At 46.7% G+C, this 250,953-nt stretch overlaps 4 protein-coding genes, 1 long non-coding RNA gene and 1 pseudogene across 9 annotated transcripts in view; 5 read left to right on the forward strand and 1 right to left on the reverse strand.

The window, feature by feature from the left end:
• Positions 1-34,716: 34,716 nt before the first annotated feature.
• On the reverse strand, positions 34,717-46,142 carry LOC126061171 (uncharacterized). Its single transcript, XR_007513696.1, has 3 exons — positions 46,017-46,142; positions 43,062-43,275; positions 34,717-36,065 (listed from the first exon to the last, which is right to left on the reverse strand). It is a non-coding gene; the product is annotated as an uncharacterized LOC126061171 (long non-coding RNA).
• A 28,905-nt stretch (positions 46,143-75,047) lies between these two features.
• Positions 75,048-94,245, forward strand: OAF (out at first homolog). The gene is made up of 4 exons (XM_049857180.1): positions 75,048-75,814; positions 88,513-88,647; positions 89,709-89,889; positions 91,347-94,245. The coding sequence occupies exons 1-4, from the start codon at positions 75,278-75,280 to the stop codon at positions 91,610-91,612; spliced, it is 1,119 nt and encodes a 372-aa protein (XP_049713137.1). The 5' UTR covers positions 75,048-75,277; the 3' UTR covers positions 91,613-94,245.
• A 9,094-nt stretch (positions 94,246-103,339) lies between these two features.
• Positions 103,340-221,149, forward strand: POU2F3 (POU class 2 homeobox 3). 3 transcript variants are annotated; one of them, XM_049857204.1, is made up of 13 exons: positions 103,340-103,436; positions 114,546-114,614; positions 154,124-154,158; positions 197,546-197,650; positions 198,952-199,054; positions 201,360-201,442; positions 204,334-204,516; positions 204,924-205,065; positions 206,430-206,566; positions 208,244-208,405; positions 217,432-217,498; positions 218,826-218,961; positions 219,962-221,149. In XM_049857204.1, exons 1-13 carry the CDS (start codon positions 103,409-103,411, stop codon positions 219,999-220,001), a joined length of 1,290 nt encoding a protein of 429 aa, XP_049713161.1. In that variant the 5' UTR covers positions 103,340-103,408; the 3' UTR covers positions 220,002-221,149. The 3 variants fall into 3 exon arrangements, with proteins under 3 accessions (XP_049713161.1, XP_049713160.1, XP_049713162.1); XM_049857203.1 differs by lacking the exon at positions 103,340-103,436 and adding an exon at positions 109,499-109,677 and having other exon boundaries at positions 206,430-206,611; XM_049857205.1 differs by lacking the exons at positions 103,340-103,436; positions 114,546-114,614; positions 154,124-154,158 and adding an exon at positions 109,499-109,677 and having other exon boundaries at positions 206,430-206,611.
• On the forward strand, positions 153,584-153,965 carry LOC126060852 (60S ribosomal protein L22-like; annotated as a pseudogene).
• A 7,530-nt stretch (positions 221,150-228,679) lies between the features above and the next one.
• Positions 228,680-236,488, forward strand: TLCD5 (TLC domain containing 5). Of its 2 annotated transcripts, none has more exons than XM_049857499.1 (3): positions 228,680-228,827; positions 231,327-231,526; positions 232,712-236,488. In XM_049857499.1, exons 2-3 carry the CDS (start codon positions 231,328-231,330, stop codon positions 233,248-233,250), a joined length of 738 nt encoding a protein of 245 aa, XP_049713456.1. In that variant the 5' UTR covers positions 228,680-228,827; position 231,327; the 3' UTR covers positions 233,251-236,488. The 2 variants fall into 2 exon arrangements, with proteins under 2 accessions (XP_049713456.1, XP_049713457.1); XM_049857500.1 differs by having other exon boundaries at positions 228,800-228,827; positions 231,352-231,526.
• Positions 236,489-240,405: 3,917 nt separating this feature from the next.
• ARHGEF12 (Rho guanine nucleotide exchange factor 12) overlaps positions 240,406-250,953 on the forward strand; it is a 169,894-nt gene continuing 159,346 nt past the window's right edge. For both annotated transcript variants that reach the window (XM_049857588.1, XM_049857589.1), the window contains exon 1: positions 240,406-240,481. In XM_049857588.1, coding sequence (XP_049713545.1) covers positions 240,450-240,481 — 32 coding nt within the window. In that variant the 5' untranslated portion in view covers positions 240,406-240,449. The remainder of the gene's footprint in view (positions 240,482-250,953) is intronic.

Genomic DNA, 250,953 nt, shown 5'->3' on the forward strand with positions numbered 1-250,953 from the left:
GGTCCTCAGAGTCCAAACACTTGACTCTCACCTGTCTCCACAGCAAGTTCGCTGTATGACTCAGAAAAAAATATGCTCACCCTCTCTGGGCCACAGGTTGTTTTTGTTGTTAGCTGCCGTCGTTTCAGCCCCTGACGCACGGCAACCCCGTGCACAATGGAACAAAATGCTGCCCGGTGCCGCGCCATCCCCATGATCGGTTGTGGATGGGGCTGTTGTGACCCACAGGGTTTCACTGGCTGAATTTCGGAAGTAAATCCCCAAGCCTTTCTTCCCAGTCTGTCTTAGTCTGGAAGCTCCACTAAAACCTGTCCAGCACCATAGCCACAGGCAAGCCTCCGGCGACAGATGGGTGGTGGCTGGCCGCACAGGAGTTGCATTGGCCGGAAGTTGAACTGGGGTGTCTCTCATGGAAGGTGAGAATTCTGCCACTGAACCACCAATTCCCCTTCTAGGCTACAGGCAGCAGCCGCTGAAAGGAAGGCAGAGAAGTATGGGACCCAGAACACCTCACAAGTGAACTGCTCAGATGTGACTATTGTGTAAATACAGAACCCTGGGGAAAAAGAGGAGAAAAACTGCTCTAGGCCCTTTCTTTCCCCAACCCCCTGTACGAACACTGGGCACAGTCCTCTCAGCTCCTGCCAGGCTGTGCCATCAGGTCATCTCTGGGGCACTACACGCTGCTGTGGTCCCTGGAAGCCCACATCGGCCCCCAACCCATCCCCAAGTTAAAGGGCTGTGCCTTTCCCAGGCCGGACTGAACAGGGCAGAGCAAAAGGTAGGTGTGGCTGGTGTGGCAGGTTCTGGGCTCTGTGTAGGGGAGTGGGTTTCCCTGCCTTCCCCTCGAATCCAGGCCAAGCTCTGGCAGCCCTACCCCTTTGGCTCACCAGGCTGAACAGCTAATCCTTTTGCAATAACAGCCCTTGGGAAAAGGGCAGAGCCAAGCATGGTTCACAAAGCAGCCAGAAGTTTTAAGAGGAGGTATGTGGGGGTGGTGTTTGGGTGGGAGCGATGGCTTCATGATGCGGATTTTCCTCTTACCTGACAGCTCTGTTCTCAGGCCCCATGGGAGCCCCTTCTTGTTTGAATTCACTGATGAGTTGGTTAAAAGCTCATGGAAACTTCTGGGATACAGAACCCCTTCTCAAAAAGCCAGGCCAGAAGGGAGAGGTAGAGAGAGAGAGAAGTATTGTCCTGGTCTGCTGGATGAGGAGGCTATTCCCATCGATCTTCTCCAGATAGAACATAGCCTGTGAGAATAGATTTTGAGGGGAAAAGAAGGAACAAAAGAGGAGAACCGAAGGGTTTTGGTAATGGATCCAATATTAATGCTCCCTGAACCTGGGATGCTGCACTGGGAGGCCTCTGCATGTCCTTAGGGTTCATGACAGGAATCTGGGGAAAGATTCTGAGTCTTAGGAATAGACTGCTCAGAAAATATTTGTGATGGATGGATGGATGGATGGATGGATGGATGGATGGATGGATGGATGGATGGGTGGGTGGGTGGGTGGGTGGGTGCGTGGTATAAGAGTGGAAAATAGGTAAATGGATGGATAATAGATGTGAATAATGAATGGATAGATGGATGATAGATACACAGTTATAGAATTGGATAAACATGAAGGAGGGAGGAAGGAAGATTAAGTGAGAGAGAGAGGGAAGGAAAAAAAGGAAGGGGGATGAACAGGCAGTAGATGAATGAGTGGATTGCAGTGGTGTGCTGGCAAAAGTTTAAAAACTAGCTCTTCCAGGGAGAAAAATGCTTGCCAATTTCCCTGGTGTAAATACTCCAGGAAATTTCAAGCTACAAATGTGAGGCGTACAAGGAAGGTATGTACACAATGGGCTCTCCGAAGACAGTGGGAGCTGGCTCCAGCACACCACTGGAGGAATGGTGAATTGTTGAGGCAGATAGATAATAGGAGGGAGGATACAAATAATTGCTGGAGAATACCACCCACAGTTATCCTGAGAAGGGCAACAGGCACAAATGATTTCAAAGCAAATATGAAGACAAGGCTAATTTATCTCTTCCATTAGGTTTCCCCTGGGCCCCAAGCCCACAGGGATAGCTCCCTTCTCTGGACCCCTATAATATTTACCGTCTGTCCTACTCAGAGGAGCCCTGGTGGCACAGTGATTAAGAGCTTGGCTGTTAACCAAAATGTTGGTTGCTCAAATCCACCAGCCGCTCCTTGGAAACCCTGCGAGGCAGTTCTACTCTGTCCAATGGGGTCGCCATGAATCAGAATCGACTCAATGGCAATGGGTTTTTTGGGTGGTGCTACTCAGAAGGCATTTAGCTCAGACCACCTGATGTTAATTGTTCATTCACACGTGTTTACTGAGCATCCTATTATGTGCCAGGCACTAAGCCCGGGACTGATCACACAGACATGAATAAGTCCCAAGTCTGGCCCTTGAGGAGCTCACAGTCCAGCAAGTAAATGAATTTGGTGTAAACAGTACATATAGTACGTGTGAGGAGGTGGGGCAGCTCAGAGAAGGGTACATCCAGGACCTCCCGACAGAGAGGCCTGTCTCTCCAACCAGGCTGGGTGCTGCTCACTTTCCATGCACCCAAGCATCCTCCCCTGGCCGTGCGGAAAATGTGGTTTTGATTTGATTCAACAGATATTTGTTAAGTTGAATTCTTAGCCAATGCTGGTTGACTGGTCTTTCGGACCTTCTGTGCCGGGCCCACAGCCCCTCCCTCTCTTGGGAGTTGCTCCCTCCAAAAACTTGGTGGAAGGTAGGCTGGACTGGGGTCCCTCAGCTCCAAAGGAAGGAAAGGATTTCTCTGGGGAACAAACCAAAGAAACAATTCTCCTTCCAGGGCTGACCTAGCCCTCCCAACACTACTGCCATTCCCACCAGCATTCCTGGAGCTGGACTGTAGAGGTAAGGGTTTTCATCTGTTGAGTACTGAGGTCTAGGGTGGATGCTGAGGACTACCCAAGGGACGGTCATGCTCCCAGAGCTCCCCCCATGCCCACACTACACATTGGCCATTTGTGTCCACCAAGGGAGCTGGTACACCCAGCCCCAACTGCTGGGGTCCTGTCCTCTTCACCCCCAAATCCAATTGCAAAGATTCCCCAGGCGGGCATTTCCTGACAGCCTATGTGCCACTTGCAACCTGGCCAAAAGACCCAAAAGGCCATCATACCCCATCCACCACTGTGGCTGAGGGAAGGCCTCCATGCAGAGGGAATGCTTCATTTTTAAAGGCCTGGAAAGAAAGGGGTTCCATGAATCCCCTCAGTCACTCATGTCCCATCTTATCCTGTTCTTCCTTTGGTCTAGCTTAAAGCGTTCCTGCTGCGACATTTCTCCCTATACCAAGGGATGGTGGAATTTGACTGGCTACCAACCTCTACCCTGTCCTTTGCAGGGTTCAGGAGGTAAGAAGAGCCAGTAGGTGTGGCTTCCAGAGAAGGATTCTTAGAGAACAAGGAGAATTCTTCCCCTCCCCTTTGGTTCCCTCAGACCCGCAATGCCCTGCCAGCGAACCCCTCCCCCCACCCCCTAGTTTCTTCCTTCCCAGCCAACCCCAAGCCTCCTCCCAAGCTTCTATCTTGAGGCATCTCAAAGCATTTCCCCTCCTGGGAGCCTCCCTTGATTCAGTGGGTGGAGCAGCCTCACCCACCCACTGCTATGGCCTGGTGACACCTGATTCCATCACCCCAGATGAAAGAGGAAACCCCTTAAAAGGAGAAAACTCCCCCAGCTTCCTTGGAATCCCAGGGCTGGAAGGGAGAGGCCAGCTGGTCCATGCCCCTGCCTCTGGGCAAGACTCTATCTAGAAACTACCTTTAAAAGACCTGCAAGGGAAGGAGGCTTCACAGCATCCCTTAGCCATTCGTTTCAAGGTCTAGTACAGCTCACTGCAGGAAGTTCTTTAAGTTTAACTTAAGTACGCTATAAATGAAAGTTTAACTTAAGTACTCCATAAATGAAAGAATCGTATGGAGTTAAGAGCTGAGGGACTGAGCTTCTGGCCTGCAAAGGACAAGATGAGAGGCAATCACACCCTAAAGGGACGGCTCTGGTTCCATTTTAATGCTCACTTGTTTCTTTTGACTCCTTGGTACCTTTGTCCTTTTGGTGAGCTTCTGGTTGCAGACATCAGCAAGAAGGCTGCAATAATAAAATTTCTGAACTCTAATTTTCTCATTTTTCCTATCCTAAAATTAGAGGGATTTAGATGATAAGAATTCTCTGGATTGAGAAGGATTGTCCCTGCTATCATAAGTTCCCTTCTTGGAAGAATTTTAAAAACAGGACCGACTTCTACCTTCCTAGCCTGTTTCAAGGAATCCCTGGGCCATGCAAATGGCTAGGTGCATGCTACTAACAAAAAGGATGGCAGTTTGAACCCACCCAGAGGCCCCTACGAAGAAAGGCCTGGAAATCTGCTTCCAAAAGGTCACAACCATGAAAACCCTATGAAGCACAGTTCTGCTGTGCAACACATGGGGTCTCCGTGAATCAGAATGAATGGCAACTGCTTGGTTGGTTGATTAGCATGTTTCAGGCACCTACCTGGGAGGCCTAGGCAAGGGAAAGAAACAAACATTTGTGGCCATCTCCAATGGGCCAGGCATAGTCCTAGCACTGGGGTACCAAGAAGAAAAAGACACTGTCCCCAATCTCAAGGGCTCTTAGCCTGCTGGGTCCTCAGGGTTCAAGGAACAGTCCTTGGATTCCTACTCCAAGGATTGTCCTTTGCGCCTATACAAGCCTTTTTCCCCCTAAAGAGACACTAGGTCTTAACTATCAATCCTATCAACTACCCTGAGGCAAGGTGGATCTCCTGAGGGTGGGCTTCTGGGTTGGTGGGATGACCCTGACCTAGGATGAGTTCACAGTGGGAAGGGAGCAGTGATGAAGTCATCCCATATTCTTGGCCCCCAGCGGGCTCTGCAGTCTCAGTGCCTGGCCTCTGTGCCTTTCCAACACTGGCCTACCAAAAAAAAAAAAACCCAGAACACTGGCCTAGGACTCGGGAAAATCGCCGTTGGCTAAGGCTGGCTTCTCCCCGTGGCTCCCTCTGGGGACATGCCCCCTTCCACAGCCATAAGGGAGGGTCTGCATGTGTCCCATCACCCTCTCTTAGCAGGGTGTCCCCTTCGCCATCCCTGCTGCATCCCTGCTCTGCCCTCCAGGGTTTCCACAGCTTCTCAGTGAGAGAGAAGCTCTGATGCAGGCCTGTGAGGACTGGCTCTCTGTGGGTGCAGCTGGGGTTGGGGTGGGAGGAGCAGGTGGGAGAGTCTGGGTGGAGGAACTGGAGGACTTTCTTGATGTGTGAATTTGGCCAAATTCCTTAATCTCTCTGAGCTGGGTTCCTCCCCTACAAAATGAGGCTAATCCTAGCTCCCTCGCAGGACTGTTGAGGGATTAAGGAAAGTAACAACTAACAACGGCGAAAATGGCTATACAGTGTGTGGCTCACAGTAACGGCTCAATAAATGTTTGTTAAGGAAAATGTTTTAAGGAAAAATTAGCAGGGCTTTCCCCTGCTGGAGGAGAATGGAGAGGGACATCAGGAACCGAAAAAACTGGCTGGGTTTACTTCTATGTGGTTCAGGCAGCTGGATCAGGCCAGCCCTACAACCCTCTGTGCCTGGCTCTCATCCATGTCATCTCCCAGCTACCTTCCAGCTCTGAAATTCTATGATTATAGGGTTGCATTCTAAAATACAGAGAAAGGCAGTGAAAATAATTAAAGATTTGGAAAATAGGACCAGAGAGGAAAGGGTTAAAGGTGCTGGGATTATTTAGCCAGGAGAAGGGGTGGCTTAATTACAGCCTTCTCAACCTAAAGAGGGCTATTTGGATGAAAGCACTGGCCAGATTCTCTCCAGCTCTCTTGAGGGCAAAACAAGAGGGAACAGGCTAACAGTGCAGCTAGGGGACTGACATTAGACAGTAGGGTGTCTGCCTTGCCTCAGATAACATGGACTCAATGGCTTCTCCCTCAGAGAAGTTGTCCGGAGTGTTTGGCAGACCTTGCCTTGTGGTAGGAAATGGATTGAATGACCCCTGGGTTTTCCTCTCCGCTCTTTGAAATTCTAGAAATTTCCCCAGAATGATGAAAGGTAGAAGGAAAGGGGAAAAAACAAACCGAGAGCAGACTGAGCAGGTGTGGTGGAGCAGTCTGCCGTTGCTGGAATATTCTCAATGGGAAGGATGACAGCCAGGCCCAAGGTTATGAGGGGTCATCAGCTCACACCCCACAGAGGGGAGCATCAGAGAGAGAGGTCTTCTCTGGGCTTGCTCCAAAGACCCCAGAAGACACCTTCGTTCCCCATTCCCACCACATAAATTTAATGTGAACCTGCTTGGGTTCAGGCAGTGCTAACAACTCAGGACAGCTTTAAGGAAAATAAGACAAAATGTGCTTCTTGTCCTGAGGCTGCAAGTAGGGCTGTCTGCCAAGAAATGTGCAGATGGGGCCAGTTCCCTCTCAGACTTCTGAGCTCCTACCCATCTTCCTCATCACAGTCATCGTTAGGATACCAATACTAAGTGCTATTTTTTATTGATGGCATACTCTCTGCCGGGCACGTTACGTAGATTATCCTTGATTCCCACAATGCTCCATGGTGCACAGTACATGTTACAGACGAGGAAACGGAAGCCCGGAGAGGTGGAGCAACTTGCCTAAGGCCACACAGCAGAGCTGGAACTTAGCCCTGTGTCATCCACTCCATCTGAACTTCATTGTAATCCATGACATAGAATCATCCCCATTTCACTGATGAGGAAACTAAGATTGAGAAGTTTAAAGACTAGCCCTCAGTCTCTCAACTGTTAATCAATGAAGCCAGATCTCCCAGCTCTAAAACCTGAAAATTCCCCTACTAAAATGTGGATGGGGCACCCCCTACTTTCTGTAGCTCTTTATCCTCATGGGCAGAGGGAGTAAATCCCTGTGAGGCCCCCAGTTGGTGGCAAGCAAAGACCAATCACCTGTCCATCAGAGGGACTGGACAGAATAATATATGTCGTCATTATTACTACCATTTATTAAGCAATTACCACATGGTGAGCACTGTGCTAAACCCTCGGCATGAATTACCTCAATCAAGCCTCCCAATAATCTTGTGAGGTGGGTACTTTCATTCTCTGTGTTTTAAAAATGAGGAAACTGAGACACAGAGAGGTTAGGTAACTTGCCCAAGGAAACAGGGTAATTTAATCAGGAGCAGAACTAGGTTTTGAACCCCACAGAACCCAACTCCAGAACTCTCCCTCTTATCCTTTAGGCTGAACTGTTAAGTTTTTCCTCCTGAGCCAAACATGCTCACTGATTTTAGAGTCTAACAGCCACCCTTGTGATGTCCTTAAAAATTCTTTCCAAGCCTTCCTTGTTTTTCCAGACTCAACTCCTGGCAAGTTCACCCACAGACCATCTCAGCACCCCATGGCAGCCCTTGCCTCCCTCCGCCTTCCCCCTCCCAACTCCTGAGCTCAGGAATGGGGATGGGGAGGGGCAAGGAGGAGGCTGTGAGGTCTGGATCTCCTCCCCTGCTCCTGGCAAGGCCATGTTCCCTGTTTCTGGTCTCACCTGTGGGCACAGCTGAGTCCGAGCCAGGGCCAGAACCAAACACAAACCAAAATCAGAAGCAGGGCCAGACCTAGAGCCGGAGCACTCCCCAAAAGACAAAGGGGGCAGGAGGAGGCAGCCTGACCCCACAGAGACAGAAGGCATGAGTCACAGGGAGGGAGAAGCCAGCTCTGCCTGAGTCATTGCCCAGCCTCAGGGCTACAGGGAGGGAGGCCTGGCGAAGGGAGGAAGGGGCCGCTCTAGGACGGGCCAGGCCAGGGCCCATCTCAGGTCCTCCCCACCCAGGCAGAAGCTGGAATTGACAGGGGGAGGAGGAGCAGGGAGGCTGGGCGTGGCAGCTCCCGGCAGTGGAGCTGTTGGGCTCTCCAGGCTTCATCTCTTGGCCAGACCCACCCCTCACACCCAAAGTCAAACCAAACTAAACTACCCACAGTTCCCAGGACGCCCTGCGAATGCTCACCCTGGGGCCGTTTTACACACTGTTCCTTTGCCACTCCACCCCCTTTGGGTCTTCGCTTAGTTGGCATTTCCTGCAAGAAGCGATTCGTGACCCCCCCAACCCCACCCCACCCCACCCCAGTCCTGCTGCACCTCCAGAGCTCCTTGCTGCTCCTTCCAGCCCCCAAGCACTGCCCGGCCACCCTGCGTTGTAATCATCTCTTTACTCCACTTCCCTACCACCATGGGCCTCAGGTCCGGGGGCCTAATATAGCACCCAGCACACAATGGGTGCTCAATAACTACCTGCTGAATTAACAGATGGTTAAACAGAGCAAAAGAGAGGACGGAGGGCAGGCATCTTGAGGACACTTCCCCAAAGCCCAGAGTTCCCACAGCGGCGAGGGCCAGGCGCTCAGCTGGCTCTTGACAAGAACAAACCACTGCAGCAAGGGTTGGGACAATGGTAATGGCTGTGAGGCACTGTTTGGGTGGTGAGCCGTTCAGGTGGAGGCTAGGTAGGGCAGCTGGCCACAGCACGGGACTGGGACCCCATCTCGAATTTCTTTCCAATCTAGGGTTTTCAGGGAAGCCAGGGAGAAGAGACATATCCGGGCAAAGACAGCCTGTCTACCCCGTTACAGAGGCACTGGCACCCAGAAGGCAGTAGCATCAAGAGCACCTGACCCTCCCTAGGGGAGAAACAGGGAGACAGGGTTGGGCAAGGGAGTGAGAGAGAAGGAGAAAGAGCAAGAAGCAGTGCCTTGGAGTATCCTGAGCCCCTCCCACATCATCTTCTCCAAAGCAGAATGGTTGCTGTGTAGCCAAAGCTTCAAGGCCACCCCTTCACCCAGCTTGCTGCCACTAGACCCCTGGTACAGACAATCTGGAGCCCTCATTTGGCAAAATGCAAAGGGGCAGGGAGAGGAAGTGGGGAGCAAAGAAGAGGGGAAAGTGAAATGAAAAGAGAGCTGCGGGAAGGATGAATGAAAACAAGGATGCAACAGAGAAAGCAAGAACTAGAGTGAGTAAATGAGACAGAGAGGGAGGCTGGTAACAGAGAGAAAGCTCCCGTGGAAATGTGCTCCCAGCACACAAAACCCTTTCACCAATATTGTCTCACATGAACACACAATAGCCCTGTGAGGTATAATTATTCTTTTCTTTCCTTTTATTTTATTTCACTTTTTATTACGGAAAACTTCAAAAATACACAAAGTAAACATAATAAAAAACATAATAGTATAATTTAAATCCCTATGAACCCATCGCCCCACTTTGACAATTATCACATTCTTCCCTCACTATATTTTCACCCACTCAATTTTTATCGTTTTTATGAAAATTTGCATACATTAAAAAGCACAAATATTAGCTGTGTTGATAAATGTTTATTGTCAAGTAACCCACATCCCTATCATAATATAGTACATTACCATCTCACCAGAAATTCTGTCACGTTCCTTCTGAGTCCATCCCACCACCCACCCACCCACCTCCACTTCAAACTAATCTGATTTGTAACACTGTAGATTTGTTTTGCCTGATCCAGGACTTCACATAAATGGAATCATACGGTGTGTTCTCTAGTGGTTGCCTTCTTTCTCACAGCATAATATTTTTGGGATTCATCTATCTTGATGCATGTTATCAATAGTTCATTTCTTCAAATTGCTGACTAGTATTTCATTGAATGGACATGTTATCAGGAGGGACCAATCCCTGGAGAAGGACATCATGCTCAGTAAAGTAAAGGGTCAGCGAAAAAGAGGAAGACCCTTAATAAGATGGATTGACACAGTGTCTGCAACAATGGACTCAAGCATAACAACAATCATGAGGATGGCGCAAGACCAGGAAATGTTTCCTTCTGTTGTACATAGGGTGGCTATTCGTTGGAACCTGTTCAATGGCACCTAACAACATCAACAACAATTCCATTGAATGAATATATCAGTATTTGTCTCATGATCTTCCTGTTGATGAGCATTTGGGTTGTTTCCAGTGTGTGACTATTGTGAACAAAGCTGCTGTGAACATTTGCTTTTATGGGCATATGCTTTCATTTCTCTCGGATAAATACCTAGAAGTAGAATTGCTAGGTCAAAGAGGAAGTGTATGTTTATAGGAACCTGCCAAATCTTCTTCCAAAACATTGCATTCCTACTGGTAATGTGTGTGTGTTGTAGTTGGTTCACAGCCTTGTCAACATTTGTTGTTGTTAGACTTCTTTTTTTTTAGTGGGTGTTAAAAAAAAAAAATTTTTTTTTTTTTTTTAGTGGGTGTGCAAAAAAAAAAAACAAAGCCCAAACCCATTGCCGTTGAGTTGATTCCAACTCATAACAACCCGATAGGACAGAGTAGAACTGCCCCATAGGGTTTCCAAGGATCACCTGGTGGATTCAAACTGCTGATCTTTTGGTTAGCAGATGAACTCTTAACCTCTATGCCACCAGGGTTTCCAGTGGGTGTGCAGTGGTATCTAATTGTGGTTGTAATTTGCAGTTCTCTAATGACTAATGATATGCTTATTGGCCTTCATCTATCTTCTTTTGCCCGTTTTTGTGAATTATTTGTGAAGTATCTGTTCAAGTCTTTTGCCCATTTTTAATGGGACTGCCTGTCTCTTTATTATTAACTCATAGGAGTTCTTTGTATATTATGGTAACGTATCCTTTGTCAGATATGTTTCCTAAATATTTTCTCCAAATTTGTAGCTTGCTGATTTTCTCAATGGTGTCTCTTTATCAGATTTATTAAGGTATAATTTATGTGACAGTCACTAATTTTAAGTGCACAAATTGATGAGTTTTTGATAAACACATACAGTAGTGTAACTATGAACAGGAAAGTTTCAAACTGGAGGCACTCAGTGTCAGACATAAGAATGATGGGGGCCAACATGAGTTCTCAGGAAGCAAAAGGTCAGAATGCAAGCCATTTGTTCATGAGACGAATGTGTCAAGATGTAAACAATTTGTTGCCTCCTAGCCAACTGGCCCACCTTTACATTTCAAAGGACTTTAAGCTGAGGCTGAACTTATCTATAATTAGTCATAAACCCCCTACCTTTCCTTTGTTCTCTGTGTATATAGACCCCTCTCTCCACTTGAATTGTGGCATGCTTTGTATTTTCACTTAGCATTGCCAGGCTCGAGCTGTATTATTCCTCAATAAAACTCCTTTTCTTTCACTCCTAACAGAGTATGAGATTTTCTTCTTTGATGTAACCATCACCAGAAGCATGATAGAAAGTTCCTTTGTGCTCTCTTGTACTGAATCTCCCATCCCTAACTCCTGGAAACCACTGATCTGCTTTCTGGAACAATAGTTTTGCCTTTTCTAGAATTTCATATAAATGGAATCATGTAATATGTAATCTTTTATGCCTGACTTCTTTCACTTAGCCTAATGTTTTTGAAATTCATCCATGTTTTGCCTGTATCAGTAGTTCATTCCTCTTTATCGATGAATAGTATTCCATTGTGTGGATATTCCACAATTTGTTTATCCATTCACCAGTTGATGGGTATTTGGGTTGCTTCAGTTATGAATATTTACGTAAACCTTTTTGTGGCCTATTTTCATTTCTCCTGAGTGAATACCTGTGAGTGGGTTTGCTGGAACATATAGTAATAATACATTTTCTAAGTAACTGTCAAACTGTTTCTGCAGTGGCTATACCATTTTGAATTCCCACCAGCAATACCTAAGGCTTCCAAAAAAAAAAAACAAAGGCTTCCAGTCACTCCCTATTCTGAAATACGTAGTATAATCAGTCTTTTAAATTTTAGCCAACCTAGTGGTTGTGAGGAGACCTGGTGGCATAGTGATTAAGGGCTTGGCTGCTAACTAAAAAGTCGGTAGTTCAAATCCACCAGCCACTCTTCGGAAACCCTATGGGGCAGTTCTACTCTGTCCTATAGGGTCACTATGAGTCTGACTATGGGCCTTTAACAACAACAGTGGTTATGTAACAATATCTCTGCATGGCTTCAACTGGTGTTTATGTAATGACTAATGATGTTGAACTTTTTTAATGTGTTTGCTTGTCATTTGTTTACCTTTTGGTAAAATGACTCTCCAAATGTTCATAGTTACACTACTGTATGTGTTTATCAAAAACTCATTTTTTAATCAAGTTGTCTTCATATTGAGTGGGAAGAATTTTTTTTTCAATGCTGGATTCAAGTCCTTTATTAGATATAGTTTTACGATATTTTCTCCCCCACTGTGGCTTGTCTTTTCAATTTCTTAACCATGTCTTTCAAAAAGGAAAAAAAAAAATTTTTTTTTATTTTGATGAAGTTTTTTTTTTTTTTAACATATTGATTTTTATTACAGTAGAAGTTGTGCTTTCTGTGTCCTATCTGTGTGCTTTCTGTATGTGGAACCTTGGCTAACCCAAGGGCACAAAGATTTTAGGTCTTTAATCCATCCAGTATTTCAAGTTAAATGTTGTTTATGGTCTGAAGTAAGGATCAAATTATTTATTTATTTAAATTATTTTGGTATGTATCCAATTGGTGAAAAGACTATCAGTTGTCCTCTTGAATTACCTTGGCATCTTTGTGAAAAATCAGTGTATAAGTCTATTTCTAGGCTATATTCTGTTCCACTGATCTACATGTCTATTCTGTACCATAGTACATGATCTTAACTTTACGGGAAGTCTTGAAACCATGTAGTAAGTACTCCAAACTTGTTCTTTGTTTTTCTTTGTCTTCCTTCTTCTTCCTTCTTCTTCTTCTTTGGCTATTAGAGTACTTTGAATTTCCATATGAATTTTAGAATCAGCTTGTCGATTTCTCCAAAAACCCTACTGGGGATTCAACTCAAAGTACATTAAATCTCTAGGTCAATTTGGGAAAAATTTACATCTTAACAATACCAGATCATCTGGTCCATGGTCATGGAGTATGTCTCTCAGTTTATTTCAATCTTCTTTAATTTCTCTCAGCAGTGTTTTATACTTATCAGTTTACTGAATAAATTTTGCTAATTTGTCCCAAGTAGTACATTTTAAGTATTATAAATAATACTTTTTACTTAAATTTCCAATTGTTAGTTTCAAGTATATAGAAATGCAATCAAATTTTTTATATTGTGCTTATTCCCTGCACAGTTATGCTAAACTCTCTCCATGAGACCAGAAGAACTAGATGGTGCCCAGCTACCCTTACTGAGTGTTTTTTATCAAAGATCCTATAGAAGAATCCTGACAAAAAGGGGAGATATGTGGAACAGAATTTCAATTTCTCATGGAATCCAGACTTTCAGGGGTCATTGAGCCTGAATGAACCCTAAAACTATTACCCTAAGATAATTTTTAAACCTTAAACCAAAAATATCCCCTGAAGTCTTCTTAAAACCAAACAGTGAAAAAAAATAATTAGTAAAGAATGTCTGCCTTAACCATTGTGCTCTCTTAAAGAACTATCTATATGGGATCAAATTGACAACAGCAACTCAAAACGTTAGATAGGAAGCTTAGGGAACAGTGAGGCCATGTTAATGGAGAAGGAACAGTTCAGTAAAGGAGGGTGAGAATGACTGTACAACTTGAAGAATGTAATCAATGTCAATGAATTGTACATGTAGAAACTGTTGAATTGCTGCATGTTCTGCTGTGTATAATTTCAACAGCAACAAAAAATAAAATAATTTTTTTTTTAAGCCAGGAATCACTTCACTCCAATCTCTGCTTCCATTATTACATTTCTTTTTTCTACTCTGACTCTTCTTCCTCTCTCTTCCACATATAAAGACCCTTGTGATTATATTGGGCCCACCCAGGAAATCCAAGATAATCTCCCCATCTCAAAATCTTTAATTTAATCACATCTGTAAAGGCTCTTTCACCATGTAAAGTAGTATATTCACAGATCCCATGAATTAGGAAATGGAAATCTTTGAGGGAGGTGAGGTCATTATTCAGTCTATCACATATGGTAAATTATATTGATTGATTTTTGAATGTTAAACCAACCTTGAATTCCTTGGATAAATCCCATTTGGTCATGATTTAGTATCTTCTTTATATATTGCTGAATTTTCTTTGCTACAATTTTGTTTAAAATTTCTAATTATTGAAGGATGGCGGTTTGAAATTTTGGCTTTTTTTCCTCTTAGAATGTCTATTACTGATTTTGATATCCAGGTAATGCTGACCTCATGAAATAATTTGGAAGCATTTCCTCCACTTCTATTTTCTGCAACAGTTTTTGCAGAATTGAAGTTAATTTTTTATTTAAATGTTTAATAGCATCATTGATATAATGGAACTGATTTGTATTGGCTCATGAGAGCCTATTGTAAATTTTCAGGAATTTTGAGAGCCAGTTTTTAAACACAGCCATCACTAAAAGTTAAAAAGATATATTGAAAACAAAAGTAATAACTATTGAATAAATATTTATCACTTCTTAAATATTTTGCTACATTTTATTAGTATTGATTCTTTTGGGGCTATTTATGACTATTGTACCTGTTCGGTGCTCTACCGTGCAACCCTTCTCAACTCTGTGTTCGGTGACACGACATCGACAACCTGAAATCTGCCTGGCGGGTGTATTTACACCAGGGAAATTGGCAAATACTACAAACCAGGGCTTTTTTCCTCTGAAGAACCAGGTGTAAAATATTGACCAGCATAGCGTATGTATAATTCTCTAGTGAAGCCATTTGGGCCCAGAGTTTTCTTTACATAAAACTACGAATTTAACTTTTTTTTAAAGAATGTAGTCAATGTCAATGTCAATGTACATGTAGAAACTCTTGAACTGGTATATGTTCTGCTGTGTATGAATTTCTCTATGAATTTAACTTATTTAATAAAGGGGTTTTCAAATTATTTCTTGATGGGCTGTCTTTGTAGTTTGTGTTTCAAGGAATGTGTCCATTTCCTCTCAGTTGTTGAGTTTATTGGCATATTGTTGTCCATAATATTCCTTTAGAGTTTGTTTGTTTTTTTTCTGTCCTTAGGATCTGTACTGACATTCTCTCTTTCATTCCTGATATTGATAATTTGTGTCTTCTCCCATTTTTTCTTCCTGATCAGTCAGACTAAGAGTTGTATGAATTTTATTGATCTTTCCAAAGAATCAGCTTTGTGTTTCATTGATTTTTTTCCTCTCGCTGTCTTTCCCTATTTCTTTAATTTCTTCTTTTTTTTTAATGATATTTTATCTTGTTTTTGGTGAGAGTTTACAGAGCAAATTTTTTCCGATTTAACAATTTCTGCACAATTTGTTCAGTGACATTGGCTACTTTTTACGCAGTGTGTCAACTTTCTCATTATTTCTATTCTGGTTGTTCCATTTCCAGTAATCTAGTTTTCCTGCCCCCTCGCCTTCTTATCTTTGCTTTGGAGTAAGCGTTGATCACTTTGTTTCATATAGATGATTCGTATAGACTTATATAGATTTCGATTCGTATAGATGAACACAGTACTCATGGATGATATTGTTTATTTTAAGAGCCAATTTAGCTAAAAGATGACCTCACGGAATAGTTTTGGATCCAGGTTTAAAGAGTATCTCAGAGTGATAGTCTTGGGGCGTCCTCCAGTTTCTACCGGTCCAGTAAGTCTGGACTTTTTAAGAATTTGAGCTCTGTTCCACATTGTGCTCCCATTCTACCATAATCCGTCTATTGTGTTTCTGACCAGAATGGTCAGTAGTGGTAGCTAAGCATCATCTAGTTCTTCTAGTCTCAGGGTAGATGAAGTGATTTGTGCAAACTGTTAGTACTGTGGACTAGTTTTTTCTGAGTCTTTGGTTTCCTTCACTCCCTTTTACTCTGAATGTGTAGAGACCAACAGTTGTATCTTAGGTTGCCACTTGCAAGCTTTTAAGACCCCAGGCACTACTCATCAAACTAGGGGGTAGAACATAAACTTTAGGTACTGTATTATGCCAGTTGACCAAGTTGTCCCACGAGATATGGTTCTAACCCGTCACCCGAAAATCAATCCCTAAAAGTGTTTAATATCTATCCATGTTTGTGCCCTCCTATGTGCTTTATTAAGGGGCCCTGATGGTACAGTGGTTAAGCACTCAGCTGCTAACCACAAGGTCGGCAGTTCAAACCTACCAGACACTCTGCAGGAAAAAGATCTGTCAGTCTGCTTCTGTAAAGATTTACAGCCTTGGAAGCCCTATGTGGCAGTTCTATTCTGTTCTATAGGGTCCCTATGAGTTAGAATAGACTCAATGGCAACAGGGTTGGTTTTTTGGGTTATGTGTTTTATTGTACATATGACTATATATGGATACATACATATATACATATATATCTGCATATAGATATATGCATTTTTTATATCTGCATATAAAAAACATATAGATACATCTATATATGTCTACCTGTATACACATATATACATACCTATACACTTGTATGTATACATACATACCCATTCGTTCATGCTCCTGTTATTTAGTCCTTGAACAGTTGTACATGTCCCAGCATTTATTAAAAACATCCTTTTTTCTTGCTTACTTCCTTTTTTTATATAATTTTTATTGTGCTTTAAGTGAAAGTTTACAAATCAAGTCTCTTACACAAAAACTTACATACACCTTGATAAATACATACTCCCAATTACTCTCCCCCTAAAGAGACAGCCCGCTCTCTCCCTCCACTCTCTCTTTTCGTTTCCATTTCTCCAGCTTCTAACCCCCTCTACCCTCTCATCTCGCCTCTAGGCAAGAGATGCCAACATAGTCTCAAGTGTCCACCTGATCCAAGAAACTCACTCCTCACCAGCATCCCTCTCCAACCCACTGTCCAGTCTAATCCATGTCTGAAGAGTTGGCTTCAGGAATGGTTCCTGTCCTGGGCCAACAGAGGGTCTGGAGGCCACGACCACCGGGGTCCTTCTAGTCTCAGTCAGACCATTAAGTCCGGTCTTTTTATGAGAATTTGGGGTCTGCATCCCACTGCTCTCCTCCTCCCTCAGGGGTTCTCTGTTGTGTTCCCTGTCAGGGCAGTCATCAGTTGTAGCTGGGCACCATCTAGTTCTTCTGGTCTCAGGATGATGTAGTCTCTGGTTCATGTGGCCCTTTCTGTCTCTTGGGCTCGTAATTGCCTTGTGTCCTTGGTATTCTTCATTCTCCTTTGATCCAGGTGGGTTGAGACCAATTGATGCATCTTAGATGGCTGCTTGCTAGCATTAAAGACCCCAGGCGCCACTCTTCAAAGTGGGATGCAGAATGTTTTCTTAATAGATTTTATTATGCCATTGTGTACTTCTTAGTAGTGGGAAACCCTGGTTGCGTAGTGGTTAAGTGCTACGGCTGCTAACCCAAGGGTCGGCAGTTAGAATCCGCCAGGTGCTCCTTGGAAACTCTGTGGGGCAGTTCTACTCTGTCCTATAGGGTTGCTCTGAGTCCAAATCAACTCAATGGCACTGGGTTTGGTTTGTTTTTGTTTTTGTTTTTTTACTTCTTAGTGACATCATTTACCAGGGTCAAGCTGGGGACACTTCACCCACATTTGGTGTTATATTTCCCATCTCCCAAAATAACAAGTATCTACTAGAATTAATTTAGCCCCCAGTCCCTGGATGGTACAAATAGTTAAATGCGATGTACCTCAGAGGAAAGCTGGGTGACCTACTTCTGAAAGATCACAGCCACTGAAAACCACATGGAGTGCCGTTCTACTCTGAAACATACGGGGTTACCATGAGTCAGAATCAACCCAAGTGCAACTGATTCTCTTTTTCCTAAGGCAGTCTCATTCTGAGAATCCTACCCAGTGTTCCGTGTGTTGTAAAGTCTGTCAAATCTGTCCAGTAGGAACAGAAGATTATTCCAATTTCTGTGTGAGCTTCAGAAGTTGTTCTACCCTCTCCCTTCTGGTGATCCCTTCCCCAGATTGGAGTCGTTGGCTCTCACATATTGCAGATCAACATCCAGTCAAAGATTCAAGAGACGACTTTGCAGACCTTCAGAACTCTGTCTTTCTATATGTAGCTTCCTCCTTTTCAGTCTTCTGCCCTGCAAGTTCTAGCATCTTGGCTTCTCTCAATCCCAATCACTTTCTTCTCAATTCAAACAAGTCCGCCCAACTCTGTTTGGCTCCTACCACCACCACCACCAACACACACATACACACACCACTCTGTGGCCTGGAAACTGCACCCAGGCACTAAGCTGAGGCAATTGTAGGGCTACTTCATTTGTTTCCCTTCCCTCAAGGATCACAGCCTTCGTTATCTGTTTTCCAAGGTCTGAAAACCATTGCCTCATACATGTTGTCCAGTTTTCTAGTTGTTATAAGGTGGCAGGGTAAATCTGGTCCCATTTGCTCCCTCATAACTGAAAGAGAAATTTTAATAAAGCCTAATTTTAATTTTTTTCTGTTATGGTTATTGATTTCTGGGTCCTACTTAAGAAATCTTATCTACCTTTGAGTCTCAAAGATTTTTTTCTATCCTTGCTTTTTTTTTCCTAAACTTTACAGTTTTAGCTGCTATATTTAGGTGTATGATCCAACTCTAGTGGGTTGTTTTTTTTTTTTTAAATGGTGTAAGGTTCAGGACTTGAGGTTTTGTTTTGGGTTTTTTTTCCCCCCATAAAGATACCCAGTTGTTCAACATCAATTATTGAAAATATTTTCTTTTCTCCATAGAATTGCTTTGGCACCTCTATCCAAAATCAATTAACTATATCAGTGAAAGTCTATTTCTGGAATCTCTGTTTGGCTTTATTGATCTATTTGTCCATCCTTATGCCAATACAACACGGTCTTGATTGCTGTGGCTTTATAGTAAGTCTTAAAGTAACCTGTCATAAGTTCTTCAGTTTTGTTTTCCTTTTTCAGGATTATTGCGGTCCTTGCATTTCCATATGAACTTTAGAATAAATCTGTAAAAAAAAGTTACTAAAAAAGCTCTCTAGGATTATGACTGGAATTACATTAAATCTATAATTTGGCAAAATTACATTTTATCAATACTGAGTCTTCCAATTCATAAATATGGTACATCTCTCCACTTATTTAAATCTTCTTTAAGTTCACTCAGCAATGTTTTCTTATTTTCAATGTACTGTTCTTACATTGGGAAACCCTGGCAGCATAGTGGTTAAGTGCTATGGCTCGACGGCAGTGGGTTTTGAGTTCTTACATATCTTTTGTTAAATACCTTCCTAAATATTCTGTTATTAATAATGTTATTGTAATTGGAAATTTTCCAACTATTTGCTGCTAGTATGTAGAAATAGTTTGTATTATGTAATATGGTATATTACATTTATTATGTAACATGTAGAAATACAACAATTATGTAAAATATAGAAATACAACCTTGCTAAATTCACTTATTAGTTCTAGTAAGTTTTTTTATCAACATAAACTATCATGTCATCTATTTTTTATATATATATATATACTGTTTTAATTCTTCCTTTCCATTGTTTATGACTTTTATTTCTTTTTCTTGCCTTGCTGCAGTGGCTATGATCTGCAATACAAAGTTGAATAGAAGCAAAACCAGACATCCTTGCCTTTTTTCTTATCTTATGGAGAACATGTAACCAGTAAAGATGATGTTAACTGTAGGTTTTTCATAGATGCCTTTTATCAGTTTTCTAAGAATATTTTTTTTAAATCATGAATCAGTAAAATTGTGTCAAATACTTTTTGTACATTTATTGAGATAATTGTGTGGATTTTCTCCTTTATTATGTAAATGTGGTTGATTACCATAATTTATGCACAAATGTGAAATGGATAAATCTCATTTAGTCAGATTTATGATCGTTTTTGCAGGAAAAAGACGTGGCAGTCTGCTTCTATAAAGAATTACAGCTTTGAAAACCTATGGGGCAGTTCTACTCTGTCCTTGGTCACTGTGAGTCAGAATCAACTGAGTGGCAGTGGATTTAGATTTTTTGGATAATCCTTTTTATGTACATTGAATCCATCGGAATTAATTTACGAATATTTTGTCAAAAATTTTTATATACATGTTTATGAGAGATGAAAACCCTGGTGGTGTAGTGGTTCAGTGCTACAGCTGCTAACCAAAAGGTTAGCAGTTTAAATCCACCAGGTGCTCCTTGGAAACTCTATGGGGCAACTCTACTCTGCCCTATAAGGTCGTTATGAGTCGGAATCGACTCGACGGCAGTGGGTTTGGGTTTTTTTTTGGTTTTTATGAGAGATGTTGGTCTATAATTTTCTTTATGTTGTCTTTGTCAAATTTTGGTCTCAGCGTTATGTTAGATCCATGAATAGAGCTGAGAACTGTTCCTTCCTACTACATTTTTTTCTGAAAGACTTTGTGTATTATTGGTATTATTTCTTTCTTAAATGTTTGATATACTGGCCAGTGAAACTGGTCCTGGAATTCCCTTTATAGAGAAGCTTTATATAACAGATTCAATCTATTGGATAGGTTTAAGACTATATAGGTCTTCTGTTTCAGATTGTTTCTGTTTTGGTAGGTTGTATTTTTCAAGGAATTTCTCCATCTAGAAGGTCAAATTTACGGGCAAAAAGTTGTTCATAATATTCCTTTATTTTCCTTCTGATGTTCTGTAAAATGTATGGTGATAGTACTTTGATCATTACAAATACTGGTAATTGGTATTTTCTATCTCTTTTTCTTCATCAGGAAACCCTGGTGGCGTAGTGGTTAAGTGCTATGGCTGCTGACCAAAGGGACGGTAGTTTGAATCTGCCAGGTGCTCCTTGGAAACTCTATGGGGCAGTTCTACTCTGTCCTATAGGGTAGCTGTGAGTCAGAATCGACTCAACGGCACTGGGTTTGGTTTTGGTTTTTGGTTTTCTTGATCAGTCTTACTAGAGGTTTATCAATTTTATTATAATTTGAATTTTTGCTTCAGTTGTAATTTTCTATCATTTGTTTTCTATTTTATTGATTCTGCTCTTATCTTTATTATTTCCTCCCACTTATTTTCAGTTTAATTTTCTAATCTCTGTCTAGCTTTTGAAGGTGAGAATTTACCATAGATGATTAATTTTAAGCCCTTCTTCTTTGTTAACAGAAGCATTTAAAACTATAAAGTTTCTTCTAACTACTGTGTTGGTTAAATTCAGTCCCACAAATTTTGATACATTATTTTAAAATATATACTATTTTCATTATTATTCAGTTCAAAATATAATTTCCTTTTAGATTTTTCTTTGTCCTATGAGTTTTTTTAAACTGTTATCTTTTACTTTCCAAATATTTGGAAATTTTCTAAATATCTTATTGATTTCTAATTTAGTTCCAGTATGATCAGAAAACACACTCTGTAACATTTCAGTCTTTTGAAGTGTCAATAGATGTGCTATTTGGTCTAGCATTGATCTGTCTTGGTGAATTAAGCCCTTTTTTTGGTACAGGAGTTAAGAGCTTGGTGCATGTTTCATGTGTACTCTGGAAAAAATGTGTATTCAGCACTTGTTGTGTGTAGTATTCTAGAAATGTCAATTCGGTCAGAGGTGTTGATAATGTCATCCAGATCTTCTATATTCTAACTGGATTTTTGTCCACTTGCTCTATCAATTACTGAAAGAGGGATATTAAAATCTGCAACTATGATTGTGAATTTGCCTGCTTCTCTATTTAGTTCTTTTGGTTTTTGCTTCGTGTATTTTGAAGCTCTGTTATTAGGTATGCGTTGTGGTTGTTAGCTGCTATAGACCTGGCCCCCGACTCACGGTGACCCCAAACACAACAGGATCAGATCATTGTGACCCAAAGGGTTTTCCTTGGCTGATTTTCCAATGTAAACTGCCACCAGGCATCTCCTCCTAGTCTGTCTTAGTCTAGAAGCTCCACCCAAACTTGTTAAACATCATAGCAACACCCAAGCCTCCACTGACAGACCGGTGGTAGCTGCACTTGAAGTGCGTTGGTCAGGAATTGAACCTGGGTCTCCTGCATGGAAAGTGAGAGTTCTACCACTGAACCATCACAGCCCCCTATTAAGTGTGCCTTCTTAATGTATTGACCTTCGCCATGCTTATGGGCGTGGTGGTGGTGGTTACGGTCCCAACTTAACAATGATGTGGCTAATCTGAGCAGAGGCTCAAGACTTACACACCTGAGGTGGGGGAACATGGCTTGCGGACGGAAGGGGGTTTGCCTGGCTTCAGTGACTTCACCAAAAAGTCATGGCTTGAAGTGACCACAGGGAGTCAGGAGAGGCTGGACCGAGGTCCGAAATCCACATACATACATAATTCATGCCCCATCCCCACCTTGAACTTCTCAGCAGTTCCTGACTGCTCTCCCCCAGCGACCCTGGTCCGAATTCCACATACATACATAATTCACTAGATTTTGTATTTGCATAGCCCTGCCCCCATCCCCACCTTGAACTTCTCAGCAGTTCCTGACTGCTCTCCCCCAGCGACCCTGGCTCACTCCAGTTCACCCTCTACACTGCAGCCAGCGGGATCTTCCTGAAACGTAAACTTCAACTTGCCATCATCTCCCTCTTTCGCCCCCCACCCCAGCCCTCATCCCACCCCTGCCTACCTTAAATCCCTTCAAGGCTCCCCACTGCTCTCAGAATAAAGAGCCAAGCCCTTAAGGTGCCCGAAACCCTGCTCAATCTGCACCCACCATCCTGTCCTCGGAGCCTAGCACACAGTAGTGCTTACAGACGGAATTACTTAACAGAGCTCTGAGCGGCTCCCTAACACCTTCTTAGTTTGGGATGCAGATCAAATAAGTCATCTCACATGAAAGAGCTTCCTAAAGCTGTAAAGCCCGGTAGCTCTAATCACTGAAATGAGACGTGGGAAGAACAGAAGCACAAGAGCCGGCAGACGGGCGCGAGACGACGCGGCGCGGCGGAGTGGGCGCCCCCGTGTGGTGAGCCTGGGCCAGCGCGGCGCGGAAGCAGTGGGCGGGCGTGGGAACGGTGGGAAGGGAGCGGTGCGAAGGCTCTCAGCGTTCCCAGGCCTGCCCCGGCTCGCTCGGCTTTGATGGCAGCTGCCAGCCCACCACAGAGGCCTGTTTCATGCCCGAAGCAGGGTTGGGTTTCATGCCCGCTCTCAGTTTCGTCGCAGCCAAGGAATGGGGGAGCTGAGTTTGGTGATTGATGAGCACGGCGGGGGGTGGAGGCGAGAGGGCGGGGAGGGCGGAGTCACAGGGGTCTGAGCTCCAGAAGGTTCTGTGGCATACTGGGGGGAAAGACCCACCAGAACAAGGAGGCAGAGGACTGTTCTGAAATCCACATCCAGCCGCTCATCAGAAGGATGAGGGCCGTCGATGATGTAGGGTGAGGTGCTGCTAGCGTTCAGTCATGGCTGCGGGGTGCTTGGCGCGTTGCCAGGCCCGGTATATTAAGTATCCTTCTCTCTGAGCCTGGGCCGATGTCTCTGTCCCTGGAACCCTCCCTTGTACAGGGCAGGCACCCTGTGGTATTAAGTCCTCTCCCATCCCTCACACCACCCACCACCCACTGCCGGACACCAGGCACTCAGCAAAGGCTTGATGGAGGAGCAGGGGAGCTCACGGAGTGCTCCCAAGTACCCTCAGAGGTGGGCATTCATTATTTTCATTTTCCTGATGAGGAAACTGGGGCCCTAGAGAGGCGACCTGTCTAAGGATCACACTGCTGGTGGTGACCAGGTTGCATGAGGGTGGTGGGTTGGGGAGAGTCAAAGGATGAAATGAGCTTCTTAGGAGATTCTCAGAGATTTATGGGTTTAAGTAGCCTGTACCACCCAGGCTCCCCCACCCACCCACCCACCCACCTACCTACCTACCTACCTACCTACCCACCCACCCATCCACAGAGTATCAGAGCAGTCCAACCAAGGCTGGGCTTGTCTGTGCCTGGCGCACAGTAAGCGCAGTGGCAGTAGCAGCTGTTAAAGTCGCTGTGTGGCACTGGTGCCTGGAAGGGTTACTCTGAGGCAGGGCTTCCCCACTGTTTTCACAGCACCAGGGCATACCAGAAAATGAGAGCAGCCCCAGGCTACAGCCGGGGGGAAAGAGTAGCAGACATCCTGGGACCCCTGGCCACCATCTGGAGAATGGAAGGGAACTCTCTTGACACACCTGTAACCAGTCTTGGTACAATGTGCTATGCCCACAGGTGGGAACTCTGCTCTGGGGAGGTGGGACTGTACAGCCTCTATGCCCCTTTCAGAAGAGTGCTCAGCCTCACACAGGTGGCCCAGCAACACTGCCTTCCCCTCCTCAAAGCTTGCCCCCACCTACTAAGTCACCAAGGCACTGCCCAGCAGGGTTGATGCTGACCCTGGAACCCCCCTCCCAGCCCCGCCTCTCCCTTCACTGACCCCATCACCCCAGCTGTCCTATCCCTGACACAAGCCATAGGGTGTAATGATGATGAGTATGGGCTGTGGAGTGGGGGTGCTGGGCTCAAATCCTGACTCAGTCGTTTTCTGTGTGACCTTGGGCAAGTTATTTAACTCCTCTGGGTCTCAGTTTCCTTCTCTGTAAAATGGAAGAATTGGTGACATCTACCTCATCAGGCTGTTGTGAGGGTTAGTGGACGCACGGCTACTGGCACAAGGGAGATCCACAATGAACACTGGCTCCTGTTACTATTACCCATGTCCCCCCACAGCCACACAGGTCAGCCCAACATTAAATACCCAGCTCATCCCTTACAATCAGTTCTCAGCCCTCATCAGTCCCCTCGGCAAACCCATGGTGCAGGGCACAGGCGCAGAGCAGACAGGATCTTGGAGGAAGCCCACTGGCTGTACAGAGTTGGCCCCAAGCATGGCTGGGGTTTGGCCCCGAACTTTTAAGAACCAAGGATGAAGCAATGCCTATATTGTCAGCTGTGTCCATGGTGTCCATAGTCCAAGAGGGACTAGCCTCTGAGGTGATCATCTGAGCACCGTAGGAATCTTCTGTCACTGAACTTGGCCTGTTGTTAGCCGCCGTCAATTTGGCCCCAACTCATGGAGACGCAATGCCTTTCAGAGTAGAACTGCTCTGTAGGGTTTTCTTGGCTGTAATCTTTATAGAAGCAATTTGCCAGGCCTTTCTTCCATGAAACTGATGGGTGGGTTTGAAGCTCCAACCTTTAGGTGAGCAGCTGATCACTAACCACTTGTGCCACCCAGGCTCCTGAACTTGCCCAAGGCAGAGGGATTTCTGCGCCATAATGGAACCATCTTCCTTCCACTCAGTAACTGTTACCTCTTATCCAACTACAGTCCCTCCTGCTGTAGGTAGCTAACTTATGTTCTGAGAGGTGAAGTTTTCACTCTGCTCCCTACCATTCACCCAGAGACAGTTGTCGTAAAGCCAGAGTGAGGAGAGTGAGGTTTTCTTGAACATCAGAGTGAACACATGAAGAGAGGACAGTTCAGGGTCCAGCTGGCAGTTCCTTAAGGGTCAGGAGGCCTGGCATGGAAATGAGCCACCCAGGGAGATGCCCTGCAGCTCAGCCTGACCAGTTTCAGATGGGACCTATCACATCCTGGCATACTGTGCCCACGTCCTGGAATCACTTATCCATAACAGATACACACACACACGTCTACGCACAGACCAGCCCTGCCAATGTCAGACTGTGGAGGTCCCAGGAGTGGGGGAAGCAAAGGAAGCAGTTGGGACCTGAGATCTAAAATACCCTGTCTGGGGTCTTGTGCTCCTGTGGCTGGCTCTAGCATGCTCCAAGGTGAGGTTTCACTCTGGTTCTTGGAGACAGGATTTCAGCACAACCACAAGGCCACACCACTCACCAGGGGCCTGAATCAAACTAGGACCATGCCAATGGCTGCTTTCTACCCAGCTGGCTTCAGAGGAGAAGGTGACAACCCTGCTGTTCCTCTCAGGGTGGAAGGGAGAAACTAGGGGTGGTAGTAAGGGCAGTTCTCCTGAACACAGCAGGAGAATCAGAGTGGGGTCACAGAGGCACAAGGCTCCATTGCCGTCTCATCCCTAACAATCCCAAGAACCAAGAACAGTGAGAGCCTGTGATCAGGAGACCCTTAGTAGCCTGGTAGGACAGGGGGAAGGGGAGCCTGGATGACAGCAAAAGCAGAAGGGGCCGCATCTAAGGAGTAAAAGCACCCCACATAGCCCTCGCTTGCTGAGGGCCTGGGCCCAAGCCCTGGTCTGGGATAATGTGGTTAAGCAGTACCTCGACTCAAGAATGGAGAAATAGGTTCTGGAGCCAGTCTTGGCTTGTCCAGGTCACTTGGGTTCTCCAAGACCATGATCTGATCTTTAAAATGAAATGGAAACACCCCACATCTGTTCCAGGTGCCTGGTCCTGAGGAGATGGAAAGGAAGGGGTAGGGAAGGGAACCATGAGAGCTGGCATCGACACCCTTGTCCACCTGCCAGAAATCCTGCTCTCTCATTGGCCAGAACAGGGCTTGCCAGATCACCAGATGTAGCCAATCAGCTCTCTCACCTCACCTGAGTTGTGATCTAACACACACCTCCTGCATCTCAGGAATAAACACGGTCTTGGGGTGGGAACACTCAACAGCCCCAAATCCCCTGCTTTTCGTGGGGGAGCAGGAAAATTATCACAATCATAGTTATAGAAATCTGGATTCAAATCAGGGCTTTGAACCAGTTCAGACTGATTCAGTCATGGCCATGGAAGCGAACCCAGAACAGACCCAAATTTTTACATTTTAGGTGAACTGGAGCAGTAACCGAAATAGGAAAAATTATATGGGTCAAAGCCCTGGAATGGGAGGCTCAGAAGGGATGACAGAGTGAGCCCATTCAGGAGCCTGATGCCTGAGATTGGATTATTGGCAGGACTGTGGAAAGCGACACACATTCAAAGCAGCACAGTCAGCTGCCATCTTTGAGCTGGGCACCACTGTTTCTGACTCTGCTCAGAATCCAATAAGCAAGAGATTTGGTTGCTATGAAACACATGCTGCCCTTGTTTTTAAGATGGAGAGATTAGGTTTCTAGCAGGGCTTCGACCTGTAATTTTTCCTGTTCCGATTATCATGCTGGTTCACCCACATTGTAAAAATTTGGGTCTGTTCCGATTTTGCCTCCTCAGCCATGATTGAACCTGGAAGAACCGGTTCAAAGCTCTGGTTCAGATCCCTGCTGTGTAGGTCCTTACTAGCTTGTGACATTGCAAGAGGTAATGTCTCTACAAATGGCCAGCCTTTATTTGGCTCTTTATGCTTGCCAGGCCCTGAGAAAACCACTTGACCCCCATCCTGCAACAGCCATATAAATTATCCCATTTCACAGACGAGAAAAATGAGGTTCAGGGTGGTTGTATAACTCAGGTCACACAGCTGGTAGGTGGCAGAGCTAGAATATGGACAGTTTCAGAGTCTGAAGGAGACATTGGGATATCTACCTCTCAGAGCTGTCATGAGGAGTAAATGAGATCTTATATGGCAAGTCCCTGCCAGGCACAGCGGGAAATCAAATAAGGCTCAGTCTCGGTTTTTCTGTCTCCTCGAAACCCTGGTAGCATAGTAGTTAAGAGCTACGGCTGCTAACCAAAGGGTCAGCCGTTAAATCCACCAGGTGCTCCTTGGAAACTCTGTGGGGCAGTTCTACTCTGTCCTATAGGCTCACCAGGAGTCCGAATGGACTCAGTGGCAGAGTTTTTTTTTGTTCTTGTTTCTTCAAGAGCTACACTGTGCTTCCTCACTCTCACCACAGGGTGTCTCCATGCTCCTGTTCAACAAACCACCCTAGGCCTCCACTGCCTTTGTCTCAGCCCTTCCACGGGTCTGGCCTAGATCACTTCTGCTGCTTATTAGCCTGTTTCCTCATGTTCTGTCCTTGGGGGAGACAGGCTCCTACTCCTGGCAAGCGAGAGGGCTGCCACCCCGCTACCACCCACTCACTCACTCACTCACTCAGACTCACTCACCCACTCACTCACTCATTCACTCACTCACCAGCCTTGTTGGGTTGAGCTGAGGGGCCTGGAGCGGAAGGAGTTGCTTTCCATGTGGGCTGCAACCCCATGGACACCTCCGTGGGCTCTGCTCTGACTCCTCCAGGTTTCCCCACCACCTTCACATCTCGTCAGGAGTCTCAGGTGGTGCCTCAGCTGCTGAGATTCATGGTGAGAGGAGCTTTTAAGAAATCCTGCACTCTCCCAAGGTGTGCAACTGGCTTCGAGGTAGGCCCTGCCTCCTGCTCCAGGAATCCCTCCCCAGCCTGGCACAGCAGTGGCAACCTCTGGATGGCTTCCGTCTGTCCACAAACCACATTCTCATGAACTTCTTTCTGTGAGGGTAATCACAATAGGCATAATTACCTCCTTTTGGAAGATTACTTGAGAACATGTAGCTGAAAAAGCATTTTGTGAACTCTCTTGCAGTATAAACATTGGTTGCCAAGATAGGGAACCAGAAAGGTTAAATGAGTTGCCCAAAGCCACATAGCAAGTCAGTGGAGGCACCAGGGGAAGAGCCCAGTTCTCCTGATCCTAAGCTAGTGATTCTCTCATGAAGTCACACTTGGCTTTGGGATGGCCTCCTCTGCATGACCCTACTCCAGGGGGCTGAAGGGTAGCAGAGCAGAAACTTTGGGGAGGGAGAGGAAGCCAGGGATGAAGGGGTTAAGGAGGCCTGAAGGCAGGATGTGAAGGCTATTAACAGACCAGACCTGTAGGAAAGGAGGAGGCCTGGGAGGGGTCTGACTTTGATTAGGCCTCCAGGCCATCTGGAGACTCAGACTTGAGATTGGTTGGTTTTATGGGGGGCAGATGGCACAGGTTATAGGGGCTTTTATGGGACAGAGAGCTCTCCCCACAGTGCCTCTGAAAGGGGTCAGGGTGGAGGACCTATTCCCTAGCAGTCAGAAAATCCCCATCTGCTCCAGCCACTGCTGTGCCTTCCTGCCTGAGGAGTCTGGGAGGATATGCTATAGCCCCAAGGAGAGAGACCCTCAGCTCTCTCTACAGGAATCATGTCGGGACAGTGACCCTGGCCTAGAGCAGCACACCATGAGTGACCACTATTGGCCCAGCCAATCATGAGCAGGCAGCCAGTTGAGCCTGGCCATGTCCCCATCCCAGCTCACACTCAGACCGACTGCAGGGCCTTGGTCACTCATCAAATCCTGCCCCTGGATGGTGAGAGGCTGGGAGACATCCTTCCAAACCCTTCAACAGAAGCTCGAGGCCACACAGCTGCCTGACCTCAGAGCTCAGGCAGAAGCACTAGACCCCTGACTCTTAAACCAGGAGCTTTTCATGACCACACTCCATCCCAGTTTCGCCTGGGTCTCAGTTTCCTCATCTGAACGACAATGTCTGACCAACAGCAGCTGAAATGGAAGGAAATGTTGACTGCAAAAGACTCTGGGAAGTTAAACCCTCAACGCCAATGACTGCAGCTTTCCTGCAGTTTGGTGAGCAGAGCTAGGAAGCCTGTGCACTTCCCTGGGAGCAGCAGGCAGCTCTGCTCTGTGCTGGAGCTCAGCCTGACACCCACTGGCCCTCACAGTCCCTCTTCAGCCTATCGATGCTTAGGGGATACACCCCCATTTAGTAGTGCTCAGCCCGAGAAGATCATTCTACAAGAAAAGAAAATCACTTCGTGCATCCTAAAGTCAAACCAAGAGCATTGCCGTCAAATCAATTCCAACTCATAGTGATCCTACAGGACAGAGTAGAACTGCCCCATACGCTTTCCAAGGAGCGGCTGGTGGATTCAAACTGCTCACTTTTGGGTTAGCAGCCAAGCTCTTAACCAGTGTGTCTCTAGGGCTCCGAAAGTCAAAGAGAAATGACTTTTTAATCACCCCCTGGGGGGATTATCTCCACCATTGCATTGCATTCCTCCGTGAGGGGGTGGGGTGGGGGAACAGGGATGGTTGGCAATCAGTTTCTCCCATCCTGATTCCTTTCCTTTGGATACAATCTCGGCCAGTCAGAAAATAACCTGATCAATGTCTGTCCAACTTAAGTGTACATATCTCTGGCCCAGCACCTCTTCTGGAAATTTCTCTTTCAGTTCTACTCACACAGGTGTGTATGTTAAGGCTGTCCATTGCAGCTTTGTTTGTAATAACAGAAGACTGACTAGGCTGAGTCCGACTCATAGTGACCCTACAGGACAGAGTAGAACTTCCCCCGGGTTTCAAAGGCTGTAGTCTTTACAGAAGCAGAGTGCCACATGTTTCCCCATGGAGCAGCTGGTAGGTTCAAACCACCGACCTTTCAGTTATGGCTGAGTGCTTAACCACTGTGCCCTATAACAAAAGACTGAAAACACCCTAAATGTCTATCATCCAGGGATGGGTAAATAAATGACAGTATTCAGGAAGATCAAAAGAAGATGGAAAGAATACACAGAGTCACTGTACCAAAAAGAATTGGTCGATGTTCAACCATTTCAGGTGTCAGCATACGTTGATGTTACTAAAAGAAGTCCAAGTTGCATTGAAGGCATCAGCGAAAAACAAGGCGCCAGGAATTGACGGAATACCAACTGAGATGTTTAAAAAACGGATGCAGCGCTGGAGGTGCTCAATTGTCTATGCCAAGAAATTCGGAAGACAGCTAGCTGCCTGGCCAACTGACGAAGAGATCCATATTTGTGCCCATTCCAAAGAAAGGTGATCCAACAGAATGTGGAAATTATCAAACAATATCATTAATATCACAGACAAGCAAAATTTTGCTGAGGATAATTCAAAAGCGGTTGCAACAGTACATCGACAGGGCACTGCCAGAAATTCAAGCTGAATTCAGAAGAGGGTGTGGAACGAGGGATATCATTGCTGATGTCAGATGGATCTTGGCTGAAAGCAGAGAGTACCAAAAAGATGTTTCCCTGTGTTTTATTGACTACGCAAAGGCATTCGACTGTGTGGACCGTAACAAATTATGGATAACATTGTGAAGAATGGGAATTCCAGAACATTTAATTGTGCTCATGAGAGACATACATCAAGAGGCAGTTGTTCCAACAGAACAAGGGGATACTGCGTGGTTTAAAATCAGGAAAGGTGTGCGTCAGGTCATACTCTTTTGCTATACTTATTCAATCAGTATGCTGAGCAAATAATCCGAGAAACTGGACTCTGAAGAAGAACGAGGCATCAGGACTAGAGGAAGACTCATTAATAACCTGTGGTATGCAGATGACTCAGCCTTGCTTGCTGAAATCAAAGAGGACTTGTAGCACTTACTGATGAAGATCAAAGACTATATAGCCTTCAGTATGGATTACACCTCAACATAAAACAGAAATCCTCGCAACTGGGCCAATAAGCAACATCATGATAAATGGAGAAAAGATTGAACTTATCAAGGATTTCATTTTACTTGGATCCACAGTCAACCCCTATAGAAGCAGCAGTCAAGAAATCAAACATATTGCATTGGGCCAATCTGCTGCAAAAGACCTCTTTAAAGTGCTCAAAAGCAAAGATGTCACCTTGAGGACTAAGGTGCTCCTGAGCCAAGCCATGGTATTTACAGTTGCCTCATATGCATGAGAAAGCTGGAGAATAAAGAAGGAAGACCGAAGAAGAATTGATGCCTTTGAATTATGGTGTTGGCAAAGAATATTGAATATACCATGAACTGCGAGAAGAACGAACAAATCTCTCTTGGAAGAAGTATAGCCAGAATGCTTCTTATAAGCAAGGATGACCAGACTTCATCTTACGTACTTTGGACATGTTATCAGGAGGGACCAGTCCCTGGAGAAGGACATCATGCTTGGTGAAGTAGTGGGTCAGCAAAAAAGAGAAAGACACTCAAGGAGATAAATTGGCACAGTGGCTCCAACGATGTGCTCAAGCATAAAAATTGTGAGGATGGTACAGGACCAGGCAGTGTTTCCTTCTGTTATACATAGAATCGCTGAGTCCGAACCAATTCCATAGTACCTAACAACAACAACACAGCCACATTATACAATACCAGGCAAAAAATGCAGTAGATTGATATGTGTGGCTCTAGAAAGATCTCTGAGATACATTGTTAAGGACAAGTAATATATGGAGCACCCAAACCCATTGCCGTCAACTCGACACTGACTCATAGCGACCCCACAGGACAAAGTAGAAGTGCCCTATAGGACTTCCAAGGATTTGAACTGCCAGCCTTTTGGTTAGCAGCCTTAAGTCTTAGCCATTGTGGCAGCAGGGCTCCATATGTGGAGCAATGTGTAAATATATTCATGTTTACGGAAAAAAAAGAGAGGCATATAAAGCATACGACATTTCTGAGTGGGACGCAAAAAGCTATTAATGGTAGTTGCCTCCAGGTTGGGAGACAGTAAAGGAGAACTTACTTTTTATTTTACTTTTATTTTAGCATGGTCGCTATGAGTCAGAATCAACAGCACACAGCAGCAACAACACATGCTACTTTTTCAGCTAACTGGACAAAAAAAGAAGCAGCCTGTCTAGAAAAATAACTGCTTGGACTTAGCCACATTTCTCAACTTCATCTACCACCCAGCTTCCAGAGTTTTTCACTGCTCTCCTCCCACCTAGCTCTGACCCACTCCAGGCCATACGCCTCAGTTTCCAACATAGTTATAGCCCCTGGGGGCAGCTACTCTTTATTCTGTGAGGATCAAAGCCCCCCTTTCATGCCCAGTTGGAAGAAGGCTTAAGGATCTCTGTACAGGGACCTCAAATGCTTGGAAGAGGGCAGTTGCCTCAGGTGAGAGCCCTGTGAGCCAGCCAAGGGGCTTGGTTTCCTATTAAATGCGTGGAAGGAATGGCAGTTAAACACCAAGCTTCAAAGAGTCTAGGATTTTCAAAAATCGCTTTTGGGGAATATGCAGCTTTTATTGGAGGTGTCAGACATTAACGAGGGCTTTGGATTTTCCCAGCCTGCTTCTCCTCTCCGCCTCCACTCATTCCAGCAACCAGCTAGCCCCCTTTAATGACTCGAGAGAGTTCAAGGGGTATTCCTACCCCCCTCCTTACCCTCCATCCCCCCCTCCTTTGTTTCTGGAAGAAGGTGTGGAAGGTGAGAGGATCCAAGAAGAGGGGATGGGAGTCCAAGGGAAGGGCTGGGGAAAAGGTTCAGACAGAGAGGCACAAGAGACCAGCCTTGCCTCCCTGCTCCTTTGGAAAAGGTTCCATGGCAAAGAATTAGGAATTCTGGGGCCTGCCCTATGCCAGTTGGGATGAAACCCTCAACACACAATTGCTCCATCTGGGAAATCATTATGCTTTTAGGTATTTTGAGATCCTTAAATGGAAGGATTTGCAGTAGCTCCATTTTGTTCAAGCGCGTAGTTACGTTTGGACATTTTTAATGCTGGTTCATCTGCCAGCCTTAGAATGTACCTAGCAAGCTTGAAAGAGCCGCAGCATGTCCAAAATAGAGGGACGTCTTCTGATGCACCCGGAACAGAGGAAGCACTCATATATTTGTGGAACCATGCATGTGCTTGTGTGTGCATGAATGAATGAGCGACGCTGTTTCACCTTTATTTACATGATGAATTTAGATTAGCGATTCAACATTAGATTAGGCTTTTAGATTAGACATTAGCAAATACTCATGTTGTTTAAGCATTGGAATCCCTGAAAAAACTATACCATGTGTTCTTAAAGGGAAGAAACCCTGTCTTACTCATCTTTCAATAAAGGATGATGGGTGGATGGGTGGGTGGGTATGTGGGTCAAAGAATATGTAGTATCGTGATCCTTGGAGATATGGAGGAATAGTAGTATAACTATATAATGAAAATTATTCAGTCCTGTATTATCATAAACCAAAAAAAAAAAATCCAAACCCATTGCCATTGAGTTGATTTTGACTTGTAGTGACCCTAGAGGACAGAGCAGAATTGCCCCATAGGGTTTTCAAGGCTGTAAACCTTTACAGAAGCAGACTGCCACATCTTTCTTCCATGGAGAAGCTGATGGATTCAAACTGCCGACCTTTCAGTTAGCAGCCAAGCACTTAACCACTGTGCCACCAAGGCTCCTTGGTATTACCATATGGCCCAGCAGTTCCATTTTAGTGTGTGTCCTAAAGATTTGAAAGCAGAGACTCAGATACTTGTACACCAATGTCCACCGCAGGCCTATCACAGTAGCCAAAAGGAGGAAACAACCCAAGTGTCCGTCAACAGATGAATGAATAAACAAAATGTGGTGTGTACATACGATGGAATATTACTCAGTCATAAAGAGAAATGCTACAACGTGTGTGAACCTCGAGAACATTATGCTGAGTGAAAGTCAGACAGGAAAAGGAGAAACATGGTATGAACCCTCATTTGTGAAATATGTAAAAGAGGCAAATGTATGCAGACCAAAGTTTATTAGTGGTTACCAGAGGCAAGTGGAAGGGCAGAGAGGGAAAGTTATGGCTTTAGGGGCACTGAGTTTCTGTGAAGGGTGATGAAAAAATTCGGAAACAGTGAGTGGTGATGGCTACACAACGTGGTGAACATAATTGATGTCACTGAACTGTACACATAAAAAAGGTTGAAATGGCAAATGTTATATATTTTATCACAATTTAAAAAAAAAATTAGTCCTTCCTGAGGCAGGACAGACTAAATGACTTACTGTGTCTGTTTCCAACCCACATATCTACAGAGAGTGTTCAGGAATATTTGTGTGTAGACCCTGAACGTATGATGTAACTAACTCAGGTTTCTCAAAAGTTATTCCCTGCTAACCTGTGAGTGGCCATCAGGGAATTCCATCTTACCACCTCTCATACTTGGGTAGGTGGTCATCTCCAGCATTGGTGCCCCATGGGTCCCTCTTCTGCTGCCACTAACTGTGATGACTCCACCTGGTAATCCATGAAGGGCCAGCGGACTCCCAGGACAAACAGAACAAAAATGATGATATGCAAAACTGATTTGTTCATTTCGCTCAAGGATCAGGTAGACATGAATAGAGCAGTACAGCATTGGGGGAAAAAAAAGGTAAAAAGCTTTATTTAACTTGATCACTTCCAAGTACCAACGAAAAAAGGAAGCCCAACAGACATTGGCCTTGAGAGTTCTGTCTCATGTCCCCTCAGGACCTCTTTGTCTGTCTCTCTTGGCTTTCCCATCTTTTTTCTGAAGTCTCTAGTATTTCCTTGGACCAGTGTCCATCCTTCTTCATTCCCCACAGAAAGTCAGGAGGTTCTGCCAGATGTTCATGGAGACCCTCCTCCTGGCAGCATTTGTTGACTAAGGAGCACAATGGTGGGCTTTCTGATTCCACCCAGTCTTCCACAGGGAGGGTTGGCTCATTTCATCATTAGCCCTGGAGCAAACACACTTCAATCCAAGGTGAGCACTCATTGTTTTCCCAGGGTCAACACAGTCTGATCTCATATGAGGAAGGACTTAGCTTGTCATTGACCCTGCCCCTTATAAAACAATAACCCCAGCATTAAGGTAATTCCTCTAAGAAGCATCACTTGGTCCTGAGCTTGGCTTGTAATATGAGAGTCATGATGTTCGTTGTTAAGTGCTCTCAGCATCTGAAATGACTCTAATTAGATTCTTTCTAATTCCTAATATCCCCCGATGAAAGATGCATAGGCAGCCAGGTAGTTCATTCAGCCATAATAAGAATTATCCAGAATGGTCCATCCATGCATAGGTTCTACCTCTGACGGGGTGGGACAGGGTGGAGGGTGTATAGAGAGTATGCTGTCCTCATGATATCACCACTGGGATGCTGGAGGACTGTGTCCAGACATTTCTTAGTCTCCAAGTTGACATTACAAATGACTTGACCCTTTCCAGTTTACCAAAAATTTTCACATACATTATATCTTCTAATCTAACACCCCTGGGAGGTTGGTAGTATTCTTGTCCAGCATACCGTTAAGGAAACTGAGACTCGGAGACTTACCTGAGGTCATATAATTGATGAGAGGCAGAGTCAGGCCTAAAACACAGGCCCCCTAACCCTCCTGCTCCCTCCACTTTATCTTGTTTCAATATTTTCATATTTTCATCTAGAAGGCACCATTGGTGCCAAGACTGCTACCATGCCAGGTGAGAAATTCAAAGCCACTTCCTTCTTCTCAAGACAGAGCTAGATGCTGGGTGTCCTGAGGATACAGAGACTAATGCCAGCATTTTATCCTGAGGCCTAGAGAGAAAACATGGCATGAACAAAGACACCCCATTGCGTCATCTAGAGGGAAGAGAGAAGAAGAGGAAGAGAAGGAAAAGGAGAGGAAAGAAGGGTCAGTAAACAATCCTCCAAGGATTTCTTGAAAATCACGCACACATACAAACCACACACACCTACCACACTCACACAACACGCATACATACACACCACAGGTCCTATACATATACACACATGTATACACACACTACACACCATATACACACAAACACCACAGATAACACACCACATACACGTGAACATACCACATATATACACACATACCATGTGCACACGGACCATGCACATCTGTCTGACAGTGTAATGGAATGAGCTTAAGCTCTGGAGTGGGTGAACCTGGTTAGTTTTCCACCTTCAACATTTTTAGCTGTGAGTCTCTAAGTAAATCACCAGATCTTTCTAAGTCTTAGTTTTCTTATCTGTAAAATAAGGGAATTAATGTCCACCCAAAGGCCACAAAAAGCACAAAAAATTGTCAAGCCACAGACTGGAGGAGAGGAGATAAGGGAATATGAGCCAAGGGAGACAGAGCGGGAAATGTTTAAGATCAGCAGATAAAAATCTTAGAAGTCAAGTTGAAGAAACCATTCTGTAGAACTCACAAAAAACCCCAGAAGAAAGTTCAAATTCTTTTCTCCTTACGATTTTGATACCAAGCCCAGCTTCCCCTCCCTCTTGGGAATCCTCCATCCATCACCATCTAATGTGTCCTCCAGACGGTGTGAGGTGACTCTCCCAGCTGCCTCTGGCCCGGCTTCCTCCTCTTCCCACACCCTGGATCCTGTGGCCAGACCCGAGCCGGCCAGCCAGGGGTCGGCAGACCTGAGACACAGGCCTGGGCCTCTCCAAGGCCCACTGCAGAGGCAGCGGCTGAAAGCAAGAACTAGCACTTAGGGAAGCTACTGGGAGGGTTTGGAGGGGTCAACTTGGAACTTAGATTTTGAAAGGTGGAGGGTAGGGAAAGGAATAGGCCCATTGCTTTCATTTTTCTGGCCTAGGTGCAAACAACTTGCACTTGACTCCTAACAGAAAAATTAATGGTTTGAATCCACCCAGTGGCACTGCAAAAGAAAGGCCTGGCTATCTACTTCTTTAAAGATTACTGCCAAGGCAACCCTCTGGAGTTCAGTTCTATTCTGTAAACACATGGGGTCCCCATGAGTAGGAATTGACTCCAATGCAATGGGTTTATTCGAAGGCCAAGGGCCAAAGTGGGAATCCTATGTAGAGGTTGATGAGCAAATTAGCTTAGCTGAACCCAGAGCTGGTGCTGAAGGGTAAAGGGAGACAAAAAGCGTTGATGAGAGGGTCAGACAGCCTGCAGCCACAGGGCTCTGCGGACATCAACTCGGTGGACTGAGTCTGCACTGGCAGCTGGGGGCATGGAGAGGGAAACTGGGCTGCATTAGGCCTCTTCAGAAACAAGTGGGGGTGGTGGGCTGGGGATGAGGGAAACCGAGGCAGCTACATGAAGCAGGCCCCCACTGAAAAGTGCAGGCATTAGTGTGCCCAGCGCTGTGACGCTGTTCCCAGTGAATGATGCACAGGGCAGCTTTGATCCCTGCAGCGTGGAACAGCATCCCAGGGACCAGCCCTTCTCCTCGTTAAAACGGACCCTCCTCCACCCCCACTCTTCCTTTTGCAACATCCTGGGTTTTCTTCTGCCCCTGACTTCCCCACGACACCCCACCCTCACACACCCTCCTTATCCAGACACCCAACCTGCTGAGAGCAACAGCTGAGCTGTTCTCTACCATGAGTCAGCAGCCCAGAGGCTGCCTCATCCATGCCTAGAAGGACAGGGATGGACGGACACCCTTTGAAGGCTTCTCCTGGACCACCTGGGCTCTAGTCCTGGCCATGTGACCTGCAGCATCCTATGTCATTTCTCCATGTATTTTCCTCAAAGGAAGTGGAAAAGTTTCCTGCAGCCCTATGCTCTGTGATACTTCTCTCCCTTGCATATGAGTAAGGGTGGGATCTCCTACATCTTAGACACTGAGCCACGGAGCCTGCAAGGCAATTCAAGTTAAGAGAGGTTAAAGCGATCACCCAAGTTTGCACAGCCAGGGAACACTGAGCCAGGATTTAGAACTCTGTTCAGTTTGCCTCTGGCTGGGTACACAGGAGTCTCAACAAGCGGCTCTCAACAAGCGGTGATATGTTGCAGATAGATATTGTAACACTGAATGACAGGAAATTCAATGGGGTCAAGTTAGCTAAAACAGCTGAACAAGGGGTTCCCAAGGCCTGGGACCTTAGTAATGATTCCCCCAGGATGGACTGTCTCCCCAAAACTGGCTGGGCCTATTCCCAGAATCTCTGATGAGTGTTGTTCACTCTTTCTGGTCCCCCTCCCTCCCACCTGAAAAGTACAAGCTATGCAGGTTCCCCACTGGCAACAATGACTGGTGGGGTGCCACCCGCTGCACTGCTCTGGGAAATTCCAGGCCCGTACACCCACCCCCCACGTCCTTGTGTAGGACCTTGTCCCCTGCACAGTGACACAGGGGCAGGCTAAATCAGCCCAGCTCTGACTTCCCTCTACAACAGGTCCCTGCAGTGCAGAGCTTGGGTCAGAAGTCTGGGGCTTGGGAAATCCTGGGTTCCCTGGGCACCTGACTCAAGGCCTGATTCAAGGGAAAGTTGCCTTCACCCCGTTTGCCCCCAAATTTCTCCTGTTAATTGAGATAATGACCCAACTCCCAGGGCCACTTGCAGCTTGAAACAGGCTTTGAGATGCTGGGATGAAAAGCACTGGGCTGAGTACAAAGCAGCAGTGCAGCAGCCCTGGGAGTGGAGGCCCGCTGGGCCTCCCCAGCCCCCACGCTGAGTCAGTTCCTCCCTCTGGCAGGATTTCACCTCTGTATCCCAGAGACAGCCACCCCTCCCTCAGGGAAAGGTGGGGTTCCCAAGGATTGTGAACTTCAACTCCCCACCATAGGAGGGTGGTCTGTGGCCGTGATGCTGGTGGGGACCCAACCACACATTCATACCCTCGTCGCTCCTTAGCACGTTTGGGAGAGGACACGACTCAGCAATGAGCATCCTTTGTTACACCTGAGGAGACCTAGGAACAAAGAGGGGAGTGCATTTCCCAAGGTCCCACAGCACATCTGAGGAAAGAGCAGATCTGAAGCCTTCAGGCTCCCACGTCCCTCCCCCAGATGGCAGCCAGACTCAGGCTACTCATTCATTTAAATACAGAGTTCTTCTGTGAGCTTCATAAGGTGCCCTGGTGGTGCAATGGTTAAGCAAGCTTGGCTGCTGACCAAAAGGTAGGTGGTTCAAACCCACCCAGCAGCTCCACAGAAGAAAAGCCTGGTGATCTGTTCCTATAAAGATTAAACCAAACCTGTTGCCACTGAGTTCCCTCTGACTCATGGCAACTCCAGAGGACAGAGTATAACTGCCCCATAGGGTTTCCAAGGCTGCAAATCTTTACCGAAGCCGCCTGCCACGTCTTTCTCCTGCAGAGCGGCTGGGGAGTTCAAACCACCAACCTTTAGATTAGCAGCCGAGCACTCAACCACTGCACCACCACGGCTCCTTCGGTAAAGATTATCGCCTAGAAAACCCAATAGGGCAGTTCTACTCTCTCCCGTGGGGTCACTAGGGGTCAAACTCTGCTCAGCTGCACCTAACAACCACACCAGTTGCTGTGTTGTTGATTCCAACTCATGACAACCCCAAGTGTGTCAGAGTAGCACTGTGCTCCATAGGGTTTTCAATGTCTGTGACCTTTTAGAAGTCGATTGCCAGGGCTTTCTTCCGAGGTGCCTCTGGGTGAACTCGAACCTCCAAGCTTTTGATTAGCAACCAAGTGTTTAACCATCTGAACCACTCTGAACTCCAGGGGTGTGACAGAAACATAGTCTTTGCCTTCAAGGAATGTCTGCTGCTGCTTGACTAAACCCAATAACACCCGCATGACTACTATCTCTTTAGTCCCTGGGAGGATCACCAGATGGGTTAAAAATTTGAGCAAGGGAACGAGGTCTTATGGAAGGTCCAAGGTGGGAACTGCTGATGAAAGGTTTCCATGCTGGTCTCTGCTAATGGATTCGAACAACATAGCCCTCCAAGACCTCCTGCTCCTGCTGGTCTCCATGTGGCATCCATGAGACTCAGCTTCCCAAACCTGGCCCCTTGGGTGCCCATCCACCTCCCAAGGGACTCAGGTTCCCCACTCAGAATTTGGACATGTCATTAACAGTCAGCCAGCACCCACTCTGGGCCAGGTCCTGCACTAGGGACAAATGGGACACGGTTTCTGCTCTCAGAGTAAGAAGAAAAACGTGCAGCCAACAAGACTGGCAGTGATGCGTGCTGGAATGGGAGCAAGCACGAGCAGTGTGCCATGGGAGTCGGAGAAGATGGGTTGATTTATTCAAGCACAGAAGGCTGCTCACTTGCACTTTTGGAACCAAGACCCTCCCCTTCTCGGTTTTTTAGGCCTCTCCCTCAATTCCAGGCCTACTGTAATATTCCTTAAACCAGCCAGAATCGTTGAGCTCGAAGCAAGCTGTTAGCAGGTTCATTTCTGGGAGCTCCCTCCACCCTGGGAAGCTTGCAGAGTTGGGATCAGAATAGCACCCTGGGTTGTTTGACGACTGAGTTGATGGACCTGAAGTCTTAAGGTGGCACCGAAACCAGAGCACGCACTTCAGGAGGTATTTGTTGCTTTACTCCTGGTTCTTTCAAATTGGAGGCCAGTGGTGGTTCAGAGGTAGAATTCTCACCCTTCATGTGGGAGACCTGGGTTCAGTTCCTGGCCAATGCGCCTATCTGCCAGTAGAGGCTTGCGTGTTACTAAGTGCTGGACAGGTTTCAGGGGAGCTTCCAGACTAAGATGGATGAGGAAGAAAGGCCTGGCCATCTACTTTAGAAAATCAGCCAGTGGAGACCCTATGGATCAGAATGGTTTGATCCACAACAGACCATGGGGGTGGTGCAGAACCAAGCAGCGTTTCGTTCCCTTGTGCATAGGGTCATCACGAGTCAGGGCCAACTCCACAGCAGCTAACAACAACAACTTTCAAATTCACACTTATTATGGGAAGGTTTTTTTTTAAGGGTGGTTAAACTCCAGAAATGAAGGATTAGAGAAATTGTGTAATGACTTTACAAAACAAAAAAACAAACCAAACCCGTTGCCATGGAGTCAATTCCAACTCATACTGACCCTATAGGACAGAGTAGAACTGCCCCACAGGGTTTCCAAGGAGCAGCTGGTGGATTCGAACTGCCAACCTTTTGATTAGCAGCCCAGCATTAAACCACTGCTTTCTAGGGCTCCAGTGACTTTACAGGAGGGCTTTCAAATGGAGATGTCACTCAATTGTTTAAGGGGGCTCAGGTAGAGCCTGGGCCCGAGACAGGGGCATGACAGGGGCATCACCGAGATCACCTCTCACCCCTTCAGCTGGGGTGGATCTGAAGGCTGCAGGGAAGGCAAAGGAGAGAGTAGGAGTGTGAGAAGCCGCTGGGTTTGTTTTTCCTATTTGTCTGGGCGCAGGGCTCACTCCTCCTGGCACTAGTCCTTCCTGGGGCCCAGGCTCCAGTTTGTTAGTTTTAACTGGAACAATTTCCTTTGAACTCAGCTTGAATTAGCATCACCATGGCGATGGATCAGAGTTTTCACAAGTCGACCTGGTCTTCACCCCTTAAGCAATTAGTTCAGAGGCGAAGAGGAGGAGGAGGAGGAGAAGAGGAGGGAAAGATAAAAGGATGTGTGTTGGGGGGAAGATGAGGGGACGGGTAGGGAGGGAAGGAAGAGGAGAGTGGGAGGAAGTAAAGTGATGAGGTAGGGGAATGAAGGGGAAAGAGGGGGCAGTGGAAAGATGAGGAGGTGGGATGTTTCCCTGATTGTCAGCTGAGAAGGCTGGGGGACAAGTGGGGAAGACGGGCAAGGAGGAGGAAGAGGGTGAGGACATGAAGGAGAATCATTCTGGCCTGCCAAATTAAGCCACTAGAGTATTCCCCACTGGCCTTTGCCTCCCCCAGCCCTTTTCCTGGCACCCAGCCACCACCCCATTGCCATGGAGTAGATTCCAACTCATAGCGACCATATAGGTCCCTACAGTAGAACTGCCCTATAGGGTTTCCAAGGAGCAGCTGGTGGATTCAAACCGCCGACCTTTTGGTTAGCAGCCGAGCTCTTAACCACTGTGTCACCAGAGTTCCACCCACCCGTCCATCAATCAGGAAAAACCAAAGAAGAGAGTCTTTAACCTGTGGCCTCTGAGGGATTCTGTGCTCTTTGTACTTCTCAAGCCCAGCAGCTCAACCCCCCTATGCAGTCACCCCCAGGCAGCAAGCCCACCCTCTGCTCGTTCCTCGTGCTGGGACCAAGCTAGTATGAGAGAAGAACAGAGGCTTGGAGCTTGAGAGCTGAGGACTTGCCCTGTGACCTCCAGCAAGTTCAGGCCTCTCTGATAAACGGTGTCTACGGTCTCTCCTTGTCAGGGTTCTGTGAGGGAGGGTCAAGTGAGGTAAGTGAAAGGGCGTGGCCCTTTGGGGGCTGGAGGGGGGTGTTCTGTGCCCTGGGGGAGACCTGGATTGTTGCCACCGTGGTCTCTCTGTGTCTAGAATAATTGTTTCCTTGCTTGTCAGCTCTCTCATTTGACTGGAGCTTTAACAAGACAGGGACAATGTCTTAGTCATCACTGAATTCCCAAATACTAGCACTATACAAGTTGACCTGGCCTTCAAATAAATATTCTTCAAATGAATGAATGAATGAACTATTGTTATTCTTTCAAAAATGGATTGTGAGTGTAGGGAAAGAGGAGCAGCAAACCAGAATCCTCCAGAATTGGGTGGAATTGAGGAGCTCTCTTTCTTCAAGACTCAGTCTATCCCCACCTCCTCCAGGAAGCCCTCCAGACTTACCACTCCTCCCCTCTCCTCCTCATGCCCCTTACCCCTGGGACCCCTCTGTGCTCCCGGGGCCCCTGTAATCATCTCCATCATCTTATAGCATAATCATTGGCTTACTTGTCCATCTCCCCCGCTCATAGGTTGCGCTCCATGAAGACAGGGCCAGTGTCTCTTTCCCCAGCTCCTAGCATACTGCAGCCACTGAGCAGATGCTCAAAGGATGTCTGTAGACTGCCTGAACCTGAGCGTTCCTGGGCCACCTGGACCACCACTCAGCCATGTCCCGGCACTGGCCTAGGTGTTGGGTTTCAGAAGCCAGTGAATACAGTCCCTGGGGGAAGTAAATAGGTAAACAGAAGACTCACAATGCAACATGCCAGGCAAAAAACAGAGACAATAAAAGGATGGGGGGTGCAGACAACTCAGTCCGATCGGGCAAGAGGCTTCAGAGGGACATCACTCCCACTTTCCCTGTGAAGAGCTGAGAAGAGGTATTTCCTAGGCCAACAACCAGAATACTGGCTATTCTTAAGGGTGCAGGGTGTTTGAAGAAAGAGAAAAAAGATGGCACTGGGTTTTTTAATCTATTCAACATCATGATAAATGGAGAAAAGATTGAAGTTGTCAAGGATTTCATTTTACTTGGATCCACAATCAACAGCCATGGAAGCAGCAGTCAAGAAATCAAAAGATACATTGCATTGGACACACCTGCTGCAAAAGACCTCCTTAAAGTGTTCAAAAGCAAGGATGTCACCTTGAAGACTAAGGTGCTCCTGACCCACACCATGGTGTTTTCAATCACCCCATATGCGTGTGAAAGCTGGACGATGAATAAGGAAGACTAAAGAATTGACGCCTTTGAATTATGGTGTTGGCGAAGAATACTGAATATACCATGGACTGCTGAAGAATGAACAAATCTCTTTCAGAAGAAGTACAGTCAGAATGCTTCTTAGAAGGGAGGATGGCTAGACTTCATCTCACATACTTTGGACATGTTATTAGGAGGAACCAGTCCCTCGAGAAGGACATCATATTTTGTAAAGTAGAGCGTCAGCAAAAGAGAGAACGACCCTCAGTGAGATGGACTGCCACAGTGGCTGCAACAATGGGGTCAAACATAACAATGATTGTGAGGATGGCGCAGCACTGGGCAGTGTTTCATTTTGTGGTACATAGGGTCGCTATGAGCCGGAACCAATTCGAGGGGACCTAACAACAACAACAATGTATTCTCCAGGATTGTCTGGGTGGTGCAAATAGTCAGTGTGCCCCACTGCTAACTGAAAGGTTAGAGGTTTGAGTCTACCCAGAGGCACCTCGGAAGAAAGGCACGGTGATCTACTTCTGAAAAATCAGTCATTGAAAATTCTGTGGGGCAGTTCTACTCTGACATTCATGGGGGCGCCAAAAGTCAGAGTTGACAGTAACAGGTTTGGTTTTGTATTCTTGGGAGGTCTATTCTCAAACGGTCACCATTACTTGGAATCCACACCACAGCAACAGGTTTTTTATTCTCAAGGAGAGTCAGATGGTGGGAAAAAGCCTCCCAGACAGGAGAGAGGAGAGAGATGGTGTGTGCTATTAAAGGTTATATGGCTATGAGAACTCACCCAGGCTTGGTGTCTACAGCTAGAATATATTTATCGTATTAGGATCAAAAGTCTCCTTTTTGCAAGCTCAGTGTCTCATGCTTTTGTGTTTTCCTTTGCTTCCTTCTTTCACTGGGGCTGGCCCACCAGCAGGATGAAGAATGGGTGCCCTGGAGTCATGTGGGATCCAGCACCAGCTCCACCACTTCTTAGCTGGGTGAGATTGTGTCAGGTATCAGCAAGTTGCATACCTTCTCAGACCTCACTTCCTCGTCTGTAAAGTGGGGATAATAATAGACCCTATCCCTTTGGTTGTTGCAAGAATTAAATGAGGTAATCCCTGGAAAGCACCTAGGACAGTGCCCAGCCTGTGGCAAGAGCTCAGTCAGCATTAGCTATTACCACCTTGCACCCCTTTTTTTTTCAGTCATGTGTCAGATGAAAGTAAAATGCTTTCTTGGAACTGCCAAAGTCATATCACCCACGCCTCTTCTTCCAAATAGAACAGCCTTTCTCTTCAGAAGGTCTCTCTACATGTGACCCGACTATTCCCACCTGTCCTGCGAATTTCCTTCTTTTCCCTCGCTTTCTGCATTTCTCACCCTTTGGTTCCTTCTCCATTTCCCCATTTGCTGTCATAGCATCCCTTTCCAGCCCTCACCACTGCTCCTCCTCCTCTTTTCCCCAGTCCTGCCTTTGGCCTCTCTCCCTCGCTCTCCTTCCCCTTTCCTCCTCTGCTGCTCATTATAAAAAAGAAATCTTTCTAAATATGCCAAAAATGCCCTCATCCCCCAAGGACCCCAGTCCAGCACAAAGGGCTGGTTCTTTCTGGCTGCTTCGTGTGGCCTCCTCCTTGCCCACTGCCTTTGAATAGTGGCCTCATTCGCATGACTGGAAGGGCTAACTGGGGATTTTCCCACATGGCTGGGTGTGGAGGAGGGCTGGGACAGCAGTGAGCGGGATGGAGGCGGATGGAATCAAGCAGTTGAGACTCTTCCCAAATCTTCGCTTATCCTCAGGGAAAAACAAACTGCTTACTTGAAATCATGAATAATTCCTTGGAACCTAAAGAATTTCATCAGCTTTGCTTGAAACTGTAGCAGGAAAGAATTAGGTTAGGAGTCAGGAAGACTCTTCAGACCAAGAGGAGGGCCACCATGCAGAATGTTCCATCTCAAGGACGTAAAGATTTGGCCTTCAGCCTGGGCCAGGTTCGGAGTCCTTTAGCACGGGGGCAGAGGACCCCCCTGTATGTGAGCCCTCCTGGGATTCTCCAGGGGAACGCTGTCTTCCTATGCACTGACACCTCCTTCTCTCCCTCCGCCCCACACCCCGCCCAGTGCTCCATGGCAAGCCTCTGGTTCCAGCTGAGTCCCAAAGAAAACATGCCTCATGCATCTCAGGGCTGGGGGAAGGCAGACAGCAAAGGAAGGGGAGCATCCACGGCCTTCCAATCCCAGTCGGAATCCAGCCTTACCGAGGAAGGACGCTGGGGCAGGGTGAGCACAGAGCCTCCCTCCAAAGGCCGTGGAATTGCCCAGGCTGGAGAAAAATGGGGGTAGAAACCCTCAGCATTTCCTAGCACATCCCTGTCCTCCCTGGGTCTGAATTTCCCAATCTCTTTCCAGCATTTTCCTCCCCACCCTCCCCAACCCCACCCCCTAGCAGCTGGGCAGCTGGAAGTCTGTGGTGTTTCTGAGTTAATCAAAAACTCCTGTACTTTGCCCTTGAATTGCACCATCATTCCTTTGTCCTGGGGCCATGGGGCCAGTTTGCTCTTCTCTGGCTTATAAAATAGTGTTTAGAAGAGTAAAAGTGGAAGGTGAGGGAGAAGGAAAGGGGGGTTAACGTTTTTCCTGGCCTCCTCCGAGCTTCAGGGACTGGGCTTGGGAGATACTGTCCTCACAACTGTGCTCTTGGTGGGACCTCCATTTTACATTTAAGCAACTGAGGGGGAAAGCCTTGGAGAAACTTTCCCAAGATTTCGTAAATATGCAGTGAAAGATGGAAGATGCTTTGAGGCTTCCTGTAGAGTTTTCAGGGTCCTTCCAACCCAGATTAGGTTAGAAAATAGAATACGAACAGCATGAACAGCACGCTGGGAGGAGCTGTGACATTTAAGCTTGGAAAGAAGACTGAGGGTTGGGAAGACTCACAGAAGGCAGTCTTCATACAGCCTTGGGCTATTACACAGAGGGAGAGCCCCAGGGAAAAGTGGGAAGGCCCAAGGGGCTGGAACTTCCTTTGGACCAGGTGGCAGCCAAGACAACCCCGCGTATGGCTAAACCCAGTAGAGAGGGTCTACAGTAGAGAGGGTTAAAGAGCACCCCAATTCCAGTACCCTCCCAAAGCCCTGAGAATCTTGGCCTGGCCTGAAAATAGGAGATTGGTATACCTTGCTGGAGAAGCTCAGGGCAAAGGTTCCATTCCTTAAAATGGGTGCCCAGCAAAACAAGAAGAGCTTGGGTAACAGCTGTGGAGGGTGCCATCACCCCTCTGTTTTTCTCCCCTCAAATGCCTGCTCCTTCTTGGGCCTAAGTGAGCAGCCCCTCATGCCCCCTGGGCACCCTACAGCTGCACTCAATTGGCCCCCTCCTTCCCTCCTAACCAGTTGCCTTCCGTGGCCTCTAGCTCATGGTGCCCCCATGTGTATCACAGTAGAACTGTGCTCCATGGGGTTTTTAATGGCTGGTTTTTCAGAAGTAGATTGCCAGGCCCTTCTTCCAAGGTGCCTCTGGGTAGACTCAAACCTCCAAGTTGCACCACCCAGGGGATCCCCTTCCTTCCTAAGCCCTAATAGTGTTAGTGTTTTTTGCTTCCTTTCACTTTCTAGCTCTTACTTGCCCTCTCCTCTTTCCTCTGCCGCCTCCTCGCCCACCTGCCTAAGGAGCAAATTCCTATTCTGACCAGAAAGCTCTGCTGGAATCTGGGAGGCCTGGCCTGGCTAAGGGAGAAGAGGCAGCAACTCCAGGATCAAGAGCAGGACTGAAGAAATGAGAAGGCAAAAGGGGAGATCAGCAATGGGGCTGGGAGAGTTCCTGGGGAGAGGGAGAGTGGGTGAGATAAGTGAGTGCCCCAGATTGAGAGGCTTCTGGGGTACAGGAATGGGAGCAGGGGAAGAGGCAAATTAGGATACTAGGTGCCTCAGGTACCCTGCCTTGCCCTGCAGAGGTGGCACATGGTGGCAGAAGGCAGCTGGGGAGGCACTTCCACCCATCCTAGCCCATGATCCCAGCTCAGCCCACCAGGGTGCCTGCATAGGCTGCAATAGAAGCAGAAGGCAGAGAACAGGCAGGGCGAGCTGGTGTTGATGATGGGGTGGGGGATGCTGAAAAGTCAGCTGCAGACAGGCAGCCTGGGCCTCATCAGGGTGATAACTCAGGCCCGCACCCTCTCCAGGCCTGTGTCTGAGAACAATCTGAAGCCCCGGCAGCAGGGCCAGCTGGACACCGTCCACCGCCAGCCCAGGTTAACCCTTGCACAGCTGGGCAGCTTTCTCCCATTCCAGCCCCACTCTTGCACATGCAGTCACAGCTCCTAGTATTGCAACACAGAGCAGCCTTCCTCCGCCTGCCCAGCTGGCTTCTGCTGCGCTGACCCCTTGCCCTTCCCCACTCTCAGGGCCCTTCCCTCCCCAGACTGCCCTAACTGGGGCCTGAGAGAGGGCTGTTTCCCAGCCCAGACAGCAAGGTCGGCCCTGGACAAACAGGCCTGCGGTCCAGAGAGTTAGGAGGGGAATGGGCCTCAGCAGTCCTCAAGGACAACCCCTCTTTACAGATGAAAAAACTGAGGCCTGGACAAGGGGCGTAAATGGCCCAAGGTCACACAGCTACTGAGGGGCAGCCCAGGGCCTCCAGGTGAATAGAAGAGCTAGGGTGCCCAGGGCCAAAGAGAGGTGAGGGCAGCCTCTGTCAGGGCAAGAGCAGATGCTAGGGAAGAACAGGGATATTCCCAGGCTCGGGAGTACCCAGGTGTCCCAGTGGAGGGCAGGCCTGCTCTGTCACCTTGAAAGGGCAGATGTGGCCTGGCATTGGATGTCGGGGCCATGACTGGCTCCAGGTGGGTTTCCGTAGGTGGCTGGGAGTGAGTCACACCTTCTGTGTTTGTCAGATTTGTTGCTTGTCTGTGCGTGGGTGTGCTGACTCTGCGTGTATTGTCCTACGTGTCCAGGGATGTAGGTGGTACACGTGTGGACCGAGAAGGTGCCTGTGTGTACCAGTGGGTCTCTAGCACGTGCGGAGCCGTCCTTGAATTTGGTGTCAGGCTACCTGTGTGCGACCTGTCTTTGTGCCTATGTGTGTATTACTGAAATCTGGGTGTGCAGTGGTGTATCTGTACCTCTGGGTGTGTGCATCCAGGGACTAGCAAAGAGCTGTCTATAGAAACAGGAACTGCCTCTGGACTTGGGCCAGGCATGACAGTGGTGCAGAGAGGGGCACACAGGTTGGGGGGAGGGGGTACTGGGTACACAAATGTGCTCCGAATTCCAGCAAACTCCAGTTCCTCAATTTCCAGCTATCCTGGCTAGACGGTGCACAGATGTGTGCTGCTTTGCTACAGTCATAAACAGACCTCCCAGGATTTTTCCAAAGGAAATGCAGAAATATTTCGGTGTCTGCTCTGGGCAGTAGGAAACAGAGTGGGGATGGAGCTTGAGGATAGGGCTTTAAACTGAGGAACCACAAGCCAGAGAGAAGCTCAAGAGGCAAAAGCATGCCCCAAAGGCCAACAGCAAGGAAGGGGAAGGGCTCTGATGCCTTCCAGTGTGGAGTCCCCAAAGGGCCCAGCTACCACGGTGTGGAGGGGGTGTCCCACTGGCTGGGGATGCCTGAGCCCAGGCCTCTGCTTGCCTTTTCCCCTCCCCTGCTGTGTGAGGGTGCAGGGTCCCCACAGGCCTGGGCAAGTGCCCCACTGCCCTCTGAGAGCACAGAAGCACGGCTCCACATCTGCATACCACGTGGGGGCACGTATATACCACATGCGCCCAGCCACCACTGCACGGACACCCACCCACCCTAATGCACAGAGATACCGCGCAAACCCAGCGACCCCACACACAACGCACGTAGCACCATGCTCCTCCCAAACTCACTCACTCATTCTCTCACACATCCGATGCCAGTATTTCAGAACCACGGTCACGGATACCCCACAAACACCCCCATGGCACATATACATAAGCCATATGCTCTGGTACAATACACGCCCATCCCCACAAACACAGCGATCCCACACACACACCTGCCACTCTTCATCAAAGCACATATACTAGGGAGAATTGTCCCACCCCCAGGCCACCTCTTCCCCACTTCACCCCACCCCCATACACAGTTCCACACCTTTCCAACCCAAGGAATAGGCATGGTGCCCTTGGGCTCTCATCGAAGCAAACTAATATTAAAGATTTCGGAGATCTTGGTGTGTTGTATCCAGTGATTACCCGGGTTGGTTTAACATCCTTCCCTCTGACTCCCATGAGTCCTCGCATTCAACCACGGTCCTTCCTCTGTCTCTCTCCAAGGGACAATGGCTCTCATGTCGGCCAATGACCCTGGGGTGGCACCCTGGCCTTGTGACCTCAGAGGTAGGACGAGACCCTTGCACATTTACACAATAAATTCTTAGGGAGCAGTTACTCTGTGCCAGGCATGCGTCAGGCATGGGAGGCACAGGGAGGAAGAGATACTATCATAACCCTTAGCAGGAGCTTGCAGATTAGCAGCTGGGATGGAACGTGTGTACTGAGGTACAAGCCTTTCATTCCCTACCAGGAAGAGGGATAAAGTCCTCTGGAGTCCAAAGGTGGGAGCGAGCCCTGGGCAGCATTTATCCTAGCAGGCGGTAGAGTAAGGAGAACTTTTCTGCCTCACCCCTGCCCCACAGATCCCGCTAGCACGTCACCCTGTTTCATTGTATTCATAGCACTTGCCTGCATTTATTTTATTTAAATACCTGCCTTTTATCTGTTTCCACCCCTATAATGTAAGCTAAGTGAAAGGAAGGAGTCCCTGGATGGCAGGAATTGTTAAGCACTCGACTACTAGCCGAAAGGCTGGTGGTGAGGTTCAAACCTACCCAGAGGTGCCTTGGAAGAAAGGCCTGGCGATCTGCTGCCAAAAGGCCACAGTCTTGAAAATCCTATGGAGCCCAGTTCTACTCTGACACACAAGGAGTCGCCATGCGTTGCAATCGACATGATGGCGACTAACAAGTGAAAGCAAAGGCCTCGTGCAGCTTGTCCACTGCAGTATCCCCAGCACTTAGAACAGCAGTGTTTTTTAAATGGTGGAAGGAAGGAAGGTAGGAAGTGGGGGAAGAAAAAAGGCTGAGGTCAGGCTGGCAGTGATCGGGTGGTAGAGGGCCTCGCAGGCCAGCCTGAGGAAGACAGACTTTAAACATTCAGCACTGAGGAGCCCTGGGGGGGTTTATGAACAGGCGGTGATGTAAACAGACCCATGGCCCCTGTGCCAGCTATTCAGAGTGCAAAACCTCCTTGCTGGGTCTCATACAAAGCCAACTGACAGGTAAACTCTGAATAGGAACAGAATTCAACTTTACCACCTAGAGGACAGAGTAGAACTGCCCCATAGCGTTTCCAAGGCTGTAATCTTTACCGAAGCAGACTGCCACATCTTTCTCCCACGGAACAGCTGGTAGGTTTGAACCACTGACATTTTGGTTAGCAGCCAAGCACTTAACCACTGTACCACCAGGGCTCCTTTATAGCATTAGAAGTTATAAATAAACCAATTATAGCAAGATAGTTTACATTATGGGGTAGAGACAGATAAAAGCATACATTCGAATAAACAACATAAATTCAGAGACGACTTCTCTCCGCAGCTTCACCCTCAGACCAGCCAACAGAAACCAGTCCTACACAGAAAGAGTTTATTGTGCAAAGGTCTTGCCTTTGAGAAAATGCATTTATACAGAGCAGCGTAGCGTTGCCTCTATATAGAGGACAAATAAGGAGACCGGTTACAATATGCATGAGAGGGGAGGGGCCTCATCACTCATCCTTTCCTGGAAGTCTCCTTTACCCTTTAGAGTGGGGACCAAGTCAGCGTTCAGTCTCTCACCCTTGCTAGAGGCCAAAGAGGTAAGCGTGTGTGCGTGTGTGTGTGTGTGTGTGTGTGTGTAAGGAGAAAGCACCGCTTTCCACCACCTGTCAGTTTGTCATATCATAGTGACTTGCATGTTGCTGTGATGCTGGAAGCTATGCCACCAGTATCTGAAACGCTAGTAGGGTCACCCATGATGGACAGGTTTCAGTGGAGCTTTCAGACTTAGACTAGAAAGAAAGGCCTGGTGATCTACTTCCAAAAATTAGCCGATGAAAACCTTATGGATCCCAACAGAACACTGTCCAATATGGTGCTGGAAAATGAACCACCGTCCCCTCTCCCAGCCCGGGTTGGAAGGCCCTCAAAATGCACAGTGGCCACAATGGACTCAGAGCAATCATGCAGCTGACACTGGACCGGGCACTATTTTGTTCTGTTATACATAAGGTCACCATTAGTCGGAGCCTAGTTGACAGTAACCATGCTGGGGGCAGGGAGGAATAAAAGAAAATCTTTTTATGAGCAACCCATCCACTTCCCAAGCTGGGCAGGATTGCTGCCGTAGGAAGGTTTCGTTTCAAACTTTATCCTGTTGGACAAGGGCTGTGATCTCAGCACACACCATCCAGGACGGCCTGGAACTGCAGGTCAGGAGCTGTCCCAGCATGGTTAGCAGGCCTTTTGTAAGCCTGCTGCGCTTTGTGTGCTGAGCTGGCAGGTAAGACCCTGCTATCCAGCTGTGTGAGGACAGTGTTTATTCAGTGGTAGAATTCTCACCTTTCATGAGGGACACCCAGATTCCACTCCAGGCCAATGCGCCTTCCGTACAGCCATCATCCATGTCAGTGCAGGCTTGCATATTGCTATGATGCTGAACAGGTTTCAGCAGAGCTTCCGGACTAGGACTAAGGCAGACTAGGAAGAAAGGCCTGGTGATCTGCTTCCGAAAATCAGCCAGTGAAAGTCCCATGGATCACAGCAGTCCGATCCACAACTGATCACGGGGATGGCACAGAACCAGGCAGTGTTTTGTTCTGTTGTGCATGGGGTCACCATGAGTCGGGGCCAACTCAACAGCAGCTGACAATAACTATCCCAGCTGTAGCCAAGGGACAGCAAACATCATTTGAAGACTCACCAGCCCTCCAGCTCCTGGGACCTCGAGCAGAAAGTTCTAAGATGTCATGGAGAGGATGCACTGTCTGTAGGGGCCTGGCCCTGGGCCAGAGGGAGAGATCCTGACTCGCAGAGATACCCCTGGAGCAAGACATCTCACATCTCTATTGGAGTCAGGTCCAGGCAGGGGTCTCGGGCTCCTGGGAGAAAAGGACAGAGCAGAAGGGATCCCGCCTGGAGAGACAGCGTTGGGGACGGTCAAGAGAAACTGAACTTCAGGCCCCACCTCTGCACAGCTGCACTGGACAGCTCTGTTATCTTAAGCAAGCCAGTTCTTCCTGCACCAGTTTCCTCCCCTGTAAAATAGGGACAGTCACCTCCACTCTGCCTACTGCAGAGTAATGCCAGGAGGCTCAAAGGAGACAGGGAGATGAGAGAGGCGTGTGCTGCACCTACGGGGAAGAGGAGGCCAATCCCGCCTCCCTGGGCATACCATGTGTAGCCAGAGGGACTGGAAAAGGCCTAGACTCAGAATTAATTAGGAGGCTCCTGCTTCTACACAGGAGTCTCTGGGTAGCGCAAATGGTTAAGAGCTTGGCTACTAATCAAAAGGTCGGTGGTTTGAGTCTACCCAGAGGCACCTTGGAAGAAAGTCCTGGTGACTTACTTTCAAAATATTAGCCATTAAAACCTCTCTGGAGCACAGTTCTACGCTAACACACACGGGGTCTCCATGAGTTGGAATCAGGTCCAGGGCAACCGGTTTGGTTTTGTCGTTTTGTTTCTATACAACTGCCTGGGATCTGAATCCCAACTCCACCACTCACCAGCTGGGTGATGTTGACCAGACAGCTCAGCTCTCTGGGCCTTAGATTCCTTGTCTTTGCACTGGGAGAAGAAGAGCTGGTACGAAATGATTGCTAAGAGGCTTTGAAGTTCTGAGTTTGTTCCCTGGAGCCCCTACCCCTTCACCGCAGATTCCAGGTCTCAATTTTCCCCTACATCCTACCTCATGCTCAGCCAAGAGGAGACTGGGAAGAGGTACTGGGCTCCCAGTGAATGCATCAGGTGGATGGCAGCTGAGAATGGCTGCAGAGGGGGCAGAGGATGGGGTGCACTGAGTGCCAAGGACAGCAAAGGAGTCGAGTTGAGCTTATAGCTACTCCTTATGTGGATGGACAAGAAACAGGGGCTTGAGAGTACCAAAGGGGCTGCCCATCCTTTCTTTTATTCAGTAATTCATTCATACATCTGCTTATGCAACAAACATTCATACAGCCATGACTCCATGCCAGCCACTGTCTTAGGTGTTGGGAAGACAGAAGTGAGTATGTTCACAGAGTTGTGGGAAGACGAGAGAGGTAAGCAGATGGTTAGCACACAGTGTGAGAGGGGCTGGCTGCTGGATGCTGTGGGAACACCAAGGAGGGCCCGCACCCAACCAAGTGGGGCGTCTCTCTGATTGCACATTACCGCCAGCGTGCTGAGATGATGGGAAAACACAGAAATTGCTTGGTTCCCAACTGCTTGAGGGTGGTACAGAGAAAAAGCCTGAGAGAAAGGTTACTGGGTGGGATAATGAATGTTTTGCTGAGGAGGAAAATATTAGTGTATGTTGCTCAGCACGCAAACACCTTAGCTAACAAAATGGCTTGGAGAAAACAAATAGAACTGCAGGGGTTTATTTTCACAAAGATTAAAAAAGAAAAAAAAAGACAGCAGTCACAAACATACCTCAACCCATGGCGGAAAGAACATTCCCCACCAGATGGGGAAACCAAGGCCCAGCACAAGGAAGGCCCTTGCTGCTTCTTGTTGGCCAACCTTTCATGCAAACCCCAAAGAACCCCAAGCGCCTGGCCCAGGGCCACTGTTTAAAGGCAATCTTCTCAATTACTGAGGTAAGGGGAGTTTCTGCACACACTGCTTGAGTGTTTTCAGCAACAAGAGATGTATAATTCCTCAGGGTTCATTCAGCAGGTGTTACTTTTAGACGCCTGCCTCCTAATGCAGAGATCCCATCTTCCTGGGGAAGTTTGCACTGTCTATGGCTCGGTGTTCACAGCGGAAGGGCCAGCTTAATATGAAGAGGTAAGAGTTATTTGTGTTTCTACATAGCGAATTATAGATACATGTTCAGAATCTCCAGGTGATAGGACAGCCCTAAAGGAGCCACTTTCTGAACTGATGCGAAAGCTTGATGGGAGGTGCCCGTTTGTACTAAGAAAACCCACCAGTACCAAGGTGGTACCTGCTAACCTTGTCTCCAAATCTGCTTCCCTTCCCCAGGTGCCGTTCCAGGTGTTGTCCCTCAGAACTCAGTGCTCCCGTTAGGCTCCCGTCTAGAATTAGATTCACCAAGGGTAGAATTGGGTCAGAGTCCCCAGAGACAATAGTTCAGGAAAGGTCTTCTTTTCATCATCATCTCCAGCATGTTCCAGGGTCGGGGTCTGAGTGTCCAAGGTCAAAGAGGGAGAAGCTACATGACAGGCTGGCTGCTGGGTGTAAAATGGTAGGGGTAGCAGTAACGTCAGAACCTGTCTGACTTCGGGGGGATAATGTGAGTCAAGATTGCCCCGAGGCTGATCTCTGTGAGATGGACGTCAGACAGACCTCAGCTCTCCAACCATTTGACCAATTCCTACACCAGCCATCCCTCCCGCAGCACTCTGTACTTCTCTTCTAGGTTCAATAATCTGTTGCAGTGGCCACACAGAACTCGCAGACCATATTTACACTTAAGTGGTTTAGTAAGGAAGTAACAGGGTACAACTCAGAATCAGGGATCAGAAAGCACCTAGGCAACATCTCCCTTCTTCAGTGTTAGCTCTCTCAGCTCCTCTCAGCCCACTGAGGACAGGCTCTTCTTGGCCCTGCCACCTGTCACCACAGGCCCAGCCACTGGGCGCTTCTTGGCCTCTCCGTCTTCAGTGTTAACAGCCCTTGACCCCTGTTACAGCTCTTTTAGGAGGCTCCTTGCCTCCTCTTTCCCTCTGCTTCTCTTTTTTTTCTTCCTTTTGCTTTTCCTACTGCTCTCTCTGTCTGAAAACCCTCTGTGGGGCTGACTGCATATATATACAACTCCTTATCAATTTCAAGGCAGGCCCACAAACTGACCAAATAAAATTCACAGACACCTTGTTTGCATAGTACGTTACAGGCCACCATTGAACAATGTCTGCAAGATACATACCAATCACAGGAGGCTGCAACCCAGGGCCAGACAAAAAGTATCAGACTACACTTTGTTTACAGCATACTCAGGAAATGTCAATCAACCTGGACAAAAGTAACAAACCCTCTGGGGTAGAAAACCAGGGCAAAAGTAACTCCTCAGGACTCAAGGGGAAAATCTCTCAACTTGTTTCCCAGAGAACCAACAAAGGACCACATAAAGGAACTCACCATGGTGAGACAGTAAGCTACTAATCTTGAACTCCCTGGCTACAACCAGATGGACCTTAGAATCCAGGGAGGGGCAAGTCCTCAAGCAGGCGGGGACCAAGTGGAGAATCTCACAGCTGGAGAAGTCCAAGGTTCTCTTGCCCTTCGCTGGGCCAGGGCGGTGCCTAGGTCTTGCCAACCACCTCAAGCATGGTGACCCCACTTTGTGTGCCCTGCAGTCCCCACTACAGAGCGCTCGTAGGGAGAGGGTTCTGGTGTTTGCCGCTGTGGCAGCCCCGGGAAGGGACTGGTGTGGTCTATGGCTCTGTCTCTGGGATCTGTGGTCAGCCTGAGGTTTTCCCCCACCAGAGCTGCCTGTGCCCTCTGGGCCACTGAAGACTGCCACATGGGCCCAGCTGTTCTTCACTCCTCTCTTGACCCCACCCATTTGCACCCCAAGTGTGACCACACTGTTAAGTGTGTTTCCATCCACTCCTGAACATGATAGGCAAGTTTCCTGCCACTATAACCAAACAAGCGTTCCTGTCCTGTTCTATTAGCTGATCGAAATAAGATGGATGCCACACCACCAGTTGCAAGGGAAACAGAATGTGCAAATTTATTGTTTGCGCAAACAAGGAGCAGTATGGGGCCTAGCAGCTGAAAGACCACATGCTCCCTGCCCCAGGGGAGCTTGGAGCTTTTATGCCTTACAGTACCCAAGGGGCAGGATTGGCACCCTCTGTCCATATTTGGAGATCCAGGTGCTGAGTCATGTAGCAAAGGAAGGGACCCTTTGCTTCTCAAATGGGTTTAGGTGCAGCTGTGTATTGGAAAACATCTTCCTCTCCAGGATCAAGTTCAGAGACACAGCTCTTTAGGTCCTGCGCATGCGCCGAGATCTTGGTTTGTGCATACACAGGATTTTGGTGCTAAATTCAAATCGTGGTTAGGGCCTGTGGCTTAGCTGGGCCAAGCCGGAGTAAGAAACCATGGTTTGGCAGGCTTCGAGGGGGCGGGAAACTATGGCAGAGCAGGGGAAGCCTCGGAGGCGGCATCGCCACAAGTTTACCACAAGGCTCAGGCTTTTCTCCACATTTCATACACCTGGATAGCTGGGAGAGTGTGCACTTTTGAAGTCAAAGTGGACCTGGATTTGGATCCCAGCTTTCCCAGATACTAACTGATCTCCACAACTGACCTAACCTTTCTTCAGCAATAAAATAGCAAAAATATTTACTTCACAGATTTATTGCATTAAATGAAACGGTCTAAAAACAAGCATCCTGTCAATGTTGATTCCTTCTCCTCTCCCTTAAGTCCCTAGAAAACAGACTCTAAGACATTTGTATGCAATTACTAGGGGTGGTCTTAGGATCATCACCTGTTGGGAAAGAGAGGAAGCCAAACTGTGTAGAGGGAGAAATTGGGCTTCATTGCAGTTTCAACAAAGGCCTCAGCCAACCCCATGGGAAGCTCTGAGCTGGGATGGCACTGCAGAGATGTCCCCCATTGAAACAAGAAGCCAGGCCGTTCTATCCCACATCTACCTGTCATCCTATTCAAGCCGCCCCCACTCCCAATCTCAAGAGGGGGCAAAACCTTGGGCAGTACAGCTCCCGTCATCGTCATCTGAGGGCAATTGCCAAGAGGGACAGGGCTGTGAGTCTTACCAGCCAACACTTTGGGCAGCTGGGGCATGAGACCTCCAGCCTGAAGGGAATCTGGGCTGTGCACCCCAGCTTCCACTACACCCTCTCATCTCTCTCCCCTCCCTCACATCTAATACCGTTTTCCAATAAAGAGCAAGCTTGTTGCTGTGGAGTTGATGATAACTCATGGGGACCCCATGTGTTACAGAGTAGAACTGCTCTGTAGGGTTTTCTTGGCTGCAATCTAGTTTTTCTTGTGGGGTGGGGCGCCTGTAATCTTTACAAAGGCAGATCACCAAGCTTTTCATCTGTGGCACCGCTGGGTGGGTTTCAACCACCAACCTTTTCAGGTTGATCAAAAAGCAAAGCAAAATAAAACACATTGCCATCAAGTTGATTCTGACTCATATAGGAGAGAGTAGAACTGCCCCACAGGGTTTCCAAGGAGTGGCCAGTGGATTCAAACTGCTCACTTTTTGGTTAGCATCTATAGCTTTTAACCACTGTGCCACCAGGACATTAGGTTAATAGTTAAGCTTAAACCATTTGCATCACCTAGGGACGTTCAGTTTCCAATGGTAGTGGGGGGCGGGGGTAAATCCCTGCAGTAGACAGGCAGTCTGAGAATCAGAAGGTTAGACTACCTGTTTGGGCCCAAACTCTTACTTAGATGCGTGGCTTTGGGACCAGTCCTTTAATTTCTTTTACCTTCAGTCTTCTTAATTTTTAACTTGGAGCTAAGAGCTTCTCTGCCTGCCTTACAGGGCTGTGGGGAGGATAAAATGCCCTCATGTAAACTGTCAAACGCTCTGAAACCTGTGGCATTGTTATGACGTGGTAACCACGCAGCCCATAATTTCCAAGGCAGTCCTAATTCCAGTGATTCTTTCCTGTTCCTCCTATGAGTTCACTCATTCCCGTCAAGCTGTGTGTCCCTCTGTGAGGTGAGGAACATAGGTCACCATGGCCATGGCTCACGCAGAGGACATGGGAATGCTCTGCTCTGAGATCTGGTGAGAAAGCGGCTGCTTCCAGACCTGAGGAGTCCCTGGGTGGTACAAACAGCTAACACGCTCAGCTGCTAACTGAAAGCCCAACCAGAGGCACCTGGAAGGAATGCCTGGTGACCTACTTCCAAAATATCAGCCATCGAGAACCCTATGGAGCACAGTTCTACTCTGACACAGATGGGGTCACCATGAGTCGGAGTTGACTCAAAGGCAGCTGGTTTTTGGTTTTCTCCAGGACCTGAAGCGGGCGCAGTACACAGACATCAGGGGCCAGAATCCCTGGACACAGTCTTTCAAAGGGGATTTGAACTCAGGTGTGGCTTTTCCAAGAGGTTTAAGAAAGGTGCTGAGGGGCCAGGATAGGAGATGGAAGATCTACTGCATGTGAGTGCCTCCTCTGGGTGCCTGGTTTCTTAGTTAACCACCTCCTGACAGTAAAGGAAGTGGCCCCCCACCTCTGCCCCTCAGGAGATGCCAGGTGCTGCATTCGTCAATCACCAGCCTCCCCTCCCTGGGAGTGAGATGTACTGCGGAAGCATCCTTCAAATCAGCATACCTGCCTCCACCGACACATGTGTCCCTCTGCCTGGCACGCCTCAGAGGTCAATCACTTCTTCTTCCCCAAGCACAGCTTTGGGCATCATTTCTGGGTGTTTCCAAAGCTTGGTGTTACTGCTTTTCCTTTCAGTTGACCGGGCTGGGCTCCTCAGCCTCAGATCTTTTCACCCTATTTACTTCTTGCTTTTCCTCTCCTCACCCTCCTTTTCTCCAAACCTTTTTTTTTTTTTTGTAAGGAGGAGTGAGAAGGGGGGTCCTCAAAGGAAACTGGATTTCCACCACCAGCGCCCTCTACAGCAGTGGATCCCAACCACAGCTGTCCAGGAGACTTGCCTGGGGAATATGTTAAAGTACAGATGACTGGGTCCCACCCCCAGGAACTGGTGTCTCTGGAAAGCCCCAGACCAGCTCTTTGCACAGCTGGGAATGATGCCTCAGAGGGTCCCACGTGATTTGGAAGTCTGCATCTTGGAGTCTGCCTAAGCTACCGCATTTGTTTCAGCTGCAGGTCTGCAATAACAGAGGAAAAGAAGCCTGAGTTCTGGCAAGATGGCGCTAGATCAGTGCTTCTCAAAGTCTGGCCCAGAACCAATAGCCTCAACATCACCTGAGGACGTGTTAGAAATCCACATTCTCAGGCTGCACCCAAGACCCCTGAAACAGAATTCTGGCAGTGGGGCCCAGCAACCTGTAACTTAACAAGTCCTCCAGGTGACTCTGATGCACCCTAAAATTTGAGGGACTGGGAGAGCGTGGGAATTCTCCAGCCCACTTTCTCCTTCACTCAGTCCCTCACAAGAGCATGGTTGCCCTTGATCTTCCTCAGAATGGGGTGGCCACAAGGACCGCAGTCACTAGGACTAGAGAGCAGGTGTGGATGTGGCTTCCCACTAGAGTGTCTGAGGTCCTAGGTGTAGGTGGTGGGGAGGGGTTCCAGAATTACCCTGGGGGAAGGTTCTAGGCTGCAGAGGCCTCAAAGCAAAGGGGTGGTGCTTCTATTGTGTGCCGCACCTCTCTGTCCCTGGAAAGCTCATGAGCTGGTGACATGTCCCCAACAGTCCCCCAAGGGACACAAGCCAACTCTGCTCCCAACTGCCAGCCCCAGCCCAAGAAAATATGCAGAAAAGAAAAGCAGAATTAACTACAGCGAGGGGTTTGGCTGTGCCCCTACATTTCACTGGGCTCTGAGGACTCAGGACCCCCAACCCCTCCGCAGGCCTTTCGTTCCCTCCCCGCCCACCCCCAGTTTAGGCGGCCTTGGGCAGGGCCCGCCATTAGTTCCAGACACCACGTCTCCTCTATTTATGTTTTTTTTCTTTGCTCCCGCACTTCTCGCTGGATGAATGCCCCCTTTCCCTGGATTTACTGCATCCTGCTGCAGTGGGGTTGATGTCACTTTAATGAGAGTTACAGCTGCCTTCAACTGTGACTGCTACATTCCAGCTTACAGCCTCGCCTCCTGGAGCCCAGCAGGGCTTCTTTCTGGCAGCCGCAGGGAGGGGTGGCTGTGCTTTTGGCCTGAGGTTGGAGTGGGGGTCGGAGAACTGGAGTCTTCTCCTAGAGCCTGAAGACAGCCCCACCCCCAGCTCTGAACTAAGGCTCCCCAGGCTCCTTCTTGGACCCTGAGCAGCAGGGAGCATTGAGAATCAGGATCAGAAGGAGGGTAGGCACCCATCAGGGTTGCTTTCTCCCCGGACCACTTCTTCTCCCCCAACCCGCCCAGCCCGTGAGAACCAAAGTTCTGAACCAGAGGACTGAGGGCAGACGAAGGTGGGGGTATTCACAGAAAGCCTGTTGTTCCCTAGTTGAATCCAGATGTGGCTGGCGGGAGGAGGGGCTGGGAAGGGCGCGCTGGAGGCGGAGCTGGGAGGGAGGAGGGGAGGAGAAGAAAGGAAAAACAGAACTCCCAGCGCGGGTGCCAGCAACACTGGGGAATCATTTCTGGATTTCAGGACCCTCTGATTGGGGCCTAGAAGCGCCACCCCAAGTTGGCCGCCATCATCTCTAGGTAAATATGAGGAGATGTTGCCAGTGGCTCAAGCGCGTAAGGAAAACTGCAACTACGGTATTTCTGGAGCGTTGATTAGGTACCTGAGTCCCTCGGTGATGCAAATCCTTAGGGGTTCAGCTGCTAACCAAGAAGTTGGAGGTTCGAGTGCACCCAGAGGCACCTCCAACTAAAGATTTGGTGATCTACTTCGGAAAAGTCAGCCACCAGAAACCCTGTGGAGCATAGCTCTACTCTGACACACATGGGGTCGCCGTGAGTCAGGGTCAGCTCAACTGCAACTGCTTTACTGCCATGAGGTTCCACTTGCTATGCAGCCAAGGCCTGCAGGGTACGGGCTTTACTCTGCCCAGCACCTCTGCTGCAGACCCAAACATGGAGGCCAGTCGCTGGTCCTGGCCAAGAGACAGAGGCAGAGTGTAGGGAACCCAGGGCGCTGAGTACCGTACTTTATTTCAGTTCTCACAACAGCTCTGTGAGATGGGAATTATTACACCCACTTTACTGAAGAAGAACTGTGGCTCTAAGTCTAAGAGGTTAAGTCACTGGTCCAAGGCCACACAGCTAGAAAGTGGCAGAACCACTGAGTCCACAGTTCTTGCTATTTTACCCATTTTAGAGCTTTGGAATTTGCCCATCTTTGACCAAGCCAGAAGTTTGGGGGAGGCTAATTGATACCATCAAATGACCAGAGGCCTACCAGTTCCCAGAAGTATGAAGTCTGCTCAAAATTGCTCCACAATCAGGCTGGAGATACGCCCCCGGGGGCAAGACCTTGGTCATGCAAGTAAAATGCTCCAGCCAGCTTTGCCACTGCCACCCCACTCCCATCCCTTCCCCAGAGGTTGGCGGTGTCCACAGCAGACAGCGAGGCCAACACAGTCCAGGAGGGCACAGGGTGTTGGTGTCCCAAAGTCCACTGACCCTGGAGAGGGGAAAGGCCCATTCCTGCCCTGCCCCACCTCCCTATTACCTCATCCTCCTCAGGCACAAAAGTCCATGATCAGGTCCAAAGGTAAAGCTGGGAGCAGGAGCCAAGGTCTCAGCTGTGTGAACTTCTCCCTCTGCCCACACCTCTGTGGGAGCCCAGCCTGGAGGCGAATACCTGGCCCGGGGCTAGATGCTAGGCTGCAAGGGGGACCCAGGGCCGTGTGAACGCAGAAGGCTCTAGGAGAGCACGGACAGGGGCTCAGAGCTGGGAGTCAGATGGGCTGGGCATGGTCCTGGTTCTGCCATACTAGCTGTGTGATCTTGGACTGAACTCTGCCCCACACTCTCCTCTTCTGTAAAAGAGGGAAAATAATAATTCCCGCCTCCTGGAGTGTAAACCCAGACCAAACCCATTGCCATCTAGTTGATTCCAACTCATATCGACCTGCTTTTAAAGCATATGGTCTAGTGCCTCCTGCATAGTAAGTGCTCAAGAAATGTCATCTACTATTGCTCTAGATTCTATTTCCAGTGTCAACGCCAATTCCAGACCTCAGTCTACATGTGCTTTCTATGGGTTACCAGCTACCGATTGCCATCAAGTCAACTGTGACTCATGGCACCCCCGTGCGTGTAAAGTAGAACTGTGCTCAATAGGCCTTTCAATGCCCGATTTTTTCAAAGTAGATCACCAGGCCTATCTTCTGAGGTGCCTCAGGGTGGTCTCAAACCTCCAATCTTATGGTTAGCAATCGAGTGTCCAGAGACTCCTACTATGGGTAGAAAGATCCTTTTGGATGAAACCATATTTCCCCCATGTTTCCCCAAACCTCTCATTCCAGGGACCAAAGGAAGCATAGAGGTATTAATTAGCAAAGCCTCAAGACAGGTCCAGGCAGAGAGGGAGGCTTTTAATGTTAAATGGTACTACAGGTCCTTGCACCATGAGGATGGAGCAGGGCATGCTGGGACAGGATCTCTTCCCTTGGGGTTCACAATCTGCCCAAGACTTTGCACCCAGAAGCACCTGTGGTGGAATGAACAGGCAGGTAGCTCCTTCCTCCCTCACCCCTCACTGCTGGGAAGCATAAATCTCCTTGCAAGGCCCCCGGCATGTAAGGAGGACACTGGTGAGCCAGGAAGAGTCGGGGATGGGGTTTCCTTCTCCTATGAAAAGGTCAGGGCCATGTTCTTAGGCCAACACAACACTCTGAGTGCCAACCATGAGGTAGGCACATTGCTGCATACCAATGCCAAGTGCTCTGCCTGGGAGGACCTGCCAGTCTCTAGCCATGGCTCTCAGCCTATTTAATGAGCCTAGAGTTTGTTTAAAATGTATATTCTTAGGCAACGCCCTCTTGCCCTTTCTCCAAGGAGCTGAAAGGCAGTTAGCGCAGCTGGGTTGGTGCTCAAGTTCTGAGGGACGTGTCGCAGGAAGCAGCTGAGGGGACCTGAGAGCATCATAGAGTAAGACTCCACAGCCTTCCAGGGCCTAGGAGACAGGGAAGGCAGAAAAGGAAGGCAAGAAAAAGCAATTTTACTGAACTCCACTTGGTGCAGGCACTGTGGTAAACACACACAGCTTCACACTGAATCTTCTTAATAACCATTAGAGAACATAGTAATCACCCCCTTTTTACATGTGAGGAAGGAGGGACTCCTTGGGGGTGGGGAAATTAGCTCAATTTCACACAGCCTGTAGATGACATAGTCCAGATTCAAAATCAGGCCTAATGAACACCAAAGCCAGGGTCTTCCCCGGTCTGTGGGACAGGAAAGGGCTCAAGCGCCACAAACCCTCTCCCTCCCAAAGGAACACTTTCTGCTGCCCGTCCTCCTCTGTTGCCACCAGCAGCCCTTTCAACAGGTTTTATTCTCATAATATGCAGAGTAAGTGAAGGGTAAGAACCAGACTCCTTCCCCTCTGCCCCTCATCCCTGATGGCCTTGACCAATTCCACCCCGAGGTCTTGGGCATGAAAGCTGCCCTGGTCTCCTCTGACTCATTGAAGGGCATCTTGGGCAACCTCAAGCACAGAGAGGGACTTTAAGTTTCCAACTTCCAGGAGGAAGCAAAAACGTGCTTAAAAAAAGAAGAACTAGTCCCCTGTGTAGATGACGCAGATACTGGGACATGGAGGAGGGGCAGGAGGCAGAGCAGGAAGCCCAAGACTTTAGAGTTAGACTTGGGTTCAGTGTCTGGCTCCACTGCTCTCTGGTGTGACCTTGAACAAGTACATTCACATCTCTGAGCCTCAATTTCCTTACCTAGTAAATGAGTAATAATAGCTGCCTCACAGAGTTGTAAGAATTTAGTAAGGGAGCAATTAGTCCAAAGGACTAACGGGTCACATGCACCACAGTCTACAAACAACCCCAAGGCTGGAACTACCTGGCTACCACTACCAGCTGCTCTGACTGGGATCACAATAGAGGGTCCCAGACAGAGCGGAAGAAAAATGTAGAACAAAAAATCAAATTCATAAAAAAAAAAAAAAAAAAGACGGAACCTATCGGCCTGATATAGACTGGAGGAGCCCTTGAAACTATGACCCTAAGACAGAGCCCCTCTGACTTGGAAACCACCTTCCAGCCAAGCAATAGACAAGCCCATAAAATGAACAATAACACCCGAAAAGAACGTGCTTGGTAGAACAATTATATGAAACCAAAAGGGCAACATTTGGCCAAAAGTAAAGATGAGAAGGCAGGAAGGGGTAGGGACACCAGACTAAAGGAAACGGGGAACCCTGGACAGGAACGAGAACAGCTTAAATTACTTGTACAGCAGTAATTGAGCTCCCTCATAGACATTAAAGGAAGGATGGGCCAAGTCTCAGGGGCTCTAGCTCTGGGCCTGGCTGGGGGCATGAATGAAAGCTTAGGTCCATGGAGTTCAACTTTTCCAAAAGGCATCAGAATCATGGTCCTACTCACCTTGTCACTATTTTCTACGAGATTGTTTAAGAGAGAAATAATAACAAGTGAGTGCTTGGAGTGAGATATTGTGGTGCAATTAGTAAACTTTAGTGTGTGGCCTTTCTAGCCATGGTCTTGTAACTCCCACCCAGGTGATTGCGTGGTAGGGTAATTGTAGCCTACCAAGGGGATCGGCCAGTTTTGCCTTCAAAGAGAGCCAATTCCAGAGTAGAGAGGAGGAGCCCACCACCACCAGGGAAGGAGAGACCCAGCAGCAGGAGACCGATCGGTGGGCATCCCGGCCCACAGAGAAAGAAAGCTGAGTGCCTTTGGGCAGAGACCGAGGGCCAGGGACAGTTGTGCCTGCGAGCAGAGCTGGAGAAAGGCTATCCTGATGGAAGAACTGTATCCTGAGTGTTCTTGAGCCTGGATTGTAATTGTTACTTTTTTTTTTTTAAATAAACCCCATAATTGTGAGTATGGTCTGTGAGTTCTGTGTGGCCACTGCAGTGAACTATCGAAGCTGGTAGAGAGTGCTGTGGAAGGGATGGCTGTTGTCAGAATCGGTAGAGATGGCAGAGAGAAGAGGTGCGTCTGACCTCCACCGCATTGGAATCAGCCTTGGGCTGTTGGTCTTGATTCTCCTTTCCCGTTGTGGGATTGGAGGGGGTCAAACAGCTCCCCTAAGCCGTTTTTCACAACTATCAACTGTTTGCACAGTGGTGTGCTCTGTAACTGTTAAAAATGACATGTGGGCTGTGTCCAAGCATGGAAATACCCATATGAAGTAACATTAATTGAGAAAAGCAGAGCAGGAAACTTGGAGCAAGCAGTGATAACATCCTAAAGGCCACAGAGTTCAGGAGATAAATTGGAATAAATGTTGATTGGCTTTTATTTTCCCACAAGTGGCCTAAGGCCTTGATATTTCTAAAAGTTGTGAACGTGACATTATGCATTTGTCAAAACCCATAAGAACGTACAACGCAAAGAGTGAACCCTAATGTAGAGAACGGATTTTAGTTAGTAGTAATGTCTCAATATTCGGTCATTAATTGTAACAAATGTTACCACAGGAATGCAGGCTGTTGAGGGGAAATAGGGCACCGGGAAAGAAAGGGAGCAGATGGGAACTCTGTACTTTCTTCATAAGTTTTCTGTGAGGCTAAAACTGCTCTAAAAAGTAAAGTCTATGGAAAAAAATTAAAAAGTGGTGACAATGATGGAGGTTCTGAGATCCCCAGTTTCGGAATGGGGTGCTCTCCCTTTTCCCTTAGATAGGAAGAGATGTGACCCCAATTCAGGCCCCAGCTCATCCAGTCCCTTTCTTGCTGGGTATCACTGAGCCCTTCTTAGACTTTGGATGGTGTAAGCCCTGAGGATACCATCAGCTGAATGGGGAGCCAGAGATACCAAGATGCCAAAGGGCTCTAGCAGCAGCTCCTCAGCAAATGTGACAGGAAAGGGGAGACAAGCTGGTGGCTCTGGTCAGAAATGGGCCCTGTCCAGGCTCAACTTGCAAATACTCAGCTCCCCAGTGAAAAGCCAGGACGTCTCATCCCAAACTATGACATGCACATTCATTTTGCAAGAGCAGTAAAAAGCTAGGTTAAAAAATCCAGCCACGTTTTTTTTTACAGTAAATTTCCTCAGGGCTTTGCATAAAAGAAAAGTTACTTACCCATTAAAATATATAACACACTCAAGCTATACAAAGCCCACCAGATCCCTCTCTGGCACCAAGCACCCTGTCCGAGGTCTCTGCTGGAGCAGCGAGCTTGGGTCCAGGGCAGTGACTCTGCAGTAGGTCCCCTTTCTCTAAGGTCGCTGAGTACGCGTCTTGGTGATGGGATTGCCAGGGCACTAGGGGACAGGATGCTCTCAGGGACAGACATCTGCGTCTCCCATGGTCCATAGTCTACTCTGCACCTTCTGTGCTGTTTTAGGGGTAGGGAGCCACGCTGGCCCGAGGTCTTCCATGATGATGAGGTGGGCCCGTCTGCTGATTGGAAGGCCTGTGCTCCGTGGATCAAATGACCAGTAAGATTCTGGAAGGCAGAGACTATGCCTTAGATTCTCAACCCCACAGCATTTAGTGCAGTGCTGGGCCCACAGGGCTACAGAAAACTGCATTATTTTATTGAGCGCCCTCTGCATCCAAGGCACTATGCTGGTTTTGAGGTGGCTACAAAGAGGAGCCAGATCTGGTCCAAGCTGCCTCCAGACACTCCTAGGCCAGTGCAGGAGATGAAATGCAAACACTGGGTGGTACCATGGAAAACAACTAGACCTGGCTTCCAAATGCCAGGTTGCTAATCTGAGCACTACCACTACTAGCTGGCCTCAGATCTTTCACACCTTCCAGTTCAGGCACAAAAGCTATGAAATCATTGTAACAAAGGGCAATGGGCAAAAAATATCTCAAGGGCTCCCAAAAAAGTAATCCCCAGACTTCCCAACGTCTATACATGGTGCCACCCAATTGCCCCAGCCAGAACCAGGGAGTTGTCATTGACTCCTCCCTCTCACCCTCATCCCCAGTCTAAACAGACATCAAATCCTACTTGTACCCTTCAGCCAAAGATTAGACAAGCCCAAAAAACAAAACGAGACTAAAGGGGCACAGCAGCCCAGGGGCAAGGATGAAAAGGCAGGAGGGGATAGGAAAGCTAGTAATGGGGAATCCAAGGTTGAGAAGAGTGTTGACATGTCATGGGGTTGGCAACCACTGTCATGAAACAATAGGTGTATTAATTTTTTAATGAGAAAATAATTTGCTCTGTAAACCTTCACCTAAAGTACAATGAAAAAAAATTCTACTTCTAAAATGCAGCTGAAATCCAACATCTCTCTACACTCAATGACACCACCAGAGTCCAGGTCACCGTCATCTTCCTCTGGACCACCACGATCTACTCCCAGGGTGATCGTTTTAAAAATACAATTCTGACATGACATTCCCCTACATGAACCAAAGCCATTGCTATGGGTGGTTTCTGACTCATGACGACCTCATGTATTATAGGGTAGAACTTCTCTATATGGTTTTCTTTTATTGTTATTATTATTTTGTGCTTTAAGTGAAAGTTTATAAATCAAGTCAGTCTCTCATACAAAAATTTATGTATACCTTGCTATGTACTCCTAGTTGCTCTCCCTCTAATGAGACAGCACACTTCTCCTCTCCACCCTGTATTCCTGTGTCCATTCAGCCAGTGTCTGTCCCCCCTGCCTTCTCATCTCTCCTCCAGACAGGAGCTGCCCACATGGTCTCATGTGTCTACTTGAGCCAAGAAACTCATTCCTCACCAGTGTGATTGTCTTCAGTCCAATCCCTGTCTGAAGAGTTGGCTTTGGGAATGGTTCCAGTCTTGGGCTAATAGAAGGTCTAGGGACCATGATCTCCAGGGTGCTTCTAGTCTCAGTCAGACCATTAAGTCCGGTCTTCTTATGAGAATTTGAGGTCTGCATCACACTGTTGTCCTGTACCATCAGGGGTTCTCTGTTGTGTTCCCTGTAGGGCAGTCATCAGTTGTAGCCAGGCACCATCTAGTTCTTCTGGTCTCAGGGTGATGTAGTCTCTGGTTTACGTGGCCCTTTCTGTCTCTGGGGCTCATAATTACCTTGTGTCTTTGGTGTTCTTCATTCTCCTTTGGTCCAGGTGTGTTGAGACCAGTTGATGCATTTTAGATAGATAGCCTCTTGCTAGCGTTTAAGACTCTATAGGGTTTTCTTTACTGCACTCTTTAGCAGTGCCGCTGGATGGGCTAAAACTTTCAGTCTTTAGGTTGGTAGTCAAGCACAAACTGTGCCACCCAGGGACCTTAGCGCCTTTAGATGACAGCCCATTGCTCTCAGGAAACCAAACCAAACTAAACCAGAAGCCCAATATTGCCTACAAGGCCCTGCATTATCTGGCTTCTTCCAAACCCTCCTGTGTTATTTTGAGGCACTCTTCTCCCATTGGAGCCCTAGTGGCACAGTGGTTAAGAGCTACAGCTGCTAACCAAAAAGCAGGTAGTTTGAATTCACTAGCAGCTCCTTGGAAACCCTATGGGGCAGTTCTACTCTGTCCTATAGGGTCACTATGAGTTGGAATTGAATTGGCGGCAACGGGTTTGGTTTTTTGGTTTTCTCCTCCCTTGGCATGCCTCAGCTACTTTGATGAACTTTCTGGGACGCCTACCAGGCTCGGGTTCTATGCACAACCTGTTCCCTTTGCCTGGACCATCCTCTTTGCCAATCAATTCAGATTCATCCTTCGATTCAGCTTATATATTGCTACCCAGGGGAGCTTTCCAAGGCCTCCTGGTCTAGGCTAGAGTCTCCTCTAATTCTCCATGGTTGTGACAAATGTAATTTAAATATTGGTTTTTGCAATTACTTTTTTAATGCCTTCCTTCCTCCTCCCAACTGTAGGTTCCATCTCAAGGTAACTCCTGGCTCTGTGTTGTCCACTGCTGTACACACCACACCTAGAGCAGTGTCTGGCTCCCTGCATGCTAGATGACTGAACAGGTGAATGAGTGCATGCATGCCCAGGTGAGGAAGCAAGAAAGGTTTCGTGGAGGAGGAGGTGGTTATGTTCGGGATCTTTAAGAGTCATGGGTCTGGCACCAATGAGCTGAGATATACCTTCCCTTGCAGTTCTGATCACTCAGACTTACTTTTCCTTCTTGAAAGTCCAACTCCATCCCCACTGCATGGTTTTCTGCCTGAATAAAATAGCTGCTGTCCGATTGTCCCAGCCTCTCTTTCATTTCCACTCTCTGTCCTGGACACTTTCTCCAGTCCACTTTCCCATACACCCATGCATTTATATAACTGCGTGATAGTGTGATGCCGTAAAACTAATGTGCTTGGGCAATGAAGTGTCTGGAGCTTTGCAGTCACCTCAGAGAGGCAGAGGAGAGCACCCCCACCCCATCCCCAGTTCTCCCTCAGACTCAAAGCAAGAGTAGCTTCCCTATTTGGAAAGCCCCAATAACCGAGCCCTGGTGCTGCAGTTGTTAAGAACTTGGCTGCTAAGCAAAATGTTAGTAGTTCGAATCCATCAGCCACAACCGCTATGAATCAGAGTCAACTTGATGGCAATTAGTTTGTCACCATGAGTTGAAATTGAGTCAACAGCAATTGGTTTGGTTTTCTGGGTTCTGGTCATGTACCACAAATCAAACGGCCAGCCATGGAAAGAAATGGACTGAAAAATCTTTGCACTGTTGCAAAGACAAGCTCCCTACTATGCTCTCCCAGTCTGTGGATAGAGGTCCTTGATTCACTTTCCTTTTTGACCTTCTAGCAAGCGTTCTCAGCACTCGTTTTCTTGTTCACAACTATTGGGAGATGGCATGGCATTTCTCTTCTTGCCAAATAGAGGCACATTAAGACCAAAAGCATTAGAGCAGAGCAAGGGATAGTGTATGGTTTAAAGTCAGAAAGGTCAGGAAAGGTATGCATCAAGGTTGTACCCTTTCACCATACCTTTCCAAAATGTATGCTGAGCGTACAGATTAACAACCTGCGTTACACGGATGACACAACCTTCCTTGCTGAAATTGAAGAGAACTTGAAGCACTTACTGATGAAGACCAAAGACCACAGCCTTCGGTATGGATTACACCTCAACATAAAGAAAACAAAAATCCTCACAACTGGACCAATAAGCAACATCATGATAAATGGGGAAAAGACTGACGTTGTCAAGGATTTCATTTTACTTGGATCCACAATCAACACCCATGAAAGCAGCAGTCAGGAAATCAAAAGACGCATTGCATTGGGCAAATCCGCTGCAAAAGATCTCTTTAAAGTATTGAAAAGCAAAGATGTCACCTTGAAGACTAAGGTGTGGCTGACCCAAGCCATGGTGTTTTCAATTGCCTCTTATGCATGGGAAAGCTGGACAATGAATAAGGAAGACCAAAGAAGAATTGACACCTTTGAATTGTGGTGTTGGAGAAGAATATTGAATAGACCATGGACTGCCAAAAGAACCAACATCAGCTTTGAGGACCAGCAAAGGCATGGGAGACCCTCAGTGAGATGGATTGGTACAATGGCTATAATGATGGACTCAAGCATGGTGGTGCTCGTGAGGATGATTCAGGACCAAGCAACATTTTGTTCTGTGGTACATAAGGTCACCATGAGTTGGAGTCAACTCAACTGCAGCTATCTATCTACCATTTACTGGACCTATACTGTGTGCCAAACATGTGTGAAGTGTTTTATGCACAATATTTCATGTAATTCTCAAAGCAACCCAGTGAGGTAAGCATTTCTGTGCCCATTTTACAGATGAGGAAACAGGTTCACTGAAACACAGAGCTCATGAGTGGCTGAGCTCCAGAATTGAGACGCAGATGCCCGTACTTTAAACCACTACGGAAACTGCTTTCCTGGGGCTAGAGATCAGAGGAAAGGAAGTTGGTTTATGGTGTGGCAGAGGGCTTGAGATTAGACATAAAGAACTGTCTGACAATGAGGGCTGTTTGGTGGTAGTCAGGGTAATTAGGCTTGTTAGAGCTCTTCCTCTCAGGGCCTTTACATCTAAGATGAATGGACCTTCTATGCCTGGATGGTTGAAGGGAAGCGCTCTCTGTTCCCAGCACGCGGCTGCTCTGTTTGAAATAACTGACAGCCTCACTGGGCATACAAGATTACCACACAAAAAACCGTTAGATGACAGAAGATAGCACAGGAAGTGTGCCCAACTGGGGCTGGAAGAAAGCAAGGGCTAGAGGTAGGCAGATGCTACTGTGGTTAACAGCAAGGACTTTTTGATACATGCTACAACATTGATGAACCTTGAAGACATTATGTTGAGTGAAATAAGTTGAGCCAAAGGACAACTATTGTATGACCTCACTTATATGAAATATCTAGAATAGGCATATGCGTAGAGACTTAAGTTTATTAGTGGTTACCAGTAGTTAGGGGGAGGAGAAAGGGGGGTTATAGTTGAAGGGGTACTGAGTTTCTGTTTAGGGTGAGAAGACCTTTGGGAAATGTATAGTGGTGATGGTGGTACGATATGGTGAACGTAATTAATGTCACTGAATTGCACACTTAAAAATGGTTAAAATGGCAAACATTTGACCACAATAAAATTAATTAAAAAAAAAATTCTCTTTTAAAGCAAGGGCTTTGTGGTCAGGCAGACTTGTGATTGAGTCCTCTCGGGATCTGTTACTTGCGTGACCGTGGGTACATTACTTGACCTCTCCAAGCCTTGGATTCCTAGTCAGTAAAAGGAGGATAAGAATAGAACCTAACTTCGGAGGGTTGCCATGAGGAGTAAATAAGGTGATACACATAAAATGCTTGGCACAGAACCTGGACGCAGTAAGACTACAATGAATGGTAGCTGCTCTTATAATAATTACTCTTGTTGGAATCTAGAGGTGGAAGAGAGCAACGTAGAATAAAGCCGTGGGCAGGTAGCTGAGAAAGCCTTTCTGGGAAAGTTGTGTTTCGTCCTGGGTCTTGAAGAGCTGGTCAAGTTAGACCAAAAGGAAGGAATGGGGATAGAGATAGGGTTTATGTAAGGAAGTGAGATTTGAAATTCTGTATTTCAGGAGAAATCTCTGGTTTGATCTATGGTTGAAGTAAATAAGGAAGTTGATTAAGGGGAGGAGGTGGGGAAAATGATGAGGTCTTCCATCCTAGTTTTCAAAGCCCCCATTCGAATAGAGACAAAGAAGCATCAGAGACAGGAGCCCCAGCTGAGCCCGTCCTAAAAGAAATCAGACATGGAGGGCTTCTTTGCCTGCTTTGACTGGGATCTTGTGGGGTGGAGGGAAAGGGGCCTGGGAACCTGGCTGAGGGCAGAGCTGGTAACGGATGGGGAGTGGGGAAGTGAGGACATCTGGGCGAGGCCCTGGCTGACTGTGTAGGCTGACTCACTGGGAAGACCTAGCCTTAAGGTTGGATTGAGGCCAGTTTTGAGACCCTGGGCATCTCTATTCTTCAGTCCTGCCAGCTCAGGGTGGGAGTCCCCAGGGGAGCAGTCCATGTGCTAACTGAATGATTTTTTGGTGGCCTGTCTTCTCTCCTTAATGTGAAGATACACTCCTTAGGGGGCCAGGATAGTTTCCCAGGACAGGTGCATGCTGTTTGTTACGGCTCTTCTGTGTTTAACACTCTGTCAGTACCGACTATCAACTCTACATCAGGCGTTGCCTGGGCCCTTGTTAAGAATGCTGATTCTTAGTTCTTTTCCCTAGAGAGTCTGAGTCAATAGAGTCAGGGACCCAGGAATCTGCATTTTTAGCAACCACTCAGGGGATTCTTTTGGTAAAGCAAACTTGGAAAACACTGGATTAGATAATCTCTTAAATCCATTTTCAGTCCTAAATGTAGGCAGCAGAGTGTAGTAGCAAAGGCCCTGAATGGCCAGTAAGGAGCCAGGTTCTAGGCCTCACCCCACAGTTCACTGGCATCTGGCTCTGTCATTGGTGGGTACCAGTTCTCACCTTTGGTCCTGCTGACAACCCAGAAGGGAAGGAGGCTATAAAGCAGAAGGGAGTTTTCACCCTTCTGTGATCACCCTTCTGAACATGTTATCAGGAGGGATCAGTCCCTGGAGAAGGGCATCATGCTTGGTAAAGTAGTAGATCAGTTAAAGAGAGGAAGACCCTCAACAAGATGGACTGACACAGTGGCTGCAACAACGGGCTCAAAACATGGAAATGATTGTGAGGATGGCACAGGACCGGGTAGTGTTTTGTTTTGTTGTACATAGGGTCGCTCTGAGTCAGAACCGACTTGGTGGCACCTAACAACAAAAACAGTGATCGAGGTTTCTGAAAGAATAGGTGACATGGGACAAATGGAAGTGATAACAGACCTGAGAAACCAAACCGTAGGACCTGAGCATCCCTCTGGGCCTTTCTCTTCCAGGGGATTGGCAGGACGGTGTGGGTCTCAGCAGCCTTCATTATAGACACAGGAAGAATTTAAAAAACGAATCTCAAAGAATTTCAAAAAGGTCCTCGAAGCACCTAGCTAACTATAGAAGGATGCAGGAAGCGAGCGCTGCTTGCCGGCACCCAGTTCACCGTTGGAGGGCTTGGCAGGGCCCATACATTTTCTTGGGGCTTGAGGGAGAGAACCTGATGGTAACCTGACGGTAGCGCTTTTTTCTTCAGGGAGTGAGGTTGGAGTACCGGTGTCCTGAATTCCTCAAAATTCTCTCATGTAGTCTGGGATCTTCACGTTTGCCTGGATTTGCGCAGCCTATTTATTGTTGAGTGGCCTAGTGGTTAAGTGCTACGGCCGCTAAACAAGAGGTCGGCAGTTCAAATCCGCCAGGCTCTCCTTGGAAACTATTAGGCAGTTGTACTCTGCCCTATAGGGTCGCTCTGAGTCGGAATCGACTCGATGGCAGTGGGTTATTTTGCTTATTGCTGAGTTGGAATCTACTCGATGAAGGGGTTTGGTCTTTTTTTTTTTTTTATTACTGGCAGAGGTAATGGGGGTCTGGGGAGGGAAAGGCTGAGGGAGGACGGTGAATACAGAAAGAGAGGAAGGCCGGACAGAAATGGGAAGATGCACTGGGTCTCTCAAAATGTGGGAACTTCGAGGGCTAGGTCCAGAGAAGTGGCCTAATTTAGCAAGACCTCTAAAGCGGATCAAGACCACGGCGCCTCTCTCCCAACCTAAGATGATAAATAGGGCAGAGTGCGATGGGAGATCTGTCCTTGCAGAAGCTTTGTGGAAATTCGCTGTCTCAGGGAAACTCAGAGACCCAACCAAATCCCTAAAAAACTAAGCCCGATTATTTCATCCACGTGGCACAAGAACGAGCCAAAAAAAAGAGGTGGAGGGAGAGGCACCCGTCCCGCCTCTGTTGGGATGAAAGGATGTGCCCAGAGAGCAAAGTCCTGACACAGCGGCCGGGGCGCGGCCGGCAGGGAGTCCCATGGAGAAAGCACTGTTACCGCAAAGACGCTTTGCGGGGGCCCTTGGCCCGCCCGCGCCGCCGCCGTAATCGGGGCGCCGCTGGCCCTTTAAGGGCGGAGAGGCGCGCTGTCTCTTTAAGGCAGGTCCTGGCGGTTTCTGTTTTCTGAAGGAAGTGACGGGGGGTGGGATTGAATGAAAAGTGCAAAACAGAGTCCCGGAGCGCCGGAGTCGGGGGCCGCGGAGCCGCGGAGCTGGGCTGGGGGGCGAGCGGGCCCTGCCCGGAGGGCGCGGCTGAGCGCGGCGCACGTGCGTCCGCGCCACGTCGCGGGGAGCCCCGCCGCCGAGCCCGCGGGGAAGCCGTCCCCGGCGACCCGAAGTAGCCACCAACTTGGGGCGAAGTTTGGCAGCGCCTCCCTTGGCCCCCACGTGGCGCGCCGGGGCCGCGGAGCGCGGCAGCGGCCCCCGGGGATGCGCCCTCCCGGCCGGCGCGGGCTCCCCACGGCGCCCCCGCTGCTCCTGCTGCTGCCGCTGCTAGTGCCGCTGCTGGGGGCGCCGCGCGCCGTGGACGCGGGGACGGGCTCGCCGGCCGAGCTGCGGGTGCGCGTGCGGCTGCCCGACGGCCAGGTGACCGAGGAGAGCCTGCAGGCGGACAGCGACGCCGACAGCGTCAGCCTCGAGCTGCGCAGGCCCGACGGTACCCTGGTCTCCTTCACCGCCGACTTTAAGAAGGTGAGGCACCCGCGGTCGCCGCCCGAGACTTCGGACGGGAGGACTAAGGCCCCGACGGGGGCCTCGCTGACCCCAGGTCGCGCTAGCTGCTTCCCCGCCTCTCTTCGCCCCCACTCCCCGGCGCCCAGACCACCGGCTTTTCATTTTTCCCACGAAACTAGTCTGCGCCCGTCTCCGACCACTTCAGCGTCCAGCCTTTCACGTCTTTACATGGGTGTCCTGCTTACTCCTTGACTCTTCCCTTACTTCTGTAGCTCACCCAGAGCCTTCCGGGTGCTGAATGTCCTTCGAAAGAGTTAATAACCGGACTCCCTTCTTGCATTCATTTCTGTGTGGTCTAGTGGGGAAAATCCTGGCCTAGTAATGCCTGGGTTTTTGCTGTTGCTCTGTGATCTCGGGCAAGTGTCTTTCCTTCTCTGGGCATTGTTTCCTGCCCGTATACAGAGCAGTAACGTGGCTCCCAGTCTTCCAGCTCTGGCAGCCCAGTCTAGGAACCATCTCTTCTCTCTGTTTCACTTTCCTGGCTGGGGAAGTGGGGTATCTGGGCAGAGCTGACTGTCCCTGGACCCTTCCAAGCTGAGGAGAGCTGCCTTTCCTCTTTGGCCTGGAAGATGAAGACTCTTGCAGGAGGAGGATCTCGGGAGAGGCACCTGGTGAGGTCCCCTGGCTCTGGGACAGGTACCACTCCTTACCTGCCTGAAAGGAGAGCTGGCTAACTGCCATGTTGGGGCCCAGTTTGTGGGGAGGGGACAGAGGCCAGGTTCTCCTTAGGTGTGTGTGTGTTTATGTTGTGGAAGGTAACCCTGGTGTCTAAGGGGTGGAAGAAGAGTGGACTTCCTGGGGGTTTAGCAGGAAATGGGCCTGGAAGGGGGGTGAGTGACTAACAGTGATTTAGAAGCAGGACTACTGGAGGACAAGAATGTGGGTGAGGTTCTGAGAGTCTCCTGATCCCCACTTTCCTCACCCAGCCCCTCTCCTGATATAAAGCCTCCCTGTGAGGCTCTGAAGGTCCCTGAGTGGTGCAAATGCTTAACGCTTAATCCGCTCGACTGCTAACAGAAAGGGTGGTAGTTTGAGAACCAGGCACCTCAGAAGAAACCCCTGGCAATCTACTGCCAAAAAATCGACCACTGAAAACCCCGTGGAACTCCGTTCTTTTCTGACGCACATGGGTTCACCATGAGTTGTACTCTACTCATTGCCAAGTGGTTTCTTTGTGAGTATCTGTCTCTGGGGGAGCAGAGTGGTGAGACAGATTAGATAGCCAGGCAGCTGGGGAAGTCCAAGGCCTGTGGGACTGTTTCCTGAGCCATCTTTTTCTCCTCTCAGAGACTGGGAGCTTGAGGGGGAGGACATAGTTGGAGGAGTCAGCTAGGGCACCAGTGGCATTGGCATAGACAGCATGAGTGAAAGAGATCCAGTGGACAGTGAGGGTAGGCTGTGAGGCTCCACTGTTGATATGCACCAAGATGACTGAGCTGTCACTGATGTGGGACGTAGGTGGACTGGCTGGCGAGTTGTGGGTGATTGCACATGGGAAGGCTTGTGGCCCTTCCTTACTCAGTAGGCCCAAGCTCGGATCTCAGATTCAGGTAGGGGCAGATGAGCTTGTGTGTGGACAGAGGGAAGCTGACAGGGCCAGAAGACCCCCTGCTTCTCCACCTAAACTTCAGGGGAATTTTGTCAATTGTGTTCGTTTCCTGGAAAATCCAAATTAGAGGCTGGATCCCTCAGGAGGCAGTGATCTAATCTTCCTTTCTGACCATCCATCCAAGCCCTTTGCCCTTGAGAGTGAACCTCAGGCCAGACTATGAGTCTCAGACCTTCCTGCCCACTGACAATCATCCTGTTGCCTCATTGGAATCCTGGAGAGAGATTTTCCATCCTTGGCAGCAAGGTAAGGCTTAGGTTTTATAGCCCCTGGCTGCAGCAAGGAGTTCTTTATTGCTCTGCCCGGAAGGGAAAAGAGAGGGAGAGCCCAGGTGGCAGGGTGGTAGGAATGGGGGAGTGGGGTTAGGGTCGAGGGTGTGGTGGAGGGCTACTGCGCAGTTAGAGAATCCGTTTGGAGCTGATTCCAAGAGGCTGATTTTAATCCCCACAGTGGTTCAGACCTCCAGGTTTCTGAAGCCTGCTTTTCAGGTTAGCCTCTGACCCAGAAAGCTGGCATTTCACACCTGCCCCTGGCATCTCCAATTTCATCAACAAGGGAGGGAGTTAGGAGTGGAAGGTGCAGGAAGAACACCAGCTCTCCAAGGCCCCCTCCAACTCCAGGTTTCTCCGTTACCCTGGGGCATGGTGTTGGGGAATAGTCTATACCACCTCCTCCCCTACAATCCTCTGTCTACACTGATCATAGCAGTTTCTATACTTGCATTCTCTCTTCGGTGCCTGCTGAGTTCTCAGGGCCTCATGCCTCATAGTCTGGCAGATTTCCACAAGAAGGCTCTACGTAGAAGCAATGATTTTTCCTGTAGAAAAAAGACCTGGAAGTTATGTTTGGTTTCATGTACCTAACCCCTTTGGGATAGTTCAGGAAAAGTCCTTAGTCCACTTGAAAATGGTAATGCTGCTTGCATTTTACCACCTTTGGGAGAGATGGTCGGTCCATACTCTGAAATTAGACATACCTGGTTCACCACACATTAGCTGGTTAACCCTGAGCAAGCCACTTGATCTCTGCAAGCCTTCATTTTTTCATCTGTAAAATGGGGATAATGATAGGACCGATCCCATGGGTATTGTAAGAACTAAACGGGGTAATTCACATGAAGTACTTAATATATGTCAGTATTGTGTTCAGTGCTTAAAAACGCAAGCCATTAGCTTTTCTTACTGTGGCTCACATAGCATTTCAGCAAGGATCCTCCCTGCTTAGCTTGGACTCAAAGTCACACAGAAAAGTTGGCACTGAGCCAGGAGGAGCCTTGAGCCTTAACCTTCTTGAAGCTCCGAAATTGTTGGTCAGCCCCTCAGTTGGGAGTAGTCATCCTTCTGACAGTCTGCCCAGGCAGCCCCAGATCCCCTTGTGCTGAAAGAGTGGCACAGTTTGCTCTTGTTGGCAATTCAGACCCACCCAGTGGTGCCACAGAAGGGCCTGGCAATTTGCTACCATGAAAATTACAGCCAGGAAAACTCTATAGAGCAATTCTACTGCGTAACACATGAGGTCACCATGAGTCAGGATTGACTCGATGGCAAAGGGTTTGTTTTTTGGAGAAGGAATGAGGCCCTCTGGCTAGCTGATCTTAACTACCCAGCCTCTCTCTCCATCCCCTTCCACTCTCCCTGTTTGCCTCTGCCACAAGGCAGACCTCTAACACGGTCTGACTTTCCCCATACTGCCACACTAGTTCTCAAGCCAGTGGAGCCGTAACAGAAATCACTGTAGGACATCTAGCCTGGAGCCTAGGCGAGGGTTACAGGCTCCCCAGGTTAGCGTGGACTTGCTACTAAATGGTCTGCGTTCATTACTGGAAGCTCTGCTGCTGATCAGACAGGTGGAGTGTGGCTGTAAAAGAAACGGTAGAGCACAGTGCTGGCGCCCAAACTTTGCTGTACATTAGGATCTCCTCGGAGCTTTGAAAATTCCGAGTGCCTGGGCTGCCGTCCGTACCAGTTACATCACTGGGATGAACGTGGGAGCCAGGCACCAGGATTTTAAAGGCTCCTTGGTGAGTCCAGTGTGCAGCACAGTTTGGGAACTGATGTAGCCACTCAAGAGAAGGGGAGGAGACCTGGAGGAGGGATGGGGTGAAGGATGGTAGAGCCCAAACTCACGTATTTGAAACCTGCCATTCTCCCCACAGTAACCCTAATGTGTTTTAAGCGTGCATGCTTTAAGCCTAATTCTCCATGCCCTCAGTACAGGAGCTCTGATTCGTAATACACACCCTGTAAGCAGTGCTCTTCTTTATAATTCACATTCTCTATCTGTAATTGTATCTGTATGCGCGTAATCCTTAGGTGTATCAAGTAACAGCCATGTCACCATCCCTAGCCTCTAACCTGGCTTTTGGTTTGACAGACCTCTTGGTCTCCTGCCCTCCCCCACAAGCTGGTGTCCCTGTCCAAGCTCTCTTTCCCCTCTGTCACCCAGTCTGAATGTCCGAAGGCTGGGGAGGGGACGAGTGATGTTCCAGGCAGCCTGGTGTGAAGCTGACCTAATGGAGAGGGCAGGGCTGAAAGATACAAGGAATGGTGGGTGGGCTGGGAGGGGGAAAGAGGGAGATGTGGACTCCAAAACTGTAGAGGGAAGGAATGAAGAGGGCCAGCAGCTGGAGCCTGGGAGGGAATCACCCAGATAAGACGAGCCATATGGCGGTGGGGGTCAGGTCAGGGTCACTCTGAAGGGTTGAGGACCCAGGGAGACTGGAAACTTGAGCCCTGCCTGGGGCACCAGTGAGTGAATGGGATCTAGAGGGAGTGACAGCTCAGAGAGTGCCAGTGTCCTACCCTGGGGACTTCCAGTCTGGGGTGGGGAGGCATATAGGAAACAGCTGGGAGGTGTAGTCAGTGAAGATGTGGGATATGCAATTGGCCATATTGCTGCCTGAGGCTTTTGATTGCAAAGGCATATCACATCCCTTGGATTTCAGTCAGAAGAAGGTTTTAGGCCCCAGTCGCTCCTATCCTGCCTATATTAGGCGTCCCACCGTGCGGTGATTTGGCATGGAGGCTTGTGATGGATGGATGAGAACAGAGGACAGTAGAAGTGCTTTCAGGGAAGGCCAGGACCTTGCTGGAGTGCAGACCGTTTCCTCAGGGGAGTTTAGGAGAAGTCACCAGGAGACATGATCATGCTCACATCCACGGGGCCCACGGGGCACAGAAGAAGGGCCAGGAGCCCTGAATAGGGGACGGGAAAGGTAAGAAGGAGGCTAGAAAGAACCTCAGTGCCAAGGAATGAATCTATAGAGAAACTCTTCCCTGCACAGACTTGGGTTGGGAAAGAAAATACATAGGGAGAGCCCCTTCCCCCAAGCTCCTAACTGATGGTGTGGATTGGGAGTATTGACTGTTGGGTGGCTTTGTGCCTGAGACTTTTACCCTCCTCCCCACGGCCTCTGGAGAGACAGAACTCTTTTTAAAAAATTGTACAGATACTAAAGGCCATTTTTAAAAGACCTCATAGATACCACTGGGAATGCCCTGGTACGTTTTCTTAGCCCTTTACTAGCTGTGTGACTTGGCAAGCCATTTGACCTCCCTGAGCCCCACTCTCTTGGCCTACTCACCAGAACAATAGCAAGAGCCTTGAAGGCCTGTTGTGAGAAGTAAGAGGACTTTTGCAAAGCAGAGCGCCTGTCCCCTAGTTAGCACTCAGTAATGCCTTTTCCTCTTCCACCTCCCAACTGGAGGCCAGCGTAGGCATGTGACAAGTGAATTACCAGTGCCAGGCAGGGCCAGATTCAGACCCTCCACGCCAGGTCTCCCTCCTCGTGCTGGGAAGCATATTGTTCCAGGCGCATTTTTCTGCTCCAGGGACCAAAGCATCCTTAGGAGCTTCCATCCTTTAAGTTGGCAAGTGTTTAGCAGCTGCCCCTGGGGATTCAGATAAGGGGTAGGAGTAACTGAGCTGGGAGGCTGGGAATCTGGGTGAGAGGGAAGTATGGAGCTCCTACTTAGGAGCCCTGAGTCAGCGGGACACGGGGGCACAGTTGATCCACATAAAGCTTCACATTGTTCCCCAGGCCAGCCAGACAGTAGTGACCTTTGGGATTTGGCTGACAGAATGCTGGGGGCCCTGGGGGAGGGCTGGGGGTAGTCGGTAGGGGGCATGCTCCTGGCTGATGTACTAATGCCTCATAACAAGAAGCCTGTGTCCAGGGCCTAGCCCTAAGGTCTGCCAAAACAAAGTGAAGCACCAAACCAGTTGCCATCGAGTTGATTCCAACTCATTGTGACTCCATGTGTATCAGAGTAGAACTTTGCTCCATATGGTTTTCAGTGACTGGTTTTTCCAAAATAGAATGCCAGGCTTTCCTTCCAAAGCACCTCTGGGTGGGTTTGAACTGCCAGCTTTTTGGTTAATAGCCAAGTGCTTAACCATTTGTGCCCCTCATATCCTCCAAAAATCTCATAATAGGGGTGGTCTGAGCCCCTGGGCCCTGCTAGGAATGAGCTTGGCCTGGCTTTTGGTGGACTCTGCCCTATACTGTTTCTGCCGGAGGGACTGGGTGGTGGAGCAGCCAGGGTGCCTCTGTGTCCTCAGTGGGACAGCCACCCTGGGGTGAGGAAGGCATTGATTACTGGCCGGCTCTCCAGGCTGGCCCCTCCCCCTCCCCAGCCCAGTGAAGCTGGCCCCTTCTCTTGCCATAGAGCAGTCCCAGCCAGAAGCTGAGGAATAAATGTTTAGATTGGCTCAGGGTGGACCTCAGAATCACAGGCTCTGGTGTAATAGGAAGGAGACCAAGATGGCAGAGGAAACTCCAGGGGAGAGTGCAGGTTGTCCAGGAGCAAAGGGAGGACAGGAGGAATTAGGGGTGGGCGGCAAGCTGCCAGTTGTCCAGGAGCAAAGAGGGGACAGGAGGAATCAGGGATGGGGGCAAGCTGCTTCCTGAGGGCTCTGGAGAGAGGGCCTCCAGGGTGGGCTGTACAGCCCCTGTGGTGGGCTGGGAGAGGGGTGTTGAGGGAAGGAGCTCTGCCATCTGGCCTCCGTAATTTTGGATTACCCCTATTGTGGAAGGCTGGGCTGGCAGCAGCATCTGACACTGGAGCCTTGACACTCCCTGCCCCCAGAAGGGGCTTTCTGGATGAGAGGACTGAGGAAGGGCACATGGAAAGTGTGGTGGAAGCTAGGAGTTGGTGATGGGGAAGACACAGGGAGCAGGAGGGGGCAAAGGGCAGAGAGAGAGGAGGTTCCCTGGGCTGGAGCGGAGGTAAATGTGACTGTGAGAGGATGTGTGTGAAGCAGCATGGGGTCGAGAGGCGATTGGTGTGTGGTAGATGCTTCCAAAGAGGGGTGTGTGTGATGACTGAAGGAAGATGTGTGTAACGTTAAGTGGGAGGAAAGTTGTTCAGACTGTTAGTGAGAAAGGGTGTGTGTGGTGAGACAGAGCAAGAGATGCTGTGTATGTCTGGGGGAAGTCCAAACCCAAAAAACCCACCACTGTCAAGTGGATTCCGACTCATAGCGAAATCAGCGGGGGAGAAAGGGCGTGGGAGGCGTGTGTGCCAGAAGGAGAGAAGGTGTGTGAGAGTCTGGGAGAAGATACGTCTGTGAGGCTGTCTCTGAGAGATACTTCATGTGACTCTGAGAGAAAGAAGGTGAGGTAGAGGCCCTGTGGAGAGACCGAGGATTCGTGTGGTACAGTGAGGGAGGAAATGGGCATAGATGAGCAACTGTGTGTGAGGCAGAATGGGAACGTGCAACGGAGTGGCAGCGTGAGGGAGACGGGGTGTGAGACAGGGAACAACTGTGTGAAAGAGACGTTGAGAAACAGCAAGTATGTGTGGAAGATTACGGGCGTGTGGTCTGTGAATGAGGGCGAGCAGGTGTAAGCCTGTGTATGTCAGTTAGGATTAGACTTGGCTGTGAGTAACATAAAATCCCAAATACCACTGGCTTGAACAAAAGAAGTTTGTTTTCCTCTTTATAGTCTTATCTTAGTTTGGAAGTCTCAGGCCAGGGCTGGTGTGACAGCTTCACATCATCAGGGATCGAGGGGTGCCATCCGCAGCCCTGCTTCATCATGTTTAGCATGTGGTTTCCACTTCCTGGTCAAAGATGGCTGCTCAAGCCGCAGCTGCATACAGCCTGCAGGAAGGAGGAAGGGTCAAAGAAAGGCATGACCCTTCTCTGAAGGATAGGTCTACATATAGCCATTTGGTTATAATTTAGTTATGTGGCCACACCTCATTACAACAGAGACTGGGAAATATCTTTATTCCAGGTGTCAGTTAAAAATTGGGGTTTCTGTGACTAAGGGGGAAGGACAGAATGGATATTTGGGAGCCGCTGCCATTTTCTGTCCCGGCCTGTGAGAGTACAAGGGGGAGGGGATGGCGCAGGAAGTCTGCATTCCAAAGTGCAGAGGGCTGAGCCCCATGCTTTCTCCAGATCCGCTCTCTACTATCTTCTCAAGTGTTCACCCAGAGCCCCAGAACAGCTGGCCCAGAGCAGTCTTCTCTGTGAAATGCAGTGGATTGCATGGGAGCGAGTGGGCACAGAGAAGACAGGAAGATCTAGGCAAGCGCTAAGGTGGGAGCTTGGAAGAGCGTGAATATCACTGGACTGAGAGGAGACCTGAGATTCCAGTTTGGGCTCTGCAGCAGTGTGGCATGTGAAGGTCATTTTCCAACTAGATGACCCCTAAACCTTCTAGGAGACAAAATAGCAGCTGTAAGACTACCAACCTATAGGAACCAACTGTAGGGAAACCCAAGAAGGAAGAGTTTTCTTCTTGTTCAAGGTAACTGAGTTGATGGAGGCCACAGATAGTCACTGATTTACTCAGCTCATAATTGTCAAGCTCAGCTATGTGCCAGACATTGAGGATGCTACAGAAATGAGGTAGAGTCACTGCCTTTGAGCCTGGGGGCAAGTAGTCCTGAGCAGGCGTGGATCATGGAGGGCCTGGGTGACTTATTGCCCGGGCAGAAGATGCAGTATAAGGACAGGGGCCCTCTATTTAGGTGTTTAGATCAAAAGCACACTGGCCTGGCTGCAACCTCAATTTGAACCTGATCCCGACTCTAAACCATAGATCTGATCTGTTCATCTCACGCCCAGGCTCAGTAACTTCCAGTGATTATAAGATTAAGCTCAGACTCCTTAGCCCAGGAAGTCCCCTAGGTGGTACAGTTAATGTGCTCGGCTGCTAACCAAAAGGTTGAAGGTTCAGGTCCACCCAGAGGCCCCTCAGAAGAAAGGCCTGGCAGTCTACTTCTGAAAAATAAGCCATGGAAACCCTATGGAGCATAGTTCTACTCTGACACTTACGGAGTCTCCATGAATTGGAATTGACTCAACCACAGCCAGTATCCTAGAATCTACCTACTTCTTTTTCCCTTCTTAAAAGTATGGATAGCCGACTGTGGCAAACACTGTCTCCACGGCACATTCGCCACACCCTCTGTGTGGCCCATATTTTGACCTGGCATCTGGTGCTCTCCACTTCATCCTGGTGGCTTGCTCTGCTGGGCTAGAGGTTCCTGGGAGCTCATGGGAGAAGAAGCCTGATGAAAAAACCTCCGTCTTGGGAGTTCTAAACTGAGTCCTAAGCCTGAGGAGCCTGCCTCCAGCCCCCCTGCTATGTCCCCAGGCCAGAACCTCTGGGCTTTTCCCCAGCCAGCCATCTGCCTTGGGCTTTAGGCCACATCCGATGAATCAGCCCAGGGGTCTCCCAGCGAGGAGGAAGACTGCGAGCCAGGTTTCCATCTGGACTGGGTTTAGCATCTGGTCTGACGTTCCCTGAAGCAGGGAAACCTTTCCACCTTGCCCTTCCCTATGTGCTGGAGAGAAGGGGCACCTGGAACCTGAGTAGTGAGTTGGAGGTACAGGGAGTGGAAGGTAGGGGGACACTAGTCAGGATGATGGAGCTCTGTTACCAAATATTTAGATCCAGTGTCTAGGGCTGCCCTCTCCCTCCCAAGGGTCAGCAAATGGAATGTGGTTTTCTGGAGAAACAGGACTACGAAGACTTGAGGATTCAAGGTTTAAGAGTCCCCCAGAGGGCAGACAGCCATTCAGAAGGGTGTCCCTGCTTCTGGGAGACAGCTTGCTGTATCCTCGTCTCTTCACCGAGCCTCGATCAAGCATCTACTTGAATCAGATGCTGTTATTTGTCAGTCTCTCAGGGCCTGAGTTTAGCTGCCGCACTGCCCCAGGTGGGTCTGTGGAGGACCTCCAGGCTGCTGTGGGACAGGCACACCTGGGAGAGGGGCTAAGTTCTCATCCTGGCTCTGCCACTCACTAGCTATGTGGCCAAGGGCAAACCACACTCCGTCCCTGGACCTGAGCTTCAGTGTTGTTAGCTGGGCCTCAAGGGCATTGGCATACGACATTGTGGTTAAGAGAACGGAGGCTTTGGAGGCAGGCTGCTTGGTTTAAAATCCTGGCTACTTGCCTCTTAGTGCCCTTGACCTTGAGCAAGTTCCCCAAATCCAAACTCAGTAATAATAATAGCTTTTGTCTCCTGGAGTTGTAAAGATTTCAAATAGGATAACATCCTTTGTGACTCATAGTAACCGTGATTTGTCTTTTCCAGTTATCAACTTCTGTAAATCTTTGTCCTGCATAAAAAAACAGAAGGTGTGGAGAGAATCTTCTCTCTTGGTGAGAAATTCTCATTCCCTCTCCCCCCCGCCCCAGTCAAAGTGTTCCTATTTTGGTGGCATTTTGTTATTGTCATCGATATTATTTAGCGTAGAAGCAGGAAAAAAAAATGTTAATTTCTTCTACCCGCTGCCTGGTCTAAAAGTTCAGATACCTTCATACCAAGCAGTGTGAGTGGTCAGCAGCCCTCAGATGGCAGAGTAGTGCATGTAGCCTGCCTTACAGAAGAAGATGCTGCCCAGATAGGGTTCTTGGTCAAGGGCCAGAGCTGAAACGCCCAGGAGGTGGATGTTGGATCCTGCCTGCCTTAAGCCCGGAGGGGAGGGCTGGTATCAAGTCTCACCTGGCAGGGATTGAGCCCAGAGTGGACTAGTGCCTCCAGTCTCCCCTCAGCCAACCTGAGGAAATGAAAGATCAGATGGCCCCGTCTGGCAGGGGCAAGGAGATTCCAGCATCATTACCCAAGAATGGATTTCCTGTTGAGAGGAAGCTAGGCTTAACCCGAGCTCTGATTCACTGTCCTCACGAGTCTCTGGGATCACAGGAACTTCATGGAACCTTCTCACCAGCCAGGCCTCAGTCTCCCCTTCTGTCATATTGGTGGAAAATCTCCCTATACATACGTCCACCTCAGTGTTCCAGAGCTACATTAAAAGGAAGTAACACTACAAACTTCCTTACGGAGTTCAAGGACTACAGAAATAACACGGGGATTGATTGGATGACAGGCATCCATTTTTTTCAGATTATCTGCGATGTTTGCTGATCCCCTACAGTGATAGTCATCCCGGCTAGCAGCTGCTGAGCAGGCCTTTTGTGCGGTCTACATGAACTTTTCAGTCCTCACACATCCCCGCTGGGGAAAGGCTGTTGTCATCCCCATTTTACAAATGAGGAGCAAAGAGGTTGGGCAGTGTGCCTGGGGCACCAGCTAATGCACTGGGGAGTCAGGGAGGAATCATGAGCCCCTCCCTGCAGGTCCAGGGAGGAGGACTCAGACCCTGTACTCAGAGCCCCTCCACTCTGGCAGGCAGACAGTAAGCACTCAGTGAATGGGGCTTCTGCCATTTGGGGAGGCCGGGACACACACACTGAAAAATGAAGCTCAACACCAAAGAATCCAGCTGCTGTCAAGTCAATGCCAACTGTTGGAGAGCCATGTGTTACAGAGTAGAACTGCTCCTTAGGGTTTCCTTGGTTGTAATCTTTATGGAAGCAATCGCCAGGCCTTTCTTCCGTGATGCTGCTGGGTAGGTCCAAACCACCAGCCTTTAGGTTAGCAGCTGAACTGTTTGTACCACCCAGGGACCTATCCAACCCCTACACAGGGCTGGATCTTCTAAGTGCTGGTGCAGGGCCATAGGGGTTCCCAAGAGAGAGCAGTCTTTTAGGCCAGGTTCTCTAGGGCAAGTAGAGGTCTGGACAGAGTCAGACCACTTCCAACTGGGAAAGTAAGCCGAGACTCAGAGGTGGATGAGAACAGTGGGGGCCCTTTGGTGTGGTAGGGGTTTCGAGGATCATGCAGGTGGGCTGGTACACAGCCAGAGTGGGACAGGGTCCCATCCCATCCTGTGCCCCCTCTCCCTTCTCCCTCTGTCCCTTGCTCTCCAACCTTCCTGCCTCCCCATTCAGGTGGTGAGTCAGTTAACAGGAAGGAGCCCTTGGCCTTCTGGTAATAACATTAGTAACCCCGTGGGGAAACTGGAAGTTGGAGGGGAAGGGAAGAGTGAGCCATCTCAGCTCCCTCAGGCCAGGAGGCAGCAGCAGCTGGAGCCAGGCTGCCAGCTCCTGCCGTTACCACCACCACCTTGCCCCACCTCCATAATCCGGGAGCGGGCTTGGCAGGAAGCCTGGCTGATCAGAATCACTGCAAACAATTTGAGGAGCACCAATTTCCAGACCTCTCCCCAAAACCTACTCAATGAGAATCCTGGGGAGAGAAACTCCGGTGTCTGTACTTACATGGAGAGCAGCCTCCCCCGCCATGCCTGGCCACCTGGTTGTGGGACCTGTTCTTTAGGAGCCCTGACCCAGCCTAATCAGGCCGACACAGGGCTCCCCGGAGAGGAAGCACTGGCTATGAATGAACCAGGTGCAGAGAAGGGGCGCTGTTTGCCTGAGTGAAGCCCCGTATTCTTAAGTGGTTCTGTTTTTTTTTTTTTTAAGTGGTTCTGTTTTGACAAGCTTCCTAGCGATTCCCTGTGTGAATTTTCTAGAAGGTTTGGAACATTTGCGGTCTGTTCATTCTTTTCAGTCACAGGTTTAAATGGAAAAAGATAAAAATGCCTGGACCAGCCGGGGCGGTGGGGGGGTGTCTAGCGCGGGGAAAGTCCAGGCACATGTCACTAACCGAGCACTGGGTGAGCTGGTGGAGAGGGCCCGCCCTCTCCAGCTGGTCCCCCATTCTCCCCTTCCCCATCAGGATGTGAAGATCTTCCGGGCCCTGATCCTGGGGGAGCTGGAGAAGGGGCAGAGCCAGTTCCAGGCCCTCTGCTTTGTTACCCGGCTGCACCACAGTGAGATCATCCCCAGCGAGGCCATGGCCAAGCTTCGGCAGGTGAGTGCTCGCCCTGGCCCAGCCCTGTCCCCTGGGCCCCACCCCTGCACCCTGGCCCAGCCCTGCAGCCCTCCTGACCCCAAGCCATGGCCCCACCTCAACCTCAGTTTCTAATCAAACCCCTCATCCTCACCCTGTTCCTAGACCCGCTGTTGACCCTGGCCCACCTTAGCCTTCAGCTCTGGCACGCACTCTCACCCCGTAGTCCTGAACCTCCTAATTTGGCCCCTCGCGAAGCCTGAGCCCCTAGCCCCAGAGTTCATCTGCACTGAACTACCAGCTTCCAGATTTCTCAGTCCCCCGCCCCTCTCTGGTCTTAGTCCTTCTCCATTTATGATGGAGGTCAAAAACCTGGGCTCTGAAGCCAGATCCAGCTCCACCATTCATTGCCTGGTGACATTGCACAAGTTACCTTGTCTTTCACAGCCTCAGTTTTTTTACTGAGAAAGTGGGTTATAGTGGGAATTAAATGAGATAATGCATGTCAAGTGCTCAGTGTAGTGTTCAAGACCCTTAAATGTGCTGATCTATCCCAAACCAGGAGCCCTGTGCCCAGTCCCTTCCTGGACCTTGGGCCTCTCTTCAGCATCGAGTTCCCTAAATTATCTAGTAGGGTCTGCCTCATTAAGGGCAGGGACAAGGTTGGAGTCCTCTCTGGCCTTAATGAGGTTATTTCCCGCCCCTTCTGCCTGCCTGCGCCTCCCAGACAGACTCAGTCACCTGGATCTTCCCCAAAGGCCATTTAGGCAGTGCCCTGGGACTGAGCCCACTCCAACTCCACTTCTAGCAACATCCCAGAATTCTCAAGCCAGAGGTCAGCCCAGTGGTCAGCAGGTAGCTTGGGAACAGTCCATCGTAGGCAGAAACTGACTGTTTTCTGGGCACCAGTTTCTCTGCCAGTTAAGGTGTGAAGAAGCCTAGATGCCCCTTGACTGCCATGCTGCTGATGGCCCCAGGGCCATAAAGGGAGGCAGCCTCAGTTTCCTAACTCAGAGACCAGGGGAAGAATGGGAGGGGAGCATTCTGAGGCCAGGTGGGAGTGACCCCTCTCTTCTGCACAGAAAAACCCCCGGGCTGTGCGGCAGGCTGAGGAGGTGCGGGCCCTGGAGCACCTGCACATGGACATGGCCGTCAACTTCAGCCAGGGGAGCCTGCTGAGCCTGCACCTCCGTAACGTGTGTGCTGAGGCCGTGGACGCCATCTACACCCGCCAGGAGGACGTGCAGTTCTGGCTGGAGCACGGTTAGCTGGGTGCTGGGTGCTGCCCACTGCTGGGTCCTCCCCGGCTGGCCCGGGGATCCCATGCAGAGGAAATAGGAGCCAGGGGACAGCACAGCCGAGCCTCTGTCATTTGTTCAGGAAACATTTGTTGAGCACCTACAGAGGTGTATTGGTGCAGGAATCAGCCTCCTGGCGGGTAGATACGTGGTTATATATCGTGCAGCGACATGGGAGTAAGGGGAGGAACTGCTACGCCAGCCTGGGATTGGTCAGGGAAGACTTCCTGGAGAAAGTGATGTCTGTGTAGCTCTTATATTATGAGAGGACTCAGCCAGATGAAGGGGTGAGGACCCAGAACTCCAAGTCTCCTAGACTCTACTAGCCGTGTAGAGGGAGCATTCCAGGCGATTCCAACCTCACCTCTTCCCTTAGTGAGGACACAATGATGGGACTTTCTGCCATGGGAGGGGCACAGAGACATCCTTCCCACCCGCCTATCTCTGCTGCCACCTCTCAGTAGTCAGCTGTCCTTCCATCACACTTTTCCTGGGGCCAGCATCTCTCTCCTGAGATCCTGGGACCCTCCCCACTCTACACGGTGCCTGGCGTCCTGGCCTGTGCGGCTTCAGTGCAGGCCCAGGACTGTCCTCCGGTCTGCTCTGTATAGGGACAGGGAGATGTTGGCATTCCAGCTCCAGGTCCCTGGGCCTTCTGCCCAGCCAGGTGAGCGCAGAGCAATGCCTGCCCCTCCCAGGGTAGGGCTGGATTAAGAAGTGTCCAAACAGTGGGCTGCACCCAGACTAAGGTGCAAGCCTGAGACTGTCCCAGCAGCGGACGGTCCCTCCCATGGTCACAGACGGAGCCAGCCAGGGCCAGGCCACTGCCATCTTCCACCTTCTCCTCACACCCCCAGCCCTGGCCTCCCTAACCACCCGCCCTGAGCATGCCGTGTTCCTGCTGTCCCTTCCCTGCCTGGCCCTACTCAGATACCATCACCTTTAAGAAGCTGTCTTCGATTCCTGCTTGCACTCCCCACCTAAAGCTTTGTTGCACATCTATTTCAGCATACGCCAGCACAGAGATATTTTTTAAGTACAGGGCCTGGCAGAGGAGAGGCCTTGAAGCCAGACAGACCTGCGTTCTAGCTAGACTCGACTGCTTGCTGTGTGACCTCAGGCAGATGGTTTAACCTCTCTGGGCTGTAAGACTTAGCTGATAGCGGGGATGGGAAGAGCTATTATATGTAGAGTCCCTGGCACACAGAAGGGAGTCAGTAAATGAAGGTGATTTTCAGCCATCTGTTTCCCCCACTAGCCTAGTCTGGAGCTTAGTGTCCCGGGCTGACCTGTGCCTCCCCAGGTAGCCTGGGAGGGAGGGGGTGTCTTAGAGGTCTGTTGGATGACTGAAGATGCCATGCAGGGAATGGCCGATACTGGTCTTAGGGGACGCCTCCCTCTGACTTTGCCTCTCTTCCCCAGGTGTGGACAGCTCTGTGTTCGAGGCTCTGCCCAAGGCTTCAGAGCAGGCGGAGCTGCCGCGCTGTGGGCAGGTGGGGGACCGCGGGAAGCCCTGTGTCTGCCGCTACGGCCTGAGCCTGGCCTGGTATCCCTGCATGCTCAAGTACTGCCACAGCCGCGACCGGCCCGCGCCCTACAAATGCGGTATCCGCAGCTGCCAAAAGGGCTACAGCTTCGACTTCTACGTGCCCCAGAGGCAGCTGTGTCTCTGGGATGAGGACCCCTAGCCAGGCCCAGGAGATGGAGTGGGCCCCTAGGTGGCTGCTCAGAGCCTACTGCTTCTCCCCCAGACACTGAGGCCTTGTTTCCCTTCCCATCGTCCTCTTCCACACCACTAATCCCGGAGCCTCTGGTCCATCAGTCATGACTGTGAAAAGGGGAGTGGCATGGCAGGGGTTAACCCATGAAGGCTGCCCCACTCCCACCCCTAAGCCTTCCTTGGGGGCAGAGAGGGAGAAGGGGGTTTCGCAGGCATGCACCCCCCCTCCCTTTCATCTCCCCTGAAGTGTTCACTTCCAAGCAACCCAGATGTGATGGCCTATTGCTGTTACTTAACTCTAATGGCTTAGAGCCTGAAAGGAGCCTATGCCCTGCTATACACAACTCCTCTACCCCCCAGCACCCTTCTGGAAGGAGGGAGCCCCTCTGTACCTTTCTGCTCCCCAACAGTGAGGGGATCATCACACCCAGAGAGGGGCCTATTGGGGGCAGCTGTCACAGCCTGTATACCAGATTCAAAGCATTCTTCTCATTGCTGGCCTCTGAGGCTGCTGTGCGGCGGGGTGGAGACCGCCCACCCTGAGACAGACCACGTGTGCCTTTCCCCAGACCTGGACCTCGACGTTGCCACCAGAGCCAACGCCAGCTCTTTCCCCCCTAAACAGAAATATTTTTGTAGGGTTCTGGGGTGGGGAGGGGAGCATGAAGTGTGAGGAAAACTTGAATTCCAGATTTTTAATGCAAAGTATTTATCGTTTGTACCAGAAATAAAAGTTTAAGTTTTTACTTGATTGACAGCACTAGGCCAGAGGGAGCATTTCTGGCCAATGCTGCCACCTGGTGTCAGGAGAGGTGTTCCCTGTACTCCGAGCACCTCCACTTGCAACAGCTTCTAAAGCGCCTACTGTGTGCTCAGCCATTGGAGGGGGCGAGAGGGTGGGAGTGTCACCAGGGAATGGTGCAACAGAAGTTGCCCTGGAGAAGATGAGACGTTCATAGATGAAACCACAGCAAGCAAGTCAGTGATAAACAGCGTCAGGGCCAGAGATGAGGCTAAGACTGGAGAACCAGACTCCCAGGGTTCAAATCCCAGCCCTGCCACTTACTGTACCTCTCTGTGTGCCTCACTACAAAACACTTACTTGTGAGTGTTAAGCAACTTCATACATGTCCGTTGCCTAGCACGGAGGGCGCACTGTGTTAGCTGTTATTATTGGTAACTGTTAGTGAAGAGACCAGACATTTCCTCATCTCTAAACCTGAGGCAGCTAAGTCAGACATCTTGAGGCCTCTTCACTAGTCACCTGTCGGGATCAGGGACTGGAAGTGCTGGGCAGGTGCTAGAGGAGTCCTTGAAGGAGGGCTGTATATGCTGCCTGTGCTGGGCAAGGTCTCCTGGAGGAGACGTACCTGGGCTGAGGTTGCAGGGTGAGAAGAATTTGGCAAGTGGAGGGGACTGTGAGCACAGGGTGCAGGCAGGAGTGCTTCAGTCACTGGCAAAGTTCCATGAGTCCTGCCGGGGCCCAGCTCCTTAGGTGGGGGGAGACGAGGAGAGTTAAGGCCTTGGAGAGGGAAGGAGCTTGCAGGGCAGGCCCTTTGTTCAGCTCCCCAGCACCCCGAGAATAGGCTGCTGCTGCCTTTGAGCCCTGTGAAGGCCAGAGGGTTGTGGTGAGAGCCCGGCTTGTTGGCCATGATCAAGTTGGGGGGTCAGTGGGGACACACCTGTTTCAGGTGGGCAAGCTTTCTTTCTGAATCTGTTTCTAAGCACCAGCCTCAGCTCTGCCCGGGGCCGAGGGAGGGAGGTAGTCACTCGCCTGACTTTTCCCTCTTTCCCCTCCTGCCCAGCCCTGGGCCTCAGTCCTGAGCCCAAACAGCCCTAATTGCTGCTCCAGGTTGGGGGAGGATTACCTGGAGAAGGTGCTTCCCACCATATGCCTGTGTCTGTTGCTGGGGGTGAGAGCCCCACACCCATACATTTTCCTGACTGACTTCCAAATAACCAAAAATAATGCTTTAGTAAAGCTAATGTTCTCCAGACTGGGAGTGTTTTCCTGGGATAACTCACACGTCTAAGCCTGCCTGCCTCCTGCAGTGAGGGGGGCTCTGGACACCATCACTAGGGGCACTTTGGGCCCTTTCTTGCTCTTGGGGGATGGTGATGAGAATTCAGATTCCCTAAGACTTTGTGCTGACCTTGCACTCAGGCAAAGCGGATGCCTTCCCAGTAGCCATGTCTCAGGGGCCAAGGAAAAGTCCACCATTCCAAACAATACTTCCCAACGTCCGTCTGTCACAGTGCCCCAAACTCCACCAGTATGGTCACTTCTTGGCAGAGCTTCTCGCATTTCCGTGTGCATCAGAATCACGGGCACTTGTTAAAATGGACATAGGTGGTCAGCTGTCGGAGAAACACTGTGATGAGCCTTTACTAGCCCCAGGAGGCCTTTGTGGACGTGTGCAAACGTTTGGGAGAGGTAATATAGTTAGAATCGTTCCTCATTTCCGTGTAGCACTTTACGATTTACAAAGTGCCTTCAAATAAATTAGTTCATTGGCTCCTTGTAGCGATTCTGTGGCATCGGTGTGGCTCACCTATAAAACGATGTGACTTGCCCAAGGCTAGACAGTTAAAACAGCTGGGATCTGACCCCGATTTTTCACACCATGCACTCCTACTAGCCCCAACAGGCATATCAGATTGGCCTGCTGGAGCCTCAGAGAGCACAGCTCCCCCTAGTAGATGGGCGGAGGCTTGGATGGGACAAGAGAAGAAGGCAATGGGGATCTCTGACGACTGGGGCCAGTGTGTAGTAGCAATCACTAAATACATGGGGCGGGGGAAGTGCCCTAAGCTCCCCTGGGAACAGTGTTGGTGGGAACATGTTCCTGATTGGTCCCATTTACCAAGGTAAGCAAAGCACTCTCAAGCAGAAGATCAGAAGCCCAGACCTCACTGGTGCCTCCTCAAGCCAGAAAGGGTAAGAGGGCTGAGAACCCTTGGCAGCCTTAACCCTGGCTTGGGCTGGCCCTTGATCTGGACTTGCCCTGGGTTTTCTTCAGGCTCTTCTCCCTGCAGTCCTGTAGGCCAAGAGAAGTATTGGGGTGGGTGGAGGGGAAGTTGGGGCCTCACATTTGGGGGACCCCTGCCTCAGAGTCGTCATGGGGCCTGGGTATGGTGGGTGGAGCAGAGAAGGTATTGGACAAAAAGGGGGCACAGGCCACTCAAAAACCAAAGCTTGAGGCTGTGTGTATGAGGAACGTGGGTCCTGACCTGGTCCAACTCTGTGTGGTCTTGGGTGGGTCACTTTCCCTTTCTGGGCTCATCCGCTAAGAGACACCACCTCACTGGATTTTCTCCAAGATCCTTCCCAACACTCTGACTTTCCAGCGTTTTCATTATTTAGCCATTTGGCTGCCAGTGGACAATTCAGTTGTTTCCTGTGACTTGTTCTTACCAGCCAGGCTGTAGGTAGAAATGGAGACCTGAAATAGCCAAGTACAGGCGGTGTGCTTCGGTAGACACTGAAAAACCCGTTCCTGTCAATTCTGACTAATAGTGACCCTATGGGACAGAGTAGAACTGTCCCACAGGATTTCCAAGGAGTGGCTGGTGGATTTCAACTGCTAACTTTTTGGTTAGCAGCTGAGCTGTTAACCACTGCACCACCAGAGCTCCAACACTGTCAAAACCCAAACCAAAACCAAACCCAGTGCCATCGAGTCGATTCTGCCTCATAGTGACCCTGTAGGACAGAGTAGAACTGCCCCGTAGAGTTTCCAAGGAGCGCCTGGCAGATTCGAACTGCTGATCTTTTGGTTAGCAGCCATAGCACTTACCCACTACGCCACCAGGTCAAAGTGCCGTCCAAATGGGCTATTGTAGTTTACATGCTCACTAGCAGTGTATGATTAAAGTTCCCACTTGCCCATGTCCCTGCCATTGCCTGATATTACCAGTTGTCATTTGGCTGGATGAGAAACATTACGGCATTCTAGAGTTTATGCTCTGGTATCAGCAGTAAAGAGCTCGGCTGCTAATCAAAAGGTCAGCAGTTTGAATCTACCAGCTGCTCCTTGGAAACCCTATGGGGCAGTTCTACTCTGTCATATACGGTCGTTGTGAGTCGGAATGGACTTGAAGGCAATGGGTGTAGGTTTGGTTTTGTTTCTTTAATCAGCTATTGAAGGAGCCCGAGTGGCACAGTGGTTAAAGTGCTCAGCTGCCAACCGAAATGTCAGAGGTTTGAAGCCACCAGCAGCTCCATAGGAGAAAGATGTGGCAGTCTGCTTCTGTAAAGATTTATAGCCTAGGAAACCCAGTGGGGCAGTTCCGTTCTGTTGTATAGGGTTGCTATGAGTTGGAATTGACTTAATGGCAGTGGGTTTGGTTGGTGGGTTTATCAGCTGTGAAGGAGCCAGGTAATGGCTGTGCCGGCTGTTCCCTCCTTTCTCCCCCACCCCCACCCCCACCCCCACCCCATTCGTTCTCCACCTCCTGTGCCCTGCTCTGTGCCCCTGGAGGCTGACTTCTGGATGGGCATCATCTGGGCTCCCTCACCCTCTGGCTTCAGCCGATAAGAAGCACCAGCAGATGGGAGGGTGGACAAGAGAGGGTCTAGGGTATATAGTCCCTGCTCCTGCTTCAGTGCCATGCCCCTGGCAGTGGCTCCATGCCTCCAAGGCTCCAGATCTCCCTGGCCTTGGGTGACTCCATTTCCTCCTGCTGCCCTTTCAGCCCTAGGAGTGGCACCACCTTCTCAGTGTCACTACTCCCTGGGGCCTGGCCCCCTTAACCCTGCTCACACCTCTGCAAGTAAGCAATTCCCTTCATCAAATACGCTCTGAGTTGAGTTGATTCTGTTCTCCTGCAGAAACCTGGCCTGAGACAACCGTGGTACCCACCTGTGGTGGGTGTTGGGTGTCCAGAGGAATGGACAGTGGAAGGGAAGAGGGTGCAAGTGACGTAGGGTGCACAGGTTCACGTAACAAGACTGTGGGTGTCCTTGCTCCCTGTAGGAGTTCTGGACTTCAGGGGACTTCCTATCCACAAGGGAAAGAAGGGGTCACAAGAAATCTCAAGATTTAGGCATAATGGAGCCAGACTGCAGACTCTACCTTCAAGGGGGGGTGTCCACAGCCCTGAGGTGACCATCTCGCCAGCTCGGCCTGGCTCCAGCCCCCGCTGCGTGTCACACTGTGATAGAGTCCTAAGCAGGGAGAGGTGGGATGAAAAGACACTACACTGGCACTTCCCTCCTGTCCTATGTCATGGGAAGAGCAGCCTCAACATGGGATCTCCCTTGATTCCTGGCACCACACCTCTACCCAACCTGCAGCCACAGCTACCTTTCCGGACTCTCACCTGCTTTAATAGCGGAGGTGCCCTTCTTCCCCCACCCAGGGTTCTGAACCCCAAACATTCCCCCTCCTCAGGGGACTTGTTTCTCTGGAGAAACTGTTCTTTTTCTCTCCTTCCTTTCTTCCTCTTCCTGCCTCCTTTCCATTGTCCCTGAAAGTCTTTAAATATTTCTCATCTTAAAAACAAAACAAACAAAAAAACACCTCCTCAAACCCAAGTCCTCTCCACCATGCCCTGTTTCTCCCTGATCCTTCCCCAGCTTCTTGCCAGCATTTTCCTCACCAGCGATTCCCAGCCTTGGTGTCAGGATTCAAAGCTAAATGTTGCAATCAGCTGTGCTGTGTGTCACAGGTCATCTGCTACTGAAGCTGGCAGACTGTTTCTACTGTATCTATACCCTAAATGTCTAATTTAGAGCAGATTCAAGGTGCTCCTTCTACAAACATCACCTCACTCACTTGTAACTCTCTCACCTGTGAGCCAGCCAGCCTATACTGCTTGGGGCTCCCTGAATGTTCCATGCCTTCTCTGGCAGAGGCTGTTTCCTTTGCTTGTACCACTCCCACCTTTGCACTCAGAGCTGGAAATCTCAGCTTAGATGTCCCTTCCTCCAGGAAGCCTTTCCTGATGTCCTTCCCCAGATTAGGGTAAGGCGCGCCCCACGGCAGACCCCCAGAGTACTCTCTATTTTCCTGTTAGAGTACATGTTCCGTTGGGAGAGATTTGCCTGTTGGCTGGTCTACAAGCATCACTAGATGGTGAGCTTCCTGAGGACAGGACAGTGCCTGATTCTCTGCTATCTTCCCAGCTCCTAGCTTAGCTCTAGTGGGTACTCAATATACCTACTTTGAATGGATGATGGCAGGAGGCATGGTCTGAGCTCCTGCATGTATAGCGTGGGATTGGCGTGCAGCTTGGCAGCTCCAGGGGGCAGCGACAGGAGGCAGGGCATTTTAATTGGAAGCAGGACAGACAGCCTGAAACTGTCACAGTGTTGACTGAACCGAGGCTGGCTGACTCTGACTGGGTTACCCTGCTGGGATGAAGTCTGGCCTTTGATGGGGAACATGGACTAAAAGACATAACAGTCCCTCTCCACTCTAAAACTAAAATTCAACCTCTCAGCCTTGCCTGGAACTAGGGCCCTCACCTGTGGTTGTCCCAGCCATGGCCAGCCACTCATGCCAGGACTGTGACCTCTCCAAAGTCCTGGGGTGTCTTGCAGGTGGAGGTGAGCAACTCAGTCCCACACTCCCATCACCACCAGAGGGCGCACTGGGCCTACACTTGCCCTGAGAGTACCCGTGGACCAGGAGTGTTACCTGGTCTCAAGTGGGCTGTGAGAGCCAGAAACTGGGCTGTGAGAGCCAGAAACTGGGCTGGCTGAGGCAGGGTTCTGCTGAAGGTGCAATTACAGTGACCGGGCAACAGGCCCAATGCTTGCCCCAACGTCGAGAAAGTTCATTCTCAGACAGTTGTTGTTTCACTGTTTTTAAATTAAGTACATGTTATCAGTATCTGTTAGTGTGAACCTTCAAAATGCGCGATGAGTTTGTGTGTGTTCCTCACCCAGACACAGGTGAAGGCTGGGTATTGGGCGGAGGGGTGCCCAGGGCGGGGATACCAGGGCAGGGAGAAGCTCTGAATGTCTGACACCATGCCTCTTAGGTCCATTCCCCAGAAACAACTGCTTTATCCTGGTTCCTGGGACACCTCTGATTTTGTCACCCCTGTTCTGCAATACTCCTCCAAATAGTCCCATCAGATTTACCTCTGAGCTGTGATTCAAAACAGGCCTGGAAGTCACTTCTAGTCTCTACTTCCTGCTGTCTGCTCCTTTAGGAAGCCTGAGCTCCTTGATCCACTCCCTTTGGCAGCCCCAAGGCAGGGAGATGACCCCCACCCTGCATCCCCAAAGCCTGGCTGGCAGACAGACAGAAACAGCTAGCAGGGACTTGTTGCTTGGTGGCCTTGCAGGATGCCTTGCTCTGCACCCTTCTCCCAGCCCTGACAACTCAATCCAGCTGCCATGACAGGAAATGGGAATGAACAGCAGAGTCTGCAGCTTGGGAGCCCACTTCTCTGCTGCGTGGGAAGCAGGACTGGGCCTACCTCCTTTCCCCTGCACCATCTCTGAGTCTGTAGCCCATTTTCAGCAAATGTGCCTGGAAAAGGAGACTTGACTCCTAGGGCCTTCTGTCCTTGAAGCAAAGTAGCTGCTAGTGTGATCAGGTAGAAATGGGACCTAGAGAGGGAGCTAGTGATGCTCCGGAGGTGCAGCCAAGGGGCTCAGGTGTCACCCCAGGAGGACTAGGGCAGGGGTCAGAACTGGTCACAGTTTCAGAACCACAGCATGCTGGAGTAAGGGTTTGGCTATTCTGAAAGAAAAAAAAGAAAAAAAAATCCTCTAAGCTATTGACACAGAGAGAAAGAGAGAAAAATTTGCATTTATTTGCATCAAATTTGCATCCAGTTCTTTTGATGTCCAAAGGCACTGAAATTTCCTGTCCTTGCTTCTTTTCTTTTCTTTCTTTCCTCTGTTCTTTTCTAATCCTCAGGCAACCCCCTGTCTCTCTCCCCTTCCCCACAGCTTTTCCTGTCCCGGGCTAAATAGAGACTTGGAGTATCATGCCCTCCCTAGACCAGTCCAGGACTCGCCAGCTGGTTTCATGGGGCCTCTGAGTGCTGGGAAAGAGTGAGGGTTAATGGGGTTCTTTGCACTCCCATCCCAGTTCATCGAACTGAAATGATGATCAACTGAGAGTCAAGTCAGAGAGAAATGAATAAAAACTGTCAACTTCTCCCTTCCCCCCATAAACACATGACGCACACCCTTTCTTCCCACCCTCCCCCCCCCCGCCCCCCAGCCTTCTAAGACCCAGGAAGGGCATGTGAAGGAGGAGGAGAGGAGGTCTGGGAGGGTCCCTGCTCTGCTGCTGCCTTGCTGGGTGACCTTGAGCAAGTCTCTCTCCCTGTGGACTTCAGGTTCCTCATATAAGAGGTCGGAGTGATATCTAGGTTCTTTCCACCTCAAATTACGTGATAATAGAAAGGGAGGAGAAGATAAGGGATGGCTCAGGCTTAAAAACTGGGGGGCAAGATTAAAACCACTGGCTTTGGAGTCAGCCAGGCCCTGTCTGAATCCCAACTGTCATTTACTGGCTGTGTTAACCCCCCTGAAGTCCTTGTTGTTGCTGTTGGTATGTGCCATCCAATCAGTTCTGACTCATAGCATGGTGTAAGTGGTTAATGCACCCAGATGCTAATCAAAAGGTTGGAGGTTCAACTCCACCCGGAAGTGTCTTGGAAGAAAGGCCTGGCAATCTACTTGTGAAATATCAGCCATCAAAAACCCTATGGAGTGCAGTTCTATTCTGACACACAGGGGGTTGCCATAATTCACAATCGACTCGGTGGCAACTGGTTTTTTAACCTCCCTGAAGCTCAGTTTCCTTGTCTATAAAAGAAGGCTGGTAATTGCACCTTCCTTCTCAAGTTGTGCTGATTGAATAAGATGGTGTGTGTTCTGTACGTACCACAGTTCTTGGCACATAGAAAGTGCTCAGTCAGTATTTATGGATGACTAAGTCAATGAATGAACATGAAGTAGTGTCTGCCACCACCACCAACACCCACATCTTCGTCAACCCAAAGTTGTGCTTCCAACTATGAGCCCCAAGTCCCATCTCTGCCAAAATGGGCTCCACCCCCAAGAGCTCCACCCCCTGCCCCATCCCTGAGACCCCAGGATCCTAGCCCCTGGAGCAGGAAAAAAAAAAAGTTTTAAGGCCCTTGGAAATCACCAAGTACATGCTTCTCTGGCACCAGAAAGACTAAGACACTGGGAAGAAATCTGACTCTGCACATAGAAGAGAACAGCAGGTCCCAGATAGGGTGGTCAGAGAGCTCTCCCCTTGGTGTACACAGCCATGCAAACGATATGCAAATACAGATATGGAAATCTTAAGCACGCTGGGGTACATAACCCATGTGCAGGCATTTTTCTAGGATGATGGTAGCCGAAGTGCAGTTGTAGATAAGAAATGGACCTCAGGGAAGGGGCCAACTTGAAGTGGAGAAGGGAAGGAGAGGAGGGAGGAGAGGAGAGAGGAGAAGAGGGGAAGAAAGGGATAGAGGCTGGGAGTATCTGGGTTCACTAAAGAGGGCATCACTGACCTCTCCCCCCAGCCAGCAGAAATAGGAGGAAGGCCTCCTCCCTTCTTGCCTTCTTGCTGGGATGGGAGGAGGAGATGTCAAGGTGTGACTGGGGGAGAGTGGTTTTTATGGATTTAAAGAAGCACTTATTAAGCACTTCCAGCTGATAACTAAAAGGTCAGCAGTTCGAATCCACCAACCCTCTCCTTGGAAACCCTATGGGGCAGCTCTCATCTGTCCTATAGGGTTGCTACGAGTTAGAATCGACTTGATGGCAACGGGTTTGGTGTTTTTTGGTTTGTTTTATATAGGTTAGCACACTGGGCTGCTAGCCAAAAGGTTGGAGGTTCAAGTCCACCCAGAGGCACCTTGGAAGAAAGGCCTGGCAATTTACTTCTGAAAAAGCAGCCATTGAAAACCCTGTGGAGCACAGTTCTTTTTTGACACACATGGGGTCGCCATGAGTCAGAATGACTAATGGCAACTGGTTCCACCAGGGGCACGGGGCACCCAGTGAACACTTTCCAAGTACCTGTTGTGTGCCCAGCGCTGTGCTTTGTGCTGTGGGAGCAATGGAATGAAGCAATCCTCCCTCTGCGGCCAATTAGTTAACAACTAGGAGGCAGGAAAAGAAAGGCCCACATAGATCTAAGAAGAAAATGCCACAAGGGCTATTAAGAACTTTGAAGATAAAGTGCCATAGTAATTTAGTGAAAGATAAATCAAATCACTTCCCACTTCAGAAAAGAGGTGGCGTTTGAATTGTACGTAGAGGAATAGAGGTAAGTGCTTAAGAATGTGGGTCCTGATGCTTGCTAACTGTAACATTGGGCAGGGTAAATGCTCTAAGCCTGTTTTCCAACCTGTAAAGTACAAATAATAATATAGTACAATTTATGTGTGTTTTTTTTTATGAGGACTGAAGGAGATGGTGCCTTTAAAAGCGATGGTTAGCTAGCACAGTGCCTGACCCACGTGAAAGCTCACTAAATGCTGGGCATTATAATGGCGATTATTGACCACGAGTGGCAGGGAGGACATACCAGGTGGAAAGAACATTGTAAACACAGTGTAGAGGCAGAAAAATCCCAGGCCACGTTCTGTTCTGTGAGCAGGAAACAGCCTTTGAGACTAAGGTGAAGGCAGATGGATAGTGCGTCCGTCAGGAAAGGAGGACTCTGCCTTATGCTTGAGCCAAAGCCCTGCTGGCGCCTGGCCTTCTGGGCTTACAGGAAGGTGGTTCCCTTGGCATCAGCACCACTTATGGGATCTGAAGAGTGGAGAAGGGGGTGAGTCTGCCTATGATGGTGATCAGTCTATGACGTACGCTGCAAAGAGCACTGCAGCAGGAGTCCAGAGACCTGGTTCCAGCTAGGCTCGGTCACTTGGACAAGTCACTTCCCAGCTCTCCACAGCCCCTGATGCTGGTAAATAACTTTCACATCCACCTCTAAGAGAACCTCATGAAATCTGGGGCCTGGGTGGGGCAGGTCAGGGGCAGTGTCTTCAGCTGGAAAATGGTGATAATCAGCTGGGCCTTATCTAGGTCCCAGGATGCTGTGAGGATGCCATCGGGGTCTAGGTGAGCATTGTCACCTGCTAACCCCCATGTAGATGCCAGGTATGATTAGTTTATGGATGCGTTCAGGGAGGTGAGGAGCCCCGTTCCATATCACACAGCTGGTAAGGGGCTGAGATATAGAATTCCAAAAACAGATTCTTTCCAGCACACCTCCAGGGCTTCTCCAAACACTCCAGATGCCTTGCAGCGCTTCGACCTCGGGAGTCTGTCCAGACTGAAGCTCAGGCCTTGGCGCTGACAGGCTGGATCACCCGCCGGGTGTTCCTCAAAAGGACGACCTGGACCAGGAGTCCGGGCGCTGCGGGTGCAGCGGGCGCAACGGGGAGGGGCCGCCAGGGCGGCTGGGGGCAGACAGGTGTTCCGCGGGCTAGGGACCCGTCCCGCAGCACCCCCGTCCGCTCCCCCAACCCCCAGCTCCCCGTATGCAAATCACTGCTTTGCATGGGCCGGGGGCCAGGCGCGGGGGCCCTGCCAGGGGGCGTGGCCGGCAGCCCCCGCCCCGCGTCGCGCCGCCTGCTCACCTGGGGAGTGTGGCAATCCTGGCCGCGCCGTGGGCTGCCCGGGCCGGGCCGGAGAGCGGAGCGCGCGACGGCGGCGGCGGCGGCGGCCCGGGGCTGGAGGAAGGAGACCCTGGCGTCCGAGGGGGCCCGGCTGGGGCAGACGCGAGGGGCCTGGGGGGGCGCTGGCTTTGGCCCCGCCTGGGGCAGGATGGTGAATCTGGAACCCATGCACACAGGTGAGGGGCGGAAGGAGTGAACTCTAACAGGTGTCACCACGCGCGGCTAGGAAGAGGGAGGGGGCGCCGTTCTTGGGGGCTTATTTCCCAGAGGCCAGGAGAGGGCAGTATGGATAGTGGGTTGCGCTGGGACAGGCGTGGGCTGGTGTCTGGGGGACTAAAGGGAGAGCGTCTGAGATAAGGAACCTTGTAAAAGAATGAGTGGGGGCGGAGCGTCTGGAGGGCTTCTGAAGCCCTCAGTGTGGAGAATGGCAGTTAGGTGGGACTTAGGCCTGCGGATCAGTTGCAGGCTCTATGAGCTTGTGTGTTCAGGAGATGGGTGGCTCCCGGGCTCAGCCAGGGGTGTGGACCTGGGCGTGTGTAAGTGAGGTGAATGCCTGTATCCACAAGTTACTTGTGAGCTTTCCGGGCATATGTGTAAACTGGAGGCTAAGTGGGCATTTGTGAAGCGGGCAGAGCGTGTTGGAGGGCTGTAAAAATGGCACGTGGGGCCATCAGCCCTCATCTAACTTCACAGTGGGGGAGGGGAATCAGTATGGGCATCAACAGCCCAGGGCTGATTGCAGTAGGAGTGGAGCTCACACACACCTCTAACCTTTTTACCAATTCCTACACCAGGCTCCCTCCCTCCTACAGCACTCTCTACTTCTCTGCTGAGTTCAATAAATTGTTGCAATGGCCACACAGAACTCACAGACCATACACACAGTTATGGGATTTATTAGGGAAGTAACAGGTTATAGTTCAGGATCAGGAACGACTCAGGATACAGTTCTTCAATTAGGACAGCCTCTTCTCAGCTATGCCTGCAGGTAGGCCCCTCTATGGTCCTTGGTCTCTTGGCCCCTCAGCCTCTGCCCTGCTCTGGCAAGTGTTACAAAGTTCTTTAGCTCTGCCAGCAAGCGCTTGGAGGCACTCCACTCCGCCAGAAAGTCTCCTGCCCTAAGGCACTCAGCTCTGTCAATCTGTGGGTTAGTACACCCACTGTAACTGTCTTACTCTGTGGGCTGGGAAGCCCACTGTTCCGTCTGGCGGGTCTCCTGGTTCTGCTGCCAGGGGTGGGTTACCCAATAAACAAGTTAAGCACAGGCTTACTTGTGCTTACTTACTACTCTGTAGTGAACAATTTTGCATAAGTTTCACCACATCCTCAATGTGATGAAAAACATGTGAAACTGTTCATTATAGATTAGTAAACCCAAGTAAGCCTCTGCTCACCTTGCTTACTGGGTGCTCTGTCCCTGTCAGGGATTGTAAATTTGAAAAGATGCTTTGATTCTGTGGAAAGGTGCTGTGGCATTGGGAGAGAGACAGATTCCAGCCATATCTAGGAGCAGAATCTTTGATGTGGTGAAAAATGTGACACTGGTCACTATAGATTAGTAAGTAAGCACAAGTAAGCCTGTGCTTACCCTGCTTATTGGGTACTCTAACACTGTCTGCTGCTGCTGCTTCTCACCATCTTGCACTGTGTCTGGTGTTACAACTCTCTCTGTCTCCTGGGTCTAGGAGGTTCTCAGCTCAGGGATTCCCAGGTCCCAAGGATGTGCTCTGCTCCTATCTTTTCTTCTTGGTGCTAATGAGGTCCCCCCTTTTCACCTCTGGGATGGCTTGTTTTAAGCCTAGCAGGATGGCAAAATTGACCAATCCCTCATTGGGGTTCCCTACACATTATTTGCCTGGTCCCTCTCCCACAAGGGCACCATGCCCATTATTTGCATTATTAGCAAGCTGTCCAATCCCCTTGGTGGCCCACAAGCACCTTATTTGCATAGTTTACCTAATCGTTTGGTGGGAATTATAAGACCATGGCTAGAAAGGCGGTATAAAAACAATCCATCGTGCTTCAGTCCACCCCTTGGCTTTTCTAGCCATGGCTTTTTCATACTTGGAGGATAATTTCCCCCCTCCCATTCATTTTACCAGTCCAAAACAGCCATTAACAACTAATCCTTGAGGAGAGCAAAGAGTCTTCAGGGTGAGGTTACTCAGATACCAGTCATTCAGTTTTGCTGCAGGTATCCAGCTGATCTGGTCAGGTTCTCCAAAAGTAGTCTCATCTTCACCCTTTCTGGCCTCTGATAAAATTTAACTGAGAAAAGATTATTCCTTTGCTTTGAGCCTCATGAGGTATCAGCATAGCAAAGCCTTTAAGGGACTTTAGGTTCGGCCACCGTACTCCAGTCCAGCAGTGTCTCTCCTTAGTCTACTTTTCCACAGTTACTGCTTCTACAATAACAGTTTTTGCAATCACAATTAACCCTGTTAACAGTCAACACTCACTGCTGAATCATGTAATCCTATCAACATCTTCCTCACCCTCTCTTCCCCAGACCCACCAGGAAAAGAGAAATCTATTCAGTGGGGTTTCTCCCTTGTCCCCCTCATTTTGCGTGTAAGCACACCCATGGAAGTGTGTAAGCCAGCCATTTCATGCCTTTATCTCCTCCTGTTTTAGATAGCCAATGTTTCAATTGCCCATCCCTATCAAACCAGTACTCTGAGGAGATAAGCATGTTCCTTGGTCTGAAGAATTTTCTGTTCTGGTTGGAACTTTGAGCATCTGCATCCATAAGCAAAGTCCAGTCCAAAGCAAGCCAACAAATTGCAGCAATTATGGTGTCAAACATCTCTCTTTCTCTTCATTTGGTTGGATTCTGGTCAGCTCGTCCCTAGCCCCCATGGGCTAGGTCAGTGAGTACCAGCCATAGGCTTGGGAGTGCACATACCTCCAGGTACTTCAGACCAGCTATCCCCTTCTCTTTCTTTCTCATCCCTAGCCCCCATGGGCTAGGTCAGTAGGTGCCAATGGAACATGTTCAAACTCAGCCCATCTCTTCATAGCTGTACCTCCCCACTTCCACTCAAGTGGACCCAGGTGGTCACCACAAGCAAGCATACCAGGCTGTCTACTCACTGGCTTCCTTTAAGTTCCAGTCCTAGAAACGTGTTCTTCTGATGGGCGCTGACTTTTCCTGCCTCAGTGCACCCAAAGGCAAGCCACTTGTTCAAAATTCAAAAAGCAAAACAGTCATTTCTTTTTTCCCCTGCAGATCCTTCCTTCAAATGCAAATTTCCTGCTCTCTCAGCAGTTCTGGGTGGGTCTGTATGTCTTTTCAAATGCAGATTTCCTGATTCCAAATGTTCTGGCTGGGGCTCAGGTTTTCGACCTAAGCCCCCAATACTCTATGCACAGAGCTACTGAGTTCAAACCAACAGCCTCTGTTTCTTTTGGGCAGACCCTAGTTCCCTTTTACCATATCCAATCAAGTATTGGCTGAAGGTGGAGTTACACACTCTGTTACCCATAAAACCCAATATTCGTTTCTAATCATACATTTAAGCCTGTTTCTACAACACTAGGTAGGAGAAACATTCAGTGTGCATAGTATACTCAAATGAACCAAACAAAAAAAAAAAACCTGAACCTCTTGCCATTGAGTCGATTCTGACTCATAGTGACCCTATAGGACAGAGTAGAACTGCCCCATACAGTTTCCAAGGAGCTCCTGGTGGATTCAAACTGCCGACCTTTTGGTTAGCAGACATAGCTCTTAACCCCTATGCTACCAGGGTTTTCCAGACTCAAATAAACACATAACCCTTTTAAAACATTCTAGTTTCATATTCTCTTCTCCACCCTTTGACTATCTTCCCACTCATATGCATATGGCCTTGCGCCTCTGGCTGGGTAGAACCAGAAGACCCTGGCCTCCTATCAATCATCTTGCTTATCTGGCCTAACTTTTGCCTCAAGCCACTCCACAGGTGGCTTTTCTTCTCTCAGCTGAGTGTAACATCTCTTACTTTCCTTTCAGCCATTACAAGTAACAACAACTAAGTAACCATCTAAGAATCAAAAGTTTCACTTCCCACAGCCCTTCATCATGAGTCCAAAGCCATTGAAATGAATCCTACTTCTGACACCAACTTAAAAAAAAAAATGGCGCGTGGGGCATCAGACCTCCTCATCTAACTTCACAAGAGGAAGGAGAGAGAGTAATTATCAGCATCAACAGCCCAAGGCTGATTGCTGTAAAAGGAGAGGTCAAACATACTTCTACCCTCCAACCTTTTTACAAATTTCTATATTAGCTGTCCCTCCCACAATACTCTCTACTTCTCTGCTGGGTTTGGTAATTTGTTGCAGTGGCCACACAGAACTCACAGACTATACTCGCAGTTATGGAGTTTATTAGGGAAGTAACAGGTTATAATTCAGGATCAGGAACAACTCATTATGCAGTTCTTCCGTCAGAACAGCCTCTTCTCAGCTGTACCTGCAGGTAGGCCTCTCTCTGACCCTTGGTCTCTTAGCCCCTCAGTCTCTCAGCCCAGCCTCAGCCCTGCTAAAGTGTTACAAAGCTCTTTAGCTCCACCATAAGTGTCTGGGGGCACCTCACTCCACCAGGAAGCCTCAGCTCAAAGGCATTCAACTTTCACTCTGTGAGTCGGCAAACCTAGCTCCGCTGACAAGTGCCTGGAGGCACCCGACTCTACCAGGGAGCTTCCTGCCTGAAGGCGCTCAGTTCTCTTGCTCTGTGGGTCAGCACACCCACTCTAACCAGCTTTCTCCATGGGCTGGGAAGCCCACTGTGCTGTCTTGCACCGGTCTCCTGGTTCTGCTGCCACCACTTCTCACCATCTTGTACCATCTCTAGTGTTATGGCACTCTCTCTCTGTCTTCTGACTCTACAAGTTTCTCAGCGCAGGGACCCCAGGTCCAAAGGACACACTCTGCTCCCATCTGTTCTTCTTGGTGAAAGTGAGGTCCCCCTTTTCTGCCTCTGGTATGGCTCATTTTAAGCCTAGTGGGATGGCAAAACTGACCAATTCCCTCGTTAGGATTCCATACACCTTATTTGCATGGCCCCACCCCCACAGGGTTTCCATGCACCTTATTTGGATAGTCCTACCCTCACAAGGGTACCGTGCATTTTATCTGCATTATTAGCAAGCTGTCCAATCCCCTCGGTGAGCCACAAGCACCCTATTTGCATAGTCCCACCCAATCATTTAGTGGGAGTTACAAGACCGTGGCTAGAAAGGCCATATAAAATTGATCCATCACACCGCACAGGCCTAGGAGAAGTGAGTGGGCCAATTACAGAGGCACACTGTGGCAGGTGCCACGTCACACACATTGATTAGGGCTTATGGAAGCATGTGTCTCTGTGTTAGAGATGTGTCTTTCTGTCCCCATGCTTTTTGGGAGAGGTGGTGGCACAGACCCTAGAGGTGGTGTGTTGTGGGGGCTGCAGATTCCAGCACATGTGTGTGGGGTGTGTCTGCATGTGGTGGGGGGGTATGTCCACCCACATGCTCTGTTGGCGTTGGTGGTGCTGTAGGCTCAGTGCGGGGGGTGGGCAGGCTGTGGGCAGGTGTTGAGTTGCGAGCTCTGTGGCACCCTGCAGGAGGAGCAGCCTGCACATGGACCTGTGGGGTAGGTACTTCCATTTCTGTGTCTGAGAGGGTGTGATGGTAGACACATTCCCCGGGTCTCAGATCCCTTGGATTCAGGTAACAAGCCCTCCCTTCCTGGGGAGCAGGAACCTAGGAGATTGGAAACACTTTGTCCCCTGCATGGATAGTAGATGGCCAACCTTTGGGACTTAAGAAGAGTTTAGAGATGGCCTCACCTTGCCCTTGCATTCAGGCTCAAATCGCTGTCTGATGTTGCACCTGTAATGGGTGCATCACATGAATAGATGTGTCTCCTTCATTCACCCTGGTGATCCCTCCTTCCACAGCTGGGCTAGAGAAGGAGCCACTAATGCTGAAGGAATGGGAGTGGCCTTAGGCCTTGTGTCCAGCTGGCCTTCTCCTGGAGGTCTGAGGGCCTAAGCAGAGAACAGGGACTGAGGTAAAGAAAGCTGCACCTGACTTCGCCGTTTCCAACCCAGCAACTTGCTTCTTCAAGGGGGAAGGACCTAATGTTTATTTAGGATTTCAGGGCTGTTGACTGGAGTTTTGTTACCTGCTCTGCTTTCTGAAGGAGTAGGGAGGAGTAAAAATAGGGAGGAGTAGGGGCAGGCAATTCACCTCTTCCACCCCAAGGAGCAGAACAGGCTAGAGGCTTTGGCCCTTTCTGGGGCCCACCACTCCTGAAACCAGCAGCAGTGAGCACACAGGGTCCCAGAGGTCTGTAGTTCCCTAACCCTGCTTCCTGCCAGGACTGAGTGAGACTGACGAAGAGGTGTTGGCCCTGAATGGATCCATAAATCATGCCAGGAAGGGCCAGGTGAGGCAGAAGGAACTATTCAACTGGGTGCCTTCCAGTGTTCAGGGAAAGTTGGCTTCCAGACCCTGTGGCATAGACACGTGGCTGGCATAGCTGAGGGCACACTCCTTCCTTCACTTCCCACCTTGACATCTCAGGGCTTGAATGGGAGCAAGGCTTTTCAGAAAGGTGGGCCACAGTGGGGAAGTTCTTTAGGACCAAGATCAGAGACTTCCCGGGGGTTTTCCACCTCATGGTCTCCTGGAGGCCCTTCTCTAGAGGAAGTGGGAGGAGGTGGGACAGCTGGGACCAGCAGAGAGGCAGCCTGGAGAGCTAAGAAGATCTAGCTAGGAGTCAGGGATGAGGTGAGGTTGAGAGTGTGAGAGGGCCAAGCCCCCCATGCCTTCACATGTGAAGGACCTCTGGGTTGATGCTTCTCAGAACACCAGACCCAGACAGGGGTTCTAGACACAAAGAGGGAAGTTGGGTGGGGTGACCCCTCAGGGTGAGGTCTGCTTTGGGGTGAAGTACCTGATTTCTGTCTGTATTTACTTGCTGGCCCTCCCCAGCCCACTTCCTTAGTCTGTCTCCCCCCGGGCTCTCCACAGGGCTGCCTGGGCCTCCTTAGAGGTTTCCCAGTCTTGTCCCCTCTGTGTCTGCTTCCCCCTTCAGTGGCACTTTGAAGGGGTCTCTTTGTTTGGGGTTTTCTGTGGAATCTCTCTGACTAGGTCTCTGAGGACTCTCTTTGCTGGGTCTACTCTGTCGGCCTTTCAGTTCAGGATCTTCTTTGGCAGGGTCTTTCAAGGGGGGTTCTGCTGTAGGGTTTGTGAGGGAGGGTCCCTCGATGGAGTGTCTCATTATGGGCCCCTCTCTAGGGTCTCTTAGTCCAGGATCCTCTTTTGTGGGAACTTGAGTTCTTTGGAGTCCTATCTTTCCTTCAAAGTAATACTGTATTCTGCTTCTTCTTAAAATTAACAGCACTTCCTCTGTGAGTTCCCAGTTCTGGGCCCTTGGGGACTCCTTCTCCATTGATTTATTGGGACAGTTTGAATGGGGGAGGGAAGAGAGGCACACACAATCTTGGGTGTAGGCTTGCCCCGTGTCCCCCATTCAGGCAGCTCTACCAGCATTGCAGCCTCTGAGTCAGTCCCACCACGTCTGTTTGCTCTGATAACCCCAGGGGGCAGGTCATGATTCAGGCCTCCTGGAGCCGCAGCACTTTGTGCTTTATAGAGCATCTCTCATGTGGGAGCACAGAGACCTGAGCAGGTATGAGGTCACCAGATATGGGGGCACCCCAGCCAAGGAGGGGCTACCCTGCCCAGGCAGAGAAAAGATAGAGGAGTAGACAAGTCAGACAGACAGGCTCAGAAAGGAAGGTATAGAAGAGACAGGAAAACAGTTGGAAGCCAGCTGCAGGGGGGATACCTGGTTGACCCCAGGTGCCTCTTTCTTTGCCTTTGCGCTAATTGTGAGCTATTCTCCACCTTCGCCACAGTTGGGAAAGAGGGGTCGAGTCACACAGACTGATGCCAGTTAAGGCTTAGTGATTCCACTTGGGTTACAAGAGGGAGTGGATGTCTTTCTTGAAGAGACCAGAGACATCTCCTTGGGGGGAGAGTTGGAGCCTTGGCTAGCTCAGAAGTAGGACTTGAAGTCCACGGGGTAGATATGCCACATCAACCAGTGTGTGAAGGAGGAGTCAGGAGAGAACCCAGCCCCTTCCTAGGTGAAGATTGGAAACTAGGATAGAGAGGGACAGGCCCTCTGCCTTCCCAGCATAGGCCGGACCCAGAAAATTCAGGACACTGTGGGCGCGCTGCCTACAGCCTGTGGGAAGTTTCCCCTTTGGGTTTTCTCTTGGAGAGCTCAACCACGCATCCTGGCCCTGTGCCATGCCAAGGCCCAGGGAGGGCAAGGCCAGGCTTTGGGACTTGAGGATACCAGATGAAGCAGAGGAAGGTCTGAGCCTGGTGTCTCGGCTCATACACAGAGCAGCTGAGCCTCTCAGGGAAGGGAGTGATGGCACGGATAAGATAAGAACACAGTCAGAAGCCTGGCCCAACCCCACACCTCTCTCTCTAACCCCTGGCAAGTGTTGTCCGACAGGAGAAGGGTTATAGCGTCCTGGGAGTTTCGGTGTTGGCTCATTTTTAGGCTGAGACTCAAGAGCTCGTCCCACCCATCAGCCTCAGCCTCCTACCCAACAGGAACAGGTTGCTCAATATCTTAACATCCTTTGGGGCTTAAGAGGAGTTTAGAGATGGCCTCGCCTTGCCCCTCCATTCAGGCTCAAATTCCGGCCCAATGTTGCTCTTGTAATGGGTACAGCACATGAGTAGATGTCATGGGCAGAGTGTGGGGCCTTTGACTCCTTCCACAGATGTTTTCAGGCATGATTAAGACAAAATTCTATGCTAATTTAAAGGGTGAATGAGATAGCTACTGGGTATACCTAAAGGTGATGCGGGGGGTGGGTGTGGGAAGAGACTTTGGATTACAAGCATACAATTACAGATTAGCTAAAGAGTTACCCTTCTTAAATGTCAGGAGTTTGGTTGAAATAAGCTGATGCGGAGAATCTGGTCATCATCCCGACCTCACTGCCTTTTAATTCCCTCTTGTCCCCATGAACACTTTTCCTACAACAGGAAGAATTTGGAGAATGCCAATTGCTTCCTGGAGTCCCTAGGTGGTGCAAATGGGTAAGCGCTTAGCTGCTAAGCAAAAGGTTGGTGGTTTGTGTCCACCTAAAGGCTCCCTGGAAGAAAGGCCTGGTGACCTACTTTTGAGAAATCAGCCATTGAAAACTTTATGGGGCACAGTTCTACTCTGACACACGAGGTTGCCAAGAGTCAGAATCAACTCCATGGCAAATGATTTGGTTTGTTTTTTTAATGTCTTCTCAGGTAAAGTACAGATTGCTTGTGAGACAGAAAACAGAAGCCGTTTGTTTTAACGGGGGGAGAGGGTTAAGAAAAGGGCCATGAGAAACTAGCATCCAAGCTGAAGGGTCTGTTTAGTTTCTTTATTATGTGTTTATTTTGTGCCAGGAATTGTGCCAAGCATTTTTTTTTTTTATTGAGTATTTCATTTAATTTTCACAATAACTCTGGGAGTTAAGTATCATCCTGATATATTATTGGGGAAAACAGGCTCAAATATGTTACCAGGGTTCCCTAGCTACTTAGTGATGGCACAGGGATTAAACCCAGGCCTGTCCACGCCCAAAACCCATGCTGTCAATTCTGGTACTAGTGAAGCAGGTTAAAACTACCAGACGGGGAGGACTCTGCTTCCTCCTGCACCTTCCCGACCTTCTGTGGCTGAAGCATTGCTGAAGAATCCCTACGGTGAGGTGTGAGCTGAGCAGGTCTGGAATTAGGCAAGGCCTAGCTCCCAGGCCAGTGCTTCAGGGGAAAAAGGAAGCAAAGCTTATTTCCCCACTGGAACAGAAGGTGAGCAGGGGCAGAGACCCTTTGCAGATGTGTTTAGGTGGCCCACATAGTTACTCTGCTTATTAGTCCAGGGAAGACTATAGGGAAAGCTTAAAAAAACTTCATTTACTCAAGAAATGCCCTCTTAAATGTAGCACAATGGCAGTTGCCCCTCCTTCACTGTAGCCACTGCACTCCAGAGGGGCCACAATTTCAATCCCTGCCAAAGCCAGACACATCATTGCCCTAAAAAAAAAAGTAGGTTTTCTCCCTGATTTTCCTGGGGCGGAGGTCCACTCTTTTCCCTCATCCTGATCATCTCCAGACCTCGGGCGTCCAGACTGCCAACTGCCTGATTACCTGATGCAAATGAAGACTGCCTGCTTAACTGGGATTGGCTGGGGAGTCGGGTATGCAAATCAGCTCACCAAGACTTTATCTGGTTTGAAAGAGTTAAAATGCTGCCCCTGAGAAAAGGGTGGGGGTGAGAAGGGGGGGTCAACACGATTTGAATAAAATATTCTTCTGTCTTTAACGGATTCAGTATTTGGGTGGTTTAATAAGGAGAGAAGCCCTGAGAGAGTGAGTTACTTCAAAGTTCTCTCTTTCCTTCTTTCTGCTGACCCTTGGCGGAGACTTAGGGGCCTCATAGGTGGTGGCAGCTGTCTGTTATGGGTAAATGTTTAATTTATTGAAATGAAGCAGGGTGGAGAGGCCGGACCAGCAGTACTGGAGATGAGACTGGGCCTTGTGTCAGTATCCTCTCTCCCCAGGAGTTGGATCGGGGTGGGGATTAAGCCTGCCATTTTTTCTCACTGAGGAAGTTGAAGGAGTGGGAGAGAAGGTAAGGATCCCAAAGAGAGACTTTCCAAGGAGGACAGCATCAGAGCTAGGGTTTGATCCCCAGACCGTGGGCTGAACTCTGAGAACCAGACAGAGAACAGAGCCCAGAACTGGGGAAGAAAGATGAGCAGGGCAAGTGCCAGTTAAAGGGTAGGGTCATATGGGGTGGTGGTGGGGGGCACATTTAAAGTAACATTCCTTAAGCTACTTAAAAAAATAAAATAAATCCCCCAAATCCCAAAGGAATTAGAATCGGGAATGGGAAGCGCTCCCTCCCCTCCTCCACTGTACCCCTCCCCTTGTTAAATCTTTCCTGACTGAGCCCTGGTGATAGAAAGGAGTGGCAATGAATGATGCAGAAGGTGAGAGACCCTGCAATGGCACTTGAGAAAGGGGGAAAGAAAGGCGAGGGAGAGGAGGCACACAGAGAAGAGGGGATCCTTGCCCCCAAGCTTATGAATATGCTAATGGTGGTATGTTCGGGAATCAGGAATTTGAATGTCTGATGGTTGTTGTAATTACACATTCATCTTTGCTGCTAAAGCCACCCATGTCATAGCAAGGAAAAATTGTGACCTGTTATTAAACTCAGTTGTGATTTCCGTGCAGATATCAAGATGAGTGGGGATGTAGCTGATTCCACAGAGGCTCGCAGGGTCCTCGGCCAGGTGGAGACAGGTAAGGGTCTTCTCTTCTGGGGGAACAGGAAAGCAGAGGGTGGGTGATTTGGAAATGTGTGTTATCTCTTCTTGCTTGATCTTTCAGCCAATCAGACTGAAAAGCTGGGTCTTAGGAAATGAGGGAATTCCCGAGAGCTAGGAGTAAGGCCCTTGGAGCCTTTGAGTTGTATGTATTGGTTCACAATGGAACAAAGCCTCTGGAGCTAGGCTTCAAAGGGGCCAGATCCTTGAAAACAAAACAAAAAGTTAGAGAGGAGATTCACTTCTTGATGTAGCAGTCAAATACCCCTAAAATCAGGCCGACTTCCCAACAGTTAATGACTGACAGAGAGTCCCTGGGGAGTGCAAATTGTTAAAGTGTTCAGCTGCTGACAGAAAGGTGGAGTTTGAGTCTTCCCAGAGGCACCTTGGAAGAAAGGTCTGGCAATCTACTTCTGTAAAATCAGCCCTGCAAAACCCTATGGAGTTCAGTTCTACTCTGACATGCATGAGGTCACCATATATCGATGTGATGGCTGCTGTTTGTTTTTGCTGACTGACAGAAGACAGAACCTGTCTTTAGTGGATGGGACAGTCCTACTCAAGGGATTAACCAAAGAGTCCCCTAGACAAATGATCCCCTGATAAATCATGTGTGTGGGGGTGGCAGATAGGCTCTCGGGGGAAGGCTTGATGCCAGGAGATGGCTTTGCTTCTTGAAGAAGAGAAAGGAGACAGACAAGAATTGGGGAGAACAGTTTCTTAGCCTCTATTTTTAACTCCATAGTCCAAGCCTTGCTTTGAAAGCTCCATATAATTAAAAAGAACTTAAAGAAACTTGAGTATACGTTATAAAACCACCAAATAACTTTAATAGCATCCCAATAAGACCTCAATTAGTCTTTCCTCTGGATCATTAAACCAAACCCACTGCCATCAAATCAATTCCAACTCTTAGTGACCCTGTAGGACAGGGTAGAACTGCCCCATAGGGTTTCTAAGGCGTAAATCTTTATAGGAGCAGACTGCCACATCGTTCTCCCTTCACAGAGGCTGGTGGGTTTGAACCCCAAACCTTTGAGTTAACAGCTAAGTGCTTTTAACCACTGTGCCACCAGAGCACCCTTGTGGATCATTAGAGACATAGAAAATAAAAATGGAAGAGAAGCGATGCCCCCCAGAGCTAAAAATCTTTCCCCAAGTCTTCAGGAAGGGTCCAGTTCCCTTCTGGAAGCTAAAAGACTCGGAATCAGGGACAAGATAATTGGGAGTCTGAGGGGCATCTGTGCAATGCGTTTGCCAAAAACTTTTCTGCTTCACAATTTAATATCGAAACAGCATCTATTTGCTCAGGTAGCAATACATTTAGAGCTGCAGTCTTTGTATTTTGCTTTGTGAATAGGAACAGCAGTACTGAGGAGGGTATAGGCCAGTTGTACTCATTCTTTCAATTGATTTATCAGCTATGTTTCTCTAGGGGTATGTTGGGGTGGTACCTGCTCTCCTCCATTGAGAAGAAAATTTCTGTCAATCTCAAGAATCTCAGGAAGGCTTTAAAATGAATTCAGCTGGAGAGTGATGGGCAGTATCCTTGCACTTAATCTTCCCTGGAGAAAACCAGAGCCCAGGATCATGATCCATGAGAATCTGAAGTTGCCCTTTTCTGGAAGCAGGCTAGCTTCTACCAACTCTGTTCACCTGGGCCCTGTGGCCCCAGGTATGTGGGGACACAGCCAAAAGCTGGGGCTGGGGCTCTGTTATAAGTTCCAGTGACCAATTCAGGGTGGCAGTGCTGGGAGTGAGAGGGAGCCACATAGAATGCTGAAAGGTGGGCCGGGAGAGGGAGGGAGTTCAGATCCTTGATGGGAGTTAGGGAGTTAATGTGTTAGAGACAATCTGAGCAAATTCTCACCTCTTGTCTTTTGGGACTATGGAGCCCTGGTGGCGTAGTAGTTAAGATCTTGGCTGCTACCAAAATGTCAGCAGTTCGAATCTACCAGCCACTCCTTGGAAACCCTGCGGGGCAGTTCTGCTCTGTCCTATAGGGTTGCTATGAGTTGGAATCGACAAGATGGCAATGGGTTTGGTTTGTTTTTTATCTGGGACTGCGGGAGTGAGTTGAGGGGAGAGAAACCAGATATAGGGTAGGACTTTGAGAATCTTTTATCCCAGGACTGCTCGCCAATTCAATGTGTGACCGTAGAAAAGCCACTTTGTCTCCCTAGGACTGCAATTTCCTTATAAAATGAAGGGCAAAAACCCATGATATCTGAAGAGTGAGGACTGAAAATCAAAGTGATCTGGTAATGATCTCAGCTTTGTGCTTAAGGCTGTATGTACGGCCTGATAGCTTAGCCTGGCTAGCCTCCTGTCTTCTCTAATGCCGATCCTGTAAAGTGAGTTTGAGAATTCCCTGAGATGATATTTAAAGCCTTTAGCACAGTGCTTGGCACATGGCAGCCGTGACTGTCATTTCCTCTAAAGGTGTCATTACCAGTTGCTGTCAAGTCAGCTCTGACTCACGGCGACCCCATGAATTTCAGAGTAAAACTGTGCTCTATGGGGTTTTCAATGACTGAGTTTTCAGAAGTAGAGTGCCAGGTCTTTCTTCCGAGGCACCTCCAGCTGGACTCGAACCTTCAACCTTTTGATCAGCAGCAGAGCGCATTAACTGTTTTTGCCATTCAGGGGGCTCCAACTGCATTGTAAGGGATTCTGTGATTCTGTAATGTACAGAGTGAGCATCTCTGCTGGACACTTTGGGTCCACAGGCAGCTGGGGTGTCCTGCCCCTTAGGCCCAGTAAGGTTAGTTTTGCTCCTTTTCTCCATTCAGGAAAGGATTCCTCCTAGACTCCAAGGAGTCGGTAAGGATTGTGCTGTCTGAAACTTCTCCACCCCTAGATCTTTCACTTCAGGGCTCTCTTGTAGCATCAATACTAGATAATGTATGCTTTTAAGGGCAAGAAAAAAGAGGTAGATAATTAAAGTAACCAAACTTATAAATTACTGTATGCTTTTAAGGGCAGGAAAAAAAGAGGTAGCTAATTAAAGTAACCAAACTTCCTGGAAAGTTGCTCTGACTCATTTTTTACAGAGGAAAGCTTATTATGAATCACAGTAGTTACCAACGTGGTTTAATGGCTTCCTTTGGATTTCTAAAAGACAGATTCACCTTCCCAGCATTGCGTGAATTAAGGGGTGGTTTGTCTCTGAGTTTTAAAGGAACTATAAACAAAGGCAACCTAGAAAGCCCCAGCTCCCTGAGAGCACAGTCTGGGTTGTGTAAAATCCCCAAGAGGCAAAATGGGTAGGAGCTGGGAAAAGGAAGTGAATTCCCCATCCACACTGGCCGGGAACAGGAAGGAGAGCCTTCTCCCACCCACACGAAAAACTCCTGGTCAGAAGAGACCTGGTAGTGCAGCTCAGCCTTCCTTTATTTTATTTTACTGCCTGTGAGGAAGCGGAGACAGAGATGGAATGTAAACCGCCCAAGCCCCAGAGTGCCTTCATGACAGCACTTGCAGCCAGGCACAGGCTCCCATTGCCCATCCAGGGCTCTGTCCGCAGCCCCCCAGAGCACCGGAGCCAAACTGTTTCTAGATTTCTGAGCTATCAACTTTTCTGTCCATCTTTTCACTTCCTCATCAGTTGTCACTTCTCCTTCATTCTTGAGGTTGACAACAGTTTTTTCTGTCCTCAATTCAGTGGTTGACAAGAATATATCCTTACGTATTTCAAAAGCTTCCAGTTCCATAACTGACAACCCCTAAGTGCTGATGTGGAATCCTGAGTGGTTCTCTTAGTCATCTAGTGCTGCTGTAACAGAAATACCACAAGTGGATGCCTTCAACAAACAAGTTCATTCTCTCACAGTCTAGCAGGCTAGAAGTCCAAGTTCAGGGCATCAGCTCCAGGGGAAGGCTTTCTCTGTTAGCTCTGAGGGAAGGTCCTTGTCATCAATCTTCCCTGGTAGAGGAGCTTCTCAGCACAGGGACCCCAGATCCAAAGAACGCGCTATTCTCCTGGCTCTTGTTCTTGATGGTATGAGGTCCCCCTATCTCTCTGCTTGCTTCTCTCTTTTATATCTCAAAGAAGGCTTACTGAAGACACAACCTAATCTTATAGATTGAGTCCTGCCTCAGTAACGTATCTGTCACTAATTCCACCTCATTAACATCATAGAGGTAGGATTTACAACACTTAGGAAAATCACATCAGTTGACAAAATGGTGGACAATCATATAATACTAGGAATCATGGACTAGCCAAGTTGACACACGTATTTTTGGGGGACACAATTCGACCCATAACATTATAGTGGTGCAAACAGTTAATGTGCTCGGCTGCTAAGGTTGAAGGTTTGAGTTCACCCAGAGGTGCTTCAGTAGAAAGAAAGGCCTGGTAATCTACTTCCAAAAAATCAGCCATTGAAAGGTCTATGGAGCATAGTCCTACTCTGACATACATGGAGTTACCGTGAGTCAGAACTGACTCCATGATAGCTAGATTTTTTTAAGTGCTGATGCAGCCAACCCTGTGACTTTTGACCAGACTGGTCTCAGTATAGCCTCAAACATAGGGGAAGAAGAAATAGTGGCTCTGGAGAAAGGAAGGAAAGGTCACTAACATTTACAGAATATCCATCTCATGCCATGTACATGTAAACACCTTTACATACATCACCCCACTTACTTCCTACAATAACCCTATGAGATTATCCAAACCCATTGCCATCGAGGCAATTCCAACTCACAGCGACCCCATAGAACAGGGCAGAACTGCCCAGTAGGGTTTCTAAGGAGTGTCTGGTGGGTTTGAACTGCTGATCTTTTGATTAGCAGCCACAGCTCTTAGCCACTACAGCACCAGGGCTCCAGCCCTACGAGACAGAGGCAATATTATCCTCATTTTTATTAGTGTGGAAATTGTGGCTCAGCATATGAATCTAACTTGCTGAGAATCACACAGCTTATAACCAGGAATCAAACACAGATCTGTCTGACTCCATTAGGTTCGTCCCCTGGCTCCGCCCTTACCTTGCTGCAGTTGATTAGACAAGTTTTTTCCCCATGTGGACTTTACTTTCCTCCCCATAAAGGAAGGATTTGGACTAGATAATCTCTTAGGGCATAATTTTAAAAAATGCATGCACAGTTCTGACTTTCGAAATTCTCTCCCATCTGTTTCTGACTTTTGCATCAGTATGTTGGTTTCCTCAGGGCTGAGCACTACCTCTCTAGTGGTAGCCATTCTTTTTTTTCTCATTTCCCTTCCAGTATTCTCTTCTCCATCATCTCTACCTGACTTACTCTGTCCAGGCTCCCATTCTCTTCCCTGACCTAGCTGGTAGTCCCTTAACCAGTATCTATGGAGCACTGGTTTGTGTCAGACCCTGGGCTCAGAAAGATGGAGAAACAGTCCCTGTCCTCAAGGAGCTTTCCTTGTAGTCCAGGAAATCACACTTGAGTGGGTGATAGCGACAACTGGCATCTATAAGAACACTCTCAAATGCTTAACCCATTGGCCCTTGTAGCAGTTCTGTGAAGGTAGGTGTTATTATCCCACTTTGCAGATGAGGAAATGAAGGCTGGTGGTAGGAATGTTACTGACTTTTCCCAAGGCCCTATACCTAGCAAATGACAGCATTAGACCTGGGCCTTTCTAGTGACTTTCCACACTAACCTGAAGATGGTGGTGGGAAAATTGGGGGCCTAGAGGGACAGAGGACACAGGAGAGTAACAGCATCAGGGAGGACACCAAGGTTTTAGAGGGTGGTACAGGCAAATGGAGCTAGAGGGAAGCCACCCACTCTGTAGGAGGGCTGGTCTAGTCCAAGAGGCAGAACCCTGTCTGGGGCAGGAACATGTTTGTAGGGGAAGAGCAATAGGTCTGGGTCAACTCGCTCTCTCCTGCAGTTCTGTGGAAGAGGAGAATCCAGCCTTAGGGAGAACTTTCTCCCTCCCTCCTCTCATCCTGAACTAGCCTCTGCCAATGCACCAGGACACTAGCAACTCTGCAAGCTCAGTTGATGGCGGAGTGGAATGAGGTTCTAAACCCAGATGGAAGTGGAGTGGATACCTTGGGATTCTGGCCTTGCTTAGAGATCTGGGAAGGAAGGACTCCAAGAGGAAAGCCCGGGGGAAGAAAGGAGAAGTGAGAGATGAGGGAGAAGACTGAACTTAGTCAGTCATCCCTTCCTGTTGCCCTTCCCCTCCAGCTGCACTATCCTGTCTGTGAGGTGAATGACTGACATCTGCTCCACCCTCCAGAAGGACCACCAAGGCAAATGAGCTGTTTGGGGACCCTTTGTAGACGGTCTCGTCATCTAGCCCCGGGGACCTTCAACATGGCTTTAAGAAAAAATGGACATGATTTTATAGGGGAGAACAACTGAGGCACAGAGAGGTTAGTGATTTTTCTGAGGTACCAGAGAAGGAATGAGTAGCTGATCTAAGACGAGAAACTCCACTTTTAGTCAGTCCATTCCAGGGCCTCACTGTCTCCACCCTACTGAGTCCTCACAAAACAAGCCGGAGGTAAAGAAACTGTCTCTCATCACCGCGGACAGTTGAAGTTCCAGGCAGGAACGGGTAAGAGACTTTCAGAGACGAGGGCTGTTTTCAGTCCAAATATTTATTGAATCGAGCTGCTCTTTAAATGACAGAGCCAAAAAACCAAACCAAAGCCGTTGCCGTCGAGTCAATTCTGACTGATAGCGACCCTATAGGACAGAGTAGAACTGCCCCATAGGGTTTCCAAGGAGCGGCTGGTGGATTTGAACTGCTGACCTTTGGTTAGCCGCCAAGTTAAAGTACTTGGGGGGAAGGTGGTGTAAAGAGCCTCCTGTTGACAATTGCTCCTAAATGAGGTATGTGTGTGCACACATGCACACACATAACATACATTCTCCTTTTTATGATAAATGACAAATGACAGAGTGGGTGTGAAAACACTTTGAAAAGTGAACACTACCATATAAATACAATCAATTATTAGGTTGGTTATTATCGGAAATATTCAGGGGCCAAGACTAAACTCTGTCACTGAGAGATATGGGGCAAGCATACATGTGCCCTCGACTTGAGTTTCCTCATTGTAATCCAGGGAGGAGGGTGATGCAGGAACAAAATGAAGGGGGTGGGCTAGGGGGTCTCTAGGGCCCTAGTCTGGTGACTTTGATCCTGTGCCTCAATCTGTACCCGTTCCTCACGTCTCTGGAAGAGAAGAATGAAGCCATAGCCCCTCTAGATGTTGAAAGGGAACTGCTATGAATCCTGAGGTCATAAAGGCTCTGACGGGACATCTTGTCCTCACTTCTCTCTTCCTTCGGAGACATTTCAAAACCATCCCTGGCAAATAAGAGAATCTATTATTCTTAGAGATTTTTTTTTTTTCTCATCTAGACTCCATCCTTAAGAGAAGCCAACATTTTCCCCTAGCCATCTCTTCTTGTAGAGTACAATCCTCAGTGGAAGTTCTTTCTTATCTCTCACCTAAGACCCTCATGCTACAGCATTCAGCCCGTTGCCTCTTGTTCTGGTTTTCTGAAACCATTGCGGCTCCCATTCCACCTTGTTTCTAGTTTCCGTGACAGGGAGATTGTTGTTTGCTAGTTGCCATCAAGTCATTTCCAACTCATGGTGACCCCATGTGTTACAGAGTGGGAATAGAACTTCTCCATAGGGTTTTCTTGGCTGTAATCTTAATGGGAGGAGCTCTGGTAGTGCAGTGGTTAAGCACTCGGTTGCTAAACAAAAGGTCGGCAGTTCAAACCCACCAGCTGCTATGAGGGAAAAAGATGTGGCAGTCTGCTTCCTGTTTCTGTAAAGATTACAGCCTTGGAAACCCTATGGGACAGTTCTGTTCTCCCCTGTAGGGTCGCTATGAGTCAGAATTGACTCAATGGCAATGGATTTTGGTCATCTTAACAGAAGCAGAACACCAGGCCTATCTTTGCCAGTACCACTGGGTGGGTTTGAACTGCCAACGTTTAGGGTTAGCAACTGAGCGCAAACTGTTTGCGCCACCCAGGAGCCTTTTGACAGGGACGTTAGAAGGTACTAAGTCACCAGGCAGGCCATCAGAACTGTGGCCGGTGTGCTGGGGATCTCAGATGAGTGATCATTTCAGGAATCACCCATCTGCCTCTAGCGCTCAGAGAGCCTTAGATAAATAAAGCAGCCACACAACAGTTCACACCTGTACCTGGACTTATAACTCAAAGACACTTTCTCATTTGTAGATTCTCAACCCAATTCCACAGAGAAGATGGGCAGGCTCATATGCCAGTCTTGCCCAGGGCCATTCCCTCCCCCGCCCCCCAGCAGGTCTCTGTAAGGGAATGGCCCTCTGCAGCGCCAGCTGCCATCTCTGCAGCCCCAAAAGAACATAGGCCTTCTTTTTCTCCAGCCCAAGAGGAGCAAAAGTGAGGGAATCAGTGGGGGGCACCGGAGCCCTGTCTTTTACCGGCTGAAGCTCCAGTGTTTCATCAGTGGTCAACCTGGGGTAAAGGACCGGTTGTTTTTATTTCCAGTTTGTCCCAGACCAGTATGCGTTCCTACCGTGCAGGAGTGGTACACACCACACAAGTTCAACAAACTAGTCTACACCTGACTCAATAGGAAGAATCCACTGATCCACTTGGATGTGCTATTAAAACTTTTTTGTTCTCAGTGTTTGATCTTGGGCCTTTACAAACAGACCAGCTCTGGTTTACAGACCAGCCCTGGTTTGGGGACCATACTTTGAGGTACACTACCTTAGAGAACTTGCACTGTATCTAGAATTTTCCTTTCCTCTGGCATTCCATGATCAATGGATGCATCTGACCCTGGGTACATTTTCTGATGACACCTTAACATCCTCCTACTCCCACTGTGTGGATTGTGGAGGACAATGATGGGGAAACCTAGCAGGAGAGGTAGTTCCCAGTCCATCCTTAGCTGGCAGGGCTGGACTGATGCTCTCATACCTTACAGACTGGGCACTAGGCACGGTCCAGAGACTCAGCCATTCCCCAGATTGCAGGCCCTCCAAGCTGTAAGCAAATGCTTTTGGTCTCCTGGGTTCACTCTCCTCCTCAAGGAACAATTAGAGGAGAGGACATCTGGTGTGGAAAAGTGCTGAAGAAGTGAAAAAAGTATTAAAGAGAAATGAGGGTAAGTCTTGGGCCTGAGGGGCAGCCAAGATCCCTGCACCAGCGCCCCTAATCATGTACATACAGGCACACACACAAATTCACACTCACAAAAAGCCCACCTCAAGGCCTTCTGATGGGGACCTGCCACCAGTCTGCCTTTCTGGGTGAGGCTGCTCTCTCAAAGGCAGGCTTGGGTCCTTGAGGGGTTATGAAACCACAGGAGGGGCAGGGGAAATGGGAAATCGGAGTTTCCCACTTGCTAGTGGGTCTTCTGAGTTTAACCACATTGCCATGGGAGGGCTTTGCCTGGGATGACCCCTCCCTAGAAAGAGTTGCTATGGGGAAGAGCAGTAATAGACATGGAGGTCCAGCTTCCCTTTTACCGCCACTCCCGACAGCTTTAGGTTTGGTGTGAGAAGATTCAAAGCTGAGTGTACTAAAAAGGCAAGCTGCATGAGGTTATTCCAACTATGGCTACCATCCTCCTCATTTGAGGGTCTGGCAGTTCAGCCAGGAAATCCCCCCATGGCAGGGCAGGGCAGGGCTTGAGAATAACCACAGCCCTCCAAGGCAGCTGGATTTCATTTCTGGGAGTTCAGAGTCTCTGCCTGGCCCTTCCATGCCTGTTGGTGAGAGCCCCCTGGGGTAACTTCAGGGCCCTGGGAGACTCAGAGGCGGAAAGCCTTCGTGCCAAGCTTTAAGCATGGGAAACAGAGCTGCAGGCATCTCCCGAAAAGTACCAGTGCTATTGACTCAAAAAATAATAGGTGCTAATTTGCCTGGCATTTTACATACAGGTTCCATGCAGTGCTTTTAATCTCCTACCACTGGTACTAGCAGAGCCCCTAGGCCTCCTCTTTCCTGTGGCCACCTCTGGGGTCTCCCTCTGACCCCCAGACTCTGAACTTCCCCATTACCACCTAACCTGTCTCTGGGTTAGCCCAGCCTGGAAAGACCGATGGTTGGCCTCGCCAGGGTCTGCCTGTCCAGGTTTGCAAGGGGGTGCAGGTAGGTGGCTTGGCTGGCCTCAGCCCCACTGGGCAGCTAGGGGTGCCCCACCTGCCAGGTCCCCTCCATGCCCTTCCCCCTTACCCCAGCGGCTCAGGTTGGGGAAGAGGAGCGAAAAATCTCAGCCAGAGAGCCCAGAGAAGTGCAGAAAGGAGAGGAAACCGGGCGGTTGCTATGACGATGGGGTCTCACATCCAATTTGCATAGGGGGATGATTTCCATACTGCTGGTGAATTTCCATATCCCTGCCTCAAAGCCTGTTGGGGTGGGGAAGGGAGGAGAGGGAAGAGGTCATTTGAAATTCAAATAAGGATGATTAAGGTTTTCTTGAGGAGGGAAGCATGGACAAAAGGGGTTAAGCCCGCTGGCAAATGTCAGCTCAAAGTCATCAAAGGGAGGAGAGCCCTGGCTGGCTCCTCTCCCCTCCCCTCCCCTGCCCTGCCCTAGCTGCTGGCTCTCTTACCCCATCTCCACACACCTTGGACTGGGCTGGGTGGTAGTGACCTCTGCCTCATAGGAAAGCCAGCTGGGTCCCCTCCTGCCCCTGGGCTCAGTTTACCCCATGTCCTGAGGATGTCTCATCTTGGGGGTAAAGACTATCAGGTCAGTTCTGGTTCCCGGCAGGCCCATCTCCTCTGGTGCCTGTGGGGGAGTCATCTCAGATTGTCTATTGGAGAAACCATCTCTGCCTTTTCTTGTTCAGGTGGGGTGGTGGGACAGGTGGATTCTGGACTCATCCCAGCACCAACCTGCCATCTTAGACAAGTCACTGTCTCTCTGGGCCTGAGCTTGTGCATTGGACAAAGGGTCTGAACTTGAGGGTCTCTGAGATAACTTCCAGCTCTAAGATGCTGTGATCTGTGAACATCCTCTACTATTTTTCATACACCAGATGTTATTTGTGAGACACTTTGAATGATGTGAATTGTGGTACGTCAGCTCTTCTGATGTGTTTGCAAGGACACCCATGCCCTCTAGCTTACTATGGTACAATTGTTAAGAGCATAAACATTGGAGCCAGGGTCTATATTTGAATCTCAGTACCCCTACTTGCTAATTATATGACCTTGGGCTAGTTACTTAAAGGCTCTCTGCTTAGTTTCCTCATCTGTAAAATGGGGGTAATAATAGTACCTAATGAGGATGAAATAAGTCAACATTAGTAAAACACTTAGAATAGTGCCTGCCATATAGTAATAATAAAAATCAAACCTGTTGCCGTTGAGTTGATTCTGACTCATAGTACCCTATAGGACAGAGTAGAACTGCCCCATAGTTTCCAAGGAGCATCTGTGGATTTGAACTGCCAGCCTTTTGGTTAGCAGACGTAGCTCTTAACCACTACGCCACCAGGGTTTCCATAGTAATAATAGTTGCTATTATTATTATCAGAAGGTTAGTGTCCACACCGTGGATACAGAGACCCAACTCCCAGTCCATTCCCCAAGCAGACTTTGCCTGTGAATTCACTCCTGGCTAACACACTGTCAAGACCCACGCCTGCACTCAGGATTGGGAAGGGTGCTTCAGAGAGGGGCCCCACAAGCAGCTATCCCAACTAAGTGGTCACCCCATGGAGGTGCAGCCCAATGGATGTCATATCAGCCCACAGTAAGCTCCTCTTGTTGACCCTAACTCAACACGACAGGAAGGAGGGAAGGGGTTGGAGGGAAGAGCCAGCAATAAGGGAGAGGACCAATTCAATTAGACCGTTGTCAGCTGCCATTGTGCCTGTTTGCTAGGCCTGTCTTCCGAGGCACTTCAGTGTAGGTTCAAACCGCCAACCTTTCGGCTAGCAGTTGAGTGCTTAAACATTTGTGCCACCCAAGGATCCCTAGATGCTATTTATAGTTCCAGAGTGCTTTTTTTTTTTTCCCCCATGAGCCTCTGCGGCAACTCCATCTGAGATTTCTTTTGGGAGATAGCATGGTGTACTGTGGACAGCCTTTGCTAGCAGACGATATGGGTTTGAATTTCTACTTAGTGATTTACTATTCAGTAACCTTGGGCAAGGAGCCCTGGTGGTGCAGTGGCTAAGAGCTTGGCTGCTAACCAAAAGGTCAACAGTTTGAATCCACCAGCCGCTTCTTGGAAACTCTATGGGGGCAGTTCTACTCTGTCCTTTAGGGTCTCAATGAGTCGGCATCTACTCAACGCAACGAACTCAGTTCACTTCAACCTTGGGTGAGCTGGTTATCCTCTCTGAGGCTCATCTTTCCTCACCTGTAAAGTGGGGATAATAAGGGCACCTACTCACAGGGTGGTTGTGAGGATTAAATGCAGTCATGCGCATAAAACATTTACTACAGAACTTGGTGTGTGGTAAGTGCTCAGTAAATGTCATCTACTAATTAGTCCTTATTACTTGAAAAAAGCGTTCTGCTGCCAAAGTGTTTGAAGGTTCTCTGATTTAGTCTTACTTCCCTATTTTATGGGCAAGGAGACTGGGGTCAGAGAAGAGCAACGAGTTTCCTAAGGTCACAGCAAGAGTTGGAGACTGATGCTTTCTCTAAGGAGCCCTTTCGCCCACCCCAGAAGCATGGCCTCCATTCTTTGTGTTTGTCCTGTTGTTTGTTCTCTTAGATGTGGTCCAGCACCAGGTGACCCACTGTTCCCACCTCCGTGGGTCTCCATGTCCTCTGACTCTTACTTCAAGGGGGTCTCTGTGGCCCTGGTCTGGGGTCCCATGGCTGTTGGTCCTCTCCAGGGTGCAGTGGGAAATGGGCTCCCCAACAAGAGCTTCTGTTCCATTCTTTCCAGGCCCCAGGGCCTCTGAACCCACCTACTCCCAGCCCTGGGGACACGGACCCCAGAGAGGAGAGGAAGATGTGACCCTGGCCCCATTCCACCATGTGATGGAAAGGACATGGGGACTAGACTCAAGATAGCTGTGCAACATCTCAACCTCTCTGAGCCTCAGTTTTCTCACTGGTAAAACAGAAGTCCTGTAATCCCGGCCCTGCATGCCTCTCAGGCCAGGGAGAGGATCAAATAAGAAACTGTTTATCAAAGGGCACTGCAAGCTAAAGCCGCAAATCAGTGCCCTGAACTGTAAAATGTGCGTGGCGGCAGCAGGAATGCAGGCCTTGGAGTCAGAACATGAAGATCTGAGCTCCTTCCCACCAAGTTACCCAATCTCTCCCAGCCTCAGGTTCCTTATCTGTAAAACAAATTGTGAGGATTGAATGAAATGAGGGTATATCTGTGGCAGCTTTCAGAAGTGTGAGTTGTTCTACAAATGTGAGACGGCATCTCCCGCCTAAGCTTTCCAACTACACACGTGCCCCTCTGAGCTGCACAAAGGGTACCTTTGTGTCCACCTAAGAATGAAAGCCCAGCCATGCCCTTCGCTGATAACAACTCCGCTTCCTTCCCTTTCCTCCCCATCCCTTCTCACCCCACCTCACTCAACCCTGGGAAGAGACTAGCTTAGCCACTTAGTCTCTTACTATCCTTGAACCTCTTTTCTTCTCATGGTGGAGTGGGGTAGGGGGTGGGAGGGTGGGTGCTGGCTGGTCTGGAATTAGCCTTTGAAGAAGCCTGTGGCCTGTGGTGGAAAGATCCTGGCACTGGAGCTCTGGGATTTTGCTCCTGCTTGCCACTCATGGTGGGTTTGCCACTCATTGGCTCCCTTTGGCTCATCGCTTGTCGTCTCTGGGGCTTGGCTTCCTCACCTGTAGAAGGCAAGTGCAGGACCAAGAGCTTCTGTGGTCCTTTCTAGCACTAAAATGCTCTGACAGGAAAAATAGCAGCTGTGCTGCTTCTTGGAGCTGTGTTTATTGTGTGTGACCAGGACCCTGTGTTTATTTAAAGAGCTCTTCCTTTGAGGAGGACATTGGCGGTTCAGGGGTAGAATTCGCACCTTGCATGTGGGAGACCTGGTTCAATTCCCAGCCAATGCACGTCATGCGCAGCCATCACCTGTCTGTCAGTGGAGGCTTACGGGTTGTTAGGATGCTGAACAGGTTTCAGCGGAGCTTCCAGACTAAGATGGACTAGGAAGAACAAAACCCAAAACCAAACCCAGTGCCGTTGAGTCAGTTCCAACTCATAGCGACCCTATAGAACAGAGTAGAACTGCCCCATACAGTTTCCAAGGAGCTCCTGGCAGATTTGAACTGCCGACCCTTTGGTTAGCAGCCGTAGCACTTAACCACTACTCCACCAGGGTTTCCTGACTAGGAAGAAAGACCAGTGAAAACCCTATGGATCACACCAGTCTGATCTACAACCAATCATGGGGATGGTGCAGGACTGGTCATCATTTCGTTCCATTGTACATGGGTCGCCGTTCGTAGGGAGTGAACATGACAGCAGCTAACCACGGCTTCTTTTGAAGTTAGGCTTTTAATGTTTTCCAGAGTCAGGGGACTAGGAGTTGAGGAAACTGGCTCTTCTGGGCCCATTCCTTGCTCAGAGCAACAGTAACCTGGGTCCCTGGGCACTTTCTGGAACCGGGCACTGTCTGCCTAGTATGCCTCTTCAGCTTCAGCCTGCCCACCTGCCCACTCTTGGTCCCTGAGTTGAGGATCGGCAGGCAGACCTGCAACCTCACTGTGGCCTGCAAGAGATGAAGGGACAGCACCCAGGAGCCCAGGGAGCCTCATCTGGAGCTCAGACTGAGAAGACGTGGATTTTATGACCTAGTGAACTAGGAGACATTGGTGGGAGCTTTATGAAAAATTGCAGAGGGAAGCTAGGAGGATGCTGGGCTTCACTTGAGCAAAGGGGTACAGCAGAGCTCCTTCTGTTCCTTGTGACCTGGCCCCAGGCCCCCAATATATGTGGGGAAGAACTGGAGAGCAAGGCCTCAGGGTTGAATCTCGTAACTGCGCATGTGGGGAAAGTTAGGATGCTTACACGGGCCATGTCACAAGGAAAGCCTGTTTTTACTTTGCCTTCTCTCCCTTGGAGGTCCTGGTGGCACAGTGGTTAAGAGCTTGGTTGCTAACCTAAAGGTCGGCAGTTCGAGCCCACCAACCACTCCTTGGAAACTCTATGGGGCAGTTCTACTCTGTCCTATAGGGTTGCTATAAGTTGGAATCAACTCGACCACAATGGGTTTTTTGGTTTGGTTCCCTCCCTTGGGGTATAAAGGTAGAAACTTTAAGTTGTAAAATCCCCAAATCCACAGACTGTCGAAGTAGAAGGATCCTGAGAGAGCATCCAGTGCTGGGGTAGAAGTGGGTTCTTTCAGGAGAGCTAATTCTAAGCGGTGGTGGTGGTCTCTGAGCACTGAGTTTAGGAAAAAGAAAAGGGGGCCACGATCTTTTAGTGGTGTCTGCCCTGGGCATGGCTTGCCTGCACCTTGCGTCTTCTCATTCACCATCCAGACCCCCAGAGCAGGAAAGTGACTTGACCACAGACAGTCAGTGAAGAACTGAAACTCTGCTCTCCCGCCTCCTACGCCAGTGTCCTTTCCACAGTCCCCCAGTGCTCCTCCTCTGTCCTGCTCTTCAGGTGACTTCAAGGGTTGTCTTCAGGTTCCCCCAGAGCATTTCCTTTCTCCTAAGCAGTTTTTTTTAAGCAGGAGTCCCTGGGTGGCACAAATGATTAAGCACTTGACTACTAACCGAAAGGTTGCTTGGTTTAAACCCACCCCGAGGTGTCTCAGACGAAAGACCTGGCCATCTGCTTCCAAAGGTCACAGCCTTGAAAACCCTATGGGACACAGTTCTGCTCTGTAAGGTGGAGAGTTGTCACGAGTCAGAATCTACTCGATGGCAGCTGGCCTGGTTTTGGTTGAAGAAGGAGATGGCAGGAGTGAGCACGAAAGCTTTTTTTTCTTTTCATACTTAAGTGGAATTGAGGCTACAGAGATGAAGCTACCGGCCCAAAGTCTAGAGTACAGTAGCCTTTGAAGTAACCCTAGGGCTCAGTTCGCTCTGTGTTCTCTGTCCAGAACTATCACCATTAGGCCACCCTGCCCAGTTCCCTGTAGAAATGTCAACTGATAAAAAGAAAAGGGTAGGCATCGTGTCTGTTGGGGTGTAAATGTCTGCGCTGAGAAGTCTCTTCCTTTGCTTTAGTGACTGACTGCCCAGGAGTGTTTCCGAGGTCCTTGTTGTCTTGTACTGTCGAGCCAATTCCTACGCATGGCAAACCCAACCCCAGTGTTACAGAGCATAACTGCGCCATGTGGTTTTCTTGGCTGTCATCTTTACAGAAACAGGTTGCCTGGCCTTTTCTTCCATGATGCTGTTCGGTGAGTTCAAACCACCAATTACTAGGTTACCAGCTGAGCGTAAACTGTTTGTACCATCTAGGGATCTTTGCGAAGTCCTAGTGACCTTAATAATTGCTGTCCCAGAAAGTGCCAGCCAGTTGCCAAGCAGTCATGAAGTTTCCCTGGAAGCCTTACTGGCTTATACTGGGGAGCTGAGCTGTGAGAAGAGAAGCAGTCCAGACATGGCAGAGGCTCAGCCTTATTGCTGAATTCTCTCTGCATTGTTTACCAGACAGAAGTGAAAAATCCTGCTTGAACAGTTCTGGGTTCTCCGGCTTCCACCTCCCTCACCCAGACAATTGCTCCCCAGGCAAACTCACATCCCAGTGGCTGCCAAAGCTATGCAAATCAGCTGGGCCAGCGAGGCCGCTGGGCAGAGGTGGGAAATCAGGAGTGCCTCCCAGAGGGCTACATCCCACTGCTGGGAGTGGTGGAGCCTGGCCAGGCAGTGCAGGTCATGGCTGACCCTTGTGCTCGCCAGATGCCTAGGGGAGGAGAGGCAGAGGTGGAAGCTACTCCACAGCACAGTGCTGATGGATCCTTGGCTTTCTCATCAGGGTTCTATTCAGTGTTACAGCCATCCTGGCCTAAGCAGATTCTACCCAGAGTCCTGAGGCTCCTTGGGAATTAAATGTGCCTCGCATCTTCCTCTGATCACTTACTCTCTGTTTCGGTGGACTGGATTATTGTCTTCATGTTTAACCCAAACCTCTTCAACTGCACCCCAGCCCCTGACTTCGTTGGGAGCTCTTTGGTGGAGATGAACAGTCTTGGGTGTGGGACCAGGGAGACACTGGAGTTAGACTTTGGGAGAAGCTGCGTTGTAGCTTGGGTGGAGCCCTCAGATAGTCTCCTTCCTAGTTTAAGAGACCATAACGTTGGAATCATGTCATGCCAGGCTAGGGAGAACACCACATTGAGACTGGAGACATGGGTTCTTTGTCTCCCCCGACAATCATTCCCAACACACACCCGTACTTTAGAAGCTCTGTCACTTCATACAAATCACTTAGACTTTAGATGCTCAGTTTTCTCACCTGTAAAATGGGGTGGATAATAATACTTCATCTTCCCAAAGGCAGGGAACTTGCCTGGATCATCTTCTGAGGTCGCTCCCAGCTCCACAAGCCAGGGCTCGGAGGTGTTTGCTCTCCTCCTGCTTTCTTGCCACGGACACCTCATGGCCCGCAGACTATGAGAACCAAAGCGGCCTGGAGAGACCCCAGCTGGTGCCCCTACAGCTGGGCACAGACCTCACCCACTTGCCTCCAAGACCTCCAGATAGAGGATTCTAAAGCTTCTTTTGCTGAACCCTCTGCCCCATCCCTCCCTTCTGTGTACTTATCTTTCATCTGTGTGCAGAGGAAACAGACCTCCAAAAAACCAAACCGTTAGCCTTGAGTTGATTCCAACTCATAGTGACCCTATAGGACAGAGTAGAACTGCCCCATAGGGTTTCCAAGAAGCAGCTGGTAGGTTTGAACTGTTGACCTTTTGGTTAGCAGCCAAGCTCTTTAACCACTGAACCACCAGGGTCAGAAGAAACAGGGCAGAAGGAAATGGTGAGGAGCTCTTCAGGCCTCCCTGTGCCTCTCTCTGCAGATACTGCAGAGAGTATCCAGCTTCTGAGAGGGGAAAACAAAGGCCCTCATTCATTTCAGTCAACTGCATTGAATCCTAAGACTTCGGAGATGGGAGAAATTTTGGAGGTCACCTAAGATCTCCCTTCGATGCCACCAAATCGCCCCTCAATTCAAAAATTGACTTCTGTACCATCCCTGAAATAAGCAGCCTCTGCTTGAATACTCCTAGTGATGGCAAGCTCCCTCACTGTGAAACTTGCTTCGGATGGTTTCATTCTTCTCAGAGCCTATCCTTATGCTGAACTACAGCCTGCTCTCCAGCAACTTCCACCATTTGGCCCTTGTTCTTTTCGTAGGAGCTGCAAGCTAAACTGGCTTCCCAGCCAGGTTAACATTTGGGGAGGAAGGAAAAATCCAGCGACATTTATTTAAACACTTACTATGTACCAGGCACAGTGCCAGGGGCTTTCAGATGTTTCCTCATATAATTATGTTTCTAAACTTTTATTTTGAAAAATATCAAACATACAGACAAGTAAAGAAAGCGGTTTGACGAACAGCCATATACACCCATTACCCGGATTTAATCGCTGATAACATTTGGCCATAATTGTCTCGTTCTTTTTTTCTTAAGTGTTTTGTTTTATTTTTTAACTTTGAATTGTGGATATTTTCAAACATACACAAAAGTAGAGACTAATACAATGAACTCCATGTACTCGTCACCCATTTCCATCCAATTTCTGCCATTCTTGTTGCTGAAAGATTTTTGTGTAAATTGTAGACATTATAACATTTCAGCCATAAAGACGGGAGTATGCATCTCTAAAACATAAGGACATTTGTTGTTGGTGTTGCTAGTTGCTGTCACTCTCTGATTCATGGTGACCTCATGTATAACAGAGTGAAACGTTACCTGGTCCTTTGCCATCTTTAAGATGAATTGGTGTGTTTGAGCCCATTGTTGGGGCTGTATTGCCAATCCATCTCACTGAGGGCCTCCTTCAATTTTGCTGACCCTCTGCTTTACCAACCATGATGTCATTTTGTAGCAATTAGTCTTTCCTGATGATATATTCAAAGTAAACATAAAGGGCAAGCATAAGAACATTTTCCTTTGTTGTTGTTGTTGTTAGGTGCCGTCGAGTCAATTCCGACTCATAGCGACCCTATGCACAACAGAACGAACCACTGCCTTGTCTTGCGCCATCCTTACAATCATTGTTATGCTTGAGCCCATTGTTGCAGCCACTGTGTCAATCCACCTCGTTGAGGGTCTTCCTCTTTTCCGCTGACCCTGTACTCTGCCAAGCATGATGTCCTTCTCCAGGGACTGATCCCTCCTGACAACATGTACAAAGTATGTAAGACGCAGTCTCACCATCCTTGCCTCTAAAGAGCATTCTGGCTGCACTTCTTCCAAGACAGATTTGTTCGTTCTTTTGGCAGTCCATGGTATATGCAATATTCTTCACCAACACCACAATTCAAAGGCATCAACTCTACTTCAGTTTTCCTTATTCACTGTCCAGCTTTCACATGCATATAATGCAATTGAAAATACCATGGCTTGGGTCAGTCAGGCGCACCTTAGTCTTCAGAGTGACATCTTTGCTCTTCAACACTTTAAAGAGGTCCTTTGCAGCAGATTTGCCCAATGCAATGCGTCTTTTGATTTCTTGACTGCTGCTTCCGTGGCTGTTGATTGTGGATCCAAGTAAAATGAAATCCTTGACAACTTCAATCTTTTCTCCATTTATCATGATGTTGCTCATTGGTCCAGTTGTGAGGATTTTTGTTTTCTTTATGTTGAGGTGTAATCCCTACTGTGGTCTTTGATCTTCATTAGTAAGTGCCTCAAGTCCTCTTTGCTTTCAGCAAGCAAGGTTGTGTCATCTGCATAATGCAGGTTGTTAATGAGTCTTCCTCCAATCCTGATGCCCCGTTCTTCTTCATATAGTCCAGCTTCTCGTATTATTTGTTCAGCATACAGATTAAATAGGTATGGTGAAAGAATACAACCCTGCTGCACACCTTTCCTGACTTTAAACCAATCAGTATCCCCTTGTTCTGTCTGAACAACTGCCTCTTGATCTATGTAAAGGTTCCTCATGAGCACAATTAAGTGTTCTGGAATTCCCATTCTTTGCAGTGTTATCCATAGTTTGTTATGATCCACACAGTCAAATGCCTTTGCATAATCAATAAAACACAGGTAAACATCCTTCTGGTATTCTCTGCTTTCAGCCAGGATCCATCTGACATCAGCAATGATATCCCTGGTTCCACGTCCTCTTCTGAAACCAGCCTGAATTTCCTACTTAACCACAATACCGTTAAGATTAATCCTTCATTTAATTGTATGGTAACGTTATAAGGCAGGTGTGATCTAAAGGCACGTGTTCTCTTCTCTAGGCTAAATATCCTTTCCTCATCTGGTATGATATCTGGGCCCCTTGCTGCCTTGGTTCCAGTGTTCAGTCTTCCAGTTCATCAGGGACCCTTTTTAAAAATGGCACCTCGAACTAGGCATGACTCCCCCAGTGAGTGCAAGGGACTTCAGCCTTCGGTGATCTACCTGTCCACTAATGCATAAGACAGCATTCACTTAGTAAGCAGCTACACCACACATTGGGCAGCATCCTTTGGGCCAGTATTGAGCTTTGGTCAACTAAAACTCCCTCCCTTTTTGTTCCTGTCCCTAGGTGGTATAAATGGTTGACATGCACGGCTGCTAACCCAGGGTTAGAGGTTTGAGTCAACCCAGAGATGCCTCAGAAGAAAGGCCTGGTAATCCAGCTCTGAAAACTCAGCCACTGAAAACCCCATGGGGAGCCCAGTTCTGTTCTGACACATGTGGGTCTACCATAAGTCACAATCAGCTTGGTGGCAACCTGTAGCTGGCTGGCTTGTTTGTTTTCATGTGAGATATACCAGCCACCCCCCGCCCCCACCACCATGTTTTGTTTATACCTTTGGCTTTTTAACCTTAACGTGAATGCTGGGCTTTATGTTTATTTCTTTTACATTTTTTTTTTTTTTGCTGGTTTAGGCCTCTGATTAGAGCCTACAAGATATTGTCTAACCCTGATTTAGTCATCCAGTTTTCTGTATTAATCTCCCACTCTGTTCTGAATTGTCTCCAGATTTGATTAGTATCTAGCCTGTTCACTGAGCTGTTGAAACCCAGTTTTCTCTGTTAAGCACTGGATGCAGTGAGTGTAGTGGGGAAATTGTGTGAGTCGAGGAGTTGAGAGATCGGGCTCCTGTCCCAGGTTAGGCTCTCTGAGGCTGTGTGACCTCAGCAAGGTGCTTTCCCTGAGCTTGGGCTCCAGTGTGCTTCCAACCCTAAAAATAATGCCCCAGGCTGTATGTGTGTCTGTCCTGCTCTGTTTTTCTGCAAGTGGCCACCATCTTCCAAAGAAGTAACCAGAGATTGGCAATAGAGTTGGTTCACATATTTGCAGATGGTGGTGTCTGTGGCTTCTTTGATCTGAACAGAAGGTTAGTTTTTGTAGCAGTTTTTCAGTAATTTGGATCAGTTGAACACATTTATTCAGCAGCTACTATGTGCCAGACACTGTTTCAGGCATTTCAAGTACAAAGACAAATAATATATAAGGTTGGCCTCAAAGAGCTGACAAGCTAATGAGGGAAATAGACACAGAAATCACTGACTCTAAAAAATGTGATGTGTGCTATAAAAGATATAAATAATAGATGAGGAAACATATACACACATATACAGTGTGCGCACACATATACTACACATGTATGCACACACATACACACACTCCCATACACCCACAGCTTGGCTTGGATAAGCTTCATGGGGAATCCCTAGCTGGTATAAATGGTTAAAGCACTCGGCTGCTAAGCAGAAGATTGGAGGGTCAAGTCCAGCCAGAGGCACTTCAGAAGAAAGGCCTGGCAATCTACTTCAAAGAAATCAGCCATTGAAAGCCCTATGGAGCACAGCTCTACTCTGACACACGTGGGATTTCCATGAGTTGGGATCTACTCGAGGGTAACTGGTTAAGCTTCATGGGGGATGTGATATTTGAAATGGGTCTTGAAGGATGAGTATTTTTTAGACAGAGAAGGGTAAAAGAAGAGCATTCCAGTGAGAGGGAATAGCATATGCAAAGTCCATCAGATAGGGCTAGGCTCAACCTATTTGGGGAATAGATCAAGATTCTGAGCTCAGCTCCTCAATTGTCTAGTGCTTCCCAATTTACAAAGCTGATAATTAGCTTTTCTTACTTGAGCCTCATCATGTTCCTGGGAAGTAGATGGAGCAGAAATTATGGCCTCATTTTGCCACTGAGAAGCCTGGGGCTCAGGAGGTGCCTGCCTTGACCAAGCTCAAATAGCTTGGAAGTGGTGGAGCCAGGGCTTGAACCGTAGTCTTCTGACCTCACAACAGGTCTCCTTCCAAGCATGCCCTGCTGCTCCTCTACATAGCATCTTCCAAACCAAAAAAACAAACCTGTTGCCATCAACTTAGTTCTGACTAATGGTGACGCCCGTGTGTTAGAGAATAGAACCGCTCCAAAGGCTTTTCTTGGCTGTAATCTTTATGGAAAGAGATTGCCAGGGTTTTCTTCCACAATGCCGCTGGTGGGTTTGAACCACCAACCTTTAGGCAAGTAGTTGAGTGCAAACTATTTGCCCATAGCATCTTAAAGGGGTAGAAAGTGGCATCTGGGGATTATGAACCAGCATTTAACACAATATGTTAGATGCGCTTTTTTTTACCCCTGGAAAAGAGGAACACCTTTCTTACCATTTCAGAGATGAATAAATTGAGTCCTGGGAATACACTCTCCAGTCTCTCAAGAGCATTAGGGCAGCAGAAAAATGCCAGTGAGCCTGATCACAGCCTGGAGTTCCCAGGGACCACCTCCCAGGACTTTCCTGTTGGCTAGGTGGGGAGAGGTGCCAGGTGGAACCAGTCCAGTGGACTATGGGAGAGTAGGAACAAGTGCGATAGTAAAATGAAGGCTGAGGTAGTTCCCCCTCAACCTAGATCTGGAGAGAGACTCAACAATGCCATAAGAAATTAACCTAATGCCTCTATTAGACTTCATCACCGCGTCTCAACCAAGGCCCCCAGATGCTCAGAATGCCTCCTCATTGGCTGGGGGCCTTGACGGAATTCATGTTTCCAAAGAATGCTCTTATCTTCTTTGTAGTGGAATTCTAATAAGAATAAGAATAGCTCTGGGGAACTGAACCCTTAGTAAGTGCCAGGCACTGCTCTTTGTGCAGCTCTGTGCTCTCCTGGCCCCAGTACCCCCACTTCAGCCATTCAGTTAGCCCAGGGATTCAGGGACAATTAGACAGAGATACTGGTGAAGATAAGAATGAATTTGATGAGAGAGAAAAGTCTACTTACAACATCACCAGGCTCCAAGAGCAGCAGGTGCATCTTCATGGCAAGAGAGCTCTTGAGAAAGACCATGGAAAATCTGGACAAGGGAAATTTTTAGTTTTGTTGGCTGATGAGTCTTAAAAATAAACTCTGAATTCTGCTTGCCTTTTCATTTTGTGTATCTCACAAACAACATCGTAATGACATGGAAATCAAAAGCAAGGACATTTTTTAATTGTCCACAAACTTGAGGACCCCTTCTAAGTCAAACAGTTTTTTTTTTAATCCCCATGTTTCTCTTACTTTCTAGGTCTTGTTCGTGTGCATATTATTGCCACCTTGAGGAAATACTTTGTCCTCTTGTCTTCCAGGACACCATACTTGCCTGGTTTTCCTCCTTGACTGTCCACACTTCCTGCTTTGCTGGTTCTTCCACGTCATTCCAAACTTGACTCTTTCTTCTTCTTCTTTTGGACTTACTGCTTTTATAATCTTACCAAGTTCTGAGGCTTTAAATACCACTAAAAAAAAAAAAAAAAACTACATGCCGATAAAAGAAAGGCTGGATGTTTACTTCCAAAAATCAGCCAATGAAAACCCTCTGGATCACAATGGTCCAATCCACAACCTATCACGGGGATGGCACTGAACCGGGCAGTGCTTCATTTCGTTGTGCATGGGGTCACCATGACTTGACATCAGCAAACAACATGTATAAACTGATAACTACCCAGTTTGTACTTACTGACCTGACACCTCTCCTAAATCAAACTCATGTTCCTACCTCTACTTGGGTATCTTCTTGGTATCTCAAACTTAACACGTTCAAAATGTAACTTTTGATTTTCTACCACCATCCTGGTCCTCTCTGAGTCACTCGCATCTCAGTGAATGGCTCTACCACTCACTCCACTGAGAAGGTCCAAACCCTAGGAATCATCCTCAATTCCTCCTTTCCCAGTCAATCCATCAGCCAGTCTGTCAGCTATCCCTTCTCACTACCTTCACTACTTACTACTTCCTATTGTCTCCACAACCTCTACTCCAGAGTAGACAGCGATCATCCACTGTCCCTCTCACCTGGGCCATTATTATAACCTCCTAACTGGTTTCCCTTCCTTCCTTCTTACTCCCTACAGCTGATCACTTCAGATTTTGTTTGTTTGTGTTTTTGGTGAAAATACATACAACAAAACAGAACACCCATTCAACATCTTTTACATGTACAGTTCAATGACATTGGCCCCACTCTTTGCATTGTGTCACCATTCTGACTATCTCTAACCATACTGTTTCACCACCATTAACTCTCTATCCCCTAAACTTCTCCTCTGTGTTTTAGAGTTACTGTTGTCAGTTTGATCTCATATGTTATTGTTGTTAGATGCTGTTGAGTTGGCTCCAACTCTTAGTGACCCTGTACACAACGGAATGAAACACTGCCGGGTCCTGCGCCATCCTTGTGATCATTGTTATACTTGAGTCCTTTGTTGCAGCCACTGTTTCAATCCAACTTGTTGAGAATCTTCCTCTTTTTCACTGACCCTCCACTTTACCAAGCATGATGTCATTCCCCAGGGACCGGCCCCTCCTGATAACACGTCCAAAATATGTGAGATAAAGTCTCATCGTTCTCACTTCTAAGGAGCATTCTGGCTGTACTTCTTCCAAGACAGATTTGTTCATTCTTTTGGCAATTCATGATGTATTCAATATTCTTTACCAACATCACAACACAAAATCGTCAATTCTTCTTTGGTCTTCCTTATTCATTTTCCAGCTTTCGCATGTGTGTGAAGTGATAGAAAACACCCTGGCTTGGGTCAGGCACACCGTAGTCCTCAAAGTGACATCTTTGCTTTTTAACACTTTAAAGAGGTCTTTTGCAGCAGATTTACCCAATGCAATGTGTCATTTGATTTCTTTACTGATGCTTCCATGGGTGTTGACTGTGGATCTAAGTAAAATGAAATCCTTGACAACTTCAGTCTTTTCTCCGTTTATCACGATGTTGCTTATTGGTCCAATTGTGAGGATTTTTGCTTTCTTTATGTTACTTATGTTGAGGTGTAATCCATACTGAAGGCTATAGGCTTTGATCTTCACTAGTAAGTTCTTCAGGTCCTCCTCACTTTCAGCAATCAAAGTTGTGTCATCTGCATATTGCAGGTTGTTAATAAGTCTTCCTCCAGTCTGATGCCGTGTCCTTCTTCAAGTAGTCCAACTTCGCAGAATTATTTCCTCAGCATACAGATTGAATAAATATGGTGAAAGGATACAACCTTGACACACACCTTTCCTGACTTTAAACCACATAGTATCCCCTTGTTCTCTTTGAATAACTGCCTCTTAATCTGTGTATACGTTCCTCATGAGCCCAAGTAAGTGTTCTGGAATTCCCACTCTTCTCAATGTTATCCATAGTTTGTTATGCTCCACACAGTCAAGTGCCTTTGCACAGTCAATAAAACACAGGTAAACATCTTTCTGGTATTCTCTGCTTTCAGTCAGGATCCATCTGACATCAACAATGATATCCCTCATTCCATGTCCTCTTCTGAATCTGGCTTGAATTTCATATAAGTAATTCTTTAAAGGAGTACAATGCTCAAGGTAAACATTCTTTACTAATTGAGCTAAACCGTTGTTTAGTTTAAAGATAACTTGGTGAGATAGTTTTGGTTCCAGGCTTAAAGATAATCTCAGGACAGTGGATTCAAAGGTTCCCCCAGTCTCAATGTGTCTAAGTAAGTCTGGTTTCTAGAAAAACTTGAAATTCTGTCCCACATCTTTTGTCTTTTTGATCAGGATCCATCTACTGGGTCCTTGACCAAAATGTTCAGAAATGGTAGTCAGGCATCACTGAGGGTTTTAAAACATAAGTCAGGTCATGTTACTCCTCTGCTCAAAAGCCTTCAATTGCTTCTCATCTTCCTTGTAGCGAAACCCAAAGTCTTCATCATGACCTGCCTACCAGCCCCCACATCATCTCACCTCCGGTCACCCCAGTCCTGTCTCCCCTCACTACTTCTCTTTAGCCCCACTGACCTCCTTGCTTTCCCCCCAGCCACAAGCCTCTTCTTCTTTTTTTTTTTTTTTTAGTGTTTTGCTTACAAGCCTGTTCTTGCCTCAGAACCTGTTGCCCCTAACCACCCCCTTCCCTGCCCCAATCCAGAGTGATCTTTCCCCAGACCTTGGAAAGGTTGGGTTCTTACTTAATTCAGCGCAAATGTCACTTCCCATGAGAGACTTTCCCACACCACCATACTTATAAGCAGTTTTTGATCCTCTTTGTTCTTTACCATATATTACTGTTCTCCTCAGTAATCATCTCTAACTGAAATTATATTATAGTTCTGTTTGCTTGTTCCTTTTATGTCTCCTCAACTAGAAAAGAATCGCCATGAGGTCAGGGATTTCTGTTTGTCTTCTCCTTTGCTTTGTCCTTAGTGCCTAGAACAGGGTCTGGAACCAACCAGTCGCTGTTGAGTCAACTCCAACTCTTGGCAACCCCATTTGGGTCAGAGTAGAACTGTGCTCCATTGGGTTTTCTTTTCTTTCTTTCTTTTATTTTTTGAACATTTTATTGTGTTTTAGGTGAAAGTTTACACAGCGAATTAGTCTCCCATTCGACAGTTTATACACAAATTATTCCATGACATTGGTTGCTATCCTGCAATGTGTCAGCACTCTCCCCATTTCTACCCTGCCTTTCCCATTTTCATCCCTGCGGTTTCCCTGACCCTCCTTGCCTTCTCATCTTTGCTTTTTTGGCAAATGTTGCCCATTTGGTCTTGTATAGTTGATTGTTCTAAGGAGCACATGCCTCATGGGTGTTACTGTTTATTTTATAGGGGGATCTATTATTTGGCTGAAAGGTAACTTCCAGGATTGGGTTCAGTTCCAGGTTAAAAGGGTGTCTTAGGGCCATAGTCCTGGGGGTTCTTCCAGTCTCTATCAGTCCAGTAAGTCTGGTCTTTTTTTATGAATTTGAGTTTTGTTCTACATTTTTCTCCCATTCTAACTGAGATCTTCTATTGTGTCCCCGGTCAGAGTGATCAGTAGCGGTAGATGGGCACCATCTAATTCTTCTGGTCTCAGGCTACAGGAGGCTGTGCTTTGTGTGGGCCATTAGTCCTATGGACTAATTACTTCCTTGAGTCTTTGGTTTCCTTCACTCTCTTTTGCTCCAGGTGGGAAGAGACCAATAGTTGTATCTTAGACAGCTGCTCACAAGCTTTTAAGATCCCAGATACTGCTCACCCAGCTAGGATGTAGAACATTATCTTAATGAACTGTGTTATGCCAGTTGACCTAGATGTCCCCTGAGACTATGGTCCTTAGCCTTCAAGCCCAGTAACTCAGTCCCATGAGGTGTTAGGATATGTCTAAGAAGTTTCCATAACTGTGCCCCCTATGTGGACTATTATAGATATGAATATATATGCACATGCATGTACTCCCATTCACCCTCCCACACCTATATAGCATCCATATCTACTTATGTAGCCATTCACAAATTTTTGGTTATTACTGTTGTTGTAGAATTATATATGTTGTAGCATTTACTGTAGTTGTCCTTTTTTCTTGTGTACCTTGGTGTCTTCATTTACCTTGGTCATGTTGTGCTGACTTCGCCCATATTGTGTATTGCTTTTGTCTTCACCAGAATTAACACCTGTCTATTATCCTTCCCCATTGCATCCCCAGTACCAGTACCCATCAAAGAATGTTGCTTTCTAATCCTGGTACCCAAACCAGACAACCAAACCAAACCTGTTGCCATTGAGTTGATTCTGACTCATAGCAACCCTAAAGAACAGAGTAGAACTGCCCCCACAGAGTTTCCAAGGAGCGCCTGGCAGGTTTGAACTGCCTACCCTTTGGTTAGCAGCCATAGCACTTAGCCACTACATCACCAGGGTTTCCAAACCAAGCAAAAGTGCCACAAAAAAAAAAAAAGAAAGAAAATTACAGACCAGTATCTCTCATGAATATAGATGTAAACATTCTCACCAAATTCTAGCCAATAGAATTCAGCATCATATAAAAGAAATAATATACCACGACCAAGTGGGATTCGTACCAGGGATGCAAGGATGGTTCAACATCAGAAAATCAATCAATGTAATCAGTCACATAAATAAAAGAATCACATGATCATCTCAGTTGATGCAGAAAAGCCGTTCAATAAAGTCCAATACCCATTCCTGATAAAATCTCTCAATAATACAAGAATAGAAGGGAAATTCCTCAACACAGTAAAGGGCATCTATACAAAACCAACAGCCAACATTACTCTCAACAGCAAGAGGCTGAAAACATTCCCCCTGAGAATAGAAACAAGACAAGGATGTCCTTTATCACCACTCCTATTTAACATTGTACTGGAAGTCCTAGCTAGGGCAGTAAGGCAAGAAAAATAAATAAAGAGCATCCACATTAGAAAGGAAGAAGTAAAACTATCCCTATTCGCAGATGATATGTTATTATACATAGAAAACTCAAAAGACTCCACAAGAAAAATACTGGAACTAATAGAAAGATTCAGCAGAGTAGCATGATACAAGATAAACACACAAAGATCTTTTGGATCCCTATATACCAATAAAGAGAACTACAAAAAGGAAATTGGGAAAACAGTACTCCTTTATAATAGCCCCTAAAAAAATAATACTGAGGAATAAATCTAACCAGGAATGTAAATGACCTATACAAAGAAAACTACAAAACACTGCAGGAAACCAAAAGAGACATACATAAATGGAAAAACATACCATGCTCATGGATAGGTAGACTCAACATTGTGAAAATGTCCATTCTGCCCAAAGCAATCTACAAATACATTGCAATCCAAATCCAAATACCAACAGCATTTTTTAATGAGATAGAAAAACTAATCATTAACTTTATATGGAAAGGAAAGAGACCCAGATAAGTAAAGCGTTATTGAAGAAGAATAAAGTAGGAGGCCTCACACTACCTGACCTCAGAACCTACTATACAGCTATGGCAGTCAAAACAGCCTGGTACTGCTACGGAGACATTGACCAATGGAGCAGAATTGAGAACCCAGAAGTAAATTCATCCACCTCCAGTGACCTGATCTTTGACAAAGGCCCAAATTCCATTAAATGGGGAAAAGGCAATCTTTTTAACAAATGGTGCTGGCAAAGCTGAATGTCCAACTGTAAAAAAAGTGAAACAGCAGAACCCATACATCACACCATGCTCAAAAACTAATTCAAAATAGATTAAAGACCTAAATATAAAACCAAAAACTGTAAAGATCATGGAAGTAAAAATAGGGTCAACACTAGGGGCCCTAATATGTGGTATAAATAGGATACAAACCATAACTGACAATACACAAATACCAGAAAATAAGCTAGATAACTGGGATCTTCTAAAAATTAAACACTTATGCTCATCAAAGGTCTTCACCAAAAGAGTAAAAACCAAACCTATAGACTGGGAAAAAATTTTTGCATATGACATATCTGACAAAGGTCTAATCTCTAATGTCTGTAGGAAAATCCAACACCTCTACAACAAAAAGACAAATAATCCAATTAAAAAATGGTCAAAAGCACAGACACTTCACCAAAGAAAACATTCAGGCAGTTAACAGACATATGAGGAAACGCTCACGATCATTAGCCATTAGAGAAATGCAAATCAAAACTACAACGAGGTACCATTTCACACCTGGCATGAATCAAAAAACAGAAAATAGCAAACGCTGGAGAGACTGCAGAGAGATTGTAACTCTTATACACTGCTGGTGGAAATACAAAATGGTACAACTGTTTTGGAAAATGATATGGTGCTTCCCTAAAAAGCTAGAAATAGAAATACCATATAATCCAGCAATTCCATTCCCAGGAATATATCCTAGAGAAATAAGAGCCGTCACACAAATAGACATATGCACACCCATGTTCATTGCAGCATTATTCGTAACAGCAAAAAGGTGGAAACAGCCTAAATGCCCATCAACAGATGAATGGATAAACAAATTATGGTACATACACACAATGGAGTATACTACACAATGATAAAAGCAATGATGAATATGCAAAACATCTCACAACATGGATGAATCCAGAGGGCATTATGCTAAGTGAAATAAGTCAATCATAAAAGGACAAATACTGTATAAGACCACTATTATAAAAACTCATGGAAAGGTTTACACACAGAAAGAAACAAATTTTTTAATAATAATTTTTATTGAGCTTTAAGTGAACGTTTACAAATCACGTCAGTCTGTCACATATAAGCTTATATACACCTTATTCCTTACTCCCACTTACTCTCCCTCTAATGAGTCAGCCCTTCCAGTCTCTCCTTTTGTGACAATTTTGCCAGTTTCTAACGCTCTCTACCCTCCCATCTCCCCTCCAGACAGGAGATGCCAACACAGTCTCAAGTGTCCACCTGATACAAGTAGCTCACTCTTCATCATCATCTCTCTCCTACCCATTGTCCAGTCCCTTCCATGTCTGATGAGTTGTCTTCGGGAATGGTTCCTGTCCTGGGCCAACAGAAGGTTTGGGGACCATGACCACCGGGATTCCTCTAGTCTCAGTCAGACCATTAAGTCTGGTCTTTTTATGAGAATTTGGGGTCTGCATCCCACTGATCTCCTGCTCCCTCAGGGGTTCTCTGTTGTGCTCCCTGTCAGGCCAGTCATTGGTTGTGGCTGGGCACCATCTAGTTCTTCTGGTCTCGGGATGATGTAAGTCCCTGGTTCATGTGGCCCTTTCTGTCTCTTGGGCTCATAGTTATCGTGTGACCTTGGTATTCTTCATTCTCCTTTGATCCAGGTGGGTTGAGACCAATTGATGCATCTTAGATGGCCGCTTGTTAGCATTTAGGACCCCAGACACCGCATTTCAAAGTGGGATGCAGAATGTTTTCATAATAGAATTATTTTGCCAATTGACTTAGAAGTCCCCTTAAGCCATAGTCCCCAAACCCCCGCCCTTGCTCCACTGACCTTCGAAGCATTCAGTTTATCCCGGAAACTTCTTTGCTTTTGGTCCAGTCCAGTTGAGCTGACCTTCCATGTATTAAGTATTGTCCTTCTCTTCATCTAAAGTAGTTCTTATCTACTAACTAATCAGTAAATAACCCTCTCCCACCCTCTCTCCCTCCCCGCCTCGTAACCACAAAAGTATGTGTTCTTCTCAGTTTATACTATTTCTCAAGATCTTGTAATAGTGGTCTTATACAATATTTGTCCTTTTGCCTCTGACTAATTTTCGCTCAGCATAATGCCTTCCAGTTTCCTCCATATCATGAAATGGAAAGAAACAATTTTTAATGACTATGAGGGAGGGAGGAGAGTTAGGGAGGGAAAAACACTAAGACAATAGATAAGTAGTAACTTTGGTGAAGCGTAAGACAGTACACAACACTGGGGAAGTCAATACAACTTGACCAAGGCAAAGTCATAGAAGCTTCATAGATACATCCAAACTCCCTCAGGGACTGAGTTACTGGGCTGGGGACCACGGTCTCAATCTAGCTCAATTGGCATAACATAGTTCATAAAGAAAATGTTCTATATCCTACTTTGATGAATAGTGTCTGGGGTCTTAAAAGCTTGTGAGTGGCCATCTAAGATACTCTACTGGTCCCACCCCATCTGAAGCAAGGGAGAATGAAGAAAACCAAAGACAGAAGGGAAAGATTAGTCTAAAAGACTAACGGTCCATGACTACCACAGCCTCCACCAGCCTGAGTCCAGCACAACTAGATGGTGCCCAGCTACCACCACTGACTGCCCTGACAGAGATCACAATAGAGGGTCCTGAACAGAGCTGGAGAAAAATGTAGAACAAAGTTCAAAATCTCACACACACACACACACACACACACACACACACACACACACACACACACACACACACACACACACACACACACACACACACACACACACACACACACACACACACACACACACACACACACACACACACACACACACACACACACACACACACACACACACACACACACACACACACACACACACACACACACACACACACACACACACACACACACACACACACACACACACACACACACACACACACACACACACAAGATCAGACTTACTGGTCTGACAGAGACTGGAGAACCCTGAGAGTATGGCGCCTGGCACCCTTTTAATTCAGTACTGAAGTCACTCCTGAGGTTCACCCTTCAGCCAAAGATTAGACAGGCCTATGAAACAATAATACATGTAGTTCAACCACGTATATGGAAATAAATGGGCACGCCAGCCCAGGGGCAAGAACAAGAAAGCAGGAGGGGATAGGAAAGCTGGAGGAATGGAAATGGGGAATCCAAGGTCAAGAAGGGGAGAGTGTTGACGAGTCTCAGGGCTGGAGAGCAATGTCACAAAATAATATGTGTATTAATTGTTTAATAAGGAACTTATTTGGTCTGTAAATGTTCAGCAAAAGCACAATAAAAAAGGTGTGGCTTTCTGTGCATAAACCTGTTTTTGACTTTTTATAAAAGTGGTATCATACAATGTTTGTCCTTTTGCGATTGACTTATTTCACTCAGCATAATGTCCTCCAGATTCATCCATGTTATGTTTTGCAGACTTATTCTTTATTGTTGGATAGTATTCCGCTGTATTTTGTTTATCGATTCACCCATTGCTCGACACTTAGGTTGTTTCTGTCTTTTTGTCATTGCAAATAATGCGGCAGTGAAAATGGCTGTGCCTATGTCTATTCGCGTCACTATCCTTAATTCTCCAGGGTATATACCTAGGAGTGGGACTGCTGGATCATACACTATTTCTATTCCTTGTTTTTTTTGAGGAAGCGCCATACTGTTTCCCAAAGTGGTTTACCATGTTACAATCCCACCAGCAGTGTATAAGAGTTCCATTCTCCCCACCACCTTACCAGTATTTGTTGCTTTCTTTTTTGATCAGTGCCGGTTCTGCGGGAGGGAGATGGTACCTCATTGTAGTTTGTTTTTTTTTTTAATTTTCGTTGTGCTTTAAGTGAAAGTTTACAAATGAAGTCAGTCTCTCATATAAAAATTTATATACACCTTGCTATATAAACCCAGTGCCTTGCTATATACTTTTTTTTATATACTCCTAGTTGCTCTCCCCTTAATGAGACAGCACACTCCTTCTCTCAGCTCTAATTTCATGTCCATTCAGCCAGCTTCCAACCCCCTCTGCCCTCTCATCTCCCCTCCAGACAGGAGCTGCCCACATAGTCTCATGTGTCTACTTAAGCCAAGAAACTCACTCCTCACCAGTTTCATTTTCTTTTCCATAGTCCAGTCCAATCCCTGTCTGAAGAATTGGCTTTGGGAATGGTTCCTGTCTTGGGCTAACACAAGGTCTAGGGACCATAATCTCCGGGGTCCCTCTAGTCTCAGTCAGACCATTAAGTCTGGTCTTTTTATGAGAATTTGAGGCCTGCATCCCACTGTTCCCCTGCCCCCTCAGGGGTTGTCTGTTGTGTTCCGTGTTGGGGAAGTCATCGGTTGTAGCTGGGCACCATCTAGTTCTTCTGGTCTCAGGCTGATGTAGTCTCTGGTTTATGTGGTCCTTTCTGTCTCTTGGGCTCATAATTACCTTGTGTCTTTGGTGTTCTTCATTCTCCTTTGGTCCAGGTGGGTTGAGACCAATTGATGCATCTTAGATGGCTGCTTGCTAGCTAATTGTAATTTTGATTTACATCTCTCTAATGGTTAATAGAGAGAAATGCAAATCAAAACTACAATGAGGTACCATCTCACCCCTGCGGGAAGCCCTGGTGGTGCAGTGGTTAGGAGCTACGGTTGACAACCAAAAGGTCAGCAATGTGAACCCACCAGTTGCTCCTCAGAAACCCTATGGGACAGTTCTACTCTGTCCTATATGGTCACTATGAATTGGAATCGACTCCACGGTAATGGATTTGGTTTTTGGTTTTAACGGCTAATGATCGAGAGCATCTCTTCATGTGTTTGTTAGTCGTCTGAATGTCTTCTTTGGTGATGTGTCTCTTCATGTCCTTTGCCCATTTTTTGGTTGGATTGTTTGTCTTTTTGTTGTTGACGTGCTAAATTTTTTTTTATATTTTAGAGATTAGACCCTTGTCAGATAACGTCGTTCACAAAACGTTTTTCCCAGTCTGTAGGTTCTCTTTTTACTCTTTGGGTAAAGTCTTTTGATTAACATAAGTATTTAATTTTTAGGAGGCCCCAGTTATCTAGTTTATCTTCTGTTGTTTGTGCATTTTTAGTTATGTTTGATAGCGTATTTACACCATAAATTAAGACCCTAGCTTTGTTCATATGGTATCTTCCAGGAACTTTATAGTTTTAGGTTTAACTTTTAGGTCTTTGATTCATTTTGAGTTAGTTTGTGTATGGTGTGAAGTATGGATCCTGTTTCATTTTTTTGCAGATGGATGTCCAGTTTTGTCAGCACCAATTATTAAAGAGACTATCTCTTTCCCATTGAGTGGACTTCGACCCTTTGTCGAAGATCAGCTGTCCACAGCTGGATGGATTTACCTCTGGGCTCTCAATTCTGTTCCATTGGTCTATGTATCTGTCATGGTACCAATACCAGGCCATTTTGACAGCTGTATAGTTAGTTCTGAGATTGGGAAATGTGAGATCCATACATTTTCCAATCAATGGGTGATTTTTCAGAAGTAGAACACCAGGCCTTTCTTCATAGCACCTCTGGGTAGACTCGTTTCCTCCAACCTTTTCGTTAGCAGCTGAGTTAGCAGCTGAGTGCTTTAACTGCACCATCCAGGGACTTCTGCCTGGAACATACTGTTATTGATAGGTCCCTTCGAGTTGATTCTGACTCATAGTGACCCCATGTGTAACAGAATGAAACACTGCACCATCTTCACAGTTGTTATTATGCTTAAGTTCAATGTTGCAGCCACTGTGTCAATCCGTCTTGTTGAGGGTCTCCCTCTTTTTCGCTGACTCTGTACTTTATCAAGTGTAATGTCCTTCTCCAGGGACTGATTCCTCCTGACAACATGTCCAAAGTATGGGAGACATAGTCTCTCCATCCTTACTTCCAAGGAGCATTCTGGTCATGCTTCTTCCAAGACAGATTTATTCATTCTGGAACATAGAATGTGCTAAATGAATATTTGTTGGCTGAATTTGCTTTTTCGTCAAATCTTTTAAAATGACTCCTTATTCGACCAACTTTACAACTCTAAAATGTCATGAAAGGAGTTTTTTAAAAGATAAAAGCAATTTTACCTGTAAGTCTAAGCCCTTACACATGGCTATTCTCAGCCTACGGGCTCTTCTGATCTTTAGAGCCCTGCCCAGATTTTACATGTCTTTTCTAGCTGAACTCAAAATTAGGCTCCTACCCAGAGATCACTTCGTGACTCACAATATTGCTTTTTCTTGGGATCCGGTCACCCTTTCCTCTCTTCTCTCACCTTGCCGGCCCGGTGGCTTCCCAAGATGCTTCAAAGTCGTACAGAAAGGGCCGTGTTTGCCCTTTGTTGTTTGGAACAGAGCAAAGGTAAAGGAGCTTCAATTAAGGCCTCAGAGGTTCTCTTAGATCCCATTCATTTGTTAGCAGACATTTTTTGAGCCTCTGCTATGTGCTAGGAACTGTGGTGGCTGCTGAGGACACAAAAATGGATGTCACTGTCCTGCTCTCTCAGACTAGTGGAGAGAGACTCGGGCAGGCAAATAAGAAGTAACCTGGAAAATAAGTAGGGACAGTGCCTAGAGGCATGGGGAGTCTGGAGAGCAGTGGGTATTCTGTGTGTCTGGAGCTGGGGGTACCTGGGAAGGAGTGAGCTGGGGCCATAAGTGACAGAAGGCAAAGAAGGAAAGGTAGCCAGAAGCCAGGCCATTTGGGGAATTGTATGTTGGGCTAAAAAATTTGGACTTTATTCCAAAGCTATTGAAGATTGAATGAAAAGCAGAAGAATTTTTTTGATTATGAGAGTTCTGGATTTATCCATGTGTTCATTTATTATTATTATTTCATCTCCTGGGGTGAGGGAGGGGGATGAGGTGTGATGGAATTACTGAGGAAGTAGCGTTTGCTTAGGCTAAATTGGGTCTTCTTGTTCCCACTTTTCACAGGCTCTTCCTCCTTTTCTGCTCTTTTCCTCCTCCAAGTCAAGGTTTAGCTCCCACCAGCACTCATGCTTTTTTTTTTTTTTAATTATATTTTATTGTGTTTTAGGTGAAAGTTTACACAGCAAGATAGGTTCCCCTTTAAGCATTTTTATACAAATTGTTCCGTGCCATTGGTTACCATTTTTACAGTGTGTCGGTGTTCTCATGACTTCCATACTGTTTGTTCTGTTTCCGTTGATCTAGCTTCCCTTTCCCTCCTTGCTTTCTCATCTTTGCATTTGGATAAATGTTGACTGTTTGGTCTCATACAGTTAATTGGTTAAGAGACCACATTAGTCACAGGTGATACTGTTTATTTTATAAGCCAATCTGTTATTTGGCTGAATAGTGACCTGCAGAAATAGCTTTAATTCCAAGTTCAAAGAGTGATAGTCTCTGGGGTTTCTCTAGTCTCTATTGGTCTGGTAGATCGGGCCTTTTTTTTAGAAATTTGAGTTTTGTTCTCCATTTTTATCCCATTCTATCTGGAACCTTCTATTGTGTCCCTTGTCAGAACAGTTGATAGTGGTAGCCAGATGTCATGGATTGAATTGTATCCCTCAAAAATGTGTGTCCACTTGGCTAGTCCATGGTTCCCAGTATTGTGTGATTGTCCACCATTTTGTCATCTGATATGATTTTCCTATGTGTTGTAAATCCTACCTTTATAATGGTAGTGAGGTGGGATTAATGACAGTTATGTTAATGAGACAGGACTCAATCTACAAGATTAGGTTGTATCTTAAGTCAGTCTCTTTTGAGATATAAGAGACAGAAGTGAGCAGAGATGGGAGACTCCATACCACCAAGAAAGTAGTGCCAGGAACAGAGTAAGTCTTTTGGACCCGGGGCCCCTGCACTGAGAAGCTCCTCGACCAGGGAAGATTGATGACAAGGACCTTCCCTGAGAACTGACAGAGAAATCCTTCACCTGAACCTGGCACCCTGAATTCAGACTTGTAGCCTACTAGATTGTGAGAGAATACATTTCTCTTTGTGAAAGCCATCTACTCGTGGTATTTCTGTTATATAGCAGCACTGGATGAGTAAGACACCAGGCATCATCTAGTTCTTCTGGTCTCAGAAAAGGTTGTGTTTCATGTGGGCTATTAGTCCTGTTGCCTAGCTTCTTCTTTCAGCCTTTGATTTCCTTCACTCTCTTTTGCTCCATACGAGTAGAGATCAATAGTTGTATCTTAGATGGCCGCTTGCAAGCTTTTAAGATCCTGGACAATACTCACCTAACTAGGATCTAGAACGTTATCTTTGTTAATTATGTTATGCCAGTTGACTAAGTTGTCCCCTGAACTATGACCCCCAGCCTTTTGACCCAGTAAACCAATCCCATGAATTGTTTGAATATGTCTGGGAAGCCTCTGTAACTGTGTCAATCAGTATGTCTTAAGCTCTTCTTATATGCTAAGCACTCTGAGTATATGGTATCTAATAAAGAGTCATACTCCACGCTATTATACAGCCAACAATCCATGGGGCCCAAAGAGGTTGGGTGGAAGCTCCTGCCCTGGAGAGCTATGTGAATAAGAAAATTTATTATAACTAAGAATTGAAACAATTCCCCAACAATAGGTATAAGTTAAGGCAAATCATGGTACATCCATATAATGGAATATTATGTAGCCATTAAAAATCATGTTTACAAAGAGTTCTCGATAAAACCCAAAACCCACTGCCATCAAGTCGATTCCGACTCATAGCTACCGTATAGGACAGAGTAGAACTGACCCATAGAGTATCCAAGGAGCACCTGCTGGATTTGAACTGCCAACCTTTTGGTTAGCAGCCATAGCACTTAACCACTACACCACCAGGGTTTCCAGAGTTCTTAATAGCGTAAGAGAAATATTTATCATACTCACTGAAAAAATCAGGGTAAAAATTTCTACAGAGTGATACATATCTACAAGGAATGACAAACATAAAAAAGGCCATAAAATATACAAACGGATTAATGATGGCTGCTTCTGAGCAAAGCGTTTACTCTGCTACTTTGTACTTTTTCTACACCAACAAGTTTTCTCTATTAAGCACATATTTAGTTTTTCAACCCACCGTTTATTCAAAAAAGACAAAAATGAATGGAACAAGAAATAAAAGTTGGGAGAAAAAAAATCAGGACAGACACTTGTCTACTTGACATGACTTAGGTGTCATCATGCTTGGAGGGCCGGGATGACGGGAGGGTGTCTTGCGTTAGAGTGATTCCCATAGGATCCACAGCCTGTCTCTTCTCAGTCATACACGAAAGGGGTATAACACGAAGTGGGTGCAGCGTAGGAGCAAAAGTGTGCAACACAACACTCTGGAATGGCAAGTTCTCTAGAGAAGTCAGTCTTCCCTCCTGGACAACACTTGCCCTGGAGATTTTCCGAAGACTTTTCCAGGTAACAGAGTCAACGGGAAGATCCTAGCCATAGAGGAAGCCCGTGTTCTTTTTTTTAAAAAAATAAAGACATGCGCTTTCTACCTCAGCTGCCACCATGGCACCTATAAAAAAGCTTGTGGCAAAGGGGGGCAAAAAAGAGAAGCAGGTTCTGAAGTTCACCTTTGACTGCACCCACCATGTAGAGATGGAATCATGGATGCTGTCAATTTTGAGTAGTTTCTTCAAGAAAGAATCAAAGTTAATGGGAAAGGTGGTGATCTCAGTGGAGGGGTTACAACCATTGACCAAAGGAAGAACAAGATTACTGTAACCTTCGAGGTGCCTTTTGCCAAAAGGTATTTGAAATATGTCACCAAAAATATTTGAAGAACAATCTACATGATTCATTGCATGTAGTTGTCAACAGCAAAGATAGTTATGAATTACATTACTTCCAGATTAACCAGGATGACGAAGAGGAAGAAGATGAGGATTAAAACTCACTTATCTGGAATATTTTGTATCAGTCCTTGAATAAAACTTGGGAACCAAAAAATAAAATAAAGACATACTCCTTCCAACATCCTAGTTTTCCTTTAACCTTTGGCATCTTCAAGGCCCGCTAACGACTAATATTTTGTTTCATCTTTTCCAGGAAATGATCGAAACGGCCTAGATTTCAACAGACAAGTAAGTTCTTGGGTTGGAAGGAAACCTTTATTCCATGTATTTAAGGGGTCACCTATACTACATCAAATGTGGGGAATACAAAGAAGATGAAGTAAAGTTGGAGGGCTCTTATTCATAGACTCCTGTCTTTCAGAATTGGAAGGGATCTTTAAAGGACGCTGAGTCCATACCCCCACCCCAACCCATGATCCAATGTTACAGTCTCCTCTTCAGTATCCCCTCTAAAGAGTACTGACAAACAGAGTATCTATTTAAGATTAACTGCATGCCATGTCAGATGTCATCTAGAAATGGAAGACAACTGCTCTTTTCCTGTCAAAGCTTAACCTGGGTTTTCTGAGTCTGTTTGCTTGGACCAACAGTGTGTAGATCAATTTATGGAGTCCCTCTGGGTCGTTATGAGTTGGAGTTGATTTGATGGGAACAGGTTTGGTTTGGGGTTTTTTTTGTGTGTGTGGGGGGAAGTATAAAGGGTGAAATGCCCATGTTTCTTCAGGGAACTCCCCACTTAAAGGAAGAAGATAAGGGACAAGGGACAAGTAAAACAAGAGCTTACCAATGAGTATGCAACCAGGCTCAGGGGGACAGTGTAGACACAAGCTTGCTGCTTTTGAAGAGAACCAAGTTGGGTGGGCTTAGAGTTTGTCAGGGAAGGCTTTGGATGTGGGGAGGTGGTGTTGGAAAGAATGGATGGAGGTAGATGTGCAAAGATAAGGGCGAAGCAGAGGGTGTGGACTTTACCCCTGAGATCAGAGCTCACTGGAAGATTGGGGGAGGGGAGTTTGGACAGGGCGTGATGTCAGAAGCAAATGGTAGGAGTAGGTGAGTTTATCAGGAGGAGAAAGTCTAAGCTATAGGCACACGATAAACCCTTGCACTGGGGGCGAGGCTAGTGGCAGCCCCTCTGCCCTGGGCATCCTGCAGGGAGGCCTCTGACCCTCTGAATATAAGCAATAATGGGAGGCCCCAGAGTGAGGCAGAGAATTAGATACTAAGTCAGAGAACCTGGGTTCTGGTCCCTTTTCTGCCACTCACTAGCTCTATTACCTTGGTCAAGTCACTTAATTTGCAGGGGCCTGAGTATTCTCAGCCTAAAAAAAAAAAATTAATTTATTCACTAAGTTTGTGGGAGGGTACTTACACTATGCCAGGTGTGGGAACTCAAAGAAAATTAAGACATGGTCCCTGCCCTGGAGGAGCTCACAGTCTAGTAGGGGAGAGAGAGAGAGAGACCTTTAAGTAACTAGTTATAATATAGTCTAATTTGTGCCCTATTGGAGATGTATAAAAAGTGTGGTGTTAAACAGAAATGGAAATAGTTAATTTTGCCTGGAAGCTCAGGGCGGACTTCATGGAGGAGGTGCTATTGAGTCTAGCTCTGAAGGGTGAGTAGGAGTTTGTCAGGCAGAGAAAAGCAGGGTGAAGAGGGAGATAGCAAGCAGGGAGGGAAGGCAGTCTCGATGTGGGGTGCACTAGATAATCTCTGGAATTCCTTCCCGCTCTGATATTCTGAGCCCAGGTTTACATGGAAGTCTGAGGCAGGGCTGGGGATCAAACACAGGCACACATTTTTCTTCTCCTCTATCTGTGGAATGATTTGAAGTCACTATCAACATCTCCTGAAAGGCGGCCAGCTCTGGGTACACCCTTCACAGTCACAGGGAGGAATACCCTTGAATCCTATGCCAGAATCTCTTAGGCAGGAAAATTCTGCAATTTTGCTCCTCAAAGAGTTACCTAGACCATTAGAGGCCAACTACTCTCCCTCTCCACTCAAGACCTAAAATTGGAGATGGGCTTCAATTAAAGAGAGATTGAGGTTAGCTATGAGAAAGAACTTCCAGCCGATGAGGTTGATTAAACACTGGAACAGCTGCCAAGGCAGGGAGATTGGACTCAGTGCCTCACTCCAAGACCTTAAATGAGAAACAGATCTTATCTAAGGGACAATTTGGCCTGTTTTGCCTGAAGGGCAGGAGCATATCCTTAAGGATTCTGCAATCCCAAAGAAGAGCCTTAGCAGATTGGGATGTGGCCTGTGCCCTGTGCTTTCTGTCCTGGGAACTCAGGATTCCCTGGTCCAGGGTCCACCTCTCACTACCCAGGCCCTTGGCCAAGATGCATGGGGAGGGCCCGTCCCACACAAGGTTATGGCCACACCAGCCCAGATGGAAGGTGGCCTCCACACAGGCAAGGTGGCTTTGGCTGCCTGTGTGATCTGTCGGAGCTCGGCTTGAGAAACCCTCATACAGGGGCAAGACTAGTGGCAGCACCTCCATCCTGGGCAGCCTGCAGGGAGGCTCCGACCCTCTGAACACACCTGGAGCTTGATTTCTTCACCAGCGTGAAGAACATATCCTGGCTGCTGCCAGGAGTGGGCCTCACTTGAGTTTGTTTCCCTTGCATCAGCCTCATGGGGTGGGTCATTCCCTCCCTCCCCTAGGAGGGGATTTTGGATTTTTCATTACTGACAAGAACAGACAGGACAAGTCTTTCTTTTGAAGAGGTAGGAATTTTGGAGGAAGAGATGATCAGCCGAGTCATACTCATTTACACACTTATGCTGTCACAAACATACCCCAACCAGACTGCCAGTGCCTAAGTCTCCTCCCCTCCACCTCTCACTTTGTCACCCAGATACCGCCAGACGCTGACTCCCACACACTCCCATTCACACCAGCACTCACTAGGTCACAGGTGGGCACCCAAGATGCCACATGCCACTGCACTGACAGCCCACTGCCGTGGAGTCGATTCCACATGTGTCAGAATAGAACTGTGCTCCATAGGGTTTTCAATGGCTGAATTTTTGGAAGTAGATTGCCAGGCCTTTCTTCACGGCACCGCTGGGTAGACTTAAACCTCCAAACTTTCTGTTAGCAGCGGAGCACGTTAACCATCTGCACCACCCAGGGACTCTAGTCAGGGCCCCATTTTTCACTTTCCCCCACTTTCAAGGGAAATGAACATTGGCCAGCTGCTGAGCCCTGTGCAAGGTTCTTTTGGTGCTTTGTCTCATTTAATTTTTACTACAAAGCAAAGATGTCACCTTGAAGACTAAGGTGGGCCTGATCCAAACCATGGTGTCTTCAACTGCATCATATGCATGCAAAAGCTGGACAATGAATAAGGAAGCCCAAAGAAGAATTGACACCTTTGAATTGTGGTGTTGGTGAAGAGTATTAAATATACCATGGACTGCCAAAAGAATGAAAAATGTGCCTCGGAAGTACAACCAGAATGCTCCTTAGAAGCAAGGATGGCGAGACTATGTCTTATCATCCCTCATGTTATCAGGAGGGATCAGTCCCTGGAGAAGGACGTTATGCTTAGTGAGGTCAGTGAAAAAGAGGGAGACCCTCAATGAAATGGACTGACACAGTGGCTGCAACAATGGGCTGAGGCATAACAATGATTTTGAGAATGGCACAGGACTGGGCAGTGTTTCATTCTGTTGTACATAGGGTTGCTATGAATCAGAACTGACTCGACGGCACCTAACAACAACAACAACAAATCAGTGAGGTAATTGTTACCATCCCCATTTTGCAGGTGAGGAAACTGTCTCCCAGGCAGCCCCGTCTTTTTCAACCAAGGCTTTGAGAGATTAAGTAACTTGCCCAAGATCACACGATTGGTCAGGTGATGGAGCTAGGATTTGAACCCATGTCTCTTAGACTCCAGAGCCTATTTTACCATGATGCCTTGCTGCATCCTACTACTCCTCTGTGCTCTCTCAACTCCCCTCTCCCTGTATATACACACCAGCCTTAGGAAGAGGCCTGGGAGCCAGAGGCTGAACGTGACCTCACTGTGACTAACTGGGAGAAACTGGGAGACAAAGGGAGGAGGGAGGGGAAGAAAGAGTGGTTGTGTAGGAGCAGTCTCTGTATCTGATACAGAAAAGGGGTTGGCACACACAGGCACGCAAAGCAAGAGCCACTGTACTTGGTGGTGTTCTGGTTGGAAGGCCCCAAGTCAGTTGGTGCAGCTGGGAGTTACAGCCAGGTGCTGGGTAAACCGAAGTGCTGGAGTTACATTAGCAAGAGACATTGGCTCAGTAGAAAGCCTCCATGTTGAGCCTGTTTACTTCCTGTCCTAGAAAGACAGCCTGAGCCTGTTTGGAGGGTAATTATGGGAAAGCCAGGGTTCTAGAAGCTGGGACACCCATTTCTCAGAAGAGTTGAGAGGCAACAGGATAAACCCAGATCCCTGGATAAGGACTCAGAGGACCTGTTTCTGCCTCTCTCTAGTTACTGCCCTTCAACAAACCTCCTGTCCTTTCTGGGCCCCAGTTTCCTCACGAAGCTGAAGTTTGGGCAAGATGGGCTCTAAGGTCCTTTGCAGTCTGGATTTTATGGCTCTATCATTCTTCTCATCCCCTATTCTGACTGAGTAGTTGTACTCATTGACTTCCATTCTCCTCTTATTTTTTCTTTGAAGAGAAAGGGTGAAGAAAGTGTCCATTTCTTCACCCTGAGCTGTAGAAAGTAAGGGGAAGCATGCCACATGGAATCATTCCAGGCTTCAGGATCTTGTGTGATCCAGTGAAAGGAATTCTTAGCAATTTAGGGGAAGAGACAGAAGGACCCAGTAGTCTAGATCTCGGGCCATCCATTAGTTCCTTGAATATTTAACTCTTCTTACATGGTAGGTAGTTGGGAGGTGATTTGTAAGATAAATATGCTACTCAGTGAATTCTGTAAGAGATGTTAAGGGTGCCAAGCTTTGAGATACTGCCTGAGGATATCACAGAAGAGGTGGTGTCTGAGGTGAGTGACAGGAAAGAGTAGGGTTTGACTGGCACAGAGGGGTGGCAAGAATATCCTGGGCATAGGAGTCAGTGAGCTTGAAGGCTCACTGTTTAAAAAGTGCATGGCTTTGAGGAAATGGTGAGAAGATCAGCATGGGATGAAATGGTGGAAGATGAGGCTAGAACTGTGGGTCCAGTTGGATTATGAAATATTTTGAATACCCAGCAAAGAAATTTGGATTTTATCCTCTGGGCAGTAGGGAGCCACTGGGTGTTTTCAAACAAGATTAGTTTCATTTAATGGAAGAGCATGGGAGGGGGGAGTGGGTGAGAAGGGAAGGGAGGGCGAATGAAGAACTGATGCAAGAGAGGCCCAATGGAATGCCCTTGTGGTAGGAACAAGTGGGGAATGCTAAGGAGAGGGATTATAGCAAAAAGGTTAAGCACACAAACAGAGCCAGACTGCCTGGATTTGAATTCTTACTTTGGCACTACCTGGCTATGTGACCTTAGGCAAATTCTTCAATCTCTCCGTGCCTCAATTTTTTCATTGTAAAATGGGGAAAATAATGGTCCCTATCTCACAGGGTTATCATGGGGATTAAATGAATGTATGACAAGTGGACAATTGGGAGTTACAGCCAGGCACTGGGTAAATGTCAGCACTGGAGTTGCATTAGCAAGGGACATTGGCTCATCAGGAAGTTTCCATGTTGAGCCATATCTATAAGTATCTATAAACACTTGCACTATAAAAATGTTTGCTATTGTTATTGCTGTGTCAGGAGGCATGGAGAGACCAAGATTTGAGAGATATTTCTGGGATAAGTTCAGGAAGATTTTGGCAACAGGTTGGACATAGACAGCAAAGCGGAAAGAAGAGTCAAGCATGATTCTGAGCTTCCTAGCTTGGGATGCTGAGCATCAGTGGAGCCACCAACAGAGACCAAGAAGACAGGACGTGGAGCAAGTTGTCCAGATGGTGAGAGGAGGAAGAAGGGCAGATAACAAGCTTTAGGTGTCAAAATTGTGGTGAAAATTTGGATCTGAAGCCCAGGAGACAGGTCAGGACTGAAAATGGATGTTGGGGGGTCACCACTGACTGGGTATTAACTGAAGTGTCTTAGGCTGGGTTCTCTAGAGAAGCAAAAGTAGTGAAATGTATAAATATATAGAGAGAGTTATATCAAGGAAATGGCTTACACAGTTGTAGAGGCCAGAACATCCCAAGTCTGTGGGTCAGGATAGAGGCTTCTCCTGATTCGTGTAGCTTCAGGGGCTGGCGAACCCAAGATCACAAGTCAGAGAGCAGGGCTCTTGCTCACAGGCTGAGAAGATTGATGAATCCCAAGACTGGCAGGCAAGACTGCAGGTAAACAGCTAGCTCAAGTCCCAAGAACCAGAGGTCAGACAAACAGGAAGGAGCTAGCTGCAGGATCCAGCACGAGTAAAAAGACCCCAGCCCTGCCAGAATGTTCACTGATATTCGATGCAGGCCACGCACCCAAGGAAACTCCCTTTCAACTGGTTGGTTACTCATAGTAGATCCCATCATGGGGATGATCACATATCAAATCTCAACAGGCAAATGATCACAAAATTATACAACTGCCAAAACACTGAGAATCATGGCCCAGCTAAGTTGACACTAATCTTAACCATCATGGGGGGGTGGGGGGGGAGTCACCCAGGGAGAGTATGTGGAGTGAGAAGAGGACCAAGGACAGAACCCAGAGGAAAAGGGGCATTTAAAGGACAGGCCAAGGAGTGGGCACACATAGCTGAGACTAAGAAGGATTGATCAAGGGGACAAAAGGAGAACCATGCCCACGAAGGAGAGGTTTCCATGAAGCTGGGGATAGCCTACAGTGTCAAAGTATGCAGAGATTATAGAGCCCAAAGCTTAAGAGCACGCTAATGGCTTCGGTAGTGAGGTGACAGCACAGGCCTTATTGTAGTGTCTATGGTATCCATAGTGAGAGTAGATGCTGGATTGAGGGGTAAGTAGAAGTTAAGGAAATGAAGGAGACAAGGATTGAAGTATTCCCCCTTTAAGGAGCATGACAATAAGGGCATGGAGGCGTTGGCCTAAAGTGGAAACAGTATGGAGAGAAGGCTTTTTGGGATGAGGGAGACTTGAGTGTGTTGTACATCTGGAGAGAGATAGGAGATGCAATAAAGGAGATAGAAAAGAGAACCTGGATCCCAGGGAACATCTAGCTCAATTGGCATAACATAGTTTATAAAGAACATGTTCTACATTCTACTTTGGTGAGTAGTGTCTGGGGTCTTAAAAGCCTGTGAGCAGCAATCTAAGATACTCCACGGGACTCACCCCTTCGGGAGCAGGGGAGAATGAATAAAACTAAAGACACAAGTGAAAGATTAGTCCAAAGGACTAATGGACCATTACTACCACGGCCTCCACCAGACTGAGTCCAGTGCAACTAGTTGGTGCTCGGCTACCACCACTGACTGTTTTGACAGGGATCACAATAGAGGGTCCTGGTCAGAGCTGGAGAAAACTTGTAGAACAAAATTCAAAATCACAAAAAAAGACCAAATTTACTGGCCTGATAGAGACTGGAGAAATCCTGAGGGTATGACCCCTGGACACCCTTTTAGCTCAGTAATGAAGTCGCTCCAGAGGTTCACACTTCAGCCAAAGATTAGGCAGGCCCATAAAACAAAAAGATACTAAAGGGGCACACCAGCCCAGGGGCAAGGACAAGAAGGCAGGAGGGGACAAGAAAGCTGCCAGTAGGGAACCCAAGGTTGAGAAGGGAGGGTGTTGACATGTGGTGGAGTCGTTATCCAGTGTTATAAAACAATATGTGTACCAACTGTTTAATGAGAAACTAGCTTGTTCTCTAAACTTTCATCTGAAGTACAATTAAAAAAAAAAGAAAAGAAAACCTGGATGGGGAGAAGACCCAGTGAAGGGCTTAGCCCAGAAGAGAAGGAGGGCTCTTCTGAGGGAAAGGGAGGGCTGAGTGCCTTACCAGTGAGTTCAGGAGCCCAGAGGATAGCTCTCCTGGTCACAGAGTTTATCTACTTCCATTTCCTGCTCTTTGGGACAACAGCTAACTTCAGAAGAACATTGAGAGGTGGAATTGCCTTAAAGGGGCTTGTAGAGTCCACAAGAACAGATGTATACTTGGGTGGCCTCACACTGGCCTGTCCTTGTGACTTCTGGATCCCCCATCATCCAGGGCCGTAAGTTTCCACCAAAATAAAGCAGAAAAGTGTTTTCGAAGTATGTTGTTTTTCTAGAAGACCTCCTAAAAGTTCTGTGAGGCCAGAGGAGAGTCTGGAGCAAGTTGGCAGGTGTCCTTGGCCCTAAGCTTTCTGCTGCCAAAGCTGAGAATCAGTGGCCTGGGTTTCCTCTCAGCTTGGGCAATGTTCTCAGCTCACCCACACCAATATATGGCTCTCCTGTGCCTCTCTCTGGACCCCCATGCCAGCTAGTCCAGAGCAGTTGCCCCAGTATAGCATTTAGTTTTTAACCACATGGGACTTTCCTTTTTTGTTTTCTCAAACATGACAGAGCAACTTTCATGGTTGTCTGGTTGCCCCTGGTATGCTTTGATTTGTGGTATTTAATCGGCTCGATGGGGCATCTTCTCTAAAATCAACACGATTCAGCCTAAGGAAAGGTCTCTGTGGATCCAGAATGATGGAGAGGCTTCTTCAGGGAGGCCCATGAGGGAGGCACTCTCAAGCTGGCATGTGGGGGTCTGTGGGTGACAGCAGAGTTAGCCCCTAGCACCACCCAGGAGAGTCTCAGAGGAACAGGCACTGGTGCAGCTAAGCTCCAGAGGACAAGGGGGGAATTAAGGGGGTGTCTTTGACTGATTAGTTCCATAAATTTGTACTTAACCAGGTGTTGAGGAGTCAGAAAAAAAACAAACCAAATCTGTTGCTGTCTAGTTGATTCTGACTCATAGTGACCCTATGGGACAGAGTAGAACTGCCCCATAGAGGCAGAGGGTCAGGCTAGGAGAGAGAAGAACATGAGGGGCTAGTGAACCACATTTTGCTAATCCTAAACAGTTGTTAGTTGCCATCATGTTGGTTCTAACTCATAGCAATCCCATGTACAGCAGCACGAAACGTTGCCCAGTCCTGCACCATCTTCACAACCTTTGGTATACTCCAGTACGTTGTTGCATACACTGTATATTTTGAGTCCCTTCCAACCTAGGGGGTTCATCTTCCAGCACTATGTCGAACAAAATTCTGTTTGTGATCCATAGGGTTTTTGTTGGCTGATTTTCGGAAGTACATTGCTAGGCCATTCTTCCTGGTCTTAGTCTGGAAACTCTGCTGAAACCTGTCCACCATGGGTGACACTGGCATTTGAAATACCAGTGGCATAGCTTCCAGCATCACAGCAACATGCAAGCCACCACAGTGTGACAAACTGACAGATTGGTTGTGGAATCCTAAGCAGTAGGGTTGGGCTTAAGGATATCAGTGTATAACATCCTCCTTTTCCTTGCCCTCTGTGGTGCCAACCCAGTTGAAAACATACTGGAGCCTGACAGAGAGAGCTGTACTGGAGACATGGTTTTGATGTATGGCCACAGTGGGCTTTCTAAGACCCCACTCCAGAATTAAACACACCTACCAATCCCAGACAGACCTGGCAGAGAGCAGACCTAAAAGTACCCTCCTCACCAAGAGGTCTGAAGAGAGGGCTCAGAAGGGGGCCAAGTCCCCCCCCCCGCCGCTGCCCCATTCCTTCTAACCCTTCAGTTCTCTGCCTTATCAGCCCCAGTGTCCCTTGTTATTAGGATTCTGTAAAGCCCTTTTAATGTCCTAAAATAAAATTTATTGAAAATATAAATAAAAATCAGTAAGATGCTCTAATATGAATAAAAAGGGGAAAGAAAAGTACTTTATGATAAGATAAATGCAAACGCTTGGTCACACTCCCCTGGGCCATTTAATGAGCTAGTAGGCTGCTTTTATCTCTATGAATGTGGCAGACACAAATACAGACTGATAATGGTATATTGGAAACCCTGGTGGCATACTGGTTAAGAGCTACGGTTCCTAACCAAAAAGTTGGCAGCTCAAATCCACCAGGCGGTCCTTGGAAACTCTATGGGCAGCTCTACCCTGTCCTATAGGGTCACTATGAGTCGGGACTGACTCGACGGCAACGGGTTTGGTTTTTTGGGGGATGGTATACAGCAGCTCAAAAGCCATGATTTTCCAGAATTTTAAAAGACTTTTGGTAAATCTCCAAACAAAATAAAATATAATTTTCCCTCAATTTACACAGAAAATGGCATCCTTGGAAAAAGTCAATGTGTATTAAAAGGGTGCAAAAAATACTTTGTGTTTGCATAAAATATGAAATTGTGTTCTAGGCTTAGGTGATTATAGGCAGGCTTTCCACCTATACAAATGTCCAGTGGGACGTTTGAAGGTCATATGAAAGTCATACTGGCCATGAACAAGTCTTTCTTGTTCAGTACTGTATTCTACATTGCAAGATGTCTAGAATACCCTGCCCCTGCCCAGTAAATGCAAATAAAATACCAGTTGCCATCAAGTCGATTTCAACTCAAGGCGACCCTGTGTGTATTAGAGCAGAACTGTGTTCTACAGGGTTTTCGGTGACAGATATTTTAGAAATAGTTTGCCAAGGGCTTTCTTCCAAGGTGCATCTGGGTGGACTCTGTTGCACCACCCAAGGACTCCAGTAAACACACAAAAAAAGAATAGAGCCTCCTAATTATTAAGACAATCAACAAAACCACCCCCCACAGATTTTAGAAAGCATCTACCAGGGTAGACATTACACCCCAGACAACAGCTGACCTAGACCCACCAAGGAGACAAGTCACTTTTCCTACCATGGGGCGGAGAGTAAGATGTTAACTAGATGAGTCCTTCCACATAGAAATACAAGGCAATGGAAAACGGAGGTTTCCCCTGACGCTGGGAAGAGGCACCCTAGAAATAATACACCTAGCTCTGCCTTCAGAGCACCTACTTGCTATCCAATAAGGGAGATGGGTCTGAAAAGTTCCTAAAAGATGTCAGAATAAGGGGTGCATAAACACTAACCCTAACCCTATAGGGTCGCTATGAGTCGGAATCGACTCAATGGCACCGGGCTTGATTTGAGTTAAACTAGTACCGCCTCAGCAGAGAATAAACTGACAGGGTAGGGATGGAGCAGCAATTTCAAACAGGAGCTAACTGGTGAGATTCAATGACTCCCTTCTCCAAAACCATATCTCCATTGTAGCCAAAATGGTATAATTATCGTGTAATTCATGGAACCCTAACTGTGTGCCAGGCAATGGTTTATAGACATCATTTCACTGAATAGGTATAGCAACCCTGCGTGGTAGTTGTTATTATTCCCCCATTCTACAGATGAGGAAACTGAGGCACTGGGAGGTAATGGAATTTTCCCCTGATCACAGCATTAGTAAGTGGAGAAGTCTGGCTTTAAAGGTGGGCCTGCCTGAATCCACACTTGTTGGTTTCAGTGCTCCACTTCCCTGCTTGTCTTGGGAGGAGGCAGTGGGACTTGGTGCTTGAACCAGATTGCCAGTGCGGTATTGGTTACCTGCTCTGTGCCTCAGATTCCTCATCTGAAGGTGAGAACAATAACAGCACCTACTTCCTAGGATGTTGCAAGCACTAATGCAGTTAAGCTAGATAAAAAAAAAAGTACTTTAAATAGTCCCTAGCACATAGTAATCAACCAAGAAATGTTAGTTCCCATTAACTTCTGACAAATGAGAAGCTCTAATTTTCCTCTTCCTCTCCTCTCCCTATGTGGCTGCCTAGCTGAGTTTGCCTCAATTCAGATGGGCTGAGGATGCTTCCAGTGTAATCCCCACCACCCTCTCCAAGCTTGGGTGGGGACAAAGTTGGTGTGTGTGTCTGCTTCTGGAGAGGTGGGAACTTTTTCTCCTTTGCCAGCTGTGTCTGGCTTCTTGGCCTGAGGCTCAGGTGTCAACTGTTTCCTGTTTGTGGGTCCCAGTATTGGGTGTCGAAAGCAGGAAGGTGAGGCGCAGGTAGGGATGGGAGCGGCTGCCTGGGCTCTCCGGAGGCCTGTCCCTACTGTACCTTGGTGCATCCAGGGGCAGATTAACCAGTAAGCAAAGTTCACACGGGCTTTTAGTAAGCAAGGCACGCACAGGCTTACTTGTGTTTACTTACTAATCCGTACTGCACAATTTCACTGCTTTTCAAAAACGAGTGAATTTGTGCACTACAGATTAGTAAGCAAACACAAATCAGCCTGTGTGTACCTTGTTTATTGGGTAATTCGTCCCTGAGTGTATCAGACAGCCCCAAACACCACTGAAAATCCTCCTCTGGGGACTGGGTCTGGGGTTACCTCAGGCAGGCTCCTAGCACTGGTACCAAACAGGGGATCATTCTGGATGGGGACAGGAGCCAGAATTCTCCTCTGGACCCAAGTATGGGGTGGAGAGCAGTGAGGATGCAGGAAGGGAGGAGAAGAAGATGCCCGGATCCTCTCCCTGATTCTGCAGGGATGAAGAGGTAGGTTTTCTTTGGAGATTACAGTGAGCTCATTGCCTTTGGTTGATGTAGACACCGGTGAGACTGAAAGCAGGGCCAGACCTTCCCCCTCTTGTGGAGAAGTCTCTTTGAAGCAGGGGGTCTTAAAAGAGAAGCTGGATTTGGCCACAGACAATAATGGGAAAAGTCGATACCATTTGCTGAGTTCCTCGTTTATAACGGGAGTCCCTGGGTGGTGCAAACAGTTAACACACTCAGCCGCTAACCAAAAGGTTGAAGGTGCAAGTCCACCCAGAGGCACCTTGGAAGAAAGGCCTAGTGATCTGCTTCCCAAAACACCAGCTATTGAAAACCCTAGAGCACAGTTCTACTCTGACACACATGAGGTCGCCAAAAACCCAAAACCAAACCCGCTGCTATCGAGTCGATTCTGACTCATAGCGACCCTATAGGACAGGGTAGAACCGCCCCATAGAGCTTTCAAGGAGCACCTGGTGAATTCAAACTGCCGACCTTTTGGTAAGGAGCCGTAGCACTTAACCACTACGCCACCAGGGTTTCCATGAGGTTGCTATGAGTTGGTAAAAGGCAGCTGGTAACAGGCACTGGGCTGAGCAGTTTATATGGATGATTTCACTTAAACCTTACAACAACCCAGAGCAGTGGATTTTATTCGTATCTTACAGATGAGGAAACTGAGGCTTGGAGAGGTTAAGTGCCTTGCTTAGAGGTTGATGCGATCTGTCAGATGCTTTACATAGGTTACATCTTTTTTGATATTAATGACTTAATCCTTACGACAGCCTGGTGAGGTTAGCACTATTATTCCCATTACACGGCTGGGGAAACCATAGCTCAGAGAGGTTAAGTAATTTGCTCGAGGTGGAGCTTGGATGTAAAACAGGCCTGTCTGACTTTCCACCATACCAGGCTACTTCTGAGAGACACATAGAGAGAGAAGGAGTGAGAGACAGAGAGAGAAAAGAGAGCAATACAGTCCTTGAATATGAGACATGACTGAATGTTCCCCAGAACCCCTCTTTGACATTTATACAGTACTTTTCCACATTTCCAGAGCCCTCTCCCTCATACCAACTGCCTCAGACCTCTCACGGCTGATGCTTGCCAGCAGCTCGGATGGCAGAGATAATATCTGCAGGGAAGGTTGCCAGGCGAAGGGTGGGGTGCAGAAGGGTTCCCACCCAAAGAGGGTTCCCTTGGGCCTGCGAGAAGCAGCCTCCCTGAGCCTTTGCGTGAGAAGGGTGTAGGGCAGAGAGGCGTGTTTGCCCGCCTGTGCCTGCAGGGCAGAGGCAGAGCCTGGCTTTCTCTTTGCCTCCGAGTCAGAGAGGGCTGTCAAGGCAGCTGCAGTAAGCAGGAGATTCTGCTTCTCCCAGAATCACGGCTTTGGCTGAAAATAAACTTTTCTTCACCTCGATCGTGCCTGCCTCTGTCCAGTCTGCAGTGGCGTTGGGAACCGCATCAGAGCTCAGCTGCTGTTTCAGTGTACCTGTCCTGTTTGTCATCGGACAGCACAGGTCACATCCGATTTCATGGCCCTCTCTGCCTGACAGCTTACAGAGGACCTTGTTAAGGAGCCACTATGCTTCCTCCTCCCAGTCACTGTGTGAAGGGAGTGTTGTTATTCTCACCTGAAAAATACAGGAACTGAGGGTCAGGATGCTAAATGACTTGCAGTTAAGCAGTGGAGCTGGGACTTATTCAGTTCACTTTTATTCAGTGCCTACTGGATAGCAGGGAGCCTGATGGCATAGCATTTAAGTGCTCGATGGGTGGTTCAAACTCGCCCAGCAGCTCTGCAGGAGAAAGACCTGGCGTTACTAGAAAACCCTGTGGGGGCAGTTCTACTCTGTCACATGGGGTCGTTAGAATGGCACCTAACAAAAACAACAGCCTGATGGCAGGCACTATTCTCAGGGCTGTCTCTTGTCTCCAAATCTGGCTTATTCCACTCATTAGAGCTACCCTCACCGCCCCGGTAGCCCCCTGGGACTGTGCTGTGGGTGTTCAAATCAAGTGTCAAGACTCCCCTCACCCCTGCATGGCCACCCAAATCCCCTTTGCTCCCAAGCCCAGAGGATATTTAGTTCACAACCTGCTTTGCTTTTCTTTCTTGGCAGCCCCTCCCCTCCACTGGCGTCATCTATTATTTTCTCCCAGGACTTTGTTGGCGCAGGTTGCTGCAGGGTGCCCCTGGGCCTAGCCCTGCGGAGCACAGTGTGGTAGTCAAAGGTTCAGCCCTGGAATCACACAGACCTAGATTCGAATCAGTGAGGTGCACAGCCTGCTTACTTACCCCTACGAGCCTCAATCACTGCCCCGTAAATGGAGGAAGCCGTATCATCAACCTTATGGTGATGTTTCCCTGTTGCCGTGGAGCCTATTCCGACTCAGGGCGACCCCATGTGTGTCAGAGTAGAACTGTGTTCCATATGGTTTTCAATGACTGTGATCTTTCAGAAGCAGATCACCAGGCCTTTCTTCCAAGGTGCCTCTGGATGGACTCGAACCTTCAACCTTATGTTAGAAGCCAAGCTCTTGGAAGAGGGTTAAATGATATCTTCCATGTAACATATCTGGGACATAGTAAGTGTTCAATAAATGTAAGTGATTATCGTAGCTATTGCCGCTGTTCTTGTCCCTCTGGTTCCAGTCGCCCCGTTTCTCATCAGCCTGGCTCTAGATGGCCTCTTCCTAGGTGCCCGGGGAGGGGCTCTGGAGACCTTTGGTTCACCTTTCTCAGTAGGTGGTCTGCTCAGATTCACCCAACAGCGGGTCTTCCTCTGACTGTTCCTACCTGTACGCGTGTACCTGACTCAGCCCATTGCTACAGACGATAATAAGAAAGACAGGTCTGTGCCAGGTAAACACAGTCATGCCTCATTGTACCTGAAAGGGTGGTTCCTGAAATGTGCATAAATCCAAGTTTAGAAAGCTAAGTCTTATATTTACTTCATCAAGAGATCCTGCTATTTAAAGGACTATTAGACTGAATCTTTTCAGAGAACAGAGAATACCTTTTCATAGTCAGTTAAATCCAAACATCATCTATAACAAACCATTTACCATTGGGTCCACTCTGACTCATGGCCACCTCCTGTGTGTCAGAGTAGAACTGTGCTTCACAGGGTTTTCAATGACTAGTTGTTTGGAAGTAGATCTCCAGGGTTTTCTTCTGAGGTGCCTCGGAGTGGGCTTTTTAGTTAGTAGCTAAGCCCATTAACTGTACCACCTGGGGACTCCAACATCATCTATAGGTTTTGTTTTAAAAAAAAAAAAAAATGAGTTACGCATTCATCTTACGTTTTCCCCCTTGATAACATCTTTGCAAACAAGTGTGTGATCCCATCAAGGTATGCTTTAAATTTAACCCAGGCCATTAGTGCAGAAGGGCTCATCTGAGGGCTCGAGTGGCTACTTGGGTACCCGGGAAACTGAGGCCTGGAAAGATTTGATGAACCCTGAGTCACTGAGGAAAAAAAAAAACAGGGGCCAGTGCAGTGTGTTTCTGTGCCCCTAGCTCTGGGCAGGGACCTTCTGAAGTGTGGTGGGGAGAAATGATCAGGATGGAAGCTGAGCTGGAGGGCAAGAGCCACCTGGTTGGAAAAGGTTAAAAGGAGCTATATTTACACCACACCATGTGGCGAAGGGGAAGCAGTAAAGGTGCTGTAAGGTGACTTAATAGGCTGAGTCTCATGTTAGGTCCCTGAAGTGGGACCAGAACCAACTTCCTTCCCGAGGATGTGGTGATTTCCCTTATAGTTTGCCGGCAGCACAGAGAGCAGTTCCTGGCTAGCAGGCGCTCCTCCAGAGCCTGTCATTGCCCAGGGGCCTAGGAGAGACAGGTACTTTTCTAGCATAAAGCTAGGGCAGCAGTGCCAGGGGTTTGGAGGAGCACCTGGTGTGCTCGCAGTAGGCTGTCCCCACCCTGCTTGGGCAGGCCTCTGAGGGGGCTGGAGTGAGGAGCCCAACTTCAACGAGAGACCCCCACACTCTGAGGCTTGCTTTATCCTTTGCCCACTGACCAGAATCCACTGCGTGTGCTGTAGGGCCCGGGATTTGGTGGAGCCCATTTTATAGTGTTCCCTTCCCCTGTTCCCCAGACCCTAAGGACTCCCAGGTACCATCTTAGGGCTGTTAAGAAGCAATGCCACTGGTTGATACGGTACAACTAAATACCTCACAGGATTAGATTTCTTGATTCAAAGGTTAAGGGTCATAGCTTCATGGGTCTATCCAGTCAACTGGTCTAGCATTGTTTTTAGAGTTTCTGTTCTACCTCCTACTTTGGTGAATAACATCTGGAGTCTAAAGAGCTTGTGAGCAGCCACCCAAGATGCAATAGCTGGAGCAGTAGAAGAAAAAGGAGACCCAGGCACTGGAGAAGGAAACGGACTGTAGGTCTAATTGCCATGAGTCCAGAAGAAATGGTTGGTGCCCAGCTACCATTACTGAACATTTTGATCAAGGACCCAGGAGATGGATCCTGATCAAGAGAAAAAAATGTGGAGCAGAATGTCAGATTCTTATGGAAACCAGACTTCCTGGATTCATTGAGACTGGGGGAATCCTCAAATCTATTGTCCTGAAATAACCTTTAAACCTTGAACCAAAACTATCCCATGAAATTCTCTTTAAACTAAAAACAACAGTTTAGTTCAATTAATAAAGAATGTCAGCCTTGAACATTGTACTCTTTTAAAGAATTATGTATATGAGATCAAATTGGTAACAGTAACTCTAAAGCACAAATGAGAACTTTAAGGGGCACAGAGAGTGAAAGTTAATGGTGGTGAAACAATATGGGTAGAGATAGTGAGAATGCTGACACGGTGTAAGAATGTAGCCAATGGCACTGATCTGTACAGGTAGAAATTGTTGAATGGGTTATGTTTTGTTAGGTTTATTTTCACCAAAAAAAAAAAAAAAGATAATAAATAAGAAGAAGCAATGCCAAGCCTCTTTGGAACAGTGGGAGGTCCTGAGGCAGAAGGAACAGAGGAGGAGATAGGCAGCTTGACTATTGTGAATGAGTGTAGGCACCAGCCTCCATTCCTTCCGCTGCCCTTCATATTCCTGTCAAGTTCCTGTTCATCTTCCCATACTTGGCCAAGTAGCTTTCCAGGACCCTCACTTCTACCTTCTGTGTCCTGAAAGACTTCTTTCTACTATGTCCTTAGCACACTAGATTGTCGTTTTCTTCTGTGTATGTTTGTCTGCCCCATCAGGCAATAAAATATTTGAAGAAACTATATCTTATTTATTATAGTAGAGCAACAGCTGGCCAGAGTAGATGTTCAATATTGTTGGTAGTGGTCGTCCAGTCAGCTTAGACTTATGGCGACCGTACGTACAAGAGAACGAAATGTTACCTGGTTCTGCACCGTCTTCATGACCATTGGTAAGTCTGAGGCTGTTTGAGCCCGTCGTTGTGGCTACTGTGTAGTGCCTTCCAACCTATGGCGCTGTAAGTGTTCGATAAGTGTGGGTGAAATAAAGGGATGGATGGCTTTTTGGAATGAATCCATCCACCTACCCATTCATCCATCCTGGGTGCCATGAACCCCTGTCTGCTCTGTGCAACAGGGCCTTCTACTGTTCATGCCGATTTGTTCCCTGGTATCTTTTCTCCCAGCCAATAATAAAAAAAAACACCGCTTTTTCTAGGAAGGTGAGGTGGTTGGATTTATGGAAATGGAGTGTGCAATGGGCTCCGTTTATTCAGGTCTGGTAAATATTTCCCAACTCCATCACTTGCTGGCTGGGTCCTGGAGCTGTTTGCTGAGGCATCTCAACTGTTTGCTCATTGCTTGCTAGGTGCTGGGGCCTGGTCTCAAGGCACCCAGAGGTCTGTAGATAAGACCCTGCCTGACCCAGTTTTCCAAATTCTTTGAGACTAGTAGCTCAGAACAGAGCTACAGAACCCAAGCCAGAACAGACTCCTTTAGAAATGCCCTTAGGAAGTAATCGGAAGATTCTAAGTGACTCTTCTGGGGCTACCCTCTCATGACCATTTTAATGGAAACAGCATGGTTGTGGGTATCCCAGTGACAACTGATATCACTGTGACTCTATTTTTCATAAATGGTGGGGACAAATTTTGGTTGACCCTCTAACCCTCTGGTGAGTTATAGACTCTTAGGGCTAATGGGAATTTTAGGTCATCCAGCCTAGTGGTTCCCAAAGTGCTCCCAGATCACTGCTGTTTTGATAGAGGCGCTCTTCTTCCTTTTATCCTGTGTGTTTTCACATTTACTTATTAATAATATGATATCTTATATCTAAGTTTTCACTATCTGTAGTAAAATTTTTAAAAAGGAAGGCAACGTGGTGAATTTTTATAAGGCTAAATATATTCGATTTTTAAAATGTGAGTTTCTGCATTTTTTGGTATTTAAATTTGATGTATTGATGGTCATAGCAGATGATACTAGTTACCTTAGTATTTTTTAAAATTGAACTTTAGATGAAGGTTTACAGAACAAACTACTTTCTCATCAAACAGTATACACATTGTTGTATGACACTGGTTAACAACTCCACGAAATGTCTGCACTCTCCCTTCTCAACCCTGGGTTTCCTATTACCAGCTGTCCTGTTCCTTTCTACCTTCCAGTCCCTGTCCCAGAGCTGGTGCGCCCCTTTAGTCTTGTTTTGTTCCACGGGCCTGTTCAATCTTTGGCTGAAGGGTGAACCTCAGGGGTGGCCTCATTACTGAGCTGAAAGAGTGTCTGGGAGCCATACTCTTAGGGCTTCTCCGGTCTCTGTCAGGCCAGCAAGTCTGGTCTTTCCTTTTGAGTTAGAATTTTGTTCTACATTTTTCTCCCGGTCTGTCCAGGACCCTCTATTGCAATCCCTGTCAGAGCAGTCGGTGATGGTAGTTGGGCACTATCTCGTTGTACTGGACTCAGTCTGGTAGATGTGGTCCATTAGTCCTTTGGATTAATCTTTCCCTTATGTCTTTAGTTTTCTTCATTCTCCCTTGCTCCCGAAGGGGTGAGACCAGTAGAGTATCCTAGATGGCCGCTCACAGGCTTTCAAGACCCCAGACGCTACTCACCAAAGTAGAATGTAGAACATATTCTTTATAAACTCTGTTGTGCCAGTTGAGCTAGATGTTCCCAAGACGGTGGTCCCCACACCCCTCAGCCCAGCAATGCAGCCCCTCAGGGAGTTTGGATGTGTTTATGGAGCTACCATGGCCTTACCTTGCACAGGTTATGCTAGCTTCCCCAGGATTGTGTACTGTCTTACCCTTCACCAAAGTTATCACTTATCTATTGTCTATTAAGTGTTTTTCCATCTCCACCTCTCCCTTCCCTTGTAATCATCAAATATTGTTTCTTTTTGTATGTAAACCTCTTCATGAGTTTTTACAGTACTGGTCTCATACAATATTTGTCCTTTTGTGACTGACTTATTTGACTCAGCATAATGTCCTCCGGATGCATCCATGTTATCAGATGCTTCACAGATTCATCGTTGTTCTTTAGTGTTGTGTAATACTCCATTGTGTGTACATACCACAGTTTGTTTATCCATTCATCTGTTGATGGGCATCTAGGCTGTTTTCATCTTTTTGCAATTGTGAACAATGCTGCAGTGAACATGGGCATACATGTAACTATTTGTGTGATGGTTTTTATTTCTCTAGGATATATTCCTAGGAGTGGGATTGCTAGATCAAATGGTTTTTCTATTTCTAGCTTTCTAAGGAAATGCCATATCATTTTCTAAAAAGGTTGTATCATTTTACATTCCCACCAGCAGTGCATAAGAGTTCCAGTCTCCCTGCAGCCTCTCCAGCATTTGTTATTTTCTGTTTTATTGGTTTGTGCTGGTAATGCCGAGGTGAGATGGTATCTCTTTGTGATTTCAATTTGCATTTCTCTGATGGCTAGACATCATGAGCATTTCCTCATCCGTCTGTTGGCCACTTGCATGTCTTCTTTGGTGAAGTGTATGTTCATTACCTTAGCTCATTTTTTAATTTGATTATTTGTCTTTTTGTTGTAGAGGTGTTGGATTTTCTTACAGATTTTAGAGATTAGAACTTTGTCTGATTTGTGATAGCCAAAAATTTTTTCCCAGTCTGTAGTTTCTCTTTTCACTCTTTTGGTGAAGTCTTTTGATGAGCATAAGTGTTTAATTTTTAGAAGATCCCAGTTATCTAGCTTATCCTCCGGAGCTTGTGTGTTGTTGGTTGTGATTTGTATCCTGTTAATGCTGTGTAGTAGGGCCTGTAGTATTGATCCTATTTTTTCTTCTATGAACTTCATGGTTTTTGGCTTTATACTTAGGTCTTTGATCCACTTTGAGTTTGTTTTTGTATATGGTGTGAGGTATGGGTCCTATTTCATTTTTTTACATATGGACATCCAGTTTTGCCAGCACCATTTGTTAAAAAGACTGTCTTTTCCGCATTTGATGAACTTTGGGCCCTTGTCGAAGATCAGGTGACCATAGGTGGGTGGATTTACACCTGGGTTCTCAATTCTGTTCTATTGGTCAATGTATCTGTTGAAGTACCCGTACCAGGCTGTTTTGACTACTGTAGCTATATAGCAGGTTCTGAGGTCAGGTAGTGTGAGTCTTCCTCCTACTTTATTCATCTTCTTCAGTAGTGCTCTACTTATTCGGGGCTTCTTCCCTTTCCATATGAAGTTAATGTTTTTCCATCTCTTTAATGGATGTTGTTGGTATTTGGATCTGTATTGCATTGTATTTGTAAATCACTTTGGGTAGAATTGTCTTTTTCACAATGTTGAGTCTACCTATCTATGAGCATGGTATGTTTCTCCATTTATGAAGATCTCTTTTGGTTTCCTGCAGTAGTGTTTTGTAGTTTTCTTTGTATAGGTCTTTTATAACCCTGGTTAGATTTATTCCCAAATATTTTATTTTTTTAGGGGCTGTTGTAAATGGTATTGTTTTCCTGATTTCCTTTTCATTGTTCTTTTTATTACTGTGTAGGAATACAACTGCTAATCTGCTGAATCATTCTATTAGTTCCAGCAGTTTTCTCGTGGAGTCTTTTGGATTTTCTAAGTATAGTATCATATTGTCTGCAAATAGGGACAGTTTTACTTCTTCATTACCGATTTGGATGCCCTTTATTTCTGTTTCTTGTTTTATGCTCTAGCTAAGACTTCCAACACAATCTTAAATAGGAGTGGTGATAAAGGGTGTCCTTGTCCCTCTTCTTAAGGGGAATGTTTTCAGCCTCGCTCCATTGAGAACAGTGTTGGCCATTGGTTTTGCATAGATGCCCTTTATTATGTTGAGAAAATTTCCTTCTATACCTGTTTTATTGAGAGTTTTTATCAAGAATGGGTGTTGCCCTTGGTCAAATGCCTTTTCTGCGTCAATTGAGATGATCATGTGATTCTTTTCTTTTCTTTTGTTTATGTGGTAGATTACATTGATTTTCTAATGTTGAACCATCTTTGCATACCTGGTATGACTCCTGCTTGGTTGTGGTGTATTTTTTTTTTTTTTTTTGATATGATGTTGAATTCTATTGGCTAGAATTTTGTTGAGAATTTTTGCATCTGTATTCATGAGAGATATTGGTCTGTAATTTTCTTTTTTTGTGGTGTCTTTGCCTGGTTTTGGTATCAGGGTTATGCTGACTTCATAGAATGAATTCAGAAGTACCGCTTCCTTTTCTACGTTCTGAAATAGTTTGGGTAGTACTGGTGTGGAAAACCTGGTGGTGTAGTGGTTAAGTGCAACGGCTGGTAATCAAGAGGTCGGCAGTTTAAATCTGCCAGGCGCTCCTTGGAAACTTTATTAGGCAGTTCTACTCTGTCCTAAAGGGTCACTATGAGTCGGAATCGACTCGACGGCACTGGGTTTGGTTTTGTTTATTTAGTACTGGTGTAAGCTCTTTTCTGAATGTTTGGTAGAACTCTCCAATAAAGCCATCTGGACCAGGGCTTTTTTTTTTGTTGGGAGTTTTTTAAATTACCTTGCCAATCTTTTCTCTTGTTATAGGTCTGTTCAGATTTTTAACATCATTTTGTGTTAGCTTGGGTAGGTTGTGTGTTTCTAGAAATTTGTCTGTTTCCTCTAGGTTTTCAAATTTGTTGGAGTACAGTTTTGCGTAATACTCTGTTATGATCCTTTTTATTTCAGCTGTGTCTGTTGTAATGTCTCCCATTTCATTCCTTATTTGGGTTATTTGCATTCTCTCCTGTTTTTCTTTTGTCAGTTTGGCCAGTGGTTTGTTGATCCTTTCAAAGAACCAACTTTTGGTTTTGTTGATTCTTTCTACTGTTTTTCTATTCTCTGTTTCATTTATTTCTGCTCTGATCTTATTTCCTTTCTTCTGGTGGCTGTGGGCTTCTTTTGCTTTCCTCTTTCTATTTGTTCAAGTTGTGTAGCTAATGTTTTGATTTTGTCCCTTCTTTTTTGGTGTGTGCATCTAGTGCTACAAATTGACTTTTGAGGACTGCCTTTGCTATGTCCCAAAGGTTTTGATATGATGCGTTTTCATTCTTGTTCGGTTCTAGGAACTTTTTGATTCCATCTTTGATTTCTTCTATTACCCAGTGGCTTTGAAGCAGGGTGTTATTCAGTCTCCATGTAATTGATTTTTTTCCTTACTCTTCCTCTTGTTAATTTATACTTTGATGGCATTGTGGTCCGAGAAGATACTTTGTATTATCTCAATGTTCTATATTTTGTTGAAGGCTGCTCTGTGGCCTAAGATGTGCCCTATTCTGGAGAAAGTTCCGTGTGCATTGGAAAAGAATGTGTACTTTGCAGCTGTTGGGTGGAGTGTTCTACATATGTCTATGAGATCAAGTTGGCTGATTGTGCTCTTTTGCTCTTCTGTATCTTTGTTGAGTTTCTTTCTAGATGTTCCGTCCTTTACTGAGAGTGGTGTGCTGAAGTCTCCTACTATTATTGTGGAACTGTCAATTTCTGTTTCAGTGCTGTTAGAGTTTGTTTTATGTATTTTGGAGCCCTGTCATTGGGTGTGTAGATGTTTATTATGGTTAAGTCTTCATGATGGATCATACCTTTAATCATTATATAGTGCCTTTCTTTATATTTTATGGTGGATTTTGTTTTAAAGTCTATCTTATCTGAGATTAGTATTGTCACTCCTGCTTTTTTTTTTTTGGTAGTTATTAGCTTGACATATTTATTTCCATCCTTTGGTTTTTAATAAATTTACATCTTTGTTTCTGAGGTGTGTCTCTTGTAGACAGGATATTGATGGATCCTGTTTTTTATCCATTCTGTCACTCTGTGTCTCTTTACGGGTGCATTTAGGCCATTTATATTCAGTGTAATTATTGAGAGGTGTGAGTTCATTGGTGTCATTTTCTAGTGCTTTTTTTGTGGTGCTAACATTTTCTTTGTTCTTCTTGCTCTCCTGTGCTGACTTCCTTTCATTTGTGGATTTCTTTTGTTTTTGTTTTTATTGAAACTACATTTTTCTTCTTTATTTTGATGAGTAGGTTTGTTAACTTTCCTTGTGCTTACCTTGAAATTTACCCTTATCTTCCTAGGTTTGAACCAGTCTATTATTACTTGATATCTATCGCCTTACCTTCCTCTCCGTTAGAAAGCTCTATACCTATATTGTTTATATATGTCATCCCATTGCCTTCTTGCCTGCATGGTTTCTGCCAAATAATCAGAGCTTAGTCTTATTGTTTCTCCTCTGTATGTGACTTTTTGTTTTTTTGGAGCTGTTCTCAGGATTTTTTTCTTCGCCTTTGGTTTTAGCAAGTGTGATTATGATATGCCTTGGTGTTTTTCATTTGGGGCCTATCCTATGCGGAGTTCATTGAGCTTCTTGGATGGTCAGCTTTTCATCATTCATGATGTTAGGGAAGTTTTCTGTCAGCAATTCTTCAATAATCCTCTCTGTGCTTTCTGTTTTCTCTCCCTGTTCTAGAACTCCAATTACTCGCAAATTCTTGCTTTTGATTGTATCCCACGTAATTCTCAGGGTTTCTTCATTTTTCTTTGTTCTTTTTTTCTGATTTTTCCTCAAATAGAGTTGTATCCAAGTGTTTGTCTTCAATTTTGCTGGTTCTGTCAATTTCTTATTCCATTTGGTGCCTGGCTGAGTTCTTTATCTCTTCATTTGACACTTCATGTTCCGGCAATGACATTTGTCTCTGTTTTACTTAGTTTTTCGGGTCTTTGCTGTGGAGGGATGGTGTGGTGCTTCTGTCTATGGTGCCATGTTGTCAAACTGCCAACTTTCTGATTAGCAGCAATAGCTGTTAACCCCTATGCCACCAAGGTTTCCAGCAACCTTATAGGACAGAGTAAACTGCCCCATTGTGTTTCCAAGGCTGTAAATTTTTATGGAAGAAAACTGCCACATCCTTCTCCCATGGAGTAGCTGTTGAGGTCCAACCCTCAACCTTTTAGTTAGCAGCTGAGCACCGAACCACTGTGCCACCAAAAAACGAAACCCACTACTGTCATGTAGATTCCAACTCATAGCGATCCTATAGGACAGAGTAGAACTGCCCCATAGGGTTTCCAAGGCTGTAAATCTTTACGAAAACAGAATGCTACATCTTTCTTCCACAGAGCAGCTGGTGGGTTCGAACTGCCGACCTTTTGGTTGGCAGCTGAGCGCTTTAACCACTACACTACCAGGACTCCTTTAACCCTAGCTAGACTCTGGGGAAGGTTTACTTGCCATGAATTTCAACAGCCTGGGACCAAGTGATTCCAGTCTGACATAACTCCTAGTGTACAAATTCTACTGCCGATGTCCCTAACTGATAGCCCTACATCTGTGCCAAAACTCTTCCAAGGATATGGAGCTCATTACTAGAAGGCAGCCCACTCCAGGGTTGAGCAGGTTGAAATATTGAACCGTTCTTTCTCCTGTTAGGCCCGGATCAACCTCCCTGTGATCGTCACCTCTGTAGCCACCACTCTGCCTGCCTCATCTCCAAGGGAGTAAGTCTGCCCTTCTTCACACGACAGTCCATCAGTACTAGAGAAGAGCTGCCCTGTCATCCTGAAATTGTCCTCTTTTCTGTGTTGTTGTTTGGTTGCCACTGAGTTGGTTCTGACTCATAGTGACCTTATGTATAACAGAAAGAAACATTGGTCCTGCACCATCTTCACAATCATTGGTATGCTGCAGTCCATTATTACAGCCACTGTATATTTTGAGTGCCTTCCAATGTAGGGAGCTCATTTTCCAGCACTAATTCAGACAGTATTCTATTGTGGCCCATTAGGTTTTCATTGGCTGATTTTCAGAAATAGATCATCAAGGCTTTCTTCCTGTCTGTCTTAGTCTGGACTCTCTGCTGAAACCTTTCTGCCATGGGTAACACTACTCGTATTTGAAATGCCAGTAGCGTAACTTCCACATCATATAACACATAAGCCACTACAGTACAATAAACTGACAGACAGGTGGTGGTTTCCTATGTTAATATCCTGAATTCTGTACATGATTCCACATATTATGTTTCTGATTACCTTACTTAGGACAATTATGCAGACTCTATGAATACTTTCTTGGTGTAGAAAAAGTTAATGGAGGGGAAGACTCGTAATGCCTTTCAGGCTCAGCTCTCTTGCCAGAGGTAACTTTTGTTATCAGTGTGGTGTGTATACGTCTAGAAGATTTTTCTCTGTGCTTTCATGGAGATGGGTACAAAAGGAAACGTATAAATTTCTGTGGAAATATGTTGTTGTTGTTAGGTGCTGTTGAGTCGGTTCCAACACAGTGACCCTATGTACAACAGAACGAAACACTGCCCAGTCCTGTGCCATCCTCACAATCATTGTTATGCTTGAGCCCATTGTTGCAGCCACTGTGTCAATTTTTTTTTATTCTATGGAAGTATAAATATGTGTATTTATACGTATCATAGATATATACATACATATAAAAAATATACATACATAAATATACCAAACCAAAAACCCAAACCCGTTGCTGTTGAGTCGATTCTGACTGATGGTGAACTGCTGACGTTTTGGTTAGCAGTTGAGCTCTTAACCACTGCACCACCAGGGCTCCACATATATATACATACACATATTTATATTCTCATAGTATAAATAAAAATTGACACACTGGCTAGAACAATGGGCTCAACCATAACAATAATTGTGAGGATGGCGCAGGACCTGGCAATGTTTTGTTCTGTTGTACATAGGGTTGCTATGAGTTGGAATCGACTCGATGACAATGGTTTTGCTTTGGCTTTTTTGTACGTATTATATACTTCATGTATCCTTCTGTAACTGTCTTTTTAAATTTAGTAATAGGAGTTAAAGATAGTTTTATGGCAATACATATAGAGTTATAAAGCTCTTCTTAATGACTACATAATATTCCACTAAGGTCTCTGGGTGACGCAAGCAGTTTGTGATCAGCTGGTAACCTAAAGGCTAGTGTCTCAAACCTACCCAGCAGCACCACGGCCTGGCAATCTGCTTACATAATGATTACAGAGAAGAGAACCCTGTAGACGAGTTCTACTCAGTAAGGCTTGGGGTCGCCGTGTGTCAGAAGTGACTTTATAGTAATGGATTTAACATTCTCCTGTTTTAATATAACTTTATTTTTCATCCCCCTTTTGATGACTGCTTCTAATTTTTTGCTTTTATAAAACTCTTTGAACTTGTTTGGTTGTGCCCTGGCCTTTATATGCATATGCTTCAGTCTGTCCATCGTCCTTTTTAAGTATAACGTCCCCAACTGTACAACACTCACTACTCATATGAGATCTGGCTAGGCCAGAGTTCGGTGGGACCATTCATTCATTCATCTATCACATTTTTATAGAGCAGGTACTGTTAATTTATTGTGCCCTGATTCCAGTTGTGCCAGTCACAAATAAGACGGGAATGGGGACTGCCCTTATGGAGCTGGAGCCCTGGTGATGCAGTGGCTAAGCACACAGTTGCTAACTAAAAGGTCAGCAGTTCAAATCCACCAGTTGCTCCTTGGAAACCCTATGGGGCAGTTCTACTCTGTCCCATAGGGTCACTATGAGTCAAAATTGTCTCGACAACAAGGAGTTTGGTTTGGTTTTTGGTTTCATGGAACTTAAATGGTCAAGCAGGGCAACTGTCCTTGATTTAGATACTCTACTTCTGTTTCTTCTGCCTATCTTACAGGTTTTTTACAAATAATTATATCACACTGTCAATTTACAAGTTCTTAGAGTTAGTTAATGACTCCCGAGTATTTTTGAATATAAAATCTCAACTTGTGCAGATAATTTTCATATTCTAAGTGAAGGATTTTAACATTTTCTTCTATTCAGTTTTATCTTATTACTTTTTTCCCTTCTATGTTTTCAAGCTTGGTTTTTTTTTTTTTTGAATCTTGATGTCTTTGTCTTTGAGCAAGGTACTAGCTAGCCCTATTCCTTATATGGAGATTTAATAAGTTAGCATGCTACATCTTCATCCAGGTTATTGAAAACACTCTTAGTAAAACTAGACCAGAGCAGAGGCTATGGCACGCCATTGGAGACTTCCCTCCTGGATGGCAGAGACCCATTAATCAGCCCTATCTCAGGCCATACGACCTCATCTTGACCTCCAGAAATAATACATTTGTACATATATCGGGTTTCAGTTGCCCTCAAGTCAACTCCGCCTCATAGCAACCCCATGAGCGTCAGAGTAGAGCTTTCAGTGGCTGATTTTTCAGAAGTAGATCACCAGGGTGGACTTGAATCTCCAGCCCTTTGGTTAGCAGTCGAGCACATTGACCATTTGAACCATCCAAAATGAATGCAAAAGAGACTCTGAAACTTGCTCTTGAATGTAGAGTAGCTAAAGTGAATGGAAGAAATGATGAAGTAAAAGAGCTGAACGGCAGATTTCAAAGGGTGGCTCAAGAAGACAAAATAAAGTATTATGATGAAATGTGAAAGACCTGGAGTTAGAAAACCAGAAGAGAAGAATACACCCAGCATTTCTCAAGCTGAAAGAACTGAAGAAAAAATTCGAGCAGTGAGTTGCAGTATTGAAGGATTCTATGGGCAAAATATTGAATGACACAAGAAGCATCAAAAGAAGATGGAAGGAACACGGAGAGTCAATGTACCAAAAAGAATTGGTCAACATTCAACCATTTCAGGAGACAGCATATGATCAAGAAGGTACTGAAGGAAGAAGTCCAAGCTTCACTGAAGGCATTGGTGAAAAACCAATTGAATTGACGAAATACCAATTGAGATGGTTCCATAAATGGATGCGATACTGGAAGTACTCACTCATTTATGCAAAGAAGTTTGGAAGACAGCTACCTAGACAACCGAGTGGAAGACATCCATATTTATGTCCATTCCTAAGAAAGATGATCCAATGGAATGCAGGAATTATCGAACAATATCATTAACATCACATATAGGTAAAATTTTGCTGAAGATAATTCAAAAACGGTTGCAGCAGTACATCGACAAACACCTAGGAGGTGCCAGAAATTCAAGCTGGACTGAGAAGAGTTCATGGAACGGGGCTATACTGCTCATGTCAGATGGATTGAGGCCGAAAGCAGAGAATACCAGAAAGATGTTTAGCTGTGTTTTATTGACTGGGCAAAGGCATTTGACTGTCTGGATCATAACAAATTATGGAAAAGATTGAGAAGAATGGGAATTCCAGAACACTTAATTATGCTCACAAGGAACCTGTACGTAGATCAAGAGGCAGTTGGTCAAACAGAACTAGGAGATACTACATAGTTTAAAACCAGGAAAGGTGTGCTTCAGGGTTGTATCCTTTCACCATACTTTTTCAAACTGTATGCTGAGCAAATCTGAGAAGCTGGACTATATGAAGAAGAACACTATCAGGATTGGAGGAAGACTCATTAACAATTTGTGATATGCGGATGACACAACCTTGCTTGCAGAAAGTGAAGAGGACTTGAAGTACTTACTGATGAAGATCAAAGACTACAGCCTTCGGTATGGATTACACCTCAACATAAAGAAAACAAAAATCCTCACAACTGGACCAATAAGCAACATCTTCATAAACGGAGAAAAGATTGAAGTTGTCAAGGTCTTCATTTTACTTGGATCCACAATCAACACCCATGGAAGCAACAGTCAAGAAATCAAACGACGTATTGCATTGGGCAAATCTGCTGTAAAAGATCTCTTTAAAGTGTTAAAAATCAAAGATGTCACTTTGAGGACTAAGGTGTGCCTGACCCAAGCCATAGTATTTTCAATTACCTCATTCATATGCATGTGAAAGCTGGACAATGAATAAGGGAGACAGAAGAAAAACTGATGCCTTTGAATTATGGTGTTGGCGAAGAATATTGAATATACCATTGACTGCCTGAAGAACAACCAAATCTGTTTTAGAAGTACCTCCAGAATGCTGCTTAGAAACAAAGATGGCAAGACTTTGTTTCACATACTTTGGGTATGTTAGCAGGAAGGACCAGTCCCTGGAGATGGACATCATGCTTGGTAAAGTACAGGGTCAGCAAAAAAGAGGAAGGCCCTCAACAAGATGGATTGACACAGTGGCTGCAACAATGAGCTCAAATATAGAAATGATTGTAAGGATGGCACACGACTGGGAAGTGTTTCGTTCCGTTGTACATAGGGTCGCTAGGAGTTGGGACCAACTTGACAGCACCTAACAACAACAACAACAAACCACAATTATAGCATCCACCTGGTCTACCAGATAGGAACCTTATATAAAAGGAAACGAGTTGAGCTTGGCGTGACTTTTTAAGTCCGTGTGATGTGGTAGAAAGCGGATTGATTTTGATTCCTGTCAGACTTAGGTTCGAATTCCAGCTTTGCCACTTCCTAGATGTTTGGCCTTAGGAAATCATTTGACTTGTATTTTAGATACAGTTAACAAGCTTAATTTTCTGGTTTTTCCAGGCCTTTGTGAATAAAAACTGCATGTTAGAGGTGGGATAGGGGGCTGCTAGAAGCAAGCATACCAACAGTAGCAGATAAAAACCTGGTTGTTGGGAAGGTGGCAAAAACCTGGAAAAACTGAAACCCATAGGACACGAAGAGTGAACTCCGATGTAAACTGTGGACCTTAGTTAATAATAACGTGTCAGTACTTGTTCGTCAAGGGGCCCTTGTGGTGCAGTGGTTAAGCACTTGGCTGCTAATCAAAAGGCTGGTGGTTTGAACCCACCAGCCACTCCGAGGGAGAAAGATGTGGCAGTCTGCTTCCGTAAAGATTACAGCCTTGGAAACCCTAGGGGGCAGTTCTACTTTGTCCTGTAGGGCTGCTATGAGTCAGAACTGACTCAACAGCAACAGGTTTGTTTATTTTGGGGGATATATGATACCTTTTTGCAATATCTTTATACAAAATGAAATCAATAAAACCTATCTAAAACTGAAATAAAAGGCTTTGATGCTTCAAGGGATAGATTTCAGTGACTTTGAAAATCCTTTTATTTGCAAGGCCTCCTCAGAAAATCTTAGGAATTAGGAAGGCAGGTTGACTGTTAAGTCAGATGGCTTGGGTTCAAACCATAGCTCTGCTGCTAGCTAGCTATGTGACCTTGGGTAAACTCTTACCTTTGTAAGCCTTGGTTTCCTCAACTGCAGAATGGGATTAACATTACCTGCTTTTTCTACCTCATGGGAGTATTATGAAAATCAGCTAAAATGGTGTACAGGCATACCGTGTTTCATTGCACTTTGCTTTATTGCATTTCATAGGTACTGTGTTTTTTACAAATTGAAGGTTTGTGGCAACCCTGTGTTGAGTAAGTCTGCGGACACCATTTTTCCAACAGCATGTGCTCACTTCATGTCTCTGTGTCCCATTTTGTTAATTCTTGCAATATTTCAAACTTTTTCATTATTATTGTATCTATTATGGTGATCTGTGATCAGTGACCTTTGACATTACTATTGTAATTATTTTGGGGCACCATGAACCACACCCATATAAGATGGTGAACTAAATCGATAGATGTTGTATGTGTTCTAACTGCTCCACCAACCAGTTGTTCCCCCATCTCTCTCCCTCTCCTCAGGCCTCCCCGTTCCCTGAGACATAACAATCTTGAAATTAGGACGATTAATAACCCTACAGTGGCCTCTAAGTGTTCAAGTGAAAGGATGAGTTGCAAGTCTCTCACTTTAAATCAAAGGCTAGAAATGATTAACCTTAGTGAGGAAGGCATGTTGAACGCTGAGACTGTCCCAAAGCTAGGCCTCTTTCCCAGTTAGCCAAATTGCAAATGCAAAGAAAAGGTTCTCGAAGGAAATTAAAAATGCTGCTCTAGTGAACATACGAATGATAAGAAAGTGAAACAGCCTCATTGGTGATATGGCGAAAGTTTTAGTGGTCTGAGTAAAAGATCGAACCAGTCACAACATTCCCTTAAGCCAAAGCCTAACCCAGAGCAAGACCCTAACTCTTCAATTCTATGAAGGCTGAGAGAGGTAAGGATGCTGCAGAAGAAAAGTTTGAAGCTAATAGAGGTTGGTTCATGAGGTTTAAGGAAAGAAGCCGTCTCTATAACATAAAACGCAGGGCAAAGCAGCAGGCGCCGATGTAGATGCTGCAGCAAGTTATCCAGAAGCTCTAGCTAATACTAACCGATGGATTTTCAATGTAGACGAAACAGCCTTATTGGAAAAAGATACTAAGACTTTCATAACGAGAGAGGAGAAGTCAATGGCTGGCTTCAAAACTTCAAAAGACAGGCTGACTGTCTTATTGGGGCTAATGTAGCTGGTGACTTTAAGTTGAAGCCAGTGCTCATTTACCATTCTGAAAATCATAGGGCCCTCGAGAATTATGTTACATCTGCTCTGCCTGTGGTCTATAAATGGAACAACAAAGCCTGGATAATAGCACATCGGTTTACAACATGGTTTCTGAATATTTTAAGCCCACTGTTGAGACCTACTGCTCAGAAAAAAAGATTCCTTTCAAAATATTACTGCTCATTGACAATGCACCTGGTCACCCAAGAGCTGTGATGGAGATGTACAAGGAGACTAATGTTGTTTTCGTGCCTGCTAACAGCATCCACTCTGCAGCCCATGGGTCAAGGGGTAATTTCAACTTTCGAGTCTTATTATTTAAGAAACACATTTGGTAAGGCTATAGCGGCCTTAGATAGTGATTCCACTGATGGATCCGGGAAAAGTAAATTGAAAACCTTCTGGGAAGGATTCACCATTCCAGATGCCATTAAGACCATTCGTGATTCATGGGAGGAGGTCCAAATATCAACATTAACATTCATGGGAGGAGGTCCAAATATCAACATTAACAAGAAGTTGATTCTAACCTTCTTGGATGCCTTTAAGGGGTTCAAGACTTCAGTGGAGGAGATAACACAGATGTGGTGGAAAGAGCAAGAGAACTAGAGTTAGAAGTGGAAACTGAAGATGTAACTGAGCTGCTGCAATTTCATGTTAAAATTTCAACAGATGAAGAGTTGCTTCTTATGGATGAGCAAAGAAGGTGAAATGACAACAAGGGATTTAGAATATTACATAAGCTTAGTTGATAGAGCAGCAATAGGGTTTGAGGGGATTAACTCCGATTTTGAAAGCAGTTCTACTGTGGGAAAAAATGCTATCAAACAGCATCGCATGCTACAGAGAAATCTTTTGTGAAAGGCAGAGCCAATCGATGCTGCAAACTTCATTGTTGTCGTACTTTAAGAAATTGCCACAGCCACTCCAACCTTCAGCAACCAGCACCCTGATCAGTCAGCAGCCATCAACATTGACGTGAGATCCTCCACCAGCAAAAAGATTTTGACTTGCTGAAGGCTCAGATGATAGCATTTTTTAGCAAGAAATTATTTTTTAATTAAGGTATGTACATTTTTTAGACATAATGCTATTGCACACTTAACAGACTGCCAAACCAAAACACCAAACTCGTTGCCGTTGAGTCGATTGCAACTCATAGTGACCCTGTAGGACAGAGTAGAACTACCCCATAGAGTTTCCAAAGAGAGCCTGGTGGATTAGAACTGCTGACCTTTTTGGTTAGCAGCTGTAGCTCTTAACCACTATGCCACTAGGGCTTCCGATGTTAATAGACTACAGTGTAGTGTAAATATAACTTTTATATGCACTGGCAAACAAAAAATTCATGTGACTCACTTTATTGCTATACTTGCTTTATTGCGGTGGTCTGGACCTGACTGCAATATCTCTTGAGGTATGCCTCTATTTGAAAGTGTTCTGTAAATTGTAAAGCATTGTGGAAATGTATAGGTGAGGTCTTCAGACCACATCCCAGATGTTGTCTTCTGGGAGACAGTGACTCAAGATGTGGTGAGAGCAGGAGGTGTATTTCCAGGTAAAGCTTTAAAAAAAAAAAAAAAACACACATACACACAGAGTCTGTCAGTCCCTGGGTGGTACAAATGGTTAACATGCTCGGCTGCTAACCAAAAGGTTGGAGATTTGAGTCCATCCAGAGTCACTTCAGAAGAAAGACCTGGCAATCTACTTCCGAAAGATCGCAGCCATCGAAAGCCCTCTGGAGCACAGTTCTGCTCTGAGACACATACCTGTACCCATTGCCATCGAGTCGACTCCGACTCATCGCAACCCTGTAGGGCAGAGTAGAACTTCCCCATAGGGTTTCCAAGGAGAGGCAGGTGGATTCAAACTGACAACCTTTTGGTTAGCAGCCGTAGCTCTTAACCACTGTGCCACTAGGGTTCCCGTAAATCAGAGTTGACAGCAACCAATTGGGAGTCCCTTGTTTTTCTGGGTCTTGCAAGTTTTCCACCTTCGACAGGATGCAATCTTACCACTGTTCTCTCCCTCATTTTAGTGGAAAATATTTGAGTTTTCCTTCTCTGACAGGTATCTGCCTTATACAGATTCCAGCTTTTGCAGGTTTTACTGTGTGTGTGAGTATCTAGATATATGGATGTATGTATATGGAAACCCTGGTAGCGTAGTGGTTAAGTGCCACAGCTGCTAACCAAAAGGTTGGCAGTTCAAACCCACCAGACGCTCCTTGAAAAACCCATGGGGCAGTTCTACTCTGTGCTATAGGGTCACTATAAGTTGGAATCGACTAATTAACTTGATGGCACCGGGAGATATACGTATATATACACACGCACATATGTTTATTTATTTTATTTATATAATATGCCTCTAATTCACCCTTTCCTTTCCCCAGGCAAAAGGTGAAACTCCAAAACTATAATGGCTATTGCTATGGATTGAATTGTGTCCCCCCAAAATATGTGTTATAAATCCTAACCTCTATGCCTTTGGTTATAATCCCACTTGGGAATGGGTTGTCTTTGTCATGTTAACAAGACAGGATTAGTGTAGGGTGTGTCTTGAGTCCATCTCTTCTGAGATTAAACAGTCGAGTGTGCAGAGACAGGTTAAGATAGATGCCAAGACAAAGGGAGATCTCCAGGAAGCAGAAGCAGAGGAGGCAAGGACCTTTCTCCAGAGCCAATAGAGAAAGAAAGCCTTTACCTAGAGCCATCGCCTTGAATTCGGACATCTAGCCTCCTAAAGTGTAAGATAATAAATTTCTTTTTGTTAAAGCCATACACTTGTGGTGATTCTGTTATAGCAGCAGTAGATAATGAAAACATCTGTAATGAAACAATGAAATACCTGTAAACTATAGATTTTGACTGTTTATTCTTTTATAGGAAACTCTGGTGGCGTAATGGTTAAGTGCTATGGCTGCTAACCAAAAAGTTAGCAGTCCGAATCCACCAGGCGCTCCTTGGAAACTCTATGGGGCAGTTCTACTCTGTCCCGTAGGGTCACTATGAGTCAGAATTGACTCAACAGCATCGGGTTTGGTTTTTTTTAGTTTTATTGTTTTTATTTTAATTTTTTCCTAACTTCAAATTAATAATTAGCTTTAAAAAAAATTAAACAGTGCAGAAATATATGACTTAGAAAGTGAATACCTTCTAGAACCCCAAATTCCTTCCACTTCCTCTATAATTAGGAGTTTGGCTTACGTTCTTTCAGAGTTTTTAGTGCTAGTTCTTTCAGCCCTTCAAGCATTCTATAAGGAAGTCCTAAAATATAATAGTCCTTTATTACAAAAGATACACCTTCAGGGGTGGAAATGAGTTTTATATCCTACAAGCTCTCCATTCTGCCTTCTCTGCCCCGTTCTCCCTGTTTTGGCCTTAGGCGCGCCCTTGTAAGTTCTTACCAAGACGATTGCAGTGGATAACTTTTAAACCAGTTACCCTGCTTACAGTTATACTCTTCAAATCTGGATTTCCCACGCCTTTTAAGATGACTGAACTACGACTAAAAGCTTGTATGTCACTCCCCTTTACTAGTTACACACTGCCCTCAAAAAAAAGTCCAGTCTAAACCCCCTTTGCATGGCATACAGGCTTCAGGCTTCCACCATGCGGCCCCTGCCTGCTGCCCTTGCCTCTGCCCATGGTATGGGCAGCTCCTTCCACTTCCTTGGGAGCTCCACTCTGTCTTTCGAGGCTGCTCGGAAGGACTTTTCTTCAGTGGGGCTTTCCTTACTTGACTTGCCTTTCTCTGGCTATCCTCCAAAGGGGCACTGGTGGCACAGTGGTTAGGCACTCGGCTGCTAATCAAAAGGTTAGCAGTTCAAAACTACCACAGTTCTGCAGGAGAAAGACGTGGCGGATGGCTTCTGTAAAAATTTACAGCCTTGGAAACCCTGTGGGGCAGTTCTACTCTGTCCTGTAGGGTCACTATGAGTTGGAATCAACTTGACAGCAACAGGTTTGGTTTGGTTTAAGTGACTCTTGGTACGTAATAAGTGCTTAGTAAATGTTTGCTAAACTGAACTTGGAAAGGGACCTTTATGAGGCAGGAAACCTCTGCACATAAGGCCTGCTCCGTGGAAGACCATCTACTCCACAGTGGTGGGAGCAACCCCGGTGTCAGAGGACCAAGAGAGGTACCCTACTTTTGGGTGGCACAAGAAGACAAGAGACAAAGACCCCAGCTTTGCTGGAAGACTACTTTCACCTACAGTCAATGCTTAGTCATTCAGAGACAAGCAACTACCTCAGAGACAGGCACCTAGAAATGCCAAAAAGAGTCCAATTCAAACTTGTTGAAAACGCTGCTTTCAATAACTGCTTAGACTACATATACATGTGAAAAGTCCTACACTGCGCTTGTGGAAATGTTTACACCAAGCATGCATCCTAGTTAAAAACAACATAATGCCCAGAGAAGGCAAAACTTGACAGGCACTTCTCAGTAACTCCAGGGAGTACAGCAGTTCTGGGTGGGAGACCCAGGGAAGTTGCCTCACACAGCGAGGGACAGGCAGAAGAGGGTAGAGTCTGTGGGCCAAAGACCTAATTATAAAATCAGGCTCTGCTCTTCCTCGCTGTGTAACTTTGAGCATGCTGCTTAAGTTCTCCGAGCCTTGGCTCCTAGGTCTGGGAAAACTGTTTGATAAGATTATTCCCCTCATTGAATTGCCGTGAAGAATACGTGATAATACATTTAAAAGTGCTTGTCAATCTCTAAAGTGTTTTCTTCAGCTGATTCTCACAGAACTAGTCTAGTGCTTTACAGATTCGGTGCTCTGTGTGTGTGTGTGTAGGTCAGGCAGGCAGGGTAGCTACACTTCCTTTTACTGGTTTCATTTTGAACCCCAAAGTAAAGTAAACACACACCAGGATGGGATTTCACAGCATGTCTGCGTCTTCTTTTCTCGTCTTCATCTCTCTTCCCGTAATGAGGGAGGGAAAAAACAAATACCAAGCTCCTGGAGTTAATCGGTATACGTGAGAGGCAAGGAAGGACAGGAAGCTGGGTCCGGCACCAGATGCATTATGTTATCACATCTAATAGATGTGTGCTTCACCTGTACTTAGATCTCAGCTTGTGCAGTAATTGAGAACTCTCTGAGTGGGGACTTCTTTTTGACTTAGGCTAAATCCCATCGGGGTGATGAGATCAGGGCTACTACTGAGTTAGATGAGGCAACACTGGATGGGGAGTTAGGAGATTATCCTAATTGGCCCTGGATTGGTCTCCAAGCCTGGCTTGGCTGCAACTTTAGCTGTGTTTCACTGAGAAAGTTACTTCCCCTCTCTGGGCTTCAGGAGTTATATCTGTAAAATGTAAGGTTTGCATCAGGTGATATCTACATTTCCTACCAGCTCTGATAGGGAAGGAGGAATGTCAACGCTTGTTGAGTATCTGCTGTGCACTTGGCACCAAGCTACCTTGATTATTTTATGATCCCGTTATACATAATAAGTTAGAGTATACCCTCCATACCAGTTATTGTCGTTGCTGTTGGCTGCTGTCAAGTTGATTCAGACTCATAACGACCCTGTGTGACAGTAGAGCTGCCCCATAGGGTTTTCTTAGCTGTAATCTTTATGGGAGCAGATTGCCAGGCCTTTCTCTTACAGAGCTGCTGGGTGGATTCCAACCACCAACTTTTCAGTTAGCAGCTGAGCGATTAACCGTTGTGCCACCAAGGTTTCTTATACCAGATGTAGAGGGTCATATAGAGGAGGTATGGAGTTAAGACAGACTCAGATTGAAACCTCAGCTGTATTATTTACCAGCAGTGTGACTTTAAGCAAGTTTATTAATATCTCCAAGCCTAAGTCTTTTCATCTGTAAAATGGGTCTAGTAATACAACAAACTTTAAGGAGTCTACTCCCACTCTCTCTTTTATAGATTACAGGTTTCTTAAGTAGATTCATCTAGTCTATTTCCCTTCTTGTTCAGAGGAATAATCTAGGCCTAGAGAGTGAGCAAAGTAATAGTATAAGACCGTGCACCTAGGTAGAGGCAGGGGCAGGACCTTGAGTCAGGTGTATTGATTGGTGCTGAGCCTTATGCTTGTTTCTGGGATGTCTGCTGAGAAGGATAGCAGAGCCCTTCCGTGTTGGGTGGCATACGTATATACAGAGGACCAAGTGGGATGGTGAGTGGCATTCCCCAAAATAGCCACTGGGCCCAGAGACGGTTCTCAGAGTTTGATTAAAAAACCATGCTCAGCATTTCTTCCCCTACCTCCCACCATTTTACTTGTTTGGTGGGCAGAGCAGCCCCCTATGTGAGCAATGTGTGGCACTCTTCCCCAGCCAAAGTCCTCTTGTCTACTAGGTAGGCTACCAGGAGACCCAGACAGCTCTGGTTAGAATGCCTACCTATGTAGCTCCCGCTGGAGGGGATGCCAGGAGGGGCTGCAAAGAGGTGCACTGGTTAAAATTGTTCAAGTCTGCCCTTTTATACCTGGGCACCGTAAAACTGTGTGAGGATGGGTCCTCACTGAGGGCACAGCCTCCTTTCTAGGGTTTTTTAACCTAGCAAATTCAAGGACTTACACCCCAGAGGGAGAAGAAAAAGTTTATGGGCTTAAAATGATGGGGTTTTTCACACATGTGTCGGCACTCGCAAAGCTTCGTCCTAAGAACAGGAGACAAAGTATTAACAACAGGACGGATAAGCATGTTGCATTTCCAGGGTAGGTGCAAGCGGGAAAAACAAGGATGCCTCTTCAGAAAGCTTTTTTTTAAGGACAAAGCAACTTCAAGTGGCTCTAGCCCACCATGGAGTTATTTGTTTATTAAAGGGTCCCGTGTCTTTTTCTTTCCTCCTTTGTCTGGAAGCCTGATGCTGTCAGGGAGAAGATCCCAGTTTGCACTGGCAAAGGTGCAGCTAGGCTGGTTTAGCATAGGTCTGAATGGAGACTGGGGCCTGAATGAAGCCGTCTCCCTAGGCTCTTCCCAGGGTCACCCAGGAGGCTTGTGGCCCTGGGCTTGTGGGGAGCAGTCAAGAGCCACAGAGAGGAGCATCCTCCAAGCAGAAACAGCCACCATCTCTTGGGGTATTTTCACCCTCGTTTACTTGAAATGAGTTACTTGCCTGCCCCATTCCACTACCTGAAATGTATTTGTCAGATGTTTTCATGAGCAACATGTTGGCCAACATTGTATAGATCATTTACAAAACAGAAACCCTTATTCACTGCTAGGGAAAAGTGTAGAGGGGGAGAAAGAAAAAAAGAAAGAAAGAAAGAAAGAAAGAAAAAACCTTGCCTGTAATTGAAGGCAGGTTGGGAGATGTCCATGCTTTGAAATCCTCCTTCTTGTGAAATGTTTATGAAACACTTTCCACAAACGAGTTATGCAACTGGGACAACAGCTTTGATCATTTCCATTGCCAGTGATATATTCATTAGTGTTGGGCTGTTTTTCCCCCAAAAGGGCCATGTGAAAATGCCACTGGGGAAGGGGCTAAGAGTGAGGACCCCAGCTTCACCATGCCCTGTCCCATCACCTCAAAGCGGCTGATTAGTAGGAGGTCCAAGTGTACATCTGGGTCAGAACCTCACCTTTTCCATCAGCTATGGTCTATTTTCTCCCCTACCCCTGGGGCATTTTGTATTACTGTTTTGTAGGAAGAGCACCAGGGAAGAGTCAGGAGACCATTCCCTTGTCTGAGTCTTGTCAACGTCTTGCTATATAACTCTTTACTGTCTCGGAAGTGCCTTGGGCCTCTGAGAGATGGTAAGGTGAATGCTTGCCTCTACACCTCCTGGCTGGGAGGTAAAGCCAGGGAAGGAATGTCTAAAGGGCTTCCACCTCCTCAGAAGGGGCTCTCTCCTTCCAGAATAAGTTTACTGCTTTCTAAAGTAGTTGGTGTCAGGGAGTTCACTGGGATTAGAGAAGATAATCACACATACTTTTTTACCGCCCTGGTCACTGCCCAAGACTCAATGTAACACCTTTACACAGCTCAGTAGGTGGAGAAGACCCTGAACCAACAATGCTTGTCCACTAAGTGGACAGAATGATCATGGCTGTGACAAAGCCCAGCACTTTGTGGTGGCCACCATCCCTGGGATTATCCCGTCTCGGGTAGAGCCTGGAGAAATAGTCCACCTGCGTAAGAAGAGCTGCCAAAGAGACCCCGGGGACATCTTTCTGATTCCAGGAACAATTCAGGTTTGGTTGAGTTTTCACAAGTCCAGGAGAAGTCAGGTTTTCATCCAATTTGCCTCCGGTTCTCACATTAGAAGTCAATGGGATCCAACAGAAGTTTCTCTATCTCGTTTCCCAAGTCCACAGCCAACACCCAGTTGGCTGGAAAGACTCCAACCTTTTCCACTCAATGTCTGTGAGAGGGGATTTTTTTTTTTAATTGGAACGAACTTTATTTTTTAATTTCTGAGTTTCTTAGCCCCTGGAGAGTGTCCAAGAAATGTCACTGTAGGCAGTGGAAGTTGTGGCTGTATCTCCTTTCCCCATTATTCTGACTCTGCCCTTTCTGAGACCCAGCAGCCCACTCAGCTGAGGTTTTAGAACTTGTCATTGAAAAAGAAGTCTCCTTTTTGTCTTTCAATTTGGTTTGCTTAGGATTGTCTTATTAGGGTAATTAGACCCGATGAATGATTAATTGTGAAAAAATGGAAGAGTTAAAGATCTGTGAAGCCATAATACAGCAGCATCAGACACGGGCTTATCAGAAACCCCCAGACTCATACCCACAGGACTTTTCTACTATCAGGCTCTTCGTTTTCAGAACTGGGAGATCCAGAGTGCTCCCCAAAGAGTTTGGAGGGCAACTGATCCAAGAAGCAGATGAAAGGGTGAGTTTTCTTTTATGATGGCGCTGGTTTCTGAGAGTAAGTGTTGCAGGAGGACCTGGCACTGATTCTAACAGATAGCACCCAGGTTGGAGGCAAAGCACATGTTTTTGAGCTCTGTCATAGCTGCTCCTCCTTATCTCTTTATTGCGCATAATGAGTCTATGAGGGGCCCTGCCACTCGCCTCTGAGCTGGATGGAGGCCCGCCAAGCCGCCTGCCTGCGGGGGCTCCACCAGTATGACTGCAGCGCCCATTTTCCATGTTCTCCCTCTGCCCCCCTTCCTCCATCCTGCCTCACCTACCCCCTCTGAGATGGGGGATCCCCGGGGGCTAGAGGGGAGAGGTAGGGAAGGGAGGTTGGCTAAAAAGCCTTTAGCTAAGTCAAAATCTCCTCTGAGAGGGGCCCTTAAAGTTGCTGTGGGGGTGGTGGTGGTGGTGGTGGTTTTTAAATAAGTCATTTATCATCTACTTCTAGTTTTTTGAAATCTGCTACCAAATTTCTTCCTGGAATCTAGGATGTGGAAGCTCTCATTTCTAGGAGCAGAACTAGGACACCAAGTCTTCTTAGATAGAGGCACCAAGTGGGAGTGGGAAGAGCTAAAGGGATATGGGGGGGTGGGTAGGGAGTGGGGCTCTCATGGACTGTCCCCCTCAGCAGCCATAGCTTTTGAGTTTTCAGAAAGTCTGACTGTCTGCCCACAGGGCTGTTTCCCATCTCTCTCCTTTCCCCCTCTTCCTTCTTTGCTTCCAAAGCTCCAGGAGAGGCTTCTTGGGTGACAGAAGAGAGGACTGATTTATAAAGACTGTCCCTGGAAGAGGCATCTTCTTGCCAATGCCTGGGCAGCCAGGGCTTCTTGGTGCTCTTTCAGGCTGCTTTAGCTAAGAAAACTGCAGCAACCTGGACAAGCCAAGTCTCCCAGATGCACTATAGCATAACAATAGTAATTCCATTTTAGAGCTAAAAGGGGGAGAATCATACAACAGATGGGAAAACTGAGTCCTATAGAAGCTTAGTGATTGTTCAAGCTTACATAATAAGTCAGGGCAGAGTTAGCACCAGAGACAAGGTCAGCCTAGCTCCCTGCTCAATGTTTTCCTCCCTGTACCTCATTTAAGACGATGGCGAGTTAGGTTCTGTTTATGTCTTGTTCAATTAACATGCAGTGGGTTCCTACTATGTGCAAGGGACCACATTTAGGACATGAGCTTCCGTCTCACTCTCTAATGTCACTCAATGGGATCTTCCCGTCTAACCAAGAGGAATTCTTTCTTCAGTGACCCAAAGACAGTTTTTCCACAGAAATTAAACATTATAGTTATTAGTCTGAGCCTGAAGCTGTTAGTGTGAACCTAAACAGGTTACCAAATGGGTTAAACTAATCTGGGGCAGGAGAGATTCCAGGATGTCAGTGACAACGTTCCCCCTGTGGACCAAGAAAGTGGTTTAAGCCAGAATCTCTATGGCCAAGAGTTTCCATTTGGGTAGGGGAACCACCAGTTGTCTCCACCAGAGGGTCTCACCAATATCTTTCCTAAGGTGTGGTCTAGATCCTGGGTTCCTTGGCGTATTATAGGAATTCAGAGTCACTTGGCTTCACCTCCCCCATGGATTTCCTGAGAAGCTGCAAGAGGGTAGTCATTTTCTGGGTGGGGGCAGGCTGGGCACAAGCAGTATTTCCTGCCCTGTCCTTGGACACCTGGGAAACACAGGTGGGTGGTTTGTGCCGTCACTGAAGGGTGGGAGAGCTTGTAGAGAGTTTGCAAACTGCCATTGGCCCCTCAGGCTGCAACTGCAATGGTGGCTGTAAGGAAGGCATGTCCCCACCTGTAGGGAGACAGGCAAGGACTGTCACCAAAGCCACACAGGTGAGCTGCTGAGGCAGCTTTGCACTCAGAGGACACAGAGCAGTGGTAAACAAGTGGGGAACGGAGGAAAGATAGTCTTCCAGACCGGTGGTTCCCAGGCTTTGGGATTTCAAGGACCAGGAAAATAAAAAACAAAACTGGGGGAGAGCAATAAAGAGTTGCCAAGTTTTTACTTTGCTAGGCAGGGAGTTTTAAAAACACCATTTAGGATCACTATCATCTCAAATGTATTCTAACATCTCTCCGTCCCCACCAAAGGGGAAAAAAAAAAAAGAACAATTTCAGAATTGAAAAGAATACATTAAGCTTTGTTTTTAAGGTCACTCCAATACCGCGTTTTCCCCACTTCACTGAGGAAGAGCCTGTGCTGCGTGGTGAACCGGCCCAGCCCCCAGAATGGTGTTTGGGAACCATGGTTCTAAGTGGGTTCCCCATCCTGCAGATGGGTGCCTGGAGTGGCCGCTCACACATGTCGCTGCCCGCCGCCCCGGTCTGCAGGGCACACACAGGCAGGGAACTCAGCCGGAGGTGCAGCCACAGGTTGGGAGGCACTGAGCTCTTTACTTGCCGGGCTCCTCGCTCACCTCCTGCCTTGATCTTCTCTAAATTTCCATTTCTCTCTGCTTGGGAGGCCCAGGACTGACACTGTCCTCCTGCCTCCGCCTGCAGATTAAAACCGAGGATCTCAGTGACTCCCTGCAGCAGCCCCTCTCCCATCGGCCATGCCACCTGTCGCAAGGACCTACCATGATGTCTGGAAACCAGATGTCTGGGGTAAGTGCCAGCCCGTTTCAGGGAACCCTGATATTCTCTTTGGGCCAGTGAGTTCTTTTCAAGCCCTCTGCAAAGTTTTTGGCCTCAAGGCCTGGAACTCAGCTAATCAGTATTTGTCCAAAGAAGCCCCTGCAGGGAAGGTTAGAAAGAGATTAGGAGGCCTGGGGTAGGGGTAGAGGAACAAAGCAAACTCCTCTTAAAGGTAAAGCTTGGCTAGGAATGTGAAGAGGCCAGTCCCTGCCTCTCTGAGGGAAAATGGAGCCAGTGTTGCCAAAACAGTGGGCCTAGCAGCTGTGTCCTTGGTGTCTGCCTGCCACATTCAGGGGAAGCCTATGGTGACAGCTCCTGCTAGGGTTGTGAACATTTCTGTCCCCAGTGGGCCACTTTCCCTCCCCCCAGGTTTTACATCAAAGCCACACTAGAGTGGAGTGCTGGTATGGGGGAGAAAGGCATCCTGAAACAGTAGTGTGTTCATGGGGTGAGCCGTGTTCATGGGGTGAGCCCCGTTCTTGGTGTGGATCACCTGGGGAAGAAAGAGCTACCCCTTATCCTTAAATATTTAAGACTGGAATGTACAACCCTTCCTTCACTTCATGCAGCAAGGGCTGACTTAGTCTTCTCTGTATGCACAAAGCTGAGCTCAGCCCAGTGGGGGCGCAGTCCTGGGGTCTAGAGCACAGAGGACTCCCAGGTCCCCCAAGCATTGGGACTGGTATTCCCATTTCCTGGACTGGTGGGAGAAACCCAGGGGAAATGGGCTTCCTATTTAACCAAATTGGTTTTATTAAGAACCGATACCTTGCTCTTTCCCCCATTTCCCACACCAGTGCCACTCCAGGAAAGATTCAGCCCCAGGAATTGACTTGCAGCCTCAAGTGGCTTGAGGTTAAAAAAAATAAATAAAATAAAATAAATGGGGGGAGGGGCAATTGGAATTGCATGTCATTTCTAGGGTAAGCTTTTGAGAGATCTGTAATATCCAATCTCTGCCCCCAAGGCATTTTCAGTTTAGTTGGGGGACAGGGCTGACACACACACAAAAAAAACAAGACAAGGGTTAAGTTGCAACATGTTGCAAGGCTCTGCTAGCCAAGTGAAGGGGCTGTAATAACACGAAGATTAATGGAGCAGCTACAATGTGCTGGACACTGGTGTGCACAGGGGGAGCGTAAGTCAAGGTCACTGCCCTCAAACGCTGAGCCTGGAGATGACCTAATACATGTGTCAGGTCAGCAATCTGCAGATGAGGCCGGCACCCCGAGCTAGATCATTCGATGATGTCTTTATCTCCACACGTGCAGGACATGACTTCCCTCCATCCACTACAACAGCTGGTGCTGGTTCCCAGCCACTTACAGTCTGTATCCCAGTTCCTGCTTTCTCAGACCCAGCCTGGTCAGCAAGGTAAGAGCCCTGGGGAGTTCCATACGGAGCCAGTCCAATGAAGGACCAGCTGCTGCTTGCTGGGTGAAGGGGCCCAAGTGCGGAGCACAGTGGGTCACTCACCCTCTGGTTTTCAGACCAGCTTGGCCACCTTGGGGCCTAAGAGACCCTGGAATGGCCCCTCCAGGCTTAGTCTCCTTCTTTACCTCCTCTCCTAGCCTCCTGCTTCAATTTCACGGAGAGTTGAGACTGAAGGTGGAAAGGAGGAGTGGGGGACAAGGAAGGAGAAGCTCCTTGGGAAATGTAGTCCAGATAAGTCCTAATTCCTTGGAAAGCTCTCCTGGACAAGAACTCAGACTCACCTCCGGAAGCGTCTCTTTGACTCTGGGTAGAGCAGCAGTGCCGCCCACAGGCTGTGAGAGGATTTTCAGGTTTTCTTTGGCAGGGAAATAAACTACCAGAGAACAAACAGATAAGGATATTCATAACAATAGTTCTACTCTGTCCTATGGGGGAAACCCTGGTGGCATAGTGGTTAAGTGCTATGGCTGCTAATCAAGAGGTCAGCAGTTTGAATCCGCCAGGTGCTCCTTGGAAACTCTATGGGGCAGTTCTCCTCTGTCCTATAGGGTCGCTATGAGTCGGAATCAACTCGATGGCAACGGGTTTGGGTTTTTTTTTTAGCCACCTACTAGGGCCTTTTTAGGACCAGAAGTGATGGGGAAAATCTCTCACGTCTGCTGTACAAGTCCCAAGTAGAGGCCTTGGAAATCCAGAATTCAAACAAAATGCAACTCTCTCGCCTTTCCTTAGCACCTACCCGCTCAGAGTCCTTATCTTTAGCTTCCAAGGCATTCTGAATGTGATGGTGATGATGACGGATGACAACATGTTTGAAATTTCCTTTCAAGTGTTTATTTTGGCTAATCAATACACATCATATTTCTGGGGTAGGAAAGGGAAGATAAAGGTTAATTTTATATTTTCTTGGAAGGTCAGCATATGATGCAAGGGAAAAAAAAAAGTTCAAGATTTGGAGTCTAAAAACCTGGTTGGTAAGAAAATCGCTTAGTGGCTGTGTAACCTTGGGAGATGTACCTAACCACTCTGAGCTTCCATTTCCTCTTCCACAAAAATGAGAGAATTGTAAAACTCTACCTCCCAAGGTTATTGAGGGTATTTGAAATAATGCAGGTGAAAGGACTTTGTGCATTTCAAAATGCAATATAAATGGTAGAATTACCACTAGTAATTCAGACTTCCTGACCCTCTTTCTTGCTTATTTATTTTAATAAGGAAAAATTAAGGCCTGCCTTTTTTAGAATGAGGAGCATAAAGGTCAGTATCAACAGGTTTTCTAAATCAGAGACCCAAAACAGCTTAGGGACAGCAGATAGCCCAAGGTTCTCCACTGTGCAGAGTAGTTGGGGTGACCCATGCCTGTTATCTGCTTTGATGGTTCGGTGGCCCCATTCCTGCAGTGAGAGTGAGAGGTCCTTGTTGTGCCCCTCCCAAGAGGGTGGCCACCTGCCATGGCCTTCTCGGACAGTTTTCCTAAAGACGGAAGGGGAATTAGGTCCCATTGCTCCACCTGTATGTGGCAATGCCTGGCAGTGCCCATGTAGGCTTCTCCAGAAGACTCAAGGTGGGTTGAGGGACCTGATTAGGTAGCAACAAGCAGGTAGAGTCCATGCCACCAGGTGGAGCTTCCAGAGACCCTTGGGACCCTGAGCTTCCCTTCTTTTTCAGCCCTCCCTCCCATGCTCCAATGTATAAAACATCCTGGTTTTGCAATGAGTCTCTGGCCAATGGCCCACTGCCATTTGAAGCTGTACGGCCCCAGCTCTTGGGTCTGACATCCTTGCAGATTCAGCTGGGCCTTTGCAGCCATCCCAGCTACTTGTCCTGCAGGAAAAACTGAAATCCTCTGCTCCAGCTTGAATTCTCAGCAGTCACCCGCTTTGGCGTCTCCTCCCCTCTTGGATTTCTTCAGCCCTGGTTATCAGATCCCAGAGTAGCTTGTCTTGACCCTCCTTTGCACCTTTCCAGGTGGGCAGGCAGTAGGTGGGCGGGCAAGCAGAAGGACTGGTTTGGGGACTGCTGTTTACATCTCTATTTATCCTTATGTCTGATTCGCCTCCACCTGTGTGTGGCAATGCCTGGCAGTGCCCGTGTAGGCCTCTCCACAAGACTCGAGGTGGGTTGAGGGACCTGATTAGGTAGCAGGGGGTGGGGGCAGTTATCACGGTTCCGAAGCTGTACAGCACGTCTTTCAGATGGCCTGGATTTTATCTGTTTGTGCCTTTGTCCCTCCCCTCCCACCCAGGTCTGCAGCCAAATCTTCTCCCCTTTCCACAGCAACAAAGCAGTCTCCTCCTCCCTCAGACGGGGCCAGGCCTTACGTCCCAGGTAAACAAACTCTTTCTTCCTGTTTCCTCTAGGAAGGTCTCTGCTCATGGGTCTTTCTCCCACCCCCTTGGCAGGGCACTTACCCCTCCGGGCAGAGGGAATGTCAGGGGACTATCCCTGTTAACACGTGGGGAAATTCAGGCCCCAGTCAGAGAGACGATTTACCCGACATCAATGGTGGGGCCACAATTAGAACCCAGAGATTTGGATGCCCAGGCTAGCCTGCTTTGCATTGCAGCCACTTGGTTCCATCCCTGATCCGACCCTAGCATCACTCGTCTGAGAACTAGAGGTCAGCTAACTTTCCAGGTACGCCAAGGTGACCATCCGCTCTGCCTAGGTGCTCTCCAGCCCTGAGGAGGAGACCAGACTATCATAGGCCTGACGTCTTGAGACCACAAGGCCACAGGTTATGTCTCTTACCTCTGGACCTCTCTTGTAGCTGTTGTTCACTACCATTGAGACGGCCCCAACTCATAGCGACCCCATGTACAGCAGAACAAAACACTGCCCAGTCCTACGCCATCCCTATGATCAGTGGCATATCAGACTGTTCTGATCCATAGGGTTTTTGCTGGCTGATTTTTCAGAAGTAGATCGCTAGGCCCTTCTTCCTAGTCTTTCTTAGTCTGGAAGCTCCACTGAAACCCGTTCAGCATCATAGCAACACACACGCCTCCACTGACATAGGGGTGCTGGCTGCGCATGAGGTGCACTGGCCCAGAATCAAACCTGGGTCTCTAGCATGGAAGGTGAGAATTCTAGCCCTGAACCACCAATGCCCTCTGGACCTCTCTTAAGGCTCACCATTCTAGAATGCCTCCTGCTGTGGGCACACTTGAGGGTCAAGCCGACCGAGGTCTGGGAGTGGGGCCATTTGCAGAGCTAAGCGGGTTCCACACAGCACCTTTTTGCCAATTAGGAAAAGGGTCCTCTTCCTCTGGCCAGATTCAGTCTCGTGCTCAGATGCACAGCTTGGTGACAGCAGCATGAGCTGTGTCTTAGCTGTCTCTCTTCCCCTCACCTGGGTGCCTCTCTGCAGTTAATGATCTGCACGGCTGTATGAGATGGCTCTATGCAGGTGGATAAGCAGAATAGAAGGGAACGACTGCAGAGATGGTAACGCAGCTTCTCTGTGGTAAGGTCCCCTTGGCTCACTGAGAGCTCTGGCTTAGAGAGGGCTAGAGAGCCCACTGAAGATGCCTGGAAGGGCGATGGTGCCCTCTAGTGGTTAAAAGAAATGGGGACACCAGAGTCCTAAGCTGCTCTTCCACCTCCTACTGGCTGCTCTCCTCAGACTGTCGTGACCGTAGATTTAAAGTGGGAAGAGATCTCACAGAGTATTCAAGATCAACATTCATGTCTTATAATATTAGAGCAGGAGGAGACTGGAAGCAGAAAGATCATTTAGAAGATTATTGAGATCAGCCTGGGGCAGTTTAATAAGGGCCTGGCTTAGGGCTGTGGCAATAACACAGAGAGGAGTGGGTGGACCAGGAGATATTTGGAGATGTTGAATGAATATTATTTGACCATCAAATGGATGTGGAGGGTGGGGAAGGATCGAGCAGAGAACTCAATAAGTACTTCGCAAGTGAAAGAACAAATGAACTAATTAAAAGGAAGGATCAAAGAGGACTGAGGCTTTGTCCTGAGCGTCTGATTTGGACCCAAAACAGGTTTGAATCCATGTTGGTTTCAAACAGTTCTGTTCAAAAAGGCCCTTCATAGGGGAAAAACTTCCTTAACTTCTCTCTCTGGTCCTTTTACCATCTTCATCGTAAGGATGCCTATCTGAATGGTAAACCTGAATATTTTGTAAGAGAGAGGGCAGAAAATTAACTCCAGTCTAAGAAGCAAGTGGAAACCCTGGTGGCATAGTGGTTAAGTGCTACAACTGCTAACTACAGGGTCGGCAGTTCAAATCCACCAGGCGCTCCTTAGAAACTCTGAGGGGGGCAGCTCTACCCTGTCCTATAGGGTCGCTATGAGTTGAAATCGACTCGACGGCACCGGGTTTGGTTTCTTTTTTTTAAGGAGCAAGTACACTGGGAAGGAGAAAGAAGAGGGTGGATTCAGCCCAGGTTATCTACATGGGCAGTGGTCCCGGGGCTGGATACGATGGCTGGACCCCTGGACTTGGGCTCCACTCTGTCTTTGTGGAAAGATGGATGTTTCCAAGAGTTGGATTCATTCCTAACCCCGAAAGGGCACACCATGAATTCTAGGTTAAAGGGTACATTTTCTTGTGAAAATCAACTAAAGGAAGAATGTCTCTGGAGAACCATGAATGAGATTAAGGTACATGTTAAATAGCACTGGACTGCCTTTGACTAACAAAAACAAAAAACACTCTCATGAAAGAAAATGGTGGTCTTGAAAGTACAATGGCAGTCATTAGAGTTTGAAATGGTTTTTATAGAACTTCTTTTAGTGTAACGTGTACTCAGATGTCCTGTTACCTTCCATTAACACTTGTCGAATACTTCAGTTACCCTGCTTTGTGGAAAAGAACAGGCAAGACAAACAACCCTTTCCTTATTCCATTCTGAAATTTGTTTTTGGAATCTGTAAACAACTCTGCTAGCTCCTTTTATGGTGGAAAACTGAAAGGAGGAAGTTACCTGCACAGAGTCAAACAGTGAGTCATAGACTAAAACCCAGAAAGGCCACCTCCCCATTCTACACTCCTGCTGTTTCTATCTTAGCTATTCTAGCTATTTGCGAAACCTTCACAGAAACGATGACGCTTTCACATCATCGAAAAATAGGAATCGAATGTACCCAGAGACCTGTCATCCTTTAAGTGGGCCTACTGGCGGGAAATAGCAGAAAATGCCACTTGACCTGTTGAATGTTTGGTTATCAGCTTGGCATGTGTTTCCTATTAGGCTGTTGGGCGCCCTGGGCTGTCAGGATCTTCTTTAGAACCCCATCTGGAATCACCCCAGCATCTCCCAGTGCCCAAGCATCTGCCCAGTTCTGGAGGGGCCGATGAGCCCAGTGACCTCGAGGAGCTGGAGAAGTTTGCCAAGACCTTCAAACAGAGGCGCATCAAGCTGGGATTCACACAGGTTTGGTTTTGGGGAAGCAGCTGAAAGAAATTGAATTCAATGAGAGGTTACTTGGCTTCCCAAGAGCAGGTGTCAAGAGCAACCTGAGGCTTGATGTGTTTGAGGCAAGCCCATAGTGTCCCTGTGTTCCTGAGTATAGGGCAGAGTTGCCATTGGCGGGAAAACTGAGGCCAGTGCTGGGAGAGGGGAGAGAAACCAGAGCCAGGCAAGGGTCCAGGCACATGAGCATGGCCAACTTTGAGTCTAGGGAGAAAAATAAACCAGTTCTCCATCTGAGAGGGAAAAGACTTGGAAAAGAGCTGATGCAATGTGAGTGGGTGTGTGATAGGTGCTGGGGGGGGCGGATGTGGGCAAAGAGGGGGAGGAGCCTGTCTCTCATGTTTCTCCCTCTTGATCCCCATGCACAGGGAGACGTGGGGCTGGCAATGGGAAAGCTATATGGCAATGACTTCAGCCAGACTACTATTTCACGATTTGAGGCCCTCAATCTGAGCTTTAAGAACATGTGCAAGCTCAAGCCACTGCTGGAGAAGTGGCTGAATGATGCAGGTAGGCCCCAGAGAAATGAGATGGATGGAGCCCTGGAGGATTCTGCAGTGAAAGGGCTAGTGACATGGCTGTTTGGGGACCTTAGGGGATCGATACATAACACTCTTTTCTTTTCCTCCTGAGTCTGGAACCAACTGAGAGGTAAGACTCCGGAGATAGCAAGTGGAGATGAAAACGTCAGCTTTATTGCTTTGGAGGACACAGACTTTAGATCTGTGGCCAAAAAGACTTGCCCCCACTTCCATTCCTACCCAAGATCCACCCAGCCTAGACCTTAGGGCAGCTCACTAGAGACAAAGTTTGGGTCTGCAGAGCAGAGACACCCACCAGATTGCATCTGGAACAGGCCTAGATCAGAGTTTCTAAACTTTGGCACTACTGACATTTTGGGCTGGATAATTCTTTGTTGTGGGGGCTGTCTAGCAACATCCCTGGCCTCTACCCACAAGATGCCAGTAGCACCCCCTCCCAGTTGAGACACTCAAAAATATCTCTAGACATTGCCAAATGTCTCCTGGAGGGAGGGGAGCAAAATAGCCCCTGGCTGAGGACCACTGGTCTAGTAGTAGAGGGAAGAAGCAGAGTCGATTCCCAGGGCTTGGCTCTATTCAATGGACACACATGGATTTGTGGTGACTGTGGAGAGAGAGGAAACAGTAGGGTGGGCAGACAAGAGTGTCACCCTCATGTAAGTTCCTCCACATGGAAACATGGGAGAGGGACAAGGAACCTGCCCCCAACAGGCTGTCCCTTCAGCAGCTTTTCTTGAGGCACTGAAGTGAGAGAAATTATCATAACATGTTATAATCTTTAGGAAAGGACCTCAGAGATCACCTCTAGTGTGACTCCCAACTGATGCCTGGGTCCTTCCTAAGGGACTATCCCTACCTATTGCTCCTACATCCTCAGCTCCAACACTTCCAATGGTGAGAAGATTGCTTTAGCACCAGTACTCTACTGCCAAATGCCAGGGATTTTAGCTCAGAGTGCCAGTTCACATTTTACTTGGTATTCACATCCAGGCGTGTTTACAAAAAACAGACTTGTGACTGTTACTTGTAGAAGCCCTGCTTGTACCCACTCACACCCACACATGCCACTGATGTCTGGGCTCCCCTGAACCATGACTGCAAACATTGGAGACGCTGCTGTTGAAGGCATGGAGGACCTTTGCCCAGAACAGTGAGGAGAAGCAGGATTCTCAGTCTGTTCTTTTCCCCTGCTGGGGGAAAGGGGCTACTCCTGAAAATGCCACTGCAGAACCCACTGGGAAGGGTTATTGGACCTCAAGCCCACCAAAACAGGGCCTGAACCAGCCTCTCATCCCCTTCTCTGACTTTCTTTGCTACTCCACTTTCCTACAGAGTCCTCTCCTTCAGACTCCTCAGTGAGCACCCCCAGCTCTTACCCCACCCTCAGTGAAGTATTTGGGAGGAAGAGGAAGAAACGGACCAGCATTGAGACCAATATCCGCCTGACTCTGGAGAAGAGATTTCAAGATGTAAGCAACTCCTTTTGGTGGGAGTGGGCAGGCCACCCTCCACAGGTGAGTTAGCAGGCGTGTACCTGGCCAATGGCCTGCCAGAGCACAGGCCCCTTAGGTACCAGCTCCTCCCCACACACACACCTGCCCTTGGAAATGGTTAGGAAGCAAAACACACTCCCTCTCCAAGTGTCCAGGCCACTGAGGGTAGTCTATTGAGTCAAAAGCTGTTCTTCATTTCAGATTCCAGAAACTTCTTCCCCCTTCTTGCCCTGACATCTATTTGTGGCCCACTGTCTCTCTCACGTAAGCATTTGGCTGCTAACCAAAAGGTCGGCAGTTCAAATCCACCAGCCGCTCCTTGGAAACCGTACGAGGCAGTTCCACTCTGTCCTATAGGGTCGTTATGAGTTGGAATCAACTCGACGGCAAAGGGTTCAGTTTTTTTGGTTGTTCCCTTTCATTGAGAGCTTTAAAGGATAAGATATAGGGTTCCAGAAGAGAGTTTAGCTGAGGAAAAGGGAACAAAACCAGAATACCGTATATAAATTCCTTACTTTCTATGAGGTATGTTTTGTATTCAAAGGTGATAAATTGTAGGAATTTGAAAAATACAGGAAGGGAAATAGAATGAAAAATATCCCCCACCCCAATCGCACTGTTAAACCAAAAAACCAACACATACTTTTTTTTTAACTTGTAGCAAAAGCATATTCTTGAGCCAGTATGTGGAAGCTAATAATATCACACATGAGCCCTGTTGGAGCTGGGGGAGGGAATGGGGGGAAAACAGGTGTAGTCTAAATGGCTGTTAGTCAGGATCCCTTAGGTACCAGCCTCCAGAGCCTCCATCCCCACCACACAGGTCCCTAAAGGACAGGCCCATGGCCTAGTCCAATCTTGCAGGCCCCAGGCCTTCAGGACTTCAACCCCTGCAGCAGGTCGTCAGTGCACCTGGCTGAAGGGTTTGGTGGCCACATCTTGCTGGCGTGCTGATGGGAGCTGGCTTTTCCTTCCGATTAGGTTTCTCAGAGCGGTAAGATTAAGGTGTAGAAGGGAGGGAGGGGGCAGAGATCAAAGACAGAGTGAGAGGAGTCAGAACAAGGGAATGACACCTTTGTATTCTGTATATACATCCTACAGTCTTGGGACCGTGTGTTTTAGCTTTGTCACCTCCTATTTAGATGGAGGAGGATGGGAAGAAATGAGAAAGGAGAAGGATACCAGGTTCTGAGGAAAGAACACAGACAGGAGCATGGGTTCTAGGGATTCTGCCTGCCCCACATAACTCATCAGTGGACCCCCTCTCTTCAGAACTGTTTGTGAAGGACAGAGTGGGAGAACAGAACCGACATTTATGGAGCCTCTGCTCCATGGCAGGCCCTATTTTTGCCAGTTTTATATGCATTTTCTCATTTAATTCTCACTATAGTTTGTTGTTGTATAGTCCTACATGGTAGGCATTATTATTCCCATTTCATGGATGATAAAACTGAGACTCAGAGAGGTTAAGAAAGTTTCCTAAGGACACACAGTAAGTAGCTGATAAAGGCAGTATTCCATCCTAGGTCTGTCTGACTTTAAAGCCTTTAATCTGTCTGTTGTTCTATCCTGCTTCCTTAAAACATCTGTCCCTTATCCCTACTCCTGGACCCTTTGCCTCCTGACCATACTCTGGCCCTCCTATCCCTGTAGAATCCAAAGCCCAGCTCAGAGGAGATCTCCATGATCGCAGAGCAGTTGTCCATGGAGAAGGAGGTAGTGAGGGTCTGGTTCTGCAACCGTCGCCAAAAAGAGAAGCGAATCAACTGCCCTGTGGCTACACCCATCAAGTCGTCCATCTACAATTCCCGGCTGGTGAGTGGCCAGGAGCCTGCTTGCATGCCAAGCACTGAGGAAAGTAATGTCTGGAAGGTAAAAGGTCTTCTCCATTAGGTGGAGATGGTGGCTGGAGGGTTGAAGGAGGCATACAGGAAACTAATAAGCAAATAAAGACTGTATATAAAATATATATAATATAAAGAAAAAATAAGAAGCCCTGGCTCGGTAGTTAAGAGCTCGGCTGCTAACCAAAAGGTTGGCAGTTCAAATCTACCGGCCACTCCCTGGAAACCCTACGGGGCAGTCCTACTCTGTCCTGTAGGGTTGCTATGAGTCAGAATCAACTTAACGGCAGTGGGTTTGGTTTTTTTTTTGTTTTTAAAGAAGCGTAAGGAGATAGAAAGTGATGGTGGAGAGACGGTTTTTAAATAGGGAGGTCAAAGAGGATCTCCCTGAGAAGGTGACATTTAAGCAGAGATCTAAATGTTGTAAGGAAATGAAATATGTGGATATCTGGGGGAAAGAGTTCCAGGCAGAGGAATTAGCAAGTGAAAAGACCTGGCATGTTTGACTGACAGCAAGGAAGCCAGTGTAACTGGGGCAGAGTGAAGAAGGGGGAGAGAAGTAGGAGATGAAGTTAGGGAAGTAACAGGGACGATCTTGGAGGCCATTGAAAGGACCCGGGCTTTGAACCTGGGAAAGTTAAGGAGCCATCGGAGAGCTGTGAGTAGAGAAGCATGATCTGGCTACACTGGCTGCGGGGTGGGAAGCCTGTGGATGTGGGAAGTCTAGCTAGGAGGATGGCAATAATCAGGCTGAGAGTGGTGGTGGCCCGGGCTAGGGTGCTCACGGTGGCGGTAAGGAGAAGTGGTTGGTTGGATTCTGGGTATATTTCAACTGGTGAGCCAATAAGCTGTGCTGTTAGGTCACATATGGGGTATGAGAAATGGGGTAACAATGACTTTAGGGATTTGGCCTGAGCGACTGGTTGGAAGAAGGCACTGCCATTTTTTGAGACAATGAAAACTTTAGGAAGAGCAGGTTTGAGGGAAAAAATTAAGAATTTGGGACTGGTTATAGTAAGTTGAAGATGCCTACTAGGCATCCAAGAGGAAATGTCAAGTAGGCAGTTGTGCATGTGATTCTAACATTGTCTCAGTCATCTAGTGTTGCTGTAACAGAAATACCTCAAGTGGATGCCTTTAACAAAGAGAAATTTATTTTCTCACAGTCTAGAAGTCCAAATTCAGGGTGTCAGCTCCAGGGGAAGGCTTTCTCTCTCTCTCTGCTCTGGAGGAAGGTCCTTCTCATCAGTCTTCCCCTGGACTAGGAGCTTCTCCACACAAGAACCCTCAGTCCAAAGGATGCACTCTGCTCCCGTGCTTCTTTTTCTTGGTTGTAGGAGGTCCCCAACTCTCTGCTTGCTCCCCTTTCCTTTTACCTGTTGTAAGATAAAAGGTGGTGCAGGCCACACCCCTGGGAAACTCCCTTTACAATGGATCAGGGATGTAACCTGAGCAAGGGTGTTGCGTCCCACCCTAATCCACTTTAGCCACAGGCAGAGATTATGATTTATAACACATAGGAAAATCACAAAATGGAGGACAACCACGGAATACTGGGAATCATGGCCTAACCAAGTTGACACATACTTTTTTTAAGCATATCCTATTTTATCATTTAACGTAAGTATTTTAGTTACCTAGTTTTTAGTGCTTCTGTAACAGAAATACAGAGGGTGACTTTAAAGAACAGAAATGTTATTTTCTCATAGTTCTTGAGGCTAAAAGTCCAAATCGAGTTCTTGACTGTGTTGGTTCCTTCTGTGAGCCTCTTTTCTAGTTTCTGGCATCTGCTGGTGATCCTTGACATCTTTCTTCCCCGTGTGTGTCTGTGTGTCTGTTCTGGTCATTTTCTCATTCAGAAGTGATTAGGTTTAGGACATACGCTACTCTCGTTTGCCCTCATTAACATAACAGAAAACAAAACAAAAAACCCCATTGCCTCAGAGTCTATGATGACTCATAGCAACCATATAGGACAGAGTAGAACCACCTCATAGGGTTTCCAAGGCTATAAATCTTTCACAGAGTGGTTGGTTGGTGGGTTCCAGCTGCCAACATTTTGGGTAGCAGCTGAGAGCTTAACCACTGTGACACATACTTTTGAGGGATACGATTCAATCCATGACAAATGTTCAAGGGAGAAGTCAGGGCTGAGAATAATTTGGCATCCCAGGCAGACGTAGAAGTCCAAGGAGTAGAAAGCCTTCTTCATCCAGGGGAGAGATGGTTCTTCTCCATCCCCAGGGATGATGAAGTTTGAAGGTTAAGGGAGTTAGGCATAGCGATATTGTCCCTGAGCCTTTCAACACTCAAAACCAAAACCAAACCAATTGCCTGTGAGTCGATTCTGACTCATGGTGACCCCATGTGTGTCCTAGTAGAACTGTGCTCCATAGGATTTTCAGTGGCTGCTTTTTTGAAAGTAGATCATCAGGCCTTTCTTCTGAGGCACCTCTGGGTATACTTGACCCTCCAACATTTTGGTTAGCAGTTGAGAGCATTAACCATTTCCACCACCCAGGGACGCCTTCAACACCCAATGATGGTGTGATTCAGCCTTGTCAGGGGTAGGACATAAGTGCTTCATAAAACCCACACCATTGTCCATTCTTTCACCAAACATTTATTGGGATTTACTATATATTGGACTTTATTCCAAGTACTGGGGATACAAAGATAAATACTACTTGTTCCCTCCCCAAAGGACCTCACTGCCTAGCAGAGGAGAGAGGCAAATAAACAAATGACAAACAACATGATAATTTTTGCAGGAGCAGCAGCTAACAGAGTCTTGGGAGGTGGTGGTTAGGAAAGGCTTCCCCAAGGAGATAATTAACACTTGAGCTGAGTCTAAAAGGAAAAGAAGGAGTGAAGAGCCAAACAAGTGGGAGGTGACGTTCTCAGTAGGGGAAAGTACGAGGACAGTAGGATGGAGCAGGGAGAACGTATGGCACATCCAAGGAACTGCATGTGGCTCTGTGTGGAGGAATGTGGAAAGATGGTGCTAGACAGAGAAGCAGGGGCCCGGTTGTGGAGGGACTGTGTACAATGCTAAGGAACTTGAAGGCTTTGGGGAATCACCGAAGGATTTTAAAGCTGGGCGTTGACATGATCAGATTTGCTTTTTAGAATTATCCCTCTGGCTGCAGCAGAGAAGATGGCTTTGAGAGGCACAAGATTGCCTGTAGAGAGACCAGTTAGGGTGTGACTGCGCTTATCCAAAAGGGAAATAATAAGGGCTGAAGCAAAGCCGTGTAGTAAGGATGAGAGAGACGGGAGAGATTCAAGAGATAATTAGATGGGAAAATTATTTGGTCTTGGTTAATGAATTAGGAACTGGGTGGAAGCAGGGAGAGTGCTGGAGGGTAGAGAATAATCTGGAATGACTCTCAGCATTCAGGCTGGGCTGATCGGTTGACGGTGATGCCGTCTATGGAGCAAGCAAACATGAAGAGAATCTCATCTGGGAGTAGGACAAGGTGATGGTTTCAGTTCTTTACACCATTACTATGTATAGTGAGGCCTGTGGGACACCGAAGTGGGAATGTCTGTGGACACTTGGGATTATGGTCTAGAGGTCAGGAGAGAAGGCTAGGGTTGAGATATGGATTGGAGCATCATAACCATACAAGTGGGGTAATTGAAATCCTGGGTGAGAAGGAGCTCACCTATGGACTTTGTACACAAGAAGAAAAGAGGAAGTGTCAGGTCTAAAACCTGGGGAACACCAGCATTTGAGGGAGAGCAAAAGAAGAGGATCAAGGGAAGAAACTGAGGAGGAGCCAGAAAGTCAAGAAATTGCAACCAAGTAGATGCGAGGGATGATGGACAGGGAGGAGCCCTGTAGGAGTGGTATATGAACACCGATGAAAGATGCCTAAATCAGAATGGGGCCAGGGAGGGCTGATGCCTAATTTGTACAAATTAGGAGTTTGCAAGAAGAACAGCATACCAGGCAGAGGGAACAGTCTGGGAGAAGACATGGAATTATAAAACAACATGATGTATTTGGGGACTCGTGAGCATCGTAGTCTGGCGGGAGCCAACGGTTTGGAACTAAGATTTGCAGAAGTTGATAAGGGCTGGATTGGAATGGGCCATGAATGCTAAATTACCCTAAAAGCTGTGAGAAACTATTGAAAATTTTAAGTTAGAGACAACATGACAACCATTATTCGTTCCTTTCTTAAATATTTATTGAGCAGCTCCTATATGCTCAGTGCTAGGGATACAGTAGTACATAAGGCACACGTGGTCCCTACTTACAGTCTAGTAGGGAAAACACACATTAAACAAATGCTGTTTGTAATGAGGGGCCTGGTGGTGAAGTGGTTAAGAGCTTGTCTGCTCAAAAGGTAGGCAGTTTGAATCCACCAGTTGCTCCTTGGAAACTCTATGGTGCAGTTCTACTCTATCCTGTAAGGTATGAGTCTGAATGGACTCAAGGGCAACAGAGGTTTTTGGGGGATTATTTGTAATGAAGGCTTCAGAGAAGATGCACAGGTATTGGGTCGACCTAACCTAACCTAACCTAACATGAAGAAAGCAAGAGGTCATTGAAAAGGCAGGAAAGAAAAGACCAAGATGGATGTCAGAGGAGACTCTGAAACTTGCTCACAAATGTCGAGCAGCTAAAGCAAAAGGAAGAAATGATTAAATAAAAGAAATGAAGATTTCAAAGGGCAGCTCGAGAAGACAAAGTAAAGTATTATGATGACATGTGCAAAGAGCTGGAGATAGAAAAACAAAAGGGAAGAAACCGCTCAGCATTTCTCGAGCTGAAAGAACTGAAGAAAAAATTCAAGCCTCGAGTTGCAATAGTGAAGGATTCTATGGGGAAAATATTAAACGATGCAGGAAGCATCAAAAGAAGATGGAAGGAATACATAGGGTCATTATACCAAAAAGAATTAGTCGATGTTCAACCATTTCAAGAGGTAGCATATGATCAGGAACCGATGGTACTGATTGAAGGAAGAAGTCCAAGCTGCTCTGAAGGCATTGGTGAAAAACAAGGCTCCAGAAGTTGATGGCATGTCAACTGAAATATTTCAACAAATGGATGCAGCGCTGGAGGTGCTCATTCGTCTATGCCAAGAAATATGGCAGACAGCTTCCTGGCCAACTGACTGGAAGAGATCCATATTTATGCCTATTCCAAAGAAAGGTGATCCAACTTAATACGGAAATTGTAGAACAATATCATTAATATCACATGCAAGCAAAATTTTGCTGAAGATCATTTAAAAAATGGCTGCAGCAGTATATTGACAGGGAACTGCCAGAAATTCAGGCTGGTTTCAGAAGAGGACGTGTAACCAGGGATATTATTGCTGATGTCAGATGGATCCTGGCTGAAAGCAGAGAATACCAGAAGGATGTTTACCTGTGTTTTTTTGACTATGCAAAGGCATTCAACTGTGTGGATCATAACAAACTATGGATGACATTGCGAAGAATGGGAATTCCAGAACACTTAATTGTGCTCATGAGGAGCCTTTACATAGCTCAAGAGGCAGTTGTTTGGACAAAATAAGGGGATACTGAGCGGTTTAAAGTCAGGAAAGGTGTGTATCAGGGTTGTATCCTTTTACCATACTTATTCAATCTGTATGCTGAGCAAATAATTCAAGAAGCTGGACTATATGAAGAAGAACGGAGCATCAGGATTGGAGGAAGACTCATTAACAAACTGTGTTATGCAGATGGCACAACCTTGCTTGCTGAAAGTGAAGAGGACTTGAAGCACTTACTGATGAAGATCAAAGACCACAGCCTTCAGTTTGGATTACACCTCAACATAAAGAAAACAAAAATCCTCACAACTGACCAATGAGCAACATCATGATAAATGGAGAAAAGATTGAAGTTGTCAAAGATTTCATTTTACTTGGATCCACAATCAAAAGCCACGGAAGCCGCAGTCAAGACGAATTGCATTGGGTAAATCTGCTGCAAAGGACCTCTTTAAAGTGTTGAAAAGCGAAGATGTCACCTTGAAGACTAAGGTGCGCCTCACCCAAGCCATGGTATTTTCAATCGCGTCATATGCATGTGAAAGCTGGACAATGAATAAGGAAGACTGAAAAAGAATTGACACCTTTGAATTGTGGTGTTGGCAAAGAATACTGAATGTATCATGGACTCCCTAAAGAACGAACAAATCTATCATAGAAGCAGTATAACCAGAATGTTCCTTAAAAGCGAGGGTGGCAAGACTGTGTCTTACGTACTTTGAATATGTTGTCAGGAGGGATCGGTTCCTGGAGAAGGGCATTATGCTTAGCAGAGTACAGGGTCAGCGGAAAAGAGGAAGACCCTCAATGAGGTGGATTGACACAGTGGCTGCATCAATGAGCTCAAGCATAACAATGATTGTGAGGATGGTGCAGGACCAGGCAGTGTTTCTTTCTGTTGTGCATAGGGTCACTATGAGTCGGAACTGACTCGACGGCACCTAACAACAACAACAACCTAGTCTGGGGAGTCAGGGGCTTCTTCAAGGAACAATGTTTAAACTGACACCAAAAGAGTGAGTAGACATTAATGGGCAAAGGGGCTGTAGTGGGGGCAGGGGAAAATGAGTGTAGAGAAAAACATTCTAAGCAGAGGAAACAGTGTGTCCAAAAGCCCTGAGGCTGGGGTGTGGTGAGGAGAAAGCATGGAAGGCTGGAATGGGCTGGAACCCAGGCAGTGAAAGAGAGTGTGAATGCCAAGGCTGGAGTGGCAGGCAGGGGCTGGAGGACAGGTAGGGCAGGGTAGGCCATGCCATGTCATAAGAGCTTTTCAAAGATGGGGCTTTGTTTAGAGCAGATGGGAGGGAGGTTTTTGCTTTGCTTCAATCCCAGCCCAGGACGCCAACATGGAGAGAAGCTGTGGGAGGTGTTTGGGAGCCATGAAGGAGTCCTTCCTTATCATCGTTCAGTCAGCACATGCTCACTGGGTACTGCAGAGTTCTAGGCACTGTGGTAGGCACTGGGGATCCTCAGGTGTTCTCCGGGCCTCAGGAAGCCTACAGCCTAAGGGAGGAGAATGGCATTAAATCAGTAATGACACTAGGACTGTGATAGGGTCATGAAGGAAGAGGACAGCCCACAAGGGAGAATAATGAGCAGCTGACCTGTTCTTTAATTGCTTCCTCTCCTCCCACCTACCTTAAACTTTGACCCTTTGTTGCCTCACCTAAGACTGAAAGAAAAAAAAGTTCTAATCTTATCTTCTCAGGTCTCACACACCTTGGGATTCGCACCTCTTTTCTTCCGCTTCTGATATAAAATGATCTCCAAGGCACGTGGTTAAGCGAACATGGAATGAAATAGGCAAAATAGCGCAGAGCTCTGTGGGCAGAATGCTACCTTTTATATAAAAAACAGGGCAAGGTACATGTACACGAATGCTGGCATATTTGCATAGCTTGTCTCTGGAAGGAAACAGAAGAAGCCGGTCACAAAGACTAAATACATTCTTATTTATTTAAAAACAACAACAAATTTCTTGGGTGTGGCAGCAGGGATAGAAGGAGAAGAGGGAGGGAGATTATTGCTACCATCTCTTACCACTCTGCCACCCTCCCAGGTGGTGCCCCACACCCATGTCCACCGTTCGTGGGCCCCCAGCCTACAAAGGAGACTCATTGTAAAAGGAAAGGTAAACGAAAGAAGTGAGAAGCATTGCTGATTAATTAGGAAATGAGTACATGCTGCATCCTGTTAAAATGGGAGGTTCCAAATCGTCTGTGGGGGGGCGGGATGGAACATACCAAATCGCTGTCCTTTGAAAACACTTCCCATGTCAGCTTGAGAAGAGTAAGGGGGAGAGAAAGTCTGCAGGTGTCAGCGCAAAAATAACACCAGAGACATACAACAGTAGACAGCTTCCTTCAGGAGGGAAGGAGCTAACATTTAACTAGCTGGAACTCTTTGCCAGGCATTGGGTTGGGAGCGTTATGGATATTATCTCATTAAATCTTAATTAAAAGAAAACAGAAGGGAGGCATTCCTGCTATTTTACAGATGAGAACACTGAATCTTACTGGGTGAGGTAACTTGCGCAAAGTTGTACAGATGGCCTGTGGTGGAGGCAGGTCTCACACCCAGATCTCCCCAGGCTCCAAAGCCCATTTTTTTGATTACTGCTTGTCAGATAGTAACACCGAGGGGGAGATTCCTGAGCCGTGTGGGAGATTACACTCAATTATGTCCTCTCCAAATAATCTCAGTTGATGATACTATGAGGCAAAATGAAGTTTCAGAGACCAAAGTTCAGCTCTTTCAGTTATCTCTGTGGAGTCCATGGCCCAGTTATCTATCAGGCTAGGAAAGTTCCAGACAGGATCCTGAGGGCTGGGCACTTGGCCACCCTGAGCAGAGGTGGGGTTCTTTTCCAGTGGCTATGAACTTGATTCTGACTTAGGGTAACCCCATGTGTGTCAGAGTAGAACTGTGCTCTGTAGGGTTTTCCATGGCTGATTTTTCAGAAGTAGATCACCAGGCTTTTCTTCCAAAGTGCCTCTGGGTGGACTCAAACTGCTAACCTTTCAGTTAGTAGCCAAGTGTGTTAACTGTTTGCAGCAGCCAGGGACTCCAGGATTCTTAGAAGAATGAAAAAATGGGGAAGGGAAAATAGCCAGGCAATGAGCAGTATCTGTGCAGTGAGGTCCAAAAGGCTTGCTCCTGTTAACACCAGAGCCCTCAAGCAAAGTGGCCTTCAACCCAGCAGTCCCGAAACATTGCCAGGGTGCACGTAGAGAGAGGGGAGGGCCAGGCATCACGGCACCAGGATGCTGCGGGAAAGGACCAGAACAGGAGATGGATGTGTGTGCTTGGCCCCGAGACCTTCCTAGGAAAGGGAGGATGGAGTATAGTTTTGGCACTCAGAAATCATCAAGGAGGCCATGCTCTGGTCTCTGCTGAGTCTGGGTCCCAGCATCCTGGGCAAAGGGTAAAGGGTTGGAAAAGGGAGTGGGATTGGCATTTATAAGCTTCTGGTGTTTTTCAGGTCTCTCCCTCGGGGTCTCTGGGCCCCCTTTCTGTCCCTCCTGTCCACAGCACCATGTCTGGAACAGGTAAGCTTTAAAATGAAGTTTCTGAACAACACAAGAATTCCTTGGGGTAATGAGACATTAGACCCGAAAGGTCCCTACCTAAGTCAGCATTCATTCAGTGTACTTCAAAGGATATTAAAATCTGTGCTGGGAAAGACAGGGTTCCGTGATCAAGTCAGTTTGGGAAACGCTGAGTAAGCAAAGTTTCAGTAAGTGCTTACTTGTTTGCTCGGTTTTAATTAAAGCGCTTCTCAGCACTCAAGCGCATTGCACGTTCCTAAAGGAGCTCAATGGAAGGCTGAAGGAAGGCAGGGGCTTCCAAATCAATTTATACAGAACTCTATTTTTCAAAAAGTACCTGCAGCGTTTCATAGAATTGGATAGGTTGACCATATGACAGGTATGCCCAGGAGTCCCAGTACCTGTCTCTTGTCCTGAGAGAATTATCAGTAGTACCTCCTTCAACTCTAGAAAGTGTCTTCATTTGGGTAGTAAAGTATACGTCACCCTATCCACAGAACAAAGGTCCTTCCCTGGGTGCCACAAACGATTTGTGCCAGGCTGCTAACCAAAAGGTCGTTGGTTCGAATCCATTCAGCAGTGCCGCGGAAGACAGGCCTGGCAATCTGCTTCTGAAAGGTCACAGCCTTGAAAACCCTATGGAGTGCAGTTTTACTCTGTACACGTGGGATCACCACGAGTTGGAATCGACTCAATGGCAGTGGGTTTTTGGTTAGCCATGGAACACTGGGAATCCCCAGCACAAGAATTCAGTTTAATCCAAATCTGCCATTTTATAGAGGAAGAAAATGAGTTTCAGGGAAGTGAAGTAAGTTTCCACAGGCCCCAGAGCTGTTAAGTGATGACCTGGGACCCAGACTCAGGTGTCCTCGCTCCTAGTTCAGAGCTGTCTCTAGAAGACCTTGTGCCGTTTCTCCGTGGAGATGGGAAAACTAGAGAGGCTTGCACTTTTCTTTTTCTTCCTCTCTTCCTTTCCTAAGCTACTTGTTTCCTTTTCCCCTCCCACTTCTTGGTCTGGGGCTGCATATACCCAGCCCAGGGTGTGTCCAGGAGTAGGATGATCTTGGCATGTGTCCTTCTTGTGTTTGGCAAGTCTTGGACTTGCAGAACCAGCTGTGCCACTCTCTAGGGCCTGGGCCACAAAGAGCCTTGTGATGAGAGCCCCGGGGTGCAGGCATTGATGCTAACATGGTAGGAGGTGGGCAGATGGGTGGAGAGGGAGAGGGTGAGATCCCTTGGGGGATATGCCAGAGAATCAAGTGTCTGCAGGGCAATGTCACCAGGTCCCAGGACCCACAGCATTGTTTTCCCCTTTCCTTGTCCTCAGTCACATCATCCTGTTCCCCTGGGAATAACAGCAGGCCTTCGTCTCCTGGCTCAGGACTCCACACCAGCAGCCCCACTGCATCTCAAAATAACTCAAAGGCAGCAGTGAACTCCTCCTCCGGTTTTAACTCTTCAGGGTAAGCTGGAGGGGAGAGTGCACCCGCCATCCCAGTAGGGCCAAGGGCATGTGAGACGCTCAGTACTCTGAGCTCATCATAGGGTTGGATGAGGGGAGTAGGGTGGCAAGGGGCGGGGTGCCTGGAGTAAAGAGCCAGTGCCTGGACTGTATCCCTAGGGAGTGGGGATTTAAATGAGAAGCTTCAGCCAGTGAGTGGTCCTGGCAAGGAGATGATGTCGACAAAGCCAAAATTTCTATCCTCACTTCAAGGATGGAAATTTCCAAACACTCCTGTCAGAAAGGGCCAGTCTTTCACTGGGCTTAGGAGGGTTCCACTTCATATCAGAAAGCCAATTCTCCAGGACTTTCTGAAACAAGCCTGGAGCTCAGGCACAAAGACAACACTGAGCCCTGGGCGTGGCCCGCAGGGTGAGAGGAAGCTGGGCTACTCTGTTTCCCTCTCCCCACTGGAGGCAGCTGGGAAGCAGCTCCTGGCCTTGGCTCAGGAATCAATGAATCTACTACTCTAAAAAATATTCTCAGAGCTGATGCCCTGAGAGTGTCTGCCCTGATCCTGAGAAAAACAGAGATTTAAAAGAAAGGAGGCTAGGTTAAAGCCCTGAACTTTTTGGGGGAAATTAATCTACTTCTTCAAACCAAGACAGTCCAGCAGGGCAGCCAGCTTTTATTGGCCTATTTGTTGCATAGCCCAAAAAGTTGAAGCTCCTCACCCACCCCAACAAAAAAGGGGAGAAATCATGTAATATAAATTAGTAGCTTTAAAAACATTTTTTAAATTGAGATTAATTCGTATACCATAAAGTTCACCATTTTACAGTGTACAATTCAGTGGTTTTTAGTATATTCACAAGCTCATACAACCATCACCACTATCTAATTTCAGAACACTTTCATCACCCCAAAAAGAAACTCCATACACTTGCTAGACACTCCCCGTTCTCACCATCCTCCATCACGTTAATAGCTTTTTGACTGACTTGTTCCTTCCTTCCTTCCAGATCTTGGTACCGATGGAATCATCCCACCTACCTCCACTGAGACCAAAAATTTTTTCCCACTCCACCTGGCCCTGTATTCCCCACTGGAAGGGAGTCACGCCTTCTATGCATGGACAGATTGCTTTAAGAAGAGTGGAGGAGAATCCCCACTGCCAATGAACCCACACTCTTGCCATCTTCAGGAGCAAGGGCCTCTGGAGATCCAAACTGTGACTGAACCATGTGCTGACTTTCAATGCTCTTGAAATGCACATCCCCTCCCAGGAGTTGGCCATTTTCACCTTCCTTGCCTGTGTCCTTGTGTTGTAGTTCTAAATATTTTAGATGGCTTCACTGTGGCAATACTCTTTCAGAAAAAGGACTTCTTGGCCATTATTCTCCAACTCATCTATGGGATTCCGGGGACAGCCATTTGCCTGGTGTGCTCAACTACCAGAAGGGGAGATAATGGTTTTGACTCTGAACGCAGCCACAATCCCTGAACTGATCCCAAATGTGTGAAAAGATTGGAATCTGATGTTTCCACCAAAGCCTTGATGTTTACTCTTCAGCAAAGTTTTCTGACTGAATCGTCATTTCACCCCATTTTCTCTTTAAGTTCCTTTTTCCTAGAACCAAATCCATTCATTATATTGTATTCCCCAAGTTCCCTCCTCTTTTACAGAAGGCTGAGCCATTCTGGTCTGTGGGCACATTTCTCTGCCCACAGGTGCTCGTCTGTCTGCTTGCCTCTGCCCCAGAGCTTAGGAGCCCTTGTTCTTTCTTTCCCTCTCCACATTTCTCCGTCCTCTGTCCTTTTCCCCTTCTCCTGGCTGCAGAAGGAAGAACACAAAAGCAAACACAAACAATTATGGTGGCAAAATACCTGTATATAGCCCTTTCCTGTTTTTGCATTCTCCTTTTCTCTCCTCTATGTGGAGTTTTTCAGCAACATGTTTAACTCAGGTGTGAATTTTGAAGATGTCTCTGTAATATTTTATCTTCTTTTTAAAAAAGAAAAAAAAAAAAGGGAAAAATACCAAAGTGTGAAATGCCATGCTAGCTTCCACAGAGTTCCCACATGGGGTGGGGGTCTTTGTTGAGTTCTTTGGGAACATATCTCTAGAGTCTCCTTCTTTGTGGACCACTGTGTAGAGATGTAACATGAAACCATTCTAGAAATGGTAAATTTTTTTAAAGATTGCATATCCAGGAAAATGTTGAGATTCAAAGGAATCTCTACATACCTAAATAAATTTGTACAGTGATGACATAAACTATTCAGCTGTTCTTAAGAAGTGGTTTTGATTATTCTGTGTCTTTTTGTTGTGGGGGGGATGTTAGTGCATATAATGAAATGGGATGGGAATAATGTTTCAAATTGGTGAATTAAGTCTTGTGCTTACATTGAGGGCAGAGCAGGCAAGAGACTGGTGCACACATGCAATGGATACATGTGTGCATTTCTCCTTGGTACTCATGGGTGCCAGAGCCTACCCTTTCCTGCAGTGATCCTGGCTACCCTGACAACCTGCTCAGGTGAGTGCTGAAAGTAGATCTCTTATACTGTGCAAGACTCTACTTTTCATTCATTTGTATGTGGCTTTTATTTATGAAAGAAATAAATAAGTGTAGCCTTGTTCATCCTCCAGTAGTTTCCATTGCTCATGGACTTCACTCAGTTACTGAACAAAGTCAAACCTAAAAGCGAGCACAGATTCGCCTTTCATGTCTACACGATTCCATAAAAGCCATAATTCCAATGAAGTTTAAGTTTAGCTTCTTCAGCATTTAATTAGGCACAAGAGAATCTAGTACAATGACAACTAATCATTGTCTAGGAAGAAAGAAACAGGGAAAAGGTCGTCGTTGCTGCTTTTCAGCTTTTAATACTTTAATCTTTAGTTGACTCAAGACTGGCGGGCTCAACTGGGAGCTCCCAAGACTGAGGGCTTGTGTCCAACTCAGAAGGTGAGCTTAGTCCCAGGACTCCAGTTAGGCATGCTCCCATGAGCCTCCAGGTTTCCAGGCTCGGTACACCTCCTTCACGTGCACGCTGTGCATAACAGTCTTAGGTACTGAACATGATGACTCTTCTGCTGCTTCCCCTGGACCGTGGTGAGCTCCTTGTAGTCAAGGCTGTCTTTTTTCTTTCTGTATCTCCATGCCTAGCATTGTGACTAGCACATAATAGGCAATTCAAATTTTTAAAAACTGAATTCCTTTTTTTCAAAACACCTTCCAATGCCCTTTATTGATGTAAGCACTGTGAATACAGGAGAGTACAGTAGACACCTGTAGGAGATTCTAGTCCAGTGGAGGCAGTGTATCTGGTAGCTAAGAGCATACCCCCAGTAGTCACATTGCTCAGGTTCATACCCAGCTCTGCCTCGTACTAATGTCACCTTGGGCAAATTCCTTGACTGCTCTATGCCTTAGTTTCTCACCTCTAAAATGAGGATAACACTAGTCCCACTCCCCATAATTGTTGTGAGGGTTAAATGAGTTAATATATGTAATGTACTTGGAACAACGTCTGATACATGACAAGTGCAACATCAGTGTCATCTGTAATTATTATGATTACTGTTGTCATTGTTATTCAAGTAAATTTGTGGGGAGAACTTCTCTGGGGAGATACCACTGTTGACAAAGATCTGATCTGGTAGAACAAGGGTTATGGCCAAAGATATATAAATTAACAAATTTAATCCCAGATAAGGAAACTTGAACCTGGAATTCCAATCGCCCTGAGATAAAAGCCAAATAAAGGCCCCAGTGGAAGACCTAGCATTCTCCCTTATTCCCTTAGCCTTAAGGCCCCCAGAACCTTTAACACGCCATTCTTCCATAGGAAATGGTGGCAGCAAGAAGAAACCCCTAGATTCAGATATTAGAAGGATTAAAAAAAAAAAAAATACTGTAAGAAAAATGAATAGGAAAAATGTTGAGATTTGGATACTATCCATTTAGTGAAACGGATCTTTCCATTTTTTCTTTAGGCTATAAGTACCTCTTGTCTGGTCTATTCTAACACCCTTGAAACAAGCTTTCTTCTCCGACAGCAGGAGTTCTCAAGTTTGGTTGCACACTGGAATCATCTAGGGATCTTTAAAAAAAGATTGATACCTGTGTCCCAAAGAGAGATTCTGGTTGACTTTTTCTGGAGTGGCATGTGGATTTTTTTTTTTAAATCGTGTTTAAACATACATAACACAACATTTACCATTTTAACAATTTAGAGTGTAGAGTTCAGTGACACTAATGGCACTGGGTAAGTACATTTATGATGCTGTGTAACCATCACCACTATTTCCGGAGCTTTTTATCACCCATTAAATAATAACTCCCCATTCGCCCCCACCCTCAACCCCTGGAAACCTCTATTCTACTTTCTGTCTATGCATTTGCCTATTCCAGATATGTAAGTGGAATCATATGTTACTTGTCCTTTTGTGTCTGGCTTATTTCACTTAGCATAACGTCTCAAAAGTTCATTCATGTTGTAGCATGTATCAGAACTTCATTCCTTTTTATGGCTGCATACTATTCCATTGGATGTATACACTACATTTTGTATATCCATTGATCTGCTGATAGACACTTGGGTTGCTTCCACCTTTTGGTGAATAATGCCGCTATGAACATTTGCATACAAGTATCTGTTTACATCTCTGTTTTCAATTATTTTGAGTATATACCTAGGAGTAAGCGGACTATGTGAAGAACAGGGCATAAGGATTGCAGGAAGACTCATTAGCAACCTGTGATATGCAGATGACACAACCTTGCTTGCTGAAAGTGAAGAGGACTTGAAGCACTTACTGTGAAGACCAAAGATCACAGCCCTCAGTATGGATTACACCTCAACATAAAGAAAACAAAAATTCTCACAACTGGATCAATAAGCAACACCATGATAAACGGAGAAAAGGTCGAAGTTGTCAAGGATTTCATTTTACTTGAATTTATAATCAACACCCATGGAAGCAGCAGTCAAGAAATCAAAAGACACATTGCATTGGGCAAATCTGCTGCAAAAGACCTCTTTAAAGGTAAAAAGCAAAGATGTCACCTTGAAGACTAAGGTGCACCTGCCCCAAGCCATGGGTTAATCACCAACCGTGCATGCAAAAGCTGGATGATGAATAAGGAAGACCAAAGAAGAATTGACGCCTTTGAATTGTGGTGTTGGTGAAGAATATTGAATACACCATGGACTGCCTAAACAACGAACAAATCTGTATTGGAGGAAGTACAAGCAGAATGCTCCTTAGAAGCAAGGATGGTGAGACTACGTCTTATATACTTTGGATATGTTGTTAGGAGGGATCAGTCCCTGAAGAAGGACATTATACTCAGTAGAGAGTGGAAACCCTGGTGGCATAGTGGTTAAGTGCTATGGCTGCTAACCAGAGGGTTGGCAGTTTGAATCTGCCAGGCGCTTCTTGGAAACTCTATGGGGGCTGTTCTACTCTGTCCTATAGGGTTGCTGTGAGTTGGGATCGACTGCACGGCACTGGGTTTGGTTTTTTGTTTTAAAGTAGAGGCTCAGCGAAAAAGAGGATGACCCTCAACGAGATGGACTGACAGAATGGCTGCAACAATGGGCTCAAGCATAACAATGATTGTGAGGATGGGGCAGGACTGGGCAGTGTTCTGTTCTGTTGTACACAGGGTCGCTATGAGCTGGAACCAACCCGACGGCACCTAACAACAACCTAGGAGTAGAATTGCTAGGTCATAAGGTAATTCTATGCGTAACTTTTGAGGAGTTGCCTACCGATTTCTACAATAGCTGCACCATTTTACGTTCCCATCAGAAATGCACGAGGGTACTATATTCTCCACATCCTTGCCAACACTTGTTATTTTCCGTTTTTTTGTGGTAAAATACATATAACAAAATATTTGCCATTTTAGACCATTTTTAAGTATACGGCATTGAAAAATTTTTAACAAGCTCCGCAAGTGATTCTACTGTGCTATCAATGTTGAGAACCACTGCTGAAATGTGCATACAGATCACTGGGAATCTTGTTAAAATGCAGATTCTGATTCAGTAGCTTACAGTTAGGAGTCTGTGGGTGGTGCAAACAGTTAGGCACTCGACAACTAACCAAAAGGTTGGTGGTTTGAGTCCACACAGAGGTGCCTCAGAAGAAAGGGCTGGTGATCTGCTTCTGAAAGGTCACAGCCTTGAAAAAAACCCAGTGAAGTGCATTTCTTCTCTGAAACTCTTGGGGTTCTATGGGTTGGAATCGTCTCGAAGGCAACTGGTTTGGGTTTTTTTTTTTTTAGGTTTGGGCTAGGTATGAGTTTGTCGATGCAGATTTTCCTGGTTCATGGACCATATTTTGAGTAGCAAGGCCTTAGAGAACATGACAGTATGATTCCCTTGCTCAATAACATCATAGACTTACTGTTATCTACATGATAAAATACCTTGCCTGGCATTTTGGCCTCCAACATCAGTGCTTCTGAAGTAGAACTGATCATTCGAATGACCTGAACAGGTTTAAAAAATATATAGATTCCTGGGCCCCATGCAATCTTCAGGGTGCAGCGTGTACAAGGGTATTTGGAAAACATTTCCCAAGTGGTATACACGACCAACAAGGTTTACGAACCAAATATGCTTCCAATATACTTTTTCAAGCTCATTTCCCATTCATTCAACCAGCAAACGTTTACTGTACCTGCCTTATACCAGGTTGTAATCTAGCATCATCTCAACTCCTCTAGATTCTGGAGAGATAAGAATCAGTATCAGCCAATAAATACCAGATAAAATGCTTCGGGCTCCAAAAAAAAAAAAAAAAAATCAGTATCAGCAAAAAGGTGGTTCCTGTGAGGTGGAGTTCAGACATATCTCCACTCTCCAAATTCTTGACCATTTATGTCACCAGCTCTCTCCCCCACGGCACCGTCTACCTCTCTGTTGGGTTCAATAATTTGTTGCAATGGCCACATAGAGCTTACAGACCATACTCGGAGTTATGTGCTTTATTAGGGAAGTGAGAGGCTACAGGAGCCCTGGTGGTGCAGTAGTTAAGAGCTCGGCTGCTAACCAAAAGGTTGGCACTTCGAATCCACTAGCTGCTCCTTGGAAACCCTATGAAGCAGTCTACCGTGTCCTATAGGGTCGCTATGAGTCAGGATCGACTTGACGGCAAAAGGAACAGCCTATAACTTGGGATCAGGATCAACTTGTGTGTTAGCCATTTAGTGCTGCTATAACAGAAATACCAGAAGTGGATGGCTTTAACTAAGAGAAATTTATTCTCTCACAGTCTAGTAGACTACAAATTCAAATTTAGGGCACTGGCTCCAGGGGAAGGCTTTCTTTCTCTGTCAGCTCTGGAGGAAGGTTCTTGTCATCAGTCTTCCCTTAGTCTGGGAGCATCTCAGTGCAGGAACCCCAGGTACAAAGGATGTGCTCTTCTCCAGGCATTGCTTTCTTGGTGGTATGAGGTCCCCATGTCTCTCTGCTTGCTTCTCTCTTTTACATCTCAAAAGAGATTGACTTGAGACACTATCTCATCTTGTAGATCTCATCAATATAATTGCCGCTAATTTATTACGTCATAGTGATGGGATTTACAACACATAGGGAAATCACATCAGATGATAAAATGGTAGACAATCATAAAATACTGGGAATCATGGCCTAAAGCAGTTGACAGACACTTTGGGGGGACAAAATTCAATCCATGACAACTTGGAAGTAACTGGATACAGCTCAGGGGAAAGGATTGACTTCATCAGTCTGGACAGCTTCCAACCAGGACAACTCTCAGCTCATTCTTGCCCATGCCTGCAGGCCAGTCCCTCCTCTTGGCCTCTGCCCTGCTAGGGCAAGTGTTACAGCTCTTTAGCTCCACCAGCAAGTCTCCTGCTTGAAGGCGCTCAGCTCTCTCTCTCTCTGTGGGCAGGTAAGCTCACCGCAGCAGTCTCTCTCTCTCTCCATGGGCCAGTAAGCCTATCGCATTGTTGTGTGCCAGTCTCCTGGTTCCTGCTGTTTGTACTTTTGCTATTGTTTCTCTGCTGCTGGACTCTGCTGTGCTTGCTACTGTTTTCTTGCCATCTTCAGTGTTATAGCTCTCTCTTCCGGGTCTAGGAAGTTCTCAATGCAGGGACCCCTGGGTCCAAGGGACACACTGTGTTTCAGACAATTCTTGATGGTAGTGAGGTTCCCCTTGAACCTCTGTGGGACTGGCCTTTATGTAAACCTAGCAGGATAGCAAAACTGACCAATCTCCTAGCTGGACTGCAAGTTAGCAAACCCTGTTGGGGTTTAAGTACTTGACCATTTGTATTAGTAATCGACCAATCCCTTGGAAGATTGTGGCCCAGCCAATCATTTTTGGCAGAATTATAAACTCGAGGCCAGAAAGGCCACATATAAAGAGGAACACATTGTACACACCGTACTAGGGAAAGAAAGATGAATATGGCACCATCCTTGTCCTTGGGGGTTAGCCAGACAAAAAAAAAAAAGACCAAAATGTAACTATTTACTATTCCCCAGACATGGCCCAAACACTCACACATCTGTTTAAGGTCTTCTCTTTTTAAGAATGCCTGCACCGGGTAGCACTCCTTCATTGCCTGTCCTGATTACCAAGTCAGATGGCCTGTTTAACCTATTTGAACTTCCATACTTGTGTTTGGTCATCTCTTCAAACTTACTCTCCTAAACCGAAAAAAGAAAGAAAGAAAATCCCGCTGCTGTTGAGTCGATTCGGACTCATAGTGACCCTGTAGGACAGAGTAGAACTGCCCCATAGAGTTTCCAAGGAGCGCCTGGTGGATTTGAACTGCCGACCTTACGGTTAGCAGCTGTAGTACTTAATCACTACGCCACCAGGGTTTCCTTAGTATTGAAATATAGAAACTCATAATGGAGAAAGGATTTACCTAAACGGAAACGGCAATAATAGTCAACATTTTTATAGTGACCTCAAGGACATCATGTTTGGGTCAACGAAAATGAGGGAAATCTTCAATGAGATGAATTGACATAATAACCAAAACAATGGACTCAAACATACCAACAGCCATGAAGATGGTGCAGGACTAAGTAACATTTTGTTCTATTATACTTAAGGTTGCTGTAAGTCGGAGCATAGCAACTAACAACAGCGTGCCAACCAGTGTTCTAAGCACTTTACATTACGATACGTAATAATAAAAAAAATTCTCACAATAACCTTGATGAGATAGGTATTATTACTACCTCCTCCCCGCTGTGTGGATTAGAAAACGGGCGTAGAAAAGTTAAATAACTTGCCCAAGGGCACACAGTCTTTGGCCAATCACGTCTGCTCTTAACCCTTATGTTAAACTCCCAAGCTGGTAACACAGATGAAATCTTACTCCCAGGCCAGGGCACTTTTCCTGGAAATAGCTGTGTGTGTGCTTGTTTCCTACTTAGATTGCAAACAGGAGGGCAAGGACTGTCTTTAACATCTGCCACAGTGCCTTGTAGTGGTGCTGGCACGCAGTAGGTGCTCAATAAATGGCTGCTGCATCCTGGGGGCGGGGATGGATAATAAGCCAACCGGACAGACAACAAACAAGAACATCAGCCCACAGGTCTCACGTCACGACTAGATCGCCCTCCGCTCTCCCTCCTACCGCCACATCCCCGCCCCCTCTTGCGCGCAGAAGGAGGACCCTGCAGCTCGCTTTCTGAGCGTCCCATGCTGCGCTCCGGCTCTGCGCTCCGTCCTCCCAGCCACCAGGTGCCCCCAGACCCCCAGCTCCTCCTCCTACGCCGCCACCTCCTTTTCCTCTCCCCTCTTTCCGCTGCTTCCTGTTCTCGGGATCCGGGCCCTGAGCTCCGGGCGCCGGGGTCCCGGGGCTCCTTGGAGCGCTAAGCCAGGTAAGAGCGCAGCGCGATCCGCCCGGCCCGGCCGGCTCCCGCGGGGGAGAGGGGGAGCGGGGGGTGGTGGGCGCCGGGCTCGCCCCCCAATCGCGGGTGTCCCGGCCCTGCCGGGCTCACTGGTGGGGCAGGAGGCGGGGAGATGGTCTGGCCTGGCCTCAGAAGGGGAAGGGGCATCCTCCTGCCTTTGGGCGCCGGAGTCCTTTCCGCTCCAGGCTCCAGGCGTCCGGCCGGATGCCGGGATAACGGTCTGGCTCTGGTGCTCCGGAGCCGGGCGTGGCCGACAGTCTGTAAGGCACGACCTAGTGGAGATGCGGCCGTGGTACCTACGAGGCGCCCAGGGTGGCTGCTCGCTGCCAGCTGTCTGCTCCCGGGCCAAGAGCCAGGTGGGCCCGCCCAGTGCCCCTCCTCCCAAATCTGGACCAGGAACGGGAGAAGCGAGGAGAGGAGCCTTGGGATTTTGAGCCGGAATGACAATCTAAATACCCTTCTTTTCTTTTACACAAGAGAAGGTCGACACCCAGAGTTGGATTGGTTTTCCCAAGGTCACAGAATTATATCTGTCATTTAGAGATATCTTTTATTTAGGTGTTTGTAAGTGGGTAACGGTTTCTTCTGTACTGCCAGGGAATTAGGATTCAAAGACAAGTACTCTAAAAACGCTAATCGGTGTATCCAGATGAGCTGATCCGCATTACTGGCCGGCGGCCTTGGCCTTTAAAAGGAAACAGGGGAAGACGGTTCTTTTGTTTCTCGGTTTGTTTCTCGGTTACTTTGCATTTCTGGCCCTTGCTTTGAAGATTGGTCTAGATGTTTTACAAAATCTGTCTCAGAACTCAGTGTCAGAAGTGGACCTAACCATAGAATTCTTCAATCCTCTCTCCTTTTTTTTTTTTAAACCGAAGCTTCAGGGACTAAAGTGACTTGTCCACACTCTTATGGATAGTTAAGAGGCAGAGACATTAAAACTGAGGTCTATGATTGACACCTACTTTTTTTTTTTTAGTAGAAATCTGATTTCGGCTCAAAGTTATACAGAACTGGATCTTCATAACACCTCCTCAGAATGGCATTCTTGGGAATGGCTTGCATATTGAGACCTCAGGGTCCCCAGATACTGTTTCGTTCGTCAGAGTAGGTTTAAGCAAAGTGTGGCTATGCAGAAAATTCCTGCTGAGATGAGACAGATATCTGAAATGTTTTCAATTTTTTAATATGTACTTTTAATAGAGAAGCTAATGACTATTAATAACAATGCCTTGGTCATTTTTAGATTTTAGTCTTGCATGCTAGATTGATTCTTTTACAATTATTCTTGTCCTGATATGTTTGTCAACCAGTAAAAATTCCAAAGTGTAGCTTTCTGACTTGGTTTCATTTTTAACTAAATGAATGCCTTAAAGACATTTCTGTATCTCAACAAAACACCCCTCTTATACCTCAAAATTCTTCTGCTTCCCCCTTGGTAAATCTTTGAATTGGGTTTGAGAACTGAATAGAACTTGGATTTTTTTTTTTTTTCCCCTTCCAAGATGCCTGGAATCTTTGTTTACTTCTGTATTTAGGTTTATCCCGTGTTTTGATTTTGACTAATAAACCTATGACCCAAATCCAAACCTCAGCTGAGTGTTGTTAGGTGCCATTGAGTCAGTTCTGACTCATAGTCACCCTGTGTACAATAGAATGAAACCCTGCGTGGTCCTGTGCCATCCTCACAGTTGTTGCTGTGTTTGAGACCGTTGTTACAGCCACTGTGTCCGTCCATCTCATTGAGGATCTTCCTGTCTTTCACTGACCCTCTACTTTACCACACATTATGTCCTTCTCCAGGTACTGGTCTCTCCTAGTAACATGTCCAAAGTCCCTGAGATGAGGTCTCATCATCGTCGCTTCTAAGGAGTGTTCTGATTATACTTTTCCCAAGACAGACTTGTTCATTCTTCTGGCAGTCCATTCAGTATTTTTTGCCAACACCATAACTCAAATGCATCAACTCTTCTTTGGTCTTCCTTATTCATTGTCCAGCTTTCTCATGCATATGAGGTGATTGAAAATATCATAGCTTGGGTCAGGTGCACCATAGTTTTCAAAGTGACATCTTTCCTTAAGACCACAATAGACTGCCATGTGCCATGTGACCTGTGTCAGAGCCCACAAGCGGTGGTATTATTGTCCTAGATCAGTCAACACTGGAGGGTTATTACTGACATTTACTCATCATAACAGCACGTTATGTTAGTCTACCAATCAGTGTGGTTCCTGGTTTGCAGTTTACAGCCTTCTCTACTTGACATGTTATCTGCAAGGAACATGGATGCAGGAATAGAGCCATATTTAAGCAGAAGATTCTTGGCTTTGCAGATAAGGAAGACTGTTTCAGTGAAGGCTGTATGTTTGTGCTCTTCTCTAGTAGAAATGAAGACGTAGACACGAAACAACCCACTGCTGTTTTCTTAGGGTACATCCTTTGTTTTTCTGGTTTTGGTCTTTTCATCATAGGATGGCATTAGCTCTGTGTCTGCAGGTGCTGTGCAGCCTGGGTGGCTGGCTCTCTCTCTACATTTCCTTCTGCCGCCTGAATAAGCACCGAAGCTATGAGTGGAGCTGCCGGCTGGTTACATTCACCCATGGAGTCCTCTCTATAGGTCTCTCGGCTTATATTGGCTTCATTGATGGCCCTTGGCCTTTTACCCACCCAGGTACGTGGAAGATCTTAATGGAATTTTTCCTTGGGAATTAGTCTTAGAAGGGTGGAGGAGTCCCCGGGTGGTACAGATGGTTAAGCGCTCAGCTGCTAACTGAAAGGTTGGAACTATAATATACGTACTTTTTGGTAACCTACAATTTTACCGAATTGTATGCTCAATGGGCATCCTTTCCATGGCTGTGAATGTTGTTGTTGTTGTTGTTGCTGTGTACCACTGAGTTAATACCGACTTAGAGTGGCCCCAGGTGACAGAGTAGACCTGCCCCATAGAGTTTTCTTTACTGTAATCTTTATGGGAGCAGATTGCCAGGACTTTCTCCTGCGGAGCCCCTGGGTAGGTTTGAATTGCCAGCCTTTTAGTTAGCAGCTGAGTGCTTAGCTATCTTTTAATTGTTATATAATATTATATTTTATTAAATTTATCATCATTTATTTAACCAGTGCCTCATTATTTTGAGTAACTATATTAATTTTTAAACTGCTAGATATACAAGTGTTACTTCCTTAGTACATAAAAATTGTACCCTGGAATGTGATTTAAGAAAAAAATTCCTTAGATTGCTTTTTTAAATTTCCTTAGATCCCCATATGGAGCTTCTGAGTTTTTCCCACAACTGTCAAACTGAGATAGAAACAACTTTTAAGCCTTATATTTTATATGAATGTTTTTTAATGGATTTGAACATCTTAGATCCCTGCAGCCTATGTTCTTGAGCATAAGAATACTCATTTCTAGGCTTCTCCCAGTGTCCGATAATCTAATTCATTAAGCTAAGAAATTAATCTAACGTTCAGGACACAATGACTCAGGAGTCTGGAAACAGACCTTTAGCTGGTTCAAAACAAAACAAAACACAGCAAAGGGTTTTAATTGAAAGAACAAAATAACTTGATTTTATGCCGTTCCATGGAGAGGACACAGAAATAACTGCCTGTCCTTAAATCCCTCATTGAGATCTGATTCGTCAGAATAGCATTTCCTGGGGCCTGCAACATCATTTGGTTAGGTAAAGACCAAGGTTTTCAATTTTAGTTTATGTTTGGCTGTCGTTAAAAAGCATATGCCTGCGTTGCTTTGTGTTCTGTGATTCAAAGAGGTATGAGAGACAACACAGGATCTCTGCGCAAGGTGGTACAATGCAGTCACTCAATTTGCATCTGTCTTCGTTTGTTCCAGGCTCACCCAATACACCTCTCCAGGTGCACGTTCTGTGTCTCACCTTGGGCTACTTCATCTTTGACCTGGGCTGGTGCATCTACTTCCAGTCGGAGGGTGCCCTGATGCTGGCTCACCACACACTGAGTATCTTGGGCATCATCATGGCCCTGGTGCTTGGAGAGTCAGGCACAGAGGTCAATGCAGTCCTCTTTGGAAGTGAGATTACCAACCCCTTACTGCAGATGCGGTGGTTTCTCCGTGAAACAGGGCACTACCACAGTTTCACTGGAGACTTGGTGGACCTCCTCTTTGTGGCTCTGTTCACAGGAGTGCGGATTGGCGTAGGAGCTCACCTCCTTTTCTGTGAAATGGTCTCGCCCAAGCCTAAGTGGTTTGTGAAGGTTGGGGGAGTAGCTATGTATGCTGTGTCTTGGTGTTTCATGTTTAGCATCTGGCATTTTGCATGGAGAAAAAGCATCAAGAAGTACCATGCCTGGAGAAGCAGGCGGAGTGAGGAGCGGCAGCTAAAACATAATGGACGTCTCAAGACTCACTAGCCAAAGCTAACTCCAGACAATGGATTGGGTTAAGTCAGCCGTGGGAACCAGGTTGAAAATATGGCTATCATGGAATCATGCTTATGACAAACTTAGGTTACAAAAAAGGGCTAAATTTATTGATCAGTGTGGTCAGTCTTTGAACCAAGCCTATACCAGTATTAAAACACTGACCTCCACAGTGGCACAGTTGTAGAAAGTGAGAGTACTTAGTGATGGTTGTAAGGCAGAACTATATGAGCACCACTGTATACATGTTAGTCTATGGTGACCCTAGGCCCTTTTACGCCTGAGAGGCTTGGTATTTAGACAACTTAGAAAGGAAGTTGAGAAAGATTAGTGCAATATTTTCCTTGTTCCTTAGAGAAGTGAGTCCAACAAATACTTATTCCTGCTTTCCATGTAATATTTAAATAATTTAAATAACTTCATTCCATTTGCTATAAAGCAAGGGACTTTCAGGAAGATACGTGGCTTTGGCATTCTGAGCATTGGATCAGGGAAGCCAAACTTGCCCTCTGCTTAAACAAAGAGGGCTAGAAGGATGAGGTGAAACTGTGGCAGTGGTAGTGGGGTACTTACTGACTCCCCCATCCCAAAACCACCCCCAGGCTTAGTTATTTGTTAGAAGGACTCAGCATATGGTTGTACTTAATGGCCGTGCAACAAAGAAAAATCAGCAAAGAGAAAAGCCGCATGGGCAAAGTCCAGGGGAAACCAGGCACAAGCTTCCAAAGTCCTCTCCTGTGGAGTCGCTCAGAATGTGCTTAATTCCTCCATCACTGAGTTGTGACAAGTATGAAATGTTACCAAACAGGGAAGCTTGCTAGAGACCTAGTGACCAGGGTTTTTATTAGAACTGATTGTGGAGGCACCTCTGCCTGGCACGTACCAAAATTCCAGACTCACTGTCAGAAGGAAAGCAGGTGTTCGGCATAAACCATATTGTTTTGCACCAATAGTTTAGACCCAGTGAACCACTCTTATCATTAGTGGTGGGAACCGTCCTGAAATCTTAAGGTCCCAGATGCTGGCCTAGGATCAACCTTGCAAGCAGACCTGGAACTTAAGGATGGCAGTTTAGGCCTGCTATTTTAACTTTTTTTTTTTTTTTTGCACAAAAAGTATATAGTTAGGGCTTTGGGTGCAAGATGAATGTGGGGTGGGCAGATTTACTGAGTCCTTTTGTACACGTTCTGCCCAACCAGGAAAACTGTATGCCAGTTCTCAAGGCTTTTGTGCATTAATCTCCTAGGCATGAAAGGCTATGCCTAAATCCCATAGGGGTTTACTATGTGGGTTCCACTGTGCTTGGGATGGCAGCTTAGGTTTCAGCGCTGCTGTACATACTGCAAACTAGAACCAAAGACGTCAAAGAAGACGTGTGCGTCGGCCTCAGGGTGATAAGGCTAATTTTGCTGTTGTTCCTTTCAGATTTATTCCCTTTTAGTCCTCTTATTACTTTTTCTTCTCCTCTTGAAGTGGTGCCACTCTCTACAGACAAAGTATCATGACAAGGCCAGTCTTAGAAGGAAAACGAATATTTCTTAATGCAAAAGTCGCTGATCTCACCTAGGAGAAGCAAAAATATAAACTTAGAACAGGGGGTTAGGAATTAAGAATTCCTGGGTTATCCACCCCATGCGGAAACCCTGGTGGTGTAGTAGTTAAGTGCTGCGGCTGCTGGCCAAAAGGTCAGCAGTTCGAATTCACCAGACATGCCTTGGAAACCCTATGGGGCAGTTCCACTTTGCCCTTTAGGGTTGCTGTGAGTCAGCATTGACTCGGTGGCAACAGGTCTTGTTTGTTTTTTTTACCCTATGGGCAGCTCTGCTGTGTCCTATAGAGTTGCTACGAGTTGGAATCGACTCAGTGGCAACGGGTTTTTTGGGTTATAAACTAATTTTGCTATTTACTTGCCAGATGGTTTGGGCAGGTCACTTGTTTACTCTACTTCAGTTTAAACCCTGTTGTGAATGAATGAAATATGCCATGGTGTATTTCATAGAGAGATACTATGTGGCATTTAACTATTGGTAGTCCTTCACATAGGCCTTTTATGGGAAAATGAAGTATTTATTTATTTATTGTTCATTTATTTATTTAACTCTGTTATTTAGACCAGTGGGTAATTAGCTCAGTTGGTTAGCAAGTGGATGGTGTGATTGAAGTCAAGGCTGAAGGTCAGTACGCAGTGTCAGTCAATTTCAGGGTCACTTACTAACCTAATGAGTGGTCTTGAAAGTGGTTGTTACTGGCCACAGAAACCAGGCATGAGGGAATGACTGGAACTGCATAAAGTCATCTGTGTGATGGGAAGGGCAACTTTAAAGGTATGTGCATAGTGGGTCTTCATTTGGTTAGAGAGTTTTGCTGGGCATTAAAATAACCTTGATAGTCTTAATCTGGTACCATTTCTCTACCTCCTTTTTTTTCTGTGATCAAACAAAAGAAAACAAAACTCATTGCCATCAAGTCGATTCTGACTCCTAGCGACCCTATAGGACAGAGTAGAACTGCCCCATAGGGTTTCCAAGGCTGCAAATCTTCACAAAAGCAGACTGCCACATTTTTCTTCTGTGGAGCAAAACGGCGGGTGGGTTCGAACCACTCACCTTTCCATTAGCAGCCAAGCGCATAACCACTGTGCCACCAGTGCTCCTTTTTCTATGTTTAGTATCCCTAAAGTGCTGGTGAGCTTCTTTCCAACAAATCTGTGGTCAAAATAGGATGCTGGGGAATGCTGATTTTTAGCAAAAAGCCTAGTAAAAAAAGTGGCTTGGCCCATGAGCTTTAAAAAAAAAAAAAGAAAGAAGATGAAAAAAAGCTGGCTCTTGAATTCTGGCACAGTGCAACCTGTTCCATACCAAACAAATGAATAGGCCTAATCTGGTACCAGCTCTTTTTTCCTTATTCGTTAGAAGTGAGGTGTTTGCAGTCTTGCCGTTTTGGGGCACTCTCGTGGGAATGTACATAGATTTTTTTTGAATGATGAGAAACTTGAATAATTGGTAAGGGAAAGGGAATTGTTTATTTCAGCTTTATTTGACTTTGTAGATAATAACTACGAGGAAGCCTCTCTGAGAAGAAAATGACAGGAAGATGACTCAGCAGTTAAGATGCTGAGTTTTTACATCACGGAGAAATGAAGGACTAATTAACCTGTGGTATGGTCAGACAAATGAAGTACTCATTTTGCACTTGGATTACTATGTAATAATTACTTATACTGCCCAAGAAGGATTTCTATATAACATTTGTACTAAATTTTATAAAAAATAAACAACTTTATATCAATTCAGCATCTGCCTTTATGTTTTTATTGTGGTTTTGACAAGAAGTAAAAAGGAAGAAAAAATAAACATGCCTTTGGCCTGCAGAAATGTTGACTCACATTCAACTTATCAGTAAAATACTTCTTGTCTGCTGTTTGTCATCAACCATTCCTACTATTCTTAAGGGGGGGGGGGGCTACAATCTGCATAAAGAAAGCAGTTGGCCAAAAGAGAGAAGAATCTGATTTCTTTCTTGTTCTGCCACCTGTTTGGGCAGTTGCCTTGAAAATGATGTCAGATGAGCTCTATGAAGAAGACAGAACCTTTGGCTCTCTTCAGAACTGTACTTCCATTGCCTAGAACTGTGTTAACACATAATGTTGTTGTTAGCTGCCATCGAGTTGGCCCCCCACTCATGGCGGCCCCATGCACAGTGATGGAAAGAGCTTCATAGTCAACCCTGTGACCCTGTGTTATCCCCATGATCAGTTGTGGATTGGATTGTTGTGATCCATAGGGTTTTCACCGACTGATTTTTGGAAGTAGATCACCAAGCCTTTCTTCCTAGTCTTAATCTGGAAGCTCTACTGAAACCTGTTCAGCACCATAGTAACAAGCAGGTCTCCAACGACAGATGGTGGTGGCTGCACATAAGGTACATTGGCTGGGAATCAAACCTGGGTCTCCTGCATGGAAGGTGAAAATTCTACCATTGAACTACCACTGCCCTCCTGGATGCGTAGCAGGTACTCAATAAACATGTTGAAATAGTGAATGAGGAAATGAGAATGTGGTTTAGAATAAGGCCCATTAGATTGGGCTCACCAATTTGATTGGGTCAGCAATGTCACTTTTCTATGTAAAGGACTACTTGACCCTGAGGGGTGTGTTCTACCTACACTGGTTTGACTCTTCTGAAGGCACTGTATAGATCAAACCTTTAGAACAGTGGAGAGCTACGGACAGCCATAAAGAGGCTTTCAGGGTACTTATTCAATAAAATCATTAGAGCTTTGTGTGGGTGTGTATAGAGATTTTCATCATTTAAGAAAAATAGTTCTGGAATGAATAACCACTGGTTTAATTAAGTCCTTTGCTTACAGTCTTCAGAAGCTTTCCCACTGCAAAATGCCTTCTCTGCTTAAGTTTCTTTGCTTAAGTTTGGAAAGATCTTGAAAGCAGCCTGCCAAGAGGTTTTGTATGCAAGGAAGAGAAGGTGAATTAGGAAACTTTCCCAGTTTGTTTTATTCCTGAAGCTCAAGTATTGAGACGTTCTTGAAGGGAAGAGAGGAACTCATTTTTAAAGTGCATGATTTGATGAGTCATTGGTCCAATTAATTTGATACTTACACTATAAAAATTATCAGAATAGAGGAAAATAAGATATTCAGTACATTTAAGAAAGATTTATTAAGCTGGGACTAAAGTTTGCATTTTGGTCACTGTTTGTAGAGGGATGAGCTGATGCCTGTTAAATGTATAAAATACGCAACTTAAGTTTTTAGGATAGAATTGTCATGCTAGCATATACCAGCAGGTGGCAATGTGCCCTGGTCTGATCATTAGGAAAATGACTTGGGACCGTAATCTGCTTCTATTCTTTCCAAAAATAAACATTACAGAATTAGCTGGCTGTGCACTGAACTTAAAAAATCGAGCAGTAAAGAGTCATCTCTGGACTCTGTTTATCTTTTCTTTCTTTTTCCCCCCCTCCCTGTTCTGACGTCAGCCTTAGCTCATGCATCTATTCAGGGGTAACCATCCTTTCATGAACTGTTTCGGAACGACTAGAAACAGCATTGTTAGGTAATTGTTTCCTCTGTCCACATCCACTGTTTATTAGTTTTGATTTGCCACTTGATTTCCACAAAATGGCTGAAGTCACTCACCAAACCAGGTTTAAATTCCAAAGTCTGATAAAAGGGATAGTCACTTTAGATGTTAGTAGCAGAATTAAATAACTATATGCACGTATGTATTACTTAAATTGCCACAATATTGAATTATTCAATCATAAAACTAAATGGATATCTAAATTTCTCCACTCGGTAGAAAAAAAAAATACTTGGGAACTCTTCAAAGAGAACTGTAATGCAATTTACTGGATAAATACGCTTAATTTTCTTCTCCGATTTCTTTCCACAGCAAGCTTGTTAAGTCGTTGTGGAAAGCACTATTTGGCAAATAATGCATTTGATTTCGCCAAGGCTAAAAGCAATATTTATACCAAGAAATCCTAGCTTCAAGGAGGCTCCAGCTCCCAAACCCTCTTTTTCCTCAAGTCCTACATCTCTTATGCACACTCCCAGCCCGCTGGTCTCCCATCCCTAGTAACCAGGCTTTGTGCGCGGCAGCCTCTCTCCGGGGCCAGGCCAGCAGGTGCCCCAGGTGAGCGCCCAACACTAAAACCTGTCTTTCCTTCAGAAGAGAGGGATGTGTCCAGACACCTGGACCTAAGTTCACGTCCATCGGCCAAAAACATTCTATACGTGCTTTTAGAAAATAAGGGCAACCGGTGCAGTCAAAGAATAAAAGTTTCTAGGACAAGGTGGGAGGTATTTCCAAAGAGCCCCTATTAAGTCCCCGGGATTGTGGGAGTGCTCTTTGGCGATCTGTAGTTAAAGCTGAGTTACTACACGCCAGACTTCAGCAAGACTGCAGCGCTGGGGGCGACGGTGGGTGTGTGGGTGGGACTCCCGCGGGCAGGACGGTTCCCACCTCCCTCCGCCCCGTGGAACTACTTTTTCGTTCCTCCAAACAAGGCTCCGGCGGAGGCGTCCGTGCGGGGGCGGCGCGAAATCTCAGACCTGGCGGGGCGGCGAGGGCAGCGCGACGGCTCGGAGCGCGGCGGAGGGATCCCGAGTGAGCCGGCTTCCCGAAGTCAGAGGGGAGGAGGCCAAAAAAGTCGGCGGGGGAGGGGACAGAGAGCTCGCGCTGGACGGGGCTGGGGCCGGGGAGGCAGAACCGGAACCGGAACCCGCGCGCGCGCCCGCGCTCAGCCGCGCAGCCCCCCGGCCGGCGTGCTCCCCGCCCCCCACGCGCGCTCCCGCGAGGGCCCCCAGGACCCGGCGAGCGGGCCCTGCGCGGAGTCTCCGTTGCCTCCGCCCGCGGGCGTCCAGGGCTGGCGCTTCCAGGCCGGGCCGGACGGGAACCTCCCGCCCCTCGCGGGAACCACCGCCTACCGGAGCGTCGGGGAGGAGCCGCCGCCGCCTGTGCCGATTGCGGAAGAGACCGGGCCCACAGGGATGGGGAGCAGCCCGCGGCGCTGAGAGAGCCGAGCCCCTGTCACCTCTGGCTGCGGGACCCCCTCCGCCCCAGCAGCCGCGCGCGGCTCGTCCCAGCTCCTGGAGCCTGGCGCGGGCGCTGAGGAGGACGAGAGCGGTCCTGCGCCCCGGGGACATGGAGCGGCGCGAGCCTGGCGCGGGACGGCCCGAGACGCTGCCGAGGCTGCAGCCAGGAGCCGCCGGCAGCCCCCGGTAGAGCGGAGACGAGCGGGCCCGGCTGCCGCGGCCGGCGGTCTGCGCCCCCGAGAGCCGGAGGAGGAGCCGGCACCCATCCCGACCTGATCCCTCCCCGGTCCCGGAGGGCTCCCCGGGCCCCCTGCCCCACGGCGCGCGGACTTCCCACTGCGACGAAGTTTTTTCCTTGTGCCTTCTTGAGGATTTATCGCTAGCTTTAGAACGCCCCTTCTGGCGAGCTTGACTTTCTCGGTTTGTTTTGGGAGATAACTGATTTTGCTCCAACCCATAGCCCCTTTCCTTGACCCTTTCCAATCGGATGTTCTAGATGACTGAATGGAGTTTTGAGTTGGACTTCTGTGTCCCTTACGGAGTCGGGCCTGATCCCAGAGCATTGGGGGTGGGGTGGAGGTGTTACTGTAAAATGCAAGTTGGATAAAAGGAGAACCTCTCGCCAAGGGCCCCAATGAGTGGCACACAGTCTACTATCACCGACAGGTTGGTATGAAGCTCCTCCTTCGCTTAGCCTTCTAGACTCGGCCGGCCCCCGCAGGAGAGGCAGCGATGCCCATTGCCTTTGCCCAGAGAAGTTGACAGCCATGGGAGAGGGGGTTGTTGCGGAGCTGTTCGAATAGCCTAGGGTTGCTGCCAAGTTATCGGCTGACTGAGTTTGGAAATGTTCGTTTTTCTGGAGAGAAACTGTTCTAGAGTCCCAGAGAAGGAGTAGGTCAAACCGAGATTGTGGTTTTCTGTTTGTAGGGGTTTTAGTATTCTGTACTCATCTTGGAACCAGAGGAAGGTCATTTTGGGTGAAGGTCAGTGCCTAAAGTCAGCTGGGTATTGGTGCTTCATCAGTGTGATTCCTGTCCCATGATCCTCTAGACACTGCTATATTTTAGGAATTTTTATCCGTGAACTTGATCTTGAGCCTGCTGCATGGTGATTTATGAATTTGATCTCTCTTACGTATTGACTTACACAATATTTAATTATCTCATAATTTTCCAGAATGTTAAAATTGCCAGTAAATCACAGCCTCTGGCTGGAAGCAGCATTAAGGAGCTGGGGAAAAATGAGGGAAAATCATGGGACTTGATTTTAATTGTTATATTTTAGTATTTCATTTTCCAAAAAAACATTTGCCTTTAAGGGCTTGTAAAAACCCTAGGTGATTTATGTAGTACAAATGCAGCAGGTGGGTTCGTTGAATTCTTTGTTACAGTACCCAGCGAAGTTGCACCTTTGTTTGGTGAATTGAACTAGGTGTCTGGTTGAAGAGACCCTCTATCAGTCTTAAGTTACTCTTCTCAATAGTAGATGAAGAGATATAAGTACATTTATTCCTTTGCCACATTTTGATGCTCGATTTAATTATGGCACTGTATTCTGAACTGAAATTTCAGCTTTTTTTTTTTTAAGTCAACCTTCAAACTGTTACATCACACACACAAAATAGATCAGATAACTGCATTAGAGGGCCAGGTTTTTAAAAACACTTTGATGAAAGTGCAACAATAGAGGTCCTGCAGAATTTCCTAATAGGAGCGTTTCACCCAATTGTAAGACTAATTTGTTGTTTTTAGAAGGGCCAAATTCCATTATCATACCATAACAGCTACTCCAGAAACAGAAGGACTTCCTCTTCCTGTTGGTGCTTTCCAGTGTCATGTGAATGTTCACCTAGAAGATTCCATTAAATGTTTAAACTATTTATATTCGTTCTTTGGTTGCATAGTCTTTAAAATGGGTTTTAATTTTCAGTTAAATCATTTTTTATTTTTCTGAGAGCACATTCAATGTGCTTTCTTCTCGTTACCCTCATTTCTTTTTCCTTTCAGGGTGTTTTGCTTCTGAGAAATCACTTTCACGGGTCTGTGGGTAATTGTTTTCCTGTTTCATTCAATTCTTGCTCGGTCTGTTGAGCCTGTGGACAAAAAGTCTGATTAGGAACTAATGTGTTTGTAGTTTTTATTGTGATGCTAGAGGTGTTTAATTTTACAGAAACAGAATTTAGGGCCACCAGCTTATTCCACGCGTAAATCACCTAAAAAAAAAAAAAAAAGCATCCAAATAATGACCTTCAACTTTGCTTCCCAGGATTTTCTTTATATTTTCATTATTTTAGAAATTATAATCTTGAGATTTGTGTCCTTTTTATAATTTGGGTGTGGGGTATAGACATTCAGTATGCAATCGTTGAAAGCCAGGCACTGTGCTAGGCACGAAAGGTTAGTATTCTAAGATTAACCTGCAGATTAGTTTAGGTATTAATATCCTTGAACTGGTTCAGGTGTTGCCTGATTTTACATATTTTTAGGAGGAAAAACAAAACCCTTTTAAAACCAGCTTTATTTAATAAGCGCTGCTAAGACAGCATGGATACCTATTTCTCAGGGGTTTATTATTATTTTTTTTAACATACGAGCTTTTTTTTTGAACAAAATACGTTCTTATGTGACCACTACATTTTCTTTAAGCCTTTCTTATTCTGTAAATATCTTACCCTGTAAACATCAAGCTCTTGAGGAGAATAGTCGTCCTTGACTTGAACAGATGTTGGGGTGAAATCTGGAAATACTGGTTTCGTAGTATTTCTGAGCTGGGGGACCTTCACAAAGTTATGAGCATAGAATAGTCACTCGTTTCCTCTCAGCCCTACCTACTTCATCCTCTTTTCTCACTGTCTAACTCCAGTGTATTGTATATTTTGCTGATTCTAGAGCTGTTGGTAAATTAACAGTGGCTGTGTAGCTTTTAAAAGATCCTTTTAAGTCTGAAGTACCGTATGTGGTGTGGCTTTGTTTTGTAGTGTGTGCAGAACCATCAGGCCAGCTGTGTGCGTTAGACTTCTTTCATTGTGGTGCTTCTGACTACAGAGTCTGTCTGTCCTCAGCTGAAATCAGACTAGCTGGTTTGGGCGTTGTTCTGTTTTGCAGTTTGTGGCAGGCGACACATGGCTGAACAAGATAAGAAGGGTTTTATTCTTGTGGTAGGAACGTGCTGGGGCTGGGATGGAATTCGGCTCTGTTTAGGCTCTGATTGGTCACTTTGGATACTCAGAAGTCTGTTATTATTTTGCAGTTAAATTAATACATTCACTTACTGCCTTCTCTTTATCTTCTATTCCCCCCTCCTTTTTTTTTTTTTTTTAAAGGTATAGTCATAGGTATAAAACCTAAATTGTGTTCATGGTAGCTACTATTTTTACGTAGTATATCTGAACAGCTCTTACTTTATAACTTTTGTGAGACCTGAACACTATAGTTTTCATCTTTTACAAGAAACGTTTGAAAAGTGGCGGAAATGTCTGATTGCTGCTTTTGGGTCTCCATTGATTGCTGCATTTAGTCCTAAAATAAATCCATAATCATTTCCAATCCTCCTAGTTGTCTTTCTTTGAAAGTTTCGGGGACCTACAGCACACATGGAAACCCTGGTGGCGTAGTGGTTAAGAGCTACAGCTCCTAACCAAAACGTTGGCAGTTTGAATCCACCAGGCGCTCCTTGCAAACTGTGGGGCAGTTCTACTCTGTCCTATAGGTCGTTGTGAGTTGGATTCGACTCAGCGGCAATGGGTGAAAATGGGTATAGCATGCGTGGGGTTGCCATGAGTTGGTATTGACTCTGATGGGAACTGGTACTGGTAAAGCAGTTGGGATTTCTTCTGAGAGGTAGAGTGGAGAGAATGCCCTTTGGGTGAATTCAATAAATTATTTCAAGAGAGATTCTATAACAATGATATTTCAGGCACAGTACAGGTAGAATTTTGTTGTAAGGGACCTCCTTGAAATAAATGGACCTTTGTCTCTTCTAGGCTTATGGATTTTGTTGTTTTTGATTTGTAAATAAACCACGGTTTTTGATGTAATGGTACTTTCTTAGCACAGAATTCAACTTTAACCTTGTTTAATCAAACTTTTAATGGGAGTGTGGAACCCTGTGCCTTTATATGCATGTTGTTGTTAGGTGCTGTCGAGCCAATTCCAGCTTATAGCAACCCCATGTACAACAGAACAAAACACTGCCCCGTCTTGTGCCATCCTGACAATCCTTGCTATGGTTGAGCCCATTGTTGCAGCCACTGTGTCAGTCCATCTTGTTGAGCGTCTCCCTCTTTTTTGCTGACCCTCTACCAGGCATGATGGCCTTCTTTAGGGACTAGTCACTCCCTGATAACATGTCCAAAGTCCGTGAGACAAAGTCTCACCATCCTCCCTTCTGAGTAACATTCTCATTGTACTTCTTCCAAGACAGATCATTTATTCCTCTGATACTCCATAGTATACTCAGTATTCTTTGGCAACACCGAAATTCAAGTGCATCAGTTCTTCTTCGACCTTCCTTATTCATTGTCCAGCTTTTGTATGCATATGAGGCAGTTGAAAATACCATGGCTTGGGTCAGGTGCACCTTACTCACCTAGTAATTAACATTTTCATTCGTGATACATTTGCTGCAAAAATTGCTTGTATAATGCTTTTGATTAAAAAAAAAAATTTCGAGGTTGCATGAGTCATCTGCAAGATGGAATTATTTGTAACATTTACTTATAAAGTCAGTCAATAGATAAACACAAAATTGAATTTGGGGAAAAAGCCATAGCGCTAGGTTTGTTATTCAGTTTTATTTTTGTCTTGTAGTTGCTCAGTATAAAATTCTAATTCATAAAAAAAAAAAGGTATGCAAAAATACATTCATTGGTACAGTTCTGTCTGAGGGAACAGGGGCATACCCCATTGCCATCGAGTTGATTGCGACTCACGATGACACTAGAGGCCAGGGTAGAACTGCCCCATGGGGTTTCCAAGAAGCGGCTGGTGGATTTGAACTACCGACCTTTGGGTTAGCAGCTGAGCTCTTAATGACTGCACCACCAGGGTAAAATTTTTAAAAGTACAGAGCTATGTAGTCTTCCTGATTAGTGGCATTTTTGTAAGGTGTTTATTCAGTGAGGTGACAAGAGAAGCTTTATTTGAAATCTTTACAAAAATGAATTAACTTGGTAGCGCCGCTTATCACATTAGTAGCTTACAGTTGTTAGAATGTTGTCTATAACTCTAAGTTACCATGTAGTTTTTTCAAACCAAAGTTTGAATTTTCAATTTAAAAAATGAAAATTAAGGCAGACGTGTATGGAGCCCTGGAAGCATGTCTGTGGAGCACTGATATTCTAGGGAAAATATTTTGAAAGGCTTTGAGTGCACATACCTGGCTTCCTTGTCTAAAAACCCTGCGGAAGTATGAATTGCCCACCAAGCTGGTAGAAGTCACAGAAACAACGGGATTTTTTAATGGCTCTCAGGGTTAACTGGAGGGACTTTTACATCATGGTTGTCAGACAAAGTTAGTAGAAATACGTCTTATCACATAATTGCTCATCTCCTGGAAATCGACCATGCCACATTTTCGGGAATGGGAAGCATAATTTCATTCTGTCTCATCTGTTAAAACTTGGTTTTGATGCTGTTTTAAAGCTTTATTTGAAGAAATATTCCTTTCCCTTTTAGGGGTCTTCAAAACATTGCCGTTTGAACTGGAACTTTAAAATCTGCGAAATTGTGTTTTGTTTTCTTTTGAGTAAATGTTGTTACTGTTAGGTGCTGTTGGATCAAGTCGGTTTTGACTCATAGTGACCCCACGTGACAGAGTAAAACTGCCCCGTAGGGTTTTTTAGTCTATAGTCGTTACAGGAGCAGATCACCAGGTCTTTTCTTCTTCCTGGCCAACCTTGGGTAATTAGTAGCAGAGCCCTTAACCATTTGACGACCAGGGCTTCTTTTTGAGTAAATAGCCTTATGTGTGTAATAATATTCTATGGTAATGTAATTCTTTGACATTGACAGCGTTTTCCACTCAGGCTAGGGCCCATCCTGTTTCCATCCTTTACACGATAGGAGCCTGAGGCTTATAGAGCTTAAGTCAAGATATAAAATTGGAAAGGATAGACCCAGAATTTTAACCTAGGATTTCTGGCTCTGAAGTCCTCTATTCACTTTATCTTATTGTCTTTTTCTGTATATTATTTGTCTGTCCTGCTTTGCTTTTGTGACTTCCCAAATTGACCAAGTCAGAGCTGGCTGTTTCTCTTACAGGATACTTTCTAGTACCTTTTTTTTTTTTTTATCTATTCTAATTTTAAATATCTCTAGGGGATAAAGCTTTCGTCACTTCCTCAGGAGACTGAACAACAATCTGATAGCTCTTGTAGTCAGAAAGTTTTTTCCTGATATTTAGCTCAGACTTTTAAGTTGTCCTGTTACTTGTGTATACTTGTCGTACCAGGCTAAATATTGCTCTTCTCCAGTTTGATATGACTCCAAATGGTTCACACAGTTATCCCCCACCATTATTTTTTGCTTAGCCAAATTGTATGATTTCTGTTGATCCCTAGTCTAAAAATCAGCCTGTCCCTCTTAATATTTTATTAGATTTTCTCAGTTGCTCTTCTAATACAAAATGTGATCTGTCTTCCTATCCCCTCGGTACTCTTAGTGCAATATGTGATATTCTGTGTTTTATCTTCATCAGTATCGTAGAGCAGCAAGTTCCAACTTTACTGTGATGCAGGAGATCTTCAGTTTTCTGTAGGCATGGCCCAAGATGATGGGTAAAGAGATTCTCAAGATCATTTTAATTCACTTTTATTTTAGACAGTTTTTAGAATGGGTATGGGAGATGTCACAATCCAATAAAACAATATGTAAACTTATACGAACAACATAATTACTGAATTGACTAATTAACTCACGTTATAACTCATGTTATAAAAGGCTTCTTTACAAAATGGCTCTTTCAAGTAAGTGAAAAATGAGTTTGTTGTTGTTGTTACCAGTTGCCCTCCCAATGCGTGGCAGCCCCATGTGTGCAGAGTGGAATTGCTGCACAGGGTTTTCGAGACTGTGACCTTCCAGAAGCAGATCACCAGGCCTGTCTTCTAGGCAACTCTGGGTGGATTAGAACCTCCAACCTTTGGGTTAGTAGTCAAGGGCTTCACCATTCGCGCTACCCAGGATAAAAATAGGGTACAGAAATGCTAAGTGTCAGAAGCCACTGTTGATTGAAAATCAATCAGAAGTGAAGATAAAACATCTCTGAACTTGGAACTGAGCAAAGAGATGTGATCGTAGGTTTAGAGTAATGTGTCTGTTGCAATATGGGGAGACGCTTCTGGAAGTTGTTACTCTTTTTTTTTTGGTAATAGTTTTTCAGTCTGTCTTACCTTAAATTGTATGTTACTTTTTAACCATTATTTTGTTTATTAAATTTTGCCTTATTTTTGGTTTCCTGCTATTTCTCCATGTTAGTGAAAAGAAATATACCTGTCATTCTTGGAAGTATTTCTTCCAGAAAAAAGCACTTGTTAAAATCGAAATAACATTTTACATTCTTGACACTTTATTTGCGAGAATGGTTACTAACATAACAAAAGACAGTAACAGAAAAAGTCAATATTTAAATTATTATCAAATATGTAAGATTATAGAATTCTTAAATATTTTGTCAGTAAGGCCTTTTTTATTGATACTACTTTATTGTAATATTATTGAAATAGATGTTGTCACTCTTTTGCTAGTAATTTTGTTTCCTCAGATTTTAAAATTTTAGAGACCTGCCACATTTAGGGGATTTTATTTTTTCAGCGTAGAGCTCTAGAGCACCAAAACAGCCAGACGTGAAGGAAGTTGTTAAAGTCGAAGACAAGCCTGTGAAACTAGTGCCTGGAATCATTTTCGGCTTTTTGATTCTGCAGAGGTAATGCACGATGGTGCTGAAGGTCAGAGGTAATGCACGATGGTGCTGAAGGTCAGAGGCTGTGTCTAAACTACATAGGCGTATATTCTGGACTGTTAGTAAAAGGAAAATAAATCAAGTTTACTTCATTGAATTAGTATGCAGCAGTGCAGCGGACAGTTGAGATTCGTACCAAAACAGGATCTTTTACTAATTTAAATGCCTAGTCCTGGATTTTGAGGTCATAGTCACATGATAGACCTGGGTGGCTTCCCAGTGTTGAGAGACAAGCAAATCTAATGGCCAATGAAAGATTAGATGTTCTGTCTTGGGACTGTGAGTAACAGTTCACACAGAAATTGGAAATATGTAGGAGAACCTGGACTAATGAATGCTTCCAATTAGTTAGCCACTTACCGCACTGGTTTTTCTTTTGAAGTTATAAACCCTTTTGTAATCATTGACATCTTTGGCTTAGAGACTATAGCTTTGGTCAGATATTACATTTGAATGTTCATTTTTAGGTTCACACATTTGAGATCAAAGAGGATTTTGTAGGTCTTCCATGGATTCAGAAACTGTAGATTAATCTGTTGTAGAAAAACAGGAGATTTTATCAGCTATGTGAAGCAGTTATACCAGAAGTTAATCATGTAATGCAGGAGGTGGCTGTGTCTTTTCCAGAAGAGTAACAAATCCCCAAAATAGACTTAAGTACACATAGGAAATCCTGTGAAGGTGCTTGTACGTGTCCTTCCATAGGTTTTAAATGGGTTGTCTGCCTGTTTTCCAGACACAAGCTGATACGTTGTGGTTTGCCCAGTACAGTCTGTGTGGTTTACCCGGAGGAAGTGGTTCTTGTGGGTGAAGGTCTGATCTTTTCAGAGATTGTCGGTGGCACATGCACCGTCAGCTTATTTCCTGTTTTATCGGCTGCTTAGGCAAGACCTTTTCAGGGCAAGTACTGCTGAAGACTGGTAACCCATTGCTGTCAAGTCAATTCCGACTCATACCAAAGGGATATTTAAATATTTCATAGTGGTCAGTTGGGTGGCTATAATGTTGTGTGTCTACCTCTTGGGTGATACAAGGGTTAAATAAATGTAAAGTGTTTTGAGATCCTAGGATGAAAAGTACAGACATGTTCCTAATCATGTTGCAAGTTCCTGCTATGTTCAGGTATTGCTCAGATTTAGGTGGAAACATGTCCATGTAGTAAAGTGTTATTCTACCAACTTGATTTCCAAAATCATTCAAGGGGTTGCTTAATTTCACTGCAAGAGCCATGGTTCGAATTCTGCTCCCCCTCCTTTTTTTTTTTTCTTCTTACAACTCTTCTTTCTATTTTTACCCCAGATGGGTGTTAACTTAATGGAGTAGTACTGGCCTGTAGTACGGGTTGAGGCTTGTTCATGGAACCTAGTGCCTAGTACAAGCGTCTACCAGTTTAACTGGCACACTAAAATAATGAAACTGAGAGAATGTCCTTTTGAGGTCAGCGGTATAGAAAACTGTATTTGTTTTGTGAAACCTGGAGGTGAGCGAATTCATGGAATTGTGCATGTCATACTCCTAAAGAAATTTCTTTCCTTTTTTTTTTTTTGCATTTAGTCTTTCTCTTAAAAAAAAATTAACATAGAAGGTTTTTTGGGGAGAGACTTTCTTTAAAGCTAAATTGTCAACTTATCTGCTGGCACAGTGGTTAAAGCACTTGGCTGCTAACTGAAAAGTCGGCAGTTCCAACTCACCAGCTGCTCTGACGGGGAAGGATGTAGCAGTCTGCTTCCGTGAACCTTAAAACAAAAAGAGTTCCTGTGGAGTCGATTCTGACTGATAGTGACCTTATAGGACAGAGTAGAACTGCCCCATAGGGTTTCCAAGGAGCGGCTGATGGATTTGAATTGCCAAGCTTTTGGTTAGCAGCCGTAGCACTTAACCACTGTGCCATCAGGGAAACCCTAGGGTTAGTTCTACTCTGTCCTTTAGGGTCAGTCTGAGTTGGAATCAACAGGTTTGATTGGAAATTTTTTTTTTTTTTGAGGATGATAGTTGTAATTACTACAGTTGGCCCTCTGTATCCGTGGGTTACACATCCATGGATTCAACCAAATGCGGATCGGAAAAAAAAAAAAAAAAAGACATTTTTCTCATCATTCCCTAAGCAATACAGAATAACAACTCTTTGCATGCCATTTACATTGATTAGGTATTGTAAGTGATCCAGGGATGATTTAAAGTGCACAGGAGGGTGTGCACAGATTATCTGCAGATACTATACCGCTTTACGTAAAGGACTTCACTGTCCTCGGAGTTTGGTATCCTCCGGGGTCCTGGAGCCAACCCTCCATGGATACTGAGGGAACGATCCTATTTGTTTTAGTATTTTTATTCTTTTTTAATGCCAGAAAGTATAAAGAAGAAAAAATGGCCAAAATGGGCCAACTACCCAGATAATGCTGTTCAGATTAAAAAAAAAAAAAGTGTCTGTGTGCATGTGTGTGTATATATATATATATATATATATATATATAAAGAAAACTCAAGCAGTATATAATGGTATAAAATTAAAAATCTCTCTCTTTGGTGATACTCCCACTAGTTCTTAGCCCCTGTGCCCAAAGGTAACCATTGTTAAATTCTGGCGTCTTTTCCAACACCTTGTTTTTTCGTGTATACCAGCCTATTATTTCAATATTCTTTGTACCTAGCCCATGGCAGCCAGCTTTTGCTAGGTTATGCTGCCATAGCAGCTCCTTCAAATTTCAGTGGCTTATAAAACTGGTTTATTTCTTGTGCACATTACATGATGGCAGCTGTGGACTGGCTGCAGCATTGCTTCGTGAGTCTAGGTTTGGAACCCTGGCTGAAGGAGCAGCCCTTGTCTGGGATATGTCATTATCGCGGTGGAGGGAAAGAGCAAGAAGACTAATGCAAACACGCAGTGGCTTTTGAAGCTTCCACTCAGTTGTGTACATCACATCGGCTCCCATACCATTGGCCAGAGCAAGTCATACGGTCAAGCTCATTGTGGGCCAGGGATGTTTAGTCTTTCCACAGGTGGCATTGCGAGTCACATGATGATGAGGGCTGTGTAATCCTTTTAAAGAAGGGAAGGGTCCAGTGAATAATTAGAAACAATAATACAGTTTATCGCAGGAGGTTTTCAGTAAATGGTTGTTAAGTGATTTGTTTTGAATTTGAAATTTTTTTTAATGGAAAATTTGAAATGCACAAAAGTA

Source organism: Elephas maximus, chromosome 17 (genome assembly GCF_024166365.1).
Source record: "Elephas maximus indicus isolate mEleMax1 chromosome 17, mEleMax1 primary haplotype, whole genome shotgun sequence".
Taxonomy (NCBI): Eukaryota; Metazoa; Chordata; class Mammalia; order Proboscidea; family Elephantidae; genus Elephas; species Elephas maximus.

What these genes read in the sequence shown, in the direction of transcription:
- TLCD5 (XM_049857499.1), top strand. Translation starts at nt 231,328, where the DNA reads ATGGCATTAGCTCTGTGTCTGCAGGTGCTGTGCAGCCTGGGTGGCTGG. An exon ending in TTGGCCTTTTACCCACCCAG is followed by an intron (nt 231,527 to 232,711) that starts GTACGTGGAAGA and finishes CGTTTGTTCCAG; the next exon opens with GCTCACCCAATACACCTCTC.
- OAF (XM_049857180.1), top strand. Translation starts at nt 75,278, where the DNA reads ATGAAAAGTGCAAAACAGAGTCCCGGAGCGCCGGAGTCGGGGGCCGCG. An exon ending in TCACCGCCGACTTTAAGAAG is followed by an intron (nt 75,815 to 88,512) that starts GTGAGGCACCCG and finishes CTTCCCCATCAG; the next exon opens with GATGTGAAGATCTTCCGGGC. An exon ending in GCAGTTCTGGCTGGAGCACG is followed by an intron (nt 89,890 to 91,346) that starts GTTAGCTGGGTG and finishes TCTCTTCCCCAG; the next exon opens with GTGTGGACAGCTCTGTGTTC.
- POU2F3 (XM_049857203.1), top strand. Translation starts at nt 114,554, where the DNA reads ATGAGTGGGGATGTAGCTGATTCCACAGAGGCTCGCAGGGTCCTCGGC. An exon ending in CTGGAAACCAGATGTCTGGG is followed by an intron (nt 197,651 to 198,951) that starts GTAAGTGCCAGC and finishes CCACACGTGCAG; the next exon opens with GACATGACTTCCCTCCATCC. An exon ending in GGCCAGGCCTTACGTCCCAG is followed by an intron (nt 201,443 to 204,333) that starts GTAAACAAACTC and finishes GTTTCCTATTAG; the next exon opens with GCTGTTGGGCGCCCTGGGCT.